This window comes from Perca fluviatilis, chromosome 19 (assembly GCF_010015445.1).
Source record: "Perca fluviatilis chromosome 19, GENO_Pfluv_1.0, whole genome shotgun sequence".
NCBI classification, from domain to species: domain Eukaryota; kingdom Metazoa; phylum Chordata; class Actinopteri; order Perciformes; family Percidae; genus Perca; species Perca fluviatilis.
The window spans coordinates 28,316,568-28,604,925 of NC_053130.1; the positions used below are offsets into that span (position 1 = coordinate 28,316,568).

The 288,358-nt window shown below is 41.5% G+C and overlaps 7 protein-coding genes and 1 long non-coding RNA gene across 11 annotated transcripts; 4 read left to right on the top strand and 4 right to left on the bottom strand.

Annotated features, from left to right (window-relative positions):
• Positions 1 to 4,179: 4,179 nt before the first annotated feature.
• Positions 4,180 to 34,420, top strand: btaf1 (BTAF1 RNA polymerase II, B-TFIID transcription factor-associated). Its single transcript, XM_039783782.1, has 38 exons — positions 4,180 to 4,608; positions 5,542 to 5,665; positions 6,013 to 6,127; positions 7,290 to 7,424; positions 8,552 to 8,751; positions 11,033 to 11,166; positions 11,791 to 11,920; positions 12,053 to 12,121; positions 12,370 to 12,459; positions 12,552 to 12,647; positions 14,167 to 14,343; positions 14,611 to 14,751; positions 14,876 to 15,000; positions 16,124 to 16,244; positions 16,456 to 16,560; positions 16,703 to 16,852; positions 17,500 to 17,642; positions 17,820 to 17,994; positions 18,133 to 18,336; positions 20,127 to 20,547; positions 20,783 to 20,967; positions 21,064 to 21,220; positions 21,570 to 21,679; positions 21,792 to 21,993; positions 22,179 to 22,327; positions 22,498 to 22,650; positions 23,649 to 23,770; positions 24,485 to 24,652; positions 24,870 to 24,947; positions 25,041 to 25,170; positions 25,259 to 25,400; positions 25,973 to 26,103; positions 26,450 to 26,572; positions 26,921 to 27,073; positions 27,393 to 27,604; positions 27,711 to 27,870; positions 30,361 to 30,531; positions 33,196 to 34,420. Exons 1-38 carry the CDS (start codon positions 4,595 to 4,597, stop codon positions 33,334 to 33,336), a joined length of 5,556 nt encoding a protein of 1,851 aa, XP_039639716.1. The 5' UTR covers positions 4,180 to 4,594; the 3' UTR covers positions 33,337 to 34,420.
• Positions 34,421 to 44,132: 9,712 nt separating this feature from the next.
• On the bottom strand, positions 44,133 to 94,597 carry cpeb3 (cytoplasmic polyadenylation element binding protein 3). The gene is given in 12 exon segments (XM_039784911.1): positions 44,133 to 44,512; positions 46,178 to 46,359; positions 46,893 to 47,007; positions 49,952 to 50,070; positions 60,020 to 60,109; positions 61,592 to 61,759; positions 64,625 to 64,648; positions 70,512 to 70,568; positions 83,148 to 83,301; positions 92,133 to 92,437; positions 92,440 to 93,081; positions 94,578 to 94,597. Coding segments are annotated over 11 exon segments (2,073 nt in total). The 5' UTR covers positions 93,071 to 93,081; positions 94,578 to 94,597; the 3' UTR covers positions 44,133 to 44,284.
• Positions 92,903 to 94,916, top strand: LOC120548567. Its single transcript, XR_005637196.1, has 2 exons — positions 92,903 to 93,025; positions 93,156 to 94,916. It is a non-coding gene; the product is annotated as an uncharacterized LOC120548567 (long non-coding RNA).
• A 782-nt stretch (positions 94,917 to 95,698) lies between these two features.
• On the top strand, positions 95,699 to 131,227 carry march5 (membrane-associated ring finger (C3HC4) 5). Of its 2 annotated transcripts, none has more exons than XM_039784912.1 (6): positions 95,699 to 96,105; positions 113,869 to 114,071; positions 126,269 to 126,399; positions 126,741 to 126,924; positions 127,479 to 127,645; positions 129,751 to 131,227. In XM_039784912.1, the coding sequence occupies exons 1-6, from the start codon at positions 96,065 to 96,067 to the stop codon at positions 129,865 to 129,867; spliced, it is 843 nt and encodes a 280-aa protein (XP_039640846.1). In that variant the 5' UTR covers positions 95,699 to 96,064; the 3' UTR covers positions 129,868 to 131,227. The 2 variants fall into 2 exon arrangements, with proteins under 2 accessions (XP_039640846.1, XP_039640847.1); XM_039784913.1 differs by lacking the exon at positions 95,699 to 96,105 and adding an exon at positions 97,779 to 97,798.
• A 4,150-nt stretch (positions 131,228 to 135,377) lies between these two features.
• ide (insulin-degrading enzyme) lies at positions 135,378 to 169,482 on the bottom strand. 2 transcript variants are annotated; one of them, XM_039783564.1, is made up of 25 exons: positions 169,333 to 169,482; positions 168,117 to 168,301; positions 166,872 to 167,079; positions 164,053 to 164,222; positions 162,056 to 162,178; positions 160,729 to 160,841; positions 160,268 to 160,430; positions 159,928 to 160,020; positions 159,661 to 159,752; positions 158,908 to 158,988; positions 158,339 to 158,442; positions 156,405 to 156,507; positions 156,181 to 156,303; positions 155,204 to 155,286; positions 152,174 to 152,318; positions 150,046 to 150,156; positions 149,677 to 149,797; positions 148,535 to 148,626; positions 145,552 to 145,663; positions 143,291 to 143,458; positions 142,534 to 142,806; positions 141,632 to 141,693; positions 138,426 to 138,498; positions 138,252 to 138,319; positions 135,378 to 135,473 (listed from the first exon to the last, which is right to left on the bottom strand). In XM_039783564.1, exons 1-25 carry the CDS (start codon positions 169,416 to 169,418, stop codon positions 135,378 to 135,380), a joined length of 3,048 nt encoding a protein of 1,015 aa, XP_039639498.1. In that variant the 5' UTR covers positions 169,419 to 169,482. The 2 variants fall into 2 exon arrangements, with proteins under 2 accessions (XP_039639498.1, XP_039639497.1); XM_039783563.1 differs by lacking the exon at positions 152,174 to 152,318 and adding an exon at positions 153,015 to 153,159.
• Positions 169,483 to 170,955: 1,473 nt separating this feature from the next.
• On the top strand, positions 170,956 to 191,873 carry LOC120547570 (kynurenine 3-monooxygenase). Its single transcript, XM_039783043.1, has 15 exons — positions 170,956 to 171,141; positions 171,396 to 171,465; positions 171,553 to 171,650; positions 173,566 to 173,655; positions 176,282 to 176,330; positions 178,562 to 178,649; positions 183,307 to 183,472; positions 183,600 to 183,671; positions 185,872 to 185,993; positions 186,536 to 186,683; positions 186,763 to 186,820; positions 186,921 to 187,003; positions 189,141 to 189,242; positions 189,347 to 189,406; positions 191,562 to 191,873. The coding sequence occupies exons 1-15, from the start codon at positions 170,983 to 170,985 to the stop codon at positions 191,706 to 191,708; spliced, it is 1,512 nt and encodes a 503-aa protein (XP_039638977.1). The 5' UTR covers positions 170,956 to 170,982; the 3' UTR covers positions 191,709 to 191,873.
• Positions 191,874 to 195,640: 3,767 nt separating this feature from the next.
• On the bottom strand, positions 195,641 to 213,104 carry opn3 (opsin 3). The gene is made up of 4 exons (XM_039784906.1): positions 212,603 to 213,104; positions 203,484 to 203,803; positions 199,206 to 199,457; positions 195,641 to 196,988 (listed from the first exon to the last, which is right to left on the bottom strand). The coding sequence occupies exons 1-4, from the start codon at positions 212,919 to 212,921 to the stop codon at positions 196,716 to 196,718; spliced, it is 1,164 nt and encodes a 387-aa protein (XP_039640840.1). The 5' UTR covers positions 212,922 to 213,104; the 3' UTR covers positions 195,641 to 196,715.
• A 63,948-nt stretch (positions 213,105 to 277,052) lies between these two features.
• cdc42ep3 (CDC42 effector protein (Rho GTPase binding) 3) lies at positions 277,053 to 283,276 on the bottom strand. 2 transcript variants are annotated; one of them, XM_039784786.1, is made up of 2 exons: positions 282,979 to 283,276; positions 277,053 to 278,885 (listed from the first exon to the last, which is right to left on the bottom strand). In XM_039784786.1, exon 2 carries the CDS (start codon positions 278,669 to 278,671, stop codon positions 277,598 to 277,600), a length of 1,074 nt encoding a protein of 357 aa, XP_039640720.1. In that variant the 5' UTR covers positions 278,672 to 278,885; positions 282,979 to 283,276; the 3' UTR covers positions 277,053 to 277,597. The 2 variants fall into 2 exon arrangements, with proteins under 2 accessions (XP_039640720.1, XP_039640721.1); XM_039784787.1 differs by lacking the exon at positions 282,979 to 283,276 and adding an exon at positions 280,194 to 280,328.
• Between the last annotated feature and the right edge of the window lie 5,082 nt (positions 283,277 to 288,358).

Genomic DNA, 288,358 nt, shown 5'->3' on the forward strand with positions numbered 1-288,358 from the left:
CATTAGACATTCAGATGATGTATTGCATTCAAAGTTTTGAAAATACATTCATATAACTTTGCAATACGATAAGCACCTCTCTTTTTTTATATTTAGTTTAGATGATCTATGATCCCTCAGTTCAGAAGGCAGATGGTACAAACAGCAGCATGAGGGAGATCTCAGCAGTCTATTCAAAGGAGATGAAGAGGCCTGATAGGTCACACAATACACAGCAACATGCTGTTTGTGTCTGCAGTGATGACAAACTTGCCAATTTCATTTGACAGGTGTCGCTATGTTTTATGATCAGCTCCCAGTAATATTTTTCATAAGACCTGTCTGTTTCTCTCTTTTCCCAGTTCACTGTCTGTATCCCTGTTAAAAATGTGCTTAAGTAAAAAAAAAAAAATACAAACTTAAATCCAACGTTATTTGGTCAGTATATCATGTATAATTACATTTTTTTTTTTTAAGATTATTTTTTTGGCCCTTATTTTTGACAGGACAGCTGAAGACATGAAAGGGGAGAGAGAGCGGGGAATGACATGCAGCAAAGGACCGCAGGGTGGAGTCGAACCGGGGCCCGTTGCGTCGAGGAGTAAACCTCTATATATGGGTGTATCATAAAATTTTGATTCTGAAGCTTTGTCTATTTTTTAAACATGATTTTTAGCGGTTTCAAGATACTGCGTTACTTACAGACATCAGTAGGTGAAACACAGTTCAGCCTCGAAAAAAAAAATGACTCATCGCCAGTTCTAAAATAAATGCGCCTAATATAAATGTGATGTAGCTTGGGCTGCACCTCATTGTCTCCAATACTCTGATGCTACTGAGCAAACATATGCTCTATGCTGAAAGCAGGTTAGAAGGTGCAAATTAAGCCCAGCTATGTTCAGATCAATCCTGCAGTCTATACTAAACATATCTATATATTATATACTATATATTTTTATTTTGTCAGAAAATGGGTGAGTATCAAGCAGTTGTTATGCAACCATCTCCTAACAAACCGCCATTTATAGGCGCTGACACACCAACCCAATTATCGGCCGTCGTCGGACAGTCTGGCGAGGTCGGTGACTCGAGTCTGTTCGGTGTGTTCCGTGCCGTAGTCAGTCGGAGGAGCCGCCGGGCGTTCATTTTGGCCGATTTGACTTGTTGAATCGGCCAGTGGGCAGTCGGACTCAATGACCAATCTGATTGGTGGAGTGCTAGCCCTTGACTAGCGAATCAGTGCACGAGAAAACCGGAGCTGACAACGCCAGTATCTTCTTATTACTAGACATTATGTTTTCTTCCGTTCAGCGTGTAATGACAACAACTATCCTTCTTGACTATTATCAACGCTCTCTGATGAAAACAATGACTGACGACAGTGTGCTCTGTGTTTACTAGGTCTAGACATGGATGTATTAAGAGAACGGTTTAGAGAGATGTTCCATCATTTCTGGTTTTCATGTTTTTGGGCGACAATACAGATTAGCGGCGCCTGCTATTATGGAGACGTATCACGTCTTGTGCACGCGCAGAACGTACGCTCAAGTCGGCGTCGCTACAGATTAGCGGCGCCTGCTGTTATGGAGACGTATCCCTCACGTCTTGTGCACGCGCAGAACGTACGCTCAAGTCGGCGTCGCTACAGATTAGGGGCGCCTGCTGTTATGGAGACGTATCACGTCTTGTGCACGCGCAGAACGTACGCTCAAGTCGGCGTCACTTCGGTGTGTTCCGAGGCACTTTTTGGACTGACTCGGGGAGATGGGACCTGAATGATCAGTCCGACCGCCTTTTCTGCCGACGGTCGGCCGTCGGGTTGGTGTGTCAGAGCCTTAAATGACCATGTTTCCCTTTTACTTCTTCTGTTTGCTGTAAAATATAACAAACATGATGAGTAAAACCATAAAAAAGGTTCATCATATCGGTTTCTGATTAAGAAAAGCACATCGATCATTTAATAATTCTACATTCAGATAAATTCCATAGTGCATTGTAACCTATTTTGATTCTATACTTTGTAAAACAGGATGTACTGTATTCTTAATGTGAACACATTAAGTAGCATTCCAAACTGCACTTCCCTGTGCTTATTTTAGACATTGCATAACCATGTGTCATAACCAAAATTCTAAAGCCAGACAGAATGCTCATTATGTGATAACAATCATTTCTAATTCTAATTCTATGCAGCCGCTCTCTGCAGTGATGCTTTCATAACGTTTTGTTGATATTATGCAACTCTACCATCTCAAAGCCTGCCCTCTTCTTTAAGTTCCTCTTTTTATCCACTGTAGAATATGAGGTTGATCACACGCATGCAGTGCTTTCTGCTGCATATGACAGCAACATATTGTTTGTGTTTTCATTAAAATCAAGAATATTGCTTGGGGTGTTTTGCAGTAAAAAAAAAAAACTTGAAATTTGCGTTTTGGGCTTGAATAAAAAAAAAAAAAAAATTAAAAAAAACACACAAAAAAAATCTGTTTTTAAATTTATTTTTAAATCACATTGCTGGAGAAGGAGACATAAACCTTCAGATAATACAGGTCACGCTGTACTTGTAATATTCAATCATCAATTTTATTGCAGAAAAATAGGACCCTTCGGGATGCTTGAACTTATGAGTAAGAAATAAAAGCTATGAAGACATAAAAGTCTTCCAATGTAAAAGACCATGAAATATTATGAGGACGGACTGAGAAAGGTCACCCATAAAGTCAAGCTTTCTGTTCCTTGTCTGTCTTTCACTGTATGCTTACAATTCAACTATGAGGAAAAACTACTACTATACTTTTTGCTCCTGTAGTCTGTGAAAAACAAAGTGTTGCATTATACTGCTGTGATGATGAAAGAGGTTTGATAAACTGATGATTATGTCAAGAGATCAGCAGCACAAAAACATTCTGTAAAACTACGACAAAAATCAGAAACATTTCAATGTACAGTACATTATGCTTAGTACGTGTTAATCGAAGTGTTCAGATGATGGGGATTTGTGTTACTTTTGTTTGTTTTTTTCAAATACATTCAAATGCCATTTTGTATTATCTAAATAATGGGTATATTGTATATCTGCAGTCACACAAAGGCGTCATATGAGGTCAGAGGTATCAGAGGATGTATATACGATCTGATAAACTATTGAAATACGGTTGTGAGGTGTGTGTGTGTGTGTGTGTGTGAGAGAGAGAGAGAGAGAGAGAGAGACAACAGTCACATTGTCATATTTCATTTTTTCATTTGCATAGTGCAAATACTTGAATCATGAGTTGCCAGCAATACAACTGTCCATTTAATTGTCTGCATATTTGCCGAGCTGGTTAATCCTATTAAATACCACCTAAACAACAGCTATCTGAAATACATGATTCAACTTTATTGCTGAATGTCACTTGAATGGTGTTTTGGCAAAAACACTATTCTTTGCCATTCTTAAAGGAATACGCCACCGTTTGTTGAAATAGGGCTTATCACGGTCTACCCTGGCTGTAGATAGGTGGGCCAACGCATTTTTTGTCTCAGTGCAAGTAATTAGGTTATTTTTTTGTCTTTTGTTGGCTCACTTTTACTCACAACATGCTAACCGGCAACATAGGATTCCATTCACTACGCTAAGCTAACTAGCGGCGGCGCTGCCAAGTGTTGCACCGGACTAAAACGATGCATGCACAAAAAATGCGTTGGCCCACCTATCTACAGCTAGGGGAGACCGTGATAAGCCCTATTTCAACACACGGTGGCATATCCCTTTAACTCAGGTCTATGGCGATTTTAACCTTTGGCTTTTCAGGACCATGGTCAGCTCAGGGTTCAACTGCCTCAAAGTAACGTGCGCAAATACAAATTAATATAGTGAAATGCAAACAAAGATTAGACTAAATTTAACAAATTGTAAGCTCAAACAATTTGATAGGATATTAGAACCAAATGAACTAAATGGCAGTTAAATGGTATCTGGCTTGCATATGAGCACTCACGAACACATGCCAATCAGTTAGGGGTACATGTTTATGTTTAAGATAAACTAGAGCCACATAGGATGCAACAATGTATCTACATTATTGAGGGAAAACATGTAAACTATCCCTTTTCGTTTTTTCTTTCCATTCATTTCCTCTTTTAACGTGCATTTTGATTGGCTTTCCCCGATGCTTCTAGCCAATCAGCTTACGCCTGCTATGGAGGAAGGAATAAATGCAAGATGGCTCCTCATATAAAAACAGTCTTCTGGGTCGCCCTCAACGTGCTACAAAATAACTCTTTACACCGTATTAGGTTAAAATATTTATCCGGGAAGAGTTCTGAAGGGTAACTTTAGCTATAGATTGATATGCGTATGGTACTCGGCGATATTTTGTGGGACAAGATACAGAAGAGACAAGAGGGACAACTTTGAAGCCATGAATTGGTGGTGAACTCAGACAGAGTCGGGGTGGTCAGAAGCACACAGCCTGGGCCTCGGCTAGCTAGCGGTAGCTGCTAACTAGCTAATGACTTTATCTAGCTACGGTTATCTGCGGCATTGGAAACGTGAAACAGCAGAGAGGGAAAAGCCTCAAATTATTGGTTGCCTGTTGAATGTGGGGCTTGAAAAGCCATACAACAATTGGCCATGGCTGTATCAAGGTAAGATTGTCTTACGCCTATGCTGACTCGGTTTTTTATCTGTCCCGAGTTTCCTTACCAATTAGCTGGCTAACCTGCTATCTGCTAGCTTTTGATTTGGCAAAGAATGGCATGGCGACGGTCGACGTTAGCATGCTAACATAGCGTAACGTTACAGTGTAACTTAGTCACTATTCGTGGCGCGGGTTTGCAGGCTGGGCACATAACTCAGTTGGGACTCATTTTTACGGCATGTGCGAAATGATAGGTAAAATTAATTTCACATTTAATATTAAGGATTCACAGATTAACTAACGTTAACGTGATTGTGAAATTATGTCATGTAAACCAGTTTGCAAACACGAGATAGACGCAAACATGTCAAATTGCAAATTCTAGGTCATCTTTAACGTCACTAAACATGCTAGAATATTAATCTTAACATTGTTTTGATGTTTACTTGGCAAGCGTTTTCCGTTGTGATTGTTATTATAATTCCACGTGGTATCAGTGGGCCTCTTTTGCATAGCAAAGCCGACTCCTATGTAGTTCAGTTTAAGTATTAGTGGTACCTGGGGTCACGCCCCTTACATCTCTAATCCACTCCACTTTATTAATAGACTGCTAATGAGTGAAAGACCAGGCTCATTAGACAGGTTACCTTGGTTCAAAGCCAAACAATTTAATGATGCATAGTGGTTTTATTCATACAAATACATTTCAGTGTGTTGTCTTGAGAGCATTTCCCTTTTTTTTTTTTTTTGTTTAGAATTTATAAAATATTTAGATTATGATTCAATTCTGGTCCTCTCACCATGGTCCTTGCATATTAGAGCACCAAAAATTGGGGAAGAGGAACCAGCATGTGTTAAGTGCTGTGCATTGTCTTTGGTTTCTTTTGACCTTGTTTTTTTTTTATTTTTATTTATTTTTGTTACCGTCCCCTTTCTTTAGACTTGATCGTTTGTTTATCCTGCTCGACACCGGAACAACACCAGTAACCAGGAAAGCAGCAGCCCAGCAGCTTGGAGAAGTGGTCAAACTCCACCCCCATGAACTCAATAGCCTTCTATCAAAGGTGTGTTTGATGGCTTTTTCCCAACTGTCTTTCATGAGCCTTCATGAAATAATCTCAACCAGGGCATATTTGGCTGTCCCTGCAGTCAACTTTGCGGAGTATTGATAATGTACAACAGTGTTATTCTCCCTGGTAGGGCAATGAGCTGTCTGTGCCATATTAGTACCTGGGTTGAATTTTGTATGTGATTCTGACCTTACAACTGCAACAAAGTCTTTTGTCAAGTCTTGACAAATTTTCAGTTCTGCGCTGGCTGTTTTACTTGTCTCTTTCCTTCTCTTTATAGAGACAGTTATAATTTAGGTTGTATTTTGAGTATATTAAATCTATTTTCTGTCAACTACCAGGTCTTGACCTACCTAAGGAGTCCCAATTGGGACACTCGAATAGCAGCAGGCCAGGCTGTAGAGGCCATTGTGAAGAATATTCCTGAGTGGGACCCTGTGCCCAAGCCTAAAGAAGGTAAACTTTCCTGTCAAATGCTGAGGCATGTACTCCAAATGAAACACTGGATTTTGCAGTAATCTGTGTCTTCAGTTTGGCATAGCTGTTTATGAAAATACTCGGAGCACTAATGTTTACCTTGGATTTAGTTACAATACTGTGTGTGCGTGTGCTCGCTCTTTTACCTGGCAGTGAACCTGGTAGTCACAGGGAACTTAGTGTCACATAATATTTAAGAGAATCCGCCCTAATTTGGATACAGGGCTATCTGATAACATGCAGGTGTTGCTGTTCAAACACACAGTACGCTCTGTTAGTTTTGAACTGGAAAAGATGGCCTCAACAGTAGATCCTCACACTCCCGGGGTATTGTATAAATTGACAATTGATATTACTGCTATTTTTTATTTTTTGCCAAACACGGGGGTAGGGGGTGGGTGGGTGTGAAGGAGCTCAGCAGGGGAGAGGCTGCAGTGTGATGATAAATCCTAGAGTTTTTAGTCCTGTGGCCTGTTCAATACCCGGTTTTGGTACACATCCCTAGATACAGTTTCACGTTCATCGTGTTTTATGTCGTCTTTTGCGACGTGTTTATTGCACATGTTCATATCTGGGTGACGAGGATAATCCGATTCATCGGTCAGCACTACTTGTTACCCATCCCTGCTGTTCAGTGCAATCCGTCTTCTCTGCATCACATGACTGTATTGATCACAACATTGTTGGTCCCAGCTACCGTTGAATGAAAGTTTATTTCATTTTATCACAAATGTAAATCAACATTAATGTCTTCCACTCAATTTAATATTTTCCAGTATTATTTTTAGGGCAAATTAAAGTGTGTGGGTGTGGGGGTGTGTGGGTGGGTGGGTGGGGGTGTGTGGAAATTACTTCTCACAGAGTGCATCAGAGAGAAGGCACTGTAACATTTCTTCTGTACAAACATCTTTTGAAAGCTTTTTTTTTTTTTTTTTTTAAAGTTATTTTTCCTGCCAACTCAACAATCTAAGACTTCAATTTCCAGCTCCATCCATTGTGTATCCATAAGCTCAGTCTTGTTGGGTGGGAAACACAAGTTTGTTCTTGATGAAAGGAGTTAGTGTGAATGTGACCTCAGATTAATTTTGGAGTTAGAGGGACAAATGTGCAGTTGTGAGACTTCTATTTTTCTATCTTGTAGAAGACTTGTCTCCAGAGGACTCCTCTTGCGACCGGTTGAGTTTCTACCACTTTGACATCTCCCGCCTACTTAAACATGGGGCCTCTCTGCTGGGATCTGCTGGAGCAGAGTTTGAGCTGCAGGATGACAAAACTGGTTTGTTGTGGTTTTTATTGTGGTTTTGTTGCAATAACCTCCACTCTTGAGTCTATGAAAGCTACATTGTTTTGTGAGTGTAACCTGTAGAAAGGAAAAGTGACTCATTTGAAAAGAGTAGGGTGGTTTCAGTTATTGGCTAGTCTTTTTAGGACACTGACCACTGGACAGCTTTGTTTTTTTTTGTGTATGACTAACTATTTAGGAGATTTTTATGTACTTTCCAACCTATTCGGTTTGACTTGAGGAAAGGGGATTCTGTCAAGAATTTTGAATGCTAAACAACATTTGTCATCTATACTTGTCATCCCTTAAATCGCACACTTTTGTGTTGGAGACTGGACTACAACATCACTGCTAATATAGGTCAGGTTGATTCTGACGCAGACACAAATGCCACACAACAAACTAGGCTACTTGGCCATGAATTTGAATTTAATTTGAATAGGGAAAGCTGCTCATCCTCATCTTTTGATGGTCATTCAAAGTCCTGCATTCTGTTTTACCAGTCGTTGCTTGTCTGTGATCTCATATAATTTCTTGTTCAAGGACACCTGTACTGTTGAAGTTTACTAAATTTAGCAGGTTCTGGGTGATGTTCAGACCTATTTATGATCCTGTTCCTGTATTTATTTGCAGCCCTAGCACTAATTGTGTTTGCCTACTAGCTGCATTTAGCTCCCGAATGACACTCTGTGGTTCACATACACATAATCAGTATTCCTCACACAGCTACAATGACTAAGTTGTTAGCGGTTTACATGGCTAATGAAAGTGAATATTCCCGTTTACATGTAGCCGTGCAAAATACTATTTGGGGGGTTCCCAAAAGTTTACCAGCGGTGGTGGACTTATTGGATCGTGCAAATGCAGTGTCTCTTTTTCCTTCAACCAGCTTCTGAAAAGGTTGGCGTAGCGATGTGTGCGCATTTATTAGGAAAAAAGGCCTTATTCAGAATCTCCAACCGGAATATGCGGTTTACATGACCTGTATCAAATTTGGAATATTGTCATATTCTGAATAATAGTGGAATATTGGTGTGCATGTGAACATACTCATTGTACTTGTTCTCCAGTCTATCTAGTGGTAACCTGTGATGTCTTGATTTTTATTTTATTTTTCTCAGGTGAGATGGACCCTAAGGAACGTCTTGCCCGCCAGAGAAAGCTTCTTCAGAAGAAGTTGGGTCTAGACATGGGCGCTGCTATCGGCATGGACACAGAGGATTTGTTTAACGATGAGGACCTAGACTACACATGCCAACCCAGCGGGCTTAAAGCCCATGGAAGCAAAGCCACAGCTGGATCCAGCTCGCACAACCATGTGGTGGGTCTCATTTAAACCTCTTACCTTTTTGGTTCAGCAGAACTCGGCGCATGTACTTTTATGTTCTTTGGTTCACTAAGGCTCTTACTGCAAGCTGTATCCTTGGGCTGACTAAAAAGTTGCAAACTAGGTAAAGATAATCAGAATGTGTGGCAGGAAGTGGGCACCTGCTGTCACCGCTTCTGTCAGCAGTTGACTGTTTCCCTGTAGTGAGATATTGTGGCTTTACGTCATGGCCTGACCTAGCTGGCTAAGTTGATTTTAAGTTAAGTGAAAGGAGGTAGGCTATAACTTGAGTCACAATGACAACAGACTGTTGCTGTGGAGCTGTGCAGTGCCAAGTTTTAATGCATTCATACTAGGGTTGTGCCGATGGACGATATCATCGTCCATTGTGATGGCTGCCCGACATCACGATGGAGAGCAACCATCGTGATGTGTCTTCCCACACTAATCCTAGTTGCGGGCGCTGGACGGGAAATTGACAAATGCGTCTGTCTTAATCTAGCAAAGACACAAAGACTGGATTGGCTGTAATGATACATTCTCTCTCTCTCTCTCCCTGTCAGCTGTAGCTCGCTCTACCTTCTAACGTTGGACACAGCGGTCTCGAGTGAGAGAAAAAAGCGTTAAAAGTGGAGCGCTATCACACTTTCCTTTCTCCCCTCATTGGACTAAGTTTGCCGACACTACTGTCTGTGTGCGTGCATCAATAAGTACGTCTGAGGTCCTGTAGGTACGGGACGATGTTATGCAGGATTTATGAATGTACGTTAGCAACAGGCTAATTCACGCGAGGGTGCTATTTTATGTGTGAGCTAATATTGCGCATCTGTTCATGTGCGCTGCAAGAGTTATGTTTCTGTTTATTGAATACGTTATTCAGTGCAAACATAACCGTGAATGTAGTTTAAACTCAGTAATGATGGTATATTAGGTTATTACTGTCGCTCTGTTGAAGGCAGACGTCCCACTGTACTGTCGTTACGCAGATCACGGACATCTGATTGATTTTACTGCACCGTAGTTAAGTGAAAGTAGGTCATGTTGTAAAACCTACCAGCAGGGCACCATTTACAGAGGGCATTTAAATGTATCTCTAATCGTTTCTATGTTAAGTGTTGGCCCATAGTAGTAGGAAAACGGGCCCAACGACGATATCATCGTCAACTGCCAATTTAGGGGACATCGCCCAACCCTAATTCATACTGATTCAGCTGTCATCTTCTCTTTGGTTGTGAATCATCCTTTTCTCTGCCTCTTTTGAATCAAACCTTGGTGTTTTATTTTTATTTTTTTTGTTTCCAGTCTGCTCTTCATATCTTCCAGGCTTGTGTGCCTATCTATTGTGTGGTGCTGCATACATTTCAAGTTGGTAGAAGGCAGGGGATGTCAGTATTTCAGTGTGGTAATACAATATAATACACATCTTATATTTCTTCCTGATCCATATGTAAGATGCCAAACATGCCAATAATAATAATCGTGTTCTGGGCTTTTTTCACTGATAACCTGTTCTGCAAGATTTCCTACGTAGTCTAAAATAATGAATATGACTTGTGCATGAATAGGGAGGGAGAATGCAGTTAGCCTAGAAGAACAGCTTGGAGCCACTTGGAGATTTGTGATGCTTTGAGCTGGAGAATTAATGTATTAAATAAGTCATTCTGTAATCTTCTCTACATTGTAGTGCATTTGATGATCTACTGTATCTATGGCCTTGGTTACACTTGTCTTTTCTATGCGACTTTTGTCATCCTATTATTCCAAGATGCATTAACTGTCAACTCTCTCAACTTGGAAATCGGCTCTTGCTTACATTGGGATCCGATCAGCCATACCACATGTCAAGGTGGCCTGGCCTTGCTTCCAGCTGTAAGGACGTCCATGTTTAGTTATTTGTGATTAAAAGCCCACCATTACCATGTTTTGCTGCTTTGCCATAAAAGCTTTAAAATAATGGGACTTTTATTGTGAAGAATTTGTAGGAAATGAAATGTGAATGAATTAGCGGAGTCATTAGAGAGCTATCTCTGCTGGGACTCGTACAGGCCCCGCAACCTTTACAACAACGTTCTATCCACATGGAAATATATCAGATCACCATCTGATCAGGCGGGTCGCATTGAAGTGTCAAGAGTAGACACTTGTATGCGGACACAGCTAAATTCCTATCTGATCACAAAAGTCTCATTTTAAAAAGACCAGTGTAACCACGGCACATGTGTTCAGTTAACCCCTTTTTAAAAATTAATAATTAACTCCACTGCTTTGTTTTCAGCCCATTCAGGCTAGTGAGTTGATTGACTCTGAGTTCCGGCCAGGCATGAGCAGTCGTCAGAAGAATAAGGCTAAGAGGATGGCCAAGCTAGTGGCCAAACAAAGATCCAAAGATGTGGATCCAAATGAAAAGAGGTAAGATTATGCCTATGGTGTACCTGCAACATGCCCGGTTTGATATTTGACTTGAAACTTTGATAATCATCTCTATCTTAAAACAAAACAGACCAGGGTAGAAAGCATTATACTGGCTCCAAATTATTGAAATATTTGAGGGTTTTTTTTTTTTTTTTTTTTTTTCTTCATATACAACCAAATGTGTATTTTTAGCATTAAAGCTATAGTGGTAGTTTATGTCGCCCCCATGAGGAATTTGAAGTAATGACAACTAAATTGTTGGCACGTCCACATGATACAAGCCTCGTGTGATCACGCACCCCCACCCCCCCTCAATGCGCGGAAGTCACCAGACGCCACAATCTTCTGAACATAGTCATACTGAGAAATGCAGAGAAGTTGTGGTGGAGCTGATAGTCTTAATTAGCTTGGTAGCAACTCATTTGGCAATGGCTTAAATGTAACGGATGTTGATTAAGATCAAAAAGTTACGCACTAAAGCTTTAACATACTTGTGATTTTCTGGGATTTGACCAATTTCATCTTGACAGATTTGAACATTTATCACAAGTATAGTTTGATTGGTTCTAATGAGTCACTTTGTGTTGCCTCCACCCTTTTTTTTTATTTTTATTTTTTTAGCAACGACAGTTTTGAGGGGGAACCTGAAGAGAAACGAAGGAAAACCACCAATGTAGTTATTGAGCAACCGGCAACTGAGCATAAAGTCTTAATCGACAACGTTCCAGATAACTCTGGTCTTTTAGAGGAGGTAAGGAGTCAGAAACTATTCAATAGCTCATAGATGTCCTAGCCTGAACCAATTAATTACTATATATGGTACGAATGACAATATTAAAAACATTTGTTGATGTAACTGATCTCTCATTGCTTTGTATTTTAGATGCAAGAGTGGCCTCTGGAGAGCTTCTGTGAGGAGCTCTGCAATGACCTCTTCAATCCTTCATGGGAGGTAAAAACAAAGCGTTTTTCAATAATGTGATACTTAATTTTAGCTGATGGTTCACAATACAGTTGAATATGAGGGGGTTGGCTGAGTTAAAGATGCAATCTGTGATCCAATTGTGAACAAAGGGTTGCCAACAAATGGTTAAAAACCTGCTTCCAAAGAACTCCCCTTTTTTTTTTTTTTTTTTTTTTAAACACAATTTTATGTGACCAGTGTAAATTAAATGTAAAATGTTATTGTCCTTTTTACAGATTCGTCATGGTGCAGGCACAGGTCTTAGAGAAATCATCAAGTCCCATGGTGCTGTGGGCGGGAAACTGGTGGGAAGCACTGCCGAACAGGTATATATCTGAGCCTTATCCTCAAGTGTTTCTTTTTTTAACATTTCTGTGAGACTTAAACATGACACAAGCTGTCTGATGTTTTGATTTAGATGTCGCGGCAGCATCAAGAGTGGATAGAGGATCTGGTCATCCGGCTGCTCTGTGTCTTTGCCCTAGACCGCTTTGGAGACTTTGTGTCTGATGAGGTAGGTCTTGTTTTTGTGGACAACTGAAGTCTGAGGTTGTAAAGTTACTGGCCACCTTTTCATGGCTGAGACACGAGCAAGACATGAGACGTGTAGTAAAGACGAGGACAGGATTTAATGTGTTCATGCCACGGTTATTCATAATAGACCTTTTTCACGGCAGACATGTTGACATGTCATAGTAGGAAAAGCACAGGTGTATTCAAAACCATTAATGATGGCTGCATTCCACTTAGGAGAGGTCCTGGTATTGTGCATGCTGACTCACTGAAACAGCTTACTGGGACACTGGATTGAACTGAGCCATCGTTAAGGTTATCAATTTCAGCTGTTCTTTTCCTACTATAACAATTCAAAATGTCTGCTGTGAAAAAGGTCCTTTTAGTGGCTGTGGCTCAGAGGTAGCGAGAATCTGTCCTTAAACCACAAGGTTGGCGGTTTGATCCCTGGCTTCTTCAGGACACGTGTCAAAGTGTCCCTGAGCACGACACTGAAACCCACGTTGCTCCCCAGACGCTGTATGTGGCTGTCCACTGCTCCTCCTGCTTAGGATGGGTTAAATACAGAGATTGAATTTCACTACGTTGTACTGTATGATTTGTATCTGACAAATATTTTTCGAGAAGTTTCTAAAGTTCTTAAGGAGTTATGGAATTGGCCTTGTTTCAGTTGCATTTATTGACATTATTAATAGGATCTATAGTTCTCATTGTGTGAGAGGTGTCTGTGTTTTTTTTTTTGTCTGCTACAATATTTGCATAAGGCAGTGGTTTTGGCATTCCCACTTCCCTCTCCTAAATGTAACAACTGTGTGCCAACTCTTTTGACGCATGGTATTTATCTGCTGCTAAGATAAATACCATGCTCTGAGTGGCTTTAGTGTAAGGTGTATTTGTCCCCCTCATAACTGTGGCAACACTGTAGAACAGCAGTGAGTTTAAAAGCTAGACAAAAGAACCTTCTACTTGACCCTCTTTAATATATTTGGGTTTTACTTTTTCTCTCCCAGTAAAATGCAATACAACAACTCAACCTACAGCTGTAATAATGACCATAATGAGGAGTTAATGGTAGTTGAGCAGATTTAGGGGCATTGCATGTGACTGTATTTAGGTTGTCATGTTGTGTTCTTTCTTTTGTAAGTGTAAATATTCCTGCAGGAATTAATATTCTTTGCTTGGTGAAAAACCCTGGGACATCTAGTCCAGAGAAATGCTAATATTAGCTTAAGTTCAACCAGAATAACTCTTCAGTGAATGGACCTTGTGTAGGGTTTTATTGGTGGAAGGCCTACATAATAACAGAACAATGGGTAGTACATGACTTGCCACTGAGACTTAAGATAATGCTGCTATTATAAATATCTATTGGTGTAATGACTATAGATATTTGCTATATTGTCATATGTAATCAAACCTCATTTGTGGTGGCTCACCAGCTCACTAGAACATTATCATCCAGAGCTATTAGCAAACTGCTGAGTATAACTAGGTACCCTGTATCTCTTTCCTTTTGCAAGGTGGTGGCTCCTGTCAGGGAGACGTGTGCCCAGACACTCGGTGTGGCCCTTCGCCACATGAATGAAACAGGAGTTTCCATGACAGTAGACGTCCTGCTGACGCTGCTAAAAGAAGACCAGTGGGAGGTCCGTCACGGAGGCTTGCTTGGCATCAAGTATGCCCTCGCTGTCCGACAGGTACCACCTGTTCTGCGTGTGTATGATCAGCTGTGGAATAAGCATAGTAAGGTTCTACAGTGTATTCGATTTGAGCGCCATATGGTCATGAATATAAATTGTGGAGGTGGGAACACAACAGTATGGACAGAAAGCTTTTTATTTATTTTTGGCGTCTGGAAGCATATGTGCTCCCTGTGGAGAGATGTCACTGTAAAGGCCATTCTGTCTGATCTCATACCCATACATCTATGCTGATTTTCATCGGTCTGTTTTCTCGTCTCACAGGACCTGATCTCTGTTTTACTGCCCCGGGTGCTCCCTGCCATCACTGTAGGCCTACAGGACCTAGATGATGATGTCAGGGCTGTGGCAGCTGCAGCCCTAATCCCTGTGGTGGAAGGCTTGGTACAGCTACTGCCCAATAAGGTCAGAGATGTGATAGTAGAGCCTTTTGAACAATGCATCTGCTGTTTCAGTCTGTGTTGAAGTTTAACTGTAGGCAGTTATTTTTCAACTTAAATTGAGTTGTAAAATTCTGTGTGTGTCTTAGGTACCCTACATCGTGAACACACTATGGGATGCTCTTTTGGACCTGGATGACCTCACTGCTTCCACCAACAGCATCATGACATTGCTGTCCTCGCTGCTCACCTACCCGCAGGTCCGCCAGTGCAGGTCAGTCTCCCGGAAGTTCACACAATAAATTCTACTCCTTCAAAATCATTTCGTCTGGTTGTGTGTTCAGTGTCGTATCAGCACTTTGCCAAGAGGTTGGCTGAACTGCATTTGAACTTTACATAAAAGCACACAGACAGACCATGCACGCCCACCAATGAGTGCACTTTCTACAAACCCACAATTAGATGGACAATGACTGACTCTTTAAAGTTCTCATATTATGCTCATTTTCAGGTTCATGTATTTAGAGGTTATATCAGAATAGGTTTATATGGTTTAATTTTCTAAATACCATATTTGTGTTGTACTGCACAGTGCTGCAGCTCCTCTTTTCACCCTGTGTGTTGAGCGCTCTGTTTTTTTAGCTACAGAGTGAGGCATCTCACTTCTGTTCCTTCTTTGTTGGTGGTCACACATGCACAGTACCTAGGTAAAGACTGCTAGCCAGTCAGAAGCAGAGTATGAGGGTGTGCCACGCTAGCAGCTAGGCGAGCATTATAACGCGTGTTACAAAGTGACGCACGTTTGTCTCTGAAGTAAAGGCTGAACTACGATAGAGCTGTTTGGAGCAGTTTGTGAACAGTGTTTTCTGTTGAAGATGATAAGTCCCGTCGGGGGACTTTGGGCTTTTTCACTTTGTAAACCTATATAACGTGCATGATAGGTAGGTAGGTAGGTAGGTCGATCACAATAAAAGCCAAAAAGCATTATGAGCCCTTTTAAAGGCTAAGCAGGGATTAAGTGTATACCTTTGTCACAAGGCTTTATTTATTTTGTTTTTTACTCCAAAGTGGGGATGTATCGTAAATCGGTTAGAAAAATTGATTTAAGATTAGATAGAAGATAAAGATTACAACCGGTTGAGATGAAAAATGAATCTCGATGCAATTTTTAAACGGCCTAGGGCGTGACGCTAGTTAACATAGCAGGTAACGTTAGCCTACCGTTAGCTAGTAAAGTTAGCTGGCTTAACCAGGTTTAAAATGCTGACTGCTAAATGGTGTAAAGTGTGACTGTATTTCACTTGAGTCTATCATTACATCCCTACTCTAAAGTGGTGATCTTGCATGTCCCCTTCTAACGGTGTATGTATATTGACACACTTTCTTGTCCACTCTAGCATGCAGCAGTCCTTAACAGTCCTGGTCCCTCGGGTTTGGCCGTTCTTGAGACACACTATATCATCAGTAAGACGGGCGGCACTGGAAACCCTTTTCACACTGCTGTCTAAAGCTAAGGAGGTAAAGCTGACTTGGCGCAATTGGGTTTTATGTCATATCTGGCAAAGTACTCCTTCTTTATAGAAGATTTAACAAAGTATCAACGACATACTGTAGATTGCCATGTTGTTCATTCATAACAGCCAGTGTTACTGTCAATCTTTTTAGTTGAGTTTGAATGCTGGCTATGGGATGTGTAATAAGCCAGTGTTTTTTATTTTTTATTCTTCAGAGCTGTGCGATGTGGATCAACCCCATCCTACCAGATATGCTGCGGTACATCTTCCAGTCCTGTATACTGGAGAGCAATGAGGAAATCCTTGAACTGATTCAAAAGGTTTGTTGCCTCACCCTCACTTCATCTCAGGGTAATAGACAAAGATGGCCTACGTTTGAATATTGGAAGCAATACAGACGTTCTCACTTTTCTTGTACATGGATGACCTTTTATGATATTGTTAATGTGTGTCACTGGGCAGGTGTGGAGTGAGCTGCTGTCTCAGGCCCCACAGCAGTACGTGGTAGCAGCCAGCTGTCCATGGATGGGCGCCTGGCTCTGTCTCATGATGCAGGCCTCACACATTCCAATAGACCTGAACATGCTGCTGGAAGTCAAGGCTCGCTCCAAGGTTGGGACACTTGTATTTGTAGCTAGATAAGACTGAAGAATAAGAACTGTTATATTGTTCTACTGTATTCTCAGCTGATCTTCTGTATTTATAGTGTATGAGGGTGTGTAGTAGTTTGTCCTTTTTTAGATGCAAACTGATGCTCCAGGACAAAGGACAATATCTACTAGTTGGTAGCCATTTTAGCCAGTAAAATGAATAAGATTTTACATTCAAGATTTAGGAAAACTGATCTTAAAAGGATGTGTAGGCTTTTCTTAAACAATGTATAGATTTACACACAAAGATACAAAAGTAATCCCTTCTCAATCAATATTTAATGACCCACTAGAAGTGTGTGGTGGTGGTCTGTATCTGCAGAGACAGAGACCCTGCCCTCTGCCTGTATTTCCTCTTTCTTATTTTCTGTTTGGGACGGTTTATGGGTGTCAGCATAGAACCTCTGGGACTGCGTGGGTGTGTAACCCCCAGCCATAACTGCGTCCATTGGTGCCCATTTGGGTCTGACATCAATGCACAAGGCACCCAGAGGAGACCTCTGCTGTGTGCGATCGGTTGGTGTCTGTTTAACCGACACGCACGCACACACATATGCAGCGACAGAAGGAAGCTAACTGTAATAATTTAATGTTGTGTTGATGCAACAGGATAAGGCTGGTGCAAAGGCACGTCAAGGAACCAATCAGGTGAAGGAAACAGTCCAAGAGTATATAGCAGGTGCAGAGACGGTGACCGACGACCCAGTGACAAGGGACTATGTAGTGGTCCGTTCTCGCCTCATGGCTGCAAAGTAAGTTTTTTTTTTTTTTGATTGTTGCGTTGGAAGGAAAAAAAGTCCTGATCTTGAGGGGAACTTGTGACTTTCTCTAAAGCAATAAAGGAAGCTGAATTGCTAGATAAATTGTTTTTATAAGATGCCAACAGTTCTGATGGCGTTTTCCCTGCTCTTTGTGTCTCTGTAATCCAGATTGCTGGGGGCTCTGTGTAGGTGTATCTGTGACCCTCAGCTCAATGCTGCATCTCAGGAGATCCGACCAGCTGAGTCTTTAGGCCAGCTCTTGCTCTTCCACCTCAACTCAAAGTCTGCCCTGCAGCGCATAGCTGTGGCTCTGGTGCTTTGCGAGTGGGCTGCACTGCAGAAGGTGAAAAGCTCAGACACTGAGTTTGTTAATTGTGGGAAAACGTGTTTTGACCCTTTTTTGGAGTTAGTGTGATCATTACCGACTCAGGCATTCAGAGGTCCAATACATGTATTTACTTTTTTAATCTCTGTCTTTCAGGATTGTCAGTTGGTGTCATCCATGGTGCAGCCTCGTCTTCTGGCCATTCTGTCCGAGCAGTTGTACTATGATGAGATTGCCATCCCCTTCACACGCATGCAGAATGAGTGCAAGCAGCTAATTGCACTGCTGGCTGATGCCAATATAGACCTGCAAGACCGCCTCAATTGTAGCATTTTCACTATTGATCAAGCTAATGAACTGGTAGGTCCAGCCACACATAAGAAAACTTGCCTTGATTGGATGAAGCAAAACACTTTTCATTAATCAAATGTAGGTCAATTGATGGTGGGTTGTCACTCCTGAAACAAACCATGTATGATTTTTGAACAGGCATGTATAGGGTTGGGTACCGAAACCCGGTAAATGTAGGCTAATTTTGCCATATTTTCCCTCCGGGCTCACCAAAACGGACGTGAAAGCATATTAACCATTCACTGACTGCACGTGATCGCTAGTAAACATATTACACTTACTCTGCTAGTCTATCGTTCAGGGCAAGAGCCTGTAGTCTGGTGGTGGGGGAAGCGGGACAGCCTCCCTAAATTGTCTGCCCTTTCAAACTCCTACCTGGGTGTGTACAGACCTCTTGGACACCGTCTGAAAGAGTTTTCTCCTGTGCAGGACATGCCATAAGTCAGGAGAGGTGTCCTATCTTGCCAGAGAAGGCAAATATGGTCACTTTTCTGCAAAAGAAGTGCTAAAGTTTGAAGCTGGTTGGCGTACCAACTCAACATTTATTTTTTTGTTACTTGTTAATAGTGTAACTGTTATTTGTTAAAGTATTGTAGTTGAGTGTTAGGTGACTTACGGTGCAGATCCACTTGTCCGTGCGACGCTTCTGGCGCGCCCCGCTCTATTCCTATGGGTGACGTCAAGCGACTTCAACGCTCCTGCAAAGCATTCCGGGAAGGCAGCGCTACATTTGAAAAAATGTTGCGCATCAAAAAGCTTGCCGATGCCCAGCTTTATGCAAATGAATCGCGTTGAACGCGACGCGACTATCCAGTAGAAGTAGACGAAAATCTTTCAAACTGACCTTTGTTGATCTGAAATGAAGACATATTCAGCAACTGCACGGCCTATTTCTCGCTTAAAATGTTTTCAGAAACCCATTTCGGTGAACTATTTTTGTAAAAGACGAGATCGTATTCTCAACGAGCAGCCATGACACTCTGTTGAAATTCTCAAGTAGCCACACCCACGTCACGCATTCGTCCAATCAGCTGCTGGTTAGGGGCGTGGAGCATCAACCATGGCTATATGACGTCACCATATATGACGTCACCATGGTGACGACACCACCCGACAGTCGTGTCGCAAAAATGGATCTGTACCGTTAGGTTTACTTATAATATATTTAAGTACTTTAAAACGTTAATATATTGTTAAATTTAAATAATTCTCAGTTTAAAAAAAAAGAAAACTTCATAAAAAGCCTTTTTATTTTATGTCATTTTTCAGTTTTTCAAGAATCTGTTTAGGAATCGTTTTAAAAGTACCGGTTCGGCATCGAAATCGTAAAAATCCAAACGGTACCCAACCCTAGGCATGTAAACAGACCAACTTAATGGTTGTATGAAGCGTGCAATTTCATTCTTCAGATGCATCATGGTTTCCGAAGAATCCTCTTCAAACGGGGCAGTCTTACGTTTAAATGTTTAAGGTTTTATAGAATATATTGAAATAGATATTTTATAATTAATTTCCCCCCAATGTTTGTCAACATAATGGAACATGACCCCAAAACTGTAGTTTACACTCAAGGCTGACATTTTAAGGTATTTGGCTACTATTATGTACTATTGTGTTTTTTTTCCCATATCATCCAGCTGTAATTTTTTTTTTTTCTGTCCAGGTTTTATTTTCTTGAACTGACAGCTCTGGTAATGGTCTGGTACCCAGGTGATTCTCAGCTTCAAAGGTCAATGGATGTTGCGCTCTGTAACAGATCGCTCCCATTCTGGACACTCACCCCCCCTTTTGTTCCCTAGGTAACCACCATCTTTACAGAGTCAACAGCGGGTCTGAACGTCAAGTCCAATCAGTGGCAGGCACTGGACGGTAAACGGCAGCAGGCGCAAGTAACAGCGATGGAGACCAACACAGAATGGCAGCAGCTGCATCTGCGAGTCCACATGTTCGCAGCCTGTGCAGTGATTAACCTGCAGGTTCTTCCCGAGAAGCTCAACCCACTGGTCAGGCCTCTGATGGAAACCATCAAGCGGGAGGAGAACACCCTGATCCAGGGATATGCTGCTTCCTTTATAGCCAAGCTGCTGCAACAGTGTGCTGGACGCTCGCCGTGCCCCAATCCCAAGATCATCAAAAACCTCTGTGCCTCGGCCTGCGTGGACTCTGCAGTCACACCCTCCTCTGCCTGCCCCGTACCCCCCACACTGGAAAATGCCAAAGGTAAGAGTTGTTGAAGCTTGGGAACGATGTCAGTAATTTTACTGAATGTGTCAGCTACCAGTGGGATTTCAAAATTGGGTTTTCATTAGCATTTTAAGCATTCCACTTACTTATGAATACTTATTTTTCTGTATTTGTAAAATTAAAAGTACAACCACAGCCCTCCAATAATCATGTGTCAACAATGAAGAAGTGCTTTCTTGCCTTCTACTGAGCATTTTTCTCTCTCCATTAGGCAGTGGGTTAGAGAGAGACTGCATGCATCACATGGTCAACAAAACCCGAGGCATCATCACCCTGTACCGTCACCAAAGGGCAGCGTTTGCTATTACCAGTAAGAGGGGGCCAGCCCCTAAAGCCCCAAAGGCGCCCACCACAGAGCTTCCTCCTGGCAGCACCATTAGCACTGACAATGATGAGGTACAGATGGCAACTAAAGTACATTTTCCTCACATTTAGGTCATGTCCACAACAGGTTGTGTTTAACCTTTTGTATTGTATATGTTCCCTTTTTAGACCAAGAAGCCAGTTCTTATTCAGAGACGAGGGGCAGAGTTCTCCCTTACAACTGTCGCCAGGCACTTTGGTGCAGACTTCACCAAGTCTCTGCCATACTTATGGGAGAACACCGTGGGACCACTGAAGACAGTAGTGACTGAAAATCAACGCATTGGTATGTTTGAGTTGATCAGATTTGAATCTTGGATAGACATTTGTAACGGCTATTTCTTAAAGGGTAAATACTTGAGTATGTTAACATTTTAACTGGCCTGTAGACATTTTTGCCCTAAGTGGACTACAAATTGTAGCATTTCAGATGCAAAACTCTGTATGTATGTGAAGTTGCATCATGATAATTCATAGCAAGTATCTGCGATCAGTTATAAGACAGGTTGCATTTTATGTGTATATCAATTAAATTCACTTAATTTCACTAAGTAAATCCACTCATTATCAGCCACGGTTCAAGATGTTTTGTAGTGTGGTACTATGACTCACTTTGTGTCTATTGTGTGTTCTAGACAGGCTGGTCCAGCTTGAGAGGGGAGACTCTGCAGCTCAGGAACTGGTCAACTCTCTACAAGTGCTGGAAGTCATGGCTGGGGCCATGGCTGCTGAACTCAAACCTTTGGTAAGTCTGCGGAAATTCGTTAAGGCATCTTAAACCAACTACTAATGTAAGCAAATTATTAAATCTGTCTTGTATTTCTTATTTATTTATTTATTTTTTTCCCCCCCTATAGCTACTGGAGCACCTACCCCATCTGTTCACTTGCCTGCAGCACCCGTACACAGCGGTGCGTCATATGGCGGCCCGCTGTGTGGGCGTGCTCAGTAAGATAGCCATGCTGGAGACCATGAACGGTTTCCTTGAGTGTGTACTCCCCTGGTTAGCTGCTATTGAGGACTGCACCAAACAGGAGGGTGCCATCGAGGCTTTAGCCTGTATCCTTTTACACTGTGAAATAACTTTTTGATTCAATTTTCTTAGCATGGCACACTATAAATGCATTCCATAACACATATTTTGCAGTAATGCTACTTTTAAAGCTTATTATTAATTAAAGCATCAACCTTGTAGTTGCTGTGTTATTTCTGTACAGTACTGTCCTTGACTAACTTCTCTCCAGGTGTCATGGAGCAGCTTGATGTGGACATTGTACCCTACATTGTGCTGCTCGTAGTACCAGTGCTGGGCCGTATGAGTGACCCCAGTGATAGCATTCGTTTTATGGCCACACAGTGCTTTGCTACACTCATCCGTCTGTTGCCCCTTGAGGTAGGAGCACACGAACGGAAGGCTACAAATGCATTTTTTTATTATGCAAAGTTAAGAATCTCTGCAAAAAGACTAAATCTGACTCACCATTAGACTAATAACACAATGTCATGATCCAGTGTTCTGTTTTTTTTTTTTTTATCCCCCCCACCCCCCCTGTTGTCCACCAGGCAGGTATACCAGACCCTCCAGCCATGTCAGCTGACCTGATCCGCCAGAAGGCCAGAGAACGCAGTTTCCTAGAGCAACTACTAGATAGCAGAAAATTGGAGAACTACAAGATCCCTGTGCCCATTAAGGCTGAGCTCAGGAAGTACCAGCAGGTGTGTGTCCGTTTTATGTGCCCACTGTGTCTCTGCAATACCTCCTCAAGCAGCAGATAAATCAAGGTCAAGGTTTCTTTTATTTGTATCCCTTGGGAGACATTTGTGTTGGACAAGGGCAAGTTGCTGCATGGACAACACAAAGACAAAACACCAAACAAAGACAAAACGCCAAACAAAAAACATTGTGGGACAGTAAAACCACAGGCAAAAACACCAACAATGTGGAAAAACATCAACTCATGGACCACTGCTACTTAAATACATGAACAAATTCTTAAAAAATGCATACACACTGCTCATCCATACATACTGCTAAGGTACTGTAACCGACCATATTCGGATGCCTGTACAGATGCAGTATGCTACTAAAATATAAGGGCATAAATATAAAAGCAAATGTATATTTAAAAAGCATAAATATAAAACCTATTACTCAGATTCCTCATATGTCAGTGCAATAAATAAGTAAAGACTCAGTGGTGTGTGTTTCCTTCCAACCTCTATTATCTGCTCGTTAATGAGCCAGATGAGGATCTGAGCTTTAAATTTAAGTTAAATTGATGCCCAACCTGTGTGTTGTTGTTGGACACCTAGAAAACTAATCATTATTCTGGCAGATTCAGGGATGATTTGCTTTAAATGCTGCTGGCTGGCAATATAAAAAAAAAAAAAAACACACCCCAGAGGCACTGACAACATATGGTTTTCTTGATAGAGTAGATTTTTTTTTTTCTAGCGGTCAAATTGAGATTGGGTACTACCATTCCTTCTAGAAATGGTAGTTGCTGGCTGCTCTGCTGAGACCAACCATCCATCTCTTTAGCAGTGCAGAAAGCCAATTAAAATTATACTGCCATTGTTACTGCTATTGGTCAAACACACTGCTGCCAATCAACCTTAACTGACTCGGGAGAAAATGTCTCTGAACAAACAGTAGTTACAATGGATGGGCTGCTTTTTAGGTCTACAGTGTGAGTCTTTGTGTCATCTTGCAGGACGGAGTGAATTGGCTGTCCTTCCTGAACAAATACAAGCTGCACGGGATCCTGTGTGATGACATGGGCCTCGGCAAGACACTGCAGTCCATCTGCATTCTGGCAGGAGATCACTACCTCAGGTAGTCCAAACAGCACTATTACTGCTATTGTTTGACTTTGGTCTTTGTCACTAGACACAGTTTATTGTACCTTTCAGAAGCAACGTCACTCATATGATTGTTCCCTTTTTTGTAATTGCACATTTTTAAGACTTGTATTTACACTTGAATAGTAAAATATGTGTCCAAATATATAATCCATATAGGCAGTTGTTTATATGCTTATGGGTGTAATCAATGTCAGGTATTAATATACTACTAAATCACAGAAAGGATTGAGCTACCTAATCATAATGTAAGTTCAATAAGGCTCTCTTTTTTTTTTTTTTCTTATTTAAGTCAATGTAAACAATTGGCAATGCAGAAAGAATCGGTCTACTAAATGTATAAAATTAACTATTTTCTGAACAAAATACAAGATAATATGAGATGTCTTGATGAGCAAAAAATAGTTTATTTCCTTTCAAAATTTTCTTATCCTATTATGTAAAACATTGTGAATATGAAAAGGTCTTGTACTATATGCTATTAATTTATGACCTCAATGAGCCTGCCTCATGCTGTGCTGTAAAACAATAGACAAAGCAGGGGTTGACCATTTCAACAGCGATTAGTCCCAGTTTTGACGTACTTGTTTTGATCTTTGTTCTTTGAAACACTCGTTCTCTTTATGTTTTTGATGTGCCATGTAAGGAACTCGAATCAGGATTGTGTGTGTGTTTGATGTCTATTCAGGGTACAGGAATATGCCAAGACTAAGGCTGCAGACAGCAGCCCCCTGCCCTCTCTGGTGGTGTGTCCTCCCACACTGACTGGCCACTGGGTGGATGAGGTGGGAAAATTCTGCACCAAGGAGTACCTCAACCCGCTGCACTACACTGGGCCTCCTACAGAACGAATGCGGTAAAGCTTAGTCGGACTTTAAAACAAGGCTTGTCAGCATACAGAGAATGATTCATATCCTCGTCCTAAAGGTTTCCTAACTGGAAAAAGTACAGTGGAATAAAACTGTTCAGGAGAACAAATCATTTTTCAGTGTTGGTTCAGTACATAATGTAACACAAACGCATGTCTCATTTACCCAACATTCATGATCCTAAACAAACATTTACTTTTCCAGGTTGCAGCACCAAGTGAAAAAACACAATCTTATAGTAGCCTCTTATGATGTTGTACGGAATGACATTGACTTTTTTAGGTGAGAATCCTTCTAATTCTAATATCTCTGTTTTGGAGGAAGGTGCTCCAAAACAAAGTTTTTAAAATGAACTTTTTTTTTATTTTGTTTTAGAAATATCAAATTTAATTACTGTATCCTTGATGAGGGTCATGTCATCAAGAATGGAAAAACCAAACTTTCCAAAGCCATTAAGCAGTTGGCTGCCAACTTCCGAGTCATCTTGTCTGGAACGCCCATTCAGGTGAGGTCCTAGCAGTCTGGCTGTTGAAATTGTACTTCTTTCCTCATGTTTATTAGTCGGAGCATGACTATTTTTCCACTCTGTGTAGAACAATGTCCTGGAGCTCTGGTCATTGTTTGACTTCCTCATGCCGGGCTTCCTTGGAACAGAACGGCAGTTTGCTGCTCGCTACGGAAAACCAATCCTGGCCAGCCGTGACGCCAAAAGTTCCTCACGGGAACAGGAGGCGGGTATGTAAATATTGCAGGTGTCATTGTTTATTTTCTAACCAGAGCATGTGAGCAGTGAGAATTTCCACTCCTCGCTTACGGAGCTGTTCCTTCCCTCAGTTTCCCCATTAAAGCCACTCCCGGCCGCTCCACTAAATGCATTCATTTTTCACCCCACTCTGCTCAAATCACTCACCTCTCATCCCAAAAAAGAAATGTATTTATCAGATAAACGGCACCCACCCTCCCTTAATGCCCGGAGCGCCGCAAGCATAAAGTCAGTCGGATGACAGGCACTAGCAGCGTGGAGAGGGAGGGCGGGCGTTGTTCATCTGCATGTACTGTGCTGCGGTAACAGATGTTCAGGCATGGTTCAAACTCATGGTGTGAGCAGTACCAGAGAAAAATTTAAGCGAGGGAGATAAGGCGACGCACCACTATAAAAATTCGCTCTACACTCATCCAAAATCCTCCCTGCCCACTCGTACTTTGCTCACGTGCTCAGTTTCTAGCTTAATATTGCCTTACCTAACATCCCAGAGCAATAATAGGACTAGGCCATTAACTGGTTAATATTGATTCCTTATTCTCAGGTGTCTTGGCGATGGAGGCCCTGCATCGGCAGGTGCTACCCTTCCTTCTGAGGAGGATGAAGGAGGATGTACTCCAGGACCTTCCGCCTAAAATAATTCAGGACTATTACTGCAATCTGAGTCCTCTACAGGTACTTGTGCCCCCCAACAATTATCTAATGGGCTGTCCCAGTACCCACAGGCAAATACGTCCTTATAAACATTGAAAAATACATTGTCTTAGTGCCTCAGCTTTGCACTTTTTCTTGCGATTTGTATATTATAGGGATCTGCAATGTTATACTTGTTCTACGGTCTTCTATGGACTAAGTAGTAGCTAGTAATATTATAGGCCAGCCAAATAAGTTTAATACATTGCTAATGGGATGCATGCCTGCATTATTCTAGGTTAGAAGTTATGTGACTGGTTTCCGTAAGAACTAACAATGGATAATGTATCAACCCTCTTAACACTGCATGCTTTCTCACCACCTGCAGGTTCAGTTATATGAAGACTTTGCAAAGTCTCGAGCCAAGGCCAGTGTGGAGGACAGCATCTCTAATACCTCTACAGAAGAGGAGGAGAAGCCTAAACTGAAGGCCACAGGCCATGTCTTCCAGGTACACAGGTTTCTACTTATTCATCTCATACAGGCATCAACGATAAACCACCTATGAAACACTAGTTAAGGGTGTCCTGTGGCACTTTTTTGTTTTGTCGTCTTCCCTGCTTTATTTGGCACATTGTCTTGGTTCATTACCGCCACCTGTCGATCACTGTGTATCGCGTCGCGGGCCTGTGCATGCAAGTGAACATTTCATAAAATGCAGTTTGATTTAGTTTCACAGAGCAGATGTGTCATGGTTTGGAATCAAAGCATTAATTTGTTAATATTTACTATATGCCTTCATCTCTTGCAGATGCATCTCATTATAACCATGCAACAATATTTGCCTTCATTCTTTCAGGCGCTGCAGTACCTGCGGAAGCTGTGCAACCACCCAAGTTTGGTCTTGACCCCGCAGCATCCAGAGTACAAACGCATCACTGAGCAGCTCGCAGGGCAAAACTCCAGCCTGCGGGACCTTCAGCACGCGCCCAAACTCTCCGCTCTTAAACAGGTATTGTGCTGGGAAGGCTTTCAGATCAGCTACAGCACATCACTTCTGCTTGTGTGGCCCACAGTTTGGAGTATGTCTTACATAATCGTAATGATGTGGCTTTTATCCAATTAGGTTTTCATGAAAGTAATATGCTTGCATAAGAGTGGAGATAGAAGGCAACAAAGTCACACATTTCCTGGTGAAATCTGACAAAAAAACCTGTCAACCCATTCCTGACCAATCGGGATTGTTTGCCCATGGTTTTGCTGAACTAAACTGTACGGTCAGCCTCTCCACTGACTCATACTGTAGCTCTGATGTGTTTTCTGTTCTCCAGTTGCTGGTGGACTGCGGACTAGGAGGTGGCGGAGGATCAGAGGGGGGCACCGAGGCCGTGGTGGCCCAGCATCGTGTGCTCATTTTCTGTCAGCTCAAGAGTATGCTGGATATTGTGGAGCATGACCTGCTGAAACCCAAACTGCCCTCTGTCACCTACCTGAGGCTGGACGGGGGTGTGCCGGCGGGCCTGCGCCACTCTATCGTTTCCAGGTGAGTGGGTGGGGATTTATTCAGATCTCCACTGTGTGTTGCCTGTTATTGTGAATGTGAGCTCAGTCCCATTCTTCTCCATGACTTTGTTCTCTCTGAATCTCAGGTTTAACAATGACCCATCCATTGACGTGCTGCTGCTGACCACCCATGTCGGGGGTCTAGGTCTGAACCTGACGGGTGCAGACACCGTGGTGTTCGTGGAACATGACTGGAACCCCATGAGGGACCTCCAGGCCATGGATCGTGCCCATAGGATAGGACAGGTACACCGATGAATACAGGCCACACGCAGCTACATATGCCATGTCGTGGGCCTGTGCTTTTTGTAAACCATATAGACCAAATACCAATAACATATGGATCATCATCTGCTTTGAGAAATTCTAGTTGCATTACGATGAAGATGATACTGAATCCAAAAAGCTCCTGTGGCACCCAAAGTAAGATGTGACTGATCGGTTTCCTTGCTGCATTATTAAATACGGCCTTTTGAGCAGCCTTGGATAGTGTTACACTGCTGCTCTTGTCTGAAACCAGTGATGCAAAATGACCCCAGTGAAATAAAATTGGCAGGGAGGCGCTGTCCTACACTTCTGATCAGCAGCCTTTTTATATAGTGTGGCCAACTCAAATCATGGGCGCCATATTGGATACCAACGTCTGATGACTCTACAGTGTAGACAATGGGGCGAATATGCTATCTTGAAATAAATTGCTTATTTTCACTATAAACGGGCATATACATATTATCGACATTTGTCAATATGTAAAAGGCCCTTACGGAAATATTCCAGTGTATATTTACCTTCTGTATTGTAAATGAGCCTCTAAAAAAAAAGAAAAAGCCCATTGTAGTGAGTGACCACGTCTCCTAATAAGTCTCTGAGCAGTGTTTACCTTTCTAATGTCCGCTAGCATACAGGCTAACTATAGCTAGCTTTGTGTGTAACGTAACAAAAACCCACCCATCTCAGAGGAGCAAAGCTCAATATTTCATTCAATAAAATGATGGTACAAAAGGAGTACGAACGCTACAGGTCTTATGTTGACAATGTGGATGTAGATATAGGAAACTCCGAAGGCAGTTGTAATATTTACCTAGCTAGCAGGCTAGTAACACTGTTGTGCTAACGTTAGCAAATGTCGGTGTAGCATTAGCTAGCTGTCTAAACATGTGAAAAGCCGAACAACATCCCCGTCCAAGCTGTTTCACTTTCCCTCCAATATTATTATGAACCTAATAAAGACACCTGGGGTCCGTTCCAGAAAGCAGGTTTAGTGAAAACTGAGTTGGTTAACCCTGAGATGAGGGAATCTCTGGGTTTTCGGTTTCAGAAAGATGGGTAACTTAACCTCAGTGTCAGTTACTATGGTAACTGAGTCTGTGAACCTAACCTGGTCGGGAGCAGGTTTTCTTCAAGAAACCTCGAGTTTCTCTGTCTCCTCCTATTTCTTCATTCATTCAGTCTGTATCGGGCACATTTTAATGCAGTTTATCTGCATGAATAAAAAAGAAAAAACTTATTGTTAGGCAGATTATAAAATGTTTTTTTTTTCTCAAACGTCTCATGTCCTTTTGTCGACGATCCCGTCGTTGAAAAAGCTGTTTTAATTCACGGAGAGTTTACGTCGGGAGATGATATTGAGTCCCGACTAAATGTAGTTTCATTTCCACATAACCCATTTGAGAGGTATTTTTTATCACAGTCCATCAGATATGTAGATACCTTATCCGTCCTCATATCACTAACATCCACCATCGTGGACAGGCTTTAACATCCCAGCAGATTCTGTGTCTCATTACGTTTTTTGCAAACCGCAGTTTTCTTTATTGGTGATGCAGATCATACTGTAATAGTAAAGCCACTGTATGTAGAGCCGTCAGAAAAGTCTGACTCGCTCTGAAACGTTTTTTTTTTTTTGTAGTGTTCCCTGGACATAAACCAGTGAGAGCCATTAAGAAGAAATAAGTGATTTATAAATTATAGTTCTGTTAATGATCATGGTGCTGCAGCCTCAGAATGGGATTAATAGTAGCTTACTTTTTCGCCTGCAGGATTGCACCCAAAAGAAAATTTATAGGTGTAATACAATTCCAGTTTTCACCAGTAATATTATAAGTTAACTGTGATTTAAATATGAAATGAATACACTGTTAATGCTTATGCATTGACTCAAGCAGCAATTTTCTCCCACACCTCTCTGTTGCAGCAGCAACCGCTGTCTTGCTTTTTTAACGAAATGCATGTTGAAACTCGCCGTTTGTGCGCATGAGTATTTCCACCGACCCGTTTGTTTGTGGTTGTTACCATGGTGAATCGTAGTATCATGGCTCCATTCAGACTGCCTTTTTATTGTGGTGGTGCACGTGCGTGAACATACGGAGTTGATTGAACCAACTCATATCAGCTGTTCTGGAACCGAAAACTCAGTTTCCCATCTCAGGGTAAATCAACTCTAACATCAGGGTTAGACTCAGAGTTTGTTAAACTAAATAATTTTATTAAATTTTTCCACTATTCCAATCTATATCCAATCCAGTCTATTCCAATATTCCACTATGTCAATGGGAATCAGATGAACGTTGGTATCAAACATGGGGTCCACGAAACACGTGACCACCTCGGAACCAATCGCATAACGGGATAGCTCAGAACATTCGATTCCCTAGTTGGCCACACTCTCTCTCTATATAAAGGGCGCTACTTCTGATACGTTCAGTTAACCTTCATCATTGGGTTTGTCTCGGGCAGAAACGGGTTGTGAACGTGTACCGGCTGATCACACGGGGCACACTGGAGGAGAAGATCATGGGGCTGCAGAAGTTCAAGATGAGCATCGCCAACACGGTCATCAGCCAAGACAACGCCAGCCTGCAGAGCATGGGCACCGACCAGCTCCTCAACCTCTTCAGTCTAGACAAGGTAAGAGTTTGTCGGAGTGTTTTCGTCACGGAGACGCCGAGAAACCTGTTGGTGGGGATCACCGATCTCCCCACGTGGAGAGATACAATTCTTTAAAATGTCAGTGAGCTAAATTCAGATGTTTATTTGTCACGTCCGTCATGTGGACTTTGTGCTGTCAACACAGTTTGGGGGGGGGGCGGGAAACAACTTCTAACTCGGAAGTGGAACACCGCCTGGCTTAATTAACTTCACAGCAAAATAACCTTCAGCTGAGGACGGGTTGATTTGGTGGTTGCCTGGCAAGAACAACAACCGGGACTGCTTCAACAAAAGCAGTGCGGCGCTCCTCGCATTTTGCAACCTGCAAACACGCTCGGTCTGATCGGGCCCTAACTCTGCCCAGGCCTATAGCTAGCATGTCTTCCCTCACAATAAAAGTATTTACAATGAATAATGCAATGGCAATGCTTCCCCTTAACCAGAGACGAGTCTGCCAGCCCTGCCCTAACTAATTGGCATATTGAGATCCCGCCACAATGAGGCGAGAATCAAGATAACACGAGTGCTTATTAATACCAGGTGTAAATGCAAGTGCCTGAGGATCGGATGTCATGAAGATACAGATCACATGTTAACACCTGCAGCTTATTGTAGCAGAGGTGCCATGCATCGCCTGTCCTGGCTGACATCGGAAGAAATAAGACTTATAGAATATACAACAGAAATATAGAACATTAGAAGTTTTAAAGGGGTGATAGAATGCAAAACCGATTTCATAGTTGAATAACGACAGTTCGGTGGGTAAATAGGACATGCATAGAAGCTCAAAGTCCCATTGACACCCCTTTACTATGAAAATCTCATATTTTGAAACTGCCGCTGAAAACGGGCGAATCCTAACAAAGCTGAGTTGCTTACGCAAGCGTCTCAAAATCCAGAACCTTAAGAGAACGGTCACGCCCCAACATTTACATAGGCTACACAACTGACCTGAGATCAGGTAGTCTTCTGAATCTAGCTAGGTCACGCAGATCTCTGCTATTCCATTACAAAATTCACTTCTGAAACTTTTTATCGCAGAAATCAACCATATAAAGCTCAAATATGGGCCGCATTACGAAAATGGATGGCTAATTGCAAATTTTCTCCGACTTTGTTGGTGGAGTTTAGTGCCGGTGTTGGTGCTGCCTGGGTTGCTAATAGCCCACGACTGCAGTGTCAGCGAGCTTATTACGCCAATGCTTACCGCAGCCCGCAGGTTCCAGTTAATCTTATAATGGGTATGTGTGTTGAGTTATTTAAACAAACAATCGGGAAAATAAACGCCTCTTGTCCGCGAGTCTCATTGATAGAGCAGCGCCGGTGAGATGGAGTCCATCAATGAGAGCTAGCTAGCCTCCTCCTAACTCTGACATTCACAAAAATACATTCAATTGATATCCGAAATCGGACAAGTGTTAGCTAAGCTTTGTAAGACCTTGAGGAACCTGTAATATTCATGCCGTAGCGAAATTCAAACTGTAAATATACTTTAGTTATGCGAAAGTGAGCAAGCAGCGTTATTTCCCCATTGTAATGAATGGGACATATAGCAAGCAGCTGCTCGTCCTACAAAGCGCATACCGCGTTCATAAAAATCCCTTAAAATCAAATCGGACACAACGGTTAGCTTTATAAGACATTGGGGAATGATGTTATATAAGTGGCGTAGAATTCAAACTGTAAATATAATTTAGTTATGGCGACAGTGTAGCTAGCTAGCTGCGGTATTTCCCCATTGTAATGAATGGGACATATTGCAAGCAGCTGCTCGCTCCTACAAAGACGCCTCACGTTCATAAAAATGCCTTAAAATCAAAGTGGCGCAAATTCAAACCGTAAAATATATTATAGTTATGCCGGCAGCTGGCGACGAGAGCCCGTGAGTGCAGTATCCACAAAGGGTGACTTTGCCCTGGGTATGGCCCAGCCGGCAGCGGCTTTCGTCCAGACTGTGTGGAGCTCGACACGTCTTACCAAATTTCCAATTAGCCATCAAATTTTGTAAAACGGCCCATATTTCAGCTTTATATAGTTGATTTCCGCTAAAAAGTCTCAGAAGTGAATTTGGTAATGAAACATTGCAGTGTCTGGAATATGAGATTCTGTCGCTTCTCTAATGTGTGGGTATGGGGATTCGCGTCAACCAATCAGCCGCGTCTCTAATATGTGCGTATGGTAAGTCGCTCAACCAATCAGCGCGCAGCTCATCTAAATATTCATGACCATACCATATTTGGAAGAAAAGCTCTTGTTACAAATAGGGCCAAAACACAGGGATGCATAAGGGCCAATAAAATATCAACCAGGCCATTTTCAGCCCAACCAATGTTACATACTCCATTAGGAGACCATAAGGAACAGTGTGAAATACCCTATATAATTCTATCACCCCTTTTAAAGCAATAGAGCAGGGTTGCTAATTTCCACAGTTAAGGACATGTTTAATGAGTGAGGCTGATAGGCATCAGGAGTTATAAGCAGGTAGTGTTTATTTATTTTATTTTATTTTCCTCATCCAAGATAAAAACCTGGCAAAAGCTGTTGGTATGCATTCCTATGTATTCTTGACATGCACACCTGTACCTGTGAAACATTCGTCATGTTTGCTTGATGGGTCTTGTGTATATAAATGTGTTTCAGGGTGAGAAGGGTGAGCAGTCGGCGTCGAGCTCCGGGAAGTCGTCCATTAAGTCTGTGCTGGACGGCCTGGGAGAGTTATGGGACCAGCAGCAGTACGACACGGAGTACAACCTGGACAGCTTCATGCACTCCCTGCAGTAGCGCCGTACGAGTCCCGCGCAGCCGAGCAGGACCTGATCTGAGCCCATGGAGGAGCCCCGTCACCCCCACACTGCTGCCACAGTCTGCCCCACTCCCAAGCACCGATCAGAATAAGGAGTCACTCACAGCTTATGGTTACAAATGTCCCAAAGCAACAACCAAAAACGGCCAAAATAAGAACTAAATCTATATTTTAGTTTGCTGCTTAACACATTTTCTTCTGACGTTTCTGAACATCAAGACATCCTGTAATTCCTTGTTGAGAGTAAACCACCCAGGTTTTTCAACAAGTCCTCTTTAAAACTACTAAGAGACTATATTGGTATGATGACTGTGTACCATCTGTGACAAGCAACCCCAGTGTTGGTTTACATCTTGTACATTAGTTAGCAGCAGCATCACCACTGTGTACAGTGATGTTGCTGTGGTCTCTCAACTATAATTATGATGCACTGAAAGCTTATGTTTTATAGGAACAGCACCAGGTGCCACTTTTACAGCCCGCCGCCCTACTCCCACATCGCATTGCCAGAGTATACAGTGTTGACTGCTTTAGACACTGCCACTCCCCTCCCCATCACAAGGTCTTAAAAAGCACTGCGATACCCAGCCACACCTGTCAACGCCTCTCTGACCGTGTTTTTGTACGACAAAGGGAAGCGGGGCGAGAGTGACGAGCTCACTGCAGAAACCAGAGGATGTCATCGCTGGCTTTTTAAAGCCCGTTGGGGTCAGCTGTTTATGCTATGACCAGATGACTCCCATCCTCCAGATGGCGCTGGTCTGCACTTGCCCCCAGGAGTGTGTTCACGTGACCTGTGGCCATCGAGACGCTACGGTGAAACTATTTGCGTTGTGTTCAGCTCCTCCCAACAACAATGGTGTAACAATGAGCTGGGAAAGCACTGCACGTGAAGCAGCATTACAGAGACTGAATATGGGGCCAAGCTAAAACCGGTACCTGAAACTTCCTGAAACCTGTCACCAGTATTTTAAAAAAGAAAAGACTTGTACATATTTCAGTAATTGCTGCTTTTTGTTTATGATGGTGGAATTGTAATAAATTCTACAGACCTTTGAACTACATGGCTATCTTTATTTATTTTTTTTATTGCAGGTGACCAGTGATGGCCAGTAGATGGTGTGGTTGTACATCCAAGAAGAATACTGATGAGACAATAATGAACCTAAAAGATGGTCACATTATGCATCTTTTGACTGATGCATATTTGATGAGCATTTACTGCCCTCATGCAGTCAAACACTGCGAAGGAAAACTGTTTAAAAGGATGCAGACAGTTCTTGAAGTTGAGATGAGTTCATTCTTGACCTCTTAATGCTCCTAAGTGGACCTTGTGGTGTTCTTCTGTTTTCTAAAGTCAAGAATGAAGTTTCCATCTCCAACCTTTTTAAGCCCACATGGACAAGAAGTCCTTTTTTGAAATGCACAGAAAAGTGGAAATTTAATGAAAGCAAAGAGGCTAATGTTAATTTCATAAGCAACCAAATGCATTGCGAAATCAATACTGAAAACTAAATTCCAACAAATTTCTAACTTTGAAAACTGAATGTTTTATGTTTTAAAATGTTGAAATGTATTTATTAAAATTTACAGTTTCAAACTGAGTGCATTTGACTTTGAAATTGAACCAAAGGATTATTAGAGCACTGGTTAAATTTCACATTAATTAAATTATTTTTCTTTCAATCTCTTTATTGTTTTTCCAAGTTAGTTACATTTGCATGAACTGTGTTGTACAGATAAGTGATAACAAAAAGGAGCTTCACACCCATTTACTGGACCTTCCACACACCTGTCTTCAGGTTCCTATATCCCACCCACAAAAAAGAAAATAAGAACTCAAAACACACACACAAAAGAGACCGAATAGACAAATCCGAAAAAATTTAAATAAATCTACAAGAAGGGAGGGAGGGGTATGGCTCAGGGCTCAGTTAAGACTGGTCAGTTTCTTCATTAATATCTGCTAATGAAATTATCTAATCAACCAATCACATGGCAGCTGTTTCAATGCATTTAGGGGTGTGGTCCAGGTCTAGACAATCTCCTGAGCTCCAAACTGAATGTCAGAATGGGAAAGAAAGGTGATCTTAGCAACTTTGAGCGTGGCATGGTTGTTGGTGCCAGACAGGCTGGTCTGAGTATTTCACAATCTGCTCAGTTGCTGGGATTTTCACACGCAACCATTTCTAGGGTTTACAAAGAATGGTCTGAAAAAGGAAAAACTTCCAGTACGCTGCAGTCCTGGGGGGTGAAAATGCCTTGTTGATGCTAGAGGTCAGAGGAGAATGGGCCGAGTGATTCCAGCTGATAGAAGATCAACTTTGACTCAAATAACCGCTCGTTACAACCGAGGTATGCAGCAAAGCATTTGTGAAGGAACAACCTTGAGGCGGCTGGGCCACACCAGCAGAAGACCCCACCGGGTACCACTCATCTCCACTAAAAATAGGAAAATTAGGCTACAATTTGCATGAGCTACCCAAAATTTGACAGTTGAAGACTGTAAAAATGTTGCCTGGTCTGATGAGTCTCTATTTTTGTTGAGACCTTCAGATGGTAGAGTCAGAATTTGGTACAAACAGAATGAGAACATGGATCCGTCATGCCTTGTTACCACTGGGTAGGCTGCTGGTGGGGGTGTAATGGTGTGGGAGGTCCCTTTCGCCTTCAGAACTGCTTTAATTCTTTGTGTCATTGGCCCAATCCCAAAGTCCGGACTCAGACTCACGGATTTTGGTGCGCGTTCTCGCGAAATTCGTAAGGGCTTAGGGTTGTCCCAATGTGGAATTTCAAAGGGCGTGAGGGTTTGAGTACACACTTACCGAGCCCTTTCCGTGAGTCTGCATCGATGCAGACTTCACCAAAGGGAATTACCCACAGTTCAAAGCGCTGTGACGTTTACTGCGGAGACCATAGGGAAGTCCGGAAATTACAAAGGTAAACAACAGCACGCCTCACGGCCACGGAACAGACCAACCTGTTGTCCAGCTTGTAAAACAAGAGCTTGAAATAATCACGCAGCCGTCTCCTGGGCCTTGGCCGTGTGGAAAGCAACAAAATGAAAATTCCCAAACCAGCAAGTGTCAGCAACATCTCTGTTATTAAACGTCGCCAAGGTAACGTGATCTCGTGAAGTGCTGTCCCAATCCCATTTATACCTATCTGAGCCCATGTGGCCTCACACACTCACTCACATAGCACCTGAGATCAATTAAGTCTGTGAGTCCTTAGTCCTCAGGGATCACTTTGGGATTGGGCCATTGATTCAACAAGGTGCTGGAAGTATTCTTTAGAAATGTTGGCCTATATTGATAGGGTCAAACATGGTATTAGTATGGTGTTCCTAATAATCCTTTAGGTGAGTGTATTTCAGTGTAGTCCACTTATAAGATTCCTATTCTTACACCTAGGGGTGTAAATCACACGTTTTATCACAATACAATATTAAATCGATTTTTTGGACAACCATATATTTTGTTAATTGCATAGTCTGCCACGCTACAATTTTAATATGTGTGATTCATTTCAGGGGCCTGTGATATATATATATATATATATATATATGATATACTATGCCCATTCAACAGTCCTTTACAGCTATGTCTATCAACTCACAGAAAGCAACTAAAATATGATTTAACTATTTTATTACTGAGCTCTTCCAGACATTTAAATGCAAAAAATATTTTTAATAAAAAGAATATTCGGTGGCAATTTCAAAATAAAGGCGCATCTTAAAGCTAGGTATCGATATTTTCACTTTGCGTCAATCATATTGGACCATTGAATCGATATTTTGACTACTTACAGCCGCTCTTTATTTTGCAAATTTTTAACCTCTACAATTCTGTGAGAACTGGACGAACCCCATCTGCTGACGATTGTGTGATCCGATGAAAAGCTCCAGAACAGCTTGTGGGGTGGGGGTGGGGGTGAGGGGGGTGGGGGTTGTTTTGTCAAATGCAGAAACGGATCATTAAGGATGCATCATCTGCCTTACCGTCTGAATCTGAAGAATGAATCCATTCCACTGAAAGGACCGATGTAAGCATATAAAAGACAGTAAGCTGCAGAGGGCCATAATGCAAGTTAGTACTGGTCAGCTGTTTTCTAAAGTCTGGTGCATGAGGGACAGAGATGACAGAGATGAAGAGGATGCCATGCAAAAGACCACAAGGTTTCACAGCGTCATACAACTACGTTTAATAAGATTTGCTTATTAGTACAGAAAAAGGAAAAAATGAAGGTGGGAACTACAAACTCTGAAGCAGTAGTAAGCATTAGCAGCATTGAGCTCCATGTTTTCAAATCACAGTTACTGCAAAAAAGTTCAGACCAAGTCAACAATCTCAAAAAAGCCTCGCCACGATAGATCCAGTGTTCAAGTTGGGAAATAAAAACCTAGAAAGTCAAACCACAGGTGCCTTAATAAAAACGAAAACAAATATACGTTACAAAAGTAGTGGGATGTTTGTGGAAAAAAAAGCACATTACCAATCTTTTTTTGTTTTTTTTCATCCATTTTGAGATCACAACATGACGAGACTGACAGTGTTTACCTACCCAGAGAACGCCCATGAAGCAGAAGTGAATATACAGTATACTACCCAAGTCTAGTTACATGAAATACATACGTATATCTATAGAGAGGAATATAGAAAATGGTTGCCATCATCCAAATCATGAGCTTTTTCATTTGCACATACATTTTGCGTTATAGTTTAGGTATAAATTGTTTAAAAAAAAAAAAAAAAAAAAAAAAAAAAAAACGAGGGCCAGGCGATAGATAAATACTTGGTGGTATAGTGGTGAATAATACAGAGCCCTGGGAGAGAGAAAAGTGTTGGACTAAAAGACATGAGGGGGGGTTGCTTTTAGCATCAGCTGTATAAACTGGTAGAAAAGGGCCAAAGGCCAGCCAGAAAGAACATTCTCACATGAGCACTGAAGTCCCTTTTTGGATGAAAACAGGAAGGGACGTCAAAAACACTTCGGCCTAGATTAAATAAACCGTCCAACATTTTGGGAAATATGCTTATTCACTGTCTTATTGAGACTTAGATGAAAATAAAAAAAATGCCACACTGTGTAGTAAAGAAGCTTCAGCCTTAAGCCAGTTAGCTTAGATTAGCATGAACAGAGCAAACAGCTAGCCTGGCTCTGTTAATAGGTTACAAAATCTGCCTAGCAGCACCTCTAAAGCTGATTAATTAGCTAGCTAACACATTTGCTCTCGTTTGTGAAAATTTGTACTGAAACAAAAGTGTAAAAAGACAAGTTGCGTTAGCGTTATCACTCTTGGACAAAACGCCAGGAAGTCACTGCTCCCGACCAAGAAATAGTCTTACACTGCAACGTGACGCTTTTACATTTTGGATTTTGATTGGAATAAACAAAAGAGATCCGCTTCGGTGCTGATTGTGTTACCTTTGGACCCAGCTGTGCTAGCTGTTTCCCCGTTTCCAGTCTTTATGCTAAGCTAACTGGCTGCCAACTGTAGCTTCAAATTTAACTACAGCCAACTAATTATCTTTAGCCTAGCATAAAGGAGACAGGGAGTAAATAGCTAGCTCGGGGTCAGCCCTATGTTCCCTCATCCCTATGTTCCCACATTTCTAAGAAATGTTTTTCACTGAAAATTAAGCCCAATGCTCCCACAGCCGTATGTTCCCACATTTCTAAGATTTTTCTTAAAATTAGGCCCTATGTTAGGGATAGGGTTACATTCCATCTGTAGTTCATTGCTACTGGACAATAGGTTGGGTGTAATTGGCTACCAAATTGGGAGAAAGGGGAATACAATCTGATACAAATTCATGAAAAAGGAAACATGGGAACATAGAGCCTAATTTTGGAAAAACATCTTAGAAATGTGGGAACATAGGGAACATAGCTAGCTAGCTCCCGCTAGCTTGGCTCGGTTCCGAAAAGCACCTCTAAAGCTCACTAATTTAAACGTTATATTTTGTTTCTTTAATCTTCACGCAAACAAAACTGTAAAAAAAACAAACATATGAGCTGTAGTTTTACAGGGGGTTATGTAGCAGGGTGCTAACGCTAGGCTAAGCTAAAAGTCTCCTTGCTTTAGCTTTGTATACCATACAGACAGGACAGCGGCGTTAATCTTCTCATTTACGTTAACTCTTGGAAAGAAGGAATAATAAGACTATTTCCCAAAATGTCAAACTTCTCTTTTTAAGGCAAATGTAGGATTTAAAAAAAACAAATAGTACAAAAACAAATCAAAAGTTTTGGGGGGGGGGGAACACACTTCAGACCATTGCCTCCTATGAATAACTAAGATTCTACAGTTACACATGCTCTTTCCAAACTTTGTATATTACACAGTGAATCTCTACATTTACATTCATACTTAAATACAATCACACTGGTGCACTCTGCAGGGACCGGACCTACTACAAAGACGAGGATATGACATGGCTGTTGAATATTTCACGTGAGGAAATGTTGCTTTCCACTGCACAAAGTGAGGACAGGTTATTGTAGAGTTAGTGGTAATAGTAATAGTAGTAGCAGTAGTAGTAGTAGTAGTAGTAGTAGTAGTAGTAGTATGGGAGTAGCAGAAGCAATATGTATATGGTCAGTGGTGTAGTCCATCTTCCACAATTACATCACAACATACCGCATGTATGCTCCATTCTGCCATTTTTATTTTATTGCCCATTCATTCGTTTACATTGCGAATCACTTAAACATCACCAACCACCAATCTGCTGTTTGTGAATAGTTTTTTTTTTTTCTCCGAAGATCCTTTTTCACACTAATGTGAGCAACATCAGCGAGTTAACACATAAAGCTTAGCATTTCAAGAATCGAGACACTTTAGTAACAATATTACCAAGTTTTTTTTTTTCAGCTTCAACAAATGAAAAAAGTGAACAAACGGAAAAGAAAAAAAAAATCTTTTTAAGAATTAGCATCATAAAATTAATTTATTCCAAGTAAAAATACAAAATAATATTAATGACATTGACGAGATATGAAAGTCTCCCCCAGAAATAACTATTAATGGTTGAGAAATAAGTCCTGTTAAGAAAAGAAATATACGAAATAAAAATGAAAATATGTAAATATGTTTGAAATTCTTTTCCTTTTTAGCAAAACTTTCTAAAAAATAATGAAATCTTTTTTTCTCAGTACAAAGGCTACATTACTACTGGAAGGTACTAGCAGGTCGAGTAGGTAAATACACAGTAGAAAATGATTTTAGTGAATCACAATGCTTGCAATGAAAATAATTCTGCAATAAAGATTTATGCCTTTTTTTTCTGGTTTTCTTCTTTTCTACAAACAGTACAAACAGTATTGCACATTACAACAAAGAATCAAGGTTCTTAGCCTTTAAAAAAATGGGACTAGTTCAAGTCTTGCGTGAATAGAAGGCCACCAGTCAAATGATGCACCTTGGGGGCTTTCGATCAAGTTACAGGTGAAAACACGTGTGTCTGTTTCGTGTTAAAAAATAACATTCTTGTCTCTCTATCTCCAGCTGTTGAGTGACTCTCACAAGTCTCTTTTTTTTTTTTTTTTTTTTTAGGTTTTCCTCCCGACCACGTCAGGCTAACAAATCAGTTTTTTTTTTCTTTTTTACAAAAAAAAAATAAAGAAAAGAAAAAGGGAGCACATACTTTTAGGAAACATAAAAAACTTCTCTTAAAAAAATAATGAACAGAAGATCTCTTTCACAACTCTGGTCAGCATAGTTAATGATTGATTATAAATATACAAAAAACGTGGGAAATATGTTCAGTTTTCTCTCTGAGCACCTGATACGGGTTTTTTCTTCCTAAGGATGTTTCGAAACCAATTCGACCAGTGGGACGCTCACCCTTTCCGTCCACTGTAACAAAGCGGACCGCACGCTCACTGACTACATCATTATATTAGTTATAAAGCTCTAGCTCCTTCAGTTGTTGTCTTTTTCAAAAAAATAAATTCTTAAAATAAAAGCAAATAAGCATGATAAAAAATAAAAAGAAAATCAACCATCTGTTAAATCATTTCTCTTGATTAAATTAATATATATATATATATTTTTTTTTCATCTGAATAAACTTACTTAGAAAATATCAGTTTCTCTCCTATTATATTTCAAAATTGAGGTATTGCAAAAGATCTTTTCAGTCAGAAAGCACGCTTTATCGTCTCTTTTTGTTGTTGTTGTTGTTGTTGTCGTCTTTTAACAAAAAGAGCTGCTGACCGTCGAAAACTGTTTCGGATACAAAGAGTAGTGCATAACAAATAGCTATCATAGAGAAGGAACAAACATAGAAAACCTGTCTGGGCGGGGAAAGAAATGTCACAAAAACACCCAGAATTCACTTTCATAGGGATACTTATTATTACTCATGGTTAGCCTCTTCTTCTTCTTTCTTCCTACCAGTAAAAAAAGTATATTCTGCTTAGTTTCAATTAGCTTTTTTTTTTTTTATATCTTGGACAACAAAAACATCTATTCTAAAGCAAAAAAAAAATCAGTTTGCGACTAAAATGAGAGAGGAAAGGGGCCGCGGGGCGCCAGCACGGGACAATCACAACTCACGGACGAAAAAAAAAAAAAAGGGGACACACATTAACTTGCAATGATGTAGGATCCCGTTCGGATTGTCCACAAAACTGCTAAAACCAGTGTAACTTGCCCCCAACCCCACCACACCCCCAAACCAGAGCCGCCCTGTCTTCAGCAGCCAATACGTTTTTTTATAATTTTCGATGCCTCCCTCCCTCCGTCCCCACCCACCCAATGCTGTTTGAACTGCGCACCATAACTTTTTGATAAAAAACTAAAAAGATATATATAGGCTATGTCCACCTTTTTTTCTTTTTAAGCAGGTCCATTACTTCAAGCTTTGCAGGAAAAAAAAAAATAATCTGGATAAATATGGTAACCCCAGCTTGCACATCTGCATGTTCTGGCAATGTCATCCCCCCATTCCCATCCCACCCCACCCCAGTGAGAGCATGTGCAGAGAGCTCAGTTTATCAACCTCAAGTCTCCAGTAGCTTCAATGTTGCCCCCAATTCCTCTTCCCGTCTGCCCTCTTTCCCCATCTAACCGACTGCTCCTTCAGTCCCTCTCTGCAGGTGGCTGTCGGCTCGGCGTGCTAGGTGCTCTGTTAAAAGTCCAACACGTGAGCTCTTTGGTTGCATTCTGAGACGTAAACGTGCGCTTTTTTTATTTTGTTTTTTTCGTCAACGGTGGAACAAATTAAAGAGAAAAAAAAAATAAAAATAAAAAGACCTCAGTTTTCAGTTTTAAGCTCACATTGTTGCGTCTTCTCTTCGGATCAGACTCTGTGTTTGTAGGCCTGTTTGTGTGCGTAAGAAAGACAGCCGTCCGCGCGTGTGTGTGTGTGTGTGTGTGTGTGTGTGTGTGTGTGTGTGTGTGTGTGTGTGTGTGTGTGTGTGTGTGTGTGTGAAGTTGCACAGGAAATCTATGTAAGTAATGGAGAAAATTTAAAACATAGACAGTTACAAAAAAATTTTTTAAATGGTAATCCTACATTTAATTGGATTTGTGATTATTATGGTTGTTTTTCCCCCCCCTCCCTCCCCTGTCGTCTGGTTGTGTTCACTGCCTGGTTTTGTGCAGGAACTGTCTGCTCTGGCCGCCACCGTGATTCCTTTTGACTAGTCCTCCCCCAACCCCCGTTTCCGTCCAGTTTCGTGCGAGTCGAACGTACGTCTATAGTGTGTTGTGCAAACATGGGCAGAATCGAATAGTAGACATGATACTGAAAAGTCTATTGCATGCAGCAACCTGATTGAAATAAACATGCAGTTATGGGCTCTCCCCCCCCCCCGACCCCCACAAAAGGTTGCCATCGTCCACCTTCCCCCTATGATAGCTCGTCATCCTCCAACACCAGGTGCTTCTCTTGATCGGTTAGTCGTTATTTTACACCCTAGCCTGAATAAAGTACGTATGGTATCCGTTTATACCATGGATTTAGCAGCAAAGCTATTGCAGCATTACATTTACATAACACTAAAAAATAATGTTAATATAAAAATAAAGAACCTAGAACTCAAAAAGCAAACTAATCTGATTGCGCGTATGAGGTATTAATATTCAGTCAAAATTGAGAGTGAATATAGCCGTGTTATTTTTATTTTTTTTTACTCTGGGCGATACGGGCCCACACTACTGGATAGCTGTTAAGTCTTGCTACATCTTATGCCACCTATTTAGCTTTTTCTGTACGCGTTAATTTCATTTGCCTTTGGTAATTATTTTTGTGTAATAGTAGGGGCGATATAACTACAGCTTTTGAAAATAAGTGCATGCTCCTTTTACATCAAATTTAAATTATCTATACATGTATAGATAAGTACAAAACAAAAAAATATATATACCTTTTTTTTTTTTTTTTTTTTAAATATTCCTATGGTCCCACACCTCTTTCTCAGTGAGGAGGGGTCCAACAGGACGTACCACACCAACCCAGTCAACAGAACGGGGAACTGAAAATGAGACAGGTGTCCTACATCCCATCCTATGTGTGTGTGTGTGTGTGTGTATGTCTGTGTGTCTGTGTGTGTGTGTGTTTAGTGAGATTTTGTGCCAAAGTGCAATTTCTAAGCTGATAGACGTTCGCATTTCATTTTCCCCCACAATGCTTCATCAGAGGGGAACCATAGACTGAATGAGTTCAGAGCCATGTGGGATGAAGAGAGTCCCATCTATTTGACCGTATCCTTTCCGCTTATTTTCATGAGGTGTTTGTGGGGAGCAGGGCGGAGTGGGGGGGGGGGGGAGTGTGTGTGTGTGTGTGTGTGTGTGTGGGGGGGTGTTGCAGCGCTGTCCGAGCCTGTAGGGTAGGAGGGGTTTTTTTTTTCTTCTATTTTTAGGGGTCGGGTGTGGGTTCACCGGGGGGGCAGGGCTGACTCGGGGACCCCCCCTCAGCTCCAGCGGAAGGACACGTGTCGAGGGCGGTCGCCGCCCTCCTTCACCAGTGGCTTGTGAAACTCTCGGCCCGCGCGCGAGTGGATGCTGGCCCAGCAGTACTCGCAGTAGTACTGCAGGCAGGTGACGTTGGCACAGAAGAAGGGGGCGAACTTCCCCCCGCAGCGCGCCCCCTGGCACTCGTCGCACATCTGGTCGTCCAGGACGTACGGCTTCACCTCCACCTGGGGGAGAAGGGAGAACGAGAGGCGGCGTCAAAAGTCTGCTCTCGGCCAGAATCGGAAGTCAGAAACAATACACGTAAAAGAAACGGTAACATAAACAGACAAATACTGCATGTACGATGCAAGTGTTTTACCGATAAGAAAAGACGGCTGTACGGTTTAGTGCAAAGATGTTGAGGAATGTGCAAAAGGTTCAGCAGATATATAGTAGTCTGTGCAATTTGTTTGTGCACAGTTCAACACGTGTTTATTTGCACCTCAGTCACCTTGTTATGCCCACTGCTACAGGAACATTTAATTTGAAAAAAAAAAAAAAAAGGTAGATTATTTATCTGGTATCTTCTTCTTCTTTATGCCAGACTAATACACTGCAAAACCAACACGAATAGTATGTAAATATGTGCTGAAATAACAGCTGTTGTCGATGGAGGTGCGTCAGCGCCTTCAAACGGTTATCCACAAACCTGTGCAAATTTCCAAAACCAAACCGGGCTAGACTGAGGCAGGTATCCTTCCGTCCACCAGTGAAAATGACTCTGACCGCTAAGCCGGGAGACAAGAAATGAGAGCTCAGTCGCCATGGAGACGCCTCAGAGCATGAGTTGGCAGGGGTGGATGCTAACCACAAAATGAAAGGTTATTAAATCCTTCAACAGTAGCCCTCTCCGCCAAACTCTGCAACGACTTCCACTGCTGGGAGCAACAACCTCACACAAGACAAATAAGAAGACGGCCAGGCAGAGACAGCAACGCTGCCGAGCCATTAGACGCCGATGTCAACTCAGTGGACATAAAAGCCGACCGGGGGTAATGAGCTTCTATGTCCTATCATCAAGAGCCATTTACAGTTAATGGAATTGTGGATGCGAGAAAAGAGAAAATAAGAAAGAAAAAGTGGCAAAACAGGCATCCTTGTACCATAACCAAAACTTTAAACTCAAACTAACAGAATCTCGAGGATGTCCCCCACTTACTGCAATGAACATAGATTCTTTTAAGTGTTCATTTTCAAAGAAATGCTGTAAAAATCAATTGCTGACATCTGAAAAAAAACAGTTCTCCACGGTATACATCAAAAGGGCTAATTAGTTGCCTTCCTAAATGTTTTTTGGTTTTTCTTTAACTTGTTTTTGAATTCCACAGAGCTCCATTCATAATTAAGCTTGCTAAACCCACCCCCACTGAAGATCAATGGTGATAGCTGAGGTGGGGTGGACTGCCCCGCCCTACAGAGGCTCGGCTCACTGGCTGACAACCAGTCTCTCTTGGTCACGATCTGTCCCGCTGCAATTGGCCGTCGTGCCTAAAATAACCAGGCTGCAGCACACACCCCCGAGTGGATAAACACGTATAGGGAACTACTATAATTAAACCAACCCTATGGGTCTACAACTTGAAACATCTGTCGGTGACTCCGGCAGCCAAAGGCCATGGTGATTGCACAGCCGTGCTTTGGCTTTTTTTTTTTTTTACGTTATTGTAGGCTGTGCTGAGTCTGAAAAAGCCGGCTGTAATGAAAGCTCTGCCACACGGGAGAGGGCTCAGGCAGAGTTCAGCTCTGCAGCACGCCATAGGAATGCCTGCAAAAAAAAAAAAACCTCAGCTGTGGCGGAGACCGCTGCTTTCTGTCGGGATGTTGTGAATGGAGCGCATGAACTCGCTCACCCTTTTGTCGATGTCATTGTGCTGCAGCTGAACGAAGCGAGCGCTGATGGCGGCGATGTAGCTCTGCTGATTGGAGAAGGCCACGCGGCCCGCGCCCTTCGGGTATTTGAGCTCGGGGTCAGTGTCGATGCCGGCGTAGCAAACACCTCCGTACAGCCGGTCCATGATCATCGCCAGCTCCACTGGAGAGAAGAAGGAGTGGAGAAAACATAAAAGGAAGGGAGATGATTAATGCTCCAGCCATGTTTTTTTTTTTTTTTAGTAAGTTAAAGACCATGTTGGCACTTCTTTTGTCCTCAAAATTGAAAGCCTTCAGCCTCTCTTAAAAACAAAGTGAAAGGTTTCACTTGGACTTTTGTCATTGCTGCTGGTATTAGGTGATGTAAAAATCTACCCTACTGCACTATTCATCAGAGCGGCGGTCTCAAACTGCCGGTATAATTAGTCGGGGTCACATTGCAGACCAGCCAGGCATGTTTATCCCAAGAACAGAAAAACCGAGCCTTCCATTACACCATGAATTCTTAACATGACGACCACTTGGCTCGCTTCCTGGAAACCCAAGTAGCGGATGGCTTTCTCACAGGGACAACTTTCATTATAGCCTCCAGCCTCCGTGCTCCATGCCAGCCAACGGTACTAAGCCAATTTGGAGGCTTTTTGGGGGATCGCAAAAAAAATTAAAATAAAAAGATATTCTATTAATATTAGCTACCTGCACGCAGGGGCCGCGGCACACCTCCAACAAAGATGGTCTTGCGGGGGTCCAGAGGCTGGGAGCCGTCCATGACAAAGTCACTGTCGCTCAGGTTCCAGGGACGGATCTGGACCTGCGTTAAGAAAGAAGTAAAAAATGTGGTCGATTAGAAGGCAATGTACATACATACATACATACATACATATATATATATATATATATATATACATACATACATACATACATACATACATACATATACATACATATATACATATATATATATACATACATATATATATACATACATATATACATATATATATATACATACATATATATACATATATATATATACATATATATATATATATATATACATACATATATATATATATACATATATATATATATATATATATACATACATACATATATACATATATATATATACATACATATATACATATATATATATATATATATATATATATATATATATATATATATATATATATATATATATATATATATATATATATATATATATATACACACATATATATATATATATATATATATATATATATATATATATATATATATATGTATATATATATATATATATATATATATATATTCATGCTCCCCAGACCATGTATCCTAATGACTTTGGTGATCCCCTTTTACCTTTTTTAAAGCACCATCATCAGGTCAAACTTTCAATTTGTCCAATACTTTAGTTTGGCACTAGACCATCAAAACTACTTTTCGGACACACTAAGCTGTAATTTTCACTTCGCTTTCTGAGAGCATCCTTGCCGTTTTAAGACACGTAACCATGGTAACCCCTGCCGACCTCCGCTCTAGTGGCATCGCCAGATAATGCTTAAATTACTGAAAGATTAAATATGTAGAAATGTAAATTAGAGCGTTATTACTGTTACAGAGCTGCTTGGTTTCTGTCTGTTATAAACATTGTTGTTACTACCGAATTGCATAGTGGGATATTTATGCCGGCGCAGTGTCCAGTAATGCATTCTGTAATATTTTACAGGAAATAATATGCCATTTTCATACTAAGGTACATTTCATACAAAAACATCGCATGTTAGTATGGCATTTTGGCCATTGTAAACCATATACCTGCTAAACATAAAAGGCTAGCGTTGTCATTGCGAGGATGTTAGCATGCTGACGTGAGCATTTAGCATATAGCACCAATGTGCCAAAGTACAGCCTCACAGAGCTGCTAGCATGGCTACGGACTCTTAGTATTGTTACCTCAACCAAGGAGGTCATGTTTTCAGTGAGGTTTGTCGGTCTGTCAGCAGGATTACAGAAAAACTACTGGCCTGATTTCAATGAAACTTGATGAAAGGGTGTAGCATGGGCCAAGGAGGAACCCATTACATTTTGGAGTGAAACCGAATCTCAGTGCGGACACACAAATTATATTTCACTTTCATTAACATTGAGAGATAGGGCATTTGTGTTGCATTCATGTGGTTTTGGAATAATTGGAAATAAATACTTCCCGACTAGGAAAATCCACGTGAAACATTAGTCAGAACTTTGACATGACAGGGCATGCCTTTGCGAAGGTCTGCGATCTCCAAGTGCCCTTCTAGTTTTCTTAAAGCGCCCATATTATGCTCATTTTCAGGTTCATAATTGTATTTTGAGGTTGTACCAGAATAGGTTTAGGCCTACATGGTTTAATTTTCAAAAAACACCATATTTTTGTTGTACTGCACTGCTCCTCTTTTCACCCTGTGTGTTGAGCTCTCTGTTTTAGCTACAGAGTGACATATCTCCCTTCTGTTCCATCTTTGTTGGCAGTCGCGCATGCGCAGTAGCTAGGTAAGGATCACATCAGCTAGCTGTTTCTCTAACTTCAGTCGGTACAAGGCAGGATTAGCCGGGAGAATTCTTCTAAACGAGGGCGCGCTTTCAACTTTGCGTGGAATACCTGCAGAACAGGGACATGTAAGTAGTTCTTTTGTAGATTATGGTGAACTAGTGTATGTTGTAGCAGTGTTTTGCCATTGAGAACGAGGTAGCATGCTAGCGCTAGCATGCTAGCGGTTAGCCACCTCGTCTCGGCTTCTGACGTAGAAAGCCCTGCCAGCTTTGAACAGCTCACCCGGAGACTGAAGGCAGAAGACTAGAGATGCACCGATAGGCCGGCCGGTCACCAGAATTGGCCGGTTTTCACATGCTCGGCCATGACCGGCGACCGGCAGGTCAGTCTGACCTGCCGATTTCATGCCACGCATGCACACACGGACGCAACAGCACAGTCTCTTTTTCCTTTCTCTCAACTTTTCCGCCGTTTATCGCTCGCGGCGTGAAGCGCGTGTCCGCGCTATTCTCGCACATGTAGGGAACATCATGAATGAACCTGCAACATGTCAGCTGTTAGGAAATTCTTCAGCATGTGTGCAGAAGATAACTAGTTTGCAATATGCAACACCTGCAAGGAAAAAGTAGGGCGTGGAGGCACGACCCCAAAAACCCCAAATCACATTTTTTTAGTTGGATATTGGATGTGAAAAGAAGGAAATGGTTCTAGCATTGCACTTTAGATGTGTGTGAATTCCCTACACAAGGAGTAATTGATATAGTTCTATTTTATAGTGATCCATATCTGTTTTTTCTATTTCTATTTTCTATGTTCTGTGCAAAATGTTCTATTAAAGAAAACATAGAAAATAAATATTTGTGTGTGCTGAAAAGTGGTTCGAAAAAATGAAATCGGAATCGGCTAAAATCGGTATCGGCTGGCCTAACTCGGCCTAGAAAGTTGTAATCGGTGCATCTCAACAGAAGACATTCAGAAACCACCAGAGACACAAAATAACACCCCAAATCCCAGAAAAAGTGATTCTTTTCATAATATGGGCACTTTAAATATTTCAACTGTATTCTTATTGTTTAGTGTACAATTTATGTGATTGGATTCTGAGTAATTGTGTGTCCTAAAAAAACATCTGCAGTTTTGGACAGATAAGGGGAATAAGCTGGACACGTGAAGACCCAAATCTACTACTACTCCATGAATGTCGGGCGCTTACCGGTTTGTCTTTGATGGTGGGACTGGACACACACAGGTAGAGCTTTCCATCCTCCTCGATGCAGGCGTCGATCAAGGCCTGGACAGAAGTCTCTTCCTGGAAGAGCAGGAAGGCGTATCCTGGAAAGAAGAACAAATTGGGATTTTAGGGAAGGAAAAAAAAAAAGAAGATATTTTCTAACAAAATGTACATCTGTTGCATTTAAACAGTCATACGCTTGTGACCATGTTGCTTTAAACTCTGTCCTCAGGGCAACAATTCATAAACATTGGGAGTATTTTCCATAGAGTCTACATTGTACAAGTCACAATCTCATGACTAACCCCCATACTTTTTTCCGCCTTTTATTTATTCATAGTTTCAGACTTCCTCTTCACGCAGGGATACGACCCTGTGGCCTGCTCTTCTGTCCTCATTTGCCGCGTCGAATGAAACTCTACAGCCGGCACCTTGCTGCCTGCGCCACTTCAGATTAAATGGCTAACAGAGTGCTCCACTTCGAAAGGAACCGTGCAAAATCGACCAGCCTGACACACTGCAGATCTTCCCTCAGAGTGGGTTCAGGTAGAGCAAGTTTGGAGATGTCTAAGCGAGGCAGAAAGAAATTCAGACAGTCACTCTGCACTTCTGAATTATTTAGCATTGAGAGCAGAGACCTTATCCGAGGTCAGAGCTATTAAGCCGTTTTTTGGGGGGGAGTGGGTGGGGGGGACCTAAAAAAATAACAACAACTCAGTGGACCTTTTTCACAGCAGACATTTTGTCTTGTCATAGTAGGAAAAGCACAGCTGAAATTGATAACCTTAGTATCCCAGTAAGCCATTTCAGTGAGTCAGCATGCACAATACCAGGGGCCTCTCCCAAGTGGAATGCAGCCATCAGTAATGGTTTTGAATACACCTGTGCTTTTCCTACTATGACATGTCAACATGTCTGCCGTGAAAAAGGTCTATAGGGTACAATACATCCATCACACAATGCTACAGGGGTTTGGCGAGCAATTGGGATCTGATTTATACTGAGAAAGGACAAAGAAACAAAGAGCACAGATCCACTTTTTGACAGCCAAATAATAAAAACGCAATACTCGGCCAATAGAGACGAGGGGGAGTATATTTGCAATACCGTGAAAAGCAGCAGATATTGGTGCGCACAGGCATCTCTCAGTGGGTTGTAAATGATTAGAGTAAATTGCCCTGGTTATGTTAGCTGAAGCCCAGCACCACCTGTGGCACCCATGAGTCAGGGGAATATGAGCTGCTGTCTGAGTGGAGGCGAGTGGGATTGGTAGATATGCACAAGTACACACGCACACGCGCGCACACACACACACACACACACACACACGCCCGTTTTCTCAGTTTCACCCTCGCACACACAACCTAAGATGCATACGCATGCACTTACGCAGACAAATGCACATGTAAAAAAAAGTGAAATGTGCAACTGTCATGTTTCACTTGTAACATTCCTGAGTGGAGTTGCTGCAGATGAGATGAGGGGAAAGAGGAGAAAAAGAGCCTGACTCGGCAGACCTAGTCAACTGTGGTATGTGCATAGGTCTGAGCAAGAGTCTCAGGGCAGGGAGGGAGGAAGGGTGTGAGCGTGTGCCGCTGTAGAAAGGGTGGGGATAAAAGAAAAAGGCAGTGAGCGTCAAGGTGGAATGAAAAAAAAAAAAAAAAAAGCAGGTGCGTAAGCAGGCGAACGTGTCCTCGAAACAGCTGCTGCTCTGAAAGTGGCTTTTGTCTGCGTGTGTGACTGTGTGGCCGTACGTGTGTGACCTGCCACAATGACGGGACGTGTTGTCTTTCTGACATTCGCATCCATATCAGCAAAACAATTCTGCAGATCAGGAAGTGGTCTAAAGAAGCTTCAATGTTACACAGGGGTAACCCCGAATAGTCAAGACGAGACGGTCTATCATCTTCATAGGAACGACTCTTTGTACTTTCGTTCTAACTTCCGACTTTCAGGCTTTTTATTTTTTTAGCTATGGGATATATAATTTGTAAATAAGAACGTGGATAACGTTAGAGATAGTAAGATGCTTGCTTCCGTTGCATTTCTAACGTTTTATTTCTGTGATTCACTGCTTTGTTCTTACACCACTCGCTCTCTTCAGTCCCTCTCTAGCTAGTGTTACAATCTGATGACTTTGAAGGGTTATTAGACCCTGCATGTGCACAGATTAGTGGACAAATGTGAAATAGGATCCAAACACAGCATTTCTAATGGCGTCCACCAAACAAAAAACCCTAATTGAATTAGAGCTTAAACCTTTAGTCAGTTAATTAAGTGGATATATGGAAAATATATCAGCAACTGCTTTGAGAATTGTTCATTTTTCCAGGCATAAATGCAACACGTTAACTGGTTCCAGCTTCTTGAATATATATGTCAAGTATGTTTTGATTTGAAACTGCTTTTCCTATTATATTTTTTACAAAAAGCCATTGGAAGACATCACTTTGGGCTCCGGGAAATTGTAATGGGCATTGTTCACTATTTTCTTTGACGACTAATCTACGATTCAAGAAAACAAACATCAGACCAGTAGACATTATAAATTGTTGTTAGTCGCAGCCCTAAAATCTATACATCAAGGACCATTGATAGTTAAGGGAATTTTGGACGCAGAGGAAATAGGAAATAAGAATAGCCATACGGATATAAACCCTAACTATGAACTCAAGAATGTGCTCTGCTTGTGCCACACATCCAGTGGTCTGCAATGGGTTTTATTAGGTGTTAATTCTGCCAACATAAATCTATTTACAGCCTAAAATAAAATAATGACCACCATAATTACCTCACTTAATAGGCTGCTAAGTACTACACGAGGCCCCCAAGGTAAATGAACGTGTCAACAACAGAAAATAAAACATAATAACTGCAACAATGACAGTAAGAAAAAAAGGCAGCGAGTATGGAGAAGCAGGTCTGCGTGTACTCGAGAGGACTGAAACTCTGAAAGTGATGACAACATGGACACCATAATTATGAATTTTATATTATGTCCCTTTTGGATCGATATCAGATTCTACGGCATGCTAACACATTAGCATATACACGGTTGAATGATTGTAGTATTATGCAAAGTAACCACAGAGGCTCTTACTAATTAAAAGTTTTTTTAGCAGTTGTTATTATGAGCCTTGTAAAGTCAAGTAACAGGCTAATAACCTTGGTGTGGATATGTATATATGTATGTGGAAATGTTTTCTCTAATAACAAGCTGTACCATCACGGGGCAAACTAAAATATTCACAATGCAAAACTAATATTGCAATCGGCTGCTTTAAGTGACCCGGCTAATCGCTGTCTTTTTGTAACTGGTCAACACGGAGCCAGATAACCTCTGGCCCAGCCGCAAAAGCAAATATGGAATAAAGAGGATTTTGTGCATCGTCATCTTTGTCCAAGTGCCTCGTCATCACCTGACATAAGACGCCTGTCTCGATGTTGCTGGGTTACATAAAGAGGGTTTGTCATTGGGAAAAAAATCATGTGGTTCAGCTCTGACATCCACCCCCAGAGAAAAAAACAACTGCAGTCTTACACACACACACACACACACACACACACACACACACACACACACACACACACACACACACACACACACACACACACACACACACACACACACACACACACACACACCACACACACACACACACACACACACACACACACACACACACACACACAGAGCATGAAACGGCCGAGATAGCCAGCAGCTCATACAGTCTGAAGGAGGGAACAGCGTGTTCCATGACCCAGGGCGGGAGAGAGAGAGAGAGAGAGAGAGAGAGAGAGAGAGAGAGAGAGAGAGGGGGGTGAGACAGATGGAAAGAGAGGGGGGGGAAGTGAGAAAAGGTAGGCAGAGAAGGAGAGAAGCAGCATGAAGGAGTGCCATACAAACAGAGAGTTTGAGGGCATGGGGAGCAGGAGCAGCACAGAGACCGACGCAAAGCTGCTACTTTAACTGTTAGAAAGTGACTAGTTACAAAGTGACCAAACTGAATCAAGAGGCCTGGACAGTCAGACAGTCAATATTTTCCATGTGTTGAACTCAGTTTCACAGTGAAAGTAGTGTAAAATCCCAGGGTTGACTGCTATGACATCCCTCAAATATGTAAAGTTGAACATTATAAGTGAGGACGCTAAACTTCATGTCTGACTGTAATAGAAATCAGTGTTATTAGTGGAATAAAAAAAAAAAAATATATATATATATATATATGAACTAATTCATGCCAATAGACTGCATTCCAGTTCAATTTTGCACAATATAATTGGAATATCATAAACATTTGAATACATCTGCTTTTATGTGTTTTTAAAGTCACTGACTTGTGTCGTATCAAATTGTACTGTCCTGTTCCATCAGGGCCCATTATGTCTTTATGATCTATAGCCTGAACAGCAGATACACAAAGGAGATACTCAATTTCAGTCAGTGTGTGCATAGTAGAATGAATTCTGGCACGGCCTCGCATTAAAGCAGACTCTACCAGATTCCATAGGGCTCTATGCCACTTTAATATTTAGTCCGAACGGTGCTGAGGATCTGTCTTTTTCCATCAGCCTTGCGCAGTGCAGAGGCTTACACCGCGGGAGGAGAGCGCAGATCTGCAGTGGCTCGTGCCTGAGATTTATAGGGCTTTGCTGCTGAGCACCCAGCACTGTCCGGGGAAGGGAATACGTACACCCGCAGCATTTTCCAGCCTAAAGAGCGCTGTTTAAAGACAAACGATAGGCAGAGTGCCTCGTGGGTTGCGCAGACAAACCGATGACCTCATGCAGGACAGACTCTTTCCTCTAACGGAGGCCAGCAGTTTGACTCATGAGGAGAGAAACGGCTACCTCAACAGCAACCTGAAGACTATTTGTCAAATTTCAGTCACCAACTGCAATGATTTAACCAGCAAACTGATACCTTAAAAAATAGCATTAGGCTTTAAATGGGAGACAGGTATTAATGGTGAGTTAGAGGAGACACTTTCATTCTGTATGTTCAATATGAAGCCGGTTAGCGTAGCATTAACACTGGAAACAGGGGGAAACGACTAGCCTGGCTCTGTCCAAAGGTAACAAAATGTAGCTAACAGTTTCTCTAAAGCTCACTGATTAACTGATGTTATAGCTAGCTAGCTAGCTTTTTTAGGTATTTGTGCTAAGCTAACTTGCTGCTGACGGTAGCTTTATATTTACTATACAGATATGAGAGGGGGTATCGATCCTCTCAGCTAACTCTCGCCAATGAAGTGAATACGTTTCTTTCCCAAAATGTCAAATGATGCCTTTATGTGCTTTCCGGAAAATTCAAAACTCCCAGGAAATTCTCTCATTGACTTTTGAGTTCTGAACCCAGATGGTCTTGCTGGTCTAAAAATAAACTGCTGAGTCAAAGTAATGCATTGGTACCTGGTGCTAGCTTTCGCTCAACTTTATCCACATATCACAGTTGGCCCACCCTGCTGTCCTATTCTCTCCATTACCTCGTCAACTGAACCCTGTATTGACTTTGCTAAAATTCCAATCCACGATGACTAGATATACTGCACAGTCACAATGTGCATCTCCCTGGCTTTAACAGTGACATTTAAATCCCAGCTTATCTTTTCATACCCAGACACGTGTCCGCAGATTTATTTCACATGGGCGGGGACACAGACGTGTTTTGGTCCAAGTGACCAGAATGATTGAGAGATAACTTGGCCACTCGCCATCAGAGAAACATGGGAGCAAACAAGAGAGCAAACCTACAGAAAGCAGTTTTCATTGAAAGCACAGGTGAAGCCAACCCTCCATGTGCTATCTATCCCACGAGGGTAGAGAGAAAGAAATCTGCAGGGGGCTGTAACTCTGCCCCAAAATGTAAACAGACCGACTGCTGACTGCAGAAGGAAAAGAAGGCGTAGCAGAGGATGGATGGAGGGAGACGCAAACATCTGCTCTCCTGAAAACAAACAGGCCCTGAGGCTTTTAGGCGATTGGAGACAGCGTAGTCAGTGATTGAGTAGAGGAGAGGTGAAATCAAGCGGCACTAATCATCTCAATTTGAAGTAGCCTAGTCACTTTTTGCATATAATCCGAGCACAAGGGTGAAAAGAGAAATCGAGGCCTGAGTAATGCAGTAAGATGCAACACTATGATTGTTGCCACAGCAGTAGGGGGTGGGGGCTAGAAAGGGGGCATGGGCACCCCCGAAATATGATTGGCCCCCCTGGTGCCCACCCAAATCCAGTGCTGTCAATCTGACAATTGTGATTTCCATTGGACCAGAGAGTACTGTCACTTGGCTGCCTGTTCTGACAATTTACCCAGCCCTTGTCACATGACCAATTCATGTTTCCATGATGAATATCCAAAATTCTGATACCATGGAACCAGCACTGGAATTGGATTTTTTTTAAGGTGGCAGACTGAGCCTGTAGAAAATGTGTATTCAGATATACAATATGTTTAAAATGAAAACAAGGAAAATTAATAATGAATGTTTTTTAAAGTTTTATTTAGCAGAATCACTGTGTTGTTCTATCCTATCCAATATTTCCTGTATTTCTAATCAGATTTTCTATGCCCCCCGGCCAACCGCTGAATGATTATTGGTCCCCCTCCCTTACACCGTCACTTTAAACATTTTTTTTTTTATTTAATCACCCCTGCAGCAGGTCATTGCTGCCATTATTTGAGCCTTGCTGCATTCCTTTTACTATATGGAAAAGAGAAAATACTGACTTCTTTTGAGTTTGGGATGTACACTTTGCCCTTACAACTTCATAAAAAAAAAAATCTGATAATGAGGGGTTGCGGTTAAAAGCAAACCGTTCGTAACCTTTTGAGGCCTTTAAACAAGTCTGACACACTGTTATTGCAGCATGACACGAGCCTTAGCATTTGTAGCAGTTTATAGCTCCCAGCGCTCAGGCTCCAGCAAACTGACAGCATTACCTCCTCCTTCTCCTCCTCCTCCCTCTATCCCCAATCACGACAGACAGAAATAGCTCCCTAACATTTCAGGCTTATTGGCAACAACAGTGACGACAGCGTTGAGTTGATAGGAGTATGTGTGAGCGACAGCACCATAGTAACCAGAGCTTATTGGGCCCACTTTTTTTAAAGAGTGGGCTAATCAAAAACGTAGCATCAATCAAATAGGGGTGCGTTGTTGCATATCGTTCACAGGTTTAATCATTTTAAAGCAGCATAAAGCATTTTTTTTACCACTTGGTGGTTTTGGAACAAGCTCTGAATACAACACTGACATATTATCTTCTCATAATGATTACATGGTGAATGTGTTAGCAAGCATGTGTTGCCCATTTACTAGGACTTCAATAGCTTTTTGGACACCGACCGAATTGCCTCCTTAGTATCAATCGCAAAATGCCATGTTTTTTTTTTGTACCTAAGGAGTAAATTTAATCAGCGTCAGTAAGCCAATAAGCAGGTTTGTACCAAGATCTAATATATGCTGGTGACTGGCTGTCTACACGTCGTAGAGGCAGGCAGGAAAAACACCACGTTACGCACAGAGATGGGGCTCACGTGTGCGTCACATAGGTGTAAAGGGGCTGAATATAAAAAAAAAAAAAAGATTTGTACCTTAACGTGTAATGTTGTAATTCCTTTTAATTAAAATGGATTCTTTTTTAATTGGTATCGAAAAAGAGTATCGTTCAGGAACCGGTTTAGATGTCATGATTTCGGTACCGGTGTCAAAGGATTTTGAACGATATCCAGCCATTCTATTTACACATCCAGCAGCCACAGAGGAACTTGTTTCTGGCACCATTTACTCCCCTTAAAGCTCGGTTTGGTCTCCACAAACTCCTCAAGGGAAATAGCTGGCTCTTTAGCAGTTAAATGCTTCACTATATTCACTGACTAGTCGCATTGGTGCTGGGCATGTAGTTTACAGTCGGTTCGTCAGAGCTTTTTCACTGAGAACTGCTGCCTGCTGTGACTGAAAACGAGCTTGATGGGAGCGGTGAGAGTGATCCAAACCCGTAAAGTTGCAGGACTTAAAAAACAAAACAATAAATCTTGCAAAGGAATGTCCTAAAATATATCTTCAATGAGGAAAGACCCTCCCCTTAAAAAAAATTGACTACTCTCCCTTTAGCAAAAATGAAAAAACACATCAAATCGCATTTATATCCACATAACCCCTATCTTCGAAGAAAGAAAAGTTGCATTGGCAACGCGTGACATAAGAGAACAATACAATCTGAATGGACAAATAGGGGAAAAGTTCAAATATAATATTGTAGTTGTGAAAACATAAGAGCATTGCACAAAGTTTGTTCATCCCTGTTACCTACTTCCTCTCCAAGTCGACCACTTATCTCAAAGTACCAAATGAGTCCTAGCCTGCCACTAAAGTCGGACTGAGCCACAATATGAGTCATCCCTAAACCGAAACACTTTCGTAACTGTACAGACACACATCCCCGGCAGTTTAATGGGAAGAAGGGCGGAAAGTGACAACCATCTTCCATTCGGTCGATCTTGGAAGGACGTTTAACACGAGTAGGGGCCGATGACCTCTTGATGCAAATCCCACATCTGTAAATCAGCCGTCACACAGTCCACACGGCTGTAGGACACACACACACACACAGACACACACACACACACACACACAGATGTGCACTTGCTCTCAACCCTGAAGCTATTAGTGCAAAGACCTCTGTCACCGGGCATCTGCCCAAGCTCCCTTGCCAGTTAATATGGTTAGAGTGTGATATAAACAGGATATTTTAGCAGTTTCCCTTGGAGTTTTTTTGTGTGTGTGTGTGTGTGTGGGGGGTTACATTTTGTGAGATGAATTCTACACAGATCACTAGTCCCACTCCACATGTCTCCTCCCCTTACATGGCGGCGTCCTCCAGCCGCCGTAAGCTCATTCATTCCCCTAAAAGGACGCTGCATTTTTCCTCCTGACTTTGGATATTAGTAGAGTCGAGACTATTCAAAATAATCCTCCCTAGCTATAAAAAAAAAAAAAAAGGGATGTTGAAAAATGAGAGAGGGGGAGAAACTGGCAGAGGTTTTCGCAGGTCCTCCAGATGCAGCGTATTACCATCTGCCTATGGAATGTCAGTAATTTCCAGAGCGTCTTTAATAGCTTTCCTAATATGACACACAGCAGCACCCGGGCCAGAGCGAGTGATGTAGAGGCTTGGAACAGGGTGCTGCAAGTGCAACTCTGATCACCTGGCTGAAAATGACAACCGAGAGGCTGAACAGAAAAAGAGAAAAACTTCCACACTCCTTAGGTACTCATTCAAGCAAACAGTTCTTGGGTCGGAAGTCTTGGTGGCCAGCTATGGAGTCATTATATTTATATATCTCATAATAGCAGCTGACACAGACCATCCCCTGAATCAATTCTTCACACTACTTCCATCCGGCCGCAGATACGGAGCACTGAACTGGACTGAAGCCCATTTCAAAAAAAAGTTTTGTCCCCACCACCATCACAGTGCTGAACAAAATGTAATACCGCCACCACCACCTCAGTTGCTTTGTAGTTTTCACATTTGATGGGTCTATGTTGTTGTCCTAATGTGATGTATTTCTTTTGTATACTGTATGTGTTACATGTTTTATGTGTTTTCATATGTGTTGTTGTGCTGTGGAACATGAAAAGAAGATGATTGATGATGAAATGATTACCCCTATGGGACAATAAAGACTATCTATCTATCTATCTATCTATCTATCTATCTATCTATCTATCTATCTATCTATTGTGTGTGGTGTGTGTGTGTCTGTGTGTGTGTGTGTGTGTGTGTGTGTGTGTGTGTTTGTGTGGGTGTGTGTTGTGTGTTTGTGTGTGTGTGTGTGTGTGTGTTTCTGCGAGATGACTACAGGGGGTCCCTCAGATAAACAGACAGCCCCGATGTTGCCCAGCATGAGCCACGAATTCTGGGTAATATGATTCCATAAAAAAACTCTAAAATGTCGATGCACCCAAGGTGCTATTTATTGGTGTAGACTTTGATGTCGGATGGGAAAATAAAGATTACGCTCTGAGAAACCAACTGTTGTTACCTTTTGGTGGGAAGTAGGATTTGCTCTCAGCTTTGTGGGGCCAATCTACCACCAGGTGCCCGTAGCGACGGAAACTGTTGGTGATTTCGTCTGTAAAAAAAAAAAAAAGAAATAATTAAAAAAGAACTGACTTGAATGTTATTTTCATGACATGATTCGTGGTTGTTTGTGCAATAGGCATATGAAGGACCCTATGCAGAGCCACACTTAGTGCTGAAACAGGCACACCGTTTCTATTTTTTTAAAACAGGAACACAGGCCGGGCTCATCCAGTCTGCACTGGGCTGACTCATGCTGTGGAAACTCATGAATTTTTCAGCCAGCTAAGGACACGTATTGTGCATCATGTGCTTGTTCAACGGCGTAGAGACATTGTCAAAGTAAACATTTCATATTAACGTTAAACTCTTTGGCATGCTCTAGAGATTGTGGAAACAATTACAGGTCCATGACGCAACTGGCCACAGACGTCACACGCTAAAGCTCTGCAAGTGATAGAAAAATCTACTGATTTTGAAGGTTCAAGTAAAAGCTCTCTGAGGCATATTAAAGCAGAAGTCACTGTGATTTGGCACTGGTCTGGACAACACGTTACATTTTCACTTTTATTTCGATAAACTGTCTGGTTTTTGGTGACAACTCGTTGGTGTTAAGTTTCAAATCACACAGCGGACCCAGTGATATGTGGAGGCTATTTATTAGAAGTTTACAATGGCTAAATTGTGGGTAAATTTAATATAGCCAACATTGACTGTCACGGTTCCCCAAAGAATACTTTGACATTTTGGGAAAAAGACGTATTCTTACTTGCTGAGAGCTACAGTAGATGAGAAAATCAATACCACTCTCATGTCTGTACAGTAAATGTGAGTCTTCTTGCGGCAGCCTGTTAGCTTAGCTTAGCTTAGCACAAAGACTGGAAACAGGGGGAAACAGCTAGCCTGGCTCTGTCCAAAGCTAACAAAATGTCTTGTTTGTTTAATCCATCCATGTGCGTTGTGGCTTTACGAGGGATAAGTGCCAGACTATAAGTCTTGGGGGCAGTTTCCCCCCCTGTTTTCCAGTCTTTGTGCTAAGCTAAGCTAATCAGCCGCTGGCCGCAGCTTCAAATTCAATGCACACATATGAGAGTGGTATCAAGCTTCTCTTTAACTCTTGGAAACAAAGACAATAAGCGTATTTCCTAAAATGTTGAACTATTCCTTTACCTTTGATAAAAATGTTCTTTGATTAGGGGTCATTGGTGTAAAAAGCTTCCACTTGTACAGCCAAACCAGGCTTCTTTATCGTGGCTTAATAATAGCGTGTTAAATTAATATCCCCAACAATGGGTGTCAAGGTGCCCTTAAGCAAGGCCTTAAATACTTCAGTGTAACTGTGAGTGGCAAACAGCCAAAGACAAAGACTGCACTGGGAGGCTTCCAGTTGTGAATGTACTATACTTTATGCATCAGTATAAATCTGCAGCAGGGAGATTCTAACAAAAAAGAGCCTGAAGTTAAGTGAAAACCTTTCTCTAGGTGACTAAATGAAAGAAAAAAAATGGGGGAAAAAAACGGATCCTTTGTTTACCTTCGTCTATGTCAGGGGGGAGGCCTCCGACAAAGACCTTCCTGGAGTAACGCTCCATCCTCTCTCCGTTCTGACAGCGGGTGGGCGAGTTCAGGCCAGGGGTCAAGGTGGGGTCACCGTGACCGTCGTCGAGGAAACCGTCTTCAAAGGGGAAAAGACAGGAGCGACCTGGGAGGAGAGGAGAAGAGAAGGACACCAGGAAGACAGACAGGGGGGGGGGGGGGGGGGGACAGAGAGGTACGAGAATGTGAAGTAAAAAGGGAGGGAGAGTGCGACAGATGGATGAATTAATGAATTAATCCCATCTGGAAACTATTACTGCAGTGGAATCACTTTGGATATTGAGATTACCCTCATAGGTCTGTTTTGTTCTTTTTATTTTTCTGACTCTTATTTGATAAGGGTGGTATACAAAAGACCTACTGATACATACAATTCCCAAGCAATCAGATTTTCATTCGGTGGGGTGGCTTCAAGGCTGCAATGTCTCTTTTCTTTCCCCACAGTTCATTCACATATATATAAAACATAAAAAAATGAAACTTGTAAAAAATAATTAAAACACTATATGGCCAAAAGTATGTGGACACCCATAAACGTACAGTGATTCTCAGGTTCCAAAAGTCTTGTGGAAAAAAGAAGAAAAACAGATTTCCAACAATCGCATGAGGCTGTAATGTTTGCGTGTGGGCATGCTTCGGTCCACAGTATGTATAAAATAACAATCATGATATCATAATGTCGTCTTGGGAACTTCCTGGTGACTCTATCCTCATTAAAATACTTCCAGGTCTTTCTGACCTGCTGAACTGCAGCACAGAATGAGAATGGAGGCGCTGTTGATCAATCAGTAATGAGCATGGCTATGGTATTCTCTCCTTGTCGGACACATCTTAAAAGGAGAATTCCGGGTCGATTTCAACACGTAGCTCTGTTGTTTGTAGATCTGGAGTGCTGTCAGTAGCGAGAAAAACGAAAACAATCGGTGTTGCCTACACCCATTTTATCCCCCTCCGTTAACGCACACTCAGGAGGCTGAAACGGGGCAAGTTTTAACGGCGCATGCTTTTAGCCTGGATTAACATGTTGATTGTATGGGTGCCTACCCATGTGAAGGGATTCCTTCCGAGTGAACACAGTGAATCTGACTGCAGTAGATGTGAAAGAAATGCATAAACGCTAATTCAGCTCTGTTTAGTTCCGGTGTCGAGACGGCAAGACGAGCGCTTCGGGACCTACAAACTACAACACCGAAAAGAGATACAAAAATATTTTCAAAAATAGGCATATACTTATTTTTTTAAAGTAAGTGGTGTAGTACAACTAGCAGGAAACACGTTATAATTGAGGTATAAAGTTTGGAGACACTACCTTATTTAATCATTAAATCAATAAATATTTTTGTTGTATCTCTGTAGACGGTCCCTAAGTCTTGCCGTCTCAACACCGGAACTAAACAGAGCTGAATTAGCGTTTATGCATTTCTTTCACATCTGCTGCAGCCATTTTCACGGTGTTCACTCGGAAGGAATCCCTTCACATGGGTAGGCACATGTAATGACATTTCGAACATGTTAAGAGGCTAAAAGCACGTTTAAAACTTGCCCCGTTTCAGCCTCCTGGGTTCTAACGTTAGCAGGAGGATAGCACGGTGTAGGAAACACTGATGGTTTTCGTTTTTCTCGCTACTGACAGCACTCCAAATTTAGAAACAACAGAGCTACGTGTTGAAATCGACCGCAATTCTCCTTTAACAAACTGGGTTTCCCACTGGCAGCCTTCCACTGTTGCAACCATGTCGGAGCAATATCTTAGCGGATTTTCCGATTGTGGTGTGATGCTTGTCCAAATGTAATATGCGTGTTCTATGCAGTGGAACCACATTTGTCTCTCTTTCTTTAGCAGGGTTAATATTTGACTTAGGGCTGGGCGACATAGAGAAAATCTAAAATCAAAAATCACCATATATATTTGATCAAATACATCACTAATCGATATTGCGGTTATATTGTAGGGTTGTCATTTGGTGCTTTGACATAATATTCTCACCAGTAATGTGTGTATATTGACTAACTGGGTAAAGGCAAATAATCAAACACAAAATGACATCCCTTTACAGTAATGTAGCCTTTTAAAACAGGAAAAGGCAACACTTGTCATATTGCGTTAAAACAATATCCAAAATGTAATAGGATATCTAGCCTCATATAACATCGATATATTGCCCGGCCCTAATTTGACTGTTTGATAAATGTGGTAAGCAATTGCATTTTTACATAATAAAGGAATACTGCACTTTCTGTCTTCTGTCTCCTACATCAACTATAACATATAACAGCAGCCCAGTAGTGCAGTGACCTTAAAGAGCTCATATAGCAGCTTTCCTCCTTGCTGAAGAAAGACAGACTCAGTTAAAAAAAAAAGAAAAGGCAGATCAACTCAGATGAGCAACATTGGCAGCACCCATCTTTGCCATTCAGATGATGAATCACTTCTGAGTCAGCGTACATCTTCATGAAACCCTCCAGATTCATTTTAGAAGCACTCCAACTAAACACACTATAATATTTGAAAAGGTTTAGGGTTTGATTTGGTGGCAGAATCATGCTGCCATTGACTGCAGAAATGGAGTCCATCACTGTTGTACCAAATAATAACAGTTTTTAGAACTGCTCTTACACTGCGATGCATTTATATTATGCAGTACAACAATTGGCACTCTTGTTCATATTATCAACATTACAGGTAGAACACTGACTCAGAATGGAAAGAAAAGAAAGCAAAGAAGATTTCTTTTTCCTCTCACCATCAAGCAAAACAAGAATCATATTGACAGAGTTGGCAGACCCTTGCCCCATGTCGATTGGATGCACAACATGGAAACCTGGGCGTCAAAATTAATCTGATTTCATTCAATCACAGCACAGATGATAAAAGCAGATAGTGACACGACACTTAGACCCCCCCTCAGCCTCGGAGAGAGACACGGCCGCCATGGCAATTAGAACCCCCCGAGAAAATGCCACACGTTACCTCTTCTGCGGCCATAGCTCCGGGCTGCTTGTCAGCACAGTGGGGGGGAGGAGAGACACAAGGAGAGACAGAGGGTTGGGGTCAGGAACAAGGGTAGGAAAAAAGATATAGAGACATGGCTTTTTGTGGAAATACATCAAAACCAGGAACATCGCTAAGGCAACTGAGAAACCACAGGTGGCCACACCTAAGCTTCGGCAAAGGGAGGAGGATGATTATCGCAGCCTGGCACCAGCACCAGGCCACAGTAAACCTGCTGCACCTGCCTTGGCAACAAATGCATGCAGATGCTGGGGAGGGGGTGTGTGTGTGTGTGTGTGTGTGTGTGTGTGTGTGTGTGGGGTGGGTGGGGGTGGCAGCACAATAGGTGAGTTTTAGGCCCGGAAATGGCCGAGATATTAGGCAGCATAATGCCCCGTAGCCAGAGACCGTGATATCTCAGTTTAATGAACCCACAATAGCTTGCGTTCGTGATAATCCTCTGTGAATATTCACAAACGAGGCCATAAAGCAGTGTGCATGCAGGACTGGAGGTGGAGCAGGTTAGTCATTATCATGGCCTCTGTGAAATATTAAGTTACTCCCAGGTTAGGTATGGCAGGCCAGGTGCGAGTGGAAACTTCCCACAGGAGAGGAAAGCTGGGGAGGGAGGATAACATGCAGAGAGGAGGGGGGGCAGTGGAGGACACGCTATGATGTCAGGGTAGAAGGGATCTAAATCTATGGCAAGCTGAAGGTACAGCGTCGTGACCACATCGAATCAGCTGGTCACAAAAATGACCTGCGCCTTGTCTTTTTGGGGATTTTCAATGATCGTTTCACTGCAGTGACTCAAAAAGAAATCAAAGAAATAAAGATAACAATTGTAAATTATACAGGTGTTATCGGTGCACGTTTCTCAAATGTAGTTTTTGACCAATGCAGCTCATTTAGGACAAATAAAATCAGGACTCAAGGCCCACTCACTAGCTTTTTCCAGAGCCTTCAACCACATTTCATGGTCTCCTCCCTACATAGGACTGTTATCACGTGATCCAAGGTCCATGACAACTGAGCAATCTCCATCCGCTGAGGAAGACCATGAGATGCAGTCAAAAGCTCTGAAAAAAAGCAGTTAATGGATCTCGAGTTCAGATTCTTTTTTGTCAGAAGGAGCTACATTATTTCCAGGTAGTCAATGTCCATTTAGCGGTTTTGTAGCTTTTTTTTCACGGCAGGTGACAGTGCGCCCGGATCCGCTGCGCCATGGATGAAATAGTAAAATATATATATATATATATATATATATATATATATATATATATATATATATATATATATATATATATATATATATATATATATATATATATATATATATATATATATATAATAAAACATTATTATATTATAATATAATAATGTGCAGTCCCGCCTCCTGTGCGCCATGGATGTCTGAGCCTCAGCAACTAAAGACTCACAGACACTATTGCATTTTCCGTGCCGATCGTTTTGTTGCCAGTAAGATATTTCATCTATGGGAAATCCAGAGGATGACTGAAAGTATTTTCTAAGTGGATTTATCATTCATTTCCCATCCTCATGTTTAACAGAGATTAAGTAGCCTGCGAATTAAACAGTTGATAGTGTGAAAGATGTGAAACATTTTCCACATAATATGATCAAACTTTTATGGAGTATCAGCAGATATAATTATGTTTTTTCATAGACAACGTCACAGTATGCCAGTAACTGTAGTGGAAACTTTATTTTGTAATGTTCAGTGATTTTCGGCACTTTTCAGTTAGAATTCGCCACGTTAAAGAGCCAGAAAAGACTTTGCGGACAGCCCGCACATTCTCACGACTGCTCAACAGTTTGCATTACGGCCCGCACATTCTCACGTCAAGTTCATTTTTTATACATCACAAAGTGTCCGTGAAAACCAGCGTACAGTGCCTACGCAACGTTTATACATGAGGCCCCAGGATGTTCACTTGAAAGCTCAGGAATGGGCTAGTTATTGGACATTGGAGTGGCTACATCCTTTCCAGTTCATCAAGATCCACTTAGTAGCTTTTTTCCAATTGCATCTTACTGTCTTTTCCCCATATACATACTACCACTGTTATCAATTTCCATAGGTACAGTAGGTCACAGGATGACAGCCATGACACCACAGTAAATTCCATCCACTGAGGAAGACCATGAGATGCATTCAAAAGCTCCAAATACATATACCTTGAGTCATATCTCTTTTTCCAAGATCGAAAAATTAACTTTCATGCTCAATGTAGCTCAGGTTTTATGTGCAAAAACACAACATCTTGTTTCAGGATTGTTTTTGAGTTTAGCTCAAATTGAACCTGCTGAATGCAAGCCACACAGGAGGCGACATGCCTTAAAGGGATAGTTCAGATTTTTAAAAGTAGGGTTGTATAATGTACTTATCCATTATCAGTGTATTAGCTACAGTAGATGGCGGCGGGCACGCCCCCAGTTTAGAGAATCAAGCAGGAGTACAGGCACGGAAGCTTTGGACGGGGGCAGCAGCTAAAGGGATTTTAGCCACCTAAAAAAAAGGCCCATCTAAAAACATCTATATCACTTTAAGTGTACACTATATTTAGAATATTTACCGCTTTACTTTGACGTCAGACAGCCCTTTCCGAGGGGGAACTAAAGCATATCCATCTAAACTCTCTTCAAAGCCACCAGACTCTGTTGACAAAAACTGTAATTGTACAGTACCTCGTAAACACAGGACTTGCTGGTCTACTGCTGCCTTGATCGGTTAGTTGTGTGACTTTTGTAAATGCAAAGGCACCCCTTAAAACGCCAAAGTCACACAATAACACAAACTAACAAACTGATCGAGGCAGCGGTAGACCAGCATCTCCTGTGTACTACGAGGTAAAACAGCTGTTTTTGTCAAAGAAATCTGGTGGCTTTGAAGAGAGCATAGATGGAGATAACAGAAAGGGCTGTCTGACAGCACAGGTAAAGCGGTGAAAATAAAAAAAAAGATGATTTTTTGGGGGCTTTTCCGCCTTCAACTTGACAAGACAGCTAGGTGAGAAAGGGGAGAGAGAGAGGGGGAAGACATGCAGGAAATCGTCACACGTCGGATTCGAACGCTGGACCTCTGAGTCGAGGCATAAACCTGACCCAACCCGGCCACGGTGAAAATATTTTAAATACGGCGTACGCTTAAACTGATTGTTTTAGGTGGGCCCTTTTTTTTTTAGGTGGCTAAAATATGTTTAGCTGCCGCCCCCGTCCACAGCAGTACATTGCTTAGCTTCCGTGTCGGTTCTCCTGCCTGCTTCTCCAAACTGGGGGGGGTGCGCCGACAGCCATCTACTGTAGGTAGTAATACACTGACAATGGAAAAGTACCTCTTACAACCACAAAAAACTCCCCAACTACCCCCTTTAAGACTGGGCACATTCAAACAAACAGCAGAGGGGTAACACAGTCTAAACAGATCCTCCTGCTCCTCCACACGCATCAGTCACAAAGCAAACCCGTCGCTTCAAAAACCAATATGGGCCTTTGCATTGTGAGAGCCCCATTGTGTGACTCTGGCTTCTCTCTGGGAATATATTGTCTCTGAGCCTCTTCTCCCTTGCTATGTTTTCATTAAAAAAAGATCTGGCTCTCCAATCCAACAAAAAACCTGGGCAGCCTCTCTGCAGCTTTGCCCTCTCGCCGTCTGGCCTTGGCAGAAACAAAGTCGCCTAGCAACCAGGGCAAAATGAAGAAGACGTTAATGTGGGGAAGCGTCAGATGTCTCAGTGAGAGAGAATAAAACCCACGAGGGAGAGAAGGAAAGGGAAATGTGAGGGTTAAGATTAATGGTGCGTTCTTTTTGTCTTGTAATCGCGACTAGTAGCTCGAGCGTGACGTCACATCCGTGTCGAAAAACGAATAACCGCGGGTTGTTGCATTCTTTTTGTCACACAATACTACGAGTCGGAGAAAAGATGGATTTTTGTAACATTTTTAGTAACATTTAGGATTCTATTCACCCAGCTATTGACATATTATACACATATATTTCACAGTTTGATACATGAAAATTAGGTTTTGATTAACGTTAACGTTAGGCTACTGCTCTGCTTTCTGCTCAAGACTCGGCTTAAAGCCGTTGTTGTCATATAGCAACCGAGCGTCTCTAGCCAATTTCAGCTGCACAAGCTACAAAATAACTAATCAGTCGGTATTTAACTCCTAATAAGACTGTAGCGACATGCCTATAGGTAGCAGTATACAGTGCTATGTGTACGACTTCTTCATTTGGTTACAACAAAGACAAAAGTGCTTAAAATTGTAGATAACCACAATGTTTACTACGTGTGATGCACGACGTAGCCATCTTTGAAAGTGAGCTCGGGGTCCTCTGAGTTCAGACGACTTGACGAGTCGAATACGAGCCGGGCGTTCTTTTGCAACTTCCGGTCGTAACTCCGGAAAACAACTCGTAAAACGACTTCGGTGGACAAAAAGAACGCACCATAAGTACCAACTTCAAACTTCAAACTTGTGTGGTGTCTGGGGGAGAGAGAGAGAGAGAGTGTGAGAGAGAGAGAGAGAGTGAGAGAGAGAGAGAGAGAGAGAGAGAGAGAGAGAGAGAGAGAGAGAGAGAGAGAGAGAGAGAGAGAGAGAGAGAGAGAGAATGTCTGAAAGGAAAGTGGGTGATTCCTCTGGGCATGAGGAGTTTGAGGTCTCCTGCTCTGCTTGGCTTCAAAGCCTCAGACACTTCCACTAAGCTGTCAAGTGAACAACACCAATACATCTGAATAGAGGCGCTATGCTTACTACTCTCCATCCTTTCTTCTTCACTTCAAGTGCTAACATCATCCGAAGAAAGCAGAGCCCTTTCAGATTCTCACAGCGGGAAGCCTCAAAGCTAATGGGACGAAATGAAGGAGAAACACTGAGTAAGACACTTTTAAAGTTGAAACCAAAGCTCCCCCGTCTACACACATCGACAGGCTACAGTGGAGAGAGCCAGTTCTGACAGACTTGGAAGATCTGGACAGATCTGTGCTTGTCTGAGTGTAATCCCATGACACAACAGTTTAACATCAATGTGTTCCGAGGATAAGTGATGAAAAGAACAAAATGAGGAAGGTAAACCACTTAACTTCTTAAATCGAGAAACTTTTTTTTGTATGTTACATATCCTCGGCCTTTAGCCATTTTTATACCCCGTAGGCTGACTGAACATGTCAAAAACTAGGGCTTCTGTGATTTGGTTTGATCACCAGTCAGTCCAGACATCCTTGATATTTTGCTGAGGTTTGAACAAACAGATGGGAAACATGATTGGCCCTAAAAGAACTCCAGGACATGGCCAAAATTGGTGTGTAAGTCCCTAAGAAATCATGATCCCCGATCCCCCGATAATCACAAAATAAAGAGCACCTGGAAGGGCAGGGCCTGACCTAGAAAACAGTTTGGCCTCCATTTAGCAGCATGGCGGGATATAGACCTGATTTCTCTCATTGGCTCGTCTCATGTCACTGTTAGTCATCTGCCGGCTGGTGGGACACTGTGGGGGAATCTTGTCTCACATACTGGGGTATTTTTGGAAGTGCTATTCAAAGGTCAACTGCTTCGTCTCAGTACTTAGAGGTCTGTCCTAGCTTTATGGTGTCAGGGAATCCAGACCTTAGCAAAGGGGTAGGCTGGTGTGCCCAGAGCACACTGACGTGGGCCCCTGTGGTTAGGGGCTTATACTGTATATGCTTCATAGGAACACACCACAAAAACACGTCCCATTCTTAATTCCTCCAAAAAAGGACAAAAAGCAGCTGCCACACTTTTGAGTAAAACTCAGACAATTGTAATTAATTCCACATGGAGAACTAGATGATGGGCACTAGAATGAAATGTGACTTACTATTCAATGGCATTATGTGCTCGGCTCCAGGATGATGAAAGTTGAGGCCCATGCGTCCTGTGGAAGAAAAAAGAAAAAAAAGAAAAACGATTTTACAAAAGAGGGAAAACATGGAAAACGCTGATAAAAAGCCACCCTGTTAACAGACACATTTAATCTTTCATTCTACTGTTGGCAATGGGAAAATGCCAGCCATGATGAAATGTTTAACATGAAATGAATGAACAACAAATTTACTCAATGTGATACAATGGCACAAAGGACAAGCACAGACAGCAGATGCAAAAACAAGGAGGTGGAAACACGCATTCCTTTGTTGTCACATATCTCATATGCACGCACGCACGCACACACACACACACACACGCATACGCACACGCACACACAGGCAGCTATAAGGCTGGGAATTCAACAGAGCGTGCATTCTGCAATGGTGACAACGTGTGCATGTTACAAGGGCCCATCTGTCAGTGTTTTTGTTGGAAGAGGGGTGGTGTGGGAAATCTATATGGAAGTCTTCCTGGTTATCTCTGTCTCCATGATCCTATATTTAATAGGCGACAACAAGAAAAACACACAGGCAGAAATAGCCTACCTGGCTTAGGACAAAACATTGCAGTCTCACTGTCAACATCATTTGCAGCGGCAGCCACAGAGGCACACCCTATTATCCTCAACCACTTAAAATTAGGGTCCTCTGTCAAAATCCGCCTACACAAGCTCTTTACTCAACACACACACAGCAAGCAAACAGTCTGTCTACCTATGTCTACCTAGAGTCATTTAGACAGGAGGTGAAGCAACATTTTCACTGATCATCAATATTTGGCCTTTAGATTTAATGAAACGCAACCTTTGCGAGCCCACAACATTAACACTGGGGTGATTATGGGGGTTAAGTTTGGACAACTGTGACGGATATCTTGCGTTACAGCCAGTGCATGTTTCTCCATACATAACATGGACTTTGAGAGACCAACCGCCTGGCTGCACGTTGCAAGCTGCTGTGGCGCAAACAAGATGACATGTCAAAAGTTTCTAAATTTGGCCACAGAAGACAGATAGTGGGGACAGCAACGGGGCCTCTTCCTGGTTCGCAAACAAGAATGGAACTAGCACTTAAATTGAGTTCCATTTACCTCAGAACCCGGAGCTGGGAATGACATCACACCCGAGTTGGATTGTCATTGTTTTCATTAGCTCTAGCCAGGTTAGCCATTGTTAGCAATACCAGTTGATAACAACGCATTACGGCGTTTTTTTTGTGCATACAAACTGCGTGACAACATGTCCACAGATAGAAGTTGAACATGTGTGCCTGTGTGAACGACTAATTTAGTGAGACACAAATAACTTTAGGTTACTAAAGCTTTCACAACTGTTGATACAGGGGGCAGCTATGTTGGATTTTGAACTCGGCTACTGCGAGGTTGTCTGAGTTCCGAGCTCGGAAATCCGAGGTCAGGGGGCGCGGAAAATCAGAGTTCTGAGTACAAATGGAACGCACTATAAGACCCGGTTCAAAAACGGAGAGGCAAGGTGGGGGGAGGACAAGGGGGAGGCCACCCTGCAGCGCCACAGATGTGGATTTCCACACTCCTCTCAGCCAGTCGGGATCCAGGAAACAGTAGGACTCGAGGGCAAAACGAGTGCGACAAGCCCATACATACACACACGTTTGTTTGAACACGTGGATATGTGTGACATGGCCTAGTGTCACATGATCTTCGCTCTTTCCAACTTATTATCATGAGAAAATAAACATTTTGTTGGCAAAGACTAGATGCACCCTGTGGCCTGGTTGGCTCAAAAAAATAATAATCTTAAAGACTAGATGCACCCAAAAGGAGGAAGATCCAGCGTTGTGTCCTGACACAACACTATCATGTGTATTGGTAAATGTGTGGGTGGTCTATTTGTTAGTCCTCCAAGTTCAACCAAATGAGAGCGTTTAAGGCCAAATGTCCGACTGGCTGCAATGGATTTGAGGTGGCTTTCACCTGAGCAGTTTGGTCCATTTTAACCGAACCGCGCAGCGTTTGGTCAGATAGTCCGATTTGTTCGGGGCGGTGCGAAAGCTCAATCGAACTCTGGAGCGGAACAAACAGCCGAACTCCGCTTGATGATAACTTTCAAATCCATAACCGGTTATGACCATACGTTGCTCGACATCTGTGTGACAACACATCATCATCTCTCTCTCTCATCAGGACCGCCCTCTCCATCACTCGCTGTCTTGTCAGCTGCTTATATTGTTCGCTTATAAAATATTTGTTTATCAGTGTTTTAACGTCTTCTTCCCACTAGGATTAGGCAATGGTTATGGTTAGGTTTAGGGTTAGGTGCCTTGAAGTCAACGGTCGCAGCGCTGCCTGGAAGGAGACGTTGGGGGCTTAAAACACCATCGAGCAAAATATTTGAAACACTGAAGCGAAATTATAAATCCCAAGACGCTATAAATTTGGTGTTGCTCCACTGTTTCAGCACCAATAGACCAGCGACCGTTTTGACCGTGTGACATTTGTTTACAATGTTTGGCGCGCTTGACAAAGTGCAGTGTAAACGCTAACCGAACAAAAGGAAAAATGCGACAATGTTGCAACTTTACCTCCGAATCGCATCAAGTCTACCGAACTATAAGTGTGAAAGCGCCCTGAGAGTGAATCCCTTATAGCCCCAGAGCACACAGAGCACCTTGACCTAGCTCCACTGCATTTGGTTAAGCAAAAAAAATTTTAGGATCAATAGTATACCCCATTACTAATACGCTCCATTGAACACAATCACAGTCAAAACTTTGACTTTGCTGATAGTAGGGCAAAAGTCAAAACAAACCCTGGGTCTGTGCTTCCCTTTCGGTCTACATTAGTCAATTTTGGTGACGGAGGGGGACAGTTGCCCTCCTAAAGCCTTAAAATAGCTCTGGGCATGTGCCATATGCTTCCCTCAGGAGTTGAGTGGCAGAGCCTGAGGGGCCCCTGAGTTGCTGCTGCTGCCGCTCCTCTTCTGGTGACATTTCCTCACTGAGATCCTGAGCTATTCTCAACCACCCCGTGATGGTTGTACAGCAGCGCGGCCACTTGGGAGACACGCCATCCGCTTCCAATTCAAGAGTACCTCTCTTTATCGCGACTGAGTGACATCGCCGTAACTGCTTTGGTAGAAATGGGATAAAGAGTAGGTGATGGGTTAGCTAGACATAGCCAGCAGACATCAATTTGGGATCCGGTGCCCCAGTGGGGACACTACAAAGTTTTCATTGAGGGGGAGCATGAGGCCTCTGAGAGGTTTTAGCAAGGCAGTCAGATTAAAAGACCGCAAGAAACCAGGCCAAATGTCAAAAGCAACATCAGCTGCATAACTTTAACCGCTGATGTTGTGATTTGACAGACAGCGAAGAGGTTACCTAGAAAACGTTAATAACAATTACTGCTTTCTGGTTTGTTTTTCAGCAGGAGGGCAGACTGCCTCATAGCAGCATTTTCAAGTTTTGAAAATGTAGTGAATTAACTACAGAGTCCCTCGTACTGATCAACAACCACATCCATCATGGCGTTTAACACAGCATGTGGTCCTGTCAACGGTGCACAGGTTTTGAGAAATCTGGGTGGAAAAAAGGGATGGGTCTTTTGGTCTACATGGAACTACTGTACTAAGGGTCACGTGAATACTGTGCCTCAAGTTCCTAAGCCGTTACATTTTCACTAGATTCCATGTGGCACGTCACCAACAACTGTGTCCCACGTGGAGCTCCGCTCAACTGCTTTGGTCACATTTTGCTCCCTCTGTTCCACATTATAGCACATATTTAAACCCCTAATAACACCTTAAGGAGAAAGCTCCAGCACAAGTTGTGAGAAGAGAGTGGGTGTGCCAACAGCAAGGTGTGGAAATGTTAGCGCTGATGAATAGCAGGAGGGGGGGTGCAGCAGGGGGCCCCAAAGCTGCACGTCTTGCTGACTACCGCCAAAGAAACCTTCAATTATCAACACTACACCGGCCAAGAAAAGATGACAATAACCACTGAGGGGCATGTGTTTTGCACGCGGCTGACAGATGACTGAAAAGATTGAGTGGTATGGATGTTTCTGTAAGAACTTGGTGAGAGAGTGATTTGTGTGTCTCTGTTGATGTCAGAACGGCCTCTTTCATACCAGCTCCAGCTGAACCCAACAACCCTCAAACAAGACGATTACAACAGGGCCAAAGTTCATTCAGCTATAAAGCCATTACACGTAAAACTATATTGAACTATGTGCAGTATAAAACACAAATGGTTAGGGAACATTTCTACAAGCAAATCCCCTAATATGCCAACCACCCACTGCTATTTAATGTTCCACAAAAGTAATAATTGTAAAACTATCAAATGCCTTTCATATTAGAATAGAGGATTTCCAGAATTCAGTTAAGCCTGATGCACAGCTTGACAGTGATAGTAATAATTTCAGTAGTATTTCATGGCTTGTGAGATCTGGACAAACCATGATTTTAATAGACCAAACAAGCCCAGACTTGTTTTGTTGCCTGGACTGGATTAGCTCAGTCATGCTTGCAGGAGTCATGCATTTTCCACCATAACAAAACATAGCACTGTGACAGTGTAACTTATTGGAAACACGGCGCGATTGACCTTTAACACAGCCAACAAACACGTCGTCTTATCTCGAATACAGTCATTAGTGGCTGTTTAAAGTACAGGGGCATCCCTCCGACATGGAGATCATCGCGTGTGTTGTTAAGTACAAGGGTTGAAAAGAGGTCAGATCGACTTCCACAAATTCAGCCCAACCGAGTGCTTCAAATATTGACCTTTCACCTCAGGTTAAGTTGGGGTGACCCCTCTCTGAACCTAATCAGAGACAAACGATCACACCGAACTCCTCTAACAAACAAACTTGATCTTTGAGGACCTAGCTAAGGCTACATCCAAGCTACTACTACGTTTTCATTTCTAACCAGCTTTTTTTAAACTTCTACAATCTCCGTCCTCAACGAGCGTTTTAGCACCGTTTCAGAACTAATCTCCGATCACAACACGCCTGTAAACGAACATCGCCGAACGTTCACGTACACTGGGCGTGCGCGTGCCGAGGTGTCGGGTTTTGCGTTCCTTGCAGATAATTGCATCCACCTCGCAGGCAGCGAGGAAATGCTACTCCTACGGAGTCTAATAAAACATTGATGACTCTAAACGTTCTGTGTATCATACTTGATGAACATTACAAAGATGATGATATAGGCTGTGTCTCAAACCGCCTACTTGCACACTTCAAGCACTTAGTTTTAAGTATATAGTGTAGATAACGCAAAACGTCAGTGCACTGAAAGTACCCGGATGACCCCCTAAAAACGCATTTTACAAAAATAGTTAACCGAAACGTGTTTCTGAAAACTTTTTAAGCGAGAAATAGGCCATGCAGTTGCTGAATCTGTCTTCATTTCAGATCAACAAAGGTCAGTTTAAGAGATTTTCGTCAGATTTTCAGAGGCGGCGGGGCGAGCCGACCGCTCGTCATTTCCGGTAAGTGTTTTAACATAAGTGTTCCGTTTGGGACAACACTAACCATCCAAAGTGGGCACTATGGCAGTAAGTGGTCAGTGCACATTAGCAGTATACTGACAGAAGTGTGCGGTTTGAGACACAGCCATAGTTTTTAAACAGTACTTCAACATTATTAATTTCACTTGTGGAAGCAATTCTTGGCAGCCAAACTTGGCACAAAACCTGCAACTGCTGGACACAGGAATTGTCGCAAATCGCTCGAATAATAGCTTGCCTCTGCGTATGTAGGCAGTAGTAGCTTTATAAAATGCAGAATGTAACTGCAGAACAGCATCTACAACAAGGTCAGAGACAGCTGTAATTCGTTAATCATGTTGAATTAACCACTGGTAGTCAAGGCGGATGTCGTTTGTTCTCTTCTGGAAAAGGGTCACGTGACAGGGGTCTGCGTCATTGTTTCCAAAAGGTCTCCGTTTCTACCCGCCCAGACCACAACGCAACCGCGACATTTCAAACTAAAATCAGGGTCGGCAGCGTTTCCAAATGTCTCCGCTTTAGGTGCTCCGAGTAGTGTGGATGAGTGTGAGGCGTAAACGTAAAGTTATGTGTATTAAAACAAAAACACAGTAGTGTGGATGCAGCCTAAGACAGAGGGAGGTAGTGCTTTTCTTGGTTAAAGCTGAATATTTATCCAAAAACTTTACAAACCTTGATTCTCACCCCTCAATGGAGACGTTTACACCACAAATGTACCTCATGTAGAGACAGAGAGCGCATTGTGTGGACTCTATCTATCTAGACACCCAATCACACTGTTACTCCTGTGGCCTGAACCATGTTTTCCTCCTGATAAAAGCTCCTGTGTGTCAACTCTTATCCAACGCTCATGTCAACAAGTTCACAAAGTCAAACAGCACTAGTGTTTGCTCCCCATTGATTACTGACTTCAGTTATAGCTTGCACCTTCCATCTGTTACAACAACATTATACCTCATACAGGCTGTTAACCGACACGTGAAGGGTGACACCCAAACACAACGCAGCCCGTAAAATCAATGGAAAATTGCTTGTGTAAAGATAAACCAGATAGCATTTTTCCGAATAAATACCAGTTAACCAGTGTTCTTTATTCAAATAGTCAGTTTAAAGAAAACTTTTGTTGTTGTGCGCTACCAGGGGGCCCCGATAGTCAACAATTTTATTTATAAAATGCATTTTCAAAAACACAGTATGAGAAACATAGTGTGTTTTTCAAAATGCATTTTATCTGAATATGCCTGTATTCACTCTGCTCTTTAAGCCCCCATCCCGAAAAGCCTGCACTGAAAGGCTTATGAGACAAATATTGTGTGCACCTAGTTATCAAAACGTTGGTGGAGATACTCAGATGGGGGGGGGGGGTATATTCTAATGAGCCTGCTTGTGACATAGCAATATAGAAAACTGAATGGCTTGTTGAACCCCATGTTTCTTGATCTAGGCAGCCCACATAAAACTGACTGGGTTGTCTTATGACACAGTTGGTGGGTTGGTAGGTACTCCAGATACCCTAATGTATGTGCACAAGCACTGAAAGGCCCCCCCCCCCCCAAGCAATTTCTCAAATACATTTCCAAACTTTTGTAGATTGCAGGCTCTGCAGTGTGAGCTTTTGTGAACTGATTCACTGTGGGATTTGTAACTGTTGACATTTTATAGACTTGACAATTGAAGGACTAGGTTGTTTTGGGAGTATGCTTAGACTATGTGTCGAGAATTAGATTGAAGAAGATTGATACTGCTCTCTTGTCTGTACGCTATTTATGAAGCTAACCCAAGGAGAACGTTTTGTTAGATTAGCATTAGCACCTGGTCAAGAATTAGTACAGCACAAAACCATGCGTAAAACAACAACTTACTTATTTTTTGTACGGTTTTGTAAGTTGCAGCTCTACTTTGGGACTTAACTTTGCATTAAGGCTCATAGAGTTCAACCTCTAAAAGGTGCACTTACACACAAAGAGACAATGCAAATCGTAACGGACGCATGAGTAAGATCATGTGAGTCAGACCAGCTGAGGCAGTGTGTGTGTGTGTGTGTGTGTGTGTGTGTGTGTGTGTGTGTGTGTGTATGTTCACGAGGACTAAAAGGACAAATTAACACTTTTGTGTGTGTGTGTGTGTGTGGGGGGGGGGACACGCACACACAGTATCATGTCTGTTGAGTCGACTTTGCCATAGATAACGATGGGTGAGAGTGCGTGAGGTGAGAGTGCTTTGCATGGAATGTTACAGTTGATTTAGGTGTGTGTGTGTGTGTGTGTGTGTGTGTGTGTGTGTGTGTGTGTGTGTGTGTGTGTTGGCAGCAGCGGTGGTGGCTGATGTCGACCTAGTAGTGTTTTTCCAGGCCAAAGGGAGAATCTCTGGGGAGTGTGTGTTAGTGTGGGGGTGCCTAGCCTAGGTCCACACATGAGCTCAGCTGACCCAGTTCAGGAACTACATGCACATACACAGTGTGTGTGTGTGTGTGTGTGTGTGTGTGTGTGTGTGTGTGTGTGTGTGTGTGTGTGTGTGTGTGTGTGTGTTTTGCTACAGAAAGGGCTTGTTTGTTCAGACGTCCACACGGCCCCATACCCAGGAGTAAAGAGCTTTCACAAAGTTTGAGAGGATTGCGAGAATAAAGTGTCTCACACACACACACACACACACACACACACACACACCCTTTGAAGCTAACTCTTCTTCACACAAGTGCAAAGAAAAAAAAAAACTTGAATCGAGACAGCTTCGCCCTGCATCCTGTCTTGAGAGAGAGAGAGAGAGAGAGAGAGAGAGAGAGAGAGAGAGAGAGAGAGAGAGAGAGAGAGAGAGAGAGAGAGAGAGAGGTTACCTCACATACTCACCCCACGGATTTATAAAAGCACTCTATTGTGACTATTCCAGTCACAATGAGAAGTATGCGAGAAATGTCTGTGATGGGATGGCTGTGGGCGGGACCCAATCAGTTGGGAATGCAAAACCGGGCCTACTGGGTTAATTAGTTTTGACTGGTGGCTCTCAGCTGGTGGGTAGTATCCTCAAAGAGGGACTTTGCTAGGACGGTAGCTGGCTCAGTAAACAACTAAGCACAATAAAATATGTTTTCTCTTGTTATCATCTAGTCTTGTCTTGGTAGGTTTCAATTAAGAACTACTGATCTAGATCTAGGACATTTCTTTTTAAGTTAGCACCCAACAACATCGACAACGTCTAAATCAGGATAAAATATCCATATTATTTGATCTCTGGTGGATTTTCTTCGCTCACTTGTCATGTCACAAATGTTGATTAGGTTCGTCGGGTTGTAGATCTCCAACTGACAATGCCAATGCTGACTCTCAATATATAATAAAAATAACACATTCACGATGCCTGTGTCCCGTTTTCCAAACACATCTTAAGGCCAAGATGAGGCGCACCGGCCCAAAACCAACACCTGAACGTAGCATTCAGCAGGTTCGAGACCTCCAGAATCACCACGTGTATCTCAGATTTGTTTGGCGATTCAGACAGGTCAAACTTGAACCTTAGCAAGTCAACTTAAAGAAATGACACAGCGTTTCCTCTATGTTGATTTGACCCACGGAACATTTCTGCCCCCCACGGTATCAGAAATAGGGCTGCATTGTTAAGAGTGCATGTCGGAGAATAGCGCGGCCACTCGGCAGAAAAAGGGAGAAAGGAAAAGGAGACGCTGTCTGGACGATAAGCCAGTTGAGATTGCGTGTGTACGTCCTTGAGAACTGTAAGTCATATAACTTATGTCAGTTCATTTAAGCCTGGTCTTGCAAATTTAAATTAAGTTAACTGGTGATTTTCGTTGTTTGTGTTCTTCACCTGCTACTAAATTGCACGTGGCTGTTGATTCAGTATAATAGAGATTGCTCACGTTTGTATTTTCTGTGCATTATTTACATGCTGAAGTAGTTACACTGCATTAAGATAATGTAATTAATAGTGGGTTTATTGCTATTTGCTACACAATGCTTAGCCTATATGTCAAGATCAAAGTTGGCCTGTATAGTAACTCAACAAAATACAGTTCAATCACAACTGAAAATATGCCTCATTGTGTGTGTGAATAGAGGTGAATAAATATATTTGTTTGTGTTGCAGCGAAGTGTCAGTTCCGTTTCATGGGGGAAGTGTGTGTGGGGGTGAGGGAGGGTGTTCAGCCCCCCACTGCTAAAAAAAAAATCCTAAAGGAAACACTGTGACAACTCATAAATCAACCCTTCATTTATTAAAGTGAACATTTTAATAGAGCTGGGACGATATGCCTTTGTCCCAATTAAATTTTTTCACCATACATCGCAGCCGATTCGATTTGTATCGCGATTTTCATTCATTGCGATTCTAGAAGTATTGCAAATTCGGTAGTATCGAGTATAGCGATTTTATTTTTCTTCTTTAACGAAAACAAAAGTTGAATAATACCCTTCTAGAGACAATAGATCACGAGACATTTCTAAAAACTAATTGTTTTCTAAGAAGAATGCACATCACGTCAGCCAGTCAGTCTGACATTTATCTCATTTGTAAAGAAGTACATAACATGGATTTCCTGCATTTTCTGCTTTCAGTCCGCTTTGCTGGAAACAGATATGATGTAGTCGCCGTCGGCTGTACCGTATCAGAAAATATTTAGGTGAATCATTGTTAAAAAAAAAATTGAAAAAATATATATATTCTATCGGAAAAATCAATTATAAAAATGGTCACAAAAACAAACAAAAAATCACAATACATACAATTTGGGATTTTTTTCCCCCACCCCTAATTTTTAAGTTAACTTCTATGAAACACTACTGCAGCTTCAGTGTCAACTGAAAATTACGTTAGGGGGAGAATATGTCGCTTCCAACTGACTAGGGCAAAGCAAAACACACCCACTTCACAACAGGAAATCAGCCAACATGAACACAATGCCAGGCTAAAAATGGCTATTCAGTCGGCTTAACCTGAAACCAGGCCCGTGCCTTTACAACCTGACCAAACCCAGGTGGTAGTGCCACATTTGAGACCCACACTTCTGTAATTACTAACATTTAGCTTTGTCAACACATTTGCTATACTTTATCCCTTCCCCCGTTTCCGCTGGACATTACATTTTTTACTTATCAACAAATGACACACATGGATGTAGACATTGGTACGGTCAGAGAGAGAGAAATAGAGGAACTTCTTAACAAATTACTTTGGAAAATGACTGAACCCAACCTGACTAAATTAGATGCATGTAGTTGATGGGGGGGTTTTAGGGGTCCTCCCTCAAGAAAAGGTTACGTTGAAAAAAGAAAATCATTTTGGACCATTCTTTTTTACATATCCGTGTCTAAAACGTTAGAAAAGCTAGATCAGGGGCCCCTGGTTAGCTCACCTGGTAGAGCAGGCGCCCATATATAGAGGTTTACTCCTCGACGCAGTTGCCGTAGGTTCGACTCCGACCTGCGGGCCCTTTGCTGCAGGTCATTCCCCCTCTCTCTCCCCTTTCAAGTCTAAGCTGTCCTATCCAAATAAAGGCCTAAAAATGCCCCAAAAAATGATCAAAAGAAAAAGAAAAGCTAGATCAGATAATGCTAAAATACCACTCAAAACGCCTAAAGACAAAACTTGGTAAAGAAGTCGACTAGGGACCAACAACAATCATTAGATCTGAGAAAAGTCATTTAGTTAGTTGTGATGTTCACATTGATTTTACATTCCTTCAGCTTAGGTGCTGTCCAAAACGTCTCCTGAGTTCTGATCTAAATGAGAAGGTCATTTAGTTGAAAGTTGAAAAAAAAGAATAAAAAAAAATAAAGCACCAGCAGCTAGGCTATTGGCAGTTTATTACACAGCAGACGCAAAGGGCCCTTCTCAGACAGTGGGTAGGTACGCCAGCGGGGTGGAACTGCTCTGTGGTTGGCATGGTAGCTTACTGCAGCCCCACGCTGTCTACATGATGGCGAGAGGGATAAACAAGCAAAGAGAGATGCAGGAATGCACACCCATGTCCATGCACCACCCTCCCCGTCTTTCCTTGTATCTCGTCTGTCGGTTGTGCTTTGATACACAATAATAAAGGGAAGCCGTGCAGGACATTACGACACCGTTCCAGTTAAGTTAGGTCGGGCCAGGATGACCATTTTGCTGCAACAATGCCCTCTCAGCACGAGATTGAGAAAACAGACTCCACGCATGAGAAAGCGACATGCTCTGCTCATTATGTACCCCTCCCACCAATCTTTCCATTGTTAAGATGGGAGGATGGGGGAGCATAAAAACCCTCCACCCAACCTGACAGGGCCCCATCTGGGAGACTGGATCCAAAGTTTTTACAATAGACACGTGACCAATGCTACAAAAATATTGGTTTAGAAGGCCTGACATACATTGGATGGCCTTAAAAGGGGGTGTAGAAAGATCCCAAATCAATGTTTTCTTCATGATTTCATGAATTCTCTATACCTCCCAGGAGATAAATATAGCGTGACGTGAATTTATTTAAGTATGAATCTGCATTTCACTCTGAAAAACAGCGTCTGTGTATCAATGTTGCTTAGAAACACCGATTTGATCTTCAGTTCCACGACTCAGTCATCTAGGGCCCACAACCACACACAAAATAAAGATCCACGTAGGGTTTCGGAAGTCTGCTTTGTGACGATCATGTTGAGGAAAAATGTAAACCACAAACACGCTCAGTCACTCAACAGTTATGCTCACAACATATTCAGCCAACAAAAGCACAAGGCATGCGACATTTTTACTCGATCCATTGATTCCAATCAGCAGAAAGCTAACGAAGAAGAAAGGGCAAAAGAAAATGCAATTTGCAAATGAGACCACCTGAATGCACATTACTGCACATCTGGTCCACAACACACACACACACACACACACACACACACAGACAAATACACAAACAAAAGATTAATGCGAGATTTTGCAGGTAAGGCTCATAATGTTAATTATTAAATTTAAAAACAGAACATGATGATCCGTACTGAATTGGTTAAGAGATTGGCAAATTGAGCAAAAGAAAAACAAATGTGCCCAGATGATATTATGCCCATGAAGCAAAAAAAATAATAAAATACTGTAAGCATGGACGTATGAATATTCCTAACCTGCAAAATGATTCCTCCATATAATATCAGCGATAGTCATTGGTGGGCCACCGGCAGGGTGTGGTTTACCTTTGTCATGGTCAGTCCTTATCATATCCATTAAGGAATTCTCCAAAGAGTGCAAGCTAAAAGCATCAAAGGGCCGATTCCGGTCCTGCAACACAGCAAAACAGGGGGGGGGGGAGGGTTAGTCACCACAGTACATCATATACAAAATAAACACAGGGAATTAAATACTTACATCACTTTAAGGCTGCCTGCTACAGTTAGAACTACTAAAAGTTATACGGCAAAGTATCATTAATATGAATGGTAACTCGCAGATTTCCTTGGATTGGGGTGGCACCTAAATCGTAGTTGCAGCTGCTGCTGTGGTCCTGCTCGACGCCCTGCTACGCCCTGCACTGCTACTACTATTATTTCTAGTCATAGTTCTATTATCTTTGTTACTATAACTGCCACTGTTCATCATACCAACTGCTATAATTATGATGAATCATATCTCTCTATATTTGTATATCTATATCAGAGTCTCTGTGTCCCAACCAGCAGTGGCAGATGGCCCCCCAACCAAGAGTCAGGGTCTGTGTCTCTTGACACTATAAATAAAATTGAATGGAAATGCTCCTGTAAACTCCTGGATCTTTTCATGTGGTGTTAATATTGCATGGCACAGCGTAAAAAGTTGAAAAAAAAAAGTTGAATTTAACAAAACAAACACATTGAAAGACTAAATAAAAATTCCTAAACACCCCCTCCCCTCCAAAAGAAAATCGGAATCACCAACAGGGTGGGGAACAAAATGAAAACCCCTGCATTAAAGACATGATCTTTAAAAGCGGGCAAACTTGGACTTGCACATTAAGCCTTGCTGTTGAAATTCTGTTTAGCTGCTATCCTTGCTCAAGGGCAGATCACTTGCAACAACTTGTGCATGTATCAACAGCTCCCATTTTTGATCAAAAAGCAAGGAAGCGTGGGATGCATTCTTGGCTAAATCTAGACTAATATAAATTAAGGATCTGAGACTAAGGGGAAATAGAATGTATGCGTCAGCCCCGGGGATGATGGTGAATACAGCTGCTATTATAAGGGATATATATGAATCTTATAGAGGCTCCTTAAGCCTTTTTTAATGTCAAAAAGTTACAATGAAAGCACAGACCAGACTCTGCCCTGAGGAGCCCCATCTGTCAGGATTTATATAAATTTAGTAGAGAATTACTTAACAGAGGGCGAAATTCAATCTAAAACAGTTACTTTTAGATTTGTCAATTATCAGATTAGTCGATCGATAGAAAAATACATTTTCATAAAGAATCGTTCAATTGCCTAAAATTCTCTGGTTTTAGCTTCTCAAATGTAAATATCTGCTGGTCTTCACAGTCCTCTATGATAGCAAATGGAATATCTTTGGGTTTTGGACTGATGCATTGGACAAAACAAGCAAATTTAAAACACGACATCTTGGGTTCAGGCAAGTTGAGATAGACACTATTTTCTGATATTGTATAGACCGACAATTAATAAATGAATCAAGGAAATACTTGACAGAATAATCAGTAATAAAAGATTATCGTTAGTTGAAGGCCTAGATAAAACAAAGACAATCTTCTCTATTTGTCAAGTCCGCGGCAGGTAGCAACCCAGTGTCATTTCAAATTAGGGCTGGGCGATATGGAGAAAATCACATATCACAATATGTTTGACCAAATACATCGATGTTGATATCGTGGCAATATTGTAGGGTTGACTGTTGGTGCTTTCACAAAATATTTACACAATGAGATGTTTGATAAATAATCACCAATAATGTGGATATAATGACTAAGTGGGTAAAGGCAAATAATAGAACAGCTAGGAAGTCTGGTTAGTTCAGAAAATGACATCACTTTACTGTAATGCAGCCTTTAAAAGCAGGAAAAGACAACACTTACGCTGTTCGCCAAAACCGGCCGATACAGAGACAGTTTCTTTCCCCAAGCAGTCACTCTGTTGAACGCTCAGAAATAGCCCCCACCCTTACACTGAACAAAGTCAATCACCACTGTTCTGCTCATCTACCTCATGTCTATTTCAATCCTACAATTACAATATTGTTATTCATATATTACCATCACAACCTTGCGCTGTACTCATATCTAAATCCTAAAATCTCAGACTATTGACTGATATTGCACTATTCCTTCCCTCTTTGTAAATTCTATTGTATTGTTATATTGTACACGAACAGTATTTTTTATATTATTACAGTCATTTTGGTTTTTATTCTTAATATGTTAAGTGAGTGTTGTACTTTGAGAGCAACGATTAACCGGAGTCAAATTCCTTGTTAGTTTACGCAAACCTGGCCAATAAAGCGGATTCTGATTCTGATTCTGATGCCATATTACAATATCCAAAATCTGACACGATATCTAGCCCAATATATCGATATCGGTATAATATCCATATATAGCCCAGCCCTGTTTCAAATGTATTTTTACCTGGTGATTTACAAAACCAGTCCAAACTAATTTCCTGTTCCTATGAGGTAGATTGATCCAATTGAGTCCAGAACTGGACGGTCAATGACTACATCAAACACCTCGACGTTCAAACCGCTCACTCCTGATGAGAAGTTTAGACGGCCACTGTGTGCGAATGACTTTTTGAAAATGTCATGTGTGCCAAAGGTAAAGGCTGAGACTGGAGCTGGAGGCTGTAGCCTTGGCAGCTGTGTCCTGTGTCCGCTGCCCAAGCCGGGGCCACATTGTTTGCACACCGCAGCTATTGTTGCCCATTCGGCTGAGCATTCAAAAGTGTTATTCCCCTCCACTCTGGACCCGACAGCGCCACGTAGATAAAAATCTGCCCACTTGGTACAAACGGTAAACACTTAAAACGCTGAGCTTTTAGTTTTCTCTCCACTACTCTGTGACACATGTGGATGAGCACAGTGATGGGGGTGGTGGTGGTGGGGGTGGGGGGGTCGGGGGGTTGGAGAGCTCAGTGTAGTTAAATGACCTAAAGAGATCATATACACACACACACACACACACACACACACACACACACACACACACACACACACACACAAGACCCACACACACTTTACTGTTTAAACACCACATAAGAATCCATAAAGTGTGGAGCGAAGATTCAGGTTGACCTATCTCAACTACACTGCAGCTCATCTTTCCTCATGACATGACACATAAACAAGATATAAGAGTGTTTAGAGGGTGATCATGATAAGAAACAGACTGAGCATTTCAAAGATGGCCGAATGCCTGTTTTTAATGGATAAAGTCTGCTCCGAAAGGTTAAGGGGCTGCCAGATTCAGAGGCAGTTGGTGAATGTATCATCCGTTGTTTGTTTTTCCCCCTTTAGAAACTGTAAAGAGTGCAGGCAGCAGTTCTTTATTTTTAATCACAATAACGTGCATCTTTACTGCCACACAAGCAAGCAATCAATCAATAAATAGAAAAAGGCCCAAAGAAAAAACCAAACAGTCTAAGGGGCACAGGCCCAAAGAGTTAAGACAAAAATATGTATATCCTATCTGATATTTAGATTAGTCTACCGTACATATTACTCTGACTCAATGGTTACTAGATCAACAAAGATTAATCGATGAGATGTCAACTAATAAATTAATCTGCAACTATTTTGATTATGGATTCATTGGTTTGAGTTTCATTTTTTATTAAAAAAAGGTAAACATTCCTCTGATTCCAGCTTCTTAAATGTGAATATTTTCTAGTTTCTTCTCTCCGCTGTGACAGTGAACTGAACATCTTTGAGTTGTGGACCAAACAAGACATTTGAGGACGTCATCTTGGGCTTTTGGGAAAAACATTTTGCACCATTTTATAAACCAAACAACTAGCCTAATCAACTAACGGAGAAAAATAATCAACAGATTGATTATGAAAATAATGGTAAGTTGCCGCCCCGAACAGTTACACCCACAAATTGGTCCAAGCTCCTGTCCTTTTGCATGACCATCAGCCAGCATTTGACTGGGAGCCTCAAACCTGTCAGTCAACGTCTTAATCCGATATGATGGGATTACAATCCCAGAGGGCCAAACAATCATCGCCACAAACTAACACGTCATTTCAAATCAGGGGGATCTCCCGAGAAGCTCATGTGACTCTGTGTCTTAAACCTCACACTGACATGTTAAATTGCATTCCGCACATTCCGCACATTCCTCTGCCTTTTAAGCGGCAGCCAGCAGCAGTATACGAGCACAAATTGGAGCACACGGGACAATCATTTGAATTATCCAAAATCGATTAATAAAATCCAAGAATCGCTCTTGATCTTGATGATCGTCTGTATCATATGAAACTAAGAAACTACAAGACCTAAGGATCCATTGGTACCAACTTTGTCATGCTAGCTTGTCGGGAAAAAGGGGGTTAAATAACCCTCCAAAGTTAGGCTACATTTTGGTGAGGGAAAAAACGGGCATGGCCATTTTCAATGGGGTCCATCTCTCACCTTAAGATATCTGGATGCAATGCCACTCAATACTCACCGACTGTAGTTTGTAGAGCTGCACTTTATTGTGTGCTCATGTGAAATAAAAAGTACATTAATATAACTGCTTTGGGGTCAGTTTTTCATGTAAAATATACTTTTAAGAATGCAGCAGGTTAGAGGGAACCTTGTACAAATGTAGAATCTTTTTCATATCCAAGCTAAATTGGTATTGTAACTGAAATGTTCCTAACCTAATTGATATTGAATCAGGAATTAAATCAATTCGGGACCTTGTGAATCGGAATCAAATCGGAAAAACCAGTGACGATACCCAGCCCCACGCGGGACTCAACATTTGGCCCTGTGTATCATCTGAAGAACACTGAGCTCTACACAACAACGACAACGAAAGTTCACCTGTCACCGGCTGTCCACATGACAGTGCGGGTTCAGTCAGTGTGTGCACGCCGCCGGCTGCTCGGCTCAGCGGTTTGCCTGAGTTTCCCCTCAGTAAACAGGACAGTTGACATGTGGCGCCCTGACCTCGCATCCTGGTGATAGCTCTCCTCCAATTATGGGTGTAATTGCTAAACAGCTCAGTGTGAGCTACAGCCACGATTGCATCACTGCATTTTCATTGTTGATTAATCTGTGTATTATTTTCTTGATTAATCGGTTAGCTGTTTGGTCTATAAAATGTCAGAAAATGGTGAAAAATGTGGATCGGTGTTACCCAAAGCCCAAGATGACGTCCTCAAATGTCTTGTTTTGTCCACAACTCAAAGATATTCTGTTGACTGGCACAGCGGAGTGAAGAAACTAGAAAATATTGACATTTAAGAATTTTTCATAAAAAAAAAAAAAAAAGGACTCAAACTGATTGATCAATTATCAAAATAGTTGCCGATTCATTTAATAGTTGACAACTAATCGATTATTCGATTGATCTTTGCAGCTCTAAAGTTTACTTAAGGAATGTACAGGCTGTGAAAACCAAGTTAAATAATGCGTTCTGTGGTTCTGGTGGATGATTTTTAGAAAGTCAGAACAAAATAACCCTGATGACATCACTACTCAAATTTAAAAAAAATAACCGATTATCAGAATGTTTGCAGATTCACTGTCAATGGATTCATAATATCAGGTCTACTTGGCATTTATATGGGTGATTACTGTAATATGTTAGTTTAACCCTAATGTTTTATCTGGCAACATTTTTGACCACAATAAAGATCCCTTTACTTCATCTCTGCTATTTGCCCGAGTTTGACTTCAGTGAACAGACGACTCCATACAGCATGACATGTGGCCCCTTAACCTCGTCTCCTGGTGATAACTGTAAGCTGGCCAAGTCAAGAGAAAATAGATAGAGGCACTCACAGAGGAAACCATGTAATAAAGCCGAGGAAGGCCTGACTGACACAATCATTATCTCCTCAAAAGGCTATACGTTTCAGGGTGGTTGGAATTTCACCCTGTGCTGGGCTGTTTCCTCTGCACATGTAGTCCTCTCTGCAGTAACAGGTTAACATTTTGGCCGGTATTCCGTTCTCCCGAGTCTCTGCTTTGATCGGATGAACAAGTACTCCTTTTTAAGTAAGCCGGTCGGGTGACTTAAGGGGGGAGTATTCAGCTGGCTTACTTTTTCATGTCGGCTTGTTTGTCAGGCAGCATAACTAAACATAGGGAAAACACATGACTAGCCATGTGAAAAAGCCACACAGTATTGGGACTGTTCATGTTAGTCTATTCTGAAATCAGACACGTTCATTTAAGGCAGTTTGGTCCGGCTGAAATAAAGTCAAACCAGTGTGAAACTGGCTCTCTGGTGTCCACTTCAGTGCTGGTGAACAAAGATTAGTCCTGTGGGATCTGACGTATGGACCAAAAGACCGGTAACAACACTGGAACTAGGGCTGCACAATTAATTGCAATTTTATCAAAATCGCAAAATGTGCAACTAGTGCAAAATCCAAAACGCAGAGGGGGCGCAGTATTTGTTAAAGGCAAAATATGTGTCAAACCTACCATTCTGAATGCTTTTATTTGTGCACTTATTGAGCTGCACCTGATATTCTTATTGCAGCATTTTAGTTATTGTTAAGTATTGTGGTGCTGCAGAGACGTCCCGACCAACAAATTGAATCCTACAGACTAAAGAAAAAAATATGTGTTTGGTACAGGTCCTCGTAAAAATCATTTACATTTTTTTTCAATGAAAATGAGAATTATGATAAAAAAAATTATCATTCCTTCCAATATTGTGACTCATATTGCAATCGCAATATCAGTCATATATTCCTCATATCGTGCAGCCCTAACTACAATGGCAGGCTAGGTCACCCTCTTATGTTAAAGATTTAGTGCGTCATTTTTTGATATTAATGAACTTCCGTTGCCAAATGAGTTGCTACAAAGCTAATTAAGACTTTTAGCTCCACACAACTTCACTGCATTTCTCAGAACTGCTATGTTCTGAAGATTGCGTTGTACGGGGACTTTCCCGTGAAGATATTGACCTCTTCTGACAAGTCCATGTTTTTTTTAATCCTCCGTGTCCTCCTTGGCTGCTAGAAACTGCGTGGAGGAGGGGGGGGGGCGGTGCGCGGTCACGGAAGGCTTGTATCATGTGGATCTGCCTACAGTTTTGTTGTCATTAGAATTCCTCATGGGGGAGACAGAAACTACATACACTATAGCTTTAATGTGGGGCGTTTAAGGATCAACCAGAAATGCAGGGGAAGATTGGGATTGGACAGGGAAACAGCACTAATAAGGTTCCCACTTAACAAATGTGCACACCTATTTGTCCTACTGAACATTATAACTCATTCTGTATTCAAAGAATAAACAGGACACCCTGCGCCCTTTCCTGTCAGCGTTTATTATGCTACCATACTGTACTTGTAAGCTGTCATTTCTAACATAATTATATATTTTTTTAACATAAAAACGTTACGTCATGTTTTGATCCTGAATAAAGTTAGCTTTCATGGTCGTACAGCTTTCTCACAGCAGAAACACAGGCATACATCAATGTCAGCCCTTGTATTATGTAAAATAGTTTGTTGAAACTTACAAGACGAGTTTAATATTCTTACTGCAATTTGCAACAACAAAAAACCGTCTTCTTTCCGGTTTCAGACCTGTCTCGAGATCAGGTTAAAACCCCGCCCACTATCCGATCACAAGACAATCAAAAGAGAGTATGGATGTTGCCTTCAGGTACTGTCCTAAACGACCAACGATGTCGAAAAAAGTGACAAAAAAAAGGCTTTCTATGAAAAAAGGAGGGGAGAGCAAGGAAACCGTGTTATAACGCACGACTAGACTGACATATATTATATATTCACACATATTATCAGCATTATTATTATGAGTAGGCCTATTGATATTATTAGTATTAGGCTACCATTCCTGCATGTAGGCCTATTTTTAAATAATAAGCATAAGCGTAACCCTCAATGTTCAGTCATAGTTGCCATGTTTTCTACACAGACTTACACAAAACTTAACTTAATGTAGCCTGAGACATAGGCCCTACATTAAGAAGTGTAATGGCTGGTGCATGATTTCTCCTATTTACTGCAGCACATTCTTTCTGCAGCTTTGTGTACTGTATTTTATAATGCATAGCCCACATAACCGAAAACAAGAAATCCTCCTGCTCATTAGGGTGAGCTCGTAATCAAGTGCGTAGACCTATAGGCTACAGCGCCGTCTGAATTTAGAAGGTTACGAGCCGCACTGAATGCGTCATGTGTCCTTTAAACCCCACGGAGTGAGCTGGAAGAGGGAATTGATCAATTTAGTGCAATAAACTGCGCACAACGACTATCTCTAGGACTGACTCAATGTGTTTGCCTTTGAATGCGTAAACATAGCTATGATCGATGAGAAATACTTCAAGGACTCACTGTCTCATTCGATTTATTTGACCTCCACCACACAATCTTGACAGCTTACAAGGCAGATGGAAAAACCCGATGGCCATTTCTCAATTCAAATAGCACACTTCAGTGTATAGCACATTTCAAATGAAGGTATTTAAGGCAGAATTATCTAAATCAATTTCAAAATGAATGCCTCTGAGGTTGCCTCTGATGGTAACCTATAGGATAATCACTGTATGGAATGTGGAGTGTGATCCATTCAATTATTTCTTTATTTCTTATTTTCCTAATCGACTATGACATAAATAGCCTATCAATTACTATAGCCTAATATATGGACCTATAATGAATCCGTGGTACTGATAAGTTCAGGGTGACCTTATCCAAGGCTATTCGTGGTAGGCCTATTATTATATCTCAGGTAAAGGCTATGGTTTCCCTTGAATATTTGAATAGAATACATCGAAAACAGTCATCCTATAGGTTTATATTTTTAAGAGGTCAACCACCAGGGTAAAACATGTCAAAGTGGTCCAACATTTTTGAAATACATGCAGGCTAAAGCAATAGAGGTATAGGCCTAGGCCTGCTCTTATACTGGGAGTGTAGCCTATTTACCTGGAAAGGCAGTATGTTGTTGCTGTTGTCAGTCCTGAAGGCGCTGTCCTCCATCCAGGGCTTGGAGGTGAGGGGACCTGGTCTTGGAAACTTGGGGGGTGCTATAACGTTGCTAGTATAGGGCTTTTTCATGGGGGAGATGGGGTTCATGGGTGACGGCACCCCGACGCCGACTCCGACACCTACCCCGACGCCCACCGCTCTGCGCGGGTCCCTGCCTGCCTGCAGCCCGCTCCAGGGGTTGGAGGCTGTGCTCCATGCGGCGTTTTGGTGATTATTCCAAGCGGACGACGAGGAAGAAGAGAAGACGACGACGACGAGGATCCCTTGCTGTTATTCATGATGGTCTGATAAGCGTTTCTCTGGGGGAAGGGGCCTTGGCTGGGGCTGCCAGGGGATCTCCTCTGCTGGGGCTGGGGGGGTTGCTGCTGCTGCTGCTGCGGCGGCTGCGGCTGCTGGGCTTGCTGTTGATGCTGCTGGGACTGGGGAGCCAGACCGATCTGCGGGGAGAAATTACCCCCGAAGACCGGGTTGACGTGGTGGGGGAAGTTCTGGAAAAGCATCGTCCCGTTCACCGAGGGTATTCCCTGGAAAAAGCTGTCGTCCACGGCGTTTGTGGTTCCCGTGGACCAAGTGCTCCCAAAAGAGGAGGACGGGGAGGAAAGGGGGCCGCCGGTCTCCTGCGGCTGGTGGTGGAAGCTCAACCCGGGCAGGATCGGCGACTCCATCGGCACTTTGTCCTTGTTGCTGCTGCTGCTGCTGCTGCTATTCAGCGCTGAAGCCGCTTGGTTGCTCCCGGTCGACGGGCTCTCCGACTCCGATGAAGAAGTGAGCTCCGATGACGGGGTCGGGGTGGAGGGAGGAGGGTCTACTTGCGTCGGATCTTGCTGTTGGTGAGCCTGGGCTTTGTTTTTGTCCATCAGTAAATCATCCTGCATGGTTTGCTGAGCTGCAACCGGGTGTGGAGGGGGGGGGGGGATGAGACAGAGACGAGGAGTTATTAATATTGTTTCTGTAATTTAGGAGATCATACACCGGGCTCGCTGGGCTGCATCTGATGAACTGGGACAACTCCGACAAGGATATGATGTTAGAGGGACCTGGCAACTGCAAAGCGAATGCGTTATCACACGTTAAGCCAAAAAGAAAAAAGGAAAACACACTTCCCAAAACTATAGGCTACCAGAATAAATCATAAATCCCACAAATTTTCCTGGGAGCATATGGCTGCAGATATTCACCAGATTTCGCCACGTCTCGTTTTTTTTTTTCTTCTCCTTCCACGCAGGAACTCCGGAGCTGCAATGTGAAACTGATTCAGTGTGTGTTTTTTGCCATGAAGGCAGGGACCTCCCCTAGCCTATATTCATTTACATACGTCAGTAAATACAGCTGTCCTTCAACAAGGCTAAAAGACAGGTCTACCTTGATGCAGGCACTTCGACACACGCGAACACAGAGGAGGGGGGGGGGGTTTAAACTAAAATGACTTCCACCAAATGGCACACTTCGTTCTTTTTATGCAGTGGAAAGTGACGCACCTGAAGCGCGTTATTATACCGCAAAGATCTCTCATGTATACCGGCAAACCTTTTCCTTACAATAAAACAAATATGTCTTATAATATAGGCATATATTTAAGCACAATGTAGGCTATAAAACTAAGATAATTAAATATAGGTCATACGATAAAGTTGACTGGGCAAATGAGTATAAAATATTCAACATAAAAGTCTATATGATTAGGGATTTTATTATAGCGCAAAGAGGGACTCGGCCCGAGGTCCGCATTGACACAGGTTGGCATTGACAGAATACAAGATGTTCCCATGTGGGCTATACTTGCATTTGAATAACTTAAAGCCAAGGCTGGAACATCACTGAAAGCTCGTGTTCTCTATTCAAAGTTAGACACTGTATATTATACCTTTCATGCAAAATTCTCCCTTACTTTGCATTTCAGAGACAACGCCTTGCAAAAGCCCAATTAACATTTGAGCACACCCTCGAATTTTATCAAGACAGAGAATTGCATTCAGAAAGCTACACGGTTGCCACGTTATTAAATTCAGTAGTGAGCAGGACAATCTAAAATGTAAATAAAGCACAATATGTTTGATCATTGCGAGGCTTACACTGAGCAATTGAGCATTTTCGGTCAGCTGGGGCACATGCAACGCGCAATCACACAGTGTCGAATAATCTAACGTTACAATTAAATTAAAATAACATTGATAAGGCTCCTCTTGACTGTCGGAACCTGACTGCAGGACGAGCTAGAACATGCAGCCAAGGCCATTCAATAACATGACTGCGATAGTCTGTAGACTTTGAAAATAACACTCCAGATGACATGGCGGATCATTTTAGCAGTATGATGGCAGTGACACAAGTGGGTCTTTCGAGATAATCGCAATAGCCAGCGTTGTAGGCTACACACCCCACCAGTTAATCCGTGTTTTTCTCCTCCAAGAGCTGCGCTTCCAAGGTCATCAGAGCAGCACAATCAGCAGCCTTCAGTAGCTCACCTCACCGGCCCTTCACCACAGACACTGCCCAAATCAAAAGCCTATTTATCGCGCCGATCGGATGCCTCATCTGGTACATTTCATGAAGCTGTCTTGCCTTGAAATCCCCCCTTTAATCCATGTGTCCCCCTTTAACACACAAACGACAACACAGCATGCACACACAGCGTGGTCGCTTCTCTGCCTTGACGTGAAGCGTAATATTACCTTTATCGTTCACCTTTTTGGGACTCTGTAAATAAAGATATTTCTGTTTTTCCAGCTCGTCTGGGTTTATGACAAACGAGCTACCCTTGTGCTGAGATAGTCAGCGGTTGCCTCAACAGCTGATTGACTGCGGCGCATGGGTGATGCCGAGGAGGCTGTAGGGAGTTGTAGTTTCTCACAATGCAGTGGTTGGTCAACAAATATGTAGCCTATGTTCTTTCTTGACTGCTGTGGGAGAAGGAAAAAAAAAACACACACACACAAAAACATCCGTTTCAGAGCTGACCTATGAGGTTACGAGATGAGGCATGTCGTTAAAGCATGCAATAAAAAATAGTGATGATTGATAAAAACAGTCTCTTTCTCTCTCTCTCGCTCTCTCACTCACATGCGCGCGCACGCACGCATGCACGCGCATGGATTGTATGCTTTACAGTGAATTAGGAATAGGTTTAGGTTTCTATTGCAGAAAACTTTGAAGTGTCATAAAAAAACAAAAAAACTTTTATACTCAGGTAAAGACAAACAGAGAAGATGATAATGTAGGCTGGGAAATAATATAGCCTAGGCCTACCGGTAGCCTAGCCTAATTAAAACATCTTACCGCTATTAGCCGTGTTCTGTAGCCATATGTGCATCTTCATGATGGTTGTATCTTTAAGAATCCGTGGTCTCTCTTTGGCACATCTGCCGGCAATGGATTCAGACCATTAATTTGATATTTTTGGTCATAAGAGGGAGGGAAGCATTTTGAAACTACATTTCCCATGTACGTGGACTGGTGCCCTTTGCGGCGCCGTCATTGTTTTGATGACGCAAACGCGCACTGCAAAGCTATTTACGTTACCTTCGAGACGGCCCAGTTAATGGAGTCACGCGGCCACGCCAATACAACAAATGAGACCGTAGCAGATGTAAAGGGGATTTTTTTTACTTGAAATAGATCATCGGTCACAGATAGATGCTGTCTATATTACAATGACCGCAAAGGAATAGTTTTAAGCTAAATACTTGGCTCGTTTGCAGCTGTCTTACCGTATCAACACAAGGGCCTATGTAGCTAGCTAGCTAGTTAACGCTCATTCCTCAGCTGCAGTAAATTAACAGGCGTGCCATTTTATTTTATTTTATCTATAACGCAACTTATCTGCTTTGCCTAAAAGACAGCATTGGGTTTTTTGTTGCTTTTTCACGACAATGGCGGAACAGGGTGCAGCGGCCATGCAGAATTTGGACAGGTGAGTTGAAGTTTAAGGCTAACTTGCTAATAGTAGCTACGTAGCTTTACGTGAAATCACTACGGTTGAAACAGATGGGGGAAGTTAACTTCGTCTTTGTCTAAATGTTCAGACACCCGTTGACTTGATATGTAATTATTGTTTTGTACCGACTAATGACTTTAAACTTCGTGTTGAATGTCATTACCGTTCATCTTCACGATAGCTAACGGCTAGTGTCCCCTTATTCTTGCAGTGCTGATACAGGACGTTCTCCGCTACTTTGACCTTATTCACCTTAACAATATATAGCTAGGCTATATTCGTTAACCTTGTTTCTCGTAAATTAACTAAAGGTCAGAGTTTCAACTACCACGTTTCTCAAAATATTTGCCCTCCTTAGCTATTGACCCCTGGGCGAGGAGAGGGCTGTATCCAGTAAGATTTGTGAAAATGTCACGTTCGTAGTCAACAATCAATATGGCACTGAATGAGTGAACAGTCTGCGTATCTTCTATTCCATAAGACACTGAATACCATTTCCATGGCAAGGTAACTTTAATTGACACTGATATGTAAACATACACCGGTGCATACAATAACCAAAACTTAACCCATGTAAAGTATTCATATTTTTGTTACACAGACAATGTTCCCGGGTCGGGTGGACCCGCCACATTATTAGGCTTTTAAATCAATACAGCCATAACAATTTATGTTTAGCTCAATTAGCAATGATATATTTAAATCATTTATGGTTCATATTTGCCATTTACCCCTGTGAGATCAAATTTATGATACTTTTTGTTTTTTGTGAGAAAACGAGGAAATTCAATTATAAAAAAAAGACAAGATTTTTGAACATTATTGGTGCTTATTTCTTAGAACTTCAGAACAGGTGAAAGTGCTTGAAATTGTAACAATTTTGTAACTGTGTGGGAATAGCAGGTGCAGAAAGACAACATTCCCACAAACAGACACACACACACAGCAGTCCACGACACAGTTAAGTTTCATAGCACCTACAGTTATTACACTGTAATAATTACACTCGGTCCGAACACCTCATATGTAATAGTTATGTGTGTGGGGGGAGGGGGTCTACCGTGTGCAGTCATTGAAAATAAATTATTTTTTATGTTCTTCACAGAAAATGAGCTAAGGTCAGCGGGTTTGAGTAAGAAGAAATAAAAATAAAATAATAATAAATAGCATAATTTGTCTTTTAGCAAACATGGAAAATGGTTCCCACAGACCCAAACACCTTACAAGAGTTAAAGGAATACTTTGTCAGCCAACTTTGTATCATACCGTAATAATGTTGGTAGTATGTGTAAACGAACTATGTTGAACTACCAGTGCCCAGATCGCCCTACTCGCAGGCTAGCGGAAAAACGCCAGATGACGCATTTTGCATCATCTGGCGTTTTTTTGCTGGCTCTAGGGCTGCTGCTGAAACTACAAATGAGAGACAGCCGCCCCCTCTCACTCTCTCAAACTCAGATTAAATTAAGTTAGTTAACCCATTGACTATTTCTCGCCAAATATGTATTTAGAAACATATTTTAGCTCAACGTATAACTGTAAGACGAGAGGTGCTTCTCACGTCCCTTAAATTTAATCCACCGGCTCCTCCGCTTGCCTTGCTTAGTCCGTCCCTCCGAGGAAGCACAGGACAGACATGAGGAAATCATGGGAGGAGAGAGGAAATGAGGTAATGTGTTTTAGGAGGAATGGGACGTCCTTTCCTCTGGAGCGTCGCATGAATTCGTCAGCTGTAGGGGCGGAGTTGACAACGACTTTCAGCTGCACGGCTTAATGAGGGCCAGAACAACTTCCGGTTCAGCAGAGGAGCTATCAAATAAAGGAAGTGAGAAGCACCTCACATCGTTTCTTTTACTAACTGGCTGCCATATTGATTCTGTGACGTGCACGCGTTATTCGTCACCCACCAGCGTTTATTGGTCTCCTTGCATTCTGGTAGTTGTAGGTTTTCTACCTTTTGATTGAAAGGGAATACCACAGCCCCTTCTGTTTTCTCTGGCCATGTAGCACCAATTTAAAAATTTTTAAAAATGTGTGCACCATTATACTCAATAGACAGCCCAGTTTTAAGTAATAAAATACTTTTTTTGAGTAACTCGGTTATAGAGCTGGGCGATATTATATCGATATCGTGATATGAGACTAGATATCGTCTTAGATTTTGGATATCGTGATATGGCATAAGTGTTGTCTTTCCCTGTTTTTTAAAGGCTGCATTACAGTAAAGTGATGTCATTTTCTGAACTTACCAGACTGTTGTCACTGTTGTATTATTTGCCTTTACCCACTTGGTCATTATGTCCACATTACTGATGATTATTTATCTAAAATCTCATTGTGTAAATATTTTGTGAAAGCACCAATAGTCAACAACACTACAGTATCGTTTCGATATCGAGGTATTTGGTCAAAAATATCGCGATATTTGATTTTCTCTATCGCCCAGCCCTACTTGGTTACTTCACTTACTTGATAAGATGTCGGATTACGCTTAATGACCAACCCGTTTGTGTTGTTTTGACATTTAATTCAACATGTTTAGCTTTGCCTCATGCTATCAAACTGTCATAGCTGTCCAATGCCTGTACACACACGTTAGTGAATTCCCTTTGAAAGTGTTGCAGTGGCAAGTTTTACAGCTGACATAAGAAGTTTAAACAGGTCTTCTGACATTGAAATGTCTGACTACACTGTGGATAGACTGAAGCCTTGCTTGGCAGAATGCAGCACCCCCCAGGTTAACTAGTTTCATGGTCACACATGGAGGGGAGATCCATTGGGACAGGTGGGGAATTATTTTGAGCTATATGAACACCTACAATCCTACTCAAAGTACATTTCATCAGGGATGTCAAGGCCCACAGTCAGCAACTCTGCAGGTCCAGTATGAGGTCCTGACATCAACCTTGCGCAAAGCTGAAGCTTGTTACTTTGGCGGTCACACGTGACATAAAATCTGGACACTCCAGCCTCAAATTCATGTCTGAAAGGCTGCCCCTTTTTTATTATTTGTGATAGCCAGCAACTAACTCCTCTAGACAAGTTAACATTCAGCACATTATTATTCGGATTGTGTTTGGCTTCCTCAGTTATATTGGCTACAGCATCAGTTCCTGCTGTGAACATTTCCAGTGTTGTTGCTTTGCGATCAGCTTTTTTGTTCGTGCTGCTCTACAATGAAATGGTGATGCACAGGCATTTCACAGTGGCAAAGTGTAATTTAAGACACTCGGGGACGCTCAACTTGCTTTGCCTGAGTGCTGTCCTCACTCATCTTTTTGCTAAGAGGCCATGTCAGGTGTTCACAGGGGCGTTTCTAGGTTTGGGGCTTAGCCCCGACCTCTCTAGGTGTATCCTCCCCGGGTTAAGCGAGCTCTATTTTAATGTTGTGTTTTTTTCTTCTTCTTTAAAGTGCCCATATTATGAAAACACTTTCTGGGATTTGGGGTGTTATTTTGTGTCTCTGGTGCTTCCACACGCATACAAACTTTGAAAAAAAATCCATCCATGCTGTTTAGAGTGATACGCTTTCTGAATGGGTCCTGCCTTCAGTCTCCGGGTGAGCTGTTCAAAATCGGCACAGCTTGTGACGTCACAAGCCAAAACGAGCTGGCTAACCGCAACCGTTGGCTCGTAGCGTTAGCGTGCTACCTCGTTCTCAATAGCAAAGCACTGCTACAACACACAAGTTCACCATGATCTACAAAAGAACTACTTACATGTGCGCCCTCATTTAGAAGTCTCCCAGCTAATCCTGCCTTGTAACTGACCGAAGTTGAAGAAACAGCCTTTCTTTTACGGTCTATGGAGTTAGCTAGCTGACATGATCTACATCTGAGCTACTGCGCATGTGCGAGTGCAATCAAAGATAGTACAGAAGAAGAAAAGAGGTCTCACTCTGTAGCTAAAACGGAGACCAGGTGAAAAGAGGATCTGCAGCAGTGAGAGAGAGCTGTGCAGTACAACAAAATGTTTTTTGAAAATTAAACAATGTACAATTATGAACCTGAAAATGAGCATAATATGGGCGCTTTAATGCATTCGGGTACCTTATTTACATACAAGCTGAAAATCAGCAACGTCAGAGATAAAACAGAAAGTTCTTAATCTGCCAAGGTCAAGCCAAATATCATTGGGACACATTTGTTAAGACATTGTGCGGGGTGTGAGTCTGAACGTATTTAAAAGCTCATTCTGCGATTTAAATAAACCAAAAAAATAGGATGATGTTCTTTGTGGACAAATGCTAGACAACAATTCCTAAGTGTTTGTAAACTATGGTGTTTCAAATATTAAGATCATTTGAAAAACACAATGCTGGTTGCGATCTGTTCAATTACTAGGGATGTAACGATGCGCTCAACTCACGATACGATTCACGGTTTTAAGTTCACTATAAGATTTTCTCAATTCTTTTCAACACAATGAAATGACTGAAAATATAAACTGTGCAAAACAGCAGATGTGTCCTCTTATCAAAAGTGCAACTGAAATAGTATTCTCTTAAGTAACAAATGATTCAAAAGAGGCTTATTTATTGGTCAAATTTTTAAATTATTTAAAAAAAATAATCTAAGAACTTAAAAACAAATTATATTACCAGTCATTTGCTCTTAAACAACATAAAGAAGAGTCTAGATCGCAGAAGGGTAATTTACAGCCACATTAAATGCAACACAAGCTTACGGAGCTGTACTCAAACGCCATACACCAAATACACTGTTTAGCTGTCAGCATTTTAACCGTGTGTTTGTCAAACAATCTTAAGTGAATATGAGCGTACCGTCAGAATCGGAGTAGGTGTTAAAATGAATGAAGTTGATGTCATCTGTGTTTGCCATGTGGCACGCATTTGCATCTTTTTTAAAAAGGTAAAATCACGACATGCAAAGTGTTCTCTTGCTTCTACTTTATTGGCATGTCTGTTAAAATGATGGGTAATTCAATGCCTCACTACAAAATTGTACGTAAGGAATTCAGTCAAATAATCATGATTTGAATTGGCAGGTGATGTGTAATAAATGTAATACTTTGGCCATACAAGCACACTGCAGAGTGAAGCTTATTTTATGGTTCTGCGGAGGCTCCACGCAGGGCTTTCGCTGTAGCCTACGTAGGCGGTCTGATGTTTATACTTGTGCGTCAAGCCGGCATGTGTGTATGTGTGGGTAATTTGTGATAGAGCGAGCGAGGGAGATTGAGAGTGAGTACCAACTCTAGACTCATAGTGAGAGAAACGGTGTCTCTCCCTGTGCTTTCTGACTAGGGCTGAACGATTTTTGAAAATAATCTAATTGCGATTTATTTAAAAAATATTGCGATTGCGATTCGATATGCGATTATTTTTTAAGCTCTTTGTCTTCTGTATTAGTCAACAAAAACTAGCAATAAATCATTGTATAGTATGAACTTCACAAGATTAGATAGATTAAACAAGCTGTTCTTTCCTGGAGGCCAGGCCTGTATGTGATGGTGAAATTAGGTGATGCGTGAATTTATATGAATGACCTCTTTTATTTAACTACTTCAATCCCAGTAGTATATTGAGCACTGACCAAGCCTGGTGGAAACATTCATATGAAAGTCAGAAATAAATCACACTAAAGTGCAGATTGCAGAAATATAAAAACAAATTTACAACACTTAGTAGTATTTAGATTATTTAATTATTATTTACATAGACATATGTAAACATGTGGATTGCATTTTTTAAACACTGTCTTTGAACTTTACTAGACAGTTAAATAAGTAAAATATATACATCGGTGTATTTTCTTTAACAGCGCACAGAGAGGAGCTGCCTCCAGCCCCTCCCTCCCTCATGAAGTTGGCGCGTGTGCGGATGACAGCGTCAACGACGCTGCACTAGCTCAGAGAGGCTATCGTTACGTTAGTAGTAGCATGCTGGTGTTGCCGTGGGATTAGCTAACTGTACTAATAAAACCGTTGAAACACCGTGGCCACGCTGCTGTGACAGCTCCCCAAACGTCATTTATCAGAGTCTGGTTGTTACCCCTCTCCGCGGCAGTCTTCTCCGCTCCATATCTTTATAATGGAGCTAACCGGAGCTAACCGCTAATCAGAGCTAATCGTTGCTAACAGAGTTCTGCGTGCCTGTATTCATTAACTGCATGTGTGGACTGGAGCCCGAATAAAACCCTTACAAGTTTTAAACTACAACTCAGAGTTGTTTGAATGACAGAAATCTGCTCAAGGTACGGCGTACCGTTAGCGTGCTAAGTTGATGCTTTCTCTGCGGACTACGGAGTGCGGACTGATTTGCTCTCGTGAGTCACGTGACCAAATCGCAGCCTTTGCGATTAGGAAATCGCGTTTTAACATATCGCGATATTATCGCAAATGCAATTAATCGTTCAGCCCTATTTCTGACCACTGTGGGAAATCTGTAGCAGGAAAAGTTAACATTCTCTTTGATTTAATTATGTTCATGGAGAAGGAGAACAAGGAAATGAGTCTGGGGGGAAATGCGTCGCCGCCGAGCGACTTGCGTCACCGTGACGTGTAGTTAAATTTTTCGAGAGGTGTACGCCAGGCTACAGCCTGTTCGTAGGTTCGTGTCTCCACGTACCGAACGTACGTAGCAACGGCGTAGATTTTACGCAGGGGCATAAATCGCCCTTAAGATCAGATGTGATAAGATTCAAGGGTCTTCCGCCAAGTAAGCAGGCCCTTCTGAACTCTGAGATGAATCTCAAACGTTTTTCTCACAATTGACCAGTCTAAATTCTACCCAGCTTTATTCTGTATGAAATAATAAAACAAGGGTTTACTTTTTAAAGTCAGACAATGCCACAATGGCTGCTCTCCAAGCGTTGTCATGCTACATATGTGACCAATACTTTCCCTCTTCTGTGTGGTGAGCAGATGCTGCAACTTTAAGTGCAAGCACATTGGTCTGCCGTTTCTGGCATTTGATAGCTTGTGCAGTGCGTCCTAAAAGGAATTTGCAGGCATTTGACGCAGCACTTTCGGGTCAATATTGAACTTTTAAAACCGTTTCCCAAGCACATGGTTACAGTAGCAGAAAGAAAATAAGGGCATGTGAGCTTTGTGAAATGTTCTTTAGCTGTGTGCTGCGGGTGTGTGGCAGACGCAATAACCCTGACCGTGTTTGAGGAGCTGATAGCAGGAAGATGTATGTCATGTCCCCTTGCTTCTCGACGGTTGTGTACCCAGCCTCTATCACTGACAAACATAAGGCACCACGCGCTCTTATCTGGGCCTGCCACAAGCAGCCAGCTGCCCCTGCATTGCAGTGTTTCACAAATAGATGTGGGGGACACATTTCAATCCAACCTGACCTTTTTTATTGGCTCTCACACAAGCTCCTTGTTTTGCTCTTTTCTTCTCTGCTTTTGTTGTCCAAATTGCTGACCCTGTTGCTACCTTTTTACGAATGGGTATATAAATATGTGCTGTCAGCATAAGTGCTGATAAGGATTGACCCTGTAGCTAGCATTGGGCATACAAAAATAGACTTTACCATGTGGTGGTTATTTCATATACTACTGAATTACCAGAAAACATGATATATCGTTATAGAGATAGGAAATGACCTACATCGGGATAGAAGATTTTTGCAGTATTGCCCAGCCCTACCTGTAGCCACGATTTGATTCAGCTTTAGTATGGGGTGGTGTCGGTATCTCGGGACTCGCTTTGGGAACTTACAGCTTGCAGAAATAACCTGTGGTGCATGGCGTTAATGTCAGAGAACGTGGCTATTGCCACAGCCAGAAGACAAATTTTGTTTGCAAAAGAAGGTGGAGGCAGCAAAAAAACCCACCGCTGGCTAAACTATTTAAAAATGGCGGCTTTGTCGCTAGCAATGATGTGATTAGTGACTATACTCTCCGACCAATCAGTAGTTTGCAGGTTTTCACGTCACCTTTTTTGATATCGCCTCAGCTCGCTTGGAACCTCGACGGAGGCTATACTAAAAAAAATACCTTGGCAGGTACTATTTTTCATAATGGAAAACCAAAAAAAGGCGAGAAGAGGTGAGTTGAGCAGGTACCATGTAATAGATAAATGCCATTAGTTAGCAGGCTTGAGTTTTTAAAGCACAAGCTATTAACTGAAAGCAATCCTGTTTACATTGTTGGCCTCCAAACTCCCTGTTGTGTTGTAGAACCATTTCAGTGCTTAATTACTTTTTATACCCGTGGCATTTACAGAGGGCACAATAGAATTCCACGAATACTTAAGAAAAACATTACATGCGACTCTAGAGACTTCCATACATTTTTTGGGGATTAATGGATAGTAATCCACCACTGGTCATAGTCTTCTTAACTTTGGAAGCCAGCCACTAATGGGCCAATCAAAGCCTAAACAAACGCCTTTTGCTGGACTCCTGTTGACATGTTAATATAATGCAAAGGTCAGACTGTAGGTTGTAAAAGTCCACACCTTTTGTTATGGAGTAGCCTGAGGCTGTAATAGAGGTGGGAGGTTCCTGTGTTAGTTGACTCGGTACACAAACTTAATCACACATCCCTGAATAATGCGTATTGGTATATTTTTTTTAAATGTCACAAACCTATGTTTATAAAACGATATGCATGCAATAACTGCAAGATAAATGTTTTTGATGACACGGTCAATAAGGTGTTGATTTAAATCTGTTAATAGATAGAAGTTGGAGTTTATTCTGTAGTCGATTGCACAATATTGTAGGGGCACCCCTGTTATTTTGTCCACCTCGTGGAAAATACCCAAGGCTATGTAACGGTCATATCTTTTCAGAGTCAGTTTGGCAGCTGACGCTCACCAATTTACTAAATGCCAAATAATCATTTAACCAGAAACGGACACATGAGAGGTACTTATCTTGTGCATGGTTTGGTTTGACTTGACTCAGCTCACTTGGTACCAGGTGTTTTTCTCTTTTTTTTCTTTTTCCCCCAGATAGTACCCCCTCAGTGTATGCCATAGACTGTAAGAATAATGGACGTAGCACCAGTGATGTCACCCATTGGTTTGTGAACTGCAGTTTGGATACCCAGCCCTAGTTGCTATTAATAGTAGCTTGACTAATTAAAAATGGCGGATTTGTGCAGGATGTACCGTGTCACGCAAGTGATTATTCTCTCTGACCAATCGTTGGTCTGCATGGCTTTAACTCCACTTTAGTATTGGCTCAGCCCTCTTGGAACCTCGGCCAAAAAAAAGGTACCAGGTACTATCCACAATTTTTGTTAATGGAAAACCAAAAAGAACGAGTCCAAACTAGTAGAGCTGTGCCGTACCATGAAGTGGAATGCGGCATTGGACTCTGTGTGGTTGAATTCTATACTGTTCCAGGGTGGCAAACAGCCTGGGTTGTTGTTGTTGTTGTTAAACTGACACAGACAAGACTAGTTTGGGATTGAGTAGAAGCAGTCAGACATGGAGAAGCCCCCCTAGACCTTAACCTTTCTTTTTAAGATCTTTGTGGGACAGAATCCAGTGTTCCTGTGCCCTGCCTTTTGTGCTGAGGAACCTCCAGTTTTCCCACAGTCACGTGATCGCTGCTGAGTGAAAGGAGCCTTTGTGGGGTGGCTTATGCGCTTCTTAAAGCCCGTTCTAAAACGGGAGCCTGACTTGTGAGACGATGAGAAAGTAGCTATGCTTTCACACTCCATCTTTGTACAGAGTGTCAATCACCCTGCCATCCTGTATTCCTTCAGAGCCAACCATCCGACCCCCTCCCCCTTCCCTCCCCTCCCTGGCTGTGTGTGACTTCATGATACAGTTCTGCGCTTTTCTTGGATTTCAAAATTACGTCCTCAGCTGAAGTGGAACATGTGACGTTGGCCTAGCTTAACTGGAAGGATCTGTAGTCCTTGCTGTACATTCTTTTGATCCTGGCAACTTGAAGGTTTGTCAAAATAACGGGGGAAATAAAAAGGATAATACACACTGCTGTTTGCCTGCCCTTGAAGTTTCAAAGCAGTCGATTAGCATTAGGTGGATTAAGGCTTCTTTGTGGAAACGGCAAAGCCCCACTTGAGTTTGCCTGTGTAACATGTAAATAAGTGTTTGAGACGGCAGGTCACCTTTCTAAAGCATAGTTCAGGCAAGATGCCATCATCTAATCATGTTCTTGAACGACATTTTCATGGAAACCTTCCAGGCCTTGTTCAGCAGTAACAGGGTAATGTGTAGGGCTGAACAATTTTTGAAAATAATCTAATTGCGGGGGTTTTTTTTCTTAAAAAATATTGCGATTCGATATGCGATTATTTTTTTTAAGCTTTGTCTTCTGTATTATTCAACAAAAACAGCAATAAATCATTGTATAGTATGAACACAAGATTAGATAGATTAAACAAACTGTTCTTTCCTGGAGGCCAGGTCTGTATGTGATGATGAAATTAGGTGATGCATGAATTTATATGAATGACATCTTTTATTTAACTACTTCAATCACAGTAGTATATTGAGCACTGACCAAGCCTGGTGTAAACATTCATATGAAAGTCAGAAACAAATCACACTAAAGTGCAGATTGCAGAAATATAAAAACACTTAGTAGTATTTAGATAATTTAATTATTTACATAGACATATGTAAACATGTGGATTGCACTTTTTAAACACTGAACTTTACTAGACAGTTAAATAAGTAAAAATATATACATCGGTGTATTTTCTTTCACAGTGCACAGAAGAGCTGCCTCCAGCCCCTCCCTCACCTCATGAAGTTGCGTGCCGTGTGCATGACAGCGGCAACGATGTTGCACTTGCTCAGAGAGGCTATCGTTACGTTAGTAGTAGCATGCAGATGTTGCCGTGGGATTAACTGTACTAATAAAACCGTTGAAACAACACAGCCACGCTGCTGTGAAAGCTCCCCGAACGTCATTTATCAGAGTCTGGTTGTTACCCCTCTCCGCGGCAGTCTCCTCCACTCCTCCATATCTTTATAACGGAGCTAACCGCTAATCGTTGCTAACCGAGCCTTCAGTTCTGAGTGACTCTATTTATTAACTGCATGTATGGACTGGAGCCTGAATAAAACCCTTACAAGTTTTAAACTACAACTCAGTTGTTTGAATGACAGAAATCTGCTCAAGGTACGGCGTAGCGTTAGCGTGCTGAGTTGATGCTTTCTCTGTGGAGTGCAGACTGATTTGCTCTTGTGAGTCACGTGACCAAATCGCTGCCTTTGCGATTAGGAAATCGCGTTTTAACATATCGCGATATTATCGCAAATGCAATTAATCGTTCAGCTCTAGTAATGTCAGGTGTGTGAGCATCTGTCAACATTATGTGACTGTAGGTTTGGACTTGATTTTTGTCACTTTTAAATATGTATTGTGAACACATTGTATAATCACCAGCAAAACACGTATGCCTATTAAGTCTTTAGATTGTTGTGAACACTGGCTCTTCAGACTTTTGTTACTGCCTACATTTTGTCATTCATAGGTTTAGAAGTCAGTTTACGTGCCAAATTGCACTGGAATTCTCTGTGCGTAGGAGACCATTTTGTACATGTGCAGCGCAGGCTTATCTGCCAGTGTTCTGTTAAACAGGGTTGAGGCAACAACGAGCTGGAGATTAAGGTTTGGCACAGAGGATAGCATTTCGGTGCTGTTGTATTAGGTCCTGTCATGCTGGTGGGGCTTGGTTACAGGAATAAGAGCCAGTGAATCGAAGGGAGCGCTGAGTTTTGTTCTCCACCGTTGTGCTCTTCTGGAGATATCTGTCCACTCTTCTACTTCTCATCCTCATCTTCTATAGATGTGCTTTTTTCTGGATATCACCCACCCCCCCGTGTAGGAAATGGCTACAAGATGCATATTTTTTATTTGCATTTTCCAGCTTTGCTGCAAAAGAATGTGATAATTACATTACATGTAGTGTTAAACAGCTTTGAGTATGGTGCAAGCTCACATAACCGGTCAGAAGCAAAGAGGAGGTGGGCAGTTTCGTGGTGAGCTCTGTAAGGACAGTAGACTGAAGGGTTAATGTTTCCGTCAGACTCCGATTCACCACGTGTGCCCATCCTGGCCCTTCCGCTGGCCATGTCACCTGAGCGCCTCGACCCTAAGGCTCCTCTCCTGCATCGGCATGTTTTATTCAGCACCAGGGGAGTATTGGAAAATCATCCATTGCATGCAGGCAGCAACCCGAGCAAATCTAAATTGGCCAGCCACAGAAGAGCCCCCTCTGCTCCACTGCGGCCCCAGTAACTGAGCAACCGCTGAATAAATGTTGATGTTGTGCTACTAGAGGTGGCCACCAAGAAAAGTTTAATTTGAAGTGACTAGAAAGTCCACAGACTTCTCTCTCCCAAAAGCATTTTGGTTACCTTTTTATTTTATTTTTTTTTTTTTTTTTGTGGCAGTTTGGGGGCACGTTTGCCTTTTTTATTTGCTGTCTCAATCAAAGTGAGCTGTGGTGGTTACCACGACTAAAACGAGCAGTAAAGCTTAACGTCTGGATTTAAATCCTCTCCTTGGAAAGTTATTGGTGATGTCAGACATCCACACAGGTCTGTGTATTCCCTACAGTCCCTACAGATTTTAAGGCAAATCAAAATGTAAGTGAAAACAGGTGGTTGGTGCACCAATACACTGGGCCAATGTGGAAACAACTGGCAGAATATGTATGGTCACAGGAAAGTCAGTAAACCTACCAGACCTTGTCCATGCTTAGAGAAACGTAAGGGTAATGAGACTTTCTGCATTCTAGGAATATCTTTTAGAAATGAGAGCTGTAGTTCATAGTTATAGGTCTAATGTTGCTGATGTGGTAAGACGCATTTCCTACTTCCCTGTGAGAGTGAAAAGGCCAGTTTCCTCTATTCCAGGCATACCTGTCAGAAAGGAGATACTGCCCTTTCTGGTAGCTCTCAACCTGCATTTGGTCCAATCTTTTTAAACAGCCTTGACTTGGACCAAGTTTACATTTGTGTGAATGCAGTAGAGTCGCAGACAGAATAAACCTTCATCTGCATTGTGTATTGGCTGAGGTGGTGATGTATGCATGTTGTTCCCTGGATTTTCTAAATGAATCTACCAAGTTTTTTTTCCAAGATTAATTAAAATGGGCTAAATGTCCTAATGCGAATGATAACCAAAATGTACATAACAGCCTAAGGGAGAGAAAAAAATCATTACGGTTACTCTCTCCTTGTTGAATTTATGCCAGAGGTTTATGGGAGGTGTTTTGTAGTCTAATGATTGTTTCATTCATCCAGTGAAATGCCAACTGTTCAAGGTTCAGTGTAACTATTAAAATGACAGTGTAAATGTCACACTGGGATAGCCTCTGAGCCAGTCGTTCTCCTAGCAACAAGCTAGTCCCTGGCATAACTGAATGTGGCTTAATGGAAAATCTCTTGACATTTCGGGTTTTAGTTGGTGGTTTTCTTTATTTCAGCAATTATCACACTGTTTCTACTTTTTTTATTTTTATTTTTATATATAACCAATGGAGCCCCCTTGTCATAGTTTGAGAGCTTGGCTTCGGTAGTCACGGCCTGGTGTCGCTGACTTTCCTAAATCAATTTATTCAGGTCTAACTTATGACTATTTTCACAAGTACGTAGCAGCTAACATAAGAATGCACTGGTTTAGATTCTTGAGCTTAGCCTCATGTAGGGAGGCACCGGGGTAGTGAACCTTCCAGCCAGTCGCATGCTGCTAATTAACTATGGAAAAGCAATATAATATCACAGTCGGGGATGTACTGTGGTAAGGTCAGAAAACCTGAATAACAGGTTACCTCCTCAGATGTTGGACAGGCATGGAGTGGAGGAGGGCTCGGGGGTGTATTGTTCACCAAAGGAGTCCAATTAATTGGAAGATAGTACTGCATTAGTGCATTAGTATGTTGGTCCTGTCGACCAACATACTAATTGCCCGATTCCTGTAAGAGAAGAGACATAAGTTTGAGGAGGTGGAGTCATACCAGTGTTTTGTTTTGTTTTTTATTTTGTTTTTTTTAATAAAAGTGGAAGCACCGTTTACTCAGATGGACCTTCGCTGTGTGTGGGAGGATATATTGTGAGAGGAGAGGATGTGTTGGGGTGCTTGTGGGCAGAAGGAGGGATGTTAAATAATGGTTTGGCTTGAGTCCAGAGCTAGGCATTTGTCTGGATGTCACACACAAGGGAGACTGTGTCCTCAGTTTGTCTGCAACCAAGCCCCCTTGTGTGTTTACTGCATACCCTAGCTGTAGTTTATCAGAATATTGTGTGCACTCACACAGGAATGCCCTGGTGAATTCAGGTTTGAGTAGCAATGTGATTAGTCCTAAAAGCAATGTCAAAAGAATGTAGCTAGAGGCAAAGCAAATGGCCATAGAGACGGACTTTTATGAAGTTATCGCCACCTCCAATACCAAATATTACAAAGGAAAATAAAATCCTACCACTTAGTGAGAAATGTAGGCCGGTTTCTAGTTTAATAAGCAATTTGTTTTATAACTAATTCGTCATGAAATCATTCAATTCCAAAAATCCAATTTTTGTGCCTGACATAACAGAGAAACCTGCTTCACAAAGGTGTGCTATCGGGAAAGGCGGTACAATCTTGACTGCGTGCTAATGGCCAGATAGACTCCGATAGATTCAGCTTTAATGCACGGCAGAGAGGGAGGGAGAGAGAGAAAATTTGCCAGGAAAAGGTGCGGTCGCTGAGTAGCTGATGTGACATCAAATCAGAGACGGGAAGTAACGGAGTTCAAATACTTTGTTACTGTACTCAAGTAGATTTTTCAGATATTTTTACTTTACTATTTTTGTGCTGACTTTTTACTTTTACTCCTTACATTTTTAACACAAATATCAATACTTTCTACTCCTTACATTTTACAAGATTGGCTCGTTACTTTAGTTTCCTATAATTTCAGTGGAGTTAGTTATTTTTGCGCATCATCATACCGAATTCAATCTAATTGGATGGGAATATACGTTGCACTTGACGCACCGCTATAAGACGACTCTACAGATTCGGCGGCATTCATTCGCAGCAAATCATTGCGGCTTGATGGCGGTAACGTTGGCACATAGTAGTATGGACGGCGCCATGATTGAAAATGAAGAAAATGGAGATCCCAGAGATTCAGCAGACATGCAGCAAGACCTTCCCAGTCATCCTTGGCCTTATCTTACATTTGTGTGGTCCAGGTAGCTTTGCATAAAAAATGGTTTGCAAGGCTACTTTTATACTTTAAGTAAATTTCCAAGCCTGTACTTCTTTTCTTTTACTTGAGTAAAGAAGTTAAATCGGTACGGGAAGTGAGTACTTTTGCCATCTCTGCATCAAAGCCACACACAATAATTACACACATACCCACAAAGCAACACATGATACATAAAAACTCTTTGCGTGTCCCAAATTAATCATGTACAAACATTGACGGACGATAAAGTCAGACGCACTGACCAGGACGAGAGCTGAACCGTAACGTTAGTTGGACAGACGTCTTGGTTCTTGGGTAGGCTATCTTTATTAACTTTAGCCTGGCTGGTAGCAGCTTTATGCAATGAAAAATGGCTATTGTAGCTTCACTACCCATGGAAAAGCATGTGCATCACTGTGTCAGCGGCAGCTGCTGCTTACGGTACTTTTCTACACACAGGAGAGCCTCACTTCCCATTTAAATAAAAAAAAAAAATAAGTCAGACTAACGTGATGTCACATACGCCCGTTGCCCACATGGCTACCTGTCTTAAAGGGGATGAGTTGGCCGGTAACCGTCATGTAGAAGGAGAACGATGAAAGTTTTTACTTTAACAAAACAGTTTTAGTATCAACAGTGCAACGTCCTGCGATGTGACTTATCACGCATGCGCACATTGCGATGTAGACGAAACAAAATATTGTGCAGCCCTACCTGTGACCCAAAACACGGGAAAATCGTCTGTATGTCGACTTCTCGCACACGCAGGACAGAAATTCTGGAGGGCAAGTTTTAGAAACCCTTAAAAGGTTTTATTTATGACTGCATCACCTAAATGTTTTAATTAACAGAACGAAACAAAAACCAACTAAGGCAAGTCCTCCTTCCTCGCCTCCTACTGCAGTTTCAGGCTGTGCCAAATATCGCTGCAGATATGCGACCACACTTGGTCGTAGAGAATACCTAATTAATAAGTGCTTGGCCACGCTACAATGTATCTTCACATGTGTATTTTATTCAGTTCAGTGTCCCTCATTTACGAAATGAATGCACGACAGAAAGCGAGCGTAAAACCGGCGTACGGTCATCTCCACGCAAAGCTCGGCATCTATCGACATGGACGTGAGCAGAGGCTACGATCAATCTCACGTCAAGTTTAAACTCCTGTACGCAAGTTTTCGAGTCAGTGTAGCCTTGGTGCAGCATATAATCAGTTTAACAGGAGAAGTCATCAGTTGATCACTTATCGGCAATGGCAGATCTGGCTCTTTTAGGAAGACCTCTGTGCGCCGGTACACACACGGGCCACGTTGGAGCGCTGCATCAGACTGATTAAGGGCAGATGACTCTACTTGCATTAGCGGGGGGGGGGCCCTACTATACATGCCAGGAAAAGTCTGCAACATTGTTTTAGCCTGTGGGGTTCTGCACAACATCGTGCAGGAAAACAGGGTGCCATAAATGTAGTGATGGAGCCAGTTGACCCAATGCCCAGAGAGCAGTGTCCAGCACAGCCCCAACTGGGGGCTATACGAAGGAGACAGGATATTATTCCTCGCTTTTAAAAGGTATGGTGTAATGTTTTGGCAACGATATTCAATACAGGAAACATGACGATGCTCACGGTTGCCTGGCTCTGGAAAAAACACAAGTAAATTAAGACCCTGCATAAACTCTGCTACTGTGCGTTTATTTAAATATAGGTACACCATGTAGGCCAAAGAGATTGCAATGTAAGCCTGTATATTACTATTAGGACTATAGCATACATATGTTAAGGATGTATAAATTAAATAAACTTCAGCTAGAGTCTGATTCACTACAGCAACACTGTTGACTGCATCAGTGAGCTTTTTCCATTCCGCATTCTTTCTACAGCCTTTAATACCAGTTTTCAGGCTGACAAATAGTACACACGTTAGTGCAAATGAACCTGAGATGTCAGGGTTTCAGTCTCCACCTCTGAAAAGTGCAGTTTCTTAGCTGGATTTTGCAAATTGTAGGGGGCGAGGCCTAGAAACTGAGAATGTATTGGGGCGTGATATTTAAATTACGATTGTTTCCAGCTGCTGCATTTATCAAAGTCCAACAATTCTTATGCTGTGATTGGTGTGATACGAACGTTTCATGAATCACACGTGGAGCCTGTCGTAACCTGATTTCTGCGCTCATATCTGTGCTGGTTTCTACGTTAGATTGATAAATGAGGGCCATCGTGCCGGTAAGGTATAAACGTGTGGGAGCTGCAGCCCAGTTCAGGAGTTATCAACAGGTCAGTCTTATGATGGAATGGGGAAAAAAAGAAAAAGTTGTATTCTGCACTTTTTTTTATTTTCCTTTTTCTTAGCTGGCTTCCTAGTTTGCATTTGCCTGTGTGATGTTCCAGAATGCTGGAGATCTGCTTGGGTTTTTGATTTAGAAGTGCACAGTCTCTAACCACTGTGGTTGTCTCTTCTAAAGGCACATTATCAGTTGTCATCAGCTGTAACGCAACACCAAAAGTCTCGGATTCAATTAGAAATCTACAGCTTTTTTTAACCATTATCAGGGCGTATGCGTTTCATTGTCTTCATCCCACCTGTGTGTTCTTGGTTTTTAGGAGCTGCTGGGTATGCTTTGCCACAGATGAGGACGACCGCACAGCAGAGTGGGTGCGTCCTTGTCGCTGCCGGGGCTCGACCAAATGGGTTCACCAGGCCTGTCTGCAGCGCTGGGTGGACGAGAAGCAACGAGGCAACAGCACCGCACGTGTGGCCTGCCCACAGTGCAATGCAGAATACCTCATCGTCTTTCCCAAACTGGGTGGGTTGCATCTCACACAGGATCAAACTAAAGTGCACCACTTTTTTTTTTTTTTTTTTTTCTTTTCTTCTTTCAGTGGCGCATGACAAAGCGGAAACGGGAAGCATGGGTGAGTTCGAGGGCAGCCGGATGCCAGGACTCTCAGAGTGACTGCAAGTCTCTCTTGTAAACTTACTGGGTTAAGATGAGTTATTTTATGGCGAATGAAAGGCTTGATCCGACAAAGTAGGTAATTGAATCAAATCGAAGCATTGACGTTAACGCTGCTGCCAGTTCTGCTGTTGTTTACCTTAGCTGGAAGCTTGAAAATAACATGGAACTGGCACGCAAGTTTTCTTTTAGGGCCATGATGCTTCATCACTACTGCTCAGTATGTCATGGGGACAACCATTCCTTCAGTTATATTTTCAAAGGTCAAGTGTGTCTGCAATCCCTTTAGCCTAGCTTCATGTAAGAGTCAAATGTATTTATCATTGTTTATACTTTTTTATTTCCTAGATCTTCTATTCACGTAGGGGAGAGTTGGCAATCTTAAGATCAGTGCGTAATGAATGTTTAAACTACGAACATATGGGGGAGCGGGGTTGTCTATTTGCTGTATAGCACTAAGATAGATTGAGAAATTGCATAAATGTTTCCAACTCATAATTCTGAATTTAATTTGTTGTACTGTAAAATGTCACGACAACTCTCATTTTCCAACATTTGTCACTATTGGAGTGGCATTATAGAGCAAATTTCCATGTAAATAGACTGCTGAAGCTCCTCCTTTTTTGAGGGCGCCTGCAACTGTACCCGAAGCTCTGACGGCAAAAAAGTCTGTCTTGCCTGAGTGCATGTTTATTTACTCTGAAGCTTATGCTTCTGTTGTGATCTGGGTAAATATGTCCTTTCAGATTGACGAGGAACAGAAGGCTGCTCCTTGTTTTGCGGCCCGGCTCCTAGCTGACTGACCAGCATTTAGGAGAAAAGTGTCTGGCTCAATTATTCTGACGCGTTAGAGTGACGAGGGCTCCAAATGTTTCTAAACACCAGTTATGACTCATGAAGTGAACATGTACCATACACGATTAGGTTTGTTTGGCCAGAACCTCCTCACTTTTCAGTTTTCTGTCATACCTCTCATGCTGTTTTGGCATTTTGCAGTGACAGAAAAATATTCTAGGTACAGAAAAACAAATAGTTTATCCCTTTTTTGGTTGAAGTTTTACAGCCAAATGCCAAACCCTGAGACTCATTATCAATAGTGCACAGTTGCCACTGGGTTACACATCCGCCACTTTGCCACTGCCAGTTCAACCTCAAAGAGAGAAGTTGCAATTTGAGGCAGTAGTGGGCCCCAAGACAATGCTAGTCTGGAGGAGGCCTGGCCCGTATGGTAAAAAGGTTCATGTATATTTATAGTGACCAAGGCTGTGCTGTCAGTCACTTTGGTGCTATGAGCAAGAACGTTAAGTCGAGCTTCTTTTAAACACTTCCTCCTCCTCAGTAAATAATAGGGTTGGGTATCTTTTGGATTTTTATGATTCAGATGCCAGACCGGTACTTTTAATACGATTCCGATTCCAAAACAGATTCTTGAAAAACAAAAAAATGACATCAAAGATGTGATTATGTTTACTAGCGATCACGTGCAGTGAATGGTTAATATGCTTTTACGTCAGTTTTGGTGAGCCCAGAGGGAAAATATGGCATTTTAAAAGTAGCCTACATTTATGGTAGCTAGCTAACGGTAGACTACAGAGAGAGTGTGATATTTTTACGTCCGTTTCGGAGCGACGGAGAGCAAATATTTCAGTCGACACATTAAGTGGAACTTAAATTTGTGTTCTAATCCGGTCTGATTCCTACCGGTTGCGTAGGAACCGGTTCCATAGTGGAACTGGGTTTCGGTACCCAACCCTAGTAAATAACAGAGTGAATGTCTGTCTTCCTCAGAGAGATTATTGGCACTTGGCTGCTTGCTGTGTGTTTGTGATTGTGTCTCAGGCCCTTTGCTTTTTTATATTTAAGGTTGTGTTAATTGGCTCCCAACAGGTCTGTTAATTAGTGATGTATCTACCCTATGCAGAAAATAAAATAACATCCAGTAGAGTAGTCAAACAGGCCCTGATAACACATTTAATTGTTTAAATGTGTTAAGTGATAATTAATTAAAATATCACATGTATTGGCTCACAAAAATATCTTTGCATTACATTACAAAAGCAATTGGATCTGAATAATATAGGGCAGTTGACGAGGTTCCAACAAGCTCGGCTGTTAAAGCGGAAAGAATCGTGCCAAATCGATGCACGTCGTTGCTAAACTAATAACAGAGGGTTTGAGTGCAGATTTTATTACTTTTAAGAAATTCTTTTCAACTTATGTCACAGAAATAGGTTTACAGGCTTTAGTGTAAGTGTGTTGGTAGTGTAAACAACATTGGGTGTCCATTATTTTGCACGCCCAGTGTTTGTCGTAGATAAAGAAAAACTTTATTACTTACAAATCTATAGCAAAGAGGGAAGCACAGAAATGTATTGATTCAGTGAAATTTGAAGTGAAGCCCTGCCTGACTTGTTGCCAAGCAACATGGTAAAATGAAGTCTGTGCTTTAGGCTGTATTAGAATAAATGTCTCAGTCAGGGATACACTGGGTATTTGTGTACCTTGTCCTACTGTGGTTTAATTAATCTTAACCGGTTATAGTGCTGAAATCAAAGAACATTCGAGAGGACTGAACAAATGTATCTTGTAAGTAGTTTCTAGGTTAATACCAACTTCGAGCTTAATTAAACGCATATCTATTCTATTTTTGTTTTTTTTTGGCTTGTATTGCCTTTTATTTATAGGACAGATTAAGAAAGGAAAGTGGGAAAGAGAGAGAGAGGGAGGGGGGGAGAATGACATGCCGCAAAGGTCGGAACCGAACCAGAGATCGCTGTGACAAAGATGGGCGTCTGTTCATGGGGCGCACGCTCAACCAGGTGAGCTAACCAGGCACCCCAGATGCATATCTATTCTAGTTCAGTCGCAGAGAACTCATCTGACTTATTGCACAAACATGTGTGTGCCATCTAATGTTAGTCTCGTGCACATGCTCTGGCAAAGGGACATGAGCGCAGTCCTTTGAAGTCATGAGTTTAGACACATTGCATCCGTGTTTTTTCCAGTGTGCCACATCATTATGTCGTTATTTTTAACCAGCTCTTTTTTTCTTTTTTAAACCGGCCAGTGATGAGTTGTGGCCCAGAAGGTAACATGTTTACCCTCAAGCTCATCAGCTCCTGACGCCAACTCCTACATTTGTCATGTGTTAAAAATGCTCAAGTAGTTTGGCCAGAAGCAATAGAGCATCATGATGGATGGGCCAGTGGTTTATTTTGAAAGGGAACTTCCTCTTCACTGTGGCTGATCTGCTGAGTGATGGCGCCCTTAGTGAATGATTCGGCAGTCTTCTGCCACAGTAACAGTTTATTTACTTAGGACTTGATGTAAGCAACCAGAGGCTTGTTACCTTTTGATTTAGCTGTGTCTAACTTCCTTTGGTTTCCCTTCAGTTTAGGTGAGACTGTGACTATGTTTACACGCACATAATATTCCGGTTTTTGCCCTTATTCCGAAAAAGACAATATTCAGATTTAAGCTGTTTACATGGCTAATGAAAGTGTCAAATCTATAGCAAATACTGTGAGGATCTGTTGGGAGGAGACTACATTTACTCAGTACTACAAAACTCAGTTTTGCGTTTTTAAATGAGAGAAGTGTCTAGTAAGGTTCAGACGGTCCCTCGGGAAAAACAGGATGTCTCTTCTATGTAAATACATTTTTTTTGGGGAGGGGTAGCTAATCATACCACTAGGAGTCATCCTAAATTGTGCTAAAAAAAATGCTTTTACTGAGGGACAGAGAGAACTCCTTGGATAAGAGAAGGGCAGAGGTGGCCCGGTTTGCTGTGGCTGACATGTTTAAAGATTGAACTTTATTATGACTTCAGTGATTGGTTGACAGGTAACGTCAACCTGTGTGAATGTGAAATTAAATATTCCTTGATACTCATGAGCTGAAAAGCGCAGTTTTGGCTTGATAAATGATTCCGACAGACGACTGAGTGCATCAGTGCTGCAAACCGCATGTATCCAGTGTCCCGAGTCGTGCACAGTTGCACAAACCATCCCTAAGTTGTTAACCATGAAAATGCTTTAAAAATGTCATTATCTCTTATCCTTCCATAACAGGCGTGGCAAGCCACGTTGCTTACACCAGCTGAGACTTTGTGAATCACTCCTCGATCAACAACGTAAGGACTGACCGGACGGAGTTTTAGCCTACCAGATACAGAAAGCTACCCCTTTTTTTAAACTACCCATTCCCACTTCTCCCCATTATGATAGATGGAAGAGTACGCTGATTGGAAGTGCATTAATGAGCTGTAGTGTGTTGATTTCAATGTCTAACCCAGCAGTACCCACATTGTTAGAATACTTTGGTCATAGACAAACCTGTTTTGCTGCCAAACAAACATCATAGCAACTAATGGCAACTGTTGCTATGGTAACCAACCATCTTTCAAAATAATTTTCATTCTACTACTTAAACCAGATCATTCTGGTACTTAAACCAGAACTACTGGAGTCAAGTGATTTCTAGCTGCTACTTTCTGAACACCAAAAAGGTGAATTTTGGATACAGAGAAAGCAGTGCTTCGGAACGGACTCTCGTTTGCCCCTTCCAGTCACACTAACTCATTCTCTCTTAAAGTGGACTCGTTTAAATTCTTTAGACCGCTTCACCTTAAACATTTCTTTTCTAGGTCCAATGGCTTGTCTAATAGTAATATTGTAAGCAGAAACTATGATTCCAATACTAGTGAAACCCCTAGAGAAAAAGAAATCAAGGTTTCTGCCTTCTAATTTAAATCCCACCATTGTCACTTTCAGTCAGTTACTTGAGCAAGACTTGGCCAAACTAAGTGTGCTATGTCCCTCCAAAAATAAAAACCTGACAAAAAGTGAATTGGATGCGCTACTCTTTGGAATCAAGACAGGACATTGTTATTCGCCCTGCCGATAAGGGGGGGAGCTGCTGCTGCTGTTGTTGTTGTTATGGGTTTAAAGAATTAGGATTGGGGTATATTGAAATTGCTAAATGATGAAAACTCATATCAGCCTCTCCTCTCTAATCCTACTTCCAGCATAAAAAATATGGTTGATGAATTTATTGATACATCTCACAAAAAAGGCTGGATGACCGATAAAGAAAAGGCTTTTCTGCGGAGTGACCACCCCCGATGTCCTGTATTCTATGGTCTACCCAAAATTCATAAACGACTTGATGATCCTTGCGCCCCATTGTATCGGGCATAGGGGGCCTCACTGAGCCTCTCTCACAATTTGTTGCTTTCTTTCTAATAAAATACGTTCACAGTTTACCATCATACCTTTGGATTTGATTAATAATTGGAATTGTGAAAGCAATGATGTCGTGTCTTTGGATGTGCAAAGTCTTTATACATGCATACCACATAGGCCTACAAGCCATGTTGTATTACCTTGCTAAACATCCCACTGATGTTTTGCCTCATCAGAATTTCTTGTAAATCTTATCGAAAGTATTCTATCAAACAATTTCTTTAAATTTTACTTACAACTACAAGGGGCTGCAATGGGGAGCGCCTTTGCACCCTCTTATGCCTGTTTGGTGATGGGTTTATGCGAAGAAAAATATATACATAATCCTGAAAATAACCCCTTTTATTCTAAAATATCATTGTGGCGCAGGTACATAGACGATGTTCTTTTAATATGGAAGGGCACACTTATTGAGCTGAATCTAACACAGTCCATTAATTTCTTAGACCTTACCATTTCTAAGGATGCAAATAATATCCTGCAATCCACCATCTACCACAAACCCCTCAGTAGGAACACCTTGTTGAGAGCGGACAGCAATCACTCGCCTCATCTAGTCCGCAATATACCAGTGGGCCAGTTCCTGCGAGTCAGTAGAAATTGTAGCACCTCAATTGATTTTATGTCAAAAGCAGCCCCCATGACAAATCTGACATTACAAAAGCGTTTGGATAGGGCTCCAAGTACAGATCACGCCTCACACACTACATCCAGAGTATCTTTTTCCACCTGCTATAAGCAGCAGGAAGAATGAAAAACATTATTCGCAAGAATTGGCATGTTCTGAAGAGTGACCGGACACTCACGGACATCTGCGCAGAGCCACCCAGGTTTATATTTCATACCTGCAAACTAGTCGCTTTTCGGGAAAAAAATCGCCATTTTGAATGGGAAAATGTCATCTATGTGAATCGTGTGGATCCAAAGAGTTTTTATTGGGGGTCCGAGACCCGGTGGTAATACGGCACCGGTGCCTTAACGACAGTTATCTACCGGACCGAATAGCAACGTGGATTTCGGTGCCTTATTTAGGTGCCACTTAAATGCTAGCGCTTCTCTCTGATGTTCCGAAAACGGACATTAGAGGGAAGTGAAACATCGGGACGCTAGTTAACACTACACTCGACAGCACTCGACTCGACGGGTAACGTTAGCCTACCGTTAGCTAGTAGCTGGAGTAAACCCTGTTAAAATGCTGACAGCTAAACAGCGTAAAAGTGTCTGTATTTCACACCAGACTGTAGCTGCAGTTGTCTGAAAAACACAGACTCAGCCTTGCCTCGCCAGCCTCGTGGTGCATTCAAAATAATTGTAAAATACCCTTTTCCCATCCAGTGGTTGTTTTTGTAGTTAACAGGAATTTACTGGTGAACTAAGTTATTGTTATAAGTTATTACATTTTTAATAAAATATTTAAATTTGACCCTGTGGCCTTAGCAATACACAAGCCGTTCTTTAATGTCGCTGTTTTGTGCTCCTTTTTTAGTTTTTTTTTTTTAGATCAACTTTTTATTATTTATTTTTGAACAGACAAATACAATTTGAACAAGGTGCTCCTTTTTTATATATATATATTTGTGCATACATACATACATACATACATACATACATACATACATACAGGGAAACTGTCTTTTTCCTGATCCCATTAGCGATTGGCAACGGCGAGGGAGCCGTGCAGAGATGCTGGATGTGTCTGTGTCTGGGAGTGAAATTGGGTCACAGGAGGAGCTGACGGAGCAGCTCATCAAAGGCTGACGGGAGCAGAGAGGAGATGAGTGGTGTTACGCCGGCACTCTGCTGATGAATCCGTGAAATCACAGCTGTCCTCCAGTGTTTCCCTGTGACTTAAAAGTCACATTACGCATCATCAGAACTCTGGTCTGTGATGGTGACATTTCTAGATTATAAGGAACAGGATGTGCCTCAGACTTGAGCCTTTCCAGCAGAGCACCACATGCAAAAGTTGCAAGCTGATTTTACATAATGTCAGCCTCGGGTCAAACTGCATTTGCAAACTACTTGGGTTTGTTATTTGGATTACCAGGGGTTTTTACCACATTGTGGCGGTTTTATTTAATTTTCATTCAAATTTCCTTTATGTTGCTGTAATTGGTAAGTTGTTTACGTACATCCCTTCCAGCAATCCTCACCGTATTCTGCATTCAGTAGTTACGCAGACAGATGGGCACTTGAATGGCTTGACTATATATTGTTTCAAATGAATAATGACTTAAATACCAATAAATGCAGAAGAGCAAATTTCTCCACCTCTTAGCAGAGATATTTTTGTGCCGTCTTGAGTACCAGTCTCTAGCTGCGGGATACTCCGGGCATTAGTGCACTTCAAAGTGAGCAGGAGTGCGTTGTCTCTTTTGCCGCATCATTGCTGCAGTGTTCCTCCATTTCTTTTTTTTTTCTTTTTTTTTGTTATTGTAGATATATAGCCACAATGCTAGCTTATATTTTTTATTTGCTTGTTGTACAATCAGCCAATTGCTCCATGTGTATTGTGTTTAGTTAATCTCAGTTAAATATTCTTACTTTTTTTTAAATATAATTTTAGTGGCTTGGCTTCACAAGCGGTGGTATTTGCTGCAGCTTTAATTAGTTCCGGAATAATAATAATAAGAACTTCACAGTTTGGTGACAACACTGGCATGACAGCGTTATATCTGGGTGATGGAGGTAAAGCTGTGGACAGGTAGAGCCAGGGAGCGCTGTTGGTAAACTGCCACAGTAGTTATTTTCTCAGGGTTGCTGTGGAGGCCAGCTCATTTCTACAGACTTGACGGGCATTACTCATGTTTGGCTCCCAGGGTGGGACCCCTGCCTGCTGCCAGATCAGATGGGTGTGTGGGGGGGGGGGTGATTTGAAGCCACAGACAAGCTTTTCTATTAACCCAGGTTTTGATCATTTTCACTGACTTTTTGCACAGGAGATGGCAACCCAAAGAGTAGGGTAGCTATGTGCTATTCTGGCCCCATTCCCACCAGCACCTGCTGCAGAGCCAGAGCCAGCCGGTCATGCTAATTTTGCTAGCCATATAACTCCTGAGGACGGCGTGTCCTTGCTGCTCCTTCTTCTTTTTGGAGAGTAAACAAGCCAGCTGGAACAGTGTGCCAGCATGTGTGCCCACTATTGAGGAATTGCAGTTGCACTTTTTGCTTCTCTCCTTCACTTTTCCCCCTCCCTTCTTTTTAATTATCTTAATTATGGAATCTGCTGCCAGTGGCTGAAATGAATTGCTCCGCTCTCCATGCTGCCAGCAGCCATTAAGGGGCGACCCAGTTCCCTCCGGCCTGCAATGGTGTAATGCTTAGGCAGGGAGAAAAACGCAAGAGAGTCCAACGCTGTCATCAAAATATGCCATATTAGTGCGCTCAAGCAATGTGAGATCAATCCGCTCGGCACACACAGGTGCAGTAAAACCAAAAAAAGAGCTCTGGAAAGCATCAAAAGGCTGGCAGTGGACGAGGGAGAGCTTCTGTGTTTATGACTACTTTAGAAATGAAAGTGTGAGATTTTCTGTTGCGTGTTAAGTAGCTTTAAAAGTGCCAAATGCTTCTTGCTCACTTTGGGCTCCTTCCTCAACAAGTGGCCAGGAGCCTTGCTGTCTAAAGAGAAAGGCCTGAAAATACTGCACGGAACTGCGCTCTCACACTCAGCTTTTTTTAGTGTGAATATACTCTGCTGTAGAAATAAGTGTACAGCTAACAGTGGCTGAATTGTATACTACAACTTGTGGCGAGTACTTATGGGTAACAGCCTCACGGTGGCCTGGCTTTGCAAACAGCTTGATAAAGTCTCTTGTGTCCCAACTGTAAAAACCCATAATCCCAAAATAAGTTATTTTAGAAAGCTGCTGCTCTTTTTTTTTTTACACTTGGTGTGTAGGCTAATGTCAATGATGCATTTACAGTTTTGGTCTCGTCGCTCTGATTTCCTCTGCAGGCTCATGAAGACGTATCTGCTCAGGTGTTTGCATTCAATCAGTCCATGTCTTTAAATGACGACTTGGAGATGGCGGCTCTAGCAGTATCCCTGCCAACAGCCTGTAACCATCTGCAGCAAAGTCACCCTTAACTTTAAGTGATGGAAGCTCTTTGTGCTCCAAGGTTGATTTTTATTTTTTTATTTTATTTATTTTTACTTGCTGTACATCAGCCTTGTAGCGTAAATGAAATGAGATGATATATTTATCAATCTGCTGCTGACATGGCCAGAGAGAAGTGTTCTTGAACAAAGCCCTGCTTTCAAAAGGACCAATGACTTGGCACTATTTTGTAATGTCACTCCACTGCTTTATTTCCCAATTGTACAAGATGATGTATCAAGATTGCTATTTTATAAATGTCACCCTTCTCAAGAGACGAGCATGTTTGTTTAAAAAGCCTGTGGAAATGACCTTTGACCCCCTTTGTCGGTGAATATATTTATTTTTGCTTGTCCGATCTTCATAACGTTTGCTGAAAATTGGATATATATTAATCTATCTCATTCTATTTATTGGGAAACCTGTCAAGCGTTGGATTTCTTCACATGTTCATGAGCAAAAGGGTACCGAATGGTTCAGTGTTGCAGGGTTACCATACCATGTACATCTTCTATCTTACCTATAGTATAATCCTAGAAGTTAGCTCTACACTCCTAGAAGTTAGCTCTACACTGCGATAATGGAACAAAAAGCTGTTTAGAAAAATGTTAAGCTCCAACAAACATTTTAACCAACTCAAGGAACTACCCAGCTAGCTATAGCTGATCAAATCTGCCACTAACAGCTGTCATTTCAGCTGATAAATCTACCGTTGAGGAGCCTGCAAACAGAGGACTCATTGATTCCAAAAAAAAGTGTTTAAAGTGGTAAATCTGCCACGTTATCATTGTACACTGCACATTTGCCATGCGGGAACAGAAAGCTTGAAGAGTTAATTAACAGTAACTAAGGCTTAGTTACTGGCAAAGTCATGTGAAATACCCAAAAATGTGCTACTTTGGCAGAAAATGTTGTGTAGGCTATATGTAGGACAACATTAATTGAGAAAATATATATTTTTAGGGCCTTTTTAAATCCATCCTGCTCTGTGCTGTGGATCTTATCGTTCCGCTCTGCTCCCTCTGACTTCTGGGCTAGTTATTAATAGGCTGTGGATGGCTCTGTCTGGGTGAGGAAATCAGGTTGCCTTCCTGTAAATATTGCATGATTTCCCCCGAGTCGGCCTGGAATGCCAGAGAGGAGGATGCTGCAGAGAATTTTCTCAAGTTTTAATTTTTTAGGTCTTGCCCCCTGAGCTGATGTCAGGCAGCCGCCCTGAAAGACACGTTTGGACTTCAGATGAATCCTTATTACAATTTGGTCCAGATTCATCCCAGCTATTTTTAATCCAGGTAGAACCTGGCTGAGAAGCTCCTCCCTGTCAGTCAGTAAACTTGCAATACAAGGTGTGTGCCATTACCTGACCTGCTTCAAAGTCTCTTTTCTTTAACCTTCACGTGACTGCATTGTTGTCATTTTTTTGTAGCACGGGAAGGCTGCTGTCAGAAGGAAGCTCCCGCTTTAACATCATGCGCTCATGATAAGTTAGCGTGAGCTTCCTTGTGTCTTCAGCTGTTTACGGAAAGCTCAACTTTGTTTGGTAAAGGTCAGTGTGTCACTTTAGGACAAAACCAGCGATGACTGGTGCCTTTTTTCTGTAGATGAATTAGACGTGTATGTGTCGAGTTTGGATGTGTCTCTAGTTCCAGTGGTTGTGGGGTGTTTTTTACCTGCAGGAGTCTCATGACCCCTGCTGTACAGTCGCGCACTGTTCATTGGCACCGTGGCAACAATGGGTTTGACTGTTTGCCAGTGACGGGATGTTCATGTGTGGATTTACATAAATCTTTTTGCACGGATGCACTGGGATTAGATTAAAAAAAAAAAAAAAAAAAAAAGTGAATTGAAACAGCCCATCGGATTTCGCCGTATTTCTGATAAAATACAAAGTAGTTTTTAGTTTTAGCCATGCATTTCTGACCTTGTAATAATAAAATAGACTGCAATTGTAAAATGGCAAACTGTGACATCAACTGAATACTACCTGTGGTAGGTAATGTGCGGAGAAAGGGCCCAAAGGTCACGAACGTAGCTTTTCATGACAAATGTCACAGAGCTAGACCTCTAAACTGGTCTTTTTATGGTCCACAGGGGAGCACTGACACGCTGATTTATACACTGTAAAATGTCCTGCTCAGTATGCATGTTGCTCAAAGTTCTGCTCATATGTCAAGATTGTTTGTCAGGCTCAAGTCCAGTATAGGGCTGCACAATATATCATCTTTTTAATCTTCATCGCGATATCAACTGCCGCAATAAACGCATCGTGAAAGGCTGGGACGTATCACTTTTTTTTTTTTTTTTTTGATAGTTGAAAGGAGACATCAGTAGAAAACTGCTCATTACAATGTAACGTCACTTTTTTTTAGTGGTGCCTTTTTTTTTAAATTCACTTAAATGTTTTAATTTTTTTCATTAAAATGTTGGAAATTATTTCCTTGTTTTAAATTCAACAAGCAATTTTTTTTTTTATATATATTTTTTTTTTAGCAGAATCCTGAAAGCAGCAGAAAGGCAGAACTGAGTCCACTTTAATATCTGTTGATCGCAAGTAAAATCATCAGCTCGATACTCAACAATGTTATCGCATATCTTCACCATATTGTGCAGCCCTGGTCCAGTATCAGTGGGGCTATACACCAGAATGTCAAAATCAAAGTTGCCTGTGTACGACCTGGACTCACTCTGAGCGGTTTCCCTCCACCAGGCCCCGTGGTTTACGTGCTGGACCTGGCCGACCGGCTCATCTCTAAGGCCGGCCCCTTCGCCGCCGCCGGCATCATGGTGGGCTCCATCTACTGGACTGCAGTCACCTACGGAGCAGTCACTGTCATGCAGGTGTGACCAATGATTCCCCCCCCCTCCCCCAAAGAGGTTCTGGGTGATAATGGGCCCGGTCAGTCGAGTTAACTCCATGACGTTGGCTGTACCTGTGTGCTGGCATATTAAATCTTAGTGTGCTCAAAAGCGGTTTTGCAAGTCCTGCATGCATTTCTATTTGGACATTATCCATTTTGCAAAACTGCAAATGACGTGCACATGGTTAGGTACCCGTAAAGTCCCAGCAGCCTTTGTTGTGCTCCTCCCTTGCTCTGTTCTTTCCAATTTGCAAGTAAAAGTCGACCAGTTTCACTGCTCTGCTGTAGTTTTCCATCCTGACCGTCCCCTCTGCTCTCCAGGTGGTGGGCCATAAGGAGGGCCTGGACGTTATGGAGCGGGCCGACCCTCTGTTCCTGCTCATCGGCCTGCCCACCATCCCCGTCATGCTGATCCTCGGCAAGATGATCCGCTGGGAGGACTACGTCCTGCGTCTGTGGAGGAAGTACTCCAACAAGCTGCAGATCCTCAACAGCATCTTCCCAAGTCAGGAGACACACGTGCAGCACTCACTTTTCTTTTTCTTTTTTTTACTGTCGGTATTGTAGAACTTTGAACTGTATCAGGCAGCCGTGTGCTGCCGCAGCTTAGAGCACAGCCTCCACTGCTGGAGAAAATGGGACATAGATTCTTTCACAATTTCAAAGGCTGATAAATCCATTTAAGAACCACAGCTAGTGTCAAAATGGATCCAAACATCAGAATCGCCACAACCTCGTGATGATACAAAGCAAACGCAGGATAGTCAATTAGCAACACTATTGTTTGTGATGACCAGGTGTGTCTGATTCACTTTGCGGCATCACACACAGTAACTCTGTGCACATCCATCCCGAAACCCTTCACTGCCACTGGTTTATGCTCATTCCATCCGAGATAGACGGGCGCCACCATCAGATCTCAGGCTCTTGAACTGCCCGCTCTCTGCTTATTAAGATCAGGCTGCACTCACAGCGACCGATGCACTCATGTATGTTTTTTTATTTTATATTTTTATTTTTTTTAACTGGCTCCCTGCTGCTTTCCGTGCGTGTCTGCAGGGATCGGCTGCCCGGTTCCCCGCATCCCGGCAGAGGCCAGCCCCTTGGCAGACCACGTGTCGGCCACGCGGATCCTGTGCGGCGCCCTGGTCTTCCCCACCATCGCCACCATCGTGGGGAAGCTCATGTTCAGCAGCGTCAACTCCAACCTGCAGAGGACCATCCTGGTGGGTACAGCCCCAAACTCCTCCTGCGCCCAATCCAGGAAATGATGAATTAATGCTCGCAGTAATACAATCATGGGTACTTCAGACAATCAAGCCCTCTCTGCTGCGGTTTATAGATGGGACGATTGATAATAATTCATGAATTTAAATAATTCTCTAGGTGTTCCGGTGACTCAAATGGTACTTTCTACACGTTCCCCTGGCTTTCCCTCTTTAGATTCGGAGGGAACACGGCACCAATGCTAGTTCATAAATGATTCCAGTTCAGCCGGTGTTAATGGAGCATAATGTGAGCCATTGGTACATGAGAGGAACCCCAGCGGTGAGGACAGAGAGGTAACCAGAGTGGCTCATGGGATACCTCTGAACACTCTGTGCTCATCTGCTGAGCTCTGTGAGGGACTGAGCGGCTGCCGCTGACTCAACGCTCGCTCCCCCAACCAGTGCAAACCGAATTCAAAACACACTGTTGACCTCCGCACTAACTCACTTATTTCGACTCGCAAAGTAACCTTACATTTGGTAACTGCAGTACTAGTTGTATTTTACGTGTGGAGGAATAAATCATTGCAATACAATCTGGAGCGCGTCACGGTGTGTTTATGCATCTCAGTGTTTGGTCCCTCGCGGCAGCACTTGGTTGGACAGTTTACAGCCGGGACGACTTTTACAGATTATCTTTTGGGGGGCATTTTTAGGCCTTTATTTCCTCAGGGCAGACAAAATACACTATACCGTGGCCTGCGGGGGAGCCCACTTTTTGTTTTCCACGCGGGGGTGGTTTCTTAACTACTGACGCTTACAAAGATTCATAACTGCTAAAAGTGTATGCACTATACAAGATTTACCCTATTATACTTTATAATATTTAAAATGTATTGATAGATCAAACTGCAAACATCCACCCACAAACTGATTTGAAATGAGATTTCACATGAACAACGGTTAAAGTTACTCAGGCTACCGAAGAATACCATCATTCCTCCGTTCACTTAGACCTTAGCGACGCACCCCAAGCTTCCATCCTTAACAAACAGCCATGGATACGGGCTCTTCCAGTCTCTCCACTGATGCCTGTTCCAATTTAACGGCAGAGAGAAGAGCAAGAGGGGTCAGGATCATCTTCAGCCAGAGAGGACATTATTTCTTCAGTTTCTTCTTGCGTTGTCACCCCGGTGGGAGGTGTGCTAACGGGGCTCGCAGCAGGTGAATCGGTCGTGCTGTTAAAGTAAAACCAAAATTAATGAACTGCCTTGTTTTCTTTTTGCCATGGCTATATGATGCTTACTGCAGAATGGATTTCAAGGACTTTGCGCGCCGATTAATGGCCTCCGACGTTTATATTTTTTTCTGCGAATCTTTGAGTTAACATGTACTAAACAGGAGTTGAATTAGCAGCGCCGCCGCGCCTTGATGCTCATACCAAGAATAGCATGTATAATTATCTTTATTGAAGTGAGTTAGGTTTAAATCGCCGTCATGCATGAATGAATATTTTTGCAATTTTACACATAATAATCCACGATGATCACATTACACAAAACTGAAATTGCACGTGAAAATGACACATTGCCAATATTTTTTAGAGACCCCCCCCCCCCCAAATTTCACAAATCACATTTTCAGGGGAGCCCATGTCTTAAGGGGAGCGTAGCTCACACCCTGGGCCTCTGGCCCGCTGGTGAACGCTATTACATGGTCGCAGTATGTTGAACAATTTGGTTACTTCAGTGTCGTTCTTTCTTTGATTTCTTCACCTCCTTAGGAATTTCTGCTCTTTATTTAAGGGGATTTGGCTCGGTATTAAGACAAAAACAGAACTGCGCCTTAAAATGATTCCGTTTACGATGAATCAATTGACAATTTGTCCAAACAACAATAACCTAACCACTGCTAAAGTGCACATTTTGGAGTAAGAAACAGTCAGGACACGACACATCCTTCTTAAACAAAAACAAAATCTACAAACAAACCAAACGTTGGCCAGTTAGTGACCGTTATTTGACCACACCTTTACACTGAAGCTGCTCTTGAATGAAGACAGAGCTGAATCGGCCTATTTTTTAAAAACAAAAAAGCCTTTTTGTTGTTTTTTTTCCCTACAGGGAGGCATCGCCTTTGTGGCCATCAAGGGGGCGTTTAAGGTGTACTTCAAACAGCAGCAGTACCTGAGGCAAGCCCACCGCAAGATCCTGGACTTCCCTGAGCAGGAGGAAGCCTGAGGAGGCTGCGCCGTCCGGAGGGGGGGGACAGCCGGACCCCACACACAGACACGCGGGACTCTGAGCAGGAAGTGTTGGTGAAAACGGACTCGGGGGTCAGGGTCGGCCTCCCTTACGCCTCGACCCCTTCTGGAGCGATTCATCGCACGGCCGCTGACATTCACGCAAGGATCCCCACCGCCGCCACTACACGTTTTTAAACTTTTGACGCTTTTGGTAAAGTGAAGACGGATAACACTCGTCGACGCCGACTGGAGCATGTTTGCAGTCGGTGTGCGGTTATAGACACACACGTCGGAAAACCAAGGAGTCGTGCTTGTGTGACTCTCGGGTGGATTTGCTTCAACCACCACATAACTAACACTTATTGTAAACGTACTGTATTTTAAAGATTAAAAAGGCGGGCCATGTGTAATTTAGAAAGTTTTATAATAATAAATGGTTGTTTTATAATTATTTCAAAGATTTGAAAAGTCCCCCTTTTGCCTAAGTTTGGGGTTTGTATTAAATGCAACTGTTCAGTGTGGTGTAGAATGTATTAACAATTAAACAATAATTAATGTATAAATCCTGATGCAGTAGCTACATTAACCCCAACCAGGAAGCATCAAGAGAGAAACGACCCGCTGACCACATGGGGGGGGGGGGGTTTGAGACCCTGCAACTATGTGAGGGCTCTTTGTTTTTGTTCACAGGCCTCGGCAGCGTTTGTCGTCTGTAGCTTCATCTCCGCTCAACAAAACGCTCGTCTGTCGTGTCCCAAAGCTACAGCACGTGGTCGAGCCTGTCGCCGCGAGACATTTACAGCAGACGGGTGGACGGATAATGGACGCTTTTGGTCCTCGGAGCTTTTTTTTGCTGTGACGGGATGTTCTACCGGGAAATCATCTGAAAAGCTTGGGGAGACTCGCTCACCTGATGGTCCAGCACTTTGCTCTGGGAAGATGTGAAACTTTATTTTTTATTTGAGCTACAAATCCACTTTATTCCCCCAAACATGTGATGATAGGACTGTTGTGTTGCCCGAGTGCAAACTGCACCTCAGGTCAGCCTGCGGTTCTGAGGTAATGGACCTTTTCTCATGGCAGACATGTTGACATTTCGTAGTAGGAAAAGCACCGGTGTATTCAAAACCATTACTGATGGCTGCATTCCACTTAGGAGAGGTCCTGGTATTGTGCATGCTGAGTCACTGGAATAGCTTACTGGGACACTTGATGGAACTGAGCCATCGTTAAGGTTATCAATGTCAGCTGTGCTTTTCCTACTATGACAAGTCCAAATGTCTGCTGTGAAAAAGGTCCATTACCATGCAGATATAAGGGAAGCTTGGACACTGCTCATTGTGGGTGACATTTCTGGCAGGACTTCAATCAATCAAAATGACAAAAGCCAGGTCTTCTCACTACTGGCGATATCTAGCTATGCAGATGGTTTTGGATTCATTTGCCCGGGGTGTTTTCATCTATTTTATATATATTCCTGCCTATGTCTTGTTTTTACAAAACTTATTTTTGGAATTTATTTGCAACCATTTCTTCAGAAAACCTTTAAAGCAACACCAAAGCACTTCTCCTCTTCAGTCCCCCTACAGGTTGGAAGTAGATTTGTCCTTTATCGCGGTCGTATGTCTCATTCGAGCTACAGATGGCGCCGTTCTAGCCGATAGAAGGCCGCAAAGCGAATGCGGAAGGGCCGTTCACCCGGTTAAGAGATGATAAACCACTGAAACTATTTTGGAAACATTTTAAGGTACAAAAGAATCTTTGGTGTTGCTTTTAAGGAACGAGGTCTTTGTCAGTACCCGATCCGTTCCACCTGCACAATCCGTTCTGCGCATGTGCAAGATCACACGTATGCCATGACGTAGGCGCAGATGATAATGCTGCGTTCATTCCACCACCACCTTGGAATAACGGCACCGCTTCCACCTGCACGATCCGTTCTGCGCATGCGCAAGATGTTCACACGCTAGCCTCCAGCTAACGTTAGTTAGCTAATAGCTAATTCGGCGGACCGCTAGGTGATTATAGCGGTCCGCCGTTAGCCTCCCCCGGGAAGCTAACGTTAGTTTAGCTAACTGTTAATTCGGCGGACCGCTAGGTGATTATAGCGGTCTGCCGTTAGCCTCCACCGGGAAGCTAACGTTAACTAGTTTAGCTAACGGTTAATTTGGCTAACTGCTAGCTGATTGCAGCGGTCTGCCGTTAGCCTCCACAGTTAAGCTAACGTTAGTTTAGCTAACAGCTAATTCGGCTAACCGCTAGCTGAGACAGCATGTAAACTTTAAAAGACCCTCAAAATAAAACTTGAAAATAAACGTTAACATATATAACAGCTGTTACGTCAGTTCTACTTTACTTGTGCTCATTTAAAATACAATCACTCAATACTTGTCTTTATTGTTATTACTGTAATGTCTTAATTTAGCTGTAGCTTGCTTTTCCCATTAAGTTTAACTTAACGTTATTTTAGACTGAATCTAGCTGCAGAAACAACGTAACCAGTGGGGCGGTGCCTGTTGTTTCGAGGTGGCTTGAACGCAGCATTATCATCTGCGCCTACGTCATGGCATACGTGTGATCTTGCACATGCGCAGAACGGATTGTGCAGGTGGAACGGATCGGGTACTGACAGTCTTTGGGACATCCACAATAAAATAACACCATTTCTCAAGACACATTGCTGTTTTATATTTAAATACTGTTACTCCAAATTAAGGGTAGCAATGGAAATCTCAAAACCCGGACAAATAAAACCAAATATTGTATCTGCATGAGTGAACTGTCGGTGAACAGCGCTGTAAGATAGTAAATGGGGTTTGTTTTTTCATTGGAAGCATACATTTAACAAAGAAGCCAGGAAACATCAGAAAGTGACTTCCTGTGACTGAAAAGGCATGATGTATAGCCAACCCCCTTGGAATATTTAACCTGCACATATAGCTGTGCCTGCTTTACAGATGTTCTCATACAAACAGCTTCCCCTGTACATTCACTGTTAAGTTTCCAATCTGCCAAAAGATGTGAGTTTTGAGTTTATGGTATCAGTTCTGTGAATAAATGTATTTTTCCAAACTTTGATGTGCACATGTTGAGCTTGGGAGGGAAATGTTGCATTAAAACACACACACACACACACACACGGTTCCATTCAGTAGTTTATTAATTAGAAACACGGGAGACAAAAAGAACAAACTCAAGTCAGCACTCTCATCTCACCAGCCCATCAGTCTCTTGTGTTGCCAAAGACATTCAGAAATTAAAATACGCTTCAGATTTTCTAAATGTAAACCAATCAAGGTAACGGTGCACGGCCCACCCAAGCCTGATATGTAATGTTGCCAGTTTCCTCTGAAGACTGAATGAAAACGGCTTTATCACCATCCCCAGGTGCTGTCAAGCTATTGGCTGTGGGACTTAAAAGTATGCCTCAAGTATGCTGCTGGTTGTCTTTAGTATACCGACCACAAACGGCAATAGTGCCTTTAACTCTACTTAGCAGTTAATCGTTTTAAATGGTTTTGATCAGGTTGAGACATAGCAAAATGCTGGAAAACATTGAAGAAGCTTTTGATGCAGCACAATCATACAGGTGCTCCCTTAAAAACTGTGCAGCATCGTATGAGCGACCAATGAACTAGGCCTGAGAACAAGAACGGTGGGAAAGGAGGGGAATAACTGAAATCATAACTAGGATTTTGTGGCTCTTTAAACAGGAGTGGTTGACACAGCAAAGCTGGTTAGCACCTGAGAGAGCAGGTCATGCTTGCAAGGCCCTGACATCACTACCCATGCACCAGCAGCCACTCAGCAGGCTGGAGCCTGGCCTCAGGGTGGGTCCAGCTGCTGGAGCTAGTCGGCAGTGACAGAGACACGGCTCCTCGCTGCCTCGCACCGTCCCCTGTCCCCTGTCCCCTGTCCACATTATTAAGTTTATTGCTTAGTGAGAGAAGTGCATATTCAGGAAACAAAAAAAATAATCTAGACTGGAGATTTTCTTTAACCCCCTTTAGACACCAACATGAAAGGTTTCTATTTAGAAGAAAAAAAATGCTAGCTGCTATGTTTTTTTTTTTAACCACTCTGCTGTAAGAGCCAGAGCACAGTCTGGCAATTTAGGGATGGGGGGTTCAATCCTCCAGGATTGTGCCCCAGGTCAGACCAGGAACAGCTCAGTGTAACCAGATACTGTACAAACTATCTGATGCCCCCCCCCCCAGAAAGGCACAAACTGCAGAAAGTCTCACAAGCAGCCACAGAGTGCGAGTGTTAGAATAATGACAATCTCTGTGGAGCTTAGAAAAAGAACGTGGGGGAAGACCAACAAGGATTGGATCACATTTAGTGATGTGAACAGAGTACTGATGACAGACTGATAAAATATTTTTATTTGTAATCAATCGCTAGTAAAACCGATGTTAAAAAACAGCATAGAGGTACCCCTGAGGTGTCTGAATTACGCACTACTGTAAAATGCAATAAAACTAAAATTATATATATATATATATATATATATATATATATATATATATATATATATATATATATATATATATATATATATATATATATATATATATATATATATATATATTTTCATGGGCTTGGCTCTCTGTGATTAGCAATTTCAAACAGCTCCTTAAAAGGGTCCCAACATTTTACCAGTTTACAAGCAACATTTCAAAACCTGCGAGGATTAAAACCATAATTCTAAAGCAAATATTCTTCAAAACTGTATCAATTTCAATAAAACGGACGCGTCTATCGTTCCGTTAACGTTTGCAGGAGAGTTGCGGTGCCTCAGAGAGTTACGTGGCAAACATACCAGTCCAACACAAACTAAACAAAAAGGTGAGACCTTCGTGGAGCTCCGGCCTTTAACGTCTACAGGCCCCAGTTCATCACAAGAACAGCTGTCCAGCCTCAAAGCAGCATGTCTGAATCATTGAAATAAAAACACCTCCTACTGGGAAGCTTCTGCAGTATACTTGAACCTAAAAAAAAAGAAAAAAAGAAAAGAAAAAAAAGGGGACTGGCCCTCTTTTTTTTTAGGTCGTTTTGTACTTCCTCTACGACAGCCTACACAGTACTGGGGTGTGTGGGAGTGTTGCTTCTCCTTTTAGAGACTCCTAACACGACGGGAGTCTGGTGTGACCCCCCCTACCCTCATCACAGCTACGGCGACGACCACGGCTAAACTTTGGGATTCAAATACACGCATTTTCTTTCCAAGCATCTCTTCTAGTGGCTCCAGCCTGCCACACATGCACACGCACGCACACATACACATGCACCCGCGCATACACACACACACACTCACACACACTCACTCACTCACTCGCACACTCACACACACGCACAGGCTCAGTCAGATGGAAGTCTTCCTGACGGGGGGAGGAGGGGAGGGGTGGGGGGTGTGTGTAGGTGGGAAACAGAGCGGGTTCCCTGGCCGTGGCCCTCCCCCCCCGGCGCCTCCGTGCTGCTGCGTGTCGACCTGCCGGCCCCCGCTCACAGTTTGGCGGCCATGAAGTTGATGTGAGGCTTGACCAGGGGGAAGAGAGGCAGGCTCCTCTTGAACTCCGTCATGTCCTGAACAAGCGTGGGCTGTTGGAAGAAGAAGAAGAAAATTTAATAAAATAAAGAGTCAGCCGGTCAGAGTGGCATTCCCACCGGTGTCTGGCGTCTTTTTTTACTTGGTCCGTTTCATCGAGGAGAAAGCCTTTAACTGCATTTGGTGCCGATGGCAAAAAGGAGCTACATGAACATTGTTTCCAAGGTAACCAGTGAAGGACACCCACACGGTTAGTACTCTACGGACAACTGCAGCAAGGACACCACGTACATTTTGACTACCTGACCAGTTAAAAAAAAAAAAAAAAAAAGGATAAGGACCAATAACGTGTAGCCGTTTTCACACCTATAGTTTGTTTGCTCTGGTCCGAATCGGTTAAAGGTCCCATGACATGTTGCTCTTTGGATGCTTTTATATAGACCTTAGTGGTCCCCTAATACTGTATCTGAAGTCTCTTTTATATAGACCTTAGTGGTCCCCTAATACTGTATCTGAAGTCTCTTTTATATAGGCCTTAGTGGTCCCCTAATACTGTATGTGAAGTCTCTTTTATATAGACCTTAGTGGTCCCCTAATACTGTATCTGAAGTCTCTTTTATATAGACCTTAGTGGTCCCCTAATACTGTATCTGAAGTCTCTTTTATATAGACCTTAGTGGTCCCCTAATACTGTATCTGAAGTCTCTTTCCCTAAATTCAGCCTTGGTACAGAATTACAGCCACTAGAGCCAGTCCCACAATGAGCTTTCATTAGGATGTGCCATTTCTGTGTCTGTAGCTATTGAGGAGGGGGGCAAAGTGGAGGGTGGGGGTGTGGCCTTGACCAACTGCCACTTTGCTCGTTTGAAAGCCATGATGTCTCTCTCTCTCATCAGTGGGCCAAATTCTCTGGGTGGGCAAAGCAGAGAAAGGGGAGGTAACCTTGCTCCTTATGACCTCATAAGGAGAAGATTCCTGATTGGCCCATCTGAGCTTTCATTTTCTCAAAGGCAGAGCAGGATACCCAGGGCTCGGTTTACACCTATCACCATTTCTAGCCACTGGGGGACCATAGGCAGGCTGGGGGAACGCATATTAATGTTAAAAAACCTCATAAAGTGAAATTTTCATGCCATGGGACCTTTAACTAGAAGCGTTTTCCCTTTGAGCCGGTTTCTTTTCACACAGAGAAGAATCCAAGCGACATGCAATGCATCACTACGAACCACGCAAGAACGTTCACTCCGCTTGTTGGTCAGATGTGTCTGGGACGGGGCGGGAGCAACAAGGTAAATACAGGAAGAAAGGTCCTGTGTTCTGGACCGGTGCATGTTTCTGACTACAGTCAAGCTAGCCGTCCCTCACGTGTCCGTCCATGGAGACTTGTGCTCTGCCCGTGTCCGTCTCCAACTTCAGCAGCGGCGGCGGCTGCTGCTTCGACCACGGCGCCGCCGCTACAGTTTGGATGCTCTGCTGCACGGCAGATTGCAAAGCAGACCTGACGGCATGAGTTGTTAGCTCAAACTTGTGACGTACACCTGGTAGTCGGGGTTGGATCACATTCAACCGTACCAGTTTTTTTATTTTATTATAGTGACAGTGGATAGACATGAAAGGGGGAGAGAGATAGGGGATGACATGCAACAGAGGGCGGCAGGTCGGATTCAAACCCGCGCCGTTGCACAGGACTCAGCCTACATGGGGTGCACGCCCTTACTGGGTGAGCTAGAGCCCGCCCCAGAGTTTGTTTTTAACCGGTAGGGTTGGGTAGACCGTTTTACATCCTACTGTTACAATCCTCTCCAGTGAAATACAGACACACTTTTACACCTCTTAGCGGTCAGCATTTTAACCGAGTTTAATCCAGCTGCTAGCTAACAGTAGGCTAACAGTAGGCTAACGTTACCTGCTGCCAACTGTAGTGTTAACTAGCGTCACATGCGGCGATGCTTCGGTTGCCTTTAACGTCTGTTTCGGAGCATCAGAGAGAAGCGCAGGCATTTAAGTGGCGCCAAAATGAGGCACCGAAATCCGCGTTGCTATTCGGTCCGGTAGATATCGCTTGTTTAGGCACCGGTGCCACATTAGCACCAGGTTTTGGTAACCCTCCAGGGTTCAACTCAACCAAACTAAACAAGGCAGGTGTAAAAACACCCTTAGACCGTTCAATACTTTCACGCTCCCTACCCCGTCTGTGGCATACATAGTTTCATGTTTCAACAAAAAAGGCTCAGTAACAGATCACAAAACAGCTGGTCACAGTAGTTTTTATGTTCCACAAACAGGAGTAAAAAGTGCATTTGTTGAGGAATATTTCCAGCTGTGGATTAATACACATTTGGTGCTCTAGTGAGATTTTACTTGCAGTAGGACGGTGTATGTGGGATCGACTTAAAATACACTACAGTTGGGGGCCTGGGTAGCTCACCTGGCAGAGCAGGCGCCCATATAGGGCAGCAGCCGCGGGTTCGACTCCGCCCTGCAGCCCTTTGCTGCACGTCGTTCCCCCTCTCTCTCTCGTTTCATGTCTTCAGCTGTCCTATATAAATAAAAGGCCTAAAATGCCCTAAAAAATTATCTTTATAAAAAATAAACTACAGTTCATGACAATAGGAGGAACATGTCACCCGGTGCTGCAAGTGTGACTTATTTGATGCTTTTCTAACAGCAATGGAGCTCCACGACAGAGAGGAATAAGAGCAGTCAGGATTTGGCTTCACAGACAATACTTGTTAGTAGGATACATAGTTGGTTTGGGCCTTTTCGTGGGTCTGCAGAATAACGAGGTTATTTAACACCGAAACCTAAAGAAAGAGAACATGATCCCTTACCTGTGGCAGGGAAGGAGCAGGGGCCAGGTTGACATCATTCTGAGCAGGGAACTCTCCCACTATCGGACCTGGTGAACACAAACCGTAACGCACAGGTCAACTCGACACACAATGAACCCCCCGAAGCGTCTGGATGAAGACCGTGAAGACAACACGTGAAATACAGATACTCACAGGAGTCCATCTCTCTGGACAGGACGTGCACGGACACCTTGTGTCTCTTCGGGGCTTCGACGGTCAGCCGGTCCTGCGGGGACACAGAACAGACGGGGGATGATGCAGGGAACATTGTTGCTGGGTGACTCATTTTTCATGACAAACCGCATCATTACTAGGACCAAATTTAGAATTTTATTCATGATTGAAATGCCCAAATACATATACATATTTTTTGTGGGGGTTATAAAAGCACATCCAAAAGTTGCAATGACTCATCATCATTGTATTAAAAGCTCTCGAAGAGACTCGGAGTGGCCTGGATGACCCGGTGTTTTTCACAGTGAGTCTGGGAGCAGTTGTGACAGCCCCGTGGAGATTTAGCTACACAGTCTGGCCTCGTCCCCGTCTCTGGCTGGAGGATTATATTAGACTGAAAATGGGGCTCCTTTGCAGCCAGACAGCATCAACTCTGGCCACCACAAAAGAAAGAAAAAGAAAATGCTTTGCGATAGCAGCTGATAGGACTTTAGAAATGCATTAGGTTTATTCTGCATGGAGCCTGTAATGGTTTCTGCTTGGCTGAGATAATGTCAATTCTTTCAGCGGCTATGTGTCTTTGGCCCTTTATCCCCCGAAACAGGCTTCGATACTTCTAGGCACCGACCAAATTGCCTCCATAGTATCAAGTTTTGAAAAATGCTTTGTCATTCAATACCAAATTTCAATACCTAAGGAGTAAATCTCATTAGGGTCAGTGAGCCAATAAGCATGCAGCATGCTTGTATCAAGATCTATTGAAGCTGGTGATTGGCTAAGGCACAGAGACGGGGCTCATGTGTGGGTGATGTTGTCTTTTTTTAAAGGCTTGACTACAATGTGGTGTAAAAGAATTGAAAAATAAAATTTAAAAAAAAAAGGTCCAATGTGTAGGAATTTCTCCCATCTAGCGTTGAGCTCATATATCGCAATCAACTCTCGTCACCACGCAGTTCAAAGTACGTATTACAGGTACGGTAGCCTTCACGCTTCAAAAAGCCGGTCTCTTGCTCTTTTCAATATCCTTTTTCTTTTTCTGCGAAGAAAGATGTTCTTCAAACTTGCCGGGGCCAGGAATCTACGATACCCATTAGCAGCATTAGCAGCACCTGTGAGTTTATCATGTGACAGCGAAAACGCGAAAGGCGGAGCAGTATGTCCTGTATGTCCCTTACCGGCTAACGTATTTCAAGATGGCGCATGAATATGGAGCGTCTACCCCAGTTCATGTGAATGGAAATGTAAAATTTCAAGCCAAAAGGAATACTTGGAATTGATGGTGGTAGTAAAATATTCTTGAAAAAGGACAAGTTTTTGACAGATTTTGATAAACACGTTACACACTGGACCTTCAAAAAGACTTGTACCGTAACGTGTAATGTTGTAATTTCTTTGTTAAAATGTATTTTAACAAATTGGTATGAGAAAAGTATCGTTCAGGAACCTGTATCAAAGTCCTGGACGATACCTAGTCCCGTGTCAGTGTCAATTCCAGCTATGAATAGAAGGCATTAGGCAGGAGGAGATAAAAGCTGGGAGGGCAGACTGAATCCAGTAATACGCTACCTTGAGATGAAGACTGCCTCAGCACACCTCAGGTGCCAATTTACGTTTAGTACCTCCGCCAAGGAGGATATGTTTTCGGTTTGTTTGCCTGCATGTCAGGATTACAGAAAAAACTACTGGCCCAATTTACAGGGTGTAGCATGGGCCAAGGAAGAAGCGATTACATTTTGGAGCAGATCCGAATCACGAGGCGGATACACATATTTTTTTTTCCACTTTCAATAACATTGCGAGGTCTTGACGGAGGTCTGCGAGTCTCCAAATGGCCTTCTAGTTCAACTGTATTCTGGAGCAGGTGGAGTTGCACAGCTGTAATGGAATGGTCGAGTTTGATCTTCCATGACAACGGGGCAAACTCCAGTGTGATATGATCAAAAGCTCCAAAACAGCAACTAAATGGACCTGGCAGTTTGAACCTCAAATGATAAACTGTCACACAGAGAGCTATGGAAATTAGTCCATGTATTTAATAAATAAAATCACAATGACCAAATAATGTCCAGCCAGTCTGTCTAACACTAAACACATAATTTCTTGTCAGCTCATATGATGATCAAATAGTATGTTTAAGGAGTATTTTTAAACTAAGGTGATTTCAGAACTGTACAATGGCATAACCCTAACCTAAACCATTCAAAACAAAGGCATTAGACATTAACAATGGACTGTGTCAGTGCTAATTTTCTCGTTTGGAAACATGCATTTAACAACGATTGATAGACCTTTGAAATATTTCATGACTCATAAAATGTAGGGTTATTGTTGTAATTTATGTAGCCGCCTACTAATGTCACCTCTGCTGTCAATACAGAATTAACCACAGCCAAAGTACCACAATTAAAGTCAAATGAGCTTTATAATTTAAGGCTATTCAAATAAAACTGTGGCTGCTGGAGGAGTAAATGCACCTAGGGAGTCATTTTAGAAACATTAGGTCATTACTTTCATTGTAAATGATAAGCTACAATTCTCAAAGCTCAGATTTATTTGGTGTTTATGGTTTTAACATCCGCTAATTACATGTGAGGATTAGAATATCAGACCTCCTAATGTAATAGGAAGCCATTAGTCTCGCTTTGCCAGACCCTCCTCCAAAGCACGCTGAAGGAGGGTCTGGCTACTCCACATGGCATTCGGGGATGGGAGAACAACGTGCTCTGGTTTAATGGCATTTCTTTAAACCAATCAGAATCATCATGGGCAGCGCTAAACTCCGCACAGAGCCGCTGCAAAATAGTTGTGCGAGAGAAAACTCAGATTGGACAGATAGTCTAGCTAGCTGTCTGATTTAAGATGCAGAGATGTGAGAAGCAGATAACAATAGTCCTCGTAAACCCAGAATTTTAAATTCCAACAAAAAGAAAGCGGAAGGAAACGGAAAATTCACACAAAGGATATAGACTAGGAAGCCATTAACCTAAAGGTGATTCTCAGCCACTACTACTTCATCATGCTTTGTCTCTATATAGAGCCCTTTTAATGTTAAATGAGCAGCAGTTGCCTTAGAAAGCCAATATTGGTTTGAACCTGAAGCAAACAGACCCCCATTTGAAAGTTCTGATGTCTATCAAAGTAGTCAAGGGAAGAGACATTGTATGACATAAAGTTGTACTACTTACTCTGTAGAAGTGCATTATGTTCTCTTTACTTAAAGTCTTCAGATAGGACACTTCGGTGTTATCTGCAACACAACAGGGAAAACAGTTCATGTCAGCTTTATTTTTGGTCAAAATGACTACTGCTGCATAATAATGCCACTGAAATCACAAGGTAATACGTTACGTTAGTGTGTTCAATTGCTGATGGAAAACTGATATTTGAGACTTGAGTTGCCAAGTATCATTTTCACAATAGGCCTATTCATTTTTGCCTACTGTTTGTTGTTGGTAAAATAGAACCCAACCATGTTAAATGAGTATCCTTTTACACAAAACATAAAAAAATGATTGCTGAATCAATCAAAGGGTAACAATTAACTAAGCTCTCTCTCTCTCAGTGGAAGCAGACCGTGTGTAAGCTGTGACTAACGGTGTGTGTTGTAGGTTTTGCTGTGCCCTTGGCGTTGAGCGTGTTAGCTGCCCTCTCCCTCCCGACCCTCCTCGAACACTGCTAGTATCAATAATCGCCACCACTCCCTTGGCAGACTTTCAGTAATGCCATCACTCAGGGTTTTAGGAAGATTACCAGTGAATCAGGCCCATTACAATCCATTATGGCACTCAGGAGAGTGCAGCAAGAGAGAGGTGTGCGACTGCTGCAGATTATTTCAGGATGGAATCGATCCAAAATGTGTGCAGCTCTAAGCATCATCCGGCTCACCTCTGGGACTGACCAAAACACTGAGAATTCTCAAGAACCTGTAGTCGACTTTCTACATAACACAAGCTCTTTATACAGCTAGATCAAAGAGTTTCCATATACTAAAAAAAAAAATATATAAAAATAATTTGGCGCATTTGGCCTGAAACCTAAACATGATTACGATTTCGCAGTGAGGTGAAGGGCAGCTGGGAGGTCTCACCTCTATCAAAATTATACTGCTGAGAGATGATCTCTCCCCAGTACTTGGCACACTCGGCAGACAGCTTCTTAGGCTTGTCCAGGCGGCGGATGGCCAGGGCCTGGATGTGTTTCTGGAAGGCTTCCTCGCTCATCTCCTCCACGGCCTTCTCCATGGTGCAGAGGAAAGCCTCCACGCGGCTCTCCAGGTAGTGGGGCGCCTTCTCCGACTGGATGATGAAGCGCAGGCCTTGCACTCCGTTAGCCCGTCGGGGCCCACTGAACACAATGTAGCCTGGGGAGTGGAGAGGGTAGGAGGACAGACCGGGCGCTTTAGCTCGTGCAGAGAAAAACTGCCATTTCACTCTCGGGGGTTCAAAAAACATTTACAGTAAGGATTTGGTGAACCGTCCTCATTTTGTTCTCATCGTCTCTGTATTTAACTTGATATTAGCTTTAGGTCTGGCACTAAAGTTACAGCACTAGTTCCAAGAAATGTGGTTCAATCCATTCATTCTCTAAGTTATTAAACATGGTTGACAGCACTTTAGAAACTTCACTTACAGTTTCTGGTCTTTACAGAGTAGGCATCCAATTACAAAATGCAGATTAAAGCTGCATAATCCTCAAAGAAAAATGCCTGAATAAATATTCATAACCTGGCAGCAAAAATGAACACAACTTCCACCGTTTTATTCTTGTCTTTATATACACTTTTTTTTTTTATATATATTAACTGCTGCAGACGATATGTTCTACATGACTTTCTGTGGGCTTACCCAGCTGTTCTTTGGTTCTCAGTGTGTTGAAGCAGGGCTCAGAGATGATCTGACAGAACAGCTCCAGCAGCATGTTGTCGTGAGTGGTCTGCATGTCTGTCTGATAGTAGATCTCAATGCCGCAATTGTTGTGCACCTCGTTCCTCTGCTGGTAAACATACCAGCCACCTGAGAGGAACAGAACAATGTTTATTCTTTTTAGTACTGTAATCATACCAAGTAAACCCATTCACTTGGAAATGCATTATTGACAGGGCCAGGGAAAATATGTATTTTGTATGTCTGTATGTATTTGGTACAGGCACTGAAGCAGTAACGAGAACATTCAAGTCTTTTGTATCAAGTAGTAATTTTATGTTTTTTTTTGTATTTCCAAAATACAAAAACATTTTCGTACTGCTCCCATTTTTTGAACAGAAAACAGATTATGGAATAGGTAATGGAAGACAGAATAGGATAAGCATTTTAAATTTATTTCTGGTATGTCAGTGCAGATTAAATTGACATTATAAAGTCTAGATGATTCTGTCAAAATGTGACTGTGCAGGGATAGGTTGAGAACTACACTTGAATGTAATATAGTGACTTAGCCAAAACAGCCTTTTCATTAACCCACAATCCCCAGTGACGAATGAACTCCCATATACATGGGAAATAATTTCACCAGCCTAGCGGTACATCCATTCATCCATCCATCCATCTAATCCAAATGATTATCCTTTCAAAAACCTATTCAAGGTTGCCTTAAGCAACACAAGTGATGCCGGCAAAAACTGATGAACTGTTTCAATTGTAGATATGCAGTCATGCCTGAACACTTTGCTCAAGGCGTAGAGGAGTAAAGCTGGAAAGTTCAGACAGAGGACAGTGGTGACACTGTCCAGAAAGGCGGACACAGACATTCTGCTGAATGCCAACATCGGGCTTTTTCGTCTCCTCTTGCCTTTCATCTGTACTTTAAATTTTCCTTTGAGCAGAACACAGAGGAGCCATCCACTTTTGCACAGAGGGTTGCTTTTACGCTCCGCTTCAGTTTGAGTTATTGTGATCAAGCTCACTTTGAATGGAAGACGAGTTGAAGCTGGGAAGTGCAGGTGCCTTCATGCACATGCTGACGGAGCACCCAGTAAAACATTTTGGGAGCTCTTTGATCAAAGCTACAGTTGGTAAGTTTCTAATAACTTCATATTTGCTCAAACTGTCACTATATCCCGACAGTACAGTACAAATCAGATAATCTGTGAAAACAAATCACATTCCTCTGCCTCCTCCTGGTGCTCCTAATGGCATAGGGAAAACAACCAATCAGAGACCAAAGCACTAATGTGAAAATGTCAGGCATCGTGAGTTTTGTTTTGCAAAAGTTAAACATCACACTCTGTCAGTGTGACATAAAATAGCTTTCAGTCAACTCAAAAGAATTAAATACTGCACACTAAGAGGGGAAATAACCTACCGCTTTAAATGCCCAATCAATATTTTTTTTTTGTTTTCTGTGTCCTTGTAATAAAAAGCCTGTTGATCAAATTAGGAGTGACAGCATGCTCCAAAATTGTGTTTAAATTGTGGGCATTGGGCTCTTTCTGACTACATTTGGATCACTTGGTGCCTTTAACAAAAGATTAATGTATAACTGGACAGATTAATGGGAACGTTTGGCTCTAAAGCTTTCAGCCGTTAGTGTAATAATGCGTTTCTTGGATAGACTGTCAGCCAGTCCATCATTTCATAATCCAACTTTGTGTTTACATCCGTTATGTCCTTCTCCTGCACTCCTGCTCTTTGTCTGACTGGCAGTCTGGAGCCAAGCCTGGAAAAACCCTTGATGAGACACATGATGGGTCCAGGTGGCCACGCAAAGCTCTGGTTTTCCTCTCCACACCGCTCGACTTTCCTAATGTAATCAGAAAGGTAGCACAGGTGCTTTGCTTGGCGTGTGTGCATACATCTTTGAGCTGAGGGGGGAAGGTGTGTGTGTGTGTGTGTGTGTGTGTGTGTGTGTGTGTGTGTGTGTGTATGTGTATTTTGCCCAATGACGTCCATTTCCAGTCAGTGACTATTTTGTTCCTCAGAGGGAAACGAGGGATGTTGAATTCAATCAAGTCTTCACAAACGCAAGACAGCGTCACTGATGACGAGGGCGAAAGTGCTGGGTGAGGACTCTTTTGCATGGTCGCCATGGAGACAACCATGACTGGCAAATGATGATTAAGAGTGCCTTACCGGTGTGTGTATGGGACGTGGGGGAGTACTGGACCTACCGTCTGGAACCTGCACCTCTCTGTAGCGAATCAGTTGGCTCGGGAGGAGGGGCTTTGTGTGAGCATGCTCAATGAGCGTGTCCTCCACCATTTGCATCATGCCAAGAGCAGACTAGAGAGAGAACAGGGGAGGGAGGGAAAAGAAAGTATTCGAGTCACAAAAACAGCATATTTAAGGGCAATTCTACTCTAAGAGCTAATCATCATAGCTAAATGGTAGATGATATTTTCCAATCGAAGAATTTGTAATTTACCTTTCCATTATGCACATGGCTCTTTAACAGGGCTCCTATTTCAGTGAGTGACTTTCTATGTACATTGCTTCTGACATTTCCCAAAAAGTTGCATTAGCTGAGACCAGAATTAAGCAGTCTTGACATTGGACCTTTTCCATCCTCAATTTGTTGATTTAATGACTAACTGATTGTACTCACATGGGAAATTCATTGCTCTCTCAGCCTACAACTAAATACTGCAGTGAGGTTGGCTTGATATTCCATATTCAATGTTTACCCGCTTCATTAACTTGCTATGCAGATGGTTTGGATTTTTGTTCAAAGTTTAAGAGACTTCTGTTGCTACACTTATACAGAGAAACCGTGAACTAAATTTTGCTTTCAAAGCATCAAAATAATCCACAGCAAAGTAGGTTTCCAGAAACAATGTACTGCTTACTCAGGACAACCTCACTGTGGACACTTTTAACATTTGCTTTTACCGTCAGCAGAAAATAGTTTAAAAATTGTTACATTCTGTAAGTTAGAAGTTGGATGCCTCACTAGAAGATACATCACACAACTGCTTAGATAAAACCAAAATCACTAGGGGTTTAAAATGTGGGGGGGGTTTACAATTTAGATAACTGAGCCTTTTTAAAATTACTGAAAGATATCCATCTATCTATCCCCTTTGGAAAGTGTTAAAGGTAAAATATGCAATTTTCTGACACTAGGGCCCAATCCGAAAGTCCGGACTCAGAGACTCACGGACTTTGGTGCGCGTTCTCGCGAAATTCGTAAGGGCTTAGGGTTGTCCCAATGTGGAATTTCAAAGGGCGTGAGGGTTTGAGTACACACTTACCGAGCTCTTTCCGTGAGTCTGCATCGATGCAGACTTCAAAAGGGAATTACCCACAGTTCAAAGCGTTGTGACGTTTACCGCGGAGACGATAGGGAAGTACGGAAATTACAAAGGTAAACAACAGCACGCCTCACAGCCACGGAACGGAACAACCTGTTGTCCAGCTTGTAAAACAAGAGTTTGGAATCAGGTAGCCGTATTCTGGGCCTTGGCCGTGTGGAAAGCAACAAACTTAAAAAGAAAATTCCCAAACCAGCAAGTGTCAGCAACATCTTTGTTATTAAACGTCGCCAAGGTAACGTGATCTCGTGAAGTGCTGTCCCGATCCCATTTCTACCTATCTGAGCCCATGTGGCCTCACACACTCACTTAGTACCTGAGATCAATTAAGTCTGTGAGTCCTTAGTCCTTAATCCTCAGGGATCACTTTGGGAATGGGCCTAGGTCTCCATAGGGGTCTCTCAATCGAAACAGCCTTTTTCATGATGTCTTCAAGTCGTGTGGGAGTTGTTGTCTTCATTGTTAAACAACCAATGGGAGCGGACGGCAGCTACAGGGAGGACCGGAGACCTTTCCGCCAGACACAGCGCTTGGGTTCTGATATGGTCTGTACCCCAACGCGTCATTAAACTTTCTGTTATTGCTGTTAGCGTCGTTAGCACCCAACACTGGGGTTTGTGCTGGCTGGGGGCTAGCTGTGGCTGGGTACCCGGGGCTGTTGTCCGCTCTGATTCCAACTGAAGGTTTTTTAGCCCAGGGCTGTTAACTGTGATCAAAACAATCATACTAAAAATAACTTTATCAGCATGTTGAACATTAAAAATGTTTCCTTACGGTTTAAATACCAAGCATTAGCATGAGCCACTTGTCAACGTAGCAGTGTAATATCGAAATATATTAATAAATTAGGTCTCTACTGTATTACTGTGTTGCAAAGTGGCATGTGATTAATTAAAAAAAATGATGCTGTGTGGGAGAAAAATGTATTTACATTATGAAGTATAATTCTGTGGCATTGTATGATTTACAATTACTCTCTGACGTATCACCTGGGGTTACTAGGCATTTTCTGTGTTTTGCCAGAAGTTAAAGCAGCTAGAGAGGATTTAGGACAGCATTGACAGGCAACCAAATGACATGCTACGTGTCGTTGATTAAATCATACATTTATCTGGGTTTGATTTTTTGAAACATTTGGGATAATGAAAGTGCACATCTAAAAATGTGGAGTGTTTACATGGGATGGACTTAAGCTAACAGAGATTTTCTGGGTCGGACTCGGACACTGGTGCAGTCAAAGTCAATGTATTATCTGAAGTTGTGCTTGTGGAAAAAGTTTCCTTAATTAAATGTGTGGGGAGAGGGACATGTACGCATGGTAATAGGTTTAGCTGTCTTGCAACAAAACAATAAACTAAAAGCTACATCGCCAGCAGCTTTCTTTTTTAAATCATTTTTTAAATGTTTTATGGGGGTGTTTTCCAGCCATCTAATTGAATTGGCCTGCTTGTCTAACATTAGTAAGTACAAATTTCCCATCAAAACACAACTACCTGATTTTTCATCCATATTACATGGCTTCTTTGCCAAACTACTTGGTCAGTTACTTGTCTGGCTTAATAGGAGCAGGCCTATGACAAAATGGATCATTGCTCCCACTGGGGAGTCTAATTCTAATTCTATCTCCACCAGACTGCAACGCGGTCATCATTACAAGGCGTAAGGCAGGTGCTGTGAGAAGCAGAGACCTCATATAAAATGTGACTTGATCGCAGAATCTTATAAGAGGTTTTTGACACAAATCCTCTGTGATACCATTGGAAGGCATATTCAGTATTCACTGAGAAAAAGGCATCCCCTTATTTAACAAAACAGTAAAAACACAGTGACTCTAATGACAAACCTCCTTGGTGATGTTGCCATGGAGAAGGGCTTCAATATGTAGCCGTGACAATAGCTGAGGTATGAAGGCCTTGAGGCGTGGGAGAGTTACATCTGGAATACAGATCACAGACAACAGCAATCAATCAAAAACCAATACAAAAATATTTCCCGAGCTGCTATCAAGACTGAATCAGGAAAGAAAAACCTAAGAATAACCTCTGTGTGTGTGTGTGTATTTTAATCGCACAGCATTCCTGTCACGAACAAGACAAACAACGGTCACATGTTAGACAATCATGCAAGCCCTGTAAAACACAGACACATATGTGCAAAAATCAAATCTGTCTCAATGTGGCCAATCTGAATTCAAGCAACGTCTGACCTAAATTCAAGGATAAGCTACTACAGGGACACACAACTTATCTAAATGATTGTGTGTCCACAGAAACCCACACCCACACCCACCCACACCCACACACACACCCACACCCACACACAGTGTGACTGAAAGTGTCTCATAGACCCCATACAGGGGACAGCAGGAGGGTAAGGACACTGATAAGGGAACATGGCATGGTAATCGGAGGCCCTGGTGACTGGGCTTGCAAGCTTTGACCCTGCAGGTTAATTGAGTCTCATGTGAATTTGAGGATAGTCTGTGTAAGCTCTGTGGTAAAAAAAAAACACAAATATAGCAATCTGCCCTTCAGGTTTCAGACTGGTACTGCGGAGAGGAAAGACTGCAGCTAGGGAGGCATCTGCTGAACAGCCTTAGCATTCAAATGAGGATTTAAGGAGGAAAACCAAAGAGAAGAAACGACCAAATGTGAGGAGGTAAAGAGTAGCCCTCTATCGACTGTAAGCCCAACAAACACATTAAACCTTCAGCACAGGAATTCAAGTTTATGAAACCGAGAAATAGTGAAATTTCAGTTATACGTTTGTCCCTACAGCCACCAAGTTATTCAACCTCATACAACTAGCTACCGTACATAGCGCAAGCTTCACATGCTCAGTTCTGGCCTGAAGAGGGGCTTGACTATGCATTTGTTCTGCATTTCAGTCAACTCAGTTTGGCCCCCAGTAGAAAAGGGGCTAATACGCACAAGGGCTGGGACTTTAAGACCGAAGTAAAGAGAGATAAAGGGGATCCATCCTCACCGTCCAAAGCCTCTTTGAGCTCGTCTTTGGTCCAAGCAACCTCGGTCATTAGTAGACGGAGGTAGTACATGGCGTGCTGGTGAGGCTGCTCGGCTCTGAAGTTATTCAAAGACCTCATGTACTTCAGGGAGAAAAATAAGTCAGTCAGTTCAAGGTCAACTTTATGAACTAGATTTAAAAAAGGAAAAAACTACTGTGGTGTATTTAAATGACTACTGTCGTTACTTTAATGCCCTAGTGTTGTAAGGAACAGTAAAATAGATTCTGAATAATGGTTAAAGTGAGCAGTTCAATAAATTGCAAGTCATTCGATTGATCGACCATGACTCATAACTTTGTACCGATGATGGAGTTGCAGTCGGAGCTTACCGCTTCTTTGATGATGTCAAAGCGCTTCTCATCTACCTCAAAGGTGGCCATCTTCTCAATGATCTTCTTCAGCAGGATATGCTGTTTGTCACTGTAACCTTTAACAGACAGCTGCAGCAGACAGTGATAGAGGACAGATGGTACATGAAAGATAAGGTCAGCCTGAAACTGTGGTTTCATTTGTTGTTTTGTTAGTTTTTTTTGTTTGTTTTGAAGTGGCATTTTAGGCCTTTTATTAGATAGGACAGCTTTAGACATGAAAGGGGAGAGAGAGAGAGGGAGCAACATGCAGCAAAGGGCCGCAGGTCAGAATTGAACACGCTACTGCTGCCTCGAGAACTAAGCCTCTGAATATGGGCGCACGCTCTACCAGGTGAGCTACCCAGGCGCCCCGATTTGAAGGTTTTGACCTATTTATTTATTTATGTGTGGAATTATTGGCTGGCCAAATGATTGTTAGGAAAAGCTCATCACTCCCCCGCTTGAGATGAGTCACCACCGCTACAATAATTACAAAATATGTAAAAGCACATCTAGATTTGCCTCGAATGTTCCAATAAAATTAAAATGTGGAGCTTAAGCAAAAGATTCCTATCGACCACAAGGGTTAAAAAAATAATAAAATAAAAAAGGTAACAAAAAGGCTGATCTATATTAGGAAGCACCACTTCACCATCTACTGCAGTGCAAACATATTTCACTGTGGTCTCTTGGCTTGACTTAAAGGTTTTTTTCTATGCAAATTAGCATTTAAAAAATGGAAAAGAACAGTCAAGGTTATTTAAAGCTTCTACTTTTGCAATGTCATCTGCCCCTTATGGCCCTTCATGATTCAGCAAAACCTCCAGCTACATGGCTACGCTCTGACTCATCCCATTCCTCCCCACTGCCTGTCGCTCGGTCTCTGCGGTGACACATGTTCAAAGTAATCTCTCCAAACATCATTAACCTTGACAAACATCCGGCCAGCCACACCAATACTGCTGACTCAAATCAATTACATACAACCCTTTACATAACTAAAAAGATAGATAGCTGTCTCTAAGGACACACCACAATCATGAATTCACTGATGAGAGGAAGCTAATGAATGCAGAGTACTAGGTCACGTGCCAAAGGGTGCAAAGTGTTAGTGAAGGAGTTAGAAAAGCTTGAAAAAGAAAAGAGCAAAACACCACCCCCGCAAACCAGTTTCATTCATGGGTAAGTTGTTACTTTGCCATGCAACAATCCCTGAGACACATACACACCACTGAGAAAACTGTATTCATAAATTGGGGAAACAAAGAGGTGCCTGATTGAGCAAGTCACTTGCTATGTCCATCAAACTTCCTGGATACAGATCCACTTCCAATGTCCTTTGTGCACTTGAATCAGCAGAATTGTGTCCTTAAATGTGTCAGAGAATCTGCATCATTTGGCTTTATTCCTGGCGTCTTGCGACAAGACACTATTTCATCTGTGACACATTAGAAGTGAGAGAATGGCAGCCAAAAGAGCAAAAAATAATTACAAAAAAGAAGGTAAAATCTTGACATCCAGTCCATTTCTCCTTCTTTCAGACACACATGCTGTCGGAATATATTATCCTGAATGAATTTTGGAAGTGAATCTGTAATAACAGTCATCCGCCCTTGACTGAAACAGCCAGGATTCAGTGTACACTTAAAAGTATGCACAACATTTTAAATTTGTGAGTTTTAATGCCACAGGGGCCTAAAGTGAAACCCTATTTTATTATTAATTTCAAAAACACCAATCTTAGAAATGAAAGTGTTCTGGCAAAGACTGAGGTGTCAAGGCGTTTCAAAATCTGTGCTCTCCTCTAATGAAATATAATAAACAGATTCTCTCAAACATAATTCCTGGAGGTAAATCTTAACCTAAGTAGAAATAAAATGTCAACATAGTAGGACTGTATTCAGCTATCCTATAGTTAAATGACATTAAGTTGGTGTTTGCAGGGAATGCAGTAGCAAGCAGACCGTCCTTAAGGTTGGACCAACAGAACACACAGCACTTCACATAATCAATCAAATTGAGCGTGGAAAACCAAGCCATTTCCACACCCTGTCAAAGCCTTTATTGGCACACCCACTTCCCTCCAGACTTCAAACGGCTTACTCACGAGGATGGCATTCATCCCCGAAGCTAGGCCATACACCAGCCCGGCCAGGCGGGCTGCATATGTATACTCTTTTAAATCGTCCTTCAGTAACATGAGTAACAAGTAGGTCATGTTGCAGTGCAGGGGATCTGCGTATAGGTAACGACTAAAACAAAAAGAACAAAAACAAAAATACATGTTTGTTGGGAATGAGGGGTTGTCAAAAAGAAAGACAATGCAAGTATGAGAAGAATGATAAGAAGAGTATGTATATGCAGCCTCACGACCAGCTTTCTGTCCCGTAAAAACTGTCAACTATATTCTATGGAAGACTCGTGCCACCACCGTTTGAAGATCAACCTTTAAATCCTAGATTCAACGCGGTGGGTGGAATGCCCCTTGACCGGATGTGATAAATACAGGTGTGCATTTAACCACAACACATCTAAAAGTGAGAAAAGATGATGATCGGTATGCCTGACAACGTGAGAAAATAATTACCATAAAGTAGTCATAAGGGGTTTGCGAGAGGTGGGTGAGAAAAAAAAAACGGGAAAAGGATTGATAAAGAATGAAGAGGAAGATGCAGACATACGAGAGGCTAGACTGGCCAGGTCTGGGTTGAAAGATTGTTTTTAAACAGCATGTTAAGAGTTTTGACAATAAAAGACAGACAATTTTCATTTATTGTATCATCCTGTTAGATAAAACCTTCCAGTCTGGCCATAGAGATGGCTTAAAATGACCTGTCGAACCCAGGCCTGGCTGAGTCACAGTAGCCCAGTCTGAGGATGATGAAACTTGGGGACCTAAGGTCTGGGATGCAGCGTGAGGGCGATGGGGAGGAATTTTGAATACTTACATACATCCCATAGACGGTATTTTGGAGGTCATAGTTCAAGCCAGCTAGCTCGGCTGCATATGCATACTCGTTGAGGGAGTCCTTGAGGAGCTCCAGGTATAAATACGCCATGTTACAATGCAATGGGTCCACATACGCAAACGGGCTGTAGAGAAAATGTCAGTGGTCAAACAAAGCACAGAAGCAAAGCGTAGACGCATTGGTTTCTACATTTTCTCTCAGTAGAAGCTGAAGGTACTACAAGTATCATAAATAACATAGTTCTACACAGCAACAGACAATTAGCTGTAGTTATTAGGGTTGTTAACAGTGCAAATGTTCCAGTTTAGGGTGTTTGGCGACTCGTTACAACCTATGAACCAAATTATTACAGTATAATAGACTAATTAAAGTGCCACACCGAAGGGTACGGCAGTGTTTCAGTTGCCGACTATCTTAACATAGCAAACAGTTTTTCGCTGCTATATTAAGGTTCTGAATGTCGAGGACAGAACCTAACACGAATTAAATCATTTCAATAAAATCACATTCAATTAAAAGGTTTACGTAGAGTTTCCTTATTTGTATTTCCATTGCTCTTAACATGCTGGCCTGTGGCCCTCCGTGGCCAAACTGTGACAGTCTTCCTCTGACCAGAGTTGTGTTGACATTAAAGTAAATAACTACTGATCACATGTTCAGCTTGCAATAATGTATAGCGTCACTTCAAAAGGTCCCATGACATGGTGCTCTTTGGATGCTTTAGGCCTTAGCGGTCCCCTAATACTGTATGTGAAGTCTCTTTTATATAGGCCATAGTGGTCCCCTAATACTGTATCTGAAGTCTCTTTTATATAGGCCTTAGTGGTCCCCTAATACTGTATCTGAAGTCTCTTTTATATAGACCTTAGTGGTCCCCTAATACTGTATGTGAAGTCTCTTTTATATAGGCCTTAGTGGTCCCCTAATACTGTATCTGAAGTCTCTTTTATATAGACCTTAGTGGTCCCCTAATACTGTATCTGAAGTCTCTTTTATATAGACCTTAGTGGTCCCCTAATACTGTATGTGAAGTCTCTTTTATATAGACCTTAGTGGTCCCCTAATACTGTATGTGAAGTCTCTTTTATATAGGCCTTAGTGGTCCCCTAATACTGTATGTGAAGTCTCTTTTATATAGACCTTAGTGGTCCCCTAATACTGTATGTGAAGTCTCTTTTATATAGACCTTAGTGGTCCCCTAATACTGTATCTGAAGTCTCTTTTATATAGACCTTAGTGGTCCCCTAATACTGTATGTGAAGTCTCTTTTATATAGACCTTAGTGGTCCCCTAATACTGTATGTGAAGTCTCTTTTATATAGACCTTAGTGGTCCCCTAATACTGTATGTGAAGTCTCTTTTATATAGACCTTAGTGGTCCCCTAATACTGTATCTGAAGTCTCTTTTATATAGACCTTAGTGGTCCCCTAATACTGTATGTGAAGTCTCTTTTATATAGACCTTAGTGGTCCCCTAATACTGTATGTGAAGTCTCTTTTATATAGGCCTTAGTGGTCCCCTAATACTGTATGTGAAGTCTCATTCCCGAAATTCAGCCTTGGTGCAGAATTACAGCTACTAGAGCCAGTCCCACAATGAGCTTTCCTTAGGATGTGCCATTTCTGTGTCTGTGGCTATTGAGGAGGAGAGAGGGGGGGGCAAGGTGGAGGGTGGGGGTGTGGCCTTGACCAACTGCCACTTTTCTCGTTTGAAAGCCATGTCGTCTCTTTCTCATCAGTGGGCCAAATTCTCTGGGCGGGCAAAGCAGAGAAGGGGAGGTAACCTTGCTCCTTATGACCTCATAAGGAGAAGATTCCAGATCGGCCCATCTGAGCTTTCATTTTCTCAAAGGCAGAGCAGGATACCCAGGGCTCGGTTTACACCTATCACCATTTCTAGCCACTGGGACCATAGGCAGGCTGGGGGAACACATATTAATGTTAAAAGACCTCATAAAGTGACATTTTCATGCCATGGGACCTTTAAGCTACTGTTAATGCAAAATGAACACTTCCTCCAGGTCCTTCAAAAAATTTAACTATTTTGTTTTTGTAGAGCAGCTACAGGAATTGATGACAACCATTTACACGTAAAAGTTGATTTACTGGTATCTACCTTGTATCAAAAGTTCCACCTGAACTACAAAGGTTCACAGTTAGTTACGCACCTGAAGAACTCAAAGTTCAGGCATGCCTTGGGCAAGAAGAACTTGTCATCCTGCTTGAACCACACCTTGCTCATAGCTGTGTCCTGGAAGAAAAGTACACCACACGCACAGGCAGTTCTTATTTCCATATTCCTATTTAAGGCCATTCTGTACAAAGATAAATGTCTGCAGTCCCTGGAAATGAAAAGGCACACTTCATCAGCTACACACCACAAGCAGACAGTGTGCATTTAAATAATCACATAATTGTGAACAAAGTTACTTTGATTTCAACAGTTGACGCTATAGTCTTTTTGCAATAAAAGTTAAAGGCAGAGTGGCTTTTATTTAGTCTTTCCTTCAGAGAATAGAATATGTACACTTTTAATAGCCTAGTTCCTCTGATATTGACATGATGGCAACAACAGTACTAAATGCTTTATGTCTCAATCAAAATATCTCATCAGCATATGAAAGCATAACAGAGATTTCTAACAATATGAACTTAAGCAAGGATCATCCAATGCAGTTACTGGGTAATTAACACTAGAAAGGCCAACGGGTAAAACGTGTCTGGCATTTTTAAATGCATGCAACTCTGTTAATATAAAACCCCTTCATCTCTCAGTCCATGCTTTTTGCTAAAATGGGTAGATTAATCATCTAGTGAGTTATGGGGGGGGTGTGGCATAAAAAGAAAATGAAAATATGATCATTTATGCCTAAAACCACCAGGCCATAAACTGACTTTTACATAGTTATTTTGTCAAGTCGTAGTTATTTTGTCAAGTCGTACTTCTTGTTTTAAAAAAAAAAATAGATAAAAATGAATGAATGCTTCAAGATATGGCATATTTGCGAGTGCTTACGCTGTTATGGCAGCAGGTAAATATTACCCACTCAGTGGTTTTAGGCGTGAATGGAATGCTGGCCTTCCTAGTGTTAAGAGTGACCTAACTTTTCTGTACTTTGATAGAGTTGTGCAACAAAACACTTGCCTTGATTAAAGCGGGGACTGATGGAGAGTCTTTCTCAAGAGGGTAGATCTCAAAGTTGGTAGGGATGAACTCGTTTTTCATCGGCAATTTGAACTTGCCGTTGAGGTCTGCACTTGCCCATTTCTGAAACACAGGCATAAAATAAGCAAGCATTGTCTTACACATTACATGGCAGAAAAATTGTGAATTATTGTAATTAGAGCACTCTGACTGCAAGGATTCACCTCAATGGACTCTTCAGAGATGGCCTCCTGTTTGTACTGTGTGCCATACCACTCTTCTGTTTTGTTGGTTTGCCCCTCAAATGACCTTGACACCACTGCAACTCTGGAAAAGGAAAAAGTAAACCAGGTCACCTTAAATGGATACAAAGAGCTCTCTGCCAGAGCTAATGAGATAGTCTCTATTTGTAAGCACTGAGCAAGATGAGATTTGAATGCTTTTTGCATTTGGATAATGTCCGAGGTAGTGGAGATCCATTGACACATTTGTCTGCCTCTAACTGATGATGAGCTATGTTTAGAATTCCTATACACACTCTGTGTGTTGCATTTAGAGTGTGGGTCACTGGTACCTAAAACTGAAAAAAAGTGAAAACTAGTAGTGTATGAGTAATAAGTGTGGATATAGTTTCTAGTAGGGGTGTGACGAGACACTCTGCTCACAAGACGAGATTGGGTTTATGTGATCGAGACTTTAACACTATTTTAAAGAAAACTTAGAAATATGACTGGAAAAATAGTCTTTAATCAGAGAACCAAGGTTACAACGTAACCAAGCGTTCCACTGCAGCAGTAATCAAGAAAGTAGGCTGCTCTTTTTAGGACAATTTTAAGACGAGGGGAGAACATTGCTCTTTGTTTAATATCATTAAAAGTAAAGCTAGGTTTTGCTTTCTGCTTCCGACTCATTTAAAAAAAAGAGAGAAAGAGAGCGATCTGCGCAAGTCAGCGCCACACTGAACTGCATGTTGCAGTCCGCACTTGAATTATGCAACCTGACTTGCTGTAACTTCCCTTACGTCTGCTGGAATGACATTGATACAAAGGAAACACTCAAAATATTGCTGGCAAAACATCAAGGTTAAATAGCCACTTGAGTAGAAGAAGAGACTGGCATGCAAACTGTCAGGGTCAGCCAAAGAGGGCATGCAATCTCCTCCATGGTAAGCATTAAGGAATGGACTAATTACAAGTCTGCACTTTGCTTGAAAGAAAAGTAGCATCCCATACAATTCATTAGAGTTAAGGCTACAATAGGTGCTGCAAAAGAGAAAATAGTGCTATTCCCACTATACGACTCTTTTATTTGGTATGGTCTCTGACTTAAATTCACAACACCCGTGTGACAAAATGTATTACTAAATAAAAAATGAAACCGTTTTAAAAGGGTCATTCCAAAAAAATGGCTGAAGAATCTCCACAAAAGACAGAATGCAGGGTCCAACTGTATGGTTTACTGTCATCTTAGCTCATCGTTTGGTGTTTAGGTCCAAAACTGTTTATTGTGGCTGCCAACACCTAGGTCTATCAACATACAGTATAAAGCTATCTACCTGTGCTTAACACAAAATACTATTTGGTAGACCAATATCTCTTAATAACACAGGCATGTAGAACAAGTTTGCTAGAAACAATTTTATATTGGCCAAATTGTTCATGTAAAATCCTATGAGGATACCAGCTTTTTCAATTGAGAGAGCATAAACTTGATAATGTATTCCTGAGCACACATATCCATCTTCTGATTCAACTAACTGACCCTTTGAGGCTGCAGACATAATCAAATCTGTGAAGTTGTCTGGCATCCCTTTTTCAAGGCAGAGCATTGAAAAGCTGTTTCATCCAAATATCAAAAGAAGACCAACAGCACTCTGTCACAGCAGGCAGACCAATTTTTATCCTCCATTATTATTATTATTATCCCCGAATTATGTATCGCAGATACCAGTGATAAAGATAGAGTAGACTTTCTGGGCCATTTCTTTGGGTGTTGCACAAATACACACACTATTACCAGTAAATAAGGCTTGCAACACATGTATTTGTCAAATTGAAATCAATAAGAAAATTGTTATGTTTTGTACACAATATAGGTAGCACATAACATGGCATCAGCCTTTCTGTACATGACCAGAGACTAATGTTCTCACACTGACCTAACATGCTCTGGTCTCAGCTTATCCAGCACCATCTCGATCAGATCGGGCCTGAAGTCCTCCAACAGGTACTCTGCTGCGAGAATCTCTTCAAGAGGGTAGTACTGAAACACACAGAGCAGACAGCTGTTAGCCTCGTACCGCTTGAGGTGGGACGATTAACTGGCTTAAAGGGCTAGTAATAAGTCTTCAACTGCCACTGGAGTAGACGGACAGTAAAAAGCATTTGTTGTTAAAGCTCTTTTCTTAGGGAGGGTGACTTTTTTTATTTTTTTATTATTTGAACTGCCAAAACCTAGCAAGACAACACACAAGAAAAATTCTGTAATTATTGCAGCAGTGATGATTAAGTACTTAAGTCAATGAGCCTTGCTAAGACAGTCATACAGGAAGGGTAGGAAATATAAAAAGCCTAGCTTTACTCGGACTGTGCCTCTGCAAAATATAAATTCTCTCTATACAGAGTCAACAGCAGGAGCAGGCAGCCCGATGACGACAGCAGGTACAGACGCAATGAGCTGCATTGTGTCTCCCTGGAAACAATCTTTGCAGATATAGAGGGGACCTACGTGTACAAGACCAGCCACTTTGGAAGTGTACCCACGGGGTCGCTCCTTGTCCTTGAACCTGAAGGCCACTTTGTTTAAATCCTGCAGAGAGAGACAGAGATGTAACAGGTCAAATCACAGCACATACAACAGACATTTAGAGCCAGATTCTAAGCCTCCAAGCCCTAAACAGCGGATAGACATAATCAAGGAGATCTTTACAATGGAAAGGATATTTTTTTTCTCTAAGATCTAGAAGAGCAATCTTCCTCAGAAAATGGGAGAAATTGACTCTTTATATCAGAAGAAATTGATGCTGCTTCACTGTTAATGTCTGTGGACATTAAAAAGGACATTTAACACATGGAATCATGTAAAATTAACTGTAGTACCCCACACAGTGTTCTTTGTGTTTGTTATTTTCTGTAAACTCTGTATGAATACTTTAAATAGAGTTAGAAAATATTATTTAGTTTTTTTTTTTTTTTTTTTAACTTAATCTCCATATTATTCTAATCCTTTAGGAAAGACAATTTTAGTAAAAACAGACTTTCACAGTGTAGCATAGAAAAATAATACTATTCAGTTTCATTTGACATGGCTACGTTTAAGAAGACAAGATGGTGAAAATAGCTGGCAGGTTTGAATCCATCAGTCTCTGCTATCAAAGTCGGTGCTGCTCTATTAGTTTCTCTGCTAACCAGAAATAAGTAGGTCAAGTTTGTCCTGCCCCTCTGTCTGAAATGTTGTCGCTGAACAGACAACATTAATTACCTTGCACTCCTCAAACACCCACTCCTGTGGTCCCTCAGTACGCAGTTTCTGGATGTACTGGAACATGTGGAAGATGATGTCCTCAACGTGCACTGCAGTGACCCATAATATATATATAAAAACATAACTCAATGAACAGTATCTACATTTCATTTACTCGCGCATATACAAATCGACCACAACAGGGATAATCACAACCACATGCAAAGCACGTCAGCATATGGTGAATGAGCTACGGTTAATGTAGCGTTGGGCTGTACTACTTACAGAGGCCCTCCTCAGTCAAGTCCACATTGATGATAAAGAACATGAATCCTCTGGCTCCTTCTTTCTGCCCTCCCACAAGTGTGTTCACCCAGCCTTCAAAATAATAATCATGGTCATTTTCTGTTAAACGTAACATAAGAATGGAAATTGAACAGCTTAATAAGTTTAATAGTACATCTTCAATACTAAAGAAATTCTACTCCGATTGAAAAACAAATCAGAAAATAGTACATATTCAGCATTGTGTTCTTAACTTATAATATCTGTATATGGTCATTATTTAAAAAAAACAAAGAAATACATAAAAACTATTTTAAATTCAACAACCTTTGTGTCCTACCTTTAGACTTGAGCTCAGATAACAAACTTCCGGGTCCTTCATGACCAATCAGATGTCCCAGATAATGTCCTGGGTTAGATTTGTAGTACTTCTGTAGGTCCGGGATGGGGAAAGTCACATACAGGTTCCTGATGTCTTTAATAGGCACCACTTTGTAGAATTGCTGCGACAGAACACAAAGAACAGAAAAAGAACGTGTTGTGACTTGGGAAAACTCATTCATGATAGTTTAGAAAACATATTTTGATGAGTGATGACAGGAAAATGTTTTCATGATGTAGTGCCTGAATACATTTTCCCACTGTGTTTTCATATACAGAACAGCCAGTTATCATGAACTAACTGGATAACAAAACCTAATAAATACTATCTCAATCAATACTGACTATGGCCCTACATTACAGTAAAGAGTGTAGAGTGGTAAGTGTGAGAAACATTGGCAAGGTAAGTAATACACTCACTCTGAGGTGTTCTTCCTGGAAGGGGTGCTCAGGGAATTCTGGGATAGGTACGTTCTTGTTCTCCACTTCACCAAATAGCTTAACCACCATGGAGGTCAACTCATCTAATGATTCTGTAGGTAAAGAGGAAAAAAGCTCAGATTTACATTAAAGTTAATAGACAACAAGTAGCTCATATGAATGCAAAGACCACCCAATGAAATGTTTCAGCAGTATGTAATAAAGGATAGATATTGACACTCATTCAGTGAAATACTGTATATCAACTAGAATACTTTGACCATCAATAAAGTATTTCCAGAATGCACAAAACGGTTCCACTCCAATGATATTTCTGACCAATAAATGCACAATAAAGCTCAGTAGACATTCAGCTGTGGAGTAACTGAGAGCCACTTGGAGCCATTAATCAGGCTTGGATGTTCTTTTAAGAACTTCTGTCTCTTACAATTCAGATGAGAAAGCTTTGCGAATGATAATTAACACGAGTGACACTTTTAATAAGAGATGGCTCTTCATTTAAAAACAGAAAGAATGAGCACTGTATACAAGGGGGTTGAGAAAATCATTAACTTGAAATTAAAATAGGCGGTATGAGGCATCCTAACATCGACACATTATTAACAATCATTCTGAGAGGTAATTATTGCTATGACCATAACAAAAGCCCATCTTTGAGAAGCCCACGTTGGCTTTTATTTTTAACTCTGCAATATCATGTAGTTTGAGAAATGCGTTTCTGTCCTTCCAACACAAAGACTGTTGTAGATGGAAAAAACAGGAAGAGTTTGCTTTACTTTTACCAAAAAGGAAGCAGAGGTTTTTAAAGTGTCTCACAATTACAGAAGATTACAAAGGCCGAAACTAGTAAAAGACCAATAGAAGATATTGTTACAAAGTACACAAACCTCCACGCGAAGCTAAAGACAATACAAACATGTAAAACAAGAGAAGGTGCTGTAGGGCATACTGTAAATGGACTAACCTTTAACAAATACTACAACCAGCATTAGCTATGAGCTACTCAGTCTTGACAATTGTCTCATTTGTTTTTGGCAATTATACCGAGGCAAAGTATCACAATTGATTTTACAAGGATATTTTGTATTTCTGTATATTAACTTGACAATCAAACTAATATTATAAATGATGGTTTATATTTCAATTTTGAAATATTATGGTTTAGGCCATCTACACAAAGTCTACATGACTGTGTAGCGTACAGTTTGTTCCTCTTTGTTGTCTTGTGTAACCGACAGTACAAGGGGTTGATAAGGCGCACGAGTGCAACATTTAAACAGGACGTTTGTGAGAGGTCAACTCTTACCTCTTCCTAACACGCACAGTCCCATGAGGTTGGAGGAGTAATATGTAGAATGAAACTTCAGGAGCTCCTGACGGATGTCAATCCCATCTTGAGACGGCCGGGTCTCAAGGGTCAATTTGTTACCTAAAAATGATTGAATGAACAGTGACAATTTGTTTTTCAAAGTCATGCCACAACTTCTCCATGACAAAAGTACAACTGTAATGATCAAGCTTTGCTAGTTCTACACTACATCAAATCATTCAGGTTCATTTTCACTCTCTAACTGAAATTATCAATTTAGTTTAAATAACCAGATCCACCAATATGAGCAGTGTATTGACATGAGACAGTCATTGTTCCACCCTGTGCAAAGGATGCAGACACAGATAAACATCCGCAAGGTCTTCTTGAGAACTGCATTTAAATATTCAGGGCACTAAAACATAAAACTTTGTGAGTTATTCAATCGGACAACATGAATCAGTTTATGATGATATGTCAGGTACATGGACAAGCTGCTTGCCTGCTATCTGAAATTAACCATATTTCAAGTTTTTTGAGACAGGAGACAGAAAAACAAAGCAACAATCTTGAGAAGATTAGGTTTGTCTGCTAAGACAGCATGACTTCCAGGCCTTTCTGATCCTCTGGAGTAAAAGATTATATAATTCAAGACTGCCATCAGGTGGCTATTCTTAGCTTGGAGCTGCTTCCAAGTCCACATCACTCTGATCTGGAAATTCACTGGCCCAGAGAGTAAACTCTCTTTTTATGCTATGAGAACAGTCAAATGTCAGCTGAGTGAATCTTAATGGTTATAATTAAGAGGCATACAAGTGTTAAAGATGTCACAGACCAAAGCTGTAGCATGTGAACAAAATGGTGGGTTGAATTGTATTTATTGCTATAGAACACCATCATGTCATTTTGTTTAGCAAACACTACTAAAGTGACGTTCTTATGTTGCCAAATATCTAATGGTAAAAAAGTGAATTACCATGTATTTTTTTTTATTATAAAGCAGGTCGAGGTGCTACATAAATACTGTGAAAGTATCAAAATGCTCAATCCACAGAGGAATGCACACAGCCTCAGAAACTAATCCGTCTGGGCTTTTTCAGAAGGAAGAGCTAAAATGGGGTGTATATTCAGACAGAGTGTGAATACAGGTATATTCAGACAGTAGAGGTGTTGAAATTAATCAAATAATCGATGCATTGAATCGTGGACGATGCTGCATCGATAATCGGCAGGCTCATAATCGATCATTTCCGTTTACAACTTAATGTAGGCCTAACAACATTTCCGTTTACATATTCTGTTATGTTTTGCACATTCAGGAATGTGCTCAGTGCTGTAGTTTTATGTATCCAATTTATTTAGTATTAGAACACTGCAGAATGTTTTGTTTTTGAAGCTTGAAAAGCTATGAATTAAATATCCTACATGGCTTTAATAGAAAAATGTATTTGACGCATCGTGATATCGAATTGAATCGCTGACATGATAATCGTAATCGAATCGGGAGATCAGTGAAGATTCACACCTCTATCAGACAGACAGTATGAGAAAAACAATAATAAATGAGAACCAGGTTCTAGTAGATACCCAAGAAACTAGCATAATATGGGACCTTTAATAGTGTAATCTCTGTGGGGCATGATACTTCTTTAAACACTGCAAAGGTGGTGTAATATGAACCCTATATATTTAAATATTGCAAAACAAAAACTAACTTCTTATTTTTTTTACATTAATATGTTAATAGGCGAGTGGACAGGACCAAACTATACGTAATCAGATCATCTACCCAATACATGGTACTTTTGTTTAAACATCCAGTGTTTTTAACAAACTATTCCAGTTGTGTTCAGTGTATGCCGGCAGACAGATGTGATAGACCTGATAACCTTACGTATCATGGAGGCAGAGAGCAATTACCAGAAAGTTAGAATGAAATATAGGATCATGTACAGTTGAAGTGAGCACTGGTGGCAACTCTCGAGATTTTCTACCTGTTCCAAATTTACTGAAGGGGTGGTCAGGGTTGCCAGTGGCCTTCTCTAACTGGAACAGCCTCCAGGCATCATTCATCAGGTTCTTCTCGTGCTCAGAGTCCACAGCATTCACCTCCCGGTCCTTACAGCTCTCATCAAACAGTGGGCACAGGAAGAATTGGGCGAACCTACAGAGGTCGCAAAATGACAGTAAAGGAAACATTAAGCAGTATATTTCAATATTAGTATCAGTTTAGTATTAATGAACTTTCAGTGGATGATAATAATAATAATAATAATAATAATAATAATAATAATAATACTTAAGGCTGTATAAACTTTAAACATTTAATATATGCTTGTTTAGCAGTAGCCTAAAGCTGTTCTGGATTAAATGAAGACCGTTTTTAGTGTGTAGGATCATTTGTGGACACAAAAAAGAAAGAAAGACATGAAGCAGGATATAATGAAAGGCCATTTGCATTAGTACAAAGTGAGAGCAACTGCCAAGCAAATGAGACACACACAGACACAGACAGACACACACAGACACACGTCAGCTTTTGCTGTAGATTTGAAGGTTTACGCAACAGATTTATGCAAGTCATGTTATCTGACAAACATGTACCTTTGTCACAGCAGCTAATTGTTCAGCTCAATAAAAAGCTCTTGCAAAACAATCACAGCATGACCCTTCGTACTAAAATGCGTTTTTTAGTATGAGGTTCTTATTCCTATTAAATTTTAGTAACATGAACCCTCCAAAAATGTTTTTGTCCACCACAATATGAGTCTAGAACAAATAATCTTGCTTTTAATGTGTTAATGGCCAAATAAGAATATAAATACAGTCATTCTGATTAGTACAGCAAGGGTATGGTTATAATATTGAGGTCAGCTAACAACACATATGATCCTTTCAGGCACAGTGCTACATCATCAATATTTCAACATACTCTTCTGCACTGTCCTTTCCTACCACTACAGTCCAGATGGCCTTCCCAATTCACTGGCGCAGGTGAAAAATTAGCCTAGCACACACAAACAAGTGCTTGCTAGTCTAATCATTCATTTATAAGTAGGTAAGCTTATCCCAATAGGTTAGATTCTGACACCGCCCGACTGTCCTCTGCAAACCACCGCAGCTGGCACGGGAGCAGAGACCGTGCAAGGCTGAGGACATCAGTCTCACCCTGACGTCTCTCGCCTGAGTGGGGGGTAGGAACTATGCTGATGGTTAAAAGAGAGCACAATGCAGCTGGGTCTGGTAACCAAAGACGGACAGAAAACGACCTGGCAGCTCACTTGGGTTAACACCAAGACTCCCAAGGGAAACATTGTATACTGATAAATTAACAAGCACTTAGGCACAGAGATGACAACTGTATTTATTGTATGCGGAAGAGAAAAAGTAGGATCCTAAAAAAAAAAAAAAAATTAAATTCTTGTATGCCGAGTCTATTGTAACATATGGCCAGGGACTACAGATGAAAACTAGCCTTTTGGCAAATTCTGCCATATTTACAGCAATGTTCATAAATATGTACTGTTGCTGTCAAATAAATTAATAAAATAAATGACATTTGCAGAGACCCAGTGTGATACAAGGGTGCCAAAGTCAACACAATTAAATACAGCTGAGCACATGCTGTAAACACGTCACGCGATCGAACGGGTCGCTTGTTTATTGGTAGGGCTGGGCGATAAAACGACAAGTCTCGCGATAGACACGTAATCAATATCAATAGAAAATGCGGTCGATAAAACGTCCGATAACTTGTTTTTCTTCATCAGAAGAAACCAGAGGTTGTGAAGCAAGTTTGGTTGCTTGAACAAAGACACTCACTCTCTGGTAACCTAGCAACGTAGGGAGTGACACTCTAACAGCCAATCATGTAACAGTATCAAGTTTGGTTGCGCCACATTGCTGTCTCGTGTTATTCAATAACAGAACCGGCTGCGTGGAGTGGAAAGTGAGTGAGGAAATTGTTAATAAAACAGGAAAAATCAGTATGGCAGTTTTGGGGATTTTATAAGTCTGACCGTAGTCAGACCAATGTCGTCAGACCGTCGTTCCCACCAACACTGGTAATACCACAAACTTGTTTTTCCACCTTAAATTTAATATATTTTTCTCCTGGTCCTTATTTTAAATAGGTCATAAAAAATATCAATAATTATCGATATCGACCGATATGAAACACTTATATCGTGATACAGTTTTCAGCCATATCGCCCAGCCCTATTTATTGGACAGAATATCCGAAACTCACCGACACTTCTGGTCTCAGAAATAATGGAATAACACCAAATTTATTACGTCTTGGGTTTTCTGGTTCTGTTTTAGTGTTTCTGATATTTTAGAAGAAGGCGAACAATGTGAGCAGTTGACAGACAGTGAGTGAACGAGAGGGAGATGATGATAATGATGTCACACAGACGACCAGCGATGTGTGCTCAGAACAGCTCATGGTTCTGAAAGTTATCATCCCTTAAATCATATAGGCCTGTAAGTCCATAAATTGTGTGCAAAATTGAAACTGCATTCTCTTGGTTCACTTCCTGTATTTGGGTCGGATCGCGTTCTCACCTAAATTGAACCGAACTCTAGTTCACTTTGAAGTGAACCGAGACTCACGTTTTTCAAGCGGACCAGAGTAGGTTTGTTTTTTGTTTGACGCGTACCAGAGTTCAGATGAGCGTTCGCCCCAAACGAACCGGATTATCCTACCAAACGCTCCAGGGTTCGATATAACGGACCAAACGAGGAATGTGTGAAGGCAACCTAATATGAGACAAGTTACTTTTTGTACATGGCAAAATGAACAGGAAAGTACCTATCTAGTGCTCCTTCCAAGTGCTCATGGGACACGTCAAAGTAATAGTTGGTATGCTCTCCACTGGTGAAGGCGTTGGAGCTGCCTGCATGCTCGCTGAGGAACTGGCTGTACTCATTCTCCTTGGGGTACTTCTTTGTTCCCAGGAACAGCATGTGCTCACAGAAGTGTGCCAGGCCCGATATGTTCCCTGGGTCCGATAATGAACCTGTGAATTCAACAAGAATGGCCACAGAAAATCAGTTGATCAAGCTGTAGCTCGCAGCAGGGGGACGACTTTGCACGGCAGTAAGCATGATCGGTCCATGTACAATAAAGGCAATAAGTCTGTTATCTTATTTGACAGAAATCTATGCATTATTTCTGACAATTTTATAAACAAAATGTATATTATGCTTGAGTAAATAAAACCCCAATTAACAAAAACAACAAAAAATAATATTAATATGTAAATAAATCACCAAATAATCAATTGCTATTTTTATTCTCAATACTTTTTTTGTGCTGCTTATTTTCCTTTGGGGCTGGCTAAAACCTCTGGGGGGCACCAACAATTCCTCTATGCAGGAAAAACCCTGCATTGTTATTTTGTCATTCAGGCAATTACTTAATTAACACATGTTAATAATATGACCCAAATAATTAAGAGCAACCTTGCTCATTGTAACATTTTACTTCACTTTCACTGTAACTGCCTCTTTATCAGAGAGTTTATGGTAAAATGTCATTGTCCACAGAAACCATGCTAGTGTGGTGTATTAAGCATGTTATCATCATTTCCTCCTCCTGCAGTAAATGCAATCTACTACTGCTGAGTCAGAAAGGACATATAGATGGAAGTCACAAAATCGTACACACATCCACAAATTTTTTTCTGGGCAGCTGTCTTATATGTAAATGAGACACCAGGTAGGCATACAATATCGGGTTTTAAGGTTTATTCATGGCTACATGAATAATAGATAGAGATTTTAAAAAATGCTTACCCTAAGCATAATAATAAAAAAAAAATGAAAGTATGGCCAGTACTGAGGTTGTGCATGTAAATATGGCAATCTGCAAAGTACACAACTTGATCTCATGCATTTTACTAAAACGTGGACTACTTCCCTAGCCTAAAGGCCAAATATATAGTTACATTTGGTGCATATATTTACCCTACTGCTTTCCAAATGGTCCCTGTAAGGAAAGCCAAATGAAAACACATGACTACCTGGCAAGGCAAGAGTGATGAAACCCCTTTACCTATTTGAACATCCAACGCAGCTGAAGATTTGTCTGTTGTTGGGTCACTGATGAGCATGGCCTTCAGGCCATTGGTAAACTCCAAACCCCTGTAAACCCGTTTGTCCTCGGGAGAGCGAATTATGTCACTAACCACCCTCTTCACAGCCTGGTCGGTCATTCTGAGTGGCAAGGATGACACCAGCCTGCAGTGGAGGGAATTAAATGTACAGTCAAAGTTTAGTCAAGTTAGCCAAGCAGTCCGTCCTGCCATGTTTATATTCTGATCTGATCGGACATGATGGTCTTGGGAGATGTTGGTACTGAGGGCGACTGCATTATCTTTTTTTTGTAAGGCACAGAATACTTTTAGGGACAAGAATCATATCTGACATTTTGTGTGTGACAAAACACTGTGTATTATACACGTACTAAATTAAGACACAACCCTCACTGATGTGACATTCAGGGGTTTAACAGATGTTAGACATTCACTTCAGACTCTACTAACGTTACAGCAATTAAATGCACCTGGTCACATCACTAGGAAAGCGGCTGCTGTTGGCAAACTATGGTTTATGTAGACCACCTTTATAGGATTAGCTAACTCACACGGCGTGGTTATGAACAGGTTTGAAATACAACCCTTTTACGAACTTGGATAAAGACTTTGTATTGTTAACGTTCCTTTGCTACAACGTACTGCTTGTATATGACATAGTACAGTCAGCTAGCGAAACCTAAACGTTAGTAATAACGTATTCCTAAAAAATAACAATGTACTGTTAGGAAGTTGACTGAAAACACGAATACATCTGCTTCGCCCAGAACACGGCAGGGATTAACGTTAGCTAGCTAGCTAGCTAGCTACATAAAATAATCCCCCTCCACAGAGGGGCAAACTAGCGTTAGCTTGCTACATTAGCACTATAAACTCCAGAGAAGTGACCAAAAGTGGCAGTCGGCTTCGTTTTTCGAAGTATGTGGTTAACGTTACCTTTAATTCCCTGAGGTTGTAAAATGTATTATAATTGCTAAATCATACAGAAGCTCCGCACACAAAACGTTTTAGCTACCACCCTAAGTAGCAACAAAGCTAACAGTTTCAGTCTAGCCAGGGATTTTAATTTAGGGTCAACAACCCGGCTTTAGTGTGGTAACGTTAGCCTACCGTTTGGTGTGAAATAACTTAATCATTTTTAACAAAAAGTTACGACATTTGCCTGACAAACCTTACCTAAAATCTTGGTCAAGACAGAAACCGTTCACTGCTGACTGGCTATATCTCGTAAACTGGGCCGTTCGGTTAATGCACTTAAACATACTTTGCGTCCATGAAAAACAAACCTTGACTTTTACAGCGCCATATTTGACTAGGCAAAAGCAATCGAGCACAGAACAGGGCGTAATTTAAAATGGCATGTTATCAATTCTGCAGGGAATTCACCGACTGATACATGTGATAACGACAATGACTATCAATTAGATAGTCAAAGTTAAAGTGAATGGAACCGGGCAAAATGTCTATCATATTTATGAAATGATGTTGTGTCATTGGTTCTGGTATCGATTAGGTAGCCTGCGTGTGGATTTCCGTTTACGTTCAGCGTATCAAAAATTGGTTTCCCAGTTTTTGCCCTACGCATTCTAGTTATTGTGATGCAAAATTGTCAAATAAATATGCTATACAATACTGATTTTTTTTTAAAGCAGTTACTTAAGTAAGAAATGATTATTTTTGTATTCTGCACCGGATAACATAATTGTTGGGAGAGGCTAATAATATTGTTGCTATTTCTTGTCACATTGCATATTCTAAAAATATGCAGGATGAACATAGCAATACAACGAAAAATTTAGAGATTTTAACTTTGTTCTGCACACGAGCTTTTTTAATTTGGGTGCGTGTATTACGTGTATATACAGTCTATGGTTATCAGTTGTGGTTATGTAGCCAGTGAAATTGCTGTCATCAGACAGCCGCTAGATGGCGACAGATTCCTTTACTTGTTCAATGACAGCCACCACGCCCGTCTGTCACTTGAATCATTAGGGGAGCTGTTACACTTGTCATCTCGTTACTTTACAGTTGGAAAATAACTGCTGTAATGATCTTTTCTTACTTTTTACTAATAGGCCTAATGACAAAACACAGGTTATAATTCTATGAGCTTTTGACAACCTAGCAGCACGATTTAGAGACTTTTTAATGTATAGGCCCATAGGCCTATACTTTTGCACCAGGCTTACATTAAATTACATTACATGTCATTTACCTGACGCTTTTATCCAAAACGACTTAGCCTACAGTTGCTACATATGTCAGATGCCGCACACCTCTGGAACAATTATGGGTTAAGTGTCTTGCTCACAGACACATTGGTTGATGTATCTCCGACACCAAAGGCATGTGTGCGCTATCACCACCCATGTAGCCTATCCGACAGGCAAGTATGTGGTTTTCTGAGACACAGGTGTAAACTAATTTTATTCCACCAAAATGAGTTGGCCAAAGTAGGTAGCCTACAAGGAGTACAAGGAGTATCTGGTTCTTTTCAGGACACCAGAGAGAGTTGTCAGACGCTGCTGGAGAATTATCTGTCGCTATAGTGTTTGCTTTAAAAGGGGAACTTATTTTGAGTGTGACATTCACGGGACTCACTCTGTTCCTCCTCTTTGTTTTTTTTAAAGATTATTTTTTTGGGGGGGGGGTCCGCCTTTAACTTTGACAGGACAGCTAGGTGAGAAAGGGGAGAGAGAGAGAGAGAGAGAGGGGGAAGACATGCAGGAAATCGTCACAGGTTGGATTCGAACCCTGGACCTCTGCGTCGAGGCATAAATCTCTCGTAGCCTGCACGTGCGCCTGCTCTACCTACAATCCGGCCACATGCTCCTCCTCTTTTTGAAATCATTACCCACTATACTTCTGTCAATCACTCGGAACTGGACAGTGAGAGTATCAGATCACCAGAGAACCTTAAGCACAATGGAGGAAAAAAACGGCAGATCAATCAAGAGAAAAGTTGCAGTGGTGGGCGGTGGTTTGGTAAGAAGAGAAAATGAAAGTGATTTATTCATTTATTATAGGCCCTACCTCTTGTCTTATGATCTCTTGACTTATAAGGACCTGAAGAAAATTAAGGTTACAAAACAGTGTTTAGGTATACGGCTATGCAGCTTATATGGTGTTAATATGGTTTAGTTAAGAGATAGGCCTAATTATGTATAAAAGTGTAAAGCACATGCAGTGATTTTGGCAAGTTGTTCAAATATCTGTCTTTATTCCCCTTCACCCTTAAGGTTGGAGCACTGAACGCCTGCTTCTTTGCCAAAAGAGGCTTTGATGTGGAAGTCTTTGAAACTCGGGAAGGTAGTATTCAAACCCCATAGCTTTTTCAAAAGAGAACTACAATTTCACAAAGGTACAGATTAACACATTGTGTCTGATTTTGGTCAGATATCCGGAAAGCCAAGGTTGTGAAGGGAAGAAGCATCAACCTGGCATTGTCTCACAGGGGCCGGCAAGCATTGAAGCATGTTGGAATGGAGGAGAAGGTGTGCTGATTAAATATAGTCACTGTTTTAACTAATGAAATGATTTCTCTCAGGGCTGCAGGGGCCGCGGTGTTCGAATTATACCGGGGCCTTTGGGGGAGCCCACTTTTCGTGCGCTTGCGACAATGACTTACAAAGATACATAACCGCTGCAAGTGTAGCCTATGCACTATACAGGATTTACCCTATTTTACTTTATAATATTTAAAATGTATTGATAGGTCAAACAGCAAACATCCACCCACAAACAGTCTATAAACAAAGCATCGGGCTGTCTTTGAGATTTCACATGAACAACGATTAAAGTTACTCAAGCTACCGAATAATTGCTCCGTTCAATTAGGCCTAAGCGACGCACCACAAGCTTCCATCCTTAACCATTTTGCCAGCAGCGTATTAACATTTGAACAAAGTGCTGTGTGTCCACAGTGTGTGCAGACTGTAGGCCTATTGCCTGAGGATTTTTGGGGGGAACAACACTTAGGTTTCAGTGCGTGATCTCCCTGCAGGGGACCGTTGGAGCTTCAACTTTAGGCTACTCTGCAAACAAAAGTGTAATTAGCACCAAAGGATGCAGCCAACTGCCAAGTGTGCACTTTGCTCAAGATGCAAAGGCGTTATACTGTCAGCTATATCTAGCATCAATCAATAGATAATCTCTCTCAAGGGTTAATACCGGCTCTTCCAGTCTGTCCACTTTAACGGGAGAGAGGAGCAAGAGGGGTTAGGATCAGGCCGGCCTCTGACGAGCTGTTACACCACCATCTTCAGCCAGAGATCAGGCAGGTTGGGCTTGCAGCAGGCGAATCGGTCGTGCTATTAACGTCATCGCTACACAATTTATTATAGGCTAGAACCAAAATTAATTAAACTGCCTAGTTTTCTTTTTGCCATGGCTTTATGATAACTAACTGCTAACTGCAGGATATATTTAACTTTGCGCGCAGATTAATGGCCTCCAACGTTTATATTTTTCGTAATTAATTAATCTTTGAGTTAACATGTACTAAACATGAGTTGAATTTGCACCGCAACGCCGCCACGCCTTGATGCTCATGAATGAATGAATGAAATATTTGCAATTTTACACATAATAATCCCCGATGATCACATTACACAAAAGTGAAATTGCACGTCAAAATGACACACTATTAATATTTTTAGAGTTTCACAAATCCCGTTTTCAGGGGAGCCCATGTCTTATTAAGGGGAGCTGAGCGCCCCCTAGCTCCCCCATAGTTCACACCGTGCAGGGGCCTGGTGACCCTAGCTTGCTTGTTTATTTGTCTAAAAGATAGGTATGGCAAGAAACAAATTGGTAGCATATACTTCTGTACGTCTATTATCCTTGCCCTTGTTACCGTATAATTCCTCTTAAACCACATCATGGACCAAAGTGGATGCAAGTTGGTGGAAACCCCTTAATTTTCTGTTGAACTGGATTTCTAATGATGAAATATTAGAGATGTGCCCGGGCCCAAGGGAATCTGTCCACTCTGCTTTTCTTTGCTTGCAGCCCACTCAAAATGTTTTATTCTGGCATCTGAGGTCAGCAGTCTTTTCTTTGTCCGTCCACATTTGCTGCACTGAGCAGGTTATGCTCGCCTCAGAACTCTGCGTCAGACCTTTACACTTGCATGACTTTTCAGCATGACAAAACAAGGCCTGCTTTACAAGGTTTTCACACATACTTTTAAGGGCAGATACTGGCTGACCACATGGCTGACCACATGGACTCGCTGGACTGTCCATGGCACGATACCCTGCTGGATCCACTTAGCTCTCTTATAAATTGAGACTGAAAACATAGATTTTTGCTAATGCAAAGTATAACACAATACAGAATAATTCATTCTAAATGTTTATGCATGTCATTTATAAAGTTTCACCCCCTGTATTAATCCCTTTTCCTCAGATTATCTCCAAGGGGATCCCCATGCATGCAAGAATGATCCATTCCCTGAATGGGAAACAGTCCCCGATCCCTTATGGCAGGAAAGGCCAGGTAAGATGGCCATTGTTATAATGTGAGCATATATTTTATCATGCAAAACACAAAAAGAGCCAGGATGACTAAACTGACATATTATCCCCTTGCCAATTGTAGGACTATGGTCATTCACAAAAAAACTGCTCTTTTTCTGGGGGGTGATGTCCTGCAACATAGCCATGCATTAAAGGCAGGGTTGGTAATGTTGAAAAGCTATCAAGATTTAAAAGTAGAATCTCCTCGGGGCTCCATCTAACCCAGGGGTGTCAAACATACGGCCCATGGGCCAGAAACGGCCCGCCAAAGGGTGGATGACTATGCAAAGTGTGAAATTTGCAGAGAAGTAATTAATTCCAAATCCAACTTTACCACTTTAATCTCAGCGAATATCCAAGTTCTTTTTCCGAAAATGTACGACTTTAATCTTAGAAATTCAGTTTTTTTCTCTGAATGTTACCCCTCGATTCCCGGGTCCGTAACATTATTATTTTTTCCTCCAATAGCCTTAGAACGCTGTCGTAGCATAAGCAACTTGTGTTTGCCAACATCACGCTGACAAGAAACTCTTTCTGGAGTGGTTTACTGGTCTGGCCCATTTGAGATCAAATTAGGGGTGGGTGGCCTATGGTCTAAAATGAGTTTGACACCCCTGGTCTTACCCCTCCCCCTGCCCTCGGGGCTCTGCCCGCACACAGACTTCACGAGCACCGCTGCTTTTCTGCTTTAGAGCGAAGAAAGGGCTTCACTCATCAAAACTACTTCATGTGTCATTCACCGGTAAGCAAACAGCTAATATTATCAGACTTATAAAACACAGATGACTTGCAGTAACTCCGGCGCCGACAACACGCATCGAGCTCCGGCTCGTACGCAGGAGGGGTAAGAGTACGCACAGCGGGGCGACGAGGCATTTCATTGGTTCTTTAAAAGCGGCCTGCGAGGCAGTGATTGGTGGGTGTTTTTTAGAGAATTACAACGGCTACAGATGAGTAGGGTGACCAGGTGAGAATGGGTAAAATTTGGGACGAAACGAAGGGGGGGGGATAACATGAATGATTTATTAGTTTTATTCAGGAATTCAACTGCCTGTCATGTAAACCCAAAAAAAAAAACATTAAAATCATGAGCTCAAGTGTCATTATGAAACAAATAAAACAAAGACAATGACTGCGCTTTAACATCAGCAACATCCAATCCAATCACTCCTTCTCGTGGCTTCCTGCACTTAACATGAATTTAAACACTCCGCACCAAAATTATTTTTTATTTTTTATTCAGAAACTCAACTGTCTGTCATGTAAACCCGAAAATACAAATAAAAAAAATCATTAAAGTCATGAACGTCTGACTCCCCATGTGAAATACCAAACTCCTTCCTACATACATTGCAAAACGCTTTGTTTGTATTACGTAAAACTGCAGTAATCCAGGGGTATTTCCCTACCCAGTCCTCCTGGTACCTGCAAAGACGTTTTTTGCTTTTTAGCTACGTGTTCATCGGGTCCCGGGACCCCAGCCTGAGCCTCCATTTCAACAATGAATGAATGAATGAAAAATAGCAATGCGTGATATCAAAATTCGCGCCTAGCCGCCTACGTAGGGCCTACGTCCTGTTGCAGCCAATAAGCAGCCGGCGGGAGCTGGCTGCAGGACGACTCAATCACCATGAACAGTTTGTAATGTTCTATCAGACTTTGCTCTAATTTTCGGGACAATTAGGGCAGGATTCGGGATTCGAGGATACAGGAATTTTTCGGGGGCGTCTGATCACCCTACAGATGACGGATCTTTTTCACTCCTTTTTCATAGCACATAAGTTATTTATTGCTGTCGGGGTGTAAAGACCATTTCAAACAATATACAAAAAAGTGTTTATTGTAAATAGTTACCAACGCTGCCTTTAAGACATTGAAACTAGAACAAACTCTGCTAAGTCTCAATTAACAGCATAACCTATAACACATGACCTCTTAGTAAATACCACATCTCAACAGATTGGATTGTTATTTGCATGGTTATGCAGTATTAATATATATTGACACTTTGACTTTCTGTTAAAGTACTTTATTCAGACGCTTGGTATATAGATAATATATTTACCTTTTCCTCTAAATTTTCTGAAAATAATACTCAGATACATCTCAGTTACACGCATTTGGTTGTTAGCAAACTATACTATAAGAATTGCCTTTGGTATACTAAATCAGTCTGCAGATTAAATGTTAATTTTGCAACTTGCGAGACCTCACCTGCCCCGAGATGGGTGTGTTCGGAAGCACGCACATACAGAAACTCTGACATGCATGCACACACAGAGGTCTGTTCACTGAAGTGGTTCAAGGATGCACCAAATGATAAACAGTGCAAGTGACAACTTGTGCAGTCTGACTGAAATTATGTCACAAAGCAATAGAGCCTGGTTGGTTAATCTGAAAATAGTTGCTTTTAATTACACTGATTTACATGGGTAAATAAAACAAAAATATACCCCAAAAAAGCAGTAAAAGCATGTAATGCAGGAGACAGAGAATAAATCCTGGAGGCTTTCTGTTCCCTTTTCTATTAAACAGTGTCACAGTTCTGTTTGCCAAGCTGTAGTACTTGTAGAATTTGATTTTAATACAGATTATTTTCCTTTCAGTTCATCCTGTCAGTAGACCGAGCCAATCTGAACAAAGAGCTGCTAACAGGTAAGAACCTTTCTATTCTTCAGCCAAAGTAGCCTTGGAGCATTTACACTGAACCCATTGCCACAGTGTGTGTTCTGAAATAACAACGTTATAGCCAAATTCAAACAACATCAACAATCGACAATTCAACGTTCAAATGTTTCTACGAGAACATGCTGAAAAAATTTGACTCGTAAAGAGTTTTAGTTCCATTCTGACACACAACCCATTACATTTAAATTGATTACAATTTTTGCATGTCTATCTCATATCTGAACAATCCTCTGAGTCACTTTTATGCAAAAGCTCTGACAGCCACAACCACAGCAATAATCCAACCAACAGTCTTTCTCTATATATTTACATTTTTCATTCATACCAACTTTGTGGACGAATCAATGATCATCTAGCAAAACGCTTTACATACAGCATGTAAACTATTAGGAATTAAACAAGTCCCAACTTTTCGGATATTATAAAACAGGCAGCAGAATTCACTCTCTAATAGCATTCAGTGATGAAATTGATGCCCAAATTTATAAGTGGATTCGCTACATTATGGCTTTTAAAGAGAGACTTAATAACTTTCTCTGCCATTGCAGCCACAAGTAACACCCACGGGTAACAGCTGTGTCCAAAATCACTCCCTTTTCGCTATATAGTGCATTATATTTACTGTCTGCCATTTGATGAGGGTCCAAATACAAAGTGTGAACTTTATGCACTGCATAGTACCCTAAAATATTCCCTCAATGGAACACAATAGCAATGTCCATGGCACGCGTCTACACCTTGAAGTGATGGCGCACAGTGATGATGATCCACAAGTATCGGATATCTCACTTTAGAGTTAACTATTGAATGTCTATTATACCCTTTTTCACACACACACACACACACACACACACACACACACACACACACACACACACACACACACACACACACACACACACACACACACACACACACACACACACACACACTCACTCACTCACTATGTACTGGCTCTGCTTTTCCTCAAAAGAGATGCACTACTCTCTGGTTACTTTTACTTATTTAGTCTCTCTTTCAACCTCGTGCAAACTAATTTTAAGTTTCGACCCTGCTTTAGTGGGGGCGATTTGTGGCCGAGATGACAGAAGTTAGCAATGGAGCCGATACGCATCACAGCATCGCACCATATCTTGTATCATGTATCTACTGGAGCTGATAAATACCCTGACCAACTGTAGAGTCATTTGTCTCGGGATTTAATGCAAATTGTAACCTTTCCCACTGCAGACTAAAGCCAGAATTTAGTTGGTGTTAGTAGGTTTATTGGCCAGTGGGAAAGGGGTATTATATAGGGAGTAGGGGTGAGTGAATGAGGTAGTGGTTCCAGACACAGCCATAAAATCAGTAAACTACAATATCCACCCAAAGATTGCTAATATTAGCTAACATGAGCTGCCTACTGTTTATAAAAGGCAGAGTAAGGATGTACTGTAGTAGCTAAACCCCTTAGTGTATTGAATTGAGCAAGCATGCCTTTTATTATGAGGAATTAACTTTGTATTCGCAAGAGGAAGAATTCCTTCTTTCAAAAGTGACTTACAGTAGTATTCCTTTAAAGGATCCTTATCCACTTTTACAAACGGCATATTTTACAGTATCCTTACATTTTTTGAAAGCATTAGATGAGTTTGAAGTCTGTAACCTCATTCTTTATTCATGAACTGTGCACAGTGCTCAAAGTAAAAAGACCTAACTCTTTCCTCCCACCAATCGCCCTAAATTGGTTAGGTTGTTGTGCCAGTGAGCTGAGCCATATCGACCGCAGATACTCCAGTGCGTTAGCTTCTTTAAACCGAATGAGCACGTGTTGGGATGTGTCCGTCTTTTCCGTCTAAAATGATTTTTGCCTATTATTTAATGAAGTGCCTCTGTGCACGCTTGGAGATGTGTGACAGCATGGATCCGTCTTTAATTATGTGTGCTGAAAAAAGGGGCTTATTGTAAAGCCGCTGCTCTTATCAGGGCCGATCCAGACTACTGGAGTGAACATTGAGAGAGATTTTTGGAAGGTGTGACAATCTCAACATCATCTTTTCAGTAAACCAGATATGCTGACTGCTGAGTTATGTTGTTCATGAGACTCATGCTAATCAGCTAAGGTCCTAACAGCCTGTTTCCTAACTGTCACGTTAACCTGCTTTGTCATGCTTGCATCTGTGTTATAAGCTACTTTTTCTAACATGTTACTCCCACAGAGGCAGAGACATATCCAAACACAAAGTTGAACTTTGATCACAAACTGCAGGATTGGAGTGCTGAAACGGGGCTAATGACCTTTGCCAGGTAAATAGTTGTCAAGCTCAACACACATCCACCTCTTTATTCACATCACACACACACACACACACACACACACACACACACACACACACACACACACACACACACACACACACACACACACACACACACACACACGCTCAGACTATGGAGGGTAATCTCGGAGGAGGATCTGCTCATTTGGATTCTTTGTTTACTCTGGCTTTATTGATCCTGTCCCCCCTCTCGGCCTTGTACATGTTAACTAGCAGAGGTCTGGGACGGTGATAAACATGTTGCCTTTGAAGCCTCTGTGTGTGAGCTTTTTAGTAGCTTTTGTAATTGGTTGTCCTTGAGGTAGGCTAAATGGGACACACAATTTACAACCCAATTAACACTGAAACGCCTCCAGGTCTTTTCAGTTGTAGATATTAGCGTTCCCATGACGTGAATTATTAACACACAGGGTATCACAGGGTTTTTACGCCTGGTAGTTAGTTAGTTTTTAGGTATTAAGTCATTTTCGAGTTATCCGTCCCTCTGTACGTCCAATTCTTGATATCTCAGGACCCCCCTGAAAAGAACTTCTTCAAATTTGGCACAAATGTCCACTTGGACTCAAGGATAAACTGATAAGATTTCACTGTGAGTTTACAAAATCTTTTTTTTTTTTTCATAACTCAAGATTTTCTATGCTAATTAATAAAGGATAACATATGACATTTTATATCCAAAAGGTTAAAGGGCAACTTCACTGTGACATCATATGTTCTGCAAAAACACTTTTCTGGCCATTATAACACCATAACAGAAGGGGAGACATTTGGTCAGATACTGAATTACTGACACTAATCTTAAAACGGTGATGACTGTATAGATTTTCTCTGCTAAAGAAGTCTGTGAATCAGCATCTGTGGTTTCGCCAAAAATACACTTAAAGGCAAGGTTGATAACTCTTTCCAATATACACTTGTTTATATATTGTTTGAAATGGTAGTTACACCCCGACAGCAATAAATAATTGATGGGCTCTGAAAAAGGAGCCAAAATCTGTCATCTGTAGCTGCTGTAATCCTGTTAAAACGCCCATCAATCACTGCCTCGCGGCACGCTTGAAAAGAACCAATGAAATACCTCCTTGCCCCGCTGCACCTACTCCACACCTCCCCTGTACGGGCCTGAGCCCAGTGCACGTCGTCACCGCATTGCTAACAGTCGTCATGTTTGTTTTAAACATTCTGTATGATAATATTAGCTGTTTGTTTACCGGTGAATTATGTCACGTCATAATCCAGCATGTTAGGTTCTATTGGCCGCCAGGCTGGGGTGGGTGTGGCCTACCTAGGTCACAGGGCTGAAAAGCATTTGTGAAAGAGACAATGGGAGGCTGCTGTGGAGAGACCGACTGAGAGAGGCAGCGGCAGAGCACTGCGTTTCTCATTTAACTGACGTTTCCACCATTGAGTTTATGTTAGTGTTTTGTCCGCGTTTTGAATGTAAAACAAATTAACTTTCAACTGAGCGTCAAAGCAGTTGGACGCTCGATGGTGTTTTTTGCCCCCAACGGCTCCTCCCAGGCAGCTCTGCGACCTCTGCCTCCAAGGCACCTAACCCTAACCCTAACTTTAACCCTAACCAGTGTTGGGAGTAACGGCGTTTAAGTATAACGGCGTTACTAACGGCGTTATTTTTTCAGTAACTGAGTAATCTAATTAATTACTTTTCCCATCGTTGCAACGCCGTTATCGTTACTGAGAAGGGGTGGGGATGATGACACCGTTACAAATGTGATGATGATTGGCTGGGTGGGCGGATGCCCTGCTCACGCTGTCTCACTGCACGCTCTGACCACCACTAAACACAAGACAGCGACAATGGCGACGAGCCAGGGAAATTCAAAGGTAGCGTTCTTGGACTGGAAGTACCGGCACTACTTCTTGCTCATTGAAATTAAAGGCAAAAATGTTTATGTAACATGCACACTACGCCCAGGAAAAGACTTTATCCACGTCTGCCTCAAGCAACTTGAATCTTATGAAGCCCCTCACATCAACACATGCTAACACGACACTTGTTGCTGCAGCTAACCCATCCCCAAGCCCAAATGCAGCTAGCGTGAGCTCCAGTGAAGAAGACAGAGCCACTCTGTTAAAACAAGCAACGCTTGATTTTTCGGGTCAGCAACATCTTTTGACGTTAAAGATGTTATAGAACGTAATAGCGTTATAGAATATAAAAATAACGTCAGTTACTTTGCTGAGTAACTAATTACTTTTACAATGTGGTAACTGAGTTACTAACTCAATTACTTTTTGGGAGAAGTAATTTGTAACTGTAACTAATTACTTTTTTAAAGTAAGATGACCAACACTGACCCTAACCCTAACCCTAACCCTAACCAGTGCCTAATCCTAGTGCCTTCCAGACAGCGCTGCCTGGAAGGAGCCGTTGGGGGCAAAAAACACAGATAAACCAGTTGGATGCTGCACTGACCGACGACTGAAGAACAACGGGCTAGACGGCGCCAAAGCTGAGGACACGCCGAGCCGAGGAACGCCGGATAGGCTTCAAACCCTTACCTTCAGTCGGGCGGCTAAGCATTTAGCTTTTCCTAGTCTCATACGTGCAGACAAAACCAAGCTCTGTTATAATCCCTAGCCGTAACGAGAGTAATCCGTTTCACCAGGGTTGCTTATGTCGTAACAATGAGACGTGAAGTGAAATTGCGGTCCTTCCTCCGCTCCGCTCTACAGCGCCGGTCATGCACGTCTGTGTGTGGGTCGGAGCCCCGGGGGCAGGGGGAGGGGTTAGACGGAGCCCCGAGGACATGCTACTTTCAAAGCTTTTCAACATCGCCAACCCTGCCTTTAATACCTTTCATTAAATTGCCTCAAAGACGTCACTACATACAGTATATTATATGAGTCTGGACAGACGGGGATGTAAACTGCAACTAGCCTGCTTGGCAGAGGCATTCACCTGCAAGGTAGTTATTTTAGTTCAGCCTTATCTAAAATACGTTAGTCATTTTGATGTGTGTGTTGTCATTTTTATTCATTTATTTTAATGCTGGTGGTCCGACAGTTGAAAATGTTAATTAGAATGAGTCACTGTGCAGTTATTGCCACAGAGAACAAACACTTTAATGCACTATAGTTAAATTGTGTTATTGCCACAGAGAACAAACACTTTAATGCAATATAGTTAAATTGTGTTTTGAGTAAAGGCTGTGGCTGTATGACTTGAATCCAAAAGTCACCCTGGCGTGCACTTAACACGTCCAGGACATCATCTTTCCCTCTACCCTGTGGTTGGACTGTGACTCATATTTGGCCTCTCCAGGTTGTATAATTAAATCTACACGGAGAGCCTGATGCCGCTGTAATAACATGTTTCCTCCCATACTAGCCAGGAAATATTCCCGAGATAGTCATCAGCATGAAATACATGTACGCTTCACTACACTATAATAGGAAATCAGGTTTCTTCTGAGTGTCCGCCTGGGTGACAGTTGCATAGGTATTTGGACATTGCTTCTAGTAAGCCCGAAGAGGTCTCTTATTTTATGTGTAGACTTCTTACTGGTATTATTTCGTAATGTTAAGGACCTTTAGGCCTTTCGGCATGAAAAGGATTAGCCTGTTGAATCAAGTTAGAATCTAGTAAATGTTGCGTCGCGTGGAAGGTAGAGGACCCAAACGCAGGTTGAGGCAGGCAGGCAGGAGATGGTTTGAACTCAGGAATTTAATACAACAAAAAGCGGCAGTACAAAGACTGGAAAACTCACGAAATCACAAACTGACAGGCAAAACACAGGCAGGAGCAAACTGACACACGCAGGAACAAACACAAGGCACAGGGAAGCAACACAAGACGATCTAACAAGAGGCAACGGGAACACAGAGGCTAAATACATGAGGTGATGAGTAAATCAGGAACAGCTGAGACAACAGGTGAAACACATCAGGGCGGGGCAGGACAATCAAAGGAGGGCTAACACAGGAAGTAAACTGGACAATACAAGACAGAAAACAGACTAGCAAAATAAAACAGGAAGCAGAACATAAACAGGGAAATGCACAACAGAAAAATACACCACTAAATACACACAGACCACAATACACAAAACAGGATACATCAACACAACAGGGAACAGAACTGTACAGAATGAATATACAAACACAGGAAACATACAGAAATCAATAATACAGGCAACAGAAATGAACAAACAGGTGACAGAAATGTCCATAGCCATCACAGTAAAGTTATTTAGCTGATATATATATATATATATATATATATATATATACATGGATGTTAGTATACTGTACATGTACATGTGCATTTGTTATTTGTGATAGGGGTGTAAATCACAAGTTTTATCACGATACAATATTATATTGATTCTTTCGGACAACGATACGATATTTGCTGATATCTTAAAGTCTGTCACGATACAATTCCGATTCAAATCAGGAGCCTGCGAACGATATGAGACGATATCACATGCCTATTTAACACAGTTACATTTATGTCAACTCAACATAAATAAAATAAACTAAAATTTGATTTGACAATTTTATTACTGAGCTCTTCCAGACTCATGAATTGGGAATCTAGATCCAGATCGATGTTTCGTTACACCCTAGTTTGTGACATTTGTTACTGCCTTATTTCTCAGGTCAGATGGGTCCAATGAGCAGATCAAGGCAGACCTGATTGTAGGCTGTGATGGAGCTTTCTCTGCCATCCGGAAGCAATTCCTTCGGCGCAGCCGCTTCAACTACAGCCAGACCTACATCCCCCACGGCTACATGGAGCTCACCATGCCACCCATCAACGGAGAGGTCAGTCCTCTCTACAGTACCCTCCTTTCATTGAAGAGATGCTGCTTTGCGTCGTTGTGCACCATTGTATATGTCTTTTTGTTTATTTCATTTTGTCCATCATCTTTATCACCATTATCCTCCCCAGTTCGCCATGAAGCCTAATTATCTGCACATCTGGCCACGAAACACATTCATGATGATCGCCCTGCCCAACTTGGTGAGATTTAATTTAATTTAATTTTCTCCCATGTGTAATAACTCCAGTTGGAAATTGAGCAATGTCGTGTGTGTATTTGTACCTACATTTTTTGAGCAACCTCTAGCTGTTCCAGAAAGACACTTCACACATCACTTCAGAAAATTGTAGGGCATGATTGACCTATGGGGTGTCCTCATAGTTAATTAGCCTAATCAACAGAGCTCCGTAGCTAGCAGAGGCTTACTCATTGGAACTCTGCACACAGCAGTTGTGTCCTCCTCCTCATCAGTCTCCCTGACTGTCTCTGTTTTTGTCCTCTGCTTTGACTTCTCTCAATCGTTCCTGTCTTTCTTAATCCCACAATGATTTTTCTGCACGGCTGACTCAGCACACCAGTTTTGCTATCTTTAGTGAGAGGCTAAAGGTTAAAGCAGCTGACGTTGGAGTGCATTCACACTGTCACTAACTGCCCTAGTTCCCAGTAACACATTAGGGCTGAGAAAAACCAACACAAGACAAACCAACACATCCTTGCTGCTGTGGAAACCATGGTAACAGAGGCAGTGCTGACAGGTCCTCAGGGAGCACTTTGTGACGTTGATAGAAATCACCTGCTCAGATGGGCATATAATGGCAAGCCCACAACCTCAGCGAATGTCCAGCCATCACTTACACTGGGTGGAGTTTGGCTCTTTCATTTGCACTGAGGCTGGAAGATTCTTTCATGAGTTCAGCATGGAGGATTTTTCAGACCAATGAAAGTAATGTGAATCTGTATTGAAATATAACACATAATAATATACATGTGAAATGTCCCGTGTGTACATTTGAAACTATATCACACAATTCAGCATTTATGAAACAATGCTACTTTATTTGTGAGTGCAATGGTTCATTCTTGACCTTGGGAACACATCTGTGATTAATTATTTTAAATGCAATGCTCACTTACTTAAAGCTGGGGTAGGCCGCTTTTTTTGGCATCTTTTGTGGAACAAAATTCCATAAAACCCTTTCAGCATATTGTAATTCAAGTGGTCTGAGAAAAAAACTAGACTTCTGCATCTCCTCTTGGCTCTGTTTTCAGGCTTTAGAAAATCTAGCCCATGACGGGAGAATTTGGCCAATCGCAGGTGATTTCAGAGAGAGAGAGTGTTCCTATTGGCTCTTCCACAATTGTAAATGCGTGTGCATGTGCCTTCAGATAGTTAAAGACTGATTCAGTGGCGAAATATTCTGCAGCCAAAGGCTCACTGCTGAGGCTAGCTAGCTCACAATATTTTTTCTATCCATCTCTAAAAGCTTTGCCAAAATTGACACGTTTTATTCATAAACATGAACTTGAATAACAATATGTCATCTCCAATGGCTTTACATGCTCACAAGTTTGCAAAGAAAACATAGAATTATTGCTATATAACAGCATCAGGATCAAAATAGGCTTGCATTGCCAGACCTTACTTAGTGCTGCAGAGTAAGGTCCGGCCCCTCCCCACATACACTCCAGGATAGGAGAAAAAAACGCTCTGGGTTGTTTACATTTCTTTAAACCAATCACAATCCTCTTGGGCATTGCTAAGCTCCGGACGCAGCGACGGTGGCTCTGCAAAATAGTTTCGGAAAAGAAAAAAACGCTACACTTGGCAGCAGGTAACGTTAGCCTACCGTTACTAATCTGCGCTCGACTCACATCGGGCAGTGACAGTCGGAAAAACAACACAGATGTTGCATTCACTTGAAATTCTCCTCGCCAGCTTCGTGCTGCAAAGTTATTGTAAAACACCCTTTTCCCATCCAGCATGCTGATGTGAGAACAGTGTTGGACAAGTTACTTTAAAACTACAATCAATTATTCATTACTCATTGAAAAAGTAATTAAATTAAGTTACTAATTACTCAGCAGCAAAAGTCAAGCATTACAAAAATCTGTGATTTACTTTTATTACCCAGCACACGTGTTAAAGGTGCCTTTAAACATCTCCAAATCCTTTGCATCCACACTCTTTTTTTTTTTTTTTTTTTACATGTTTAGAAACAGAAAACGAGACATTATGGTTTAACAAGCAGTCAGCTTGCAGTTTGTAGGGACTTACTGACTGTCAAGCAGCTAGTCCGTCTCTATGTAAATAAAGTTGACTCAAAATCACTTGACAAGAAGTGTGTCACAGTGGATTTGGGAGCTAACATCACTGTGTGCACCGTTTGTTTTCCAATTTAGGACAAGACGTTTACCTGTACCCTCTTCATGCCCTTTGAGGACTTTGAGAAGATCACCACAGGAGATGAAGTCATTGAGTTTTTTCAGAAATACTTCCCCGACACCATACCACTAATAGGAGTGTAAGTGACTTTCTCACCTCCACCCCTCTCTCCGTCTCTCTCTCTGTCTTCCCCCTTTCTCCCCCCTCTGCCTTTATCTTATCATCCAACCTGACAAGCCATCCCCAAAAACACTTTAATTTCTCATCATCCCTGTCGACTCCAGTAACAGCCACAGCCATGATCTGTGAAGTGTGAAATTGCAGCCTTACACTTACATGGGCTTGTTTTAATTTGTGGTGAACCGTATGTTGTGGGTGACGGAGAGATAGCGGAGGCATGAGCGGTAGAAACGTATACGGCTTTCATTCACTCACTTTTTCTCTAGGTTGACTTTAGTTGGAGTGCTAAATCCTAAACAAATGAATGCATGCTTCCTTTCCTCTTATTGGCTGTTTATCTTTACCGGGGCAGACGGATCATGGCTGTTTTAGCCTATTCAGATTTGACATATGCGTTTGTAGCGAGCTAAAACCTGATTCAGTTGTTTAGAAAAATGACTGTCAATGAAAAAAAGCTCAAAATGAGTGTGTAATTGTTGTATTTCTGTTTGTGCCACGCAGCGACGCTCTGAAAATGGATTATTTCCGATTGCCTGCGCAGGCCATGGTGTCTGTCAAGTGCTCCCCGTATCACATTGGAGACAAATGTGTCCTTATGGGCGACGCAGCCCATGCTGTGGTGCCTTTCTATGGGCAGGGGATGAACGCTGTAAGTAACACTAAAAGGAGGAGAAGAAATGGCATAAAAGAATGAAATGGAGACTCATTTGTCCATTCATGCTTTATAGGGCTTTGAGGACTGCCTAGTCTTTGAAGAAATAATGGATCAGCTCAATGAGGATTTCAGTAAGTACTTTTTAAATGAACAAAGATCAAAGGAGACAGAGAAAAGGGAATGAACTGACCATTAATGAGAAAGTGTTTTTTCTCTTCTTTTTCTGCCCAGGTACTGTTCTGCCTGAGTATACCAGAGTGCGAGCTCCAGATGACCACGCGATTGCAGACCTGGCCATGTACAACTACATTGAAGTAATGCACATTTATTTACTACTTACTTTTACTTTTACTACCTTGTACTTTAAAATGTCTTTAAAATATCATTATATAACAGAGACTTCAACCCAAAACACGACAGCGGTGGAAGTAGTATTGAGATCTTTTAATGAAGGCAAGGCAGCGATACCACAGTGTAGAAATACTCAAGTAAAGTCTTGCATTTAAAAAGCTATGATTGATATTTATTGATTTTTATTTTATGATAACAAATATTGACCAAATGACTATGTGGAACGTGAAAGATAGTCTCGCTTTGCCAGACCTTCCTCCACAGCGCTGCGGTGGAGGGTCTGGCTAGTCCACACATCATTCCGGGATGGGAGAAAAAGGTGCTCTTTCTTTAAGTCAATCACAATCGTCATGGGCGGCAATAAGCGCCGGACGGAGCCACGGTGCCTCTGCAAAATAGCCTCGGGACGGAACTTGTTTTGGTGGAACATGTGTACGTTCAAAAGTTTTAGTCGTGCAACAGAAAACTCTTTGGACTAGCTAGCTGTCTGGATTTACCCTGCAGAGATCTGAGGAGCAGTTAACCATAGTCCTCAGAAATCCACCGGAGTTTAAAATTCCAACACAAAGAAAGTGGAAGTTGTTGGACATCCGGCCGAAAAAAGAGGGACATCTGGCGGAATTTCCGGCAGCACCAGAACAATCCCTGAAAGGAAAGGTCGTCGATACAGACTACGTGAAAGTTGATGCTTGTGTTGATGAACCCACAGAGAATGATCACCAAGTCAGCACAGCAGAGCTGCCTCGCTTCTTTCAGCTCCTTGTTTTGGCTTACCAGCCCACAATTTGACTGTTTTAATTCAGTCTCACAGCTCTCACCAGCGTTGTTTACAGCCACAGCACGCAGCTATTTTTAGCAAAATCCTGTGAGCTCTAAAATCCCACTGCACGCTACCTTAAAACATCACTAATTGCAGGTTTGAGCAAAGTATTACCGTTAAATGTACCTTATATATTAAAACATAATTCATCATTAGTACTGTACTATACTGTTAATACTCACTATAGCTGTGAAATCAATGTAATGTAGTGGTGTCCAAAAAAAGTACAATATTTCCGTCTGAAATCTAGCAGCGTAGATATACTGTGTGTGTATATATATATATATATATATATATATATATATATATATATATATATATATATATATATATATATATACACATACATACATACATACATACAGGTATACAGTAGCATGAAATGAGAATAAATGTACTTAGTTACATTCCACCGTCGTGGATGTCTCTAGTAATGACTCGCCCTCTTTAACATTGCAGTTTATTCACAAACTTCTGCTTAATTGTTCATTAGTTCCCTTTGATCTTTAACAGTGTCTGTCAGTGCCAGTCAGCTGATTCAACACTAGTTATTAGAGGGATCTCCACTTCACTTGAAAATTGGTAGTAGGGCTGCAAACTCAAGGCTATTTTCATTGTTGATTGATCTGTCGATTATTTTCCTCGATTAATCTATTCGTTGTTTGGTTTCTAGAATGTTAGAAGATGGTGAAAAATGTCGACCAAGTCATCTTGGGCTTGGGATGTCATCTTCAAATGTCTTGTTTTGTCCACAACTCAGAGATATTCAGTTCACTGCCACAGAGGAGTCAAGAAACTAGAAAATATTCACATTTAACAAGCTGGACTCAAAACCATAGTATTATCAATCATTATCAAAATAGTTGGTGATTAATAAAATAGTTGACAACTAATCAATGAATTGAAATAATCTGTGCAGCTCTAATTGGTAGCCTGTACTGTTTGTATTTGTGATGTATGGAAAGTCCATTCACAATCCGAAGAAAGTCCGCTTGGGTTCTGCGCGTGCCGGCTCCAAATATCTGTAGATGTTTACACTCTGCATCATATCTGACAGGTAGACCGCTCCCTAACCATCTGTCCATTCAAAAAGACAGTAATTGGTCTCATTCTTACAGATCTTTAAAAAAAATGCAACATTTTTGCTTTCGCTTAATCCCCCATTACTGCAGAGCAGAGGAGACCAAGAGTTTCTCATGCAGCTGTAAGATTTATTTCAGGACATTACAGTATAAAGGACACTATTCACTAACACATGTACTTTTTCTTTTGTTTTGTAGATGCGAGCCCATGTCAACTCCAAATGGTTCATTTTTAGAAAACATGTTGATAACATCCTCCACTTCCTCATGCCAAAGACAATAACTCCACTTTACACAATGGTAAGTGTCCTAAATACAAAAACACGATCATTGTCACATTACTGGGTCTACCACAAAATCTACATCGCTTGCTGCTATTCACCTCTTCATCACTTTGTCCCCAGGTCACTTTCACTAGGACGAGGTACCACGAAGCGGTGGACCGCTGGCATTGGCAGAACAAAGTGGGACACTTTTTGAAAATTTGTCTTCTCTTTAGACTCTGTCATTTCTTCTTTCCTGCGTACAATTTACTTTTTAGGAGGAGATGTTCATTTTGTTTGAGTATTTTAGTTTTGTAATCCGGGACTCTTTTTGAAGTTGCAGTTTTATCAGCACAGAGCACGAAAGGCAGATGTGGCTAAATACTTCCCTTTTTAGAAACATTTGTTCTACCGTCTACCACAAAGGACAATTCCGGCGCAAAATGAACCTAGTGGTTAATAACATACGTGTACCGAGTCAACCGTTCTCTGGGATATGTTTTCATGCTAATCGAATGTGTCTCTAGCTTGAAACAAGCTAGCGCAAACCGGTGATTAGCTTCTAATGCTAGCCTAAGGGGCAGAGGGTAAATCGCTATTTTAGCATAATGAGGGTCCCTACATGTAAACCGATGCATTGAGAATTTTGTAAGTGTACAGACAGTTTGTTGACAGTTACTGGTTACTGGTTGCACATCGTTCAACTGGTCATGACTGTTTTCCCAAGATGGGGCCTGTCTGTATAGTGAATGGTACAGTCTTTATAAACTATCTTTTTAATAAACTGTCCGTACACTTACAAAGTTCTCAATGCTTCGGTTTACATGTAGGGTCCCTCATTATGCTACCGTTGAAGTGTGGTGCTATTTTGAGCCTTGTTGGTGGTGTAGAAATAGCGATTTACCCTCTGCCCCTAAGGCTAGCGTTAGAAGCTAATCACTGGTTTGCGCTAGCTTGTTTCAATTCGAGCATGAAAACATATCCCAGAGAACGGTCGACTCGGTACACATATGTTATTAACCCCTAGGTTGATTTTGCGCCGAAATTGTCCTTTAAGGCTGATATCGATACAAATATTTGGTGATTTAAAAATCCTATATTCCGATATCTCGGCCGATATATATTTAAAAAAAAAAAAATATCCAGAAACGCGTAACAAAACATAAACAGATTTCCCTAACATTAGTTATTTGTAGTTATTTATGAGTCCTCACTAAAATAATATGATAATGCAGTTTTAAAATAAACTTGTTTTTTTATTGTCACAACAGAACAGAGTAACATCAAAATATATTAAAGTTCTGATAAATAAAATTTATAAAAATTTATTTTATTTTTTGAATATTCATTTCTTTGCCATTATAAATGCCGATACCGATAGTCTGGAAAATGTAGTTAATAAACTGATAACCGATTTTTGGAACTGATATGCATTTACAGTGAAAATTAAAATCTTTAAGTCAATATAAGGATTTTGGAATGTTACAAACTCCAACACAAAACACCATTTAATTCATTAACTTCATCGGTTATCAGGCAAATAAAATGCTGATACAGATAATCTGCAAACTGCCAAAAAAAACGGCCCGATAATCATCCAGGGCAGATAATCCACCATGAGGTGACGACAACCACCATTTCGGGAACCTTCCTACGACTCTACACTAACATGTCAGTTCATTTCTATGTTAGCTAACTTTGAGACTCATATAATAAACCAAAGACCTGAAGGAAAGCATGACCGGGCGTTTTCTATGCAGTTGTGATGTGCTTAATGCTTTTTGAGCGTGGAGATGGAGTGATGTTCATCAAAATGGAATTGATGTACAAAGGCTAATGTGAAGGTGTGAGGTAGAGCTGGGATTTTTTGACCAAATACATCGATATTGATATTGCGGCAATATTGTAAGGTTGACTACTTTCACAAACTATTTACACTATGAGATTTTTGATAACTAATCATCATTAATGTGGATATAATGACTAAGTGGGTAAAGGCCAATAATAGAACAGCTAGAACAGTCTGGTAAATTCATAAAAATGACATCACTTTACTGTAATGCAGCCTTTCAAACCAGGAAAAGAGAACACTTATGCCATATTACAATATTATGATATCCAAAATCTAAGAGGATATCTAGTCTCATATATCGATATTGAGATATCGATATATTGCCCAGCTCTATATCACGATATCCAAAATGTAAGACGATATCTAGCCTCATATATCGATATTGAGATAATATCGATATATTGCCCCGCCCTAGTGTGAGGAATTAAAAAGTGTGTGTGCATAAATCTGCAAAAAACTGATTGAAATTGAAAACTGACTTTTTTTTAAATGAATTTTTCACAGGTGATAAACCGTGGCCTACTGTTCAGTGCTACAGGAGCGGTTTTGGGAGGCTCCTACCTGCTCATTAAAAGTCCACCGGAAATCACCAAGCTAATGGTCCCAGCTGAGAAGATGTGGGACAGGCTTGTGCTCCTCTGGACCCCCTGAGCACTCTGATCTGACAAGAGGATCCACATGTTAACTGACACAATTAAAGGGGTGATAGAATGCAAAACTGATTTTACCTTGTCATAGTTGAATAATGACAGTTTAGTGGGTAACTAGGACATGCATAGAACCTCTAAATCCCATTGACACCTCTTTTCTCTGCAAATCTCACTATTTGAAACTGCCTCTGAAAACGGGCGAATCTCAACAAGCCCCATAGTTGACATCAACTATTGTGGCTCCTCCTCATTTGGCTCTAGTCTGTGTTTGTCACGCCCCAACCTTTGCATAGGCTACACAACTGACCTGAGATCAGTTAGTCTTCTGAATCTAGGTCGTGCAGATCTCAGAAATTGTATACATTGTTCATCTGCTATTTTACCATTCAATTCACTTCTGAGACTTTTTTATGCGAGAAATCAACTATGTAGAGGTCAAATATGGGCCGTTTTACGAAAATGTATGTCTAATTGCAAATTTTGTCCGACTGTGTGTCGGACTTCAGAGGCCGGTGCTGCCTGTGTTGCTGCCTCGCCGCCCGGCCAGCCTCCCTTCACAGACACCGGCCTGCTGTGAGCTCGATTGAGCTCCGTTACGTCTGGCAGCCCACGGCACTTCATACCCGCGCAAAGTCACTGTTTTGGGCTAATGAACTACGAAACGCCGCTGCTCTGACAGAGCTCCAGGGCCTGCAACTCCCCTCTTCCTGCAACTCCCCTCTTCCTGGTGTATGTGAGTGAAAGCGCGGTTAGCGAGCTTGTTACGCCAGCATTCTCTTACCACAGGTTCCAGTTACTCTTTTAATGTGTGTAATTATAATGTGTTGAGTTATTTAAACAAACGATTGGGGAAATAAACGCCGCTTGTCCGTGAGTCTCATTGATAGAGCCTGCGGCTGGATGGAGCTCTATCAATGAGAGCTAGCTAGCCTCCTCTTAGAATTCCTCTGGAATTCACAAAAATTCATTAACTTGAAATCGGACACCGTTGTTAGCTTAATAAAACATTTAGTTAGATGTTGTGTAAGTGGCGTGACGAAATTCGAACTGTAAATATACTCGAATTACGACCAAAAATGAAGCTAACTAGCCGCAATCTGTACACATAGGATTGAAGGGACAGTCGCAGCTAACGAAACCCTTACAGCTCACAAATATTCATTAACTTGAAATCGGACACCGTTGTTAGCTTTATAAGACATTTAGTTAGATGTTGTATAGCTAAGTGGTGTGACATGTGTGTAACATGTGGTAAGAGATTGCTGGTGTAACAAGCTCGCTGACCGCGCTCTCACACACGGGCCATTTAGCTAGCAGGAAGAGAGGAGATGCAGGCCCTGGATCTCTATCAGGGCAGCGGCGTTTGGTAGCTAGTCCATTAGCCCAAACGGTGACTTTGCGCCTGTATGAGGTGCTGTGGGCTGCAGCAGCCGTGCTGGAGCTCAATCGAGCTCACAGCAGGCCGGGTGGAAGGCAGGCCGGGCGGCGAGGCAGCAACACAGGCAGCTGAACTCCGACACACAGTTTTACAAAATTTGCAATTAGCCATCCTTTTTCGTATAACGGCCCATATTTGAGCTTTATATAGTTGATTTCTCGCATAAAAAAGTCTCAGAAGTGAATTTGGTAAGGAAACATTGCAGTGTCTTGAATATGAGATTCTGTCGCGTTTCTAATGTGTGGGGATTCGCTCAACCAATCAGCGTGCGTCTCTACGTGTGTGTACGGGGCTAAGGCTCAACCAAGCAGCGCGCAGCTCATCTAAATATTCATGAGCATACCATATTTGGAAGAAAAGCTCTTGTTACAAATAGGGCCAAAACACAGGGATGCATAAGGGCCAATAAAATATCAACCAGGCCATTTTCAGCCCAACTAATGTTACATACCCCATTAGGAGACCATAAGGAACAGTGTGAAATACCCTATATAATCATTCTATCACCCCTTTAAGGCTCTGCCAGGCAAATTAATGAGCATAATAATTGTCCTAACCTATACTGGTCATTTTGATTGATAATACAATTTTATAACATTCCACCAGTGTTTAAACTGTTTCTGCTTTCTTTCTGCCCAACATATTTGATTATTGTCATGCTATCCATATCATTTTATGCACAATTTTCAATGTGAAAATAAAAATATCAGTATTAATCTCACAGGTAGGGGCTAAGGAGTTTTGCTTATACTGTAGATTAATTGCAAATAAATGTTCCCTCAGCTCATAGTTACTGTCAGATTTGTATTTTGCCTTTGGCTCCATTCCTCTCAACCTTATCTAGTTGATGCAGCCAAAATCAACATCTAGTTCATGCAGCCAGAATGAGGGACTTTTTGAGACAATATCAACTTCCATCCATCACCTTTTCCTTTCACAGGGTGCTGGAGCCAATCCCAGCTGACATTGGGCGAGAGGGGGGGTACACATAGAGACAGTCAGACAACCACAGACAACCATTCATATGTGTATGCACATCTACAGGCAATTTAGAGTCAACCATTAACCCAGTGGGTCCCAAACCTAGGTGGTGCCCCTAGATAGAATATTTTCATAATGGGCTTGAAAATATTTTTACCAAGAAAAGGGGGGCCCTGCAGAAAATGTTTTGGAACCACTGCATTACCTAACCTTGTGGAAGAAAGCTGGAGAACCTGTAGATTCATGTTTGAATGTTTTCCCCGCTAACACATCTTATTTGCAAGCTTTGAAATTGCCTGGTGAGGAGGTGAGCTCTGCAATCATGACACCCACGGTTGAAATCCCATGTCACATGTCAGCCATATACAGAAGTGACTAAGTTCCAGACAGCCTGTTTCTGTTTGATGGAACAGAGTTGCATTCTGTAGGCCTATTTGTTACATTTTCAGTGTTTGTGTCTAAAAAGTATAGAAAGCCCAAAGTGCCATGAAACAGCTATATTTTAACGTGATTAACAACACCACTATTAACTAGGGCTGGGTACCGAATTCAATCATTTTTAGGCACTAACTCTTACTCTAACTTACTCTAAAGTATCAAGTATTGAAAAATGCCTCGTCGTTCAATACCCAAATTTCAATACCTAAGGAGTAGATCTCATCAGTGTCCGTGAGCCAATAAGCATACAGCATGCTTCTACCAATATCTAATAATGCTTGTGATTGGCTGTCTAACCTTACACGCCGTAGAGACGCAGGAAAAACTCTACGTTAGGAACAGAGACGGGGCTCGCGTAGTAGGAGCTGAAAAATAAATGGAAAGATTTGTGCCATAATGTTGTAATTTCTCTTTGTTTTATAAAATTGGTATCACGTTATCGGTATGAAACATTTTTCAATGATACCCAGCCATACTTTTAACTGCATTGTTAGGCTTCAGATGTGTGTTGTCTTTGTGAATTATCACTTACAGTTTTCCACATTCAGAGGATAAAATATTAATTTGCCTAAGAATATAATCACCTTTACGGCACATCACATAAGCGCAGAGAATAGCGACATTTCTTAGACAATAAAAACGGTGTTAAAAGCCGTGTTTGAATGTTTTTACTGCTTTAAAGAAATAAGTTAATATATTAGGAACGCTTATGAGTGAGCAGTCTTCATTGTTTTGTTTAGTTAAAACAATTGCAAGGAACCAAACTAGTGTATTTGTCATAATGCCATTGTTTTACCTTAACAGCATACAAAGACCACTCACTTGCTCATCAGTCAGGTCCTCGCGGAACAAGGGTTTTATCAGCTATGGAAATCCATTCATCAAGTCTATTCATAGCTGACAGCCCAGGAGGTTATGAAAGGAGTGTCTCACTGGAGCATATGGATGTGCCAGTCCCATCTCCTCTTCTCTAATGACACCCCTGTAGCCCTCATACATATAAATCCCCCGAATGTCATTTCACAGTGACTGCTCTCGCCACACTGGAGATAAGTCAGATAAGGTACACAAGATAGGTAGCTTAAAATAGGATCTCTTTATTGAATCCATACACATGTCCATGTCCATGTCAGTTTGTGTATTATAGTTGATGGCTAAGGAGCTAAGGCTTATTTTCCATTTTACACACTGGCAGTTGGGTACCAACCAAAACAAAAAAAGAAATCTGCTATCACATGTTGGTTGATCCATTCTCAGGCCCTCTGAGAATTCCACACAGTTCTGCAGTCGTCACATATAAACTGTGGGGCATATTTGATAAATAAGTGTGATTCTTTTACTAAAAGAAACACATTACTAGTTGTTAACTACATCATTACGTACTAACTGTATATCACCACAGCTGATGGTAGATGAGGCAGAGGCGGAGCCAGACGCTGTAAACATTCAGGGCTCAGCCCAAACCTAGTGGGGGTCAGCTATTTGCACTTATTTTTTCAAGCCATTTGGCAATAGCATGCCTAGAAATCTGTACATTATTTGGGAAAACTTAATAGTTGCCAAGGAAAACAATCATCCTGTAGAGCCTACATCCTCTTTTGTATCTAATTGTTCTCCAACTGATTCATTCTGAAACCAGAACACAACACATGTTGAGGATGACTCACATTCACTCCTGCCACCTAAAATTGGCTTGCATTCCTGATCTCTTTTAGTAGAGTTCACAGAATGGGGATATTTCCCCAGTAATATAACTTTTGATCCATTGCTTTGCCAGTCCAGTCAGAGAGACTGAGGTTAAATGACAAAAAGTTAGGGTTATTTCAAAACCCTGAAAGATTTGGGGCTTTTGAGAAAACATTCGGGGCTGGAGCCCCAGAAGCCGCCCTCTCGCTCCGCCCCTGAGATGAGGATGTCACATGTTCATACTACCCGCTTAGACAAAACACTGTCATAGTGTACATACATAGGTTTGACTGAGATCTTGGGCTAACAGTTGGATATTTACAATTAGTTGTAACTGAGTCTGTAACTGTGTGTTGACGCAGAAATGTCCAGGGAGATCAGACAGGATCATTTTGGCTTTGGATTTGCATGTTAATTGTCCTAAGGCATACTGAGTGGTGCTGTGAGAAGTCCAGTCCCTGCGGATCACAACGGCCTCACTTGAATGACATTAACCTCTGTGGATTCACTCGCCTTGGAGGTGACATCCAGGTGGTGGAAGTCATTGCTGGTGATGATGAAGACGATGGAGGAGGAGCTGAAAGTCACCCTCTTCTTGGGCCGGTGCCTGCTGCTGCACGTACCGGACGTGACGATGGGTCGGATGGGCCGCTGGACCGGAGCCAGGGGCCGCTCCTTGAGGCTGTGCCGCAGCCAGGTGCGCCGCGAGCAGATCAGCTGCAGCAAACAGCGGCGGAACTGTGAGAGGATAGAGGAGAAGCAGACAGAAGGGATAAAGGGATGGTATTTAACACAAGGATGAAATTAGGGATTCCGGATATGAGAAAAATATGCTGTAACGTTGTTGAACATGGCGATAACGATATTACTCGCTATAAATAAACAGATATTAAAATCAATGTAATTATAAAATGTAAAAAAATATTACATATATTTACCCCATATATTTTATTGGATATAGCATTCAAACAGTACAAACATAGGTCATAAGTCACCATTTTGTGTTTGCAATTGTCCTTTCGTGGTTTAATCCAAAATACAACAAATTGCTTGTCAGTTTAAAACAAAGGAAAGGAAAACATTTCCAACATTCTTTTATTGAACAAATTGAACATTGAATTGAATATAAAAGGCGCCAGTAAAAAAAGAATGGCTGTTACATTATGTCATGTAGAATGTACATTAAGTGTCATTCTCTGCTGATATTTTCTTTCAACCAACACAAACAAATATCTGAGTGACTTTTGCGATATGTCGCAGCCTGCAGCAATGTGTATATTTCACCAGTTATGACGATAAAAAAAAACAATATATTGTGCAGTCCTAGATGAAATAGCACCATGTCCTCGCTCATTTGTCAAATACACAAGATATGAGCCTCTCAGGATGCCAGCAAAATAAGGCTAGTGTCTACACACCCGACATCCACACTGGACATATCAAGGCTTAGATAATTAGAAGAATACACACTATGATGCAGATTTTATTCTTATTTTAAATTAGAAGAAATGTTCTACTTTTTTTTTTTACTGGAATTGTTGGGTCTTTGTAAATTAGAGTGTGGTCTAGACCTACTCTTTCTGTAAAGTGTCTCGAGATAACTCTTGTTATGATTTGATACTATAAATAAAATTGAATTGAAACTGAATTGCACTATGTTGTGTTCGAGATGTTCCTACAAATGAGGGCTGCACAATATATGTTTTTTTTTTATCGTCATCGCGATATCAACTGGCGCAATAAACAAATCTCAAAAGGCTGCAACATATCACGATAGACACTCAAGAGATGTTTTTTGTGTTAGTTGAAAGAAAATATCAGTAGAAAACTGCACTTTAAAATGTAGCTGTCATTCTTTTTTTTAGTGGTGCCTTTTATATTCAACTCAATGTTCAGTTTGTTCAATGAAAGAATGTTGGAAATGATTTCCTTTCATTTGTTTTAAATTCAACAAGCAATTTGTTGTCTTTTAGCAGAATACTGAAAGAAGAACTGAGTACACTTTAATATGTTTATGTATAACAAGTAATACTGTTATCGCGATATTCAACATTATCGCATATCACATATCACGTATCACGTATCACATATCACATATCACATATGTTCCTCATATCGTGCAGCCCTACTACAAATGCTCCTAAAAATACTAGTTTGTTTTACTAATATAAAAATACTTGTGTGTTTTCTACTCTCTACTAACTCTATCGACTTTGGTCTCCCTCTGACTCTGGTGGCACAGCTTCAGATGGTCCAAAATGCAGCGGCTAGGCTGCTCACGAACACACAGAAGCGTGAACACATTACACCTGTCCTGGCGTCCTTGCACTGGCTTCCAGTCCAGTCTAGGATACAATTTAAAATACTGTTGATGGTTTTTAAAGCTCTTCACACCCTGGCCCCCAGCTACTTAGCAGATATCATTCATCCCCACGTAGCTCCCAGGTCCCTCAGATCCTCCAGCCAAGTCCATGTCCCACGGTTCCCAGCTTAAGCAAAAAGGTGACAGAGCCTTTTCTGTTGCTGGCCCTCAACTGCCACCTGACATCAGAAATGCCCCTTCAATTGTGATATTCAAAGCCAGGCACAAAACTCACCTTTTTACATTGGCCTTTCCGGCATTTTAATTGTCTTATCCTGCTATGTTTGTAATTAAGTGTTTGTCTTTCAATGTCCTTTTTAGCCTAAATCACTGATTTGTAAGTGTGATTTATTTTTATTTTATCACCCTGTGGCTAATGCGCTATGTACAGCACTTTGGTCAGTGCGAGCTGTTTTTAAATGTGCTATAGAAATAAACTTTACTTACTTACTTACTTACTTACTCAAACCACAAAGTGGAGCAGCCCAAGAGGAAAACAAACCAAAAATTCCTCTATGCAGGAAAAACCCTGCTTTAAGTAGCCCCAAAATTGATAAATCATCTATTATTTACAGAACTTTGGGACTACCAACCTTTCTGCTCATGAACACGTAGATGAGGGGGTTGTAGGCGGTGCTGGACTTGGCAAAGAAGGAGGGGATGATGGCCACTGTGGGAGAGACCAAGTTCTTCCTGCCGAAGGCCTCCAACATGGACACAATGGCGTAGGGCGTCCAGCACACCAGGAAGCAGGAGATCATCAGCAAAAACATAGCGGCCACCTTCTTCTCGTACTGCAAGATCTTGATGATCTGAACCGTCTGGAGGTCCTGGATGGAACGCAGCTACAACAAACAGGAGAGAGTAAGATGCTATCAACATTTTTGCTGGTTTGGATCAAAGTTTGTGATTTAACTGGGCAGTTCCGAGGGCTGACTGTTTGAAAGTGTATATCAGGGGTTTTCCTGGCTCAGATGGCACAGAGCATTTTTTTTTTATTGCATTTACCTGTAATTTCATAAACAAAAATGTATATTATGCTTGAGTAAATACAACCCCAATAAACAAAACTGGTTAAACAAATAATTATAATATTTAAACAAATCACTGGGAGTGTCCGGTACAGCCTGAGAGAGATAAAAACATGAGAGTAGCGCTCATATTCAAGTTTATGTTCTGCTTTTTGTTGTTCTCGGTTGGTTGGTAAATTGCTCTTGAACACATTTAGAGAGGATTTGGTATTTTTATTCTCAATGCTTGTCATTTTGGTGCTGGTGATTTTTCCTTTGGGGCTGGCTAAAACCAAAAATTCCTCTATGCAGGAAAAAACCTGTATATGCATGCCAATGTGCTGCTACTCTGACTTTTTGTAGTTTGTATTATACATGAGGATTTAAAGTCATCCCAAACTAATCATACAGCATTTTTCAGGAATGACTAACCTTTTTGGCTTGTTACCAACTATTTTTAACTCCTCGTCAAAGGCTGCACATGACATGCCTGTCTAAGCTATGCATACAAACAATGATGTATTCTTCTCAGGTTGCTCAGTTTTTTTTGTTGCCCTCAAAAGGTAAAACTCTCCTGTATTAACATTATTTTGGTAGAATATATGCATTTTATTTTCTTTCCTGTACTTTTAATGATCTTGTAGTCTATATCTACGACCTTACACTTCCGGGATTGCTCCGTTGCCGACGAAAATTTCGGCCAGATTTCCGTTACCTTCCGCTTTCTTTGTGTTGGAATTCTAAACTCCGGTGGATTAATGAGGACTCTGGTTAACTGCTCCTCAGATCTCTGCAGGGTAAATCCAGACAGCTAGCTAGACTATCTGAATGTACACACGTTACACCAAAACAAGTTCCTTCCCGAGGCTATTTTGCAGTCGCACCATGGCTCTGTCGCTGCCCATGACGATTATGATTGGTTTAAAGAAATGCCAATAAACCAGAACATGTTTTTCTCCCATCCCAGAATGCTGTGTGGACTAGCCAGACCCAAAGGTCTGGCAAAGCGAGACTACTGATCTTGTGACCCCTTCCGACCTAAGGGGGTCTGACTTAAATGACCTGTAATGCATCTGTGAACACATTCTTTGCAACTTTATTGGAGTGCTACAGTCCTTTTATTTCTTTGTTTCGTCCCATCTACCTAGACCTCCTCCCTCTGCCGACTTCCGCCGTCATTGATTAGAAATGTATTTGTGTTTCAGAGATGAGAGGATAAAACATTTTCTAGACTCCCTCAGCACAGTCTACGGCAGCTGATTATCATCATTATCATCTATTTCCATGTTAACGTTCTTCTAATGCTCTCCAGGTTTCCAGACGTCTACAGTGAGATTGCCTTGCTTTGCCAAAGCAGGCCAACTGCTTTCGTATCAAGCCAAAAATATTCTGTAATAAATATCTCTTTGAAGATTTTCAGAGCATTTCCCAAAACGCTTTGATGTGTGCTGAGTCCTCCCAGGCTTATGAAGCGCTCAGGGAGTTTTGTGGTGCACTCACACTCCTTACAAGGTTGTGAATATGTGAGGATGAAAAGATAGCAGCTGTACCAAACTTGGATGCAGACAGACATATGGGACATTTGATTAGAATTGCACATTGTTTTTTCTTACACGTTTGCAATTCAACTTCAGTGGCAATCTGCTCAATGGTACAAACTAGGGCTGGGACAATATGCTTTTGTCCCGGTTCGATTCTTTCACGATGCATATATTGGCGATTCTAGAAGTATTGCGATCTAATAGTATTGAGAAGCTGGAAACGGATATGATGTAGTATAAACAGAAAATATTTAGGTGAATAATTAATTAAAAAAAAAAAAATATATATATATATATATATATATATTTGTTTTAAATTTGTTTTAGAAATGTCTCATGATATATTGTCTCTAGAAGTGTATTATTCAACTTTGTTATATACAATATATATATATATATATATATATATACTGTATATATCGATTCTAGGGAAAAGAAACAATTCTAAAAAAATCACAATACATATGATTTTCAATTTTACATACTTCAAGGCTGTCTTCTGCGACTGATGACATCAGTGACACTTAAAGGCAGCACTTCTACGGGCTCAGTACTGGCACAAGGAACAATAAGCTTTCCAATGAGGACCCAATGACTCTAGAAGGAAAAGCCCCGTTGGCGCAAAAGCATATTATGATAAGGGAGCCCAGGATGAAAGAGGAGTGAAAGGCAGCACTTGGTCGGTAAAGGTCAAGGAGTTTCTTTTCATTAATATAAAAACCCAGAGAAGTCTTTAAAGTCTGTATCTGCACAGGCTTTGGCTGAAAGTAATAATATCTAAGATCTTTATATTCGGCATACGTCTTAACTTTCTTTTACCTCTGTAATTAGAAAAGGCAAAATTTTTCTGATAAAAATGTACGTGTGCTCGCAGTTGAACTGCTGTTTGAAGATTAAGAGATGAAAGCAGTTGAATTGTCCATAGGAGAGCAAAAAGACGAAAACATTTAGGGCCCTATTTTAACGATCTGAAACGCAAGTATCAAACGTGAAACGCAAGTAGCTTTGTGGGCGGATCTCTGCCGCTGTTGCTATTACACCGGCGGGATAAATGACTCTTGTGCCCGACGCAAATCTAAAATGGGTTGGTCTGAAGTAGATAGGTGTGGTTTGGGCATAATGTGCAATAAACCAATCAGAGCGTCATCTCACATTCCCTTTAAGAGCAGGCGCGTTTATTCCAAGGCGGATTGCTATTATGACGGCGGATTTGCCTGGCACACGCTAGCGGGAGCTGTCCAAGATATAACAAAGTGTGTCTTAAAGCTATAGTGCGTAGTTTCTGTCGCCCCCATGAGGAATTTTAAGTAAGGACAACAACACTGTCGGCGCGTCCACATGATACAGCCCCCACCCCTCCTCCATGCAGTTGCTAGTAGCCAAGGAGGACACGGAGGATTAAAAAAAACATGGAGTCTTCAGAAGAGGTAATTATCTTCACTCGAGTTTCTGCGTGTGAATATCGCCGGACGCCACAATCTTCTGAACATAGTCATACGGAGAAATCCAGAGAGAGTTTTGTGGAGCGGATAGTCTTAATTAGCTTTGTAGCAACTCATTTGGCCATGGCTTAAATGTAACGGACGCTCATTAATATCAAAAAGTTACGCACTAAAGCTTTAACATGAATCAAACATATCATTAGCAAATGTAAATCAGCCTATTTGTGAAAAAAGACACATGGATGATAGACTAACTGGCCTATAGGTAAGGTAGTCACTAAGGTAGCCATCCACAGATACAGTTAATCCTAAGGATGCACATGTGTTTTTAACATGAAAACATGATTTATAAACTCATGCCAACAAACATTTTAATAGCTTAGTATTCTATGCACTTAAAATGTACATATAAAGGCTTTAGGCTGCCCTACACGTTGTTGTATGCCGAGTTTCATATGCAACTTCATTTTATACAATATGTAGTAGGGGGTCCCTGTTTCGTCTCTCTCTCAGTTAAGGGGTCATTGGTTTAAAACCCGTTGAACACCCCTGCTCTAGTGCACTGTAAGATGTAGTATAAGATCTGAAAGTTGTTTGAGAATAAAAATCAGTTCACAATTCAGTGTCACATTGACATTTAATAGTAAATAATAATAATATATAACACTATTAACTAATAATGATAATGATAAGCAGCTCAAATGGGGCAAGATGGAGTTAAACTAAACCAGCCACAACTTTTAGTGGGGGTGGAGCATAATCGTCATCAGCGTTAATGTTTCCTTCCCACATAATGAGTCTATGTAATTCATTCTGTTTATCAGTCTAACTCCTTTACAATGTAATAAATATGCTAACAGCTGAACAGCATGTCTTACCATTTGCACTGCATAGAGGATGTTCCCGTAGCAGTAGATCATGATGCCCACCGGCACAAAGAAACAAGCCAGGAGGAAGAAGAGGATGAAGGAGGCATCATTGGGGTCCTTAGATGCCCAGTCCAGGGAGCAGCCCAGCTGGTGGATCTCTAGCGTGTAGCGGTTCCACCCCAGCAGAGGAGCGCCCGTCCAGGCCAGGGAGTACAGCCAAATGTGGGCAATGGCCCGCCACGCCCAGGGGAAGTCCACCACCTGGGCATGGACCACTCGGATGTAGCGCTCATAGGCCAGGGCTGCCAAAGTCATGATGGAAACAATGCCTGGCAGAGAGACAGAGAGCCACACTGAGTAATGCACTGCAGGATCAGGGTCAGTGGCTACACAGCGTCTCTTTAGACTCAGTGAGTTTCATCATTCTATGGTAAACAGAGAACATCTTGGTGCTGAATATCACATTCAAGTATGGCTGCTTGATTATGGAAAAAATCATAACCACGAATATTTTGGTCAATGTTGAAGTCATTATTATTTAACACAATTACTCACTGACTTTTGGAAATATCTTGCATTTTTTTAACCTAAAAATCAGTAAAAGAGCTGAACAAATCAACAGTGAAAACACCTTGAACTGTGAAATCTCCCTTAATACTTTTCCTGTTAAACTTTTTTTAAATTCCCCTTCAGAACACAAGACAAAATAAGAGCTTACTTACTAAATGTAATGTGCAAAATAATAGTTTTTCTTGATTAGTCTGTTAGGAGCCAAACTATATACATAATATATAAATATTTGTAGCTCTTATGTTTATCTTCATAATTTTGTTCCTGCACATCTGCAAAACAGAGTTATGGAACCCTATCTAAAATTGATTCTGTAGACTGTATATTTTTAACACACATCACACTAGGGCTGTCTCGATTAAGGACATTTTTAGTCAACTAACACTCAACAATTTTGTCGACTAATCGATTTCGACACAAAGTACCATTCAAACGCACCACTTTAAAATCATGTGCTCATTAGTTTCTTGGAAATAAATCATTCAGCCAAGACGATTGTGATTGGTTTAAAGAAATGCCAACGAACCCGAGCACGTTTTTCTCCCAACCCAGATTGCTGTGTGGAGTAGCCAGACCTTCCTCCGCAGCGCTGTGGAGGAAGGTATGGCAATGTGAGACTACACACGCCTTTACATAACACACATCTATCCAATGTCAACACTCCAATGTCCTCTCCGTCCAGCTAGGGTTTCAGTAGGACGGACGTGCATTGACAGAGCTGCCAGGGTTTATTGCTGCAGCTTCTGTGGCCTGTGAGTGTGTCGGGCACACTGACACCAGCCTCCTATAAGTAATATCAATAAGGCGGAAGGTGACAGCATGTGAGTGTACAGAGGAGTAGTGGACACAGCTAGGGGATTTATTTTTATACACTTTGAGTTTGAGCGAGTTTACATCCGCCATTGTGATCATCTGCTGATGCGGAGGCAGCTGCTGACGTCATACACACCACTGTATCACGACTTCAGACGCAGCAGCCCAATGCTTTCATGGTTATCACTGGTGATTTTAATCATGTTTCACTGGATTAATCACTCACGGACTTTCACCAATATATTACCTGCCTCATTAGAGACAATAAAACTCTGGACCTCCTGTATACAAATGCTAAGGATACATACAGTGCCCCCCTTGGAAAATTGGATCACAACCTTGTCTTGCTGACTCCAAAGTACAGTATGTTCCTCTTGTCCAGCGGCACAAGGACTGTGAGGAGGTGGATTCAGGAGGCTGAGGAGGCACTGCAGGACTGCTTTGAGTCTACAGAGTGGGACGTGGTCTGTGAGCCACATGGGAAGGACATCAATAGCATGACAGAGTGCATCACAGAATACATTAAATTCTGTGAGAACATCACCATGCCCTCCCAGACTGTATGCTGCCTTCCCAACAACAAGCCGTGGATCACCAGTGGGGGCAGAAAGGTGCTAAGGAAAGTACAGCACGAACTGCAGGGGCTCCACAGGGGACTGGGCTGCCTCCTTTCCTGTTCACCTTATACACCACAGACTTTCAGTACAACTCAGAGTCATGTTACCTACAGAAGTTTTCTGATGACTCCACAGTTGTTGGGTGTTTAAGGGATGGACAGGAGGGAGAGTACAGAGCGTTGATGGAAAACTTTGTGGAGTGGGCTGGTAAGAATCACCTGCTGCTGAATGTGGATAAGACCAGAGAGATGGTTGAGGATTACAGATACCTGGGTGTTGACAACAGGCTTAACTGGAAAACCAACAGCACTGCTGTGTACAAGAAGGGGATAGGCAGACTTTCATTTCCTGAGGAAGCTGAGCTCCTTCAACGTGTGCAGCAGAATGTTGTTGGACCACTTCTACCAGTCTGTTGTGGCCCGTGCTCTGTTCTCCTCGCCCATCTGCTGGGGCAGCAGTGTCGGAGCCAGCGACCGCTGCGGTTGAGTGGAGGTCACTGAACAAACTTTAATCTATCATGGATAACCCCGACCACCCTCTACACCCCACACTGGTCCAACAGAGGAGCACCTTCTCTAAGATGCTCCGACAGCTTCGATGTTGCACGGGCCGCTACAAAAAAATCATTCCTGCTACATTCCATAAAACTGTGCAGTTCACAGCTGTGTGAGATAACTATCTCATTACCTCAGACATTACAATATTGCACTGGTACTTGCACACTGGTTACTTCATATTTAATATTATATATTTTATTTTGTTATATATATATATATATATATTACAATATATATTACATTATATATATATATATATTTTTTTTATATACACCTTGCAGCCAATTTTGTCCAGTGGCCACTATATTGCAATGATCTGCAGCCCAAAAAGCATTTTCCTCATAGGCCACCATTGTAAAAGAAACTATTGATAGGACACCTCAAACTGCAAACAGGGTCGGTTATAACTCTGTATTTAAAATGTTTAATCCATGAACTTTTCTTGAGCCCGAAAAAAAAAAGCGATTTATAAAACCTGTGACGTCACCGCAATGTAAAGTCTATTGGCCGAGCGGGAGAAACACTGCTGCGCATATTCAGTGGGCCGCGTATCACGGAAGTTAACCCGGAAGCTTAGAAACTTTTTACGCGTAAGTGCCTGGCGAGCAACTCCATTCAACTGAATAGGCGCCATTTTGGGATACGATTAATATAATACATCCATGAATGGAATGGAGCAAAAATATAAATTTTACAGCAGTATTCGTCATAAAACAAGCTCCTTAGTATTCAATTTGCATGTGCATTAGGTAGCGGTTCTGCTGTGACTGACTGACAGTGGCCTACCACTTAAAGCAGTCCCTGCCGTTAGGAAACGGTATGTGCCCGTTGAACACAAGCGACATTGTAGAAAAGGCCCCAAAGTTATGTTATTGTTGCAATTATTTAGTACAGTTGACCATATTGTGTTTTATGTTTCACGTTTACTCTTGTTTGTTCAGTGCTTGTAAAAGGGTGGCCAAAGCGCGTGCTGGTTGGTATATTATAGCTGATGTCACACAGTTAATAAGCAGTAAGATAGTGTTAGTCGGTCAGTTGGACTGTTGTGAGCAGCATCTTTCTTCAGAGTGTGCGTAAATGAGAAGAGTAAGTATATCTGCTGCATCATTCGTGCTACTGTATTTCTTTGTTAAACCAGCTGTTATTTCTGCTATTGATGTGGATGGGAGTTAGGAGTTTAACGGGTCGCCACGCTACGCGACCACTGTGCTAATTATAGCCACGTTCATACAAGCTAGTTTATCGCGTTCGGCTCACCTGACTCAGTGTGTCGGGTCAAAATATATAACATTGTGTTTAAACATGTTCATACCTTTACTACTTGTTGTTAGGATTGTTAAGTACTTTGTAGTTGAGTAAAATAAGAAGTAAGGGAGCACTGTCCCCCTGGTGGCTGAAACGGGTAATTGCATTGTTTAAAAAATGATTACGTTTGGCATGACCAGATATTTTATAAATATTTTAAATAACACAAAACAACTAAATGGTGGTAGGTAATACATCTGATTTCATATACTGCTTTAGTAAAAAACAATATTACGTGGCTGACGATGGGAGCAGCAGGACACAAAAAACGAAAATTACTGATGCACTGGACATCTTGCCATGCCAACGTTGCCATAAAGGTTTCCTAAATGCCATGTATATAAATTTGTTGTCAGCTTGGTTGCGCGTTTTGTGTATTTTTGGACTTTTATACTTTTATTCCACTTTGTTTAAGTGGAGAGGCCTCGTTCACCTGTTTGGAGCTGGCGGGTGAAAGTGACAATCGTAGGCCTTGCTGAATATATCGTGACATTTTTTGTGGATCTACTGATAGCTGTGGATTACTTTTTTTTCGTGACATCGGATTACGGCAAAATACAGATCTTTTTTCTTAACGTGTCTTAACGTTTTACGGTGTGACTGCGCTGCGTTTGGAGAGGCATCTCAACAGACTGTAGGTCGAACACTGATTGTTCACTTTTACATTTTAGTTGAATTATTCCGCCACAGCCGTGCCGCGATTGGCGATTGATTATTACCCATGTGTGCTTTGTTGAAGGGTCTCAATGTTTTATTGTTTTATTTCATGTGAATACTAGTTTACTAGAGGAGTAACTTAGTATGTGAAGTAATGCAGTAAGAGGCCATCCCAGGCGCATTTCCCCGGCTTCAGGCATGCTTTGAGTATTACAGACCCGTCCGTCACTTTGTGTCCATTCTCTCTGTAAAAATAGAGGTGAGCAGCGCGGCTGGTAAGTGTAGCACCTTCAGTTAATTTTAATGGACTCGCTCTGCTGTGGGCAGTGACGCGTTGCATACGTGCTCTACCTCCGATGAAGAGCAGCGTACATCCACCCCTAAACTTTGTCAGAGACCAGAGACCCAAATGGGCCTCTGTGTCTGTCAGACGGTCTGAATGAGATACTACCATATCAGCAGAGCAATAACATGCACAGCAGACTATATTACAACTCTCCAAATTTCAGAGAACACAGATGGGAGGAGTTATATTTTGAATGTGCACAAAGTTGTAAACATGAGCAGAAATCTGAAGAAACACATCTGAGCTATTGAAGTCCAGGGGTTTCTAAATTAATTAAAATGATGTATGATTCACATGAATAAGTGTCACATGCACATTTAAAGAGATTTACTTCCCCAACAAAAGACGCAAAAGAGGAGGGAAGAGTAAATTACGCCTACATGTTGATTCAGCAGAGATAACGTTAAATTTGAAAAAGTTGATCTACTAGAGAATAGTTTAAAGTAATACTAATAATAATAAGAAGAATGCCTGAGGGCCTTATTTTCTATATTTTCAATTGTTTCCAGCATAAATTGATGTAGAAAAGGGTAGAAATAGGTGCATAAAAATTCAGTGTTTAATGCTCAAAATGATATCGTTTGGAAAATCTGGAAACAAAACCTATGCCATTGGGTTGTCAGGCTATGCAGCTGTGACTGGTCCAGATGTTTGTGCCAGCTCACCGGGGCAGATACTGGGAAACTTTGGGTCACTATTGTGGTTCTCTAACCTCTGTGCAGCTCTAAATGTAACTGTAAATAATTCATTAAATGTTTCATAAAATGAACAAATAGTCTTTCTTTTCCCAAAATAATTACATACAGTAAGTGGGGCAGAGAGGACGAGGGCCAAACATTACTGGGCCTTGGCACAAAAAAAGTTTGAGAAAGGCTGTGATATGACTATTGTTTATTTTATGTTTGGTAATGTATATTAGTGCGTAACAAGGAATGAGTGTATACATATGTTTCCTTTATTCATTGTATTATTGTATTATTCATTCATTGTATTTTGTTCCTCTCTTTTATAGAAACCACACTCACACTCAAACGTACACAAAGGAACGAGGAAGAAATAAACGGAAAAAGAACATCTCTCAGCTCTTCATTTATGCATGGGATATTTGGCCTTAAGTGGTGTTCTGGCCAACACACCTGCGTGAACTTAGTGATAACCCTATTGTAAAGGGTAGATGTAGTAGAGTAGTCGTGAGCAGGTGTAAACACTCAGGATGAGTCCAACATGAAGTTGACAAGATGGGATTTTTGTTTACCCCAATTAAGGCCAAAGGAGGCAAAATCGTGATATAAAAATTAACAAAATTATGGAAAGCAAATAAAATATATAATTTCAAGAAAATAAAATAAATTGACTTGGGAGTCAAAACAATCCGATAATATAAATATACACCTGTTCACTAATTGACCTTAAATCAAGTGACCACTCTGAGGACATCCAACAGACTTACGTCCGACACCCTCAGGTCTTCCTCAAGCTCTCTCGAACAAATACAACTGCTAGGCTATATAGCCTGAAGCCCCGCCCCTCAAATTGGAACATACCAACACAATACAATGCAGGGGTGGCTCAGGTGAATAGACCGTAACGGCTCCATACAGCCAACATTGTTAAATCTAAGAAGCTAGACATTTACAGCATATCATTTATATAATTGACATTCAAATTAGCCAAAGCCACAATAAATCTTGATGGCCAATAAATGTATTACTTAAAATTCATGTCACTTCCTGTTACCCCGGAAGTCATAGAGTCATTTAAACCCAAGGATCATGGCAAACTTTACTTATAACAAAGAGAGCACATGCTGGTAAGACAAAGATCTATGGAGGAAATATTTATTCATAATTCAAATTGAAAGTCCAAAGAGAAAACGAAGCGAGATGAAATTAAAAATATTATTGTACTACGCTACTAGGAAAAATCATGCAATAATTAAATTTAAAAAAGAAAAAGGAAACTGAAAAAGCAAAGTTGATATGTAAAATGATTTATCTTTTGAATTTTCCATATGGCTTTTCCATTTGGATTTAATATTTGGCTTTTCAATTTCAATTTAACATTTGGCTTTTCAATTTGGATTTAATATTTGGCTTTTCAATTTACCATTTGGCTTTTCAATTTCACTTTAACATTTGGCTTTTCGATTTCAATTTAACATTTTGCTTTTCAATTTCGATTTTACATTTGGCTTTTCAATTTCGATTTTACATTGCCTTTTCGTTTGGACTTGACACATGTCAATGTAAATGAGGAGGCGTGGCCCAAAGGCTGGTGGGAGGGTCTTAAACAAAAGGGGTGCAGAGGCACCTTATGAACAGCAGGGGGAGCTGACTGCTGAGGAGCATCTGTCTGCAGCTTGGCCACCAGGCTGGCTTGGCCTCTTGTTTCACATGATAGAAAATTATGATTTAGGCTAAACACAAACGACATTTCATGCAACAACAGTGAAGTTTTCATGTAGTTACTATAATTGGGCCTGTGTTAGTGAGGACTAGATTAGGACTGTATTTAAAGCTGATTCTGGTTCCCAACTTCGCCCCAGGTGTGTGTGTTTAAAACACGGATGCAGACAACTTCTCTCTTTTGATGTTTTATTTAATTTATTTTTATTTATTTAGATGGATGTAGCTATAGCAAATCAATGCAGTATTAGATGTTAAATATGTGCACAAAAAAACTACAAGATTACCATCAGCCACTTTTCCCTTTATGGCTTTTTAATCTATTGTTGATTTGATTCCCTTTCCTAACTTCCTTTTTCGTAACTTGACTTTGACTTATCGTGTCAGTTCTTGTGTATTACATTTTGTATTGTTGTTTGTTATGTTGTTTATCTATATTGAGTCAGACCTTAAATGATCTGCCTTTACTGGAAATCACTTTGGGTCAACTTCTGTTGTTTTAAATGTGCTTAGCTATATCAATAAAGATGACTTGACTTTTCAAACTTGGCCCTACTGCTTTCTGCTCAATGTCATTTCAGTGATGAAAGAAGACATTCCCATACCTTGAATAACTGTATCTGGATGTAAACCCCTAGGCCTATTTTGCAATTGTTTCTGAAATTCTCATCTGTGACGTCTTTGCAATGCAAACCAGATCAACAAAGCCAGTGTTGCTGTGTTGTGGTGCCACATGAGGCAGGCAAACGTGTTCTTTAGAACATGTGCTGGAAGAAGAAGAAGAAGAAGAAGAAGAAGAAGAAGAAGAAGAAGAAGAAGAAGAAGCCAATGTCTATTAAGGGACAGTAAGATGATAAAAGAGGAGACACAACCATGCATCTCTGGGTTTAGTTTGCTGATAAGCAGCAAAAGCTTGAGGGTTTGCTCTAAAGAGCTTATTATCACAAATCCATCCACTTCGCTGCTGAAGACAGTTGTGCTGGTAATAAATGTGACAGTAAAAATACAAGCTGTGCAATTGAAGTGACAAAAAACATTCATCTGCAAAAAGCAATGACCTGCACAATATGCTTATTTTCATAAAAATAAAAAACACCTACTGTCAGATAGGGGTGCACGATTCAGAAAATGTCACGATTCCATATCGATTTTTAGGCTCAAGATTCGATTCAAAATCGATTTTCGATTCAAAAACGATTCTCGATTTTAAAAAAACGATTCACAGTATGTAAATGCAGTTACTTCTCCCATGTGATTGCAGTAGACCTATAATTTTAAAAAAAATGAATCGATTTTTGGAATTCTATGAATCGATTTTGAATCGCGATATGAATGTGAATTGATTTTTTTGCACACCCCTACTGTCAGACAACATAGTATTTAATTGGAATGGATTCAAGGTCGTTAGATTTTACTGCACCTCATCATGGGGAAAGACTAAAGGGTCAGTAAACAGTTTTTGACCCAATCTGTATTTTCAAATTAAGTGTGCACAAGAGCTGACAGAAAAAGTGTCACCATTTCAAAATGATGTTCAGCTTTTACTTATACTGACGTGTATTTTATAGAAATGACATCTATGTGGAATATCCTTCTTTCAAGCGTTATATAGTTATCAGTATTGAGGATGAGCTCATCTCTGCCTTCTACATAATAACACATTAGACTGCGTTTGCTCATATTCTGAATTATGTCTTACAATATGAGTAATATTGTTGCCTATAGTGGCAAATACCAAATACTTAAGGGAAATAGGGGTAAACAGTTTAATAAATCCGTCTCGTAAAAACGTTTATGTGACAATATTGATAAATTTGAAATATATGCTAGTATATATTCCTCTTTGTATGTCTCTCACCAAATAAGCTGTTGCTGAAGCCGTCCCAGATGCATGTCGCATGGCTCCAAGTCCACCCGCCTCTGACGCACGAAGCAAACGTAAAGTTTATTCCGATGACAGAAACCAGCAAATCACTCAAACTTATGTTGACCAGTAGCAAATTGGTGGGCGTCCTTAATCTCTTGAATTTACAGTAGAGTATGATGACAACGACGTTGTTAAAAAAGCCGAACACTCCAATGGTCCCGATAGTAAAAGCGAGAAGTTTGTAGGTGGCAGCTGTAAAAATATAATGTTCTGTACTTCTCTCCGCTCTGGTTTCGTTCGCAGGATTCATTGCGTGGATAAAAGCTTGGGGTGTCCAGCATTGTGCTGCGCACGGTGTATGGGTGTGTGTGTGTGTGTGTGTGAGCGCGCGCCCTGGGCACGAGACGCTGTAGGGTCCAGTAGCCGCTTCTCCACGCGCTCCCCCCGCGCCGCTAATTCAAACCTCCTCGAGCTGCGTTTTACTGAAACTGTGTCAATGTACCACTGTCAAGTAACATTGTTTTTAAACGTTATATTTCCGCCTATACTTTCAAAATAAATCAGTTTTTTTTACCTACGTGTGTGGCTGCGAACATATATAGGCTACATCCTGTACTGCACTCGTTTGAAAAAATAGAGGAAGCAATGCATTAAAGAACATTTCTAAAGTGATAAAATAATGACAGAAACTAAATAATGCATTTCCAGATGACGCACACTTGTATTTCATAATTTAATAGTTTTATTTTGAAACCAGTCTCCCAATGATCTCCCGTTTAATTGTGACTAACTGTGAGGAAATTGATGTAGCCTTCAATTCAATAATAAAAACAGTGACGTGTTTAATTAAATACTGCTATTTAATTATACCTCTAGGTAAGTGTTTGAATGCATTTATGACGGCAGATTTAGGTTTTTTATTGGAAGCTGAAAAAGTTTTTCAATAATTATCAGCATATGTATAAAAACACAACACAAACAAGGTGGCAGGGTTAGCTCAGTTGGTGGAGCAGGTGCACATATATAGAGGTCTATTACTTGACGCAGAGGGTCGAGGGTTCGACTCCAACCTGTGATTATTTCCTGCATGTCCACCCACTTTCATATCTAGCTGTCCTATTGCAAAAAACACAAACAAAGGTATAGCTTACCTACTCTTTCATTAACACTAGCAAACTGTTCTGGCTGCTGAAAAGACTGAACGTGAAACATTAAATATCTGTTTCTATTTACAGAATATTTCTTCACCTGGGGCATATGGTATGTCTCTCACACCACAGCTACTCACTGGAACAGGTGAATCTAATTTTTCTTCTCTCTATATGAAAGAGTACAAAAGAAAAGAATATTTTTTAGGAATGAAGCTGGAAGAATGATAGGAGGAGAGTGTGTGGATAACAGGAAATTAGGCACCAAAAGAAAGTGCATTTCTAGCATCCAAAGTGCCATGAGTGTACATTTTTTTTAAGCATTTCCGTTTGGAAGGCCTGGCAGGGGTCAAGTCACTTCACACCTTAGCTGACCTACAGTTTGGCACGCGGGCATCAACATGACGACAGCTCGGCAACTCTGCTAATTTTGGTTGTGTGTCTGCACCTCGTGTGACATTTCGAGGTGCTCTTCTTTCACCTGTCGTCTCATCCTGTGTCCACACAGAAACGTGACTTTGTTTGCATCTGACCTCATTTCTCAGTGCCTACAGGTTGATTCCAAATAGCAGATTTCTCTAGAATAACACACGGGATGAGAGTGTGAGCGATGAGGATGTGCATGACACACAGACTGTTAAAATGTTTTAATTATGCTGCAGGGTATTGTGCTCATCCACTGACGCACTTATGATGTTCATTTATAGTTTGTAGGTATTTAATTTGAGATATAGATTAAGCATACTCATCTTGATGTAATCACAGTTGTCACAGTTTAGGCTGTAGACTATCACTGTGATAAAATGTGTTATTTGTAATGCTAAGGGAGTTGTAAAAAAAAAAAAGAACTGTAAGCACTGAGGTCAGTTGTTAATTCTCCTGGAACATGTCATTGCTTTTTTATGATTAATACTGACGTCTCAGTGTAAAGACCGCTGCAGAAGAACAGCAGTGTAATAATGTTGCTATATTGGAAAACAGTTGCATCACCAGTGATCCATAGATGTAGGCTATTGTTCAGGCCTGCAACACTTAAAAATAAAAAAATTTAAATCCATTTAAACAAATAGGTCAGCGACATTCATTCAGGAAAACTAATTCAAATGTGTGATGTAAATGTCATAAATTGAACCGGCTTTATTGACAAGAGAGCCTTCATTTCTAGGTCTGGGACAGTTGGTTCTCTGGAGGCGTCACTCTTTCTATAGCCTTCGGTGCTACAGATGTCTCTTATTGAGTTTACACTTCTGCTTTTTATCTCTGGTGAGAGTTTCTGGGTCAAGCTTCCAATCAAAGCATTTCTCGGAGTCCCTATTTGTCCATCTCTCTCTCTCTCTCTCTCTCTCTCTCTCTCTCTCTCTCTCTCTCTCTCTCTCTCTCTCTCACACTCTCTCCTCCCATTTGTTTGTCACATGAGACAATGAACGTAATATCTACTTTTAAGGTCTTCCTATTTATTTATTTTTAGAGACATTTTTTGGTGTTATTAGCACCATTCAGACATACAGAACAAATTCCACAATATGTGCCAGGTAATATTGAATAAATAAAATAAAAACACAAATTGAACACAAACAAAAGCCCTCTGCCACCCCCCTCCCTCTGGGGAAGGTCTTCTTATTAAATGCACTCTTTGAGCATAATGAGCCTTCGCTCTTTAGCAAAGCACACCTGCTTGCCTGCACAAAAGCAACCACTGCTGTGCCCACTGAGATGCAGCGAAGAGCATTACACTCACTGTACTGTGAATCGCTTCTACAATCTAATGAATTTTTACACAAACATCGGCACTTCAAACACGACAAGGCCCTGTACAAGTATACCCACTACCCACGTCACATAAATTCAATATCATTATACTTTTACTGATACTCTCGTGCTGCAGTGGTTCACTGAAATGGTCTATCTCTCGTGAAGGAGCTGGCGTAAAGCCCTAGAGAAGCGGTGGTATTCAGTGCCATCAGCTTATTCGATCATTAGAACCACCTTTATGCATGACCACACACAGCTCCCCTAAGGTGTTTTCACTTGTTGACTTTTTAATTTTTTTGCATTCGGCTGGAAAGGTAGTTCTTTATTGTAAATTAAAAGCAAAGTCCTGCAGCAGAAAAGGCCAGAACAAGTAAGTGAATCATTTCCCGCGAGCTGCCAAAGTAATCATTGCAGAGTGGGGTTTAAAGAAATATTTAAACATTTTGGGATAACGCGCTTATTGCCTTTCTTGCCGAGTTAAAAGAGAAATTATTTCGACACCCAATGACTGTGGCACAAATGAAAAAATCACACAATGTTATTGAATGTGTAAAAGGCATCGTCTACATCCTGGATTCAGATCTGCTCCAAAATGTAATGGGTTCTTCTTTGGCTTCCACCAATGTTTTTAGGAAAATCGGGCCAGACAGATATAGACAGACAGAAAAACAAACATGACCTCAGCGGAGGTAACAACACCGTAAAACCCAACAGTCAGTGTATAACTATTGGCAAATGCAAATGATGTGCACATTGGCATGGTTGGACTGTGGTAAACAATTTCAGGAATTTCCCTCAGAACTAGTTTAATACCTTTGTTTGAATGTTTTACGAGACCCAAGTCAAATGCCATGTGCATCTGCAAGGGCAGCCAGAATTAAACTCTAATCGCAGTGAGATTGGTGGCGCACACTGAAAAGCTTAACTTAATTATGGCGGGCAATAATGTCAGCTGAATTCAAGGTATAAACTTTTAAAGGGATTCAGAAGAGCAGACTGTAGATTAATAACACACTAACCTTTGTTGTGCATCTTTAATTAGATATGAATAATTCATTACAGTAAACCATATCTTGCTCCCGCAGTAATTGGATAAGAAAGGTGTTTGTGTGTGCATGTGTGTGCATGCATTACATCAGAGTTTAAGTGTACAAATGTAAAATACAACGTGTTAAGATGCCATAGTGAGAGACTCATTAAACGGTTATGATTGACTCTGAGGTCTACAATTCTCAGAGCTGTGAGGAGCAGTCCAGGTATTCTTAGATTCTTCGGCCTCTGGAGGTTTCTCCCCTCCAGTGGAGGCATCCAAAAAGGTTTTGTTGTCAGGCAGGTGTCTGGTTTTGCTTGTGTGTTTTTGAGCCTGGCCAGTGTTGTCAAGCGCTGCCACAGGGATGCAGAGGTAATTTCCAGAATGGAACATATTTAAAGGTCCCATGACATGGTGCTCTTTGGATGCTTTTATATAGGCCTTAGTGGTCCCCTAATACTGTATCTGAAGTCTCTTTTATATAGGCCTTAGTGGTCCCCTAATACTGTATCTGAAGTCTCTTTTATATAGACCTTAGTGGTCCCCTAATACTGTATCTGAAGTCTCTTTTATATAGACCTTAGTGGTCCCCTAATACTGTATCTGAAGTCTCTTTTATATAGACCTTAGTGGTCCCCTAATACTGTATCTGAAGTCTCTTTTATATAGACCTTAGTGGTCCCCTAATACTGTATCTGAAGTCTCTTTTATATAGACCTTAGTGCTCCCCTAATACTGTATCTGAAGTCTCTTTTATATAGACCTTAGTGCTCCCCTAATACTGTATCTGAAGTCTCTATCCCAAAATTCAGCCTTGGTGCAGAATTACAGCCACTAGAGCCAGTCCCACAATGAGCTTTCCTTAGTATGTGCCATTTCTGTGTCTGTAGCTTTAAATGCTATTGAGGAGAAGAGAGGGGGCAAGGGGGAGGGGGGGGGTGGCCTTAACCAACTGCCACTTTGCTCATTTGAAAGCCATGATGTCTCTCTTTCTCATGGGTGGGCCAAATTCTCTGGGCGGGCAAAGCAGAGAAAGGGAAGGTAACCTTGCTCCTTATGACCTCATAAGGAGAAGATTCCAGATCGGCCCATCTGAGCTTTCATTTTCTCAAAGGCAGAGCAGGATACCCAGGGCTCGGTTTACACCTATCACCATTTCTAGCCACTGGGGGACCATAGGCAGGCTGGGGGAATGCGATCAATGTTTTATCAATGTTAAAAAACCTCATAAAAGTGAAATTGTCATGCCATGGGACCTTTAAATCTACACTAATCAATATTTTACATTTTATTTAATTTGATCAAATGACTTTGTGTTATATGAAATGGGTCTGTAGGGACTATAGTCTGTGGGACCATAGAGAATTGTTACCCGACTCTGTAGTTTACAGCATAAGCCTTCTTTAGCTAATTGTTTAGGTTTTCTAGACTAAAAACGTCATTCTCATAAACATTGTTTTACATCGTAGCAGTTTTTTTGAAAAAAGCTCTAATAAATTCACTGTGCCTACCTGGCCAGCACTAAACGACAGACTTCCAAAGTTAGCAGCTAACTAGCAACATAAGCCTCTTTCCAACCAAGTAGTTACAGGAACATAGTTATAGGAATAGTCCACTTCTTAACAGTTCTACTAACCACTCTCCCCCAAAACCATTGCATTCACACTGACCAAGTGGCCATAGGAACTGGTAGGAGGTCAGAGGAACTTAATAATCCCCAAATTGGTCCACTCGGAACAGGAGAAAGAAAGGGTTCTAGGAACGTTATGTACTAGGAACTGCAAAAATCCCTCCGGTAGGAAAGGGACCATAGTGGAACATTTCTCAGTTAAAGAGCCAGATATTTCCCTCATGAGTTAGTGGAAAAATACATTAGCTATAAGAATTTTATCAGGTGATGATATGTCAATGTTGTGTGTGTTTGTTCTGCTGCCCCCAAGTGGCCACAAAAAATCAATGAATGAAGCTTTACTTACAAAAAAGGTAGTATTTAGAGGTTCATATGTAAAGTGTAAATAATTTGTCTTACCCTTTCTACCCGTTTTGTATTCCGAACGAGCCACCATTATGGTCAGGGAGAAGTCAGACCCACGTGACGCGTTCGTCCAATCAGCTGCCGGTTTTCATTTTTTGGGCGACAATACAGATTAGGGCCCCATGCTGTTATGCTGTATTACTTATTAGTACGCTCAAGTCGGCGTCGCTTCAGTGCGTTCCGAGGCACTTTTTTGACCAACTCTTTTCTGCCGACGGTCGGCCGTCGGGTTGGTGAGTCAGAGCCTCGAAAAAAGTGCTAATAAGGTTAAAATAAAATAAAAGAAATCTCGTTTTTCTTTATCTTACATCAGCATTGGCACACTTAAGTCTAACTAATCTTTCTGCCAAATTTAGAATAAAACACTTCATATATCAGAATGGTACACTACTGGCTGCATGTGAGAGGTTGTTGGTTTGTTCACAAATGTGTATGTAGTTGACAGTATATCTGTGTACACATCCCCAGCTTTATTTCCCAAGCTTTGGGTTTTGTGTTTTCAGTGGCCCTAAGATACATCTGTGTTTCAAAGTGATGGAAACTACTTTTTCTTAAACACACACACACACACACACACACACACACACACACACACACACACACACACACACACACACACACACACACACACACACACACATACCTGACCTACATCTCTCTTCACACACAGTTTGAAGCTGTAATGTCTAGCTTTTTTGAGCTTTTGTTGCTCTCTCTTCTGAACACTGCCCCCTTTCAAATGTTTTTGCCTTCCTCTCCGATGTGACTGATACCTCTGATGTGACTGACACTGTATAACCCACACCTTCGTCTGCACAAATGCGGATGATGACTGACTCACATACTGGTGCAAGCCACAGAGGTAGTTTTAGCAGAGAGATGCACTCTTCATGGGTTTAAGATGCCTCTGCATGTCGTCATTACTGGAAAAAGCATTTACCTCACACTCACCCAGTGGGACCTGTCAGTGTCAGCTGTCTACTTTCTGCTCAGCTCAATCAGCCTGTCTTCTCTCCTCTCCTCACCTCACTGTTGGGTAATCAAATGCCAATCAAGTGCAACTTTCTAAATGTGAGTGTTTGTATTTATCCCAGGCTAGTCTTGCATTGACAGACCTATCTCTACAGTGGTGTTGAGTATGGTCCGGCTAAACCACACATACAGTGCTAAGCATAAGTGAATACATCCATGCTAAAGTTGACTAAAAGAGGAATAAAAAAATCATCTTTTGGAAATTGATCTTAATGCCTTAATTAAAATAAATGAGGAAAAATCCAACCTTTAAGGACACCAATTTTCTTTGTGAATGAATAATGTATTGTAAATAAATAAATGTTCTTCCTTAAAATACAGGGTGCATAAGTAAGTACACCCCTATATTAAATTCCCATAGTGGCAGGCAGATTGTTATTTTTAAAGGCCAGTTATTTCATTTATCCAGGATACTATGCATTCTGATAAAGTTCCCTTGGCCTTTAGAATTAAAATAGCCCCACATCATCACATACCCTTCACCATACCTAGAGATTGGCATGGTTTGATTTCAGTTAGCCTAATAGCTGGTTTGATTTTTGAGAGATGAGAGATGATCTTATGGAAAGTACCCCATGCCAATTTCTTGGTATGGTGAAGGGTATGTGATGATGTGGGGCTATTTTAATTCCAAAGGCCAAGGGAACTTTATCAGGATGCATAGTATCCTGGATCCATGAAATAACTTGCCTTTAAAAATAAACATCTGCCTGCCTCTATGGGAATTTAACATAGTCATAGGGGCAGCAGGGGCGGTGGACAACTTGGGAGGGTGTCACGAGCTCGGCTCAGCTGGGCAGAGTTCTGGAAACTGCCACAGGCTCGGCTCAGTTTCCTCATTAGGGCAACATAAGACACCCTCCCAAGCCCTAAAAACCTCCATCAATGGCTTGGAACAGAGCAATCCTGTGACCTCTGCGGAACCATCAATGCCTCACTCCAGCATGTTCCGTCACAGGGTCGGCTCAGATGGTGGCACGACCAAGTGCTCAGGAAGCTGGCAGAGGTGCTGGAGAAAAGTCGAGAGGAAGCAAACAACCAGAGTCCATCAGAGATCCGATGCAGGATCCACTTCCTCGGGCAGGGGGAACCCGCAAGGCATACCAGCAAGAGACCACCCGCCAAGCTATTATACCAGGGGCGGTGTGGAAGATGGAAGTAGACCTGGGTAGGCAGCTCCAGTTCCCACAGGAGATATGCAGCACCACCTTGAGACCAGACATGGTGCTGTGATCTGCAGCTGTGAAATCAGCAATACTGATCGAGCTGACAGTGCCATGGGAGGAGGGACTGGAAGCCGCTTACAAGAGAAAGAAGGCGAAGTACGCAGATCTGGTCGCGGAGTGCAGAGAAAGTGGATGGAGTGTGAGGCTGTACCCGGTGGAGGTGGGAGCCAGAGGCTTTGTGGGCAGATCAACATCACATCTGCTCAAGGACCTGGGACTACGTGGAGCCACACTGAGCAGATCCACCAAAGAGCTCGCTGAGGAAGCTGAGAAAGCAAGCCACTGGCTCTGGCTGAAATGACAAGACAAGACTTGGAGAGTAACATCTAATTAGGTTTTGCTGCAGGGGGTGTCAGGGAGACGTCCCTGTTCACTGCCCCGCCACCAGGAGATGTTCTGGGTTAAGGGGTGAAACGTCAATGAGCGGTGGTCCTTAGCTAAAGACCCTGCAGCAAAACCTATGCTGTCAGGTTTTGGCCTACCTCAGAGAAGAGGACGCCCCTGTCATGCACAGTCCACCACAGGCACCATTGGAGGTGCGACAGGCCTAAAGCCCAGCAGAAAGACCACCACACTGTAACGAATAAAGGGGTGTGTATACTTATGCCCCCTGTATTTTAAGGAAGAACATTTATTTATTTACGATACACAACGAAAATTGGTGTCCTTAAAGGTTGGATTTTTCCTCTTTTTTTTAATTAAGGCATTAAGATAAATTTCCAAAAGATAATTTTGTATTCCTCTTTTTAGTCAACTTTAGCATGGGTGTGCACTGTACATTCTGGGATAGGAGAAATAAAACACAACATTTTTTTAAACCAATCACAATCGTCTTGGGCGACGCTAAGCTCCATATGCAGCGACAGTGGCTCTGCTAAATAGTCTCGGGAAGGAACTTGTTTTGGTGGAACATTTGCACTCCACAAAAGAAAACGCCACATACAATATTAAATGAAGTTAACTGTTGACACAATACAGTAAGGTGAGCTATTTAAATTAGCTGGATACATGGTTAAACGAAATTTGCTCTTACCAGTGTATCTCCATGTGTAGGCTACTTCGTCCACAGCAATCCCACCAATCGGTCCCAAAACGTCCCAGTTAGAGAGGAAATGCCGTAAACATATTCTTTGTAAATCTTTACACTTTACCGAAATAACCAAGCAGGCCTGCCTTGTTGCACGATCCAAATTTTCTTCAAAACCTGCCATTTTCAGCGTGTGTCTTGCTAGCTCAAAGTTTGTTGTTGTTTCCCGAAGGGAAAGGATTTATGAGAACGGTAACACACACAGAGAGGGGAAGGTGAGGGACACGCGCCGGATGTCAGGCAATTATCCTGGAAATGTACTTCCGTTGATCCAGACTAATCTCAGGCTTACTTTCCTGCAGTTGTCATCATTATATAACTACCGGCTTTGCAGACAATGTCCCATCACCTCACACTGAAACATGCACTGCAAGCAACCCTCACTGTCATCTTCAATGTCCTTTGGTGTCATGGTGAGAAATGCTGATTCATAAACAACTGGGGGTCCTCCTCATCACTTTAATTGGACTGGTGTCCCTAACACACACAGGCATGTGCACATCATTATAATAAGCATCTTTTAAAGACATAATTTATAAAAAGTAATTTGTGAATTCCAAAGCTGGAGTGGTGGTGGGTGGTTGCTTTTGGCAGAGGCCAAACATGTAAACTGTACTGGGAGTCTGGAGGAGGCTCCCCTGAGAAATTGTGTCTATTTAAAATCAAAGTATTACAATTTCACAAGTGATTATCATAGTTAATGTCAGTCTGAATTACTGTCTGTTCTGCAGGTCAGGTAATTTACACCCCAATCATTAGGTTATATGTGGTAATTTGCGTCTAAAGCACCTTGCTCAGGGCAACTTACTAAACATGACCCTATTCACAGACACAGCAACATATAAATCAACAAGTTTTCAGAGGAAACATTACAAAAAGTATGTTATAATAAGCTATTTCACTGAGTTATTGCTCCATTATCCTATAATTGCTTTGGTACAAGCCTTCAGTTTGAACTGCTGGTTTTATGTCGCTGTACTGCAATGAGATATCAGCAATTACTCTATATACACTCACAATCAGTGTTGTAATCAAGTCACCAACTGTCAAGTCTGAGTCATCAAAGAAAAGTCTGAGTCGAGTCACAAGTCCAGAGAATAGCAACTCAAGTCCGACTCAAGTCCAGGACTCAAGTACTCCATCGCAGCCTATTACACATAAAAGTAGTCAGAAACTTCATCCAACTTCCGAGTCCCAATTTCATGAATCCTCGAGTCCAAGTCCAAGTCAACAGTGCGTCAGTCCAAGTCAAATCACGAGTCCAGAGAACAACAACTCGAGTCGGACTCGTGTCCGAGTTCAGGACTCGAGTACTCCATCACTGCTCACAATATACTGGAACTGAGGAGGTAACCAGATTTTTGCAGAAACCTCTACCTATTGGATTAAAATGTTATTAGCATTGAAAAGGAAGTAGGCCTAATCAAAAGGGTAAAGCAATAGGGTTTGACATCTTGGAAAAGACAATGGTTCACATTCTTGGGAAATACCATGGTGCTGTGCCTTAGTTAAAACAATCTATACCACATCTACATTTTATGAATTAACACATTGGTCTCTATTGTTTCTGAAAAAAGTACACAACGCAAATAAAAACAAATGACCAGCAGATTTTTGCAATTTTGGTGAGAACAACACCCCAAATATAACAGTAATATACATCATCCCAAATATACTGTCAATGGTAGAATAAAGAGTCAACTGGCAGTCATTTTAAATCCAGTAGTGCATAAACATGACCATGGGTTGGCAGCTCTTGACCGAATGAAACCCCCAACGTCTGGGCTTTATGTTCTCTTATTGACTCTATCATATCAAAGAGCTTTATCAAACTCTGCTTCCACATTTTCTAACTTCCTCCAGCTGTTGTCTCGTCCCTCTCCAGCTCTGGCCTCTGTTGTTGTCCCTGTGACAAACCAGATTAGGCTGAAAAGACACAGCAATTCTCTCTTCTCCCTGATTGACACATTCTCACTCAATGGCAGTGTTAATCTTCGTCAGGTGTCCTGTACTTCATTCTATTTTTCTTACATGAAATTATGTACATATAAATGTTCTTTTGTCTGAAAAATAATTAGTTTCGTACTTGAGTGCAATGTTATTACAGTTATTACTGTTGCTCGCACTGAGTGAATCAGTGTGCAGTAATTAGTGAGGGCAATACAATCCAAATCACTATCCGTTATCCTGCTTATAGTCTTACATTGCTAGACCTAGCACCATTTATTCTACATTCTGGGATAGGAAAAAAACGCTTTGGGGCGCTCTCTTCTTTTGGTAGAGGCTTACACCTTGTGCTAAGCTAACATGTCTCCGACCAAACTGATATTAATCAAATCCTCCATCAACCTCCTTATATGACAATCGACCCCTAAATAGTCAGAGTAATGGAGCGGTACTGGGATTAGTCCCTGAAATGTAATTCCTGAATTTCAAATTGTAATCCTTTAGGCACTTGCTACTGATTAAAGTAATCACATTACTGTAACAGGTTACTAAATAATATGTTACTGCCCAACACTGTTTGCCAGGTTGCTAAACCAGCTTTTGACCAACAAAAAAAAATATATGATGTTTTGTTTAAGTGGAAGGTGTAATCAGCTCAGATTATACTGGCAGGCATACGCATATTTTAGTAGTCACCACTCTCACCCTCATACCATATTGTCAGTGTAGCATTGAGGAACTGAGGGACAAAAGGTCATAGCAGAAAAGATAAAAAAAACAGCAGAGCACTGGGACTGCAAAATCCAGGATTAGTGAACAGACCGCATCACAAAAGAGTAATTACGTTTTTTTTTTTTTCAAGCAAGGACTTCAGGGGGAGAAGGAACCAGGTGACTTGGAAATCATGGTGGCTGGAGCTCTAAAAGCCATGTAAATGTCACACAGTGACTGGAGCTGGACAGGTATTGACACAGACGCTGCTCATACAATATCATCATTACTTGTATTGATGTTTCGGTGTAAATGTACACTCTTATTGAATATTAGCATGTAGCAGCTTTGATGTGTGGTACCTGAGGTTGATTCTACTGATGGTGTAGACTGATCTGTGACTAGGGTCATGAAGTTACCTAATGAAATTACATCACATTAAGCATTCAACGCACATTGATTTTCTTTGGTAACTTTGCTGCAGAAAGATTAACACAGCAAAATCTTTCGATGAATTAGAAGGGCATTCAGAGAGCGCCATGCCCTTTTTGGCAATGTTAACGTCAGTGTATGCGCCCTGTGATTCAGATCTGCTCCAACATTTAATGGCTTCTTTCTTGGCTTCCTTGGCCTTCCAATGCTCCACCAAGTTTCATTAAAAATTATGCCTGTAGTTTTTCCGTAATCCTGCTGACAATCATGACAAAAAAAACAAACCCAAACAACCTCCTTGGTGGAGGTAATTGGACAATGGGGATACACTGAGCAGGGCTCCAGACTACTACTACTCACAGGTGTAGTCTTGCATTGCCAGACCTTCCTAGCGCTGCAGAGGAGGGTCTTGCTAGTACACACAACATAAAAATAAAAACTTGCTCTGGTGTTTTGGCATTTCTTTAAACCAATCACAATCATCTTGGGCGGCGCTACCTGCCGGACGCAATGACGATGCCTCTGGAAAATAGCCTCTTGAAGGAACTTGTTTTGGTGGAACGTGTACATTCAAAAGTTGTTTTAGTCGTGCAACAGAAAACTCAGATTGGACAGATAGTCTAGCTAGCTGTCTGGATTTACCCTGCAGAGATCTGAGGACCAGTTAACCATGTGACTGTGAACTAAAATAAAACAGCATATTGTATTGTCTGCATGTATTACCAAAGTATTTATCAGTATTACAGTTAAAATGGTGGAAAATGGGGGAAAATATGAAAAATTGCATTGCACATCCCTTTAAGGTCTGCCTGTGCTCCTAAAATGTTCAGTTAGGGCCTACGGTGCTCCTAGTGAAAAAAAGTTTGTCTAGAGCCCTGACTGAGGCAGCAGATTGCTGTTGGCCAATACAATAAAGTTCCCTCTAACAGCCAGAATGGACACCAGTTTGCCATTCAATATGACGTGTTGCCCCTGTGGTGAAGTTGATGACAGATACTGAAAAGAACTCAGACTTCCAATCAGCAGATCCCAGCAGGGCCTGGAAATGTATAGACATGTGGGGGATGAAACCAGGTAACATAATCAGAGCATGGTGACAGTTTAGAGGTCATCTGATCCTCACTGAGTCACCGTCACTGTCCAGCTAATCTCCTCATAGTGAAAACAGACATGCGGCCTGCAATTATGTCCTGGTCATGTTTAAGGTGGACGGAGGTCAGAGTTGTCTCAATAGAAAATTGTTGCTGTAGTAAGTTAAATCATTAAAAGTCACATATTGGAGATTCTTTAAGTTACATACCAATTAGTCTCGCATTGCCAGAGCTATCTCCACAGCACTGTGGAGTAAGGTCTTGCTACACCACAGATGCATTCTGGGATAGGAGAAAAAACACTCTGGGTTGTTTGCATTTCTTTAAACCAATCACAATCGCCTTGAGCGGCACTAAGCTCCGGACGCACGACGGTGGCTTTGCAAAATGGTCTCTGCAACAAACTTGTTTTGGTGGAACATTTTCCCCCCGCAAAAGAAACCACCACATACAATATTAAATGAAGGTAAATGTTCACACAATACTCTAACGTAAACTATTTAAATTAGCTGGATACATGGTTAAACCTAATTTGCTCTTACCAGTGTATCACCATGTGTACTTCATCCAAAGCAATCCATCCAATCGGTCCCAAAATGTCCCAGTTAGAGGGTAAATGCTGAAAACTTGTCATTTTCAGCATGTAGCTTGCTACCTCGAAGTTTGTTGTTTCCAGAAGAGACTGGAGTTTGAGAACGCCAACACACAGAGAGCCGAAGGTGAGGGGCAAAGCCTGACGTGCTGGATGTTCTGTTGATCCAGACCATACACCAATCAACTAGCTTCAGGTTTAAAGGTTTAAAATAACCCTAAACGACTCCTCTGTCAACATCTAGTTGAGTGCATTTTGTTCATTCATGTTGCATATTGACCAATATCATTTAAATGTAAGAAAATACAGAATTTATGCAGTGACTGCTAGTTTAACGACAACGTAGCACTATATTCTCATTTTACACTCATCTACAATTCAGCCATTGGTGAAGGAAATGCAAGACTGTCTGACAAAATGCACACCAGTGTTGAGTGCAATGAATTACTTCCAGCAGTGGAGCCCAAACACTGTGATATCCCTTACCTCTGTCTGACCCAGGTGTTTGCACAGAGATATATCCTCACAGTGACACTGACAGCTGCTTGGATTACCAAATAAAAGAGAAAATAATATTCTCACTCCAACTTCATAACTCCAGCAGCCCGGGGGGGGGTTATTTAGCAGTGTGCTTTATATTATGGTGATCCAGAGAGACGTGAAGGATAGACATGAAAGAAAGTTTTCAAAAAGCTGATTTAAGCTCTTTCAAGTAAGACTGAAAAAAACATTGCTAGTTGGATTTTATGATGCACAGTGGAAGTAGACCAGTGTGCCATACATCATGAGGGAAATGGCAACAGCACTGCAGAGTCCCAAAGTGCATCAGATAGAGTTTCTTTATGGAACACCAGCAGAAGCTTGACATGTAGAGAAATAGGTTGTCAGCTGTAAGGACTCCAGACAGGATTAAGAAATTGGGTCAGGGAGGTGAAAGAGGTGAAGTCTAAAATCTTTTATCCCTCCTGTTGTTCTCAGGTCAAATTTGACCCGTTTTCAACGTTTCTGTATCAGATGTTTCCCATGTTACACAGAGATTGGTTTATGCATTAGTGTCATACCGAATCAAGGTTGCCCGAGATACATTTGAATCTCAGATTTCAGGAAAGTGCAGGACTTTAAATAATGGTTGAAGAAAAAGCGTTCAACTCAAATCACTTGTTTCTCCCCAAAAGTGAACATGGGACATACAACGGGAGGGAAAAAACAGCACGTAATGAGCAGTGAGGTAACCTAAATCAATTCAGCGGCAGCTGTCTGCGTCTGATGTATATGTTGCTCATGTTTGTCTACCTGCAACCTGCTAACAGTTATATAGTATCGCATTTCACAGACCTTCCTCCACGTGCTCTGGTTTATTGGCATTTCTTTAAACCAATCACAGTCGTGTACAATAACGGTACTATAACGCTGGAAAAACAGGGGAGCAGAGGTGGCTAAATCCTCCTGGTGGACACTTTCAGAATCATCTGCTCTTAGGAATCTTATCAATGAATCAAAGAGCTGAGTCAAATGAGCTGAGTCAAATTGTGAAGTGTTAAGTGGAAGACGTAGGCAGGTATAGGACTATTGACTCATCTCATCTTTAATACATTACCCACTTGTCTTTGTGGGAGTCAGAGGCGTTTGAAGTCTTCTAACCTTAGGAATCGGTTTGCTGATGCGGGACACGATCTGCATGTCTGTGAGGGATAACACCGTAGAGGAGGAGGATTGAATGCGTCTTCTTTGATGTTGTTGTCATGGGATTGTATTCGTCTTGCCAGCAGAATGGTCCACTGTGGCAGCAATTCCATCTCTTCCGAACTCATTCACACATGTCCAAGGAAGGGCTGTTTCATGAAAATCAACAAATGAAATCTAACATTTTTCAAATCTGAGTCGCCAGTGTTATTGTCTGTGACTCTTTCTGCTAATTCCCCTTTTATCCCTCTGTCCACTGCTTTCCCTCCCTCCCTGCACTTAGTGATTTTTTCAGGTATAGGGGCTCTTTCATCCATGTGATTATAGCCATGGGCGAATGTAGACCCTTTTAAATCAATTTCGGTGTTTCAAGTGAGAGTTTGCGAACAACAATTACAGGTTCAAAGGGCTTGAAACAGGTTTAATATCCTGTGTGGCTGTTGCCAATGCTATGCACCTGTAACCCAGTAGTAGTAGTATGTTCCCTGTAACTATGTGTTACAGCAAACTTATCGAGAAGTCAGAGGTCGTTGGTGGCTCAGTTGAGAACAGGAATCCTTCCCCTTGCCCTTGAAGTAGGTAGATATAAAAAAAACATCCAAGAAGATAAAAGGTTGTGCAAACTATGTGAACTAGGAGAAGTTGAGAACGAATAACATTTTCTTTTGTATTGTTCGTATTAAGATGAGTTAAGAACACCGATCTTACATGAAATGTCTGCCCAAAATCCTGAAATGTTCTGGGGCACGGATGAGGACCAATTGGAGTGGTTGTTTAAATTTATTATTTATAAGTCGGTGACTTTTGTTTCTAAAGCTTGGCAAAAAATACTAGAAGGTTTATTTGCTTAGGGTATGTGGTTACTTTGGCATCTGGTCTTTTGTCCGAGGTTATGGTGTCTAGTAAACCCGTGTGGGCTGGGCATGTTTTATTGTATGCATGACACAATAATAAAAAATCATTCATTCATTCATTCAGTAGTAGTAAGTTCCCTGTGTACATCAATAGTAGTAGTATGTTCCCTGTGTACAGCAGTAGTAACCCAGTCAAGGAAAGGGTTAACAGAAATGTCAATTTGGCCAATTGGAGGTGGTTGTGTCAGACTCCTGCCTTTGGCCGAGTCTCTATCTAATCTGTCAGAGGGAGAGCAGGAGACAGTTGTGAAGTTTAAAGGTCCCATGACATGAAAATTTCACTTTATGAGGTTTTTTAACATTAATATGCATTCCCCCAGCCTGCCTATGGTCCCCCAGTGGCTAGAAATGGTGATAGGTGTAAACCGAGCCCTGGGTATCCTGCTCTGCCTTTGAGAAAATAAAAGCTCAGATGGGCCGTTCTGGAATCTTCTCCTTATGAGGTCATAAGGAGCAAGGTTACCTCCCCTTTCTCTGCTTTGCCCGCCCAGAGAATTTGGCCCACCCATGAGAGAGAGACATCATGGCTTTCAAACGAGTAAAGTGGCAGTTGGTCAAGGCCATGCCCCCACCCTCCACCTTGTCCCCCCCTCTTTCCTCCTCAATAGCTACAAACACAGAAATGGCAGAAAGCTCATTGTGGGACTGGCTCTAGTGGCCGTAATTCTGCACCAAGGCTGAATTTTGGGAAAGAGACTTCAGATACAGTATTAGGGGCCCACAAAATTTTTTTTAAAAAAAATTTTTAAAAAAATTATGGGGGAACAATATTTTTTTTAAAAAAAAAATTTTTAATATATTTTTTGGACCAACAATTTTTTTTAAAAAAAAAAAATTTTAAAAAAAGAGGAGACAAAACAAATATATAAAAAAAAATTTTTAAACGCACACACAAAAATTAGATACAGTATTAGGGGACCACTAAGCTCTATATAAAAGAGACTTCAGATACAGTATTAGGGGACCACTAAGGTCTATATAAAAGAGACTTCAGATACAGTATTAGGGGACCACTAAGGTCTATATAAAAGAGACTTCAGTAACAGTATTAGGGGACCACTAAGGCCTATATAAAAGAGACTTCAGATACAGTATTAGGGGACCACTAAGGCCTATATAAAAGAAACTTCAGATACAGTATTAGGGGACCACTAAGGTCTATATAAAAGAGACTTCAGATACAGTATTAGGGGACCACTAAGGCCTATATAAAAGCATCCAAAGAGCACCATGTCATGGGACCTTTAACGTTGGTAGTCCCCAGAGAAGAAGTTGGTAATTTCATGGCGCAGATTAGAACCCAAATTGAAACGTAAGCAACTAAAATTGCTGAATGTTAGAACATTGTGTCAAATTGGTCTTTATTACTGTGACTTATAAAGTGTCAGGTTTAGTTCCATCAAAGTGTTAATAGTGTCAAAAAACGTTAGCTGACGTTGTTGTTCAGCTAGCTCAGAGATTATCGGCTAATGAAAGTACTGATTTAGCAGGGGGGTTAACACTTTTGCATGTACTGTATCCATGTCACATTCTCATTAGGGGCTGAGCCCCCCTAAAAGTCTGATCCTAGAATCGCCCCTGATCACAGCCTGCTGCTCTCTGTCTGACATTTCATCCAAGTGACTGCTAATCTCTTGCAACTAGCAATCAGTCACAAAAAAAACTGGCATGGCCACACGGAAGTGATTGTTTTTTTAATTAATTGTACAAGAGCCAGAAGAGTTTTACTCCTTCACAAACATCATCAAAACACACCTCAGTTTAGCTTGAATATTTCAATTATTGATAACCAAGATTAAATTAGGCTCCTGCCACAACAAAATATTACAGTTACAGCAAGAAAGAAAACAAATTCCAAATTCACCCAAAAGGCATTCGTTTCTTACCTGCATTCGATTCTAATCCAAGTTTGTATCTGGAAAGACTCTCTGTCTTGTTAGGGGCCATGCACAAATTATGATGGAGGGGGGGCAGAAAAGGGTGAGTGTATTTCATTTATTTTCCTGAAGGGAGGTTAAAAATTCACCTCTCAGATATATATTTAATTTCCTTCAACCCTTTTATTGTAAAGTTGTCAGACATCTCAGGTTCTGAACCCAAACACAGACCAGGACAAGGTAGGTGGCGAAAAAAAGTATTTATTGATGACAAAAATATAACTGAAAGGGTAATGCCAGACGTATAGACAGGTGAGTACGGGTGATGGAATGCTCAGTACTGGTGGACAGGGAACTTGATGGAACTGCGTAGTTCTGGTTCTGGTTGCCAAGCAGGGGTGAAGGTAATTCCAGGGTGAAGGTACTGAAGACAGAGGAACAGGAAACAGTTAAGCAAACAAGCAGAAATGAACAAAGCAAACAGATACTGGCTAGCAAACGATTTAGGCTGACACACAAGCACAACATACAAGTATGGCTAACGATCTGGACGTCAGGTCACAGCTTAAATAGTGTTGTGATGATGATCAGGACCAGGTGTGTAGATTGCTGATGAGGAACAGGTGAGAGCAGGTTTAGGTGATCCTGGAATTCCCGCCTTGCACTTGTTGCCCGGCAACCGGAATGGGGTAAGTTCAGGAGCGTAACACAAAAACAAAAAAAAAACAGACAGGGAAAACATGCTCAAGGGGACAAAAGTCAAATAAAGATCAGATAGTTACACCAAAATTATGCCTTTTGTGTTGTCCCCAACCGAAGCAGATTCAATTCCATCAGTTTTTAGAAACAGATAGATGTTCCATTTTTTTTTTCTAAATAATGGGATGTTCAGGAAAATATTAATAACAGCTAGAGAAAGTATAGAACAGAGCAGCCCCTACTCAGAGTAATTTCATGTCTCTGTGTCTCGTGGGTTGCTCCACTGCCACGCCTCTTTAGGAGACTAGCGGCAGGTCCTGAGTGTATTGATTCCAATGGGAGAAGTGAACGTGAACAAAGATTATGAGCGATTCTTTCGCACCATAGTCACCAAAGTAAATATTGGAACCATATATCTAAACTGACACTAAAATGACATTTTCAGACTCACAAATCAGGAGAAAATTAACTTTGTTTGAGACCTGTTTCTGTCTCAGGCACAAACTCTTGCGAGATCTGGCAACAGACAAGCTAACGTCAACTAAAGTTAGCGAACGCCCAAGCAAAACTAATTTTAGTAATGCTATGGATTTTAGCTGGGGCAATAGTTAGCAAAAGAAAATATTAACAAAATGATGCAAATATAACTTTTCATCCATCCACATGACGTACACTTTCAAAGAAGGCCACGCCCATTTAAGAGACAGGAAGTGTGTACTGTTTCATACCATTGGCAGTTGTCGAGACTTTTTGTAACAGCCTCTAATCATTGGCATGCAGTCTCTTAATAAGTGTGGCACATTACATGCATCCGTGTGGTTTTGTCTTGCATAAGAGGTATTATGTGCTTTGGTAATACTCTCTAACAGCAGGTGTTTGCATCTTGCTGTGATTACAGACGTATGAGTGTGTGCAGAATATTTTTTTACACCCTGCTTATACTGTCATGGCCGCAGTTCTTCAAGGGATAACATATTCTCTTTATGTTCAGACAAAGAATAGCTGTTGGGGCGGGAAGTTACTTGTCCATGTAGTCCAGTTGTCAGCTAAAGATAAATGATGAGGGTGATGACAGTGATCATGGAGCAATGAACGTTGTCTTTTCTTTTCTTGGAGATCCATTAGTTCTTTAAGAACACATTATATTATAGAGGGGTTGTCTTTAGTAATGGTGATAGCTGTTCTTATTATCTGAAAGGAGGAAACCTGGTTGAAAGTTAAAAACTCTTCCTCTGTATTAGGCTAAAAATGAGATTAACATTCATATTTACACTTTTTTTTTCATCATCTAATCTTCTTTGAGATTCCCCCTACCGTCCTTTGACTGTAGATTTGATTTATGGTGTGATTTATGGTTCTGCGGAGGCTCCACGCAGAGCTTTCACCGTAGCCTACTTAAGTGGCCTGGGATCTCAAATTGAAGTTAATTGAATCATTACTAAAAGTGTACGTACGGCCAAAAGCCAAAAAGGGCGTATGGCAAAAATAAATCAGATTTATAAAACCGTGCGTACGCACACCTGTAAGCAATGTTCCCTTTATAAATCACAGATTACCCACAAGTGTGCGTACATGAATCAGCCTCTTATCCCGCCCTGTACACGCCCATTTTTAATCATAAATAGTCAATGCAAAGCCGCTCATGAATGCTGATCAGTATGTTAATGACCCTGGCAGTTGTTCTTTCGTTACGCTGAATCATGACGACTGGTGGGGAAAATGCAAAAAACTTATCAGACGCTCGGGAATTGCTGCAAATTTAATTATAATTTTGGCCTGTTCTCACACAGTTTAGGGAAACCTGATGTATAGACTACCTTTATTAATAATACCGTCCAAAACAGCAGGCATTACAGCTCTCTGGGACAACTTCGATATACCAGACCTACAAGATAAGATTTAACAGAACTACTGTATATATTATATCCAAACAAGCCTTAGTGATAAAGTTGAAGATTATATATAATATTTCTATAAAACACTTAGCTGTCTTCCATTTCCCTCTGGAAACAGCCGGTTGCCCCCAGAGTGGCGAGGACCTGTATTTGGACTGGGATGGCACCTTCCAGAGTGTTACCCTCTCTACTGAACCCAATTCAGTTCATAGATCCAAGAGCTCAGCTTTATGGAATCTACATCTGTATATTATCCAGTCATCATGGTCGCTGAAGTCTCTTTCTCTCCTGGGTTCCCCACAGTATTTATATGTTTACAACAATTTGTGATTGTTAACACCTTGACAAAATCACAGCATCGACTAGTGGTAACCCCCACCCCGAGATACAATTTGAAGACGAAAGTCTAATAGGAAAACACACTTTTCTTCATGCTGGTTTTGTCACAAACAGTATTAAAGTTCGGACCGATAACGAGGACATTAAGTGTAATGATTGATGATAACGGCTATATTTCCAGACTTTGAGATTTGATGATGTATACACAGTATTAAAGACAGATATTTAGTTCTTCAGGCTACACTGTGTTCTGCCGTTATCTAATGGTAGGGTATTTGATGCTATCCTGTATTCCGTGCAGTCGGGCCATCTCCTCCTCCTGCGCTCCGTAGCGGACAATCTGACGTTGAGACAGCGCCGATGAACACATTTTTATTTAAGATTTGAGTTGGATTTTACAAGGTGTTTATTGAACAGTTATCACTCAGTACAAGCGCAAATAACACTGCTGGATTTAATCTTCATGATAACGTGGATGATATGGAGTGAAAAAGTGTGCGTGAGACATCAATACTTGAAAACATTACGAGTAATCGTTATTTCCACATGCACTTTCTGCAGTCTGACATCAGTTCACCACCTCACCATGTGCGTCGCCAATTCCTATTTTGTCTCCAAAATGTGCGTACTCATGGGTCAGAGTTTGCGTGGAGGACCGCACATTCTGCCGTCAGGTTTGTTTTTTTATAAATCACAACCTTTGCGTTGGCAGTGGCGTACGCACATTTCCTGCCCCGTTTTTGTGTGTACACCACGTTTATAAATGCGACCCCTGATGTTTATACTTGTGCGTTGGTTTGTGCGTCAAGCCGGCATGTGTGGGGAGTGTGTGGTAGAGCGAGGGAGAAGTGAGAGAGTGACAGTGATTAACTTCGGAGCGAGTAGCGACTCTAGACTCACGGTGAGAGAAACAAAGTGTCTCCCCTGTGCTTTCTGACCACTATGGGGAATCTGTAGCAGGAAAAGTTAACCTTCTCTTTGATTTCATGTTGTTTATGGAGAAGGAGAACCAGGAAATGAGTAGGGGCAAATGCAAAGCTGCCAAGACACGACCTGCATCGCAGCGACGTGTTGTTACATTTTTCGAGAGGTGCACGTCAGGGTCTGGCGTAGGTCTGTGTCTCCACGTACCTACGTACGTAGCCATGGTGAAGATTTTATGCAGGAGTATAAATCACGCTTAAGCCTTAATTTCTGTAGGAAGGATGACTTTTTTCACTGTGATTGCCACAGCAATGTCGCAGAGTTTGATACTGCTATTCAGAATCAATTTCAACATTACACAAAACAATCTAGATACCGCATGAATCTGCCATGTTGTGTCAGCAGGCGACAATACAATCCTCTCTGCTGCTGACATTCTATCATGCGTCCATCCACCTGCTACTTACTTCACTGCACTATTACATGAACAAAGTGGCCTTTTCATGAGCTAAAATATATAACTAATATAAATATATAAAAGTTATAAATAGAGATGGTCCGATACCATTTTTTGCTTCCCAATACTGATTCAGATACCTGAACTTGCCTATCTGCCGATACCAAGTACCAATCCGATACCAGTATGTCATATATTTTATTATGTTTTAACAGCTGTATACTACTTTCCCTGTATGGATGTGATATGATTTATCTCTTTGTTGTACGACCTGGCTCGGGTTAAACCTTTTGTGAAACATGGACAAACAAACAATGAACGCCATAGAACTTTCTTTTATTATCCAGTTTGACAGTGAATCATAATGGAAAAAGAACAACAACAAAAAAGTACTTTAAAGTAGATTTTCTTCGGGGCTAAATTACATTGCAATTGTTGGATCGTTGCATGAACTCCAGTACTTTCCGATACCGATCCCAGCATTTAGGCAGTATCGGAGGCACTGATACTGGTATCGGTATCGGAACATCTCTAAATATATAATAGCAGTGAGAGGATCAAAAATCTTGCCTGGAAGGTTGTGTGGAAGCCTCACTTACTGTAAAATCATAAATTTGAAAGACGTGCAACCCAGGAAGGTGTGATATTTGTGGGCTTGCTGTTGATTTTGACGTGTGAAAATGCAAACGTAGTGTGAAACTTGTTAGTTCCAATTGGTATCACAAACCGTGACGGGTGCAACCTGACAAGCAAATCAACTATTCTAAATAGCAGGCAATGTATTTGGTGGTGTTTGAATGGATACGCTATTGATATATTGATTAAAAAAACATTATAGATACCAGCTTTAAGGGGACTGCCGTGCCAGTAGGCAGGTCTTTCTTTATTCATGTTTCTGATCTAGTTCAAAGTCTGTCATGTCTTATGTATGGAACTGTGGTAGAAAGCTGTGAAATGTTTATTTTTTTCCCCAAGGAGTCAATCAAGTTAATATAGACTAATATATCTAGCTGACATTCATCATATTATTGCATAGAGTTTGTGGAAAAGCAATATAGATAGAAATAGGTTTCACATCAGGCAGGCAGATACTTAGTGTAGGTAATGTTATAATGTAAAATACATGACAGAGAGCCAGGCACACATTCCTCTCTGTAGACAACTCTGTTTCCTAGAAATTATGTTTTTAAATATCGTATCAGCAAAGTCACAGAATGTTTCTACTGAATGTAGAACTGGAACACAGCAATGAACTGGAACCACAGAAGCGTTGAGTCCAGCTGCTGTGCTGCACTTTCGCCTGGAAGTAGATCAGAGGAGCCACATATTTAAAAGATTACAAATGTCTGGAATTTAGGAGGGATATTAAAAAGGGAAGTGGTTTGAAATTTTGCTTACCCGCCTGTAAACTGTCAATAACTGTGCAAACAGCAAAGGTACTATTTAAGGTGACACAGCAGTGTCCTGTTGATTGCTTTCATCCACCATAGACCACACAATGTATTTTTATGTTGTATATGTATAGGTCAAATCTATGAGTCATTACCTTGAGATACAATTATAAAACACCGCAAGCGTAATTTGTAGTCTTTTGTTGTTGTTGTTTTGTGGAACTAATTATTATGAATTATGGCAAAAGCTGTGTTTGACCTCCCAGATGGGATCGCATCATTGTCATTGTCCCCATGCTTTATGAGCATGTGTGGGAGAATAAATGCATCTCTGTCTGATAGATGAGCGGGTGTGTGTTAATGGTATATATATATTTTTAGACGTGAAATTATGCAAATGTATGATGTGATGTTCCACCTACATCTGTGCACACACATTGTACAATAACACCACCATTTCACTTGTCAAAACAGTGTCATGCAGTCTGTCACAGCTGGAAAAGCAAGCAGATTTACTGTGCTTGGAAATTGGGAGCATCATTTAATTTTTGTGCTTTAATGATTTTAGCTTTTAATTTAAAGGAACAAGCAGTTACGCTTGACTCCCACATTGGTTTCAAACACGGCGGAGGCAGACAGCCTGTCTGCATCACCTCATTATTCTGAGAAAATAGCCTCAAAATAGACTCAGACTGTGTTTGTGTGGCAATTAAAGTAATTGCTGCAGTGGGAAAGGTGCGAGGGCCAATGCCAAAGACAAAAGAACTCACAAAGACATCCTTAACAGAGATTCCATTAGATGTAATGAGGTGAATCTGATGTTTTTTTAGTTCATGTGCGACCTCATTTTCTTCTGATCTTTGTGAGAAATTAAGAGCAGGAGCGTTGCTTTAAATAATCCTCCGATATTAAGAAACACGAATGCACATACACACAAAAACATAATTTTAATGATATTCCATGGAACTAAATGCTTTACAGATTCCATTGGCGAAAACTTAATCTATTGGGGATTTTTTTTAGGGGAAGTGATGCTACACTCGTGCTTCACTCTAAACAGTGAGTCACAGCCACCATTGGCCAAGTGAAAGCTTTACAGGGGAATTCCATCAGCGGTGAACTAGAACCACAGAAGCGTTGAGTCCAGCTGCTGTGCTGCACTTTTGCCTGGAAGTAGATCAGAGGAGCATACTTAAAACATATTTAAAAGATTACAAATGTCTGGAATTTAGGAAGGATATTAAAAAGGGAAGTGGGTTGAAATAGGAAGATTTGGTGGGAGACATTCCTTTTTTTCTCTCTTAAAAAGCTGCTAATGTATAATGCACACAGCACGCGTTGAAATTGGAATTAAAGCTGTTCTGACACTGAGCTGCTAACCTGTGTTCTCTACAGCAAGTTTGGGATTTGGGGCACAACAGCACAGGCTAAGGACAGGTTGAATAAGTCCGTCAGGACCCTGTTAACTTACATTGTAGCTTAGACTGTAGACTGCAGCGATCTTGCTTAATACTGGACCAATGTCAAAGATTGTTGTTCCCATCAGTCACTTGGACACACAAACAAAGGGAAATGGGGTCCAAGTTGAAAATAAAGTAAATTAAGTGAAATTGTTATACTTTAAGTAAATAATGTGGCCTAATTTATTTCTTTCTCGGTCTTGAATGTCTCTCATTTGGACTCGGTCTCGACTGGTCTTGGACTCGACAAAGGTGGACTTGACTACAGCCCTGTGTCACACACACCTGTAGCTTCTCACAGGGCGCTGATTGGTTGAACCACTGGTTGTGTGGACACAAATGCATTACTCGAAGCCTGACAAGATGGTTTTTCGTGTCATATGGGATTCCGCGATTCTTGCGTGTTATATCGCGATATCGCGAGAATCCAGGTGCCGTGCAAGGTAACACTATAAAGGTAAAGGTATAGTGAATAACGGATTTTGGACGCAGCTCCACTTAGAGATTCTGATTTAGTATGTTAAAGTACATACAATAAAATCGATTCAAAATCGAAATTCTCACTCCCAACTTGTCAAATACAGCAGCTTGGTCAGGAACCCTTGGTGTCACTATTTAACGCTCTGGGTATCGCTTTGGTGTCCAAAATAAAAAAATAAATAAGGACAAAACATGAAAATTTGGTCTTTAAAGATAATGAAAACTTGTAGTCTGACATCAGCATTTCAATGGCAGAGATCACAGTTGGACCAGAAAGCATTAACATCAGCACAATCGATTCATTTATCCTGGATAATCAATGATTTGACATTTGAGAAAACAAATTCAGATGATTGTATAACACCTTGATACAACAATCTTACATTTGTTTATGTTAAATCTGTGACAGAGTCTGAGGGCCCTATCTTGCACTCAGCGCAATTGACTTTGTACACCAACGCATGTATCATTCCTATTTTGCAGCCGACGCACAGCGGACTTTTCCCTCCACAGACTCACGTCGGTAAATGCGTGTTCCGGCGCAAACGTTCCCTGGTGCTATTTTGCAGTTTCAGAGAACAATTCCGCCACAGACCAGGAAAAACCTGGTCTAAAGTCAGTGGCGCTAGTCTAAAGTCAGTGGTGCGTTTTTCAGATGCTATTTTAGGGGCGCATGCTTGGCCATAATGTAGAGTGTGCATATATACTTTGCTTCTCTCATCCCATCAGTTCCCATTTTTGCAAACCATACATAAATACAAGGAAAAATATGACCTTGTTTTGTGCAACATTTCCATGAATCATGGATGTGTTGATGACATAAATGAGGAAATATTAGAGGACTTAAGGAGATGTGATGTTGAACTGCATGTGCCGACGCCACTTAACCCAAATGCCCCAGCAGCAGCACGGAAGAGGAGAAACAGAAGAGCTGCATCGTCTATAGTGAGGTAATCCAGGTCTAATGTTAGACAACATTGCAAAAATATCACCATGCATTCATAACCTCGTGATTCAGTGAGAGTGAGCCCAAAACATTGGAAAGTATGTTTTTGTGACATTTCTTTATTTACATTTTGTCAAATGAAAACTCAATAGCAAACGTCGGTCTCCTCGGCTGTGAACCGCTCCTGGCGTGCACCCATGGATGTATTAAGAGCGTCCGCCTAGCAAATCCGCCATTATAATAGCAATCTGCCATGGAACAAGGGCGCCTGCTTTTAAAAGGAATGTGAGATAACGCTCTGATGGGTTTATTGCACGTTACGCCCAAACCACACCTATGAGTAATGTAGCTACTTCAGACCAACCCATTTTAGATTTGCGTCGGGCGCAAGAGTCATTTATCCCGCCGGTATAATAGTAACAGCACCCAAGATACGCCCACAAAGCTACTTGCGTTTGGCATTTGATACTTGCGTTTCAGATCGTTAAAATAGGGCCCTGAGAGTTTGTTCTCAGCAGACAGGTTATTGATTGCATCCAATCCATTGTCCTGATGCCTGGCTGCAAAACATTTACTGTCAATTGTAATCTGAGGAGAACCATAGTGCTGCTACAACTGCTGCTACATTAATGCCCTACAATGTATATGACATCTATTTGTTTGAGCAACTACAGTGCAATGTGAGATTATAGCCATGAGAATGGATGGTCGTAACTCTCCTGGGACTCCAAATACCAATTATGAACTTTGCAAGCATACATGTACAGACACTAATATTACTTCTACATCAATGTACAGAAATTGAACTTAAACTTAAACTCTGACATGGTCAATGTTAAAAAAAAGAAGCAGTGTTAGGGTGACGTCTAGCTCGCCCAGTAGAGTGAGCCCTTTGGTGCATGTCTTCCCCTCTCTCTCCCCTTTCTTGTCTTCCAAGCTATCCTAAAAAGCCCAAAAAGTAATCCCACCCCCCAAAAAAATAAAAAACAGTGAACTGAGAGTAAGGGTGACAGATTATCTACTAATGACATTTGTTGTCTTCGGTGTGTATCCAATAGCTTTCTCAGCAGATTTTCTTGGTTAGAAGGAGACATGTGCATGTGGGGGGGGGGGGGGGTCAAGGTCAGGGAGGAAGACATAGCAGGAAGAGGGGGAGGGAGAGCACAGCTAGAGAAACAACTCGGTGCATATAAACATGTATCTAACATGTAGCCCTTTGGCCTAATGCTAAGAGCTAAGATTCCATCCTTGTAGAGATATCTCAACTGCGCTACATTGATGCTAAGACAGCCTGCAGCAAAGCAAGGCAAGAGCTAGCTCAGTCTCATATGCCATTTTTTTAAGCATTGCTGTTGCCAGTGTAGGTACGACACGATACAATACGATATACTTTATTGTTTGTGACTCCAAGTTGCACACATAAATAATGCCTTGACAGTTATAAACAAAACAATACAGCACCCATTGTAGCAGTCACAACAATAAATTGAACGTAGAGTATTGCACACATCCCGTAGTAAAAAACATATTGCATGTAACACCCATTTCCCTCACCCCACAGTAAAACTATTGCACAATCTCTACAGCCTCAAGCAGCATTGTTTAAGAGTTTGACAGAGGTAGGAACACATTAGTTTGTTTTAAGTTTACAGTTTACATAGCGGGAAGGGTTTTTTTGTTTTTTTTTTTTGTGCCGTTTTTTTTTTTTTTTTTTTTTTTTTTACCGTTTGATGCGTTTTGCACTGCACATCGGCACTTTCATTTCTTTCCTTTTTCCAGCACCCCTTAAAATTTTTAAAATAAGACTTGTGTGGTTTTTCTTTTTTTTTCTTTCGTTTTTATCTTTTTTTTTTTTTTTTCAAAAAATTACTTCTTTTTTTAAAAAAAAGAAAAACAAAAAAAAAAAAAAAGAATTCGCTGTAGCTGCCTACCTCAGACACCTCTAATGAATCGTCATCCCCCCCCACCACACACACACACACACACACACACACACACACACACACACACACACACCCATTGCACCCCCGTCTTTCTGCACAGACAAGATGTCAAACTCATGGAGTTAAGGGAAAGTTATTTTTGGTACAGTTTTGTATTTGTATTTGAATGAGACCATGCATAGTTCCAGGTGCATGATATCAGATTGTGTCTGTCTGGTCTCTATAAGATGATCAGATTAATGTTGACACATATGGAAGTCAGAATTAAAAATGCCACAAAACTGTCACATGGTGATTAAATGTGAGTTTATGGACATGAGAGAGCGAGACAGAGATGGACACTAGACAGAGGGAGATGAAGCTGAAGGTGCCAGCCTGTGTTTGCACCGCAGGCCACTGGCAGCTTATCCCCGTGGTGCCTGCAGATCAATACAGACCAGAGGAGTGGGGAACTGACAAGCCACAGCTCTGCTTAGCCTGAGGATGTTGTGCTTCTCTGCTGCAGTCCATCTGAAACCTTCATAATGACTTCATGGTGGCTGGCCAGCTGTGTGCATCTCGCAGTTTGTTTCGACTGGTGGCATTCCTTCAAAAACTTACATTTAACTTATAGTAGTCCATATAGAATGCTGAGATATATTGTATATATATTTTTCTATGTGTCCTGATACATGTTGGGATAGGCTGCTCTGCCTAAGAGGTTTAAATATTTGGTATGTATTTTTTGCTCTTTTTTCTTTCCTTGTTTATTGCTTTTTTTGTCCTTATATTGTTTGACTCATGCTGATTGATTTACTGCTGAATATGGTCTGTCATGTGACTCTACCTGTCCACAACAATCATGTGACTTTTCTTCTACTGACCATGTGACTACTAGCCAATAGGCTATAAGATACAGCTCAAATGCAAACATGTTATACTTGCTTTGATGAAGGCCTCACAGCCGAAACGGGTTGCCTTGTTTTAATGATTTAGCCAAGAAATGTAATAAAGGCTTTTTAAACTTTACCCTCCTGAGTGCCTCAGTGTCTTTGAACCAGGGCTGCACGATATTGGAAAAAAAACTGACATTGCGATATTTTTTTTCCTGCGATATACATTGCGATATCAAAAAAGTGTTTTTTTTTACAGGATGACATCAATAGCTCTATTTGGAAATAATAAATCCTTCTCGACTACTGGGGTGATTTTGTAGGAGAGTTGATCTACACAGAAAATAAAAATGAAAAAGGAACTTTTCTAATGTGAACCATTCTTTGTTGAACTTTAATGATTTACAAACACCAAAGCAAATAAGCGACTAAGTGACTACTCTTCTGAAGTGATTTTGGAGAGGGAATTTAGGTAGAAATACACAGATTGACTGATATGACACCATTGTATTCATATAATGCTATCAATCCAGGCTAAAGTGAATAATATACATATGACACATAACAATGGCAGGGGGGTTGTCGCCCATAAAATTAAAAAATGGTTTGGACGTCTAACACTTAATTTCCTGCATTCTGGGGGCATTTTTATGCAACAATTTACGATGCAAATGGCTTTATTTATGTAAAGGACATTATTTATTGTCTCCTGGATTGTTCAAAACTTTCTGCATTTTCAAAACATGTCAGCAATCATGTACATATCAATAACAAATCTGTTAGAGAATGAGACCTTGTTTAAGCCAGAAACTCCAAAGTTTAAATCTACATAAATATCTTTATTTTGCATACTCTTGTTGTGTTTTTTAACCCTCCAATGTAGCACAAGTAGACACAATTCTTGTTTTGAGACCCCTGAACGGTTATTTTTGCCTCTTTTGGGGGCTGGGTTGTCTTTCATATTTTTTGAAGGGGACAAATTTACCTCTTCTAAATATTTGGGGGGGGCATATCTCCTGCACCACCCCCGAAATCTACACCTATAGGTTTGTCCCTATGAGTCAGAATCCTGCACAGGTCCAGTTTTTCAAACCCGTACCTGCATGTAAAGCTCAGGACTGGAACTAACCCGTTACCTGCAATTATCTTCAAGTCAACTCAAAGTCCTGCACCTCTACCCATCACACATGATGTTGTTGATGTAATGCCAGTAAGTGACACAAAGAAAACCGATTTTGCGTCAAATCTTCTGTCCACACATCCAAAGTCCCCGTTGCTATCAGTCAGCTGCATCCTCAGCTCAGGAACGTTTGGGCCATCGCACTTCTACAGATTCACTCTAACTGTAAAGTTCGCTTTAATCTCGCATTGCCAGAACTTCCTCCACAGCGCTGCGAAGGAGGGTCTGGCTAGTCCACACAGCATTCTGAGATGCAACATGGCATCATGACTTTGCGTAAACATACACGGCACTTTCCTAAAGCCAAATGGCGTGTTATCTGTACGCTTTTTGAGCTATCCACGTGTGTGTCTATGCTGTATACAGCGGATGTAAACATACACACCACGTGGCGTCGCCGTACTATCGCGAGAACAACGTCACACACAAAAATAAATAAATAAAAAAAAGGTTGGGTTTAGGAAAAGAACATTGGGAAAGGCTTTAGTAACACAAAAAACACACGACGAAAACATGACGGTGACCAACGTCACACACTTAGGAAAACAATAAATGGTTGGGTTTAGGAAAGGAACATTGGGAAAGGCTTTAGTAACACAAAAAATGACAAAAACATGACGGTGACCAACATCACAGGCGTAAAAAAAAGAAAAAAAAACGGTTGAAAAACACCACAAGCGGGACAAAATCTCAGCTCTCCTGGGTGAAAGTCCTTTGTTTTAACTGTGTTTTATCTGCCACCCTAACCATAACCAACCTGCCAAAATGTGCTCTGGTTTATTGGCATTTCTTTATCACAATTGTCTTGGGGCGGCGCTAAGCGCCGGACGGAGCCACAGTGCCGCTGCAAAATAGCCTCAGGAAGGAACTTGTTTTGGTGGAACATGTGTACGTTCAAAAGTTATTTTAGTTGTGCAACTGAAAACTCAGATTGGACAGATAGTCTAGCTAGCTGTCTGGATTTACCCTGCAGAGATCTGAGGAGCAGTTAACCATAGTCCTCAGAAATCCACCAGAGTTTAGAATGCCAACACAAAGAAAGCGGAAGGTAACAGACATCCGGCTGAAAAGAGTGACATCCGGTGGAATTTCCGGCGACACCGGAGCAATCCCGGAAGGGGAACGTCATGGATATAGACTACTCTAACTGTAACTAAATGCTTTGAGCGACCTCAGCCTGCTTTGGGATGGAGGACAAGGGCACCTGCTGATAAACAAAACTGTGTACCCACCAGATTTCATTATACAACATTATAGGATGCATATGTAATTCTGTTGCAATGGTTCAATAAATTCCCCAACCACCCTTTGGCTTAGAAGAATGGCGACTACAGGAATGCTCACAGGGGGAACGGACTCATTGCACTGTGACCAATTCAACCGCCCTCACTGCTTTCTTTCATGCTGACACAGCTGTAATGCTCTCAATATTTGTCACACTGCTACACATTCACTTTTTAAAAGCTGCAATATGCAGTTTTACAGTTTATATTATTATCCACAATCAGCCTGTGTTGGAGAATTTATTTTCATTTATAGCAGACGTTTTAGCACATGTTAAAGTAATGTGATAAAATATTTACTTGTGCAAATCCAGCAAAGAAAACTGCAGAAAAGCCTGTGTAGGACACTGCACAGCCTTCCTCAAATTATGAAGTGTCTTAGTGTGCAGACAGAATCTGTCCACCACATTCTATATCTCTATTTGAATCCCTACATTTTCCCAAATTTGGCTTTTCAATAATGATTAACACATATAATGTGAGCACAATCAGTCATTCAGACATTGGGGGATTGGCTGTGTTTGCCACCTGCTTCCTCACCTGCTTCCTCAGCTGCAGGCTAGTTGTGATGTCATGGTAGAAAGATTGAAATGAACGATGTCAAATATGAACTCCGAAGGGCAACAACAACAACAGCAAGACGTTGTTGCCTGAAGGCAAGTTTTTTAAGCCATTGTCGCTTTAGTCTCGCATTGCCAGACCTCACTCCACATCGCTGCGGAGGATGGGTCTGGCTAGTCCACACAGCATTCTGGGATGGGAGAAAAACGTGCTCTGGTTTATTGGCATTTCTTTAAACCAATCACAATCATCATGGACGGTGCTAAGCAGATTGGACAGATAGTCTAGCTATCTAGTTGTCTGGATTTACCCTGCAGAGATCTGAGGAGCAGTTATCCATAGTCCTGTTCACCTGTCATCTCTCATTTGTTTCCGCTGCCATTCCGCCGGAGTTGAAGCGGAAGCTGAACCTCAGGTGGATAGATGGGAATTTGTTGTGGTTGTTGAAACGCGTCTTGGAAAGCAGTTTTTTATTGTCCGTGTTTCTGTCACCGCATCCCTCAGGACCAGCCTCGGCCCCTCCCTCTCAAATCCCCGACTGCTCTGCGGGAGATACTGAACACTTTCAAAAAGCTTGTTGTCGTTACATGCTATCCTGCCTCTAAAAGAGCACATGAAGAGTATTATACCAGAGGAGAACGGATGAAACATTCCAGACACAGAGGGCACCATTGTGTTGTCCTCTCACCATGGAAAAGACAGGTTAAAAGTTGCAACAAAGCATCCTCCTTAAACAGCCCTGAGCCGTAATTGACTGTAAAACATACACATCGTTGCTGGTGCAGTGCATCACATCTGAAGAACTTCCCAGCTATTTCACAGGCAACTAAGCATCTACATCACATGTGCTAAATGTGAGATTGTCTCTGTAGGCTACTCGCTCCTTTTCTGGTGGTTGATTAACGCAGATATGTGCTGATTAGCTCTCATAACGGGCCGGATGGGTAGCGCACTGCCATGAGTCCATGAGGTGACTGTCTGATTAGGTACTCCACATTTTCATTGTAATATTGTCAATGTAGTAGCACAATGTCTTCCTCTGTAGACGTAGCCTACACTGTAAGTCAATAGTAGGTTATACAGTGGACCTGCATATTAAGTGGTTTGGGGACCTTCTGTAAGTAATTTTGGGGTACAATTTGGTTTTGGAAAATTCTACAACCAGCAATACCAATGGGCACTTAAGGAAAATCAAATAATAAATTTTATTTATATAGCACTTTAAATGGTACTCAAAGACACTTTATAGTAAAAACAAATATTTTCCGATAAAATACAGCTATTTAAATTAGCTGGATACATGGTTAAACATTTGCACAATTTGCTCTTACCAGAGTATCACCATGTATATTTTGTCCATAGCAATCCCACCAATCGGTCCCAAAACGTCCCAGTTAGAGAGAAAATGCCGTAAACATATTCTTTGTAAATCTTTACACTCATTCCCCAAAAGAACCAAGCAGGCCTGCCATGTTTCACAATCTAGATTTTCTTCAAAACTTGTCATTTTCAGCATGTGGCTTGGTTTGTTGTTGTTTCCCGTAGCGATTGGATTTTGAGAAGAGCAACAAACAGAGAGCAGAAGGTGAGGGACATCATGCAGGATGGCAATTATCCAGACTACTGTAAATGGTCAACGGTAGCATTTTTCGTTGTTACGTGTGAAACTGTTGCAATTTGGTTATGTTTAGTACGGTGGCCCTGAGAGGCCACAGCACGCAACAATAAGACAACACATGCAAATAAACCACATCACGCAACAATAAGACAACACATGCAAATAAACCACAGCACGCAACTATAAGACAACACATGCAAATAAACCACAGCACGCAACTATAAGACAACACATGCAAATAGCCCACACCACAACGGAAGTGTTTCCAGGGGACACTTTTAAGTGATGCACACGTGCCTCAACCATTGGCGTTTCTGGTAGACAGACCAACAACAGGACAATTTTAACAATTTTCGCCATTTTATTCATCACTAAATTCACTTCTGAGTATGTTTTAGGCGAGAAATTAACTCTTTAGATTTCGAATATAGGCAGTTGCCGAATTGACAATTTGCTTCAAAGTTTTCGGAATTGAGTAGCTCCATAAAGTGACGTGACAGCCAGCTAGCGCCTGCCGGGCCGCTAGCTCGTCGCTCAGACAGTCGTGCTCAGAGACCCCGCTCTAAGCTGGAGGTCTCTCAGACCGCTCTCGTAAATAAGAGGCTTTTATTTCGCCGTTGATGGATCGTTTGTTTAAATATCACAACACATGTCCATCATAAGATTAACGGGAACTGTGGTTAGCTGCATTTTCAGAGTTAAACTCCACAAGCGCTTGCAGGCTTAACAACCTCGCTGGCTGGCCGTCTCACACACACACACACGGCCACGGGGATACCCGTTTCTCTTCGGGAGACTTGTTTAAATTATGACATTAGATTTACATACATTAGATTTGGTATTTAGTTCATACTTTTTTTGGTGTGTTTGTTTTCTGATTTATTAGAAGCTGAGTTTGAGTCTGTATGATAAATGAACAGTTGTACATAAAGTGGTAACATGCTATGACATGTTATGTAGACTAAAGGGGAGACACCTTTATAATTATATATTAATTTATATACCTTTTATAATTTGAATTGCTAATTTCCATCTGTTGTCCCTAGGCATATACAGTGCACTACAATAATATAGAAATGATAATTCCACATAACACTAATAGGGACACCTAAGACACGCCAGTGCATAGGCCTACTTCTTTTTATAATTTAAACTGACTTAAACTAATACGCTAATAGTCGGGGTCGCGTTCCACTCTTTTGAATAAGTTAGGGGTGTTAGAGCTAAACCATAAACAATGGCCGTGTGTGTGTGTGTGTGTGTGTGTGTGTGTGTGTAGGCGCCGATTTATGTTTTCCCCCGTGGGTGCTCACGGGCGCATGCCCTTCAAAAAAAAAATAGTCAAAAATTGTTTGCATTTCAGAACGTTAGGAAATGGACAGCGGCTTAACTCGATAATAAAGCCGTAAAATAGGCTTTCAACTCAGGACAGCGCCACTTCTCACAAATACAGATAGGATTGGAGATGAAAAGTTCAACTGACACGTAACCACAATGGGAAATTAAGAATCAATGCCACCGACATAACCAATCACACTATGACAGACGCTCCACTTAGCACCAACTGCAATGTTTAATTTTAAATGAATGTAGCCTACTGGAAGTCTGGCACACGTAGGGTACTACTAATACTTTTATTATTATGTATCAGCGCCTGTGTGTGTGTGTGCGTGTGTGTGTGTAACGGCCGGCCAGCAAGGTTGTTAAGCCTGCAAGCGCTTGTGGAGTTTAACTCCGAAAATGCAGCTAACCACAGGTTCCCGTTAATCTTATGATGGACATGTGTTGTGATATTTAAACAAACGATCCATCAACGGCAAAATAAAAGCCTCTTATTTACGAGACCGGTCTGAGAGACCTCCAGCTTAGAGCGAAATGGCGAAAATTGTTAAAATTGTCCTGTTGTTGGTCTGTCTATGTACCGGAAACGCCAATGGTTGAGGCACGTGTGCATCACTTAAAAGTGTCCCCGGGAAACACTTCAGTTGTGGTGTGGGCTATTTGCATGTGTTGTCTTATTGTTGCGTGTTGTGGTTTATTTGCACGTGTTGTCTTATTGTTGTGTATTGTGGTTTATTTGCATGTGTTGTCTTATAGTTGCGTGTTGTGGTTTATTTGCACGTGTTGTCTTATTGTTGCGTGTTGTGGTTTATTTGCATGTGTTGTCTTATTGTTGCGTGTTGTGGTTTATTTGCATGTGTTGTCTTATTGTTGCGTGTTGTGGTTTATTTGCATGTGTTGTCTTATTGTTGCGTGTTGTGGTTTATTTGCATGTGTTGTCTTATTGTTGCGTGTTGTGGTTTATTTGCATGTGTTGTCTTATTGTTGCGTGTTGTGGTTTATTTGCATGTGTTGTCTTATTGTTGCGTGCTGTGGCCTCTCAGGGCCACCGTAGGTTTAGGCATAAAAACTACTTGGTTTAGAAAAAGATCGTGGCTAGGGTTAAAATCATGGACATCTGTTACACTACTTCACTTAAACAATGTGACGTAGTTCTGTTTCTACATAATGCATGTGTGTCTTTTGCATACTTTATGAAAACAAACTTTGCATATGTTAAATATTATGTGAAACCGATGTTGCATGCTCACATAGAAAGCATGCAAAATGTACATTTTACAACATAAATGATTCTTAAGAGATTTTTGTTTCAGTAGACTCAGTGGTAGGCTACATACTGCACTGACACAAATGCACCTTTATTCATCCTAATGCATACACCTTAATGAACACAGTCACACACAAACTAAAGCACCATCATTTTATTCAACACTGTCTCCTAGCCATGTAACCTTTGCTGTGTAGTTATTGATCAATGGCTATTTGTATGCCAGGTTCAAGCAGACAGTCAGACACCAATCACATGACTTTAATCCAGATCACTTGGGTAACATGGCCACTTGATGTTGTCATGAAAGGTCATGAAAGACGGCAAAGTCAACACACTACACCACAACCACACCTCCAGCAGTCTCTGTATCACCTCTTATACAAGTTCCTTAGTATATATTTTAACTGCTGCTTCCCAACTATTAATCATGGGTTGATTAAACCAGTGGTTTCCAAACTTGTTCATGTCAAGGACCCTTAAACTGACACAAATGAGACCCCGGACCCCCATGTGATAAGGATTTTTCCCATCGTCCCCCATCTGATGGATCTTATCTCTTGGATGTTTTATTACAGAGAGTGTATGAAACCCATGACCAAAGTAGTCATACATTCTCTCATTGTGTTACTTATGAATGGAGTTATAGCAAAAATAAATGATTCCCCTTTTGGCTGGGTACCCCCTGGAACCCCCTCAAGGACCCTTGGGGCTCCCCAGACCACACTTTGGGAACCACTAGATTAAAGTACTCTGCCACCTAAACTGCCCAGCTGTGATGATAGTAGGGTGTTTATTAAAAAAAGACTCATACATAGCAACTTCCTACTGCTCTTTTTAAACAGCAGCCATCAAAGAGAATGTTTGCTGTTAGTTCAAAAATCACCAAAATTGTATATACGCATGTATGTCAATCACTTAAATATACTTGGAACTCATACATTTTGTCTGAATTGGTGTCTTGCACTGTACACAGACAGCAGTTGGTGTTGCACCATGTATATTTGAACACTAGATGTCAACACTATCATGCAGTTAAATATGATATTTCCCAGGAAGGTTTTCTCACTGTGATCCATTAACTCCTTCTAGTCTTCAACCACATTTTGAAGTCTGGTAAGTCCTCATAAGTAAAGTAAGTAAGTCAATTTTATTTTTAAAGCACTTATCACAGACAAGGCATCCATACATAAATATATTAAAACCCATCAATACATATTAAAATCACAATAAATCACAGTAAATCACAATAAATCACAAAGGCAGGATACATAAAAATACACAGTAATACAGTCAACAATGGGGCTAAACGAACGTGTCTTTAGCTGCGTTTTAAAAACATCAACAGGGGCTTAGTATGCTGAAGGCAACGAACACTTCAAACACTAAGACGGTCGGTTTGACGGTTTAGTCTGCTTTGAAGAGCTTTCATTCAACTCGTCATCTTGAAACAAGCAGCTTGACTTGCGGATTTATAAACTGTCTGTTTGTTAGAAAAATGTACATTATCAAAGGATAGACGGAACCACTGAAGTTACAATAAAGTTTTGTTTACTTGCAAGTAGAATCAGTTTACAGTACTCACAGCACAAGTACAGAAAGTGACTAACATAAGCCTTGAACAGTAGCTTATTTATCTGTGAAATACAATCATAATACAGAGTTTGATGTCGTCAATTGTCTATCTTGTCAGTTTAGATGTCGTCTCATCTTTCTGGTCAGACTTGATGGTGTCCCCTTTATCTGGTTAGAGAGATGCATGTTCTGTCCTCGGGCCCCAAACAAGATAGCCAATGACTCCATGTTATCTTGTGGGGGCAAGTAGTGTTATGGTTTCTTACTATGCAAAAAGTTTAATTTAACAAACAGAGGAAGAAAAGAAGAGTTGTTGTTATAGTTATTTTTTCCTCTGACACTGTTCTAGGGTTGCCACCTCTCATGCAGAAAAATAAAGGGATGCCAAATATATTTATCTTGAAACAACGTTGATTTTCATAAGGAATTTTACAGGAACAGAAAACAAAACGGGACGCACGATTATTTTTTGAAATACGGCACGATTCCGTATTTTAAGTGACGGGTGTCAACCCTAGTCTGTTCTTTGGAGACAAATAGTCAGAAAAACACATTATGACTTCATCCAGTGTTGTGCCTGAACGCGTTCATTGAACGATAGTCCATGAACTTGTTCATATTTTGGATGAACGTGAACTGTATGTACTGTATTACTGCCTGATGAACGTTACTGTGAACTCGTTCATTCTGGTGTCTGTGAACGGCACGCTCTCTCAGTTTAACTTCATTCAAAAGCCAGATTTCTATAGAGCTTTCCAGGCGAAAACCCAGCTAAAACACACCGTAAACAGGCCTTAATATGTAGCGGAAAAAACACCCAATCTGGCAACACCAGCCACCAGTGTCGCACCGCCGCATGCGTTATCAAAACAAAAAGCAGCAAGGAGGCTTCATATGATCATTTAAACGAGTTTTAGGCTAGTGAGGATGGGAAAAATCTTACATTTCTGTGCATAGATTGCCCACCGGCTTTGAAAAAGAAAATCCGCACTTCAGACACATCCACAGCAAACAAAAATAATAGCTCGCAGCAACATATGGAAAAAAAGAACTATGAACTAGTTCATTTTGGAACTGTGAACTTAGTTCAAAATTTTGAAGTATGAACTGAACTAGTTCATTTTAAAATTTGTGAACTGAACTTTGAACTAGTTCATGTAGAAAGTGAACTTTCCCAACACTGACTTCATCACAGTTATAGAGCTGTCAGTCAAAAGACATTTTGAATGCGATATCAGCCTAGCTTCTCTGATGCATCACTTCAAATCCCTTTTCACTACATATAGTGTTCACGGGTAAATATTGTACAAATGCATGCTGTGCAGTGTGAGCACATATATGCACAGAAATGCACAAAAACTCATCATTTGCTTCAAAAGCCAGGCCACAAACTGAACTGTGACCACTTAAGACCAAACAAAAACTTTCCACTTGGCTTGCTATGTCAGTGTATTTGGTTTTACCATGAAACAAAAAGGTTTTCATGTGAGATTATTGAACAGATTTAAAAAAAAACAACTAAAAACATTGTTTTGCTGCGGTCACCGATGAGATTTCAGTCATATGGCGGCTGTATTGTGACTGCTCCACTTTCTGAGTTGTTAAACTCTTCTAATAAGGTTTATGTAATTTAGAAAAGCTCCCTTGGATCGGATCATTTTAGGGCTTAAATGGATCAGTTAGCATGCAAGGATTAAGCTGCTGGAGTATTCCCTCATCATTTTGCGTATTAGTGCCAGCCAGGGGCCCTTCTTAATACAAACACAGGTCATAATGAGATGGTGCTGCTGAACTTGAACAGTTCAAAATTGTATATACACCTACATTTGTAAGTAAAGTCACAGGCATGTATGAAGAGGTTAAATGAAACAAATGTTGTAGACTTGAACACAAATTGAATTTTTTTCTGAGGGGTGGAGATTTACCTTCAGTTTCCTTCAGGACACACAGGGAGAATCTAATGTCTCAGGTAGTAAAGATGTAACTTTCCTTTCTGTCGCAGCTACTCATTTTGGTTTAGGTAAATAAGATGGAGACATTTGTACATAGATATCTCCTACACCAGTGGTTCCCAACCTGGGGGGCTGGACACCCCAAAGGCACCCCATGATAAATCTGACGATTCACTAAATGAAAAGCTTTTCTTTCCGTGAAAACTTTTACCTTTTCTGGCCTTTTCCGTCCGGCGCTTAGCGCCGCCCAAGACGATTGTGATTGGTTTAAAGAAATGCCAATAAACCAGAGCATGTTTTCCTCCCATCCCGGAATGCTGTGTGGACTAGCCAGACCCTCCTCAGCAGCGCTGTGGAGGAAGGTCTGGCAATGTGAGACTAATCAAACCTCAACCCTCCTTCTTCTTCTGTTGTCTTTTTGAATCTACATCTGCCTCTTTATGGCACATGCTGAAATCTTAGTACTTTTCTTGCTGCCATTAACGTTTTTTACCTGTTGGGAGTATGACAATGAGAAGTCCTTGTCTACTAAAAGAACTAGTGGAGGTGCTGAATGTCACAGTGGGTACTATAGATACCCAGTGAGGGAATGTTTTCTCTTTGAATATTTAGCTGTTTTGATGTTTTATAGCAATTTAAAACAGGCCTATATAAAAGAGCAGTATAGGCAACCATTTCTCCCTTCTTCCAGTTCAGTTACACCATTTGCAAAACAAATCCTACTAGTAACCCCTTTTCTATAACACACTTTGCTAGTTTTTTTTTTTAGAAACTTGATATAAAATAAATACCTTACATCATATGTAAAATATTTCCAATAATAAATGGACATTTTGAGAAGAAAAAAAAGACTTCTTACAATTCATGTCCACACTAAACGCTGATGTATAGTAGTACGCACTCTATGCAGAGCCTACGCCACGAGAGACTGACGGGGATTAGCTTTGGAGCGAGTATCGACTCCGGCGGTAGAGACGGAGAAACAAAGTGTCTCCCCTGTGTTTTCTGACCACGATCGGATAGCTGTAGCAGGAAAAGGTAACCCTCTCCCTGATTTCATGTTGTTTATGGAGAAGGAGAACCAGGAAATGAGAAGGAGGAAATGCGACGCCAGGCTAAAGCGTAGGGTCCATATCTAGCTGTATCTACGTAAGTACGGCGTAGATTTGACACAGAAGCATAACTCAGGCCTGAGGCTCAGACTGTGAGGGGTCAGGAGTGGTTATAACTTAATTTTGAAAGCTCCTAAGCCAAAACTGTTGGGAACCGCTGTCGTACACTGCAGCTTTAAAGTTACCTTGTGGAGATTTTTACCCGTAATAACAATATGGAAGAATGTTTTCAATTCAATTCAATTCAAACAACTTTATTTGCCCCAGAGGGGCAATTAAAAGGCACGAAGAGTAGCACATAAAAGGACAATTCACAGACAAGGTATAAACAGAAATACAATTTTTTACAAGTGGCCCCCTGTTTTGTTTGGACGCACATCAACTTGCTCAAGCACTTGGGCATTACGTGATAGTTAGTGGTCAGGAACGCACAAACAAGAGTAGCAATGTGCCACGCAAGATAGTGAAGAAGAAGCCTGGATGTAAACAACAAATGATTTTGAATGTTTGTTTTTAGAGGAAGGAAATGCACTCAACATGTTTGTTAGACCTCAAGGCTACACATAAGAAGAAGGAGAGAAGACATATACCTTTATTAATTCTGCAAGGGGAAATTACATTTTAATATAATACTTGTTTAAAAAGAAAACTCCACAGGGCCCTTTAAGGGGGTCACAAGCCAAAGGTTGGGAGAAAAAGCAACTTTAAGTCTTAATGGAAAATCATTAAGAGCGAATAAAGCTCATGTAATGATAAATGGCTACCTTGTTTCAACAAATGCTACTTTTTAACTGGAATGATGATATTCCCCTATATTGGGAGGAGTATGTGTTGGATCATACAAATGATGCACAACCAGAAATATTAAGTGCAGTCATGTAAAGATTGTAGAAGATTTCTTAGGGCAGGGAAGTCCAAAAGATGCGTCTGGGGACACTGTGGACACTAATTAAACCTGTGCTAAGACACTTATTAACTCAGTGTTTTTGGGTTAAGTGTGGGGACAAAGTTCACAGCTCTATGTGAGTTCATGACAGCACACACAGAGAAATTATCGTCTGTTGTCAGTTTCACAGAGAATTTGATAATGGCAGGGTGCCACCCAGTGGCTCCACACATTACAGGAAAATACAACAGCCAAGAAGAAGAAGAAGAAGACACATGCTTGTACTGTATCTGTTTAGCTCAGCACCACAAAATAATATGATTTCGACAACAATGGAGTTTCATATATGACAAGGACCAAATATGTAAAATATGTTTTAAAAAATAGTATTATTTACATCTCAAAGTCAATCCATGGACCAAAACAGGATTCTGTGTCTCTCTTCCTGTGAATCAGCAATAGGCTTCATACATTGTGTTTTGCTTAAAGAGACTCCCAGAAAGAGATTGATTGACACCCAATCAGCTGTACAGTGCATCAGAGAGGCAGTACCATAGACCGTATATAAACTGGACCAACAGACCCCGTTGCTCTGGACGGAGACCAGTGAAGGATATTAGAAGCACTTTTCTGGTGATGGCTGAGCGTTACTGAGCAGCCTCCAACTGAGAGAGACGACGTAAATGTGACGTGAGCAACGTGTCTGAAAGTTGTAAGTCTTCTAGTAGCTGTGCTAAGAGAAATCTCAATCATTCCCAATCTTACAGAGACGGAGAGTGTAGGTATATGTAAGGAGATAACATGGGCACAGGCTAATTATTGCTAACTAACATGCTAGTTAACATTAGCAATTAAACATAAACAGCTAATGTAAGTCGAAACTGCCTGCGAACTTCTCCTATACTATACGGTAATTCCTCTACTATGCGACAGTAAGTCGCGTGGTTATGACACAATCGTTAGCCTATTTTTACAAAAATGTCTGCTACAGAGCCATAACATGAGATACAAGGTAATGTAGCCTTTTATACATTGTCTGTTTCTTTAGAACTAAACAATGGACAAATAAAGTATTTAAACGCTTCAGATATAAAGTTATTCGCTGTCAAAGTGACGTCAAAATGAATGGCAGTCAATGGAATGCTAACGGCGGGTGATCGTTTGGTAGCATCAAAATGGCGCCATAGGAGGTACGGGATGTTGACAGACGCTTACCCCCTTGGGCGGTACATGAAGCCGCAATCATCCACGACGTTCCACTTCCGGGATGGCTCAGGTGCCTCCGGAAATTCCGCCGGATGTCCCTCTTTTTGACCGGATGTCCGTTACCTTCCGCTTTCTTTTTGTTGGCGTTCTAAACTCCGGTGGATTTCTGAGGACTATGGTTAAATGCTAGGGGTGTGACGAGAAGCTTACGAGACGAGACGAGACACATCACGGGATTGGGTTCACGAGAACGAGACGAGATTTCTCGTCGGGGTGAAAAGTTGTCTCGTGAGGCGATGTGTTGTCAGCGTGATGGAGCGTGGAATTACTATTGAAGATCCCCCTGCCACTTTTAAATCATTTGTGTGGCAACATTTTGGTTTTCCTGCGGAAATTATAAACGGCGAAAGAGTGACAGACAAGACGAACACAATATGTAACCGTAAGAAAAAAATGCTGCATACCGCGGCTAACACGAGCACTATGCAAAAACACTTACAGCACCACCACAGCTCTCTACTAACTACTGCACCCGCGACTCGCAGGTGCAGTAGTTAGTAGTACGGCATTTTTTTCTTACAATATTGTGTTCGTCTTGTCTGTCACTCTTTCACCGTTTATTATTTCCGCAGGATGTTCTCGTTGTACGAGATCTCGCGAGATCTTGTACAACGAGATCTCGTCACACCCCTATTAAATGCTTATCAGATCTCTGCAGGGTAAATCCAGACAGCTAGCTAAACTATCACTACGTTTACAAGCAGCCAATAACCCGGTCGCGCACGGCCATGTAAACACCGGCAAAAACACGAATATGCTCCCTGGGTTACCCCTTTTCTAACCCAAAATTTTGGTCATGTAAACGCGTATCGGCATATCCCCATCAAAAGGAACATTGATTTGTGTTCTGCGCATGTTCTATTCGCAAGGAATCTTGGTCTTTTGAATAGAGGAACTTCTTGTATGCGCCAGAAAACCTGCGCGCAGTATACCGGAAGTAAACAAGAAGCAGAGGTAAACATGGCGAGACGCAGCACAGCACCACACTTTTGGAGCGAGGAGGAAACCAATTTCTTTATTAGTGTGGTGAAAACCATGAATATAATGTCTTTTGTTGACGGCAGAAAGTACCGAGATAGTGAGATTTATAAGAAGGTGACCGAAAAGTTACGCGAAGCAGGGTTCATCCGTACGTCCAGACGCTAACCGTGTGTCGCCGTTTACATCGGGATATTGCCAATTGATTACAAATTCCATGTATACTGGAGTAACTCTCTCTGCTCACGCATGCAAGCGGGTTATTCCGAATGTTTCAGAAACCCGAATAGTGACCTTAACCCGACCATAACCTGAAAATTGACAGCTTGTAAACGTAGTCTATGTTAGCAGCATGGTTGCCCAATGGTTAGCATTGTGGTCTCACAACAAGAAGGTCCCGGGTTTGAACCCTTGTCGTCCCGGGACTTTCTGTGTGGAGTTTGCATGTTCTTCCTGTGTCTGTGTGGGTTTTCTCCGGGTGCTCTGGTTTTCCCCACCACTAAAAATATGTTCCCCTCCCTCTCTACCAAGCTGATGTGTGGTGAGCGTCTGGCATGGTAAAGCTGCCATGCATCACCTAGGTGAAGCGCTTTGAGTGTCTATGATAAAGTGCTATATAAAATGTAATGAATTATTATCTGTCCAATCTGAGTTTTCTGTTGCACAACTAAAACAACTTTTGAACGTACACATGTTCCACCAAAACAAGATCCTTCCCGAGGCTATTTTGCAGAGGCACCGTAGCTCCGTCCGGCGCTTAGCGCCGCCCAAGACGATTGTGATTGGTTTAAAGAAATGCCAATAAACCAGAGCATGTTTTCCTCCCATCCCAGAATGCTGTGTGGACTAGCCAGACCCTCCTAAGCAGCGCTGTGGAGGAAGGTCTGGCAATGTGAGACTAATCAAACCTCAAGCCTCCTTCTTCTTCTGTTGTCTTTTTGAATCTACATCTGCCTCTTTATGGCACAGTCTGAAATTGTAGTACTTTTCTTGCTGCCATTAATGTTTTTTACCTACAGGATGACGGCAAGAAGCCTAACTTGGAGTTGGGAGTAGACAATGAGAAGTCCTTGTCTACTAAAAGAACTAGTGGAGGTGCTGAATGTCGCAGCGGGTACTATAGATACCCAGTGAGGGAATGTTTTCTCTTTGAATATTTAGCTGTTTTGATGCTTTATAGCAATTTAAAACAGGCCTATATAAAAGAGCAGTATAGGCAACCATTTCTCCCTTCTTCCAGTTCAGTTACACCATTTGCAAAACAAATCCTACTAGTAACCCCTTTTCTATAACACACTTTGCTAGTTTTTATTTTAGAAACTTGATATAAAATAAATACCTTAAAATGTGTATTTAATTAATTAGATAAATGGCATCATATAGCCTAGTAATATATGTACACCAGCATATGCAAATTACATATTTATACTTATTTAATAAACCACAAGCTCCTTGGATAACTATATTTTCACAATTTATTTGTTCTTTTTTCACCCTCTTTTTTGGAAGGGTTCAATCTGTACCACCTAAAGTATTTTGTAACTTAGGGTTCACCAGGCGCTTTGAATCTAGAATCCCATTTTAGTTTGCTCATGTTTAAGACAGGAATACATTAAACAGGCAGAAATCATATACACATTATTCCTATGCCTTTTCACTGCTAATTTATGTATTATTTTCCCCAAGCATCGTGGCTGTGTGGCAGTGGTGGAATGTGACTAGGTACATTTACTCCAGTACTGTACTTAAGTGCACATGTTGAGGTACTTGCACTTTACTTGAGTCTTTTCTTTTCATGCCACTTTCTACTTCTACTCCGCTACCTCGCAGAGAGAAATATTGTACTTTTGACTCCACTACATTCATTTGACAGCTTTAGTTACTAGTTACTTTACAGATTAAGATTTTTGAACACAAAACACATGTCGTTTATAGAAACCAATAAAACTACCCAACAATATAATTGATATAGGCCTAGTCCAGCTGAAATGATTAGCCGATTAGACACTTAGCTGATTGACAGAACTGTTTGGATCGTTTCCAGTTTCTAAAATGTGAGGTTTTTTCTGCATTGAGTACTTTTACTTTTACTACTTTAACTACAATTTTCTGATGATACTTACATAGCTTTATTGAAGTAACACATGCAATGCAGGACTTTTAACTTGTAACAGAGTAATTTTACAGTGTGGTATTAGTACTTTTACTCATAAGTAAAGGATCTGAACACTGCTGTGTGGCCATCTCTGTTCAGGCAGTCGGCCCTGAACAGAGTGACCGGGGGCATGTGACATGTTTGGTGACCGTTTCTGACGGGGCCGCTAATGATCCACTGGCACGCAAGCGGCTCGTTAGCCAGCCGGACCAATTAGCAGGTTGCATGCAAAGGACTTGGGATCAGGCCAGACCACAAAATAGTTGAGTCATTTTCATTCTTCCTCTCCCTGACCCTTGGAGGGGAAGTGCAAATGCACATAATCTCATTAGTAAAACATAACTTTTGTAAAAGAGCTTTAGAGTAACCCTTGATTGAACAGTTCCACTAGCTGTGAATTGACACACCCGCACAGAGATAGTGCTGCCGGTAAATTTTGTTGACATTATTGTTGCTTTTGCACGAATGTTAACATGTTTTATTGTCTGCATCTTAACCCTCCTGTAGTCCTCGGGTCAAATTGACCCATTTTCAATATTTTCTATATCAGAAATTTGGGTTACTTTCAACCAAGTTGTCAAAAAGAATAACGTGGATGGTTCCATACAGCGCTATTCACAAGTTAAATGATCAGTTAATTACTTTCATTGAATTTGGGTGTTTTATTACATTTTATAGCATTTAAAGAAAAATTGATAAAAGAACAAAAACATGGGAAAAAGTGGAATAAAGTGACAAAACATCGGGAAAAGCTCCAAAAAACATGGGCAAAGAAACAACCAAAACGTCATAAAAAGTGTAGAATAAATCAACCAAATGTTGAAAAAAGTGACAAAAACGTTGAAAAGAGTGACAAAAACATTGGGAAAAGCTAAAAAAAAGTGTAGAAAAAAAAGTATTTAAAATAATTTTAAATTCTGAGCCAGAAAAACAAAAAGTTGCGTGGTCGACAGGTTGACCTTCCGTAGTCATTACAGTTAGGATTTTCCAGCACTTTCTAAATAAGAGGAGAATAAGCATGAGCATGTCAAATGCCACAGCAGGCCCATGGTTCAACGTTAACTTTATTTTCACTTACCCGACCTGACAAAATTCTTCTTTCCCCAGGTCAATTTTTACTGGCCCCTATACAAATGTGGAAAAAAAAGTCAGAGGTGTTGGAAGAAAAAAAAAGTCTAAGTTCGAGAGAAAAAAGTATAAAAAACTAAAACATAAAAAGTGTAAAAATTAATTTCAAAAGCATCACAAGCAAACACCAACTCAATTCTTGATTGGCCAACGACACATACAAATCAAATCATTCAACACGCATTCTCTGACGGGGTCAAGAGAATGATTACATAATTTATGATACGATGATACCCGAACAGGCAAGTGGGTTGTTATATTTACTTTCCCGACATGGCGTTTTACTTGCCATAGGGCAACCCTTATTGTTGAACCCTGGGGCCAAAACAAAGGGAACACGGGCCAAACTTGGCCTGCTGGCCCCAAATTGGCTGGCCTTGCTTTACACCATGCGATGCAGTTCAGTTTTATCTTCTGTTTGATTCCTCTTATCCACCCAGCTAGTTCAGCCTGTGCTTGGCTCTTATGTTAGCCTGGTTGACACCAGACCCTTCTGAGTTGTAACTGAGAGTGGGTCTGGGGAAGCTTAATTCACAGCTCATTTCCAAAGGGACCAAAGGACGCCCCTCAAACGCCTCTGGGTGCAATTCGATAGTCCTTCAATCCAATCACCAACCAATCAGACCAACGATCCGGGTGACGTAGCAGCGACAGCTGAATGTAATGTTGAATGTAAACAAAATGCTGCTTGCCGTCGCTGCGCTATCGTCATCGTGTAAAGCCCGCCTCAACGTCTGTGATCGGTGCCTCGATTTGGAAAAATTGGAAATGGGCTTGAATGGGCTCTTGGCCAGACTGACTTGCATAGCAAATCTCAAATTTGCCGGAAGTTCGTCAGGGTTTTCCCAGGCTACTCTTGTGTTGCCCCTCTGACCTGACCCTGCTCTGGGAAGAGAAGTGGGATGACCCTGGAGGCACCAGAATCATCTTAAGATCCTCTGATTCATGAGGTTAATGCACAAACATTTTGATCTGATGTTTTGTCATCAACATGCTGTGATCGAACACTTCCATTCAGCAGTCAGCAACCTGTATACAAAATATGATGTATTGTTATGACCTATATATGTATATATATGTATAGATCCCTGTATACAATACAAGAAGAAAGGTTTACCCACCATCACATGGATTAATATCTCTATACTTTTTTATGGTTATGGTTATTTTTATTATTTATAAAAAAAAAAAACACAAAAGAAAAATACACTCACCCACACACACACACACACACACACACAAACACACACTTGACATCACCACCTCCCTGTACAATTTGGTTTTTCCCCTTCTCTCTTTCTTGACAAGACAAAATAATATACATATAGACATCATATTCAATGCATAAAAATAACAACAAAATAGACAACAGTCAACAAAAATAACCATATTATGTATATATGCTATGCTGACACCATAAGTACATTACATACGTATTTCTACAGTACAAAGCCTCCTAGGACCCCTACAGAAATATTAGGTACTTTCCCCATTTTCTGCCACTAGCCATCTCACAAGCCCACTCTGGATTGAACGTACTCCTTATTTAACCCCTTAACTTCTTAATCCTTAATTTCTTCTATACTAAGGAGATCCTGGTCCCAGGACAACTGAGCCCTAATTGTGTTTGACATTCATAAGCAAGGAATGTTCTTCTAGTCAAGTGCTAAGACAAAGTTCACGGGTGGTCTGGAGCCAAACAATGGGGAAATCCTCTTAATAAATAAAGTTAAAGCTCTGGCTAAATGTGGCTGTCTTGTAATGATCATGGGCTGGAGAGTCAGAGCAGCAGACAGACACTAACTGTTGCAACAGTAGAGGGTGCTGCTCACCACTTTAACTGATATTGATATCATTGGGACCCCAGTGAAGCTTAGCGCATGTGACTTTTTTTTTTTAGGAATTAGCTTAACATATTCATTTTATTTTTAGATTGAATGCATGAGTATTGTTTGAAGCCACACTATGCATCAGCAAAGTTACATATTTTGCGTCCTTTTTCAAATTTTGTTCGATGTTTCACTATAGGAATCGCCTCGGCGTCAAACACCTTGCTGTTATCAAAGAACTGGGGACAGCCCAGCCATTAGGAGTTATTGACAGTCATCCCGACCCACTACAGCACCATCCATAATTAGCTTTAATTTAAATCAGCTCTTGGCCAATATGCCTTGTAGTGACAGAGATGTCTCTAACAGCCATTTTCCAAATCCAGTTTTACAGAGCCATCCAGGCCATGCTGTTTTCAAACATATACTGTACTCAATATGATTAAAAAGCACAAAAAGTTAAGTCACTTATTTCAAAACACATTTTTTTTTCATTTCAAATGAGACTTAAGGACAGTTATATTTTTATTATTATTATTTTATGTATTTTATTGAAAAAAAAAAGCCCTCCAATGAATGATTAGAGACAAGTAACATCAAACATTGATTGTATAAATGACTGCAAGGCACATACTGTAGGTGTGTTCTGCACTTTAAGCGCCTCAGAAATGGGATTTATATGACCGGGTTGGATCATTGGGTAGAGCAGGCGCACATATACTGAGAGGTTTATGCCTCGACGCAGAGGGTCCAGGGTTCGAATCTGACCTGTGACAATTTCCTGCATGTGGAAAAGCCCCAAAAATAATCTTAAAAAAATAAAAATAAATGTGATTTCTTGGAGAGATATATGTATAGTAATAAAAACTGCAATTTCAATAGGGCTTTTGCCGGGGCTCGGGCCCTAATAAATCTGTCATGAGAAAGAACCAAAACTTCCAACTTTGCCAGTCTCATCAGGGATCAGTCTCAACAACAGGATAGAGGGAAACCACGTGGATTAATCCAATGTAAATGTACTGTACACTAATGATATTTCTACAACTCCTTCAGAGCTTCTCAAACAATGAATATTTATATTCCAAAGGAAGAAGTGTTGTGCTCAGACATTACTAGTACATAGATAGATAGATAGTCTTTATTGTCCACTGGGGAAATTTGTTTTCACAGTCTGTACAGGGCCTCACAAATATACATATAGACACATACAAACACACAGAGGAAATATAGACACCTTCACCTCAATCACCCTATAATATATAGTGTGTTTATATAATAACACACACACGCACAACACACACACACACACACACACACACACACACACACACACACACACACAATCACCACTGGGATCATTTAGGGATCATATGGCAGTGGTAGCTGTAAGTAGCAGTGGGAGTATGGTATTAGCAGTATTTATCCCTGCTTCTCCTGATCTGACTAACCATCTAACCATCAATAATCCATCAATTTGAACATATTTCTAAAAACTGGACAACGGAGCAGCTCCCACTCTGTCCTCTGAGGACTTCAACTCTGACCTCGGTGATTTGTCTTTGGTCTGGGATATTCCTGACGACACGCAATATTCTTCTGACAGCCAGAAAACGAACTTGGCATCTGGGAGACTTCATTGCTGGTATTTTTCCCCTCCCGTAAAACACGACCCTGTGACCTGTGATCCCTGGGAAAGGTCCGTTACGTAAGGGTTGATAAAGAGTGTATGTGGGATTAATGAGGCTATAGGGCAACAACGTAGAGGAAGTCATGCCATCTGCAAAGGAAACCTGAGGTAACTGGGAAAGTTTTTGGGAAAGGGTGTTTTCCATACCTTAGTTATATATTTATGCTCCACCATCAGTATTGTTTGAAACCACACTCAGCCTCACTCACAGTTTTTAAATTTGTCATCATTTTTCTAATTTTGTTCAAAGTTTCACTATATAATAATAATAATAATAATAATAATAATAATAATAATAATAATAATAATAATATAGCGCCTTTGATGAAACCCAAGGACACTTTACAGAATTACTGTGGCTAAGCTAAAGGAGGTTGTAGGTTGTGGTGAATAAGTGGTGTTTCAGGAGGGTTTATTTAAATGTCCAGGGATGTAGCATTTCGGATATCTGTGGGGAGGGTGTTCCAGAGGGATGGGGCTGCAACACTAACGGCTCTGTCTCCAAAGGTACAGAGTCTGGTGTGGGGAATGGAGAGGTGGGCGTGTTATGGATGGAGGAGTTCGGAGAGGTACTGTGGGGCCAGGGCATGGAAGGATTTGTAGGTGAGAAGGAGGATTTTTAGGATTTTATATATTTATTACTCTGCCCTTAGATATATCTCTGGGGATGGATTTGATACCCACCACTGTCTCCTTTATCAAAATGCAGGATGGACTTCTTTGGCTCTAAGAAAGGAGCCAAAGAAGAACTGCATTTTATTTATTTACCATGCCTTGCTTAAAAAATTGCCTGTATATTTAACAAGCTTGCTAAATTTTCAAATTGTATCACTATGGAACTCGCACAAGTGATTCCTTGGTCCTAGATATTCCATTTGCTAGGACAAAATTAGGCAAAACCGCATTTGAGTATTATGTTCCATATGAATGCAAAAGCCTGCACTTTAAATCTCTTCTTTATGAGTCCATGTATTCTGAATGTACATGGGCACTTTGACTTGTTTAACATTCTGTAATTGTTTGATGTGTGTACTGTGTACTGCAACTGTATATTATATATTAATTACTATGTTTAGTTATTTTTATATGTATTGTAATTGTATATGGCATGTAATCAGGGCGCAATTGGCCCTTCCTGAATAATAATAATAATAATAATAATACATTTTATTTAAAGGCGCCTTTCATGGCACTCAAGGACGCTTACAAAATTTATAAAAAACATTTAAAGAAGAAAAAGAAAAAATCAAACCAGTACAGCATCAAACATTAATCACATAAAAGCCTTCCTAAACAGATACGTTTTAAGACGAGATTTAAAAACTGAAAGACTAGAACTGTTTCGAACTTCCACAGGAAGAGAGTTCCATAAATGGGGATCAGCATAGCCAAAAGCTCGTGACCCCATAGAAGCTGAATAAATAAAGGTGATGTATATAGAAATCGCCTTGCTGTTAACAAAGAACTAGGAACACTCCAGCCATTAGGAGTTATTGACAGGGGGGGACAACATTTTCCAAACTGGGCCCCTCATTCCGACCCACTCTAGGTTTTTGGGCAACAACGTAGAAGAAGTCGTGCCATCCACAAAGGAAACCTGAGGTAACTGGGACAGTGAAAAATAATATTCTTATTCATGTGTCATGGCACAACTTGCCTGTGGAGGGCTCACTCGGTTTACTGTTTTTCTACTGTCAGCTCGGTGAAGCATTGAATCACTTGAATCACAGGCCTATGGGGACAAGATTTAAAGGTGTGTTTTTACAGGGAAAATACAGGGAAATATCTGAAGACAACGTGACATTCTGCTTTGAGTTATTGAGTCATCTCCGGTGTTGTCCAAATCCAGACACTGGCTCCTTTTTGTATGGCTTAATGTTAAAACTCTTGGCAGTCATTTAATGCTGATCCTGATGCATACCGGGACTCTGTCCAAGACATTCTCAATATTGATGCAGGTTATGAAGAGAGCCAGGGCTCCTCAGTCCTCACAGATGATTGACAATCCAGTGAAAGAGTTTGACGTATAAGCTGCTATATTGCTTTACTCCCCACGGTGTCAAATGGAAATGAGATGAATTTGGCAGACATGGCTCAGTGTGTTTCAGGTGGAAGCACAATGCAGCTCTTGAGAGCAGGACAGAGGTCACAGCACTGTGAGAATATCACCAACACTCATTCATATGTTATGGCCGGCTCACAGGCCACAACAAAATAGGGAGATGCACAGTCAACTTTTTAATACAAACAGGAAGGCGATGAGGTGTGGTTGTCAGTATCAATGATGTATGATGTATGATGTGTATGGATGCAGTGAAGAATGTGTGGTGCATGTTGTCAGTGGCTAACAAAGGAAATAATAACTAAACAGAATGAAATCATGATGGTGCTCGGTCAAGGGAATGCTGCACGCTGGTCTCGGGGCAGGCGGGGTTAAATAGCCTGGGAAGACTGGCCAGGTGCTCCCAGTCATCTCGTTTTCGCCTTCAGCCACAAACCTGCAAGTTCACAACACAGACTGACAGTATACATGCACGACAACAAGCTCAGGGCCGTCACACGTAACTCTCTTTTTCTCTCTCCTGAAATTAGAAGTGTGGAGATCTTGCATTTGGCTCTCTTTATCTGTGCTGTGTGTCGTTTCGCTTTACCACCTGGCCATAATTCAACTGTGCAAACCTGAAGTGTAAAATCCCCCTCTAAACAAAGCGTAAAATGAATGGCTGCCAGCTGCTGTTTCTTTTTTTTACGGTCGTAGGAAAGGAACCTGCTTGGAAATTTCCTGCAGATGTGATCGCATGACTGGCTGGTGACAACTTAGAAAAGGAGACTCTGGGGCACCCAGTGAGCCCAGAGGGATCAAGCTCACATGAGGATAAGAGAAACAGAGTGGGGTCTTACCTTAAAAGGCAGAATCCTGAAGGCTGTAGGCCGTAACAGTAGGAATGTAGTCCTCTGCCCTGAATGCTCTGTACTTTCATACACTCTTCTTTCTATAAATCCATGCAGGTAGGTACTTGCATTCAATCCTTTACAAATACACTTGATGAAATGAAATATGAGTAAATGGCTGGTGCTGCTGGATGGTCTTGAACAGTTCAATTCTGAGTCATCTCTTTTGTAGATATAAGACAGTCTGGAATTTAGCATGTTATCAAGAGACCAGAGGCATCTCCATTGAAAATAAACAGGAGGCTAACTTTCTAGAGCCAATAATTTTCTAGCAATGTTGGAAGATTTGCTTCATGAGAGTTGAAAGCTTTACAAAGGCCTTCTGTGAGTTACACGTACTAAATAATGCTCATCAGGGTGAAACTACCCATGAATCAACACAGTCAGTGTCCTGTTCATTGTCAGTGGAGCAGTTGAAGGATTACATTTCAGTACATTTTTGGAAGATAGGCTTATTTTCTTTCTTTCTGAGAGGTACATGAGAAGATTGATACCACTGTCATGTCTGTATGCCAAATGTGAAACTCCAGCAAGCAGTCGGTTAGCTTAGCATAGCATAAAGACTGGAAACAGGAAGAAACAGCTAGCCAAAGTTAAGCACTTCAAAAACAGCGAGCCACAAGTTAAGCTCACCAATTTGATGTTGCTGGTAGGTGGATTTGGTTACACTTGGACAGAGCCAGGCTAGCTTCCCCCCTGTTTCCAGCCTTTGTGCTGAACTAAGCTAAGCTGGTGGTGGCTACATATTTAGCATCAGTGGATAAAAAATGTTTAGCCTCACAACCCCCACAAAAAAATTTATTTCCCTTTAAGAATTTGATCCAATCGGGCTGATCAGTGTTCTTCAATTTTATATATACACATAGCTTATTTTTATATTTTTATTTTATTGCTATTTGTCATTATTTTATCCAAATTTGTGCTATTTCTTGGATGTAAGGATCTATTTTTGTATATGATGCCATATTGTTAAAAAAAAAAAAAAATTATAACTTGTTTCTTTTGTAAAAATTTACAAATAAAAAAAAAAAAAAAAGATACAAATACATAATATTCGTAATATTGATGTTTTTGTCTAACGTTGTATTTGAGGAGTTAAACAATAAAGATAGCATCAATAATAAAAAAAAAAAAGTGGCCTTCGGGGGAGCCCACTTTTTTTCCATGCGGGGGTGGGGGGTTCGGTGCTGCGATATACTATTATACTTTATCGACAGGAGTAGATAAGTCAAATAGCAAACAGCCAGCCACAAATAGTCTATAAACAAAGCATCAGGCTGTCTTTGAGCTTTCACATGAACAACGGTTAAAGTTACTCAGGCTACTGAAGAATACCAGAATTCCTCCGTTCACTTAGACCTTAGCGACGCACCCCAAGCTTCCATCCTTAACAAACAGTGAATTAGTCGTGCTATTAACGTCATCGCTACACAATTTCTTAGTAAAACCAAAATTAATTAAACTGCCTTGTTTTCTTTTTGCCATGGCTATATGATGCTTACTGCAGAATGGATTTCAAGTATTTTGCGCGCCGATTAATGGCCTCCAACGTTTATTTTTTCTACGAATCTTTGAGTTAACATCTTCTTATAAACTGTCTATGGTTAACATGAGTTGAATTTGCACCACAGCGCCGCCACGCCTTGATGCTCATAACAAGAATAGCATGTATAGTTATCTTTATTGAAGTGAATTAGGTTCAAATCGCCGACATGCATGAATGATATTTTTGCAGTTTTACACATAATAATCCACGATGATCACATTACAAAAAACTGAAATTGCACGTCAAAATGACACATTGTCAATATTTTTAGAGACCCCCCAAAATTTCACAAATCACGTTTTCAGGGGAGCCCATGTCTTATTAAGGGGAGCCGAGCTCCCCATAGCTCCCCTGTAGTTCGCACATCTAGTGCGCCTGCTCTATGGGCCCCATAGTTGAACTTTTTTTGGCTTCATGCACCACTGAGCAACTCTCAATAGGAATGAATGGGGCTCTGCTTCGAACACTGTTTCCAGGTCTTATTATACATCCATAGTTTTCACATATTTTTTTTTACTTTCGAGAGAGCTAGCTGTTTTTATGCTAGGCTAGGATAACCATGTTCCAACTACAGCTACGTACTAATGCCATGTTTGCCTCATATAATTCAGACCGTAATAATTACAAATAATTACAATGAGCAACCGACTCAGAAAAAATTCATGTCAGCCTCCTAGATATCAACAATTTCTCAAGAATTGAGAGTGGTATTAAACTTCTGGAAATCTTGGAAAGCGAATTTCCCAAAATGTTGAACTATTCCTTTAGTGTCACAAGAAGGATAAAACAATAGATAACAATTTATGGTACAATTAAAGAAGGGCCTTATTGTCTGTATATACTTCATTTGTTTAAATTTATTTTACAAAGTAACACTAAAAATCACATGTGCAACGGAATTTCTTATCTTTTTTTTTTAATTTACATCTCAACGATCTCTAAACTATTCCCAGGAGTGGCATGTTTCCGCCAATAAACGCCACTCCCAGGGCAACTCAATGACCTGGCCTCATTATCTGATCCCAGAAGGTGACTGAGGCCAGTCATCTCATTAGGGTGACGGCAATGTTTGTGACCGGCTAGAGGAAAAGATGGAAAGTGATGTCACCATCATCTATAAGGGGAGATACCCCCTAAGCCACTTCCCCTCCCACACCCTGCCGTCTGCATGGCGTTAAAGGAATTCTCAGGGGGTTAGCTGGAGGAAATGCGGCAAAGAGCAAATATATAAATACCTCCCATGGGTGAATATAGGTTGCTGGCCAAATGAGAGGACCCAAATGGGCAGTTGCTGCCCTGCTGGGGGCATACCATTTGAAAAGAAACAAAATATAGACAAGGGTGATCTTAGAAAGACTCACATGATCATGGCCTTTGGTTTCATTCCCTCATGCTGCCATAGAAGGAGCGTTCAAATACAGAGAGCAACTGTCCCATCCTACTGGGCTCAGTCACAGTCCAATTCTTCCCAGGCTGGATAAATATGAATAATTCATAAATTGTTTGCAGTGTGGGGGTTGTTGTAAATTAAGCCGATTAAAATGGCGAGTGCAGACTTTTTGCTAAGCCTGATGCCTCAGAGCCACCTTGCAGTATTTATTATAAAGTTGACAGGAGGACAGTAAATGTCACTGACTGCAGGCTGAACCTATTACAGTAATGTACATTATCTAGTGTCTATCCGGAAAATGATCTGTAGCCTACTGTTGCACCTGACAATAGGCTGATATGACTCAACATTATAAAACAGTTGGGACAAAAAGTCACCAGTGTGTTTTGAGTTATTGGGAAAATATAGATTATTTTGAATTCATAAATTGAAATTTTTGTTTTTATTTATTTCTTTGTTTACTTGCAGTTTATTTAAAGATATTTTAGTATCATGTTTCTTTAATTAAGCAGTTTAACATACTTTTGACAAAAAGTATGTTAAACAAAAATAAAATAAATAAAGGCAAGAAAACTATGCGCAGTTACCACTGTGGCCAAAAATAATGGTAAATGCTAAAACGTATTATTACAATAACACAGACAGAGATCTGTCAATAATTTAAAAAAACTCATGTCACTTACACAGCAATATCTAAGATAGCCATATGCTGTATAATGCTTCTTAACCCTCCTGTTGTCCTCAGGTCAAATTTGATGCATTTTCAAGGTTTCTGTATTGGAAATATGGGTTTCTTTCAACCAAATTGCCTAAAAATAATGTTCCATACAACACTCTTGAATGATTACATTTTGGATGTTTTATTCAATTGTATACAATCTCTTTATTTCCCAGACCGCAGATGTGATTATGTGCTACCATTAAAAACAATATCCTGACTAAACTTTGACATCTGATAAGTAGGCTATCTGATAATCCATCAACATACGTTCCTCTGATCTTAACCTTTAGTCAAAATAATTCAAATTTTTTGCCTTTCTTAACTCCAAAATTAGGTATAATTTCACGTAAATTAGGTTTATGGACCATGAATTCCAAAGATAAGTGTAAAACTTGTGGTAATAATTTGGAATTAAGCTGGCTAAGAAGATGTGATGATTTATACTTTAGGCTTCATAAACAGACCGGGTTAATTTTGACCCTGGAGGACAACAAGTGCATGGTCAACAGGACGACAACATGAGGGTTAAGTTAGCTAACAAATTAGCTTACAAAGTTAGCTGACAAATTAGCTCACAAAGTTAGCTGACAAATTAGTAAACTAAGCTAAAGCTTGTCACTATACATTACTGGCCAAGTATGTCTAACAGCAAAACTATGGAGTGTATAGAGTTGAGCGAGCGTTTGTTTTATTGTTTATCAATTCAAAGTTTCATTTGTAACAGGAAGGTTGTGTTATTTCTTTCAAAAGAAACACAGTCTTGGTTTAAATGGGGTCTTTCTTTTTATCGCCTTTACTTAGCACAAAATGGGCAAGGCTCCTGCACCCTAAAGATAGACATTTTACTTTACTGGACTACTAACACTAACACACATGTCCTTGTGTTCAGTTCACAGTCCTGGACACACACCTCTCACAGACACATTAAATGTATTAAAACTGTTTTCACAGCACAACAAGCGACATATTGAGCACAAAACCTCACTGGTCTGTGATGCTAAATGCTAAATTATTTATAAAATAGGTGGTAATTAACTTTAAAAATGAACGTTATTAGCTGTGTTGCTATTTATTTGAACATTTTCTGAATTATTCACACAAGACCAGGTATTGTGCCGATTACTGCCCATTGCAAATAACCCCCAAATTATGATGCACATTAGAGATAAATAGAGTGTACGATTAAGCGTACAGTAGCTGTTGTTTTGCTCTACATAGCGTGGCACCACGATTATCTGGGCCTGGGTTATGTCACGGAGGTATTCTGGTGCCTCTGAGGTGACACTCTCATCCTGTCCCTGCCCTCCTTTCAGCTCGGCCCTCATGTGCTGAAGATACAAACTCAACTCGCTATGGTTACTGTCAGCCAAACAACAGTCAACAGAGCAGTGAGCCTGAGGTATCCATTGCCTGCCAGACCAAACTACATTGGAGCTCGCTTGTTCTGTATCTGCATTGCATCAACCCCTGCTCAGGCTTATTTTATTCCCCCCTGGGAATAAGTTCTCTCTGCTCTCTCCTGTTGTTGTCTTTCGAAAGGGAGCTGCAGCCCTGCACTGCTAAATCAGCAGATCTGCAGAACACTTGATTCCAAGCTCCATGCTCAGCATCCCAAAGTAAATGTTCCCAAGAAACGTTCTACTACTGAGGCCCCCCCGATTATCAAAGTCATGGCATTTATTCAATTTTTGGAGCACGTACAGTATGTATCAACAATGAATAATATCTCTCCAGCAAGCAAGAGAAATATTTTACAATAATATTTCGAAGAAAAGCTGCGCTCATACCTCAGATATTTCCTCCTGCCTGTCCGGTCTGTTGGCTAGATGGAAAGTATCTGTGTTAGGGCTCATTTTGTGCTGTGGGACATTTACAGCAGGTGAAGACAAGAGGAGCTTTATCCTGCTGCACATTGGGAAACATCTTATTAAAGTTTCCCCTCTCATCCAACTGACATGGCTCAAGTCCGGCTATGAGGGCCTCGTTCACTGACACCTCTATGTGAAAGACAGTGCGCACATTATGCAGCTCAGTTATGGAGGTTGGGTGGAAAATTTTGCTGGGTCTGAGCTGTGCTTTCTTTGGCACTGGTGGCCTCTGGGCTAAAGCTTATTCATCTGTGAACTGACAGCTTCACCTTAGCCCAGGAAACTGAGGAGCTGGATCCCCCAGATCACCAATCTTCTGGAGGAACATTTATAATGTTCCTGAATAAATTACCTTGTAATGTAAGGGCAAATGTTTTGCAGAAATAGCATTTGTGTGCCTCTTTGTCTTGATATTTTACCATTTTATATGATAGAATTTGCCTCACAAGATGCTAACATGCTCCTCGTGTTTTTCACCCTCCTCCTAAACCACGGCATCAAAGTCAAAGAGACAGAATTTAGCAATTAGGCCTCTTCTGTTTTTGTCAAAAAGGCAACTGGTTGGTAAATTACAAGGCAGCAGGTAGTGGTAACACCCGTGTCCCCTCCCTCTGTCGACTAGCGTCACCAATTTGGCAGTCAGTTTTCAGTAACACCATTTCGCAGTCAGTTTTCAGTAACACCAATAATAACAAAAAAGTAAAAAAAAATAAATAAAAAAAAAGGAACTTTCATTCAAGCAAACTGAAAAACACAAAGCTAAGCTAAGATGTGACTTGCGAGTAAAACAAGTGGAATATTGTTCTGCTTGTGAGTGTGTGGGTGTCACAATGAGCTGCCTGATTGTGTTGCTGTAGAGCATGTTTTTGTTGTTAGCATGGAATATCAGAGGCAGTTGGAGTCAAGGTCTCTTCAGGTCACCTTGGCCCTGTGGTAATGAGAAACAGTCCATTAGGATATTTCTACCTTCCGTCTTTGGTATTTTCTCCTGTCCTCAGTCCTCCAAAGAAGACACCCTGCGTCTGGCAGTAGCCAACACAGTGACTACATTTACATGCACACAATATTCTGTTTTTTTGCCGTTATTCCAAAAAAGACAATATTCCTACTAAGCTGTTTACATGACTAATGAAAATGAATTTTACACTAATGTTCCCGTGTACATGCAGCTGTGGAAAATAGGATATTTTCAAAGTTTTCCACTGGTGGCAGACTTGTTGGAGCGTGCGAACACAGCCTCCCTCTTTCATTGCTTCAACCACCTTCTTGAAAAGTTTGCAGTTGCGATATTTACGTGTATTTGAAAACCTGATGATATCCAAGTCTTTCACAATGTTTAAAAGTAGGTGTGTTTCTTCTTTCAACCCGAAATGTGAGCTTTTCTTTTGGGCATGCATCTCTACAAACAAATTGCTAGTTGGTTTGTGTACAACAACCATAGCAATACAGAGCTTCATGACCAAAATCCCAAATTCATGACCAGAGCCAACTGACCAAAATGTTCACTCTGTATTTAATTTGGAGCGCTGAACTCACATTCTGAGAACATGGAGGCAGTGTTCAGGGTGTAACATATGTCAAGTATTTGTGTTGGATTCCATAAAACGCTGCTATTTCCTGGTATTTTGTGTCCGAGAGCTTTGGCACCTCTACAGAAATACTTCTAATATGTTACACAACACTCTACAGTGCTGTGGTCCCAAGCTCTGTTGTGAACCAAAGGGAAGTTTGGTGGGGATCCATGCCTGTCAAAATGAAGGCTGTCATCAAGTCAATGATGTACCATTGCAGGTATAAGCATAGTAATTACCTTGACAGCAAAGGTTTTCATTACTCATACTCAGAGGTTGGATGCTTCAGCTCAGCATATGCAAACTCTTTAGCACCAATGCTGGGATTTTCTAATGGCTGGAGCATCTGTCATGACAAGGCTTTTCTTCTTGTCGCCTCTAACATCTGGTTTCACGACGACTTGCCGGTGGCGGTTTGACTGGGCCGGTGGCGGTTTGTTTACGAACATTCTGAAACCTTTGAGGGTTTTGGGGAAGTTCGCCACATTGGCCTGCTAAATGACAGAAGTGGAATTAAACCCAGATAATTATTTGCATATGAAATTAGCTTGCTCAAGTACATACAACAATATATTTTCCCGAAACAAGCATGAACAAGTGGCACATGGGTGTTTGGGGGAAGCCTGCCACAAGCTTCCATAAGGATTTGCTATGACTTACACTTCATGTGTCTACACTGAAGTAATCTGGATCAACAGAATCACATTCTCAAAATCCCTTCGCTACAGGAAACAACAACAATCTTGGAGCTAGCAAGCCTCACGCTGAAAATGGCAAGTTTTGAAAAAGTATTTGGATCATGCAACAAGGCAGGTCCGATTGGTTCTTTCGGGGAATGATTGTAAAAATTTACAAAGAATATGTTTACGGCATTTACTGTCTAACTGGGAGGTTTTGGGACCGATTGGTGGGATTGCAGTGGACAAAGAACAGTCTGTGATACACTGGTAAGAGCAAATTATGATAGTTAAAGGAGAATTCCAGTCGATTTCAACACGTAGCTCTGTTTGTAGATCTGGAGTGCTGTCAGTAGCGAGAAAAACAATCGGTGTTTCCTACACCGTGCTATCCTCCTGCTAGCGTTAGCACCCAGGAGGCTGAAACGGGGCAAGTTTTAAATGTGCTTTTAGCCTCTTAACATGTTCATCCCTACCCCAATAGATGTGAAAGAAATGCATAAAATTAATTCAGCTCTATTCAGTTCCGGTGTTGAGATGGCAAGACTAGTGCTTTGGGACCATCTACAAACTACAACACCGAAAAGAGAAAGAAATATATTTATTAATTTAATGATTAAATAAGGTAGTGTTTTCAAACTTACCTCAATTATAACTTGTCTCCTGCTAGTCATACTACAGCACTTACTTTTAAAAAATAAGCATATGCCTATTTTTGAAAATATTTTTGTATCTCTTTTCGGTGTTGTAGTTTGTAGACGGTCCCTAAGCACTCGTCTTGCCGTCCAACACCGGAACTAAACAGAGCTGAATTAGCGTTTATGCATTTCTTTCACATCTACTGCAGTCAGATTCACTGTGTTCACTCGGAAGGAATCCCTTCACATGGGTAGGCACATGTAATGACATTTCGAACATGTTAAGAGGCTAAAAGCACGTTTAAAACTTGCCCCGTTTCAGCCTCCTGGGTTCTAACTTTAGCAGGAGGATAGCACGGTGTAGGCAACACCGATTGTTTTCGTTTTTCTCGCTACTGACAGCACTCCAAATTTAGAAACAACAGAGCTACGTGTTGAAATCGACCGGAATTCTCCTTTAACCTCATTTAATATTGTATGTGGCGTTTTCTTTTGCAAAGTTCCTTCCCGAGAGTTTAACGCTGCCCATGATGATTGTGATTGGTTTTAAGAAATGCAAACAACCCAGTCTTTTTCTCCTATCCTAGAAAGTATCTGTGGTGTAGCCAGACCTTCCTCCACAGTGCTGTGGAGATAGGACTGGCAATGCGAGCTTAACACTGAAGGAACCATAGGGACAGGGGATCAGGGCAAGAAGGCCTCTGATGAGGGGTGGTTGAGTTCAAGAGGCTGCGTGTATGGGTAATCATTGCTGTAGTGCTCTTTCAGGCGTTTGCTGGGTCAACATATCTTTATTGTAACTAGACAGAGGGAGAGGACTCATCTATCGTTCAGCACTGAACAAAGTTTGCCTGCGGGTTGTAAGCTCGTGTTTTACAACCTCATCCTGCTATACATTCTGGTTGGTCTCAGGCTGGACCCTCCCTCCTCACTTGAAACAGCTGATTTATGTCTGGTCCTGGACACTTGTGCTCTGTGGATGGAATGCAGGGAATTTCAAAGACCCCCTCCTCTGCCTGTCCCGTCCACACGCAAACAAATGGAGCAGGCGCCTAGTTGGGCAGATGAAGGCCCACCGGTGCTCCCACTGCAGGGCAGGGACGCAGAATGTAAGGAATGTCACAGGCGAGAAAATAAATCCATCTTAACCTTTTCTTTCCCTGCTATCTGTCTTGTTTGCCTTTTGGCTTTTGTGCTTCTTCTTTCTCCAGAGTTATTCTGATGTTCAGCCTCTCCCGAGATATCTTCAATCATATTTTGGAATTACTTCTCAGATCGGTTGAAAAATTAGCCAGAATAGGAGAAAAAAAAAAAGAGAAGAATTTATTTGTGTTACAGTTTTAAAAACACAAATATGCATAGTGTTCTGTTGTTTGAAATGTGGCAAATGAATTATGTGACAAACAAAATAATGCTTTGTTAAACACACTCAAAGTCACAAAATGCATTATGTTCAAGACTGTGTAAAAAAAGCAAAGGACCTTAAAGTTTTTGTGTGTATATACGGTGGAAGTCAACATAAGAACACAAATCTAGCATGTAGCATTTTTACAGTAATGTAAAATCAAAGGCACGATAGCTGTGTTTTAGCTGTAACTCAATAGCACATGCATCTTAAACATGCGGCTGGCATGGCAAAGAAAGAAGAAGAAGATCAACACTCCATAGAAGCTAGAATAATTATATGTTTTGACAATAAAAACATAAGCAGCTCTGTCTATCGTAGCTCATTTTCCATCTCAATGATATATCCAGACACCATTTTGATTGCTTTTTGAGTCTTTCTCTCCTCATGGCTTTAGTTTAATAATTCCCTTTCTCCTTCTGGGGCCTCAACGCAGCTCAAGGCCTGCTCTTCGCTGCGGGTTTATCCATTATGTTGAGCACCTCATCCAGGATGGACGGGCCCAGATCAAGTTCAAGGGAGAGGAATGACCCCGTGATCTGGGTGAGGGAATCCTGCGACATGCTCTTCTCCTTGGAAAAGTCAAACTCAAAATCACAGATGCGGCCCTCCTCCACTCCGCTGTCCCTGTCCACCCACTCTCCATTGCACTTTGAGAGCTCCTGCTTGAACCCCAGGGTAATGTCATTGTTAAAGTGTCCATAACCATTGCAGTTGCCGTTGCCGTTGAGACTCTTGCTGCCATTGCAGATCTTGTTCTGGAAGTCCCCTTTAAAGCTGTCAAAGCTGTCGCTGCTCATGTTACTGTTCAGGCTTCCGTTGGCTTTGAAGGTGCTGTTGCTGTGACTGTTGATATAATAGGATGATGGCTTGTCAAACCTGGTTTCACTCTTGTTCATTTTGTTGGCTTTGGCAACCGCCTTAGAGGTGGACTTATTTTTGTTTTCCAGCAGATCCAGGAGGACGTCGGGCTTCGTCTGGATACCTGCGGAGGGAGACGATGGCTCGCTGCTGAAGACGTCCATAGAGCGCAACAGAGCATCCATCTGCAGGATCTCTACCTCCTCTGTGCTGTCAGGTTTGATGGGAGCTGTAGACCCCGTAATGTCCTCCAACGGCTCCAGGGGCATGGAGAACACAGTGGAGGAGATCAGGGGAAGGGTAAGCGCCTGGCAGCCACCGATAGTTGGGAGGGAGATGGCGTTCTTGAGCACCGGAGAGGGGGTCTCGGCAAAGGAAGCATCTCCGGTGCTATTGGCTCTCAGAAACTCACTTTGGATGCCATACTGAGGATGGACGTCTCCCTTCCCTGGCAGGAGTTCATACTTCCCCTGGAGGAAAGACATGTCTCCAAAGGCGTCTCTCTCCCCGCCCTTGCCGATGTGGATGGTGTGGCGAAAGTCCCCAAGCGGTGGACTGATCATGTCTGGGGACAAAATATCTCTGAGGCGACATTTCTTGCCCTTCTTATTGTTGGTGGGTTTCAGGTATATGGGTGCTTTCGCTGGCATGGCTGTAACTGCGGAAGAGATCTCAGATGTGCAGGATAGAAGAGTCGGAAATGCTATACAAGTTCTGGACGTGACAGTTCCCCCTGGGAGAAGCTCCAGTTACATTCTCGGTAACACACCGCTCAGACAGGACTCCAGAAATAATTTCAGCAATTGCGGCATCGATCAGGACCGGTGATGTCCGCCGGTGTGGAAAGGTCAAATGGCCAATTTCCTGAAATCAGAGACAGACAGAGAATATGTCAGCATTTGTCTTTAAATCATAAACTCAGCACTGACATATTTTCTTAAGGTCCTTCTCCTGCCTTTTAGAAAAAAAGAAATCTGGTCAGCAACACAAGTCCCACAAACAAACTCTGGTTCCTGCAAGAAAAAAAATCGGATCCTCATCTTGCATCTGGCGAGTGTAGAAGCCAGAGCAGTGGAGGATCAGGCCTGGGTCTAAGGCTTTTAGCTGCTCTATTCACATTTCCACACATGATTCTCCTTTGGCCTCCACAACTCTGGATGTGCTAATGTGGAACAGCTGGACAGCAGATTGGGAGAGGAAATGCAAAGCGAGACTTTAGTAGGATCAGGTCAGGGCAGCCCGTTGTAGGAACAAGCTACTGCTCAGGCACGCACAGAGATAGAAAGAGATGGATAAGAGGGGAGGGAAGGGGTTTAGTTTTTTTTTTGGAGGATTGTATGAGAGAGATAGAGTGAGGGATTACAGAGCAAGTGGATCTTAAAAAAGACTGTGATACAGATTGTGAATTGATTTGGCTTTGATGGGCAGAGAGTGAACTCCGAAATCCGTTTGACCATTTGAAACGACATGGCAACCAAGGAGAAATGGGAAAAACACTCCAGGAAGGGAGTTGACTGTGTTTGTGTGTGTGTGTGTGTGTGTGTGTGTGTGTGTGTGTGTGTGTGTGTGTGTGTGTGTGTATATGTGTGTGGGATAGCGGGGTAGGAGAGAGCACCAGTGAGAGGAGAGCTTGCCCATTTATAGACATATTTACTTATGAGAGGTCTGTCAGCAGTGACCATCTGACAGTGTGCACCACTGCACAGAAGTGCCTGGGCGGTCAGGTCCACCCAAAAATTTCACAAAGAAAACATCCACATTCCTGCTGCAACCGATCCCATAGAGACACACTGCATCAGCCTTATCAGAGACACTTTAAGTGGGCGATGTTTATTCAGCAGGCACGTTAGTGTGGAGCCAGAGGGACACACACTTGCTGCGTATTTGGATCCAAATAGCAGGCTGGAAACCATTGCACTGACATCCACTTTCAACATGGATTCTTGTGTTTCCAACCTGTTTGATGAAGTGCAGTAGCCCCAGAATCTCCCTGTAGGAGAGCCACAACTTCAATAAACTGTATTACATGTGAAGTACAGGGTGAAATCTTCGCACTTCAGGGGATGCCATTACAACACAAATAAACCTGTCACCCAACAAGCACTATGGGGCTATATATAGCCATGGCAAACACTGAGACATGCAGAACATGTGCGAGTGTGTTGAACGCACCTCTTCCTGGTCCTTGTGGATTCGAGTGCTGGCATGAGTGTTTGCGCGAGGTGCCTGACTGCTCGTGAAAGATAGCAGTTTTGAATGCACGCCATGTGTGCGAAGGAGAGCGTGTTTGTTTGCTAACAGTGAGGGAGAGAAAGCAAAGGGGAAGGAGGAGGGCGAAGAGGAGTGTTTGATGAAGGGAGGGGGGGGGGGCAGCAGAATCTCTCACTTGTTTAGCTCAAGCTTTTCTCCTATTCTTTTTCTTTCTGTAGTCTCTCCCTTTTCGCTGGCGCTCCTCAATCCTTTCTGACCTTACAGCTGATGCTCTCTGCATTGGGAAATTGGGCTTGGATAGGAAGTGAGAGACATGCACCAGCATGCCAAAAGCTGCTTCCTGTGTGCTCAGAGTTCACATATCTATATCTGTATTAACTTTTACAATGCTATTCACAAGAATTAGAAGGTCACCGCTGCACTGCTGGCTGAAGCACTTCCAACCAAACGTATCTATTGATTGTTGCTCTGCCCTGATAGAATTATAACATCTGCCCGGTGTGTGTGTGTGTGTGTGTGTGTGTGTGTGTGTGTGTGTGTGTGTGTGTGTGTGTGTGTGTGTGTGTGTGTGGACCCTCTCTCCAGCGGCATTAGAAAGCACACAGCCCATGCATTATAATAGATGATAATGTTGCTTGGAATCAATGGTATGGACAGAAGTTATAGGAAAACATCTAGCAGAAGAGCAAGCCAACTCGTGCAACTCTCCCAGGGGGACATCTGCTGGTCAGCTGGTACGATGAAAGCCTGGAAGTCTGACCTTCACCTCAGCCATCCTGCTGGTGGCCCAGTTTGGCTTATATGGCATACATGACTGGAATTCCAGAGGCTGACAGCAGAGAATGAAGAAAACAAAATCGGCTTTATAACCACTATGAGGGTTAATTTAATTATATTAATTTGAGTGTGTGTAGAGAATCTCAAAAGTCATGGAAATGTGAGTTAAGCTTGTGGCCAAAGAGGAAATAAATCAATTGCAAGAGCTCAGGATATCCCATGATGGACCCTTATGGCTTGACCTAATGAATCCATTTGTGTCTTTGCAGGATGTTAATAGTTGAGCAGGTGTATTTTGGTATATCTCAAAGCCAAGGCCAGATTTGCATCCTTCTTTTGGAACTGATCCAAAAAGAGACAGCGTGGCATGTGTTGACTGGTTCGAAGCCTGGCGCCGCCACAGAATGCGGCCGCGGGTTTCATTTACACCTCCGGGGAAGTGGGGATCTGATGGCACCTTCCTTTCAAAAGTGCTTGCCTGTGCAGCCATACAGTCATAATGTGAGCTGCAGGATAAAGCCACTGTGTCATTGGGTCAGCAAGAGCTATCTGTCTGGGCATGAAGTGATCTGGAGCCACTCCAGCCTCTTTAAAAATGGAGCATTGCCTCATCAGCTCGTGCTTGGAGGCTTGGTTGTTAGTGAGGGGGGGCAGCAGCGGGAGCGAGGTGATGAAAGTTTGAGCGTGGGGGCAGATAAATGTGGGGTTGGTATCTGATAATTGAACTAATGGCTCGTGATTTGTCTGGGTGTTTCTAGATACCTAAAAGTCACGTGTGATGTTACTCTGTCAGTATATTCTTGGAGGCAGTGTAACTCTACTCTACTCTACTCTACTAAATAAATGCCACAGTTTGATGATGCTTTACAGTTCGCCGAACTGCTCCAAAGCCGGTGATGAGGGACGTACGTAGAAAGAGGCTCAGGAGAGCAGCTGTTCAAAAATATGACCTGTATATGGCTTCCCCATTCTTTAAAATAGACAATAATAATTAGTATCCCCTAAATATTCCTCCCGTGATGGGATTACTGTGCTGACATTTCACATCAGCGCTGTTGAAAAATAGCATGCTATTCTGCACTTGTGTAGTAGTTATGGTCAGTGTAACATCATCAGCGTGTGGGAGACAAACTTCTATTCCTCCCACTGTGTCTACAAACAACTTTGTGGAAGTTTGAAGTCTCCAAATACTCTTCTGACATCTAACCGTGGCCTTGACTTGTGTCACGCCTTTGAATAACAGAAAGACCCTCTCTTTGGGGTTGTTATAAAAAGCAAATGCATATACCACAGAGGCTAATGGTAGCCTTACAGAATAGACTGAGCTGTTTGTTACATAAAAAAACCCTCAATTATAGGCAAAGGCCTTGCATTCGGGGGCCTGGTGGTGGTGCCGGGACGAGGCGAGGGCGAATGCCAGGGTGGAGTATTTGTCTTTCTTTCTCGCTCCCCTTGTGCCACCCGCAAGCATGGGCAGCACATGCCAGAGTTATCCTTGGCAGAGACAAGCAGTAAGCCGAATCAAAGTGTATGAAACATGAAAGGAATGTACTGGCAAAAAGGAAAAGGTCCTTTCCTCACAGTGTAACTGTAAAAGCCTCCTTTGAATCGGCTCCCCTCGAGATGGCAAAGCCAGCTCTGCATTTCAGAGGAACATGCCTTAAGCGTGTAGCCGGACTAAAAAAAAAGGGGACAGGATATCATGTTGCTCCGAACAGTTTAGCTCTTGTGTTGCATGTCTGAGAGCGTGTGCCGGACAAACACTGCTGTACAAGCTTAATTTACCATGCATGCTTTCGCACGTTTCACTGTCACTAAGCAATATCCCATTCTGCTCCAGACAGTCAAGAAAAAAACCAAGACACTTACAGTACATGGCAGCAGGTATACTGCAGCAACATTATCCTGTCTACTAATTCAGATGACTGTACCAGCAGAGTGTGAAATACATGCTCCCACTCTCACTCACCTCAGGTATTCCGATTGGGGAGATCCGGATCTATCCCAGGTAAGGCTGGCGCTGGTGCTCTCCTGAACGCTGCAGCCTCAGGTTGATGTATGTGTGTGTGTGTGTGTGTGTGTGTCTGTATGTGTGTGTTCGGTGGCTGCTGTTGGGCTCCTGTGGCTTGTTGACAATGCCCTGCCTCCTGTCTCTGCCTCGGGGCTGCACTTCTGTCGACTGGGACGTCTGCCGGACAGCTGTTTTGGAATAGCTCTCCGGCTCCTATTCCCATTCCCTTCTGAAGCAAGTCAAGTCTCCTCCTACACCTCCCCGCACACCCCCCCGCCCCTTCCCCTCTCTCTTTCTCTGCTTTCTCGCTCCCTTCTCTCCCTTTAGCAGCACCTGTCTGTCCTCTCTCTCTCTCTCTCTCTCTCTCTCTTTCTCTCTCTCCAACCCAGAGCTCAGATTTTTTTTTTTAAGGAGCTCTGTGGTGTTTGAGGATCCTCCTTGCTTCCTGTGCCTCGGTGGAGCTGCGGTGATGAGTGATCACAAGCTCCGGTCTCGCGGAAGAAGGAACTGGCCTCATGGGATGTCTGGCTGTCTTTCCTCTCTAAAATGATATCCACACTGAGTACGTGTTCACTCTTTTCCCTCTGCTGCTATTCTGCCTCACCCTGTCTGTGACTTTGCGACTGCCTGCATCTGATAAGAGCTGTCAGACTCTTGACTGGACTCTCCCTGTCTCTCTTTTAAGCCTCTCCTCTCTAGCCTTATCCATCACACATGCGCGCCCACATCCTCCCATTGTTTTCTCCAAACTATAAAACTCATAATGCATAATCACTTCATTTGCTAGCCAAATCATTTTATGCATAGTCCTTTATTTTTCAAAGCTGCAGCAGGCTGTGCGAAAAGGACTGAATGCTGCAGAATGCTGCAGAATGCTGCAGAATGCTGCAGAATGCTGCAGAATACTGCAGCGCTGCCGCACACGCAGGGGACCTTTACAGATAAGCTAATGGACAGCACATGGGTATACTGCAGCAAAAATAGACTTGCTCAGAGGGAATCTTTGTCCCTCTATAATGATTTGAAATGCAGAGACACGAAACAGTGTGCGAAAAAAAAAGGTTCTGACATAATGCCCTCAAGTCAAGGATATGGCAAACCTGTCTGTGCATCACTTCTTTTTTTTGGTTCTATTTTTGTATAGAAAAAAAAAAAATCCCATCACCTTGGTAACCGGTGCAGCTCAGAGGTGAGATCACACTTTGCTGTGTAGTTTCCCCCCAAAGAGGCTGGGGAAAGCAGAGGTGTGTGTTTCTGCTTGTACAGTGTGTCACAAAAGGGCAAAGAAGAGAAATGTGGGGGGAAGGGTGCTTGAATCTCAATGTGTGTGTGTGTGTGTGTGGTTGTGTGTGTGTGTGTGTGTGTGTTTCTGCGGTTAAGAAACGGGGTGAATGCATGTCCTCACAAGCCGCAGTAGTACTTTAACAATAATCCCGCCTTGTCCAGCAGATGAAGCAGCACATCCCCTTCTGCAAACACCACACATTCTAACCTCTACTTCCCGTTGAAACTGGCGAAGTAGCTCATTCTCCCTAATCTGCTTCCTCCATGCTGTTATATTTAATGTGATGGATGCACCACTGTAATAACGAGCCATATATAATGCTTTGCAAAGTCTCGTGCTGAAACGAATGCGGGTTGTGTCTGTTGGTGGATGGCTTACGTGGCTGAGACACCCTCTATTTAACTTCCACAGGCGTTATTTAGCACCGGCTAACCAGCAGTTGTCAATGAAGCCCTTTTAGCATGGTGTTGTCAAGTCGCCTCGGGGGTGATGTCATCGGGGGGCGTCCATGTGGCCGGCACATGATCTGTAAGTAGAACACACAACACTGTCTTCTCATTTAGGAAGACCATCAAACCTTGGAAACTCCAGAGCAACTGCTTGAAAAGGAAACTCAATGTAATTCTAATTACCCCCTAAATGAATTAGTTGTAGGCTACAGAGATGGGAAATTCAGTCTTCCTAATGAGACATAATGGGCATAAAGGGTTTATTTTTTTTGTATGCAGTCGGGACAATAATTTTAAACATTGTACAATAGTAATACAACATATATGAGAATCAAATAAATATTCCTTTTCCCAAGCCCATACCATCACAAATCCCATACTACCCACCCCTCAAGAGAGGTCTTACATGTCGCACATACGTACATAAAGGGTTTATAAGTTGTCGGTAATTACTTTATAAATGGTTAATTCATCATTTGCATCAATGCATATAATTCAACATGTCTGTAAATGTCCCAGTGTACAGTAAGCCAGCTGGCTCATTTTCAACTGCAGTTTGGCAAGATGTTCTAAAACCAATAGCTGTTTTCCAAGCAGATATTTTGATTCGTTATAGTAGGAAAAGCATGTGTCTCTAATAACATTAATGATGGCTCAGTTCCATTCAAATGTCCCAGTAAGCCATGACAATGAGGCTACATCTAGTTTTCATTTTGAAGCAGCATTTGAAATAAAAACAATCTCTGTCCACACACGAGTTTTAGCTCCAGTATCAGAACTAATCTCCATCTACGGTATATTAACATGTTGACACAAGCGGCGAATTCTGGGCCTGAAAAGTGAAGCCAACTCGTAAGTGCCTTAAACCTGCATTGTGTCTTACCAGCAGGGGGCGACTCCACTGGCTCCAAAATGAAGTCTGTTTCTATAGAATTCTATCGTGAAATGACCCTACTTCTCACTTGATTTATTACTTCAATGAGCAATCTTCAATACAGCATGATTTTCATTTTGTTTTTTTAATTCAACCTTTATTTTGCCAGGAATATTCCTATTGAGATTCATAATCTTTTTTTTTTTTTTTTTTTACAAGGGAGTCCTAGCCATAAAGAGATTCACATAAAAGAACAAACAACAGACTTAAAACAAAACAGCAAATAACATAAAACAATGAAACAGCAGTGTTCAGTAACAGGACATTTTTCAGCCTGGTAAACCTTAGGTCATAATTATTAATGGGTTATTACTGATCTATAACGTCTTAATAAATGAATTTCTGACTGAATGTATAAAGCCACGAGTTACAGCTGATATAAGCTTTAATAATTTCCCTTTAACAGAAAGTGTTACCAAAACTTCCCAACCACCCAAAGTTAGATTATCGTCCTTGACAGTTTTTTTTTTCCAGTTTTCTTGATAAATCCACTTGTACAGTGTTTCGGAGTGTTACGATTTTTCCCCTCAGTGATTCTCAGATATTTTTTCAACAAACCTGAGACAGCAGCAGAAACATACACTGTTGGTGTATTCTGTTGAACAGAGCTTGTTTGCCAGGAACATGCTTGTAATTTTATTTTCCATCACAAGTTGTGCTATGGGTTGTGTTATTGGAGGAATTGAAGACTCATTTTTTATACCATTTCCAGACTAATTTGCCTCGGTCTGCTTTGGCCCGTGTCTTTGCCGTTTACACAAGGAGAGCAAAGAAACTGTCTTGGTGTCCTGTCTAAACTGTTCCACTGAGATTACTTTTTTCCATCTGACAATCTCAGGTCAGGTAAACAAGCCTGTCCTTGTCTACTAAAGTAAAACAACTGAGAAAAACAGGATTTAAGGAAGCACGCTCGTCGGGCTCTTAACACACTCTTAACCTCATTTTCTTGTGTGTTGTAACTCATGAGCTGTATCAAGCATCTACGGTAAGTGTGGATGATGAATTTCTCCTGTTTTACAGATTTAGTTTTAATCTCACCCACTTGACACGTCAGCCGACTCCACCCTTCCTCCTGCGGCTGCTGCAACACATGAGTTCACACCCATTATGGAGTAAGCAACATCATTATCACTTCCTGGCTGAGGGAGGACAAGTGAGTGAGCAATATAAAACACAATTGTCTTTTTAAAAAGACAACGCAACGGGTTCATATGATGTACGAAAACGTATGCACATGATATCCTACGAAATTATGTCCAACGGTCAGGTGACGACCGTTCACCTGACCGTTATATTTAGCGGTCTTTACAATTAAATTTAGCTGAGAAAAGGTTACTGTGAGCCGGCTACAGAGCACCGTGAGACCCTTCTCTTTAAGAGTGGCTGTTGGAGTTAATTTACAACCCAGTCTCATGGCAGTTCGTGAAATGGTCACATTATTTAATCTACTGATTCGTGTTCATGGGGACGTTCTTTTCGTGGTGGCCAGCACGAAAATGTAAACTAATGTATTTAAATGGGAAGCATATGTCGTGATCACAGCACGACTACGGTAGCGAGTAGTATGAAAAGCCGAAAATCTGCGTAAAGAGGTTGGTTGGGTGGTGGAGGGGTCAAACAATTCAGGACTTTCACCCCAGAGGCCGGGGATCGCGTCTCACGTGTGGCGTTTTGCTTCCCCGTTAACCTTCCCGTTATTGTTGCGCGTTCCCCGCGGCCGTCTCCCGGCGTGTGAGGCATCCTCCCCCGCGGCTGTGTCCCGGAATGTGAGGCGTCCTCCCCCATGGCCATGTCCTAGGGTGTGACGTTTGCTTTCCCCATTAATCTCCGTATAGACCATTTTGTGCTGGCCACCATGAAAAAAACGAGATTAACGTGTTGTGGTACACAAATCAATAGATTATAAATAACGTGACCATTTCACGAACTGCCGTGAGACCGTGTTGTAACTTATGCCTACCATACACTAGAAGACTTTGAACAGACTTTGAAAAGACTGAAGTCTGACACCATCTCACATTTAAAGACAGTCATCTCACATCTAACGTTAAAGACTATCATAATATGTAAAGACTGGGGATCTTGCAGGGTCACACATTGCAAGACTACAACTAGATTGGTTTTGAAAGATTTAACAAAGCTAGCTAGCTACCGCTAGCGCTAGCTGGTAACTTAAGGGAGAGTTTGCAGATTTTCTGTTCTGCCGTAGGCTACATGCAGATGAATGGCAGCAGTAGTGGGGGGTTCCAGTTTACACACCGGTAAAACTCTTTTGGATAACTCGCTTCAGAAGGGTTGAAAATCGGCAACTTTCCTTCTATAGCGTTTAGCTTAGCGCAGCGCCATAACAACAATAACAACACTGGCTCTAGCAGTTTGCTGCTTCCTGTTTGGCGCTAGAGGGAGCGCACCCATTGGTTGTTGACAATGGTCACATGATTTAACTTCACTACCAAGACTAAAAACTGAGGTTAATATCAAACAGGTTTGACTTTGTCGGAACTTCAAACGGGAAGACTGACTGGGACTGAGTTTTATAACTACCTTACACCAAAAAATTGAGATGACTGGAGTATGCCCCAACTCTAGCAAGACTTTCATGATTTCATTCCGATATTGGAAATTGGTCTGCGACATGGAATCGCTTGAAAAGTTGTTTGGTCTAAGGTT

Bases quoted from the DNA above. Each gene is read 5' to 3' on its own strand.
- cdc42ep3 (XM_039784786.1), bottom strand. From the start codon at position 278,671: ATGCCAGCGAAAGCACCCATATACCTGAAACCCACCAACAATAAGAAG.
- march5 (XM_039784912.1), top strand. From the start codon at position 96,065: ATGGCGGAACAGGGTGCAGCGGCCATGCAGAATTTGGACAG. The intron at 126,400-126,740 runs GTGTGACCAATG...TCTGCTCTCCAG, and splicing joins GAGCAGTCACTGTCATGCAG to GTGGTGGGCCATAAGGAGGG. The intron at 126,925-127,478 runs GTCAGGAGACAC...GCGTGTCTGCAG, and splicing joins CCTCAACAGCATCTTCCCAA to GGATCGGCTGCCCGGTTCCC.
- LOC120547570 (XM_039783043.1), top strand. From the start codon at position 170,983: ATGCTCCTCCTCTTTTTGAAATCATTACCCACTATACTTCTGTCAATC. The intron at 176,331-178,561 runs GTAAGAACCTTT...TTACTCCCACAG, and splicing joins GAACAAAGAGCTGCTAACAG to AGGCAGAGACATATCCAAAC. The intron at 178,650-183,306 runs GTAAATAGTTGT...CTTATTTCTCAG, and splicing joins GGGCTAATGACCTTTGCCAG to GTCAGATGGGTCCAATGAGC.
- opn3 (XM_039784906.1), bottom strand. From the start codon at position 212,921: ATGAATCCTGCGAACGAAACCAGAGCGGAGAGAAGTACAGAACATTAT. The intron at 199,458-203,483 runs GTAAGACATGCT...TGTTTGTTGTAG, and splicing joins TCCTCTATGCAGTGCAAATG to CTGCGTTCCATCCAGGACCT. The intron at 196,989-199,205 runs GTTGGTAGTCCC...ATCCTCTCACAG, and splicing joins ACGTGTTCATGAGCAGAAAG to TTCCGCCGCTGTTTGCTGCA.
- ide (XM_039783564.1), bottom strand. From the start codon at position 169,418: ATGTTTAAGTGCATTAACCGAACGGCCCAGTTTACGAGATATAGCCAG. The intron at 168,302-169,332 runs GTAAGGTTTGTC...CCTCCACTGCAG, and splicing joins TGTCTTGACCAAGATTTTAG to GCTGGTGTCATCCTTGCCAC. The intron at 138,499-141,631 runs GTAAGTAGTACA...GTGTCCCCGCAG, and splicing joins ACATAATGCACTTCTACAGA to GACCGGCTGACCGTCGAAGC.
- btaf1 (XM_039783782.1), top strand. The intron at 20,548-20,782 runs GTAAGAGTTGTT...TCTCTCCATTAG, and splicing joins CACACTGGAAAATGCCAAAG to GCAGTGGGTTAGAGAGAGAC. The intron at 30,532-33,195 runs GTAAGAGTTTGT...AATGTGTTTCAG, and splicing joins ACCTCTTCAGTCTAGACAAG to GGTGAGAAGGGTGAGCAGTC.